Source organism: Mesoplodon densirostris, chromosome 15 (assembly GCF_025265405.1).
Source record: "Mesoplodon densirostris isolate mMesDen1 chromosome 15, mMesDen1 primary haplotype, whole genome shotgun sequence".
Lineage (NCBI taxonomy): Eukaryota > Metazoa > Chordata > Mammalia > Artiodactyla > Ziphiidae > Mesoplodon > Mesoplodon densirostris.
The window spans coordinates 77,643,693-77,932,050 of record NC_082675.1 but is presented as its reverse complement, the minus strand read 5'-3'; the positions used below and the strand labels follow the sequence as shown (position 1 = coordinate 77,932,050).

The 288,358-nt window shown below is 41.0% G+C and overlaps 2 protein-coding genes across 2 annotated transcripts; one reads left to right on the top strand and one right to left on the bottom strand.

Moving 5' to 3' along the window:
• Positions 1 to 62,527: 62,527 nt before the first annotated feature.
• Positions 62,528 to 276,323, bottom strand: PHLPP1 (PH domain and leucine rich repeat protein phosphatase 1). Its single transcript, XM_060119450.1, has 17 exons — positions 274,593 to 276,323; positions 170,851 to 171,047; positions 164,220 to 164,345; positions 144,534 to 144,700; positions 121,838 to 121,984; positions 120,993 to 121,223; positions 115,080 to 115,282; positions 113,707 to 113,767; positions 111,025 to 111,120; positions 106,746 to 106,901; positions 96,322 to 96,522; positions 93,624 to 93,786; positions 83,241 to 83,371; positions 78,050 to 78,154; positions 70,083 to 70,277; positions 67,189 to 67,417; positions 62,528 to 64,654 (listed from the first exon to the last, which is right to left on the bottom strand). The coding sequence occupies exons 1-17, from the start codon at positions 276,106 to 276,108 to the stop codon at positions 63,497 to 63,499; spliced, it is 5,082 nt and encodes a 1,693-aa protein (XP_059975433.1). The 5' UTR covers positions 276,109 to 276,323; the 3' UTR covers positions 62,528 to 63,496.
• Positions 276,324 to 278,416: 2,093 nt separating this feature from the next.
• On the top strand, positions 278,417 to 279,120 carry LOC132503047 (zinc finger matrin-type protein 2-like). The gene has a single exon (XM_060119390.1). The coding sequence runs from the start codon at positions 278,513 to 278,515 to the stop codon at positions 279,023 to 279,025; it is 513 nt and encodes a 170-aa protein (XP_059975373.1). The 5' UTR covers positions 278,417 to 278,512; the 3' UTR covers positions 279,026 to 279,120.
• Positions 279,121 to 288,358: the final 9,238 nt, after the last annotated feature.

Genomic DNA, 288,358 nt, shown 5'->3' with positions numbered 1-288,358 from the left:
AATAGACAGTATAGTGTAAACATAACTTTCATATGCACTGGGAAACCAAAATATTTGTGTGACTTGCTTTATTTTGATATTCGCTTTTTTTTTTTGCAGTAGCCTGGAACTGAACCCGCAATGTCTCCGAGGTTCGCCTGTATTATTTCAGTAGACTCATTTTCTACTAGAATGAAAAATATATTTTAAATCATTTTGGTCCTAACTTGCACCCCTCAGTGCATTCTAAGTGCATCTTTAAAGGCACTACGGATCTGACTGTTGCCAACCTTGGGCGCATGGTTGGAGAGGGTGCAGGCTGAGTGGGCCTGGGGGAGGATCCGCAGCCCCTGGGCTCATCCATGAACTCTGCAGCATAACAGAAGGGCCGCCTTCTAGCCTTCTGGGTGTTAGGGACTCTGTCAGGAGGATCAGTATCAGGAAGACTCCCAAGGAAGCTGGGCATCTGGGGGGTGTATTTTACTAACCCAACTCTTTGTATCTCTCCTGAAAGTCTTTGGGTCCCTGCAGCAGTAGACACTCCAGAGTTAGGTTAATACAAATAGATTTCCAGATTCCCAACTTCTGGGCAATCTGCCTGGTGCTAATCTTCTCTGAGAAAGGACCTGGTCTCCTTTGACAACCTCCTTTCCCAACTGTTTTTCTTCTTCCTTACAGAGGAAAAGCGTGCTTTTCATAGATGCCCCAGAATAAGAATTAGAGTTCCAAACCAAGGGCAATCTGACACACTGGTGCTTAATCGGGCATCATAAACTTGCCATCTACACATATTTCTGTTCAGGAGAAGCATAGCTTCAGAGCTGAGGTTTTTAGTCCAAGTCAGATGTTTGGACTACTTTAAAGATCTCTCCTCTCATATGCCCTAACTACTGACAGAGTACTTGCCTCTGGAGGGAAAGCAAAGCAGGAACACAGGCAGTGGGGGCAGCCTCTATGCTTTCTTTCCTCCGCTCTCTGAAGTGAGAAGTTATGCTGGAGACACAGCTTATCACATTCACCTGAATTGAGAAAGGAAGGCAGACTCTTTCTTCTAACAGGAAGCCAAAGTTAATTTGGTTGACTGACTGGACAATAGAAGACTGACTTTGTTAATTCGTTTATATGGCAGCTGATTTCCATAAATTAAATGAACTAAATGATTGCTCTAGTGTCTTGAATAAAATAGATTTTAAAGTCCTGGATAACTACCATGTTCCTGAGACTGTGCTAGGTACTAGCATAGATGCACCAGTTATGGTCCCTGCAATCACAGAAGTTGGAGGCTAGATGGGAAAGAAAGACAACACGATGGTGCTCTAAAGATTACAATAACTTCATCAAACACCGATCTTTAGGTCAAAAAATAAAAGCATACTTTTCTGGGGAAAAAAAATAAAGTCCTTGATAAGGTAATAGCATTTTATCAAAAATATCCTATTAGTAAAGGCATACTGAAATTAACAGTATTTAGATGTTCATAAATCTTTTTGTTAATATCGGGTAGAATAAAATGCCTAAGGGATAGATAACAAGTATAATTAATTGTCATTTACTAAGTCTCAAAATAGCCTTCCTTTTTGGTTATATTTTCCCAAAATTGAGAAACTAAATAACTCCAATGACTGGATAACTAATCTCTTTGTAAATCAAGTGGTTTCCTTGTGGGTTTTTTTTTTGGTTTTTAATAAAATTGAAGGAGGACCTAACTGAGTTGTCAGCTGACAGATTAAGAATTTTTAAAGATGGATTAGTATGTGATTTTTGAAATATCTCTTGGAAGAAGTTCAAAGAACTGAATGTCACTGCTGTAACAAAATGCCTGCTATTTATTTATGGGAACAGAGAGCTGTAGAACTTACATGTGTAAGAATGAAAACTAGGAAGAGAATTGAAGCTGAAGTTTTGTCTTATTCTAGCAATCAGTAATACTCACCTATGGATGAATCCATCTCTTTAAGAGAGGCGTCTCCAATACATTTTACTGTTATATGTAACAATTATACATCAAATCAACATTTGCAATAATATTTATATTGTTCTGATCAATTGTGAACTAATAATAATTATAGCAATAACTCCATTTTATCCAGATAAAAGTGAATGCTTAGTGCCTTATGGTCACTGGAAAATTTGAACAGTTAAAAATTTCAATTTATACACATACAACTGTGGCAGAGAAGCATAATCGGGTAATCAATTACTACTTTGAAGCACAGATTTTACACTGGGATAAAATTCTGTGGGAGAAATAGAATGGAAATGTGGATTTGAGAAGAAAAAGGGAGGACACAGACGTCTCAAGGGTTAAACAAGAGTAGGGTTCACATCCTTTTTTAAATGAATGATGGAGGTTTTCATCTCTTGTGGTATTTAGACTCCGTTATACATGTTTAAGCGTTCTGAGCCAGTTTGTTTTTCAAATGCCAATGTTTACAGCATGCTGGAAAGCACATCTTTTATGACTATTGTAGCTTATGATGAAAAATTTAGAACGTAGCATGGTATCAAATACACACATCCATGCGTAGTCTCCTGAAAGCAGAGCAGCAGGCTTCCCATCCTACAGTAATTCATAAAGCAGTCACATTTTTGGTGTCACTTCTGCTCTTAAGAAATAAGGGATGGACACATCATTTGAAATAAGATGGAAGCTTCTCTTGGAGTCAAGAGCTAACCTTACTCATTTGGGCTTTAGGACTTTCTGATATGCAAAACCTTGAGTTCTTTCATGCTTGACTAGTTTTTTCTTTTTTTTTTTTTTCACTCTTAAGTGACAGAATTCTACTTCTGAATTACAGCACTTCCAAATGATTCTGAATTGAAACCTCTGAACCCAAAGGTGACAAAGTGAGTTGAACAAGAAGGAGCACTGAACTCAGGAGACATGGGTGTCTCAACATTGCACAGCCTGGCTGTGTGATCTTGGGAAACCCACTGCCCCACTCTGGCCCTCAGTTTCCTCTTCTAATAAAATGAGAGGATGGATTCCATGAACTCCAAGGTTCTAACTTCCCATTATTCTAAAAGTAACAGGCAAAGTCTACTAAAAATCCCAAGGGTAAAGCAATTAAAATATTTATAGTGTTCTACAGTTTACAAAGCACTATCTCAACTGGTTCCTGTAATAATGCTATGGGGTATTACCATGATTCCCATTTTATGGATGAGACTTTAGTAATACTGAGCAATGTAGTGACAACAAAGGGCTACACAGTTAATGAGCGAAGTGGGGACCCACGACCTTCCTGTCTGGGATACTGGATTTCTAAATTTTCTCTAAACACGTTGCCATTCGATTAGAGGAGAAATTTCTTTATACTTCAAGTCCAGAAAATGCTCTTTCTCCTCATGGCTACTTGCCCGTTCACATGGCTGTGGGTTTTACAGGTTACACCATTCACTCATTCGCTAACTCACTTAACCAGGATTCACTGGCCGTGTCACTCCGGCACTGCTCAAAGCGCTATGTGGGGACTAGAAGCGAACGCACGAGTGTGAGCTGCTCACCGGCAGCTGGGAAAACGGCATACGCTCTCCAGGTCTCTTGGTTCACTGCTCTAGTCCCAGAGCTTAGAGCAGTGTCTAGAGCACGGTATAGGAGTGAATGAGTGAATGAAACTGGCAGGTCTGACTCTGGCATCACTTAACCGTGACCAGCCTCTTCTAGGAAGGTTTCCTTTCAATGCAGACTCAAAGCTTCCTCTTCTCCACTCCCGCTCTGGTAGCACTTACCACATTGTGGTTGTTTTCCTTTAGTTTAAAATTTTTTACCAAACTCCTGTTTACATAGAGTTAAGAACCAAATAGTGCCCCAAGGCTGGTCATAAATCCCAGCAACCCTTCACCCCTCCTTGCTGCTTCCCCCCCTCGGACTCTAGTTCTAATACCTGGAGGAACCACTTTGAACTCTTTTAGCTACTGCTTCTGGCAACTGCCTTCATGTTATTATATAACATGCTTATATGGCTTGCTCTTGACTTATCCATTTTTGACGGTATCTATTATCTGTTATGATGGATCACTATTTTAAATTAAATCGTATGATTATGACTATGTGAATTTACTTATTTTGCTTCAAGTGTTCCATCAGTTCTGCCATCTGTCCGTCTTTTATCTTACCCGAGTGATCTATTATCTGAGATATGCTAGGGAGCCCCCGTTTTCTTCAGGGTCTCCTTTCCCTGAACCCTCTGTCCTCCTGTCCAGGTGAGTCTGCTGCTCTTCTGTCTTCCTGAAACTTCTCTTCACCCTTTTCCTGGGTTACATCCACTCTTTCTGGGATCCTAGTTCATTGCCTTTCTTGGTTTACTCCATATGACCTGAGCATAAACATCACTCACTTTCTATGACAAAATGAATGCAAGGTAGAGATTCTGAGTCCTAGGATGACTGAAAATCTATTTTGCCTCACGTTCAAGTGAGTTTATCCGAGAGCCAAGCTCTAGATTGAGTTCATTTTTCTGAGGATTTAAAAGACACTGCTCCCTTATTTTCTGCATATAATGTTGAGAGGCCTGATGCTTTTTTTTTTTCTCCTTAGAAGGATTTTAGGAACATTCCTTTATCTCTGTTGTCCACAGCAGCTACCTGGGTGTGAATCATTTCCCCATGGTCAGCTCTTCAATCTGGAGATCTGAGTCCCAGCTCTAGAAAAATGCTCAATAAATTGTTTCCTGTCCATTTTCTCTGTTCTCTCATTCTGGAACTCCTATTAGTCAGATGTTGGACATTCAGGAATAACCTTCCATGTCTCATCTTTTCTATCACATTTTCCATTTTTTAATCATTTGTATTAATTTATTCAACTTTACCTACTAACCCCCATGTTGAATATTTTTATTTTGGCTGTTGTATATGTTTTAATTTCCCAAGAGCTTATTCTTAATCTCTAATTGTTACCATTTTATAGAATTTTACTCTTTGCTTTAAAGCTGCAGTGTTTTCTTGTTTCTAAGGATATTATTTGGGGTTATTTATATTTTTTCTCTCTTCCCTGATTCATCCCATTTCCTCCAGCTTTTTTGCAGTTGTTTGCTTGGGGCTTCTTTGTGTTAGTGGTTCTCCTTGTGTGTTTGAGGATCCTTGGTTGTCCAGGATTAAAGGCCCATAAAAGGCTGATTTGAAGCTCTGTATGCAAGGGTGAGATTTGTCAATAGTTCCTCAGAAAGAACGAACTCTGCCAACACCTCGATCTTGAACTTCTAGCCCTAAGAACTGTGAGGCAATGAATTTCTGTTGTTTAAGCCACCCAGTTTATCTGGTATCCTATTACAGCATCCCTAGAAAATGAATACAGTGATTGTACATTTTAATTTTATATATACATATTCTATCATGTCTGTATATATATATACATAAATAAGTAAGTAAATATATATATATATATATATATATATATATATATATATTTTTTTTTTTTTTGCGGTACGCAGGCCTCTCACTGCTGTGGTCTCTCCCGTTGTGGAGCACAGGCTCCGGATGCACAGGCTCAACGGCCATGGCTCACAGGCCTAGCCGCTCCACGGCATGTGGGATCTTCCCGGACTGGGGCACAAACCTGTGTCCCCTGCATCGGCAGGCGGACTCTCAACCACTGCGCCACCAGGGAAGTCCCATGTCTGTATTATATTAAATATTCAGAAGGGTGGAGTCCAAGAACTAGGCTTATGTCATAATCCAAATCCTTTGGATGACCTCATAGATGACCTTTCTGTCCTTTCCTGAACTCATTAATGAATTCTTTCAACAGGTAGTTCTTAAGCTATCAGTCACAGATATTTGTTGAACACAAACTATGTGCTAAGAATTGTCTGGCCATAGCATTTAGCTGTGAATAAGAGAGACAGAATCTCCCCTCTTATGGACCCTGGAGAACGAAACAAATGATTATGTCTAAAAGGCTTCAGTGACTAAATTGTCTAATACATACGGACGATACTTCAGAGGAAGAACAGACTTATTCCCTAGATGTGGTTATTCAAAGTATGATTCTACGATTTTTATTCAGAGCTTCCTGGCACTTGTAAGGAGCAGATCCATCTCTGAGCTGCATGTTACGTTATTGTAAGATGGGCAGCATAGTGGAGCAGAAACACTCTGGAGTTTGAAAGCCCCGGGCTTGAATGGAGGAGCTAACTAACCCAACCCCTGGGCCTTGATCTGTCACCTAACTTGTCTGGGCCTCAGGGTGCTCACCTGAAGAAAGGTGGGAGCACTCCAACCTCATGAATAGTCAGGAGAGTCTCATGAGGGAACGCTTTTGTATGGCCATTTTTCTGGGCCACAATTCTTAAACCGGATATGGAAAAAGTCCCTGATATTAGCTATTAGATTAGATTTCCTTGGGAAAGCCTATTGAGAGGTCTGAAACCTGTGCTAGGTTTTTAGAAACACAGTTTTGAGAAATAATTTGTCTTGTTTCCCACTTACCCTGTGTCTACCCAGGGCTTCATCACAAATGTCTCTGTTGGAATTCCGTGACCAAGAAGGAGGCTGCCACAAAATTGTGCTTTCAGTGGCTGCGGGCTTTGTGGTCTAGGCCCTGGGTCTTTCACTCATATTATCTAGTGCTTGGTGTTTTAGAATCATACTCAAAATATAGAGTAAATTGATTACCCTGGGTGCTTGTGTTTTGGAATTTGTAAATGGCCTACTTGGTTCTAGGTCAAGTTTTGTGTTGAGGTGCAGCTAATTAGAACTGAGCTGAAGATGGCATGAAGAGCTGGACACTCACTCCTGCAGGCCTGTTGCCTGTAATGCTCCAGTGACAGGCCTGACATCTATCAAATATTTCCTCCTGCTCATTCAGCACTGGCCCAAGGTGGAAATGAGGACACTGTGGAGAGTGCCAGCAGCAACCAGAAGAGGGACACCCAGGGTGGCAGTCACACCAAAGACTATGTCATACTTTATCTAAAACCTTATACATTTTCTGGGACGGCCAGAGCACCCTGTTTTATTTTTCTGCTTGGTTCCAGGTGTTTGGGGACAAATGACTAATATTTGCTAGGTTGTACAAATATGTGCATACATATCTTTTCCCCTCCAGCCTTGAGCTTAAATATTAAAGATGACAACCTTATTATTGTCAGAAACTGTAAGTAAAATTCTCATTTTGTGCACTCAAGCAAAATGACTTCATCAGTTTCTCCTTGACTTACACAAAGGGAATTTGAAGTTAAAGTTCATGCTTTGGAAGGCGTTATGTAGGAGACTTTTTTTAAATCCCACATTGCACATCAAACTGACTTTTTATTCAACCGTGAATGATATGGGGATAATTAAGATAAGCCTCTAAAACATTTTATGAAGACAAACAGAAATTTCCCTTATATAATTAAAAGAGAAATTTTCATAGTGTTTATTGTCAATGAATGGATTATATAATTGTATGTCATTATAATTATTGGCAGGCATTACGTCTATATAGCACTTTTCAATTCACCCATTTCCCATAATATAGAGAAAATTGGTTCATCTAAACAGAACAAAACAAAAAACAAAAGAAAGAAAAAAGGGCTTGACTGTAGGTGTTCTCTTTTCGGGATGATGTCTTTTTAGTTGCAACTTGTAGTAAAATTAGAGGGTACTCATCTTGTTTTGTATTTTGTTCTGCTTCTTTCAAGGTTATTTCAGGTTTCAACTGATGAAACTTAGCTTTACTATATCTGGGTGGAATGGGAAGGATTTGGGAGTTTGGGAGTAACTGAAAAAAGGCAGCACAGACTGCAGGACAGAATCTGCCTAAAAAGACAGTAATGCTGGTGTATGAGACAATGATGCCTAAGGCCTTGCTACTCAAATATGGACCAGCACATCTACACCACTCAGGGGGTCTTGTTAGAAGTGCAGATTCTCTGGCCAACAGGCACGTGAAAAGATGCTCAACATTGGTAATCATCAGAGAAATGCAGATCAAAACCACAATGAGATATCACCACACACCTGTCAGAATGGCCATCATCAAAAAGACCACAAATAACAAATGTTGGCAAGAATGTAGAGAGAAGGGAACCCTCTGTTGGTGGGAATGTAGATTGGTGCAGCCACTGTGGAAAATAGTATGGAGGTTCCTCAAAAAACTAAAAGTAGAACTACCATATGGTCCAGCAATTCCACTCCTGGGTATATATCCAAAGAAAACAAAAACACGAATTCAAAGAGACACATGCACCCCAATGTTCACAGCAGGATTATTTACAATAGCGAAGATATGGAAGCAACCTAAGTGTCCATCAACAGATGAATGGATAAAGATGTGGTGTATACATGTAGCGAAATACTGTCAGAAAAAAGAATGAAATTTTGCCATTTAGAACAACATGGATGGACTTGCAAGATATTATGCTTAGTGAAATAAGTCACACAGAGAAAGACAAATACTGTATGATATCACTTATATGTGGAATCTAAAAAATAAACTAGTGAATATAACAAAAAAGAAACAGACTCACAGATATAGAGAACAAACTTTGGTTACCAGTGGGGAGAGGGAAAGGAGGCGGGGCAAGATAGGGGTAGAGAATTAAGAGGTACAAACTACTGTTTATAAAATAAATAAGCTATAAGGATATATTGTACAGCACAGGGAAAATCGCCAATATTTTACGACTATAAATGAAGTATAACCTTTAAAAATTGTGAAACACTGTGTTGTACACTTGAAACTTATAATATTGTACATCAACTATACAGCCAAAAAAAAAGTTTGAGGGCCTCCCTGGTGGCGCAGTGGTTGGGAGTCCGCCTGCCGATGCAGGGGATACGGGTTCGTGCCCCGGTCTGGGAGGATCCCATATGCCGCGGAGCGGCTGGGCCCGTGAGCCATGGCCGCTGGGCCTGCGCATCCGGAGCCTGTGCTCCGCAACGGGAGAGGCCACAACAGTGAGAGGCCCGCATACTGCAAAAAGAAAAAAAAAAAAAAAAAAAAGTTTGAGAAGCACTGGTTTAGATCAGAAGTCAACAAACAATAGCCCATGGGCCAAACCCAGCCCATCCCCTATTTCTGTATGGCTCATGTGCTAAAATGCTTTTTACATTTTTTAAATGGTTGAAAATTTCTTCAAAAAAAGAATATTATTTTATGACATGTGAAAATTATATGAAATTCACCTTTCAATATCCATAAATAAAGTTTAATTGAAACATGTTAAAAAAAAAGACTGCCATAAAGGCCAAAGCAATAGTTAAATAAATGATAAAATTTAAAAAAAAAGAATTCTTATGTAAATGCCATGGACTATGTCTTCAAATATAATTTTGTTATTAAAAAAAACCCTAAGAATAGACTCACAGACATAGAAAACAAACTTATGGTTACCAAAGGGGAAAGGATGAGGATAAATTAGGAGTTTGGGACCAACAGATACACACTACTGTATATAAAATAAATAAACACAGAAGGACCTACTGTATAGCACAGGGAACTATATTCAATATCTTGTAATAACCTATAATGGAAAACAATCTGAAAAGGATATATATATATTAAAAACGGAATCACTTTGCTGTACACCTGAAACTAACACAGCATTGTAAATCAACTATGCTTTAATAAAAATAAATAAGCAAATAAAACAAAACTCAGGAATAGGAAAAAAAGAAATGCAGATTTTCAGGCGCCACCCAGACCTACTGAGTCAGAATCTGCATCTTCACAATATAGTCACTAACTAATGAACAATGCTGCTTTATGCTTTATAATGTGATCAGCTAATTCAAACATTTTTATCAAAGAAGGAATGGCCTATCTAAGTCACTGACTGGTAACACGACCACTCACTGTTGCTTATAGTATCCTCCAGTTATCTGTTTAAGGTCTGCATCACCTGTATTTGTAATCCCCTTTTAAATTCTTATTGATGTTTATTCATGTTTGTTTTCTTTTTTCTTGATTAATATTGCTAGATATTTATTTTTTCCCCTCCCCCAAAACAACTTTGTCTTTGCTGATCCTCTCTAATATATATGTCCTATTTCATTAATTTCTGCATTACCTTCATTATATTTCTTATTTCTTTGGGCTTATGCTGCTATTTTCCCCCTAATTCTTAAGTTGGCTCTTTGGTTTATTAAGTTATTAGATTTTCTTATTTCCTAACATAAACATCTAAAGTTATAAGTTGTTCTCTAAGTACAACTTTAGCTGCATCTGGCACATTTTGGTACATAATTTTTAGTTACTGTTTAGTTCTGAATATTTTCATTTCTATTGTGATTTTGTTTTTAATACATGATTAAATTTAAAGTGTTTTATGTATGTTTCCAAAGACATGGGGTTTGGATTAAAAAGTTATCTTTTTATTTATAATTTAATTGAATTGTGATTAAAGATTATGTCCTGTCTGACATCAATCCTTTGAAATAGCTACCAAAATAGGTGTGTTAAAATTTCCCAGAGATACGGTGAATTTGGCAGTTTCTCCTGTAAAGCTGTCAATTTTTGTTTTATGTATATTTGAGGTTCTGTTATTAGTTACATTCGGATTTAGAACTGTTATATATTTCTGGAAAATTGGACCTTTTATCATTTATTATGTCACGACCTTTATGTTTAGTAACACTTTTTATCTCAAAGTTTACTTAGCCTGCTGTTAATATTACTACTTGATTTCTCTTTTGGTTAGTGTTTTCTTAGTATATGATTTTTTTCATCTTCACTTTCCAACCTGTACCCCGTCCTGCACCCCTCCTATGCCCACCTGCTACCTGCACCCTCCCCCCATCAGGGCTGTCACAGTGTATTCTGCAAGTGCAATTTTTTTTTGGTCTTTCTTTACGAAAACTCACATCCAGGAAGGAGATGAGATCTGCAACAGAAATGAGTTCTAGTAGAAACAGTTGCCCTTAGAAGTTCTGAAATGCACTGGAAACTCTAAGTACCAGGATATTCCTGGAAGCGCCACTGTCATAATGAAAAGTCTGAAATAATTCTCCATGTCAAACAATAGGGGGTTGTGGAAAAGATGAAAGAGGTCACTACAAACGATGGCATGGATTGCTTTCAACTCTTTTCAAGCTCAAAACCAGTTTTTTATAGTGATAAATAGTTTGTAATACTCCCCTTTTTATCCTGAAATTGAATTCATAGGCAATATACCTACCCAAGTGCAGAATTTTTTTTAAAAGGGATATAATGGCCTGACCGTAACATTAAACAAGTCAAACAGAATATAATTCTAAGCCCTTTTTATCCTTTCGTGTCTAATCAGGAAAACAAACCATTCTAGGTATTTTCAAACAGAAGTAAATTAATCTAGGGAACTGGTTATAAAGGTTTGGGAAGGGCTGGAAGAGCACAGAGAGGAAGGTAGGGTTGTCCAGGGTTAGAAACTCCAAGGAGCCACTACTCCCTAGAACTGGAGAAGCAACAGGGAAAATAGAGTTACCGGGAGCCTCCGACGTCCAGGCTGCTGCAGCTGCCGCTGCGCACACTACACAACCCAGAAGCCCCGGGAAAATAGCGTCTCCCTGATCTCCTCTTCCAACCTCCCCCAGTGCCTCCCATTGGCAGACGCTCAAAGAAGCCAGATGGGAAGGAATCTGGAAGATATAACTTGGAGGTTTCCAACCTCAGAGATGGAGAGCAGGGCTTAGAAGGGGGTACAGGGCTGACAGATAACAGTTGCCATTTGCAAATGTTTAGGCGCAGCTACATTTGAAGACATAATGAAGAAACCAGGTGTTTGAATCTGCTTTTAAGTAAGTTGGGACTTAATAGAAGTAAGACAATTGTACCACTAAACGTTTGTAGATACTTTCTGCATCTGACGTTTGGAAACAAAAGGCGGATAAGTGTATTCCCATGTATGTACACTCATTCTAAATGCAATGACTACAATACAGATAGATCCAGGTGGCTATAACCTTGACTCAGAGGCTGGGAGTGGCTTTGCCGTTGCTGATGAGATTTTCCAAATGGTTGAGCTGACAATTCATAGTATAAAGTGTAAACAAAATAAAACTCATTAGTTGCATTGTTATAAAATTCTGTGTATACTAAAACCATGCCAAAAGGCTTTGTGTTTATACGTAAAAAAGGAGTTAGGTCTTAGGCTGAAGTTATTATAAATTTTTTCCCACTGTTGTAAATATCCATCAGGATATTCAAAATCTGAGCTGGACTAAGCTTTGCAGAATACTTAATTTCCTGGTCCCTTGCCTTCTAAGTGCCAGCTGCACATCTCCCACCCACCCTCTCCTACTCTGCCATGATTGCGACAACTGAAAATGCCTTCATAGATCTTCAGTCCTCTCCTAAGTAGCAGTACTGCTCCTCTTAAGACCGCTGATGTAGTCGTATATTTTTGACATGGAAATATTATGAGATATTGAAAGAAAAGCAGATTCTAGAACAGTATTGTGGGATGATTGTCTTTCATTATTTTAGAAACTATTTATACATACGTATGAGAAAAGATTTGGCATATAGAAACCAAAATGTTAACGGTTATCTCTGACGTTGGGATTTGAGGAATAATTTTTTTCTTTTGTTTTACTGTATGCTTAAAATTTTCTAGTTGGGAAACTGTAAAATGCATTCGACGAAAAAAACCCAAAAACCAATAGGTCAGGCCAGGCAGACACATCAGTGAGGATCCTTCTTGGCCCAGAGGGTCAGTCAGACCCCAAATCTGTCAATAGCAGCCAGCAGCTTTACACGAGTACCTGATACAAGCACTTGCGCAAACTCTGGTCCTAGCAGAAATGCCACCTCCTTCCTGCACGTAAACCACTCTTTGGGGCTCACTGTTCCTTAAGAATGGTGGGCAGGGCATTTCCCTGGACAGGCACCACTGGTCCAAAGTGGGTCATGCTGTATTACTGGCTTTAGAGCACAGGGTTTTCTTTAAGCACTGAAGCCCTCTCTGAACTAAGCACTTTGTGATATACAAACAATTCACCCTCATGCCTGCACCATACATCTCAGGTATAAATTCTCAAGCTGGGAGACCCAGTTCCAGGCTCAGACAACCATTTCCGTCCATGGGCCAAGCCACGGCGGCAGCATCAGTGAGATGCCTCAAGGTCGGTGGGTTGCATGCTGGACGTCTGATCAAGGAAGGATGGTGGGATGGGAACACGAGTGTGGTGCTGTTGTCAGGGAGCCCACTGGGATCGAACCCAACCCACGGTCTCCAAACCCAGCTGCCACTCCTCAAGACCTCTGCCCTGCACGGGGCCTTGTGTGTGGATCACCAGGCAGGGCGGGGTTGTACCTGACACACACACATCTCCTAAGCCTCAAGGCCTGGGCCAAGACTAGGGATAGTTTCCAGATGTGGGCCTCACATCTGGGCCAGCCATCGGGAGGCTGCTTATGTGAACAAAGACTGTAAGTACTCAAGGAGCCCCAAGGTCCAGAGAAGGCTGCCAAGACCTGGCGAGCAGATGAGTGCAGAACAGACCTTAATTTATGGTTCCAGGAGAGGAAGAAAGCCATGCTTTGTGGTCCACATCGATTCGTGTGAAGCAAGATCATCTGCTCTTACAGGATAGGCAATGGCTTCATTCACAGCATGAAAATGAGGAGCTTAGACTCCAGGAAGAGGAGAATTCTGGACTGAGGATGGGCTTCTGATTACAGCATCCCAGCTCTCGACCCCGCACCCCTTTCCACATCATCTCATAACCCGCATTCTCTGGAAATACTTTTGAAACACAAAATTTCACAACTTTATAGCGTGGCAGACCCCTTTAGCCCATCATATCCAGCAGACACATTTTCTTCTACACATAACCATGTGGCTGGAGAACCTCCCCGCTTGATAGGAAAAACTGAAACGAATAGGTACTGTTAGTAGTCGTTAGTAGTCGTCTTTGGAAGAGGCCGAGGAGATGGCTGTGCCTTGGAGCAAAATCTTACACTCCTAGGAAACAGGAGAAACGTGCTTCTCAGGCTGAGCTGTCGCGGGCTGAACTGTGTCCCCTCCCAAATCCATATGCTGAAGTCCTAACCCCCAGCACCTCACAAAGAGACTGTATTTGGAAAGAGGTAGCTAAGTGAAAATGAGGTGATGGGGGTGGCCCTGATCCAATCCGACTAGTGTCCACCTTAGAAGGGACGAGGACACAGACACACACAGAGGGAAGAACCTGTGAGCGCGCAGGGAGAAGACAGCATCCGAAGGCCGAGGAGCAGGGCCCCAGGAGGAACAGACGGCGCCACACCTTGACCTGGGCCTTCCAGCCTCCAGGAATGTGAGATAAGAAATTTCTGGTTTTTAAGCCACCCAGTCTGCAGTATTTTGTTTTGGCAGCACTAGAAACTACGACGGCGGGGGTGGGGGTATGCCTGGAGAGCACTGATGGCCGTGAACTTCCTGGCTCATGGCCAGGATGGTAGCGAGGCCGGGTGGTGCCGTGAGGAGCCCTGGGTGAGGGTCTGAGCCTGAGGACTTTGTAGTTTATTTCCCGCGTGTGCCTTCATTATCCTCGCGCCATCAGTAAAGTTCCAGTCGATGTCACTGCCTGGCCTCTGCTCTGTGTGGGAACTTAAGGACAAGGTCCTCACTGAGGATAGAGCAGTTGGGGGTGAGGGCGCCCTCCGTGGGCCCCTGAGGTCCGTTATGCCCCAGGACGAGGGTCTTCAAGTCCAGACCCTGGAAAGGGCAGGAGCGTGCCCAATGGCAGGGGCAGCATCCCTGGGGACTCAAGAATAGCTCATGGGTAGCTGGAGGAGTACTGGTTTCCTTCAGCCACGCTAGTGCGTGCCTGTTGCATTCCCATGTAGATCACACGTCGAATATATATTTTACTAGCTGTGCTACATTAGGGAAGTTACTTAAACTATCTGGTCCTGTTTTTGGAAGGTGAAGCAGGGGATAAAAGTTGTTATAAGGGTTAAATGAGGCAATGTATACAAAAGCTTGGCATTTTCTCTTACTTCTGGAGTACCTACTATGTGCCAGCTACCATCTTCTAATTTGACGATATAATAGAAAACAAGAGAAAAAAATGTCTTCACCGCCACAGAACTTGTATTGTGGAGAGGGAGAAACTACGAAGGAAACAAACGTGGAAAGTGACCCTAGAAGGAAGAGATGGTCCACAGGGTGCCAAGTGAGGAGACGGGAGGACACACGTGCAGGTGCCGAGCACTTAACTCACGGGGCCTATGGCCTTAGGCCTGTGTGAGCCCCCCCACACACTAGACGTCGTAGGGCTGATGCTTCAGGGAGAAGGGGCTGGAAAAATTCTGCTCATTGGCCCAGGGAAATGATTAGGAAGCTTATGCCCAGGGTCGTGAGTAAGGAAAAAAATCTCCTCTTTGAAAATAAAATGAGTTTGGCAGTTCCTCAAAATGTTAAACACAGAATTCCCATATTATCCAGCAATTATCCAGCAACCACTCTGAGGTATAGACTCCAAAGAACTGAAAGCAGGGTCTCAGGCCCAATGTTCACAGCAGCACTATTCACAACATCCAGAGGCAGAAAACGACTCAACTGTCCATCAACAGGTGAATGGATAAACAAAAGGTGGAATATGTATACAATGGAACATTACTGAACCTTCACAAGGAATGAAATCCTGATACACGTTAAACGGGATGAACCTTGACCACATTATGCTATATGAAATACGCCAGACATGAAAGGACACCTACTGTACGATTCCACTTACACAAGGTATGCAGAATAGTCAAATTCACGGACACCAAGTAGACAGTGGTTACCAGGACCTGGGGGGAGGAGGAATGGAGAGTTCTTGTTTAATGAGAATGGAGTTTCTGTCTGAGATGATGAAAATGCTCTGGAAATGGATCACGGGGATGGGTGCACAATCTTGTGAATACACTGAATGCCACTGAACTGTACACTTGAAAATAGAACAAAATGGTAAACTTTATGTTATGTATATTTTACCATAACAAAAACAAGAGAAATAAATAAAAATAAGGTGATTTACCCCAGGTCATAGAGCTACAGGAGTTGAGGTGCTGGGCCTGGAACCCTGAGGTATGCTTCCTGGGCTCAGCTTTCTCCAGAAATAGAAACCACACTGCTGACAGTGGCGGGCAGTTACAGCAGGAGCAGGGATACCGGGAATCACTCATACAGGTTTCTCCTTTATTTCTTTTTAACTGTCTTTCCCATCTTCCTTCTAAATGGTATTTTCTCCTCTTAGGTCTGGAGTTGTAATTAATTGAGGACACTCTGTGCACTGACTAGGAGCCTGTGCCCTGGAGTCAGGCTGCCTGCGTGCAAAGCCCAGCTCCGCCACATACTAGGTGGGTAGTTGGGGGCAACTTTCTTCAACTCTCTGTTCCTCCGTGTTCCCACCTGTGAGAAGTAGGCTAATGGCAGTGACTCCAAGCCTGGCACCGCAGTGCTAAGTGGGTGTTTTCACTGTTAACGTCACAGGGCTGAAAGAGATGCCTCAGAGGGAGGCCCTCTGGTTGGCACTAAAGCTTGCTGGACTCTTACGATCCTTCTGCATGATTCTTAAAGCCCCAGTACTCTTCTAGAATGTTGCATCAGAGGCAGGAGGAACAGCAGAGATGCACATGAAACATGTTGCCCGTGCACACCCTTACTTACTCAGGGATGTCCAATGATTTCCCAGTTTCCATAGGCCATGGTTTATAATCTACTGGGCTGTTGGGCTGTGATGAGTGCAGTTTAAGGACACGTCAAGTGTGCACGGGAACGGTCTACACACACCATAAAGCGCATCTCCTTCCACAATCAGTGCTGCCCAGAGAGTCTGCGAACTGCAGCCCAAGTCACCCATTCAGGAGGGCCTGGGCGAGGGGGGCAGGCACAGGCCTGACGGTATGATGTTTCCCAGACATAAGCCCACTCCCGAATCTGTTCCCTCTGTTCTCTCTAAATGGATTTGTGAGATACTTACACCACTCCCGTTCCCATGAAACGAGGTTTAACAAAAAGAAAAGAAAAAGGCAGCTTGCTTCTGAGAACCCAAGGAGCTGCAGCGCCATCTGGGACTTGGGCACTGGCCGTGGGCTCCTGGAGGCCTAAGATGTGCTCTCACCCACCCTCTTCCAACATGTGACTCAAAATCCAGAGGCACGGAGGATGAGACTAACATGTTCTACTACACTGTTTAAACCTTTTGCATGGAAAGGAAAAAACCACCACTGCAGGCTAAATTTTTTAAAATGACAAATATTAAAAAGAAAAAAATTCTTGCAATTCATATGACAAAACAGGGCTAAAAGTTCCTAATACAAAAAGAGCACCTAGGGGCCTCCCTGGTGGCGCAAGTGGTTGGGAGTCCGCCTGCCGATGCAGGGGATACGGGTTCGTTCCCCGGTCTGGGAGGATCCCATATGCCGCGGAGCGGCTGGGCCCGTGAGCCATGGCTGCTGAGCCTGCGCGTCCGGAGCCTGCGCGTCCGGAGCCTGTGCTCCGCGGCGGGGGAGGCCACAGCAGTGAGAGGCCCGCATACCGCAAAAAAAAAAAAAAAAAAAAAAAAAGAGCACCTAGAAATAGTAACAAAAAGAGAGAGAACCCAATAGAAAATGTGGGCAGCATTGACAAGAGAGCATCCCTGAAATACACTTTCATCCACTGAATAGGCAAAAATCCTAATGTTTAATACCACACTCTGTTGGCTAGGCTGTGGAGAGACAGGCACTGTGGAACGTTGCTGGTGGGGATGTAAACTGGTATTTCCATTATGGAGGGGAATGTGGCCTATCCATCAAAAATTACAAATACGTGGGGGATTCCCTGGGGGTCCAGGGCTTAGGACTCCATGCTTTCACTGCTGAGGGGCCCGGGTTCAAACCCTGGTCAGGGAACTAAGATCCCACAAGCCGCACAGCACAGCCAAAAAAAAAAAAAAAAAAGAATTCCAAATACATGATCCCACTTCTGAGAATGTATTCTGTGGCATCGGGCATGCACAGAAGAGGACATATGCAGGAGATTGTTCACTGCAACCATGTTTGTGATTAAAAAAACAGTGGAAACAGCAGGTGGCTCTTTCCAGATCTGATGCTTCCCTGGGATGGACCACTTCACTGCTGAAACAGAGAGGAGGCTGTGCTCCCAGTACTGGTGTGGAAAGTGCTCTAAGTGCAAGGGTCAGGACAGTGCATATAATTTGCTACCTTTTGTATCAAAAGGGGCAGAAGATAAGAATTTATATTTGTATTTTCTTGGTTTTGCAAGACAAATCCGAATGGATACAGGAAAACACTACCTAAAGAGGTTACTTGCCAGGTGGGGCACCTGGATGGACAGGGTAAGGCTTGGAGACACACTTTCCATGCCCCCCTTTCTGTGTTGACTGTTGGAAGGAAGAAGGGGTTACCAATTCAGACTTAAATAAATATATTCTTTTTTTTTTTTTTTTTTTTTTGGCCATGCCACGTGAGACCCTAGTTCCCTGACCAGGGATTGAACCCATGCCCCCTGCAGTGGAAGCATGGAGCCCTAACCACTGGACCTCCAGGGAATTCCCTAAATAAATGTATTCTTATGGGGTTGGGGGTAGGGAAGATACTCATATATCACAATGGGAGAATACATAGTCCAATATTTCTGAAACGCAATTCAGCAAATTCAGCAGGACGCATGCACACAAAAATGTCACCGGAAGGATCCTGATTATATGTTGTTCATAGGGAAAAATTCCAAATTTTTGAAAGATGGACATGTTAAATATCCAACATCAGCTCCCTCACCTGCAGCCCAGCGTGCCCTCCCCCCACCTGTTGGGCTCCTCAGTGGCTTCTGCAGAGGATTAAGAGCCCAGTCGCTGAGGAGGAGGAGGCGGCTCCCAGTCCCTGCACACCATCCGCCACCTTACTGGACACGGGCAAAGGAGCAAGAGTGTCGCCTCTGTAGCCTTCAGAGAAGGCAAGGGTATTGCCACTTCAGCTGCCGCCTCCACCGTTTTCACCTGCAGCAGCTCATCGCCGTGAGGCTGACAGGGTCTTGGTGCTCCGGCCAGTGGTCTGCCCTGAGCCTCTGAGGTGCGAGAGCTGAGTTCAGGACATTGGTCCACCAGAGACCTCCCAGCCCCATGTAATATCAAACGGCAAAAGTTCTCCCAGAGATCTCCATCTCAACCCTAAGACCCAGCTCCACTCAACAACCAGCAAGCTACAGTGCAGGACACCCCACGCCAAACAACTAGCAAGCCAGGAACACAACCCCACCCATTAGCAGAGAGGCTGCCTAAAATCATAATAAGGCCACAGACACCCCAAAAGACACCACCGGACGCAGTCCTGCCCACCAGAAAGACAAGATCCAGCCTCATCCACCAGAACACAGGCACCAGTCCCCACCACCAGAAAGCCTACACAATGCACTGAACCAACCTGACCCACTGGGAGCAGACACCAAAAACAACGGGAACTATGAACCTGTAGCCTGCGAAAAGGAGACGCCCAAACACAGAAAGCTAAGAAAAATGAGAAGACAGAGAAACACACAGCAGATAAAGGAGAAAGGTAAAAACCCACCAGACCAAACAAATGAAGAGGAAATAGGCAGTCTACCTGAAAAAGAATTCAGAGTAATGATAGTAAAGATGATTCAAAATCTTGGAAATAGAATGGAGAAAATACAAGAAACGTTTAACAAGGACCTAGAAGAACTAAAGAGCAAACAAACTGATGAACAACACAATAAACGAAATTTAAAATTCTCTAGAAGGAATCAATAGCAGAATAACTGAGGCAGAAGAACGGATAAGTGACCTGGAAAATAAAATAGTGGAAATAACCACTGCAGAGCAGAATAAAGAAAAAAGAATGAAAAGAATGGAGGACAGTCTAAGAGACCTCTGGAACAACATTAAACACACCAACATTCAAATTATAGGGGTCCCAGAAGAAGAAGAGAAAAATAAAGAGACTGAGAAAATATTTGAAGAGATTATAGTTGAAAACTTCCTTAAGAAGGGAAAGGAAAGAGTCAATCAAGTCCAGGAAGCACGGAGAGTCCAATACAGGATAGCTCCAGGGAGAAACATGCCAAGACACATATTAATCAAAGTAGCAAAAATTAAATACAAAGAAAAAATATTAAAAGCAGCAAGTGAAAAGAAACAAATAACATAAAAAGGAATCCCCATAAGGTTGACAGCTGATTTCTCAGCAGAAACTCTGCAAGCCAGAAGGGTGTGGCAGGACATATTTTAAGTGATGAAAGGGAAAAACCTACCATCAAGATTACTCTATCCAGCAAGGATCTCACTCAGATTCAACAGAGAAATCAAAAGCTTTACAGACAAGCAAAAGCTAAGAGAATTCAGCACCACCCAACCAGCTTTACAACAAACGCTAAAGAAACTTCTCTAGGCAGGAAACACAAGAGAAGGAAAAGACCTACACTAACAAACCCAAAACAATTAACAAAACGGTAATAGGAACATACATACCAATAATTACTTAAATGTAAATGGATTAAATGCCCCAACCAAAAGACATAGCCTGGCTGAATGGATACAGAAACAAGACCCATATATATGCTGTCTACAAGAGATCCACTTCAGACCTAGGGACACATACAGACTGAAACTCAGGGGATGGAAAAAGATATTCCATACAAATGGAAATCAAAAGAAAGGTGGAGTAGCAATTCTCATATCAGAAAAAATAAAGACTAAAATAAAGACTATTAAAATAAAGACTATTACAAGAGACAAAAAAGGACACTACATAATGATCAAGGGACCAATCCAAGAAGAAGATAGAACAATTGTGAATCTTTATGCACCCAACATAGGAGCACCTCAATACATAAGGCAAATGCTAACAGCCATAAAAGTGGAAAGCAACAGTAACACAATCATAGTAGGGAACTTTAACACCCCACTTTCACCAATGGACAGATCATCCAAAATGAAAATAAATAAGGAAACACAACCTTTAAATGATACATTAAACAGGATGGACTTAATTGATATTTATAGGACATTCCATCCAAAAACAACAGAGTACACTTTCTTCTCAAGTGCTCATGGAACTTTCTCCAGGATAGATCATATCTTGAGTCACAAATCAAGCCTTGATAAATTTAAGAAAATTGAAATTGTATCAAGTATCTTTGCTGTCCACAGTGCTATGAGACTAGATATCATTTACAGGAAAAATCTGTAAAGAATACAAACAAATGGAGGCTAAGCAATACACTACTAAATAACCAAGAGATCACTGAAGAAATCAAAGAGGAAATCAAAAAATACCTAGAAACAATGACAATGAAAACATGATGACTCCAAACCTATGGGATGCAGTGAAAGCAGTTCTAAGAGGGAAGTTTAGAGCAATACAATCCTACCTCAAGAAACAAGAAACATCTCAAATAAACAACCTGATCTTACACCTAAAGCAATTAGAAAAAGAAGAACAAAAAAACCCCAAAGTTGGCAGGAGGAAAGAAATCATAAAGATCAGACCAGAAATAAATGAAAAAGAAATGAAGGAAACGGTAGCAAAGATCAATAAAACTAAAAGCTGGTTCTTTGAGAAGATAAAGAAAATTGATAAACCATTAGCCAGACTCATCAAGAAAAAAAGGGAGAAGACTCAAATCAATACAATTAGAAATGAAAAAGGAGAAGTAACAACTGACACTGCAGAAATACAAAAGATCATGAGAGGTTACTACAAGCAACTCTACGCCAATAAATGGACAACCTGGAAGAAATGGACAAATTCTTAGAAATGCACAACCTTCTGAGACTGAACCAGGAAGAAAGAGAAAACATAAACAGACCAATCACAGGCACTGAAATTGTGACTGTGATTAAAAGTCTTCCAAGAAACAAAAGCCCAGAACCAGATGGCTTCACAGGCGAATTCTATCAAACATTTAGAGAAGAGCTAACACCTATCCTTCTCAAACTCTTCCAAAATATGGCAGAGGGAGGAGCACTTCCAAACTCATTCTACGAGGCCACCATCACCCTGATACCAACACCAGACAAAGATGTCACAAAAAAAGAAAACTACAGGCCAATATCTCTGATGAACATAGATGCAGAAATCCTCAACAAAATACTAGCAAACAGAATGCAACAGCACATTAAAAGGAACATACACCATGATCAAGTGGGGTTTATCCCAGGAACGCAAGGATTCTTCAACATACGCAAATCAATCAATGTGATAAACCATATTAACAAACTGAAGGAGAAAAACCATATGATCATCTCAATAGATGCAGAAGAAGCTCTCGACAAAATTCAACATCCAATTATGATAAAAAAAAAACCTCCAGAAAGTAGGCATAGAGGGAACTTACCTGAACATAATAAAGGCCATATATGACAAACCCACAGCCAACATCATTCTCAATGGTGAAAAACTGAAACCATTTCCACTAAGATCAGGAAAAAGACAAGGTTGCCCAAGGTTGCCCACTCTCACCACTATTATTCAACATAGTTTTGGAAGTTTTAGCCGCAACTCAGGGAAGAAAAAGAAATAAAAGGAATCCAAATTGGAAAAGAAGAAGTAAGACTGTCATTGTTTGCAGATGACATGATACTATACATAGAGAATCCTAAAGATGCTACCAGAAAACTACTGGAGCTAATCAATGAATCTGGTAAAGTAGCAGGATACAAAATTAATGCACAGAAATCTCTTGCATTCCTATACACTAGTGATGAAAAATCTGAAAGAGAAATTAAGGAATCACTCCCATTTACCACTGCAACAAAAAGAATAAAATACCTAGGAACAAACCTACCTAAGGAGACAAAAGACCTGAATGCAGAAAACTATGAGACACTGATGAAAGAAATTAAAGATGATACAAACAGATGGAGAGATATACCATGTTCTTGGATTGGAAGAATCAACATTGTGAAAATGACTATACTACCCAAAGCAATCTACAGATTCAATGCAATCGCTATCAAACTACCAATGTCATCTTTCAGAACTAGAACAAAAAATTTCACAATGTGTATGGAAACACAAAAGACCCGGAATAGCCAAAGCAATCTTGAGAAAGAAAAACGGAGCTGGAAGAATAAGGCTCCCTGACTTCAGACTATACTACAAAGCTACAGTAATCAAGACAGTATGGTACTGGCACAAAAACAGAAGTACAGATCAAGAGAACAGGATAGAAAACCCACGCATATATGGTCACCTTATTTTTGATAAAGGAGGCAAGAATATAAAATGGAGAAAAGACAGCCTCTTCAATAAGTGGTGACGGGAAAACTGGACAGCTACATGTAAAAGAATGAAATTAGAACACTCCCTAACACCATACACAAAAATAAACTCAAAATGGATTAAAGACCTAAATGTAAGTCCAGACACTGTAAAACTCTTAGAGGAAAACTTAGGCAGAACGCTCTGTGACATAAATCACAGCAAGATCCTTTTTGACCTACCTCCTAGAGAAATGGAAATAAAAACAAAAATAAACAAATGGGACCTAATGAAACTTCAAAGCTTTTGCACAGCAAAGGAAACCATAAACAAGATGAAAAGACAACCCTCAGAGTGGGAGAAAATATTTGCAACCGAAGCAACTGACAAAGGATTAATCTCCAAAATTTACATGCAGCTCATGCAGCTCAATATCAAAAAAACAAACAACCTAATCCAAAAATGGGCAGAAGACCTGAATAGACATTTCTCCAAAGAAGACATACAGATTGCCAACAAACACATGAAAGGATGCTCAACATCACTAATCATTAGAGAAATGCAAATCAAAACTACAATGAGGTATCACCTCACACCAGTCAGAATGGCCATCATCAAAAAATCTACAAACAATAAATGCTGGAGAGGATGTGGAGAAAAGGGAACCCTCTTGGACTGTTGGTAGGAATGTAAATTGATACAGCCCCTATGGAGAACAGTATGGAGGTTCCTTAAAAAACTAAAAATAGAACTACCATACGAAACAGCAATCCCACTACTGGGCATATACCCTGAGAAAACCGGAATTCAGAAAGAGTCATGTATCACAATGTTCATTGCAGCTCTATTTACAATAGCCAGGACATGGAAGCAACCTAAGTGTCTACTGACAGACGAATGGATAAAGAGGATGTGGCACATATATACAATGGAATATTACTCAGCCATAAAAAAACAAAATTGAATTATTTGTAGTGAGGTGGATGGACCTAGAGACTGTCAAACAGAGTGAAGTAAGTCAGAAAGAGAAAAACAAACACCATATGCTAACACATATATATATGGAATCTAAAAAAAAAAAAAGGTTCTGAGGAACCTAGGGGTAGGACAGGAATAAAGACACAGATGTAGAGAATGGACTTGAGGACACAGGGAGGGGAAAGGGTAAGCTGGGACAAAGTGAGAGAGGGCCACGGACATATATATGCTACCAAACATAAAATAGCTAGCTAGTGGGAAGCAGCCACATAGCACAGGGAGATAAGCTTGGTGCTTTGTGTCCACCTAGAGGGGTGGGATAGGGAGGGTGGGAGGGAGACGCAAGAGGGAGAATATATGGGGATATATGTACACATATAGCTGATTCACTTTGTTATACAGCAGAAACTAACAAACCATTGTGAAGCATTATACTCAAATAAAGGTGTTAAAAAAAAGAGGGAGAGAAAAAATATATACATATCCAACAGCAGAGGATGGGTTGAATAAACTGTGATACAGTCATAGGACCAGACCCTAAAAGCGAATTAAAATAGCAATATAGTACAACTGACCCTTAACAACTGGGGGTTAGGGGCACTATCCCACACCCTGCAGTGAAAAATCTGCTTATAACTTCATAGTTGGCCCTCCTATTCATGGTTCTGCATCCAGGGATTCAACCAACTGTGGATCTTGTAGTACTGTACTACCTATGTTTTGAAAAAATTCCGTGCAGTTCGAACCCATATTGTTCAAGGGTCAACTGTGTATGTACTGATATGGAGAGGTGGTCATATTATATCATAGAATGGAAAAGCAGGTTACATATTTGTTTGTATGCTCTGGTACAATATTTGTAAAAATGTAGATATAGATATAAATAAACTCTGTGAGGATAATACACCAAAATGTCATCAGTGGTTACAGCTACATAGTAGGTCATGATCAATTTAAATTTTTATCTTTTACTTGTCTGACTTTTTTGATATTATGTATCAATATTGTAATTAAAGTTAATTTAAAATAATCTTCCAGATTTATGTGTATATTTGAAAATACAGTTTTAAATGATGGAATCATTAGCATATATCCAGTTATACAATCCGCTTTTTTTCAGCTTGAGCATTAATCAATACCTTTTCCTGTCAGTAAACATATCTTGGGGAAAATGAGAGGTGGGACTAAAAGGTTTTTATGTCTGTTTGTTTGTTTTAGTTTTTTCTCATTTGGATCTTCAGATTTTTCTACTCTCAACAGTCAGCAATTCATGTAATTAAGAAATAATAAACAATTTTAAAAAGAAATAGTAGGTGGTTTTCAAAGCTCTTTTTGGAGTATTTGCACACAATTTATGCAAAAGCAGGCAGGGCAATGATGACTCCATATGGAGAAACAGAGACTCGTGAGGTTAGGAGGTTTGCTGGGAGTTTCCGAGCCATTAAAGTGAAGCTGCGTCTGGACCACATTTTCTAACACATGGCCCAGGGAAGCTCATTTTGCCTGCTGTGCACATTCCCAGAATCCTCCCAGACATCTGGAAGGCTTCGTCTCAATTCCTACTCCACTAGGAAAGTGTACAAGGTTGTCTGCAATGCCCAATAAAAATCCACAAAAGGAAGGGCTCACCAACATGAAGAAGCATCCCTCAGGAGACACTTGCTTCAGGGCCCCATGTTAAACTGCAATGAAATTCTCAAGAATTCTCTTTCCACTTTTCCCTGAATATGATTACCACTGAACGTGGGCAGATTCACAAATACTTCTAGAGGAAATGATTTCCATTAAAAGAAAAAGAAAAAAAAAGATTACCCCCAGTTATAGATTTTTAAAAATGTTATTAAAGGGTAAATATGTTGAGGGTAAATACCTCTGCATTTCAAGGCTGAGTTAGTTAGCCCAGAGGCACTCAATCTTGGATGGCTGTGATAAACGAACGGATGGATGGAAGGATGATTGTTTGAGATGCATTCATTGAAAGAGGGAAGAAAGGAAAAGAAGGAAGGCAGGAAGGAAGGGAGGGAGGGAGGGGAGAGGGAGGGAAGGAGGCTGCTTGGCTTGGTTGGAAAGATGAACGGAAGCATGGTCGGGATGGAAGAAAGGATAGGTGGCTCCCTAGCTAGGTGGATGTGATAGAATAATGGGTGGGTGGATGTAAGGCTAGATTGATGGATGGAATAAATGGATAAAGCTGAAGTTGGTATTAACGTATAACAAGGCTCTCATTCAAGTACTGTGGCCTGTTCCAGCTTAAGGACAGAGGAGTCGCTGACGTAATTCTCTTCTAGGAAGGATGGACATTTCACAGCTTCATAGACTAGTCTCGTTAACAGCTGCCGACACCGAAGCAGGGCTCTCCACTGCGATCCTTCCTTTTCACAACCAGAAAATGGCCAAGAGCGTAAGAGGCTGAAATGAGGAGGTGCAAGAGGTAGCATCTTTATTTTACAGGTGAGGTCGCTAACTGAAACCCCCTTGCAAATAATGAATGTCCAAGCTATTAGAGACTTTATAAGATACCAGGCATTTAAAACAAAATTGTAGACCACAGAAACGAACAAAAGAAGAGAACAGAGTCATGAAAACCATTCAAAGGGATGGGGCAGGTCATCCCACTGTGGTTACCGCCAGGCTAAACTGCAGTGTGTAATGCCATCTGCCCTGGTGTTCTTCCTGTCAATCCCCAAAACTTTTCACTCCACTTTATTTTAAGAGTGCCAAAAGGTGTGTTTCTAATTTTATTCCCCTCTAGTTCTTTTTATAGTACTCAAGCCTGGGAAAATATCAGTAATATAAAAATGTGTCCTTTTTAAAATTTTAACTCAGCCAGAAGTTCAAGTACCCTGAATTTCCTGCTCCTTTGGAATGCATCACCTGCTGTTTGCAGTGCCAGCTGCACCTGCACGGTTTTCCAAGCACTCATCTACCTGCTGGACTGCCTGCCAGGCTATTAGCAAAGCTGGTGGACAAAGCACACACTTGGGTGTTTTTAGATTCTGTCACTGTAATGAGAGTGAAAAGTTCCAGGCTTCTTGAAACCCCTCCCAAAGCCTGCAAGAGAACTAGGAGCTGAAGGCAGCGCTCATTTAGAAAATGCCAGTGAGCAGCAGGAAGTTCCAAAGCACCTCTCACCTGGCCATGGCATTGAATTTGTTGGGGTCTTTTTATTTTCATGCATTCTGCTAAAGCCTTTGAATCAAGGTGCTACAGCAGATGCTGCCTGAGCCCTGTCCATACCCTTTTCTTTCCCCTTCAGCACTGACAGGCTTGAATTCCAACTGCCAGCACCTCAGTTTGTGGCCTGAAGACTTTCTCTTGCCCTGGAGCCACCCCTTTGCCACCTGTACAGCAGGCCAAAGTGCCAGGGAATTGATACCCCTGGAGCAGCCTCCCAATAATGGTGGGCAGGACCTGGTGTATAAATACCCCAGCTCCCCAGTCCCTCAGGCAGGACAACACTGAGGTGTGTGTTCTACATTGGCTTCCAGAGCTTTCTGAGCAGATATAAGCTTCAGTCGCCCACAGTGGTAGCCAGCTTGATATCACATGCCTTATGCTTTCTTGGCTGTCCTCCCTTCCCTGTCTTTCTTCTCCATGCCCCTGCCAGCATCTCCTGGGATCTTCTCCCAGATAAACTACACCATCTGGAATCTTTGTCTTAGAGTCAGATTCAGAGAGAACCCAAAGACAGGTGTCTACCTCTGCCAGTGGGATATTGTGGTGGAGAAACAGTCACTGGCCAGCTGGGAGGTTCCCTCACAAAATCAGAAAGTGTGGCTCCTTCTATAGCCTGAGCTATAGTATACAGTTTGGGGGCCCTCTGATGCACTTTGGGGTCCCTTGGGCTGCTACCTTCTGTCCCAGGAGTGATGAGTTGATAGGGAAGCCCAGCCAGAGGTATTCAGAACACACGTGTAGGTGGACAGAGACTGTGTCATGGTGGAACAGTAGTATATCGGGAGGACGTCTTAGGTTCTCCTGCCTTCACCACCTGTGAGCATCCTCCTCGCCAGTCCCTCCTAGCTGTGAAGTAGGAGGTAGAGGAATAATGAGAGAGGAATGAAAATGGAGGGAGAAGAACGGCCGGGGAAAAGCAGGAGGCTTTCCTGCATCCTACTCATTTCCTTTAGATTCAATTTATTTTTTTCCCTCTGAAGTATATTTCTTAGAGTTTCTTTTAGGGAGGATCTGCTAGGGGTAAACTTTCCGTTTTTATTTGACTGAAGATGTCTTTATTGTATCCTTGCTCTTGAATAACTGCTTACCTAGATTTTGAAATCCACCTTGGTACTTATTTTCTGCCAGCATGTGCCTTGTCTTGTGACTTCTCTTGTTGATACTGAGAAGGCTGTTTTCAGTTGGACTGTCGTTGCTTTGTAAGCAAGGCTGTTTGTTTTTTAATCTCTGGTTTCTTAATCCAGAGAGATTGATGTTCTGCAGTTTCATTTTCCCTCTCTGGTGTTCTGCAGTTTCATTTTCATCTGCTAGGTATGCCTTTATTTTTATTTATAGTGCTCAGGACTCCCTACCACTTGAATCTGAAGAATTATGTTTTCTATTAATTCTTAAAAAAAAAATCTCAGCCAGTATCTCTCTGAGGATTGCCTCTCTCTCATTCTTCCTATTCTTGCCTGAAACTCCTATCAAGGATATGACAGCTCTTGTTATTCTATCCTCTATGCCTCTTAAGCTTTCTTTAATATTTTCTATCTCCCCTTGGCGCCATCTTCCAATTTACAAACTCTCTTTAGCTGTGTCTAAGCTGCTCCACCCACTCAGTGTTCCATTTAAATAATCCTATTTTTCCATTTCTAGAAGTTCTATTTGGCTGTTCTTCAAGTCCATCTGGTCATATTTAGTCTCTCTTCTGTGGTTTTTTTTTTTTTTCCTTTTTGCGGTATGCGGGCCTCTCACTGTTGTGGCCTCTCCCGTTGTGGAGCACAGGCTCCGGATGCGCAGGCTCCGGATGCGCAGGCCCAGCGGCCATGGCTCACGGGCCCAGCCGCTCCGCGGCATATGGGATCCTCCCAGACCGGGGCACGAACCCGTATCCCCTGCATCGGCAGGCGGACTCTCAACCACTGCGCCACCAGGGAGGCCCTCTTCTGTGGTTTTTATGTTAAACATATTATTTTATACCCTCCATCTGAACATTCTGTTATCTGAAAGCTACAATGTTTGGTATGGACACTTACTTTTATTCTTGGGGACTGTGTCCTTTAGCGTTTTATAAGTTTTCATTTTTATTGTAAGGCTGTCGTCCACAGGGATGGATGATCTTGTTTTGCTCTGTTTTTGTTTTCTGTGGGAATCCTGTGCAATTTGGAAAACAGAAGTGTCCCTCCATAGTGGTTTTGGTTTCGCTCTTGCCAAGTGCCTTCGGGAGAGTCAAGGCAGCTAAAAAATGACCACCTCTATACAGCCTCCTTGGATCCCTTTTCCTCAGCTGAGCCTTGGAACCTCTCCCTTCTGCTCACATAGCTCCCTGTACACACTCCTATGGCACCTCAGACAACACTCTGTTTTCAGGCCATGTGTCTGTTTCCTCAGTTCATCTACAAGCCCCTCAACATTCATCAGATCTGGCACAGAGCTCATAAATGTTTGTTGACTGAATGAACTTGGAGAAATAGGCCTCAGAGCCTCAGCTTCTTTGAATGGGATGTTATCTTTCATCCTTACCTCATAGGATTTGGGGGATAGACCCTCAGGGTCAAAGGATGCTTTAACTAAACCCATAAGGCCACTGCATCAAATGCTTAATTCCCTGCATATGATAATTAACTAAAGGCCCCTTACAAGGTATGAGGCACCAACAGAGGTACATCACTGTGCTTTTCCCCTGTGCCTGGCAATGGGGTCACCATACATTATGATCTGCTTTCCTTGTGCTCTGTGAGCCAGAAATGGTTCCAATGTTAAAGATCCAACATGTAGTAACAATTTCAGACTTTTCTGAGACCAAGGCTGTACCTGAGGCAGATTTCCTTCAAAATCAAATGTCAGCAGCAGCCAAACAAAGCAGCTCTAAATGTCCTCATTTTTACCAGCTTGATCAAACACTCTTTAAGGACAGTGATCACTACATATATGTACTTGTACACAAGCTGTAAGCATGGAGCTGAATAGCAGGTGTGACTAAATTTTGACTCATTGAATTCCAGTTAAAGGTAGTGTTCCATTTGATACTCAACACTCTAGCTATAAAATATAAACTACCTCCGAATACTAGAAACTCTTGATAATGGTAAACCCATTTCTGGTTTGTGCTATACTTTTTCTTTTTTTTACTCAAGCATTTTGTGGTGCGGAAAAAGGATTGGGATTGCAGTGCTTTTTAGTGGCTCCAAAGAGCTGTCTTCCTCTGCCCCCTAGTGGCCTCATGACAAACTGGAAGCCCCTCCGCATTGCCCTCAATCTATTCTTAGCTTTTATTATTGCTCATGAAAAAAGAGTTTCTTAAACTTGCTACAGCCTCAACGATTCCTGTGCTAAAAGTGAAATGAATGAAGTGCACTTTTACTAGAAACTACCTGTGCAGTCAGAGGCATCGTCTTAGACACGGAGAACCTGGGAAGCGATCCCCTCTCCTCCCCTTGCAGGCTGCATCCTCGGCCATCCACCCTTGGTGTAAATACTTTCTGGGACAGTTGTTTGCCACTCTCGGACCCCCCTGCTCGACAGCTCCATCGAACATGAAATGTTCACCTCCTTCCCAGCTGCACCTCCCACATCAGACCTAAGCCTGCCTTCACGAGATGTGGTCATCCCACGGACACCCTGGTCTCCTGTCCAGACCAAGAACAGCTCCCTCCTTCATTTGCCTTGGCTGCCAGCGCCCAACTCCTGCCTGTGCTCTGACGTCACATCAGTGTAGTGGAGCCCCCAGGGAACCGGATCCTAGACTTGAACGTGATGTTCACAGTGTGGTCAGACCCGCACCAGCCGCTGTTACTTCTGGCGAGGTTATGACCATGCAAATGACGTCACTATTCATGCCACCGAGTCTGCACTAGTTCCCTTATCAAACGCGGCACCAACTGGCTCCTACGGAGCTTGGATCACCCTCACATCTCCATTGGCCAAGCCGGCCCTCTCTTATTCTGACCTCCTAACTGTGGCTTATTTTTTCAATATAATCATGGGAATTTTCTTTTCATCCCTGTTTTTCTGCCAGGGGACTGGATCATAATGTGACCATAGAGGGAAATTCCAACCTGAGGGATTTTGACCATAGAGGAGAGAACTTCCTGACAGCAAATAGCGATGGGACGTCCCAGGGGCCAAGAATCAAAAGTGCGGTCTTGGCCTCGACCCCCTCTGGCTCAACGGTGACGTGGAATCTACCTCACCACACGCTTGGAAGGATTAAAGGAGGCGAAAGGGCTTTCCAGAGAGGAGATATTATAACCTTGAATGGACAGCTGAAGGATACTATACAATCTTGGAAACTTCTTCCAAAAAATCACATGGATTTTCAGGAAATTAGCTCTCCTGTTGCCATCTAGTGGGAAACTTGGTTGACAAATCCAGGTGTGTAAGAAATACTGCCTTTCTCTATTCTCCTTAAATCCAATTCCGAATCTCTGTATTAGTTTCCTAAGGCTGATGTGACAATGTACCACAAGCTGGTACATTAACAACAGAAATGTATTGTCCTAACACAACACTGTACATCAACTATACTTGAAAAGAAAAGAAAAGAAAAGAAATGTATTGTCCTAACACAACACTGTACATCAACTATACTTGAAAAGAAAAGAAAAGAAAAGAAATGTATTGTCTTAACACAACACTGTACATCAACTATACTTGAAAAGAAAAGAAAAGGAAAAGAAATGTATTGTCTTAACACAACACTGTACATCAACTATACTTGAAAAGAAAAGAAAAGGAAAAGAAATGTATTGTCTTAACACAACACTGTACATCAACTATACTTGAAAAGAAAAGGAAAAGAAATGTATTGTCTCACAGCTCTGGAGTCCATGGTGTTCTCCCTGTGTGTATGTCTCTTTGTCCAAATTTCTCCTCTTATAAGGACACCAGTCATAATGGATTAGGGCCCACCCTAGTGACCTCATTTTAACTTGATTACCTTTGTAAAGACCCTATTTCCAAATAAGGTCACGTTCTAAAGTACTAGGTCAGAACTTCAAAATATCTTTTGGGGGGACACAATTCAACCCACAATAATCTCCATCCTGCCAAATTAACAGGAAACCCCAACTTGACTACCATTAGCTACACACACACACACACACACACACACACTCACACCCATATCCTCTATCCCAGGATTGAGCTTCTGATGTTTTGGGCTAACCCAAAGCACTTGGGAGACCCCTCTGTTCTTTTGTCTTTCCTGGTTCCTGCTGAGTGCCCATGCTTGCATGGTCTCTCCAAACCAATGGCCAGCCACCCATGCTTTGCTTGAGGGCTCCGAACTCTTTGTCATTGTTGGCAACTCCAGTATCCAGGGCCCAGACAATATGGCACCCTACACAGGTATCCTTTTGGAGTGTTGCTACTTCACCAGGGACCTGGGTCTTGCTAGTCTTGACCCTACTAACTTTTTTCCTCTTCCCTCTTGAAGCCCCTAAAGGCAACTCCTCAAGCAATCCCAAAAGAAACAGAGCCACTGACATTAAGCAGACTTATCTTGAAACCTTCCCTGAGGAGAGGCCACTCAGAGCCTTTCAGAGTACATGAAATGGAGGGAGGGAAAAATATAAGATGAATAACAAACTTTCTATATCAATGGATTACCCCACAGTTAGGTTTCTAACTGTGTGCCCAAGGAATAAGCCATAAGCTAATTCTCTGACCAAAGCCAAGCTGGTTGGGGACCACAAACCTGAACACAGCCTCCCTCCTCTCTTCCACACTCAGCTCCAGGACACTCGCCTGCCTGAGCAGATGTTGCTGGGACCTGCAGGTGACCAAGTATGAGTGAGTTCTGCTGGGGTCCCTAAACTCAGAGTCATCTACTAGGAGTTGGATACAGAGTCCAGAGCAAGAACCAGAAGGAGACAGTTCGAGAAGAGATGGGTGTTGAGGGGCCCATAGTGTCTCCTGAAGAAGAAAAACGTGACCACATGTTTGGGCAGGGTCACTGTAGAATGATAAGAAATACAATCGTCACTTGGTATCCCTGGGGATTGGTTTCAGGATGCCCCCCTACTCCCCATGGATACCCAAATCTGTCGATGTTCAAGTCCCTTATATAAAATAGCACAGTATTTGCATGTAACCTATGCACATCCTCTTGTATATTTTAAATCATCTCTAGGTTACTTGTAACACCTAGTGCTATGTAAATAGTTGTTGGTGCATGGAAAATTCAGGTTTTGCTTTTTGGAACTTTCTCGAAATTTTTTTTTTTTTTTTTTTTGATCTATGATTGGTTGAATCCATGGATGCAAAACCCACAGAGATGGAGGGCTGACTGTGGATATGGTCCTTGTCCCCAGTTCCTGGCACAGAGCTCCTAAAACCCTTGGCATTTCCTGAGTGCTCAGTGTGTCTTTTGTTATTCATAAAGAGCCCCTGAGATCACACCTGACTTTTGCTAATAAGGTAACTTAGGGTGGGGTCCCTGGATAGACTGAGGATGGGGACTGTCACTAGAAAGACCAAGTAATTAGAGAGTGGGAACTTCCAGCCCCACCCACACCCACCAGGAAGGGTAGGAGGGGCTGGAGTTTATGCTCTATAAAACCTCTTGATTTGAGAGATTTGATGAGCTTCTGGGTTGGTGATCACATCGAAGTTCTCGGAGGGTGACACCCAGAGACCTCCGTGCCCTCCACCCCTATACCTTGTCCTGTACATCTCTTCCTTCTGGCGTTCCTGAGTTTCATCCTTTCTAATAAACTTGGTAAACCTAAGTAAAGTGTTTCCCTGAGTTCTGTGAGCCACTCCAGCAAATTATGGAACCTGAGAAGGGGTCGTGGGAACCCCTGACCTATAGTTGGTTGGTCAGACGTACAGGTGGCCTGGGACTTGTGACAGGTGTCTGAAGTGGGGCTTTGTAGGACTGAGCCCTTGGATCTGTGGAATCTGACACTAATGCCAGGTGGTTAGTGTCAGACCTGAATTCAACTGTAGGCCACTCAGTTGGTGATCAGAGAGTTGGAGAAATCATTGTTAGGGTGGAAAAAACCTTTGTTATCAGAGTGTTCTGAGTAAAAATAGCCCAGAGCCACCCTGACCCCCAAAGGCCAAGAGGAGTTGACCCTGCCCTTGAGGTAGAATATGAGGTAAGACCTGAGGGCAGGGAGGGTCCTTCTGGGGCCCCTCAGGGTCTGACAGCCCCGTCACTGAGGTCCACAGGGCCAGAGACTCCTTTGCCTTCACCAGCTGTGAATCTAACAAAGGATGTTGAAGACTTTGCACTGAAAACTACAAAACATTATTGAAAAAAATTAAAGGAGACCTAAGTAATGGAGGGTTATGCAAAGTTCACAGAAAGGATACTTCAATATTGTAAAAATGTTGATCATTCAAAATTGGTTTATAGATTTAAAGGAATCCCAATCAAAATGTCAGGATTTTTTTAAACTGGCAAACTGATTATAAAAATTCACTGGGAGATGAACAAGCTCAAGAGCCAAAATATTCTTTAAGGAAAAGAACAAAGCTAAAGGATCAATATCACCAGATATCAAGACTTGCTATATAATAACTCCACCTCTGTGTATCTACCCCCAAAGAATCAAAAGTAGAGATTCAAGCAGATATTTGTATGTTCATGTTCATAGCGGCATTATTGACAATAGCCAAAAGATGGAAGCAACCCAGTGTCCATCAATGGATAAATGGATAAACAAAATGTGGTCTATATATACGATATTATTCAGCCTTGCTAAGGAAGGAAATTCTGACACCTGCTACAACATAAAAAGGAGCCTTAAGGACATTATGCTAAGTGAATAAGCCGGACACAAAAGGACTAACATTGTATGATTCCACTTATGTGAGGTGTTTAGCATAGTCAAATTAATAGAGCTAAAAAGTGGAATAGAAGTTTCCAGGAACTGGGAACAAGGGAAAACAGGGAGCTGTTGTTTAATGGGTATAGAGTATCAGTTTCAGAAGATGAAAAAAGTTCTGGAGATCTGTTGCACAACAATGTACATATACATGGCACTATGGCACTGTACACTTAAAAATGGTTAAGATGGTATATTTTATGTTGTTTTACCACAATTTTAAACATGGTTAATTTTTAATTTTTAATGTTTAAAGTTTTAAAAATTCTGGATGTGTATGCTGGTGATGGTTGCACAGCACTGTGAAGGTACTCAATGCCACTGAACTGTATACTTAAAAATGGTTAAAATGATGATATTTTATGTTATGTGTATTTTTCCACCATTAAAAAAAAAGATTTGTTATAAAGCTACAGCAACTAACACAGTTTGATAAAGGCATAAGAACAGACAAATAAACCAATGAAACAGCACAGAAAGTCCAGACACAGACCCATACATATATGGTCACCTGACTGAGGACAGTGATGACAAAGCAGGACGATAAGGAAAGACACATCGTTTTAATAAATAGTGTTGGATCCACTGGATGACCACATGAGGGAAAAACGAGCCTTGACGCCTAACTCACACGATACACAGAAATAAATTCCAGATGGCTTGCAGAACTAAATGTAAAAGATAAAATACTAAATCATCTAAAAAAACATAGAAGAGTATCTAAAATGCACTAACTCTAAAAGAAGAGACGGGTCAACTAGATTTACTTGAAATTAGGGACTGTTATTCATCAAAGATAACATTAAAAAGGTGAAAAGGCAAGCCTCAGAGTGTGGGAAGACATATATAATACATATACCCAACAAATAAGTTATCTTCCAAATATGTAAAAAGTCCTGGACGTCAATAAGAAAAAGACAGACAACCCAACAGAAAAATGAACAGAAGACTTGAGCAGTTAGTTCACAAAAGAATATAACCAAATGACCAATAAACATACTAAAAGGTGCTCAACATTAAAATAAGACTATAATAAGACATCACCACAAAATTAAATTAAATTAAAAGACAGAGAGTACCAAGGGTTGATGAGATTTTGCAACAACTAAAACTCATGTACTGATAATGGGAGCATACCATGGTACAAATACTCCAGAAAACCAATCATCCATATCTCCTAAGCTGAGAATACACACACTTTATGACACAGAAATTCCACTCCTAGGTATAAACCCCCACAGAAATTCAGCAAGAATGTTAATTGCAACACTATTCATAATAACCTCAAAGTGGAAAAAACTAAAATGTCCATTAACAGCAGAATGGATAAATAAATTGCAGCATAATCCAGAAAATGGAATACTATACAGCAATGAAAAAGAACAAACCACTGTTACACGTGATATAATGGGTGAATTTCACAAACACAGTGTTGAACAAAAGAAGGCAGATACAAAAATGACCCCATTTATATATAGTCCAAAACTAGGCAAAAGTAGTCCATAGTATTCGCAGTCAGGAGGATAATGATCCCTTAGTAGGGCTGTGACTGGAAGGGACATAAAGGAGACTTCTGGGGAAAATTTCAGCCTGTAGCCTCCAGTGCTGTGTCACCTCAGGCCAAACAACCAACAGGGAGGGAACTCAGCCCCACCCAGGAGCAGACAAGCAGATTAAAGTTTTACTGAGCTATGCCCATCAGAGCAACACCCAGCTCTACCCACCACCAGTCCCTCCCATCAGGAAACTTGCACAAACCTCTTACATAGCCTCATCTACCAGAGGGCAGACAGCAGAAGCAAGAAGAACTACAATCCTGCAGCCTGTGGAACAAAAATCACATTCACAGCTCTTGCCTTCCAAGATGGCCCACACTCTGTCTATGGAGTGTGTATCTCCCTGAATAAACCTTCTTTCACTTTACTATGTCTTGCTCTTGAATTCTTGCCTGCACAAAGCCAAGAACCCACACTTGGCGGCCATCCCAGGGACTCAGACATGACTTGGGATGTGACCATCCTCTCGCACCCCACTCTCCTTCCTGCAACATCTTTTCTGGCACCCAATGCGGGGCCTCAAAGGCCATAATCTCGATCCACCTATTGGGCTATGGCTCTCCTCTGAAGGGTGGCTGGGACTTATCCTGAGCCATGTAGATTCAAGTAGCCGGTTAAGTAGCAGTTGACGTCGCCTGCAGGATCTGGCAGAGACCAGTTCTCTGGCCGTGAAGAAGCGCACTGAGGCCAAGGCTTTTCCCCCTCAGTCTTTCTCATTCTCCTATTGCTCTACCTCTTTGGACTTGAAAAGATCCACCCAGATGACCACCAAACATCCAAATTAAGACTGCGCAGCAAGTAACTGACAACTTGGTTGGGTCTAAAGAACTCCTGCCAGGGGGCTTACCTCGTGGCGCAGTGGTTGAGAATCTGCCTGCCAATGCAGGGGACACGTGTTCGAGCCCTGGTCTGGGAGGATCCCACATGCCGCGGAGCAACTAGGCCCGTGAGCCACAACTACTGAGCCTGTGTGTCTGGAGCCTGTGCTCCGCAACAGGAAAGGCCATGATAGTGAGAGGCCCGCACACCGCGATGAAGAGTGGCCCCCACTTGCCGCAACTAGAGAAAGCCCTCGCACAGAAACGAAGACCCAACACAGCCAAAAATAAAAAAAAGAAAAAGAAAAAAAAATCACATTCACAGAAAGACAGACAAGATGAAAAGGCAGAGGAATATGTACCAGATGAAGGAACAAGATAAAACCCCAGAAAAACAACTAAATGAAGTGGAGATAGGCAACCTTCCAGAAAAAGAATTCAGAATAATGATAGTGAAGATGATCCAGGACCTCAGAAAAAGAATGGAGGCAAAGATTGAGAAGACGCAAGAAATGTTTAACAAAGACCTAGAAGAATTAAAGGACAAACAATGATGAACAACTCAATAAATGAAATTTAAAATTCTCTAGAAGGAATCAACAGCAGAGTAACTGAGGCAGAAGAACAGATAAGTGATGTGGAAGATAAAATAGTGGAAATAACCACTGCAGAGCAGAAAAAAGAAAAAAGAATGAAAAGAATGGAGGACAGTGTCAGAGACCTCTGGGACAACATTAAACGCACCAACATTCAAATTATAGGGGTCCCAGAAGAAGAAGAAAAAAAGAAAGGGACTGAGAAAATATTTGAAGAGATTATAGTTGAAAACTTCCTTAACATGGGAAAGGAAAGAGTCAAGTCCAGGAAGTGCAGAGAGTCCCATTCAGGATATATCCAAGGAGAAACACGCCAAGACACATATTAATCAAACTATCAAAAATTAAATACAAAGAAAAAATATTAAAAGCAGCAAGGGAAAAGAAACAAATAACAGGCTTCCCTGGTGGCGCAGTGGTTGAGAGTCCGCCTGCCGATGCAGGGGACATGGGTTCGTGCCCCGGTCTGGGAAGATCCCACATGCCGCGGAGCGGCTGGGCCTGTGAGCCATGGCCGCTGAGCCTGCGCGTCCAGAGCCTGTGCTCCGCAACGGGAGAGACCACAACAGTGAGAGGCCCGCGTACCGCAAAAAAAAAAAAAAAAAGAAACAAATAACATAAAAGGGAATCTCCGTAAGGTTGACAGCTGATTTCTCAGCAGAAACTCTGCAAGCCAGAAGGGTGTGGCAGGACATATTTAAAGTGATGAAAAGGAAAAACCTACAACCAAGATTACTCTACCCAGCAAGGATCTTATTCAGACTCAACAGAGAAATCAAAAGCTTTACAGACAAGCAAAAGCTAAGAGAATTCAGCACCACCCAACCAGCTTTACAACAAACGCTAAAGAAACTTCTCTAGGCAGGAAACACAAGAGAAGGAAAAGACCTACACTAACAAACCCAAAACAATTAACAAAACGGTAATAGGAACATACATACCAATAATTACCTTAAATGTTAATGGATTAAATGCTCCAAGCAAAAGACACAGACTGGCTGAATGGATACAAAAACAAGATATGCTGTCTACAAGAGACCCACTTCAGACCTAGGGACACATACAGACTGAAAGTGAGGGGATGGAAAAAGATATATTCCATGCAAATGGAAATCAAAAGAAAGCTGGAGTAGCAATTCTCATATCAGACAAAAGAGACTTTAAAATAAAGACTATTACAGGAGACAAAGAAGGACACTACATAATGATCAAGGGATCAATCCAAGAAGAAGATAGAACAATTGTAAATATTTATGCATCCAACATAGGAGCACCTCAATACATAAGGCAAATGCTAACAGCCATAAAAGTGGAAAGCAACAGTAACACAATCATAGTAGGGGACTTTAACACCCCACTTTCACCAATGGACAGATCATCCAAAATGAAAATAAATAAGGAAACACAACCTTTAAATGATACATTAAACAGGATGGACTTAATTGATATTTATAGGACATTCCATCCAAAAACAACAGAGCACACTTTCTTCTCAAGTGCTCATGGAACTTTCTCCAGGATAGATCATATCTTGAGTCACAAATCAAGCCTTGATAAATTTAAGATAATTGAAATTGTATCAAGTATCTTTGCTGTCCACAACGTTATGAGACTAGATATCATTTACAGGAAAAATCTGTAAAGAATACACACAAATGGAGGCTAAACAATACACTACTAAATAACCAAGAGATCACTGAAGAAATCAAAGAGGAAATCAAAAAATACCTAGAAACAATGACAATGAAAACACGATGACCCAAAACCTATGGGATGCAGCGAAAGCAGTTCTAAGAGGGAAGTTTAGAGCAATACAATCCTACCTCAAGAAACAAGAAACATCTCAAATAAACAACCTAACCTTACACCTAAAGCAATTAGAGAAAGAAGAACAAAACAACCCCAAAGTTAGCAGAAGGAAAGAAATCATAAAGATCAGATCAGAAATAAATGAAAAAGAAATGAAGGAAACGATAGCAAAGATCAATAAAACTAAAAGCTGGTTCTTTGAGAAGATAAACAAAATTGATAAACCATTAGCCAGACCCATCAAGAAAAAAAGGGAAAAGACTCAAATCAACAGAATTAGAAATGAAAAAGGAGAAGTAACAACTGACACTGCAGAAATACAAAGGATCATGAGAGATTACTACAAGCAATTATATGCCAATATAATGGACAACCTGGAAGAAATGGACAAATTCTTAGAAAAGCACAACATTCCGAGACTGAACCAGGAAGAAATAGAAAATATAAACAGACCAATCACAAGCACTGAAATTGAGACTGTCATTAAAAATCTTCCAACAGGGATTCCCTGTTGGCGCAGTGGTTGAGAGTCCGCCTGCCGATGCAGGGGACACGGGTTTGTGCCCCGGTCTGGGAAGATCCCACATGCCGTGGAGCGTCTAGGCCCGTGAGCCATGGCCACTGAGCCTGTGCGTCCGGAGCCTGTGCTCTGCAACGGGAGAGGCCACAACAGTGAGAGGCCCGCGTACCGCAAATAATAATAATAATAATAATAATAATAGTGTATCAATATTGGCTTATCAATTGTAGCAAATATATTGGCTTATCAGTTGTAACCCTAACCTAAGATGGTAATAATGGGAGACACTGTGTGTCGGGAGATAGGGTATATGAGACTCTACTTTCTGCACAATTTTTCTGTAAATCTAAAACTGCTCTTGAAAATAAAGTCTATTAATTAAAAAAAATAAGCAAAGTCAAAGACAAAAAATAGGGCCTCCCTGGTGGCGCAAGTGGTTGAGAGTCCGCCTGCCGATGCAGGGGATACGGGTTCGTGCCCCGGTCTGGGAGGATCCCATATGCCGCGGAGCGGCTGGGCCCGTGAGCCATGGCCGCTGAGCCTGCGCGTCCGGAGCCTGCGCGTCCGGAGCCTGTGCTCCGCGACGGGGGAGGCCACAACAGTGAGAGGCCCGCATACCGCAAAAAAAAAAAAAAAAAGACAAAAAATATTTGCAACTTTTATCACAAAGGACTAATATCATGAATGTATAAAGAGTCAAAAATTGAAAAGAAAGGGACTAACAATATGAATGAAAAAAAAGGCAAAAGATACAACAGCGAATTCACCAAAAATAAATGCAAATGTCCTTTAAACACATGAAGAGATCCTAGACTCCATTCAAGTAAAAGAGATGCAAATTAAAACTATCCTGTGATACTATTTCTCACCTATCAGATTGGTAAATATTTATAAATATGACAAGCACTCTGACCAGAGGCCGTGGGGAAGAGGCATTTGCATACACTGCTGTTAAAAATGCAAACCACTACGATGTCTAGGAAAGGGAATTTGCAATGCCTACTGAAATCCCATGCATTTTCCTTTGACTCAGTAATCCCACTTCTAGAAATCTATCCCAGAGACATTGGAAAGAAAAGCGAAACAGTGTTTGTGCAAGGCATGGTAGCATTATGCATGATACCAAAACCTTGGAAACAATCCAAATATCCATCCACAGACTGAATAAAACGAGGTGTACACCTTCATGAAGTACTACAGGTGGCACTGTAAAAAGTCACAAGGAAGATCTCTAAGTATGGATATGGAGAGATCTCCTATATATTGTTAGGTGAAAAAAAAAATCAAGGTGCAGAAGAGTGTCTGTAGTATACCATCTTTGGGGCTTATCTTTTCAAAAAGAAACAATGGAAGGATAAAGAAAATGAATACAAAAAGCTTGTCTGGGGGAAGGTGGGATTGGGTGAGTGAAACAAGAACAGAAGCTAGACTTCTTGAGATGTACCTTGTTTCATAGTTTTCACTTTGGGGTCATGTGAGTGTTTACATAAATAAACACAAAATTATTAACACGCATCCCCATTTTCCTGGTTCCAAGTCACTGCACACTGCTGTGACAAACATCCTTACACGTCGGACCCTTCATTTCTATGGGATTCTAGAGGTCATGTGTTTTTTAACTTTACATTACGGAATTGTCAAGCATACAGACGTAGAAAAAATGTATAACAAACCTAATGTACACTAAACAGCTGGCAGAACCTCACACAGAAAGAATGACTCTGTGGCTTTTCAATGCAGTATTCTGACTGTGTATACCTGGTGGAATATGACTTAAAGACACGGAAGAACAACAAAATAATTGGAAACTGGCCACGGGAGCCAAAACCTGAAAGGGCTCCCACTGATCTAAGTGGGAGTGATCTGAGCATTTAAAAGAATAATGAATGCAATGGATTGAAACCCATGAAATATATAAAATCCATGAATTCATAATTATACTGAAAAAAATTGGTCGCCATTGGGCAGTATGAGGGTGTCATTTATTCTGTCTTTCCTATACAGACTGTATTCAGGAAAGCCAAAAAAGTTCATGAGGGAAAGTTTATTTTCCTAGAAGAGTTCCAGCCAATCATTTCAGAAGGAATGACAGAGCTAGAAAATCACCATCTGCAACATCTAATGGAACGACGGCTCTGGGCTGTGTCATTAGTCCATGTGTAGACCATTCGGTGGAAGGCTGGTGGATGCCTCCATCATGGAGTGGTCAGACTGACACGCTCTGAACCCACTGGTCAATATTAGCTACCCCTGGCATTTGCATATGTGGATTACGTGTCTGGGTGAACACACAGGACTATGGAGTCTGTGCATATAGACAAGCATGGGAAAAGACAACGCTGGGTCAGCAGGCTACTGGGTGGGGAATCTGGATGGGGCAGTCCCATTGTGCAAAGCTCTGTCATGTGTGCACGAAGAGAGGCGTAAGTCACCAGAGCACGTACCGTGGGCTCCACTCAGAAAACTCCACGTGGAGAAGCCTCCCGTGTTCCCAGCACAGCCTCACCCCGAGGGCCCTGGCTGCACAGACCATGGGCTGAGTCCTGAGGCTCTACAACAGGAGGACGGGACGCCAATACTAACGGTTAATGCTCGGAGCAGATACGTTTCTGCAGGATTTTATTACGAAGTCTGGTTCACCAGGAACTGGCACCACACTCAGACCCCGAGGAGAGGAAAATCCCGGACAGATGGACCCCAGAGGGGGCCAGACCGGGGGAGGAGAGATGGGGAGGCCAACTGAGTCAGCTCAGGCACTGGTCAACTACAAGGGCTCTTCAGGACCTACTGGGAATTATCCGAGCGCCCAGTAAGCCCTGATGGAAGGCTGCGTTCTTACCACATGTCTCCAGGGGTTAAATGCACAGGATGGAGAAGGGAGGGCATAAAGGGAGCGGGGCTGCTCCTGGATGTAAGAAAATGACCACCCAGGGCCGTGTCTGCTCGGATGGGCCCTGGAAGACAGGTGAGCCTTGATCCAATACTATTCCTTAGAGTTTAGGTTCACAATATGGTGGCTCTGATATGAATTCCTTCAAAATGAGTTAGTTCCTCGAGCACCAAAAATCTCTCATTGTAAGGTGGTCTAGAGATGAGAAGCCCCTGTACCCAATAATGCAGAGATGGTACAAGGTCCAGATCTATTTACATCTGTCTTCAGAATTTAACGATTTGGCAAGATGATACATATGTAAGTGCTCCGTAAACTGCAGGGCACTGTACAACTATCGGCACCTCTGCTACAGGATGCCTTGGACTTTTAACTTGGTGAAAGAGACCGGTGTGAATAAAAACGTTGGTGTTTTCCTAATGTCAGTCTCTAAGTTCCAGCCAGCTATGACATTTTAGATGGCTGAAATTTAATTCAAGTGAACGTGAGATCAAGCCTGAAGGAAGGGTGCAGAGAGAGGAAACAGGGTGGGGAAGAGACCACGATAAAGGACCTCAGAACTTTCCCGGAGGTGCTGAAATGGGGAAATAATTAACCTTTGGAAAGCCTGCAAGGTGACCTGCTATCTTCGCCCCTGCCCCGCCGCCAAGGCTGGAAGGTTAATTAGTTTGCCCTGTACGGAAGGGCCAGGCCTAAAATTCAGAAGCACTGGCTGGACGCCTCACATGCCCTCCTTCTGAGCGGAAGTCAGAGAGGGAGGCGCTCTCTCCATGGGGGTGACGCACCCACAGGGGCAGAGCTCACCCCACCCCAGTCCTCATCCCCTACACTATCCCCGGGGGCCACCCGAGGGCGCTCCTGTGGTGTTTTGCCAGTGGTGCCTTCTGGGCCCTGCCAGGGGGCCCATCAGTTCTCCTGCCGCGGACATCAGTTGGTGCCACTCTGGGGCCAGTGCTATTTTCTGGCCACGGTCTCGTCAGTGTCACCACCCTCCCTCGCAGACACCCGAATTCTGAGAGGAAGCTGCCGTTGACCAGGGAAGAGGCCTTGCCCTCGGGGCCAGCTGGCTCTGCGATCTGGCGGCCCTGCCAGGATGTACCCTCCCCACTCCAAAGGAGGCTCCAGAGGTGAAGAAATCTGTCAGAACTTGTTTTTCTGTGATAATTAGCGCTCTGGTTTCCAGTTGTGTTAAATGGGGTACTTGAGTCCTTGCCTCACCCGGAGCTGGAAAAAGAACTCTCCATTTTCTCCGCTTGTCCTTCAACAACTATGGTTTTTCACTCTGGAAGCAAAATAGAGTCACCTAGGGTGCTTTAAAAAATACTCATGGAGGTCCCACCCCCAGGCCAATTAAATCAGAATTTCTCGGGGTGCAACGCTGGCATCAGGATTTTTTAATACACCCCAAGTATTCTCATGTGGAGCCAGGGTTGGGAACCACTGAGGGGAAAATACGCCAGCAGCCCTGATAACGCAGCGCCAGACGTGTGGTTCCAAGGCTTGTCTAGGGCTCATCAAGACGGCCCTTCACTTCCTGGAGCGGCTCTTCCCAGGCTCCCAATTCTGCCTGACCTCTGACCCTCCCGGCACAAGATCCAGCCTCCAGTGCACTGAATCCAACTCCAGGTGCCAGGCCAGCCCCGTCTCCGGACCCAACCTGTGGTCTGGTTTCTGGAGCGTCAGAAGCAGCGCTGGGCGGGCTCCAGACAAAGCCAACCCCATACACTCCTCGTCAGGCCCTTCCCCGCTCCTCCGCCTCTGGATGGGCCTCCGGCCGGAACACAGATGCACACTTGGCCCCTTGCCCTTTGACAACGTGGACGTGCCCGGCCCAGGGTTCTCGTCACCCCCGATGTCTGCAGGAACGTCTGGCTGGGGCCGTGCTGGTGAGAAGAACACAGAGCACCTCCAGGGTGGGGCCTTGGCCCCATTCCTGTTGCCCGCTGGCTGCTCCGGACCCAGCCCAGGCGGGGGTGTGTGTGCAGGAGCTGTCCTGGGGGTGAGAGCTGCCATTAGGATGCTTGTTACCAGCCTCCTGCCGACAGCCCCGGACCCCCAGCATCGTCTGCCAGTCCAGCTCAGTCCATCCCTGGGCTCCACAGCTCCAATGTGCCACTGCTGGTGACACCTGCTTGAACGAGTACAAGTTCTAGGAGTAACAGTCAGCTCATGGTGCAGACTCATCCAGGTGAGCCCTGACCTGGTCAATTCGGGAATCACCAATCCAAGGACACAACGAGGGCACCCCCACGCTGGACCTCCTGGCTCCCCGCAGAGTTCCCTGCTGTTGTTTCTGAGAGCAATCAGGGTATCGGAAAGGCCCTGCTGCAGGTTCAACTGTGTCTCCCACAGATTCCTATGTCCGTGTAATAACCCTCAGCACTTGAGAACGTGATCTCACTTAGAAACAGAGTCGGGGCAGATGTAATTAGTTACGATGAGGTCACGCTGTGGACTCAACCTAACATGGCCGGTGTCCTTCTACGAAGAGGGATATTTGGACACAGACACAGAGGGAGAAGGCCATGTGATCACAAAGGTAGAGATTAGAGTGACGCAGCTGTAAACCAAGGAGCACCAGGGATTGCCAGGAGCCACTGGAAAGAGGCGGGAAGCAAGGATGGAGCCTCCCCTGCGGGTTTCAGAGGGAGTGTGGCCCTGTCGACATCTCATTTCAGATTTCTAGACTCCAGACCCACGAAAGGATGAGTTTCTGTTGTTTTAAGTCACCCGGTTTGTGATCCTTTATCAGGGCAGGCCTAGGCAACGAAGACAAGAGGTAAACTCAGGCTTGGTTTTTCAGTTTCTCCTCCAAGTGAGTTTCTACAGGTTAGGATGCTTGCACATGTAACAACCAAAACCCACTCTGACTGGTTTAGACAACAAAGGGGATTTATTCTATAAATCCAGTTGCTTGATAAAAAGAGACCTGCATGCTGACAATAATCATCAGATGACTATATGAACACGGAGAATTACACAAGGGGACATGTGTCACTGAGGTTGGGGTGTGGGTACAGCTTCATCATCTCAGACAGAAGACTCTTTCCTCTGAACATGTGCACTCAACTTAGTTCATGGGTTTCCTAGAACAAAACCATTCTTTACATTTGTGGATTGGAAGGGGATTTAGTATTGGAGTCATCCTGAAACATGACACACCGGCTTTAGCCTCTTGAGACAAACGTCTCCCAGTAGGTTTTAGAATCCAGTATGTTCTACCAAGATTTCAAGACCCTTAGTTAGAGCTGTATTGTAGCCGTGTGTGTGTGTGTGTGTGTGTGTGTGTGTGTGTGTGTGTGTGTGTGTGTGTGTGTGTGTGTGTGTGTGTGTGTGTGTGTGTGTGTGTGTGTGTGTGTGTGTGTCAGTTAATAAGCCTTTGGTAGAATAGTCTGAATTTGCCCTCAAACACTAATTCTCCAGTTCCTTTTCTGATTTCTTTCTAGAGCACCATCACCGAGCTCTACCCAGGTGGGACAGTAGCTGGAGGCAAAGCATTCCTCACCCCGAGCTCACCGCAGGGCTGGAAACATGACAAATTCTCAGGAGTCCAGACACAGGATATCCCAGCCCTGCACACACTGGTGCTGTCAGAGAGAGAACTACAGACTCTTGCTTGAGTTTCTCCAGCAAGGGAACAAAAGCCACGAAGAGTGCTGGACACTTCGCTCAATCCTGTGGGCACTTGTTATACGCTAATTGATGCTTTTGCCACCTGGCGGTGCGCTGTTTTGAGCAACTGGATGTCTATAGGAAATAATAAAGTGATTCATTTTTATCTTGAAAACGTCAATAGTTAACATACATTCTATCAATATTGCCTTTTGTCCCCAGCTTCTGCCTCCAATATTTAACTGTAATGTATTATAGTTGCAACAAGTTGAATCAACTGAGATTGAAAAATGAGATGTAAAAAAAAAAAGTGGAAAAACTTATCCTTTGCGGTCAATATTCATCTTGCAAAGGGTTTTTTTTTTCTGTAAGGAAGCCTGCCAAGAGTGGGAAAGACAATGAAGACAGAAAGTGATTCACTGAATCAGCAGCTTCAGAGAGGTCAGAAGGACACAGAACTGGCCCTTGTACTTGGCAAAGAGAAGAGAGTCAAGAGGTTGGCTGGAAGCCCCGGAAATGCATCCTGTGAGACGGAGAGAGGGGTGTGTGTGGCCATGCAGTGGTCAGGAGGATAGGGTGGATGCCACACTGCCGGGGGAGGGAGAGGTGCCCCACCCCAGCCTCCTAGGACATGACCTCCGCCCTCCCACACCTTGGCTCCCATCAGGGCCCCTTCCCTTTCCTGGAAGTCAATGTTCCCTTTATGTCAACAACCTCTCCATGACCTTAATATTCTCCACCCGCCAGGCTTCTGCTTGGGTTGTCCCAGAAGTGACCTTTCGGTCAGAAACTCCTCAGTAAGAAGATTGGATTCATGGGGTCACTCACCTGGGACCCCTGGCACTTAGTTCACCAGACTAAGAAAGCTGAGGCTAGAAGATGTTGTCAAACAAAATCTCCCTAGACTTTCTCCAGAAATCATGTCCTGGAATTATCCCAAGCCTTTTTTTTTTTTTTTTTTTTTGGCTATGTTGGGTCTTCATTGCTGTGCACAGGCTTTCTCTAGTTGCGGCAAGCAGGGGCTACTCTTTGTTGTGGTGCGTGGGCTTCAGTAGTTGTGGCTCGTGGGTTCAGTAGTTGTGGCTCATGGGCTCAGTGGTTGTGGCTCCTGGGCTCTAGAGCACAGGCTCAGTAGTTGTGGTGCACAGGCTTAGTTGCTCCGCGGCTTGTGGGATCTTCCCGGACCAGGGCTCGAACCCATGTCCCCTGTATTGGCAGGCGGATTCTTAACCACTGCGCCACCAGGGAAGTCCCCAAGCATTTTGTAATCCCACCTCGACCTTTCAGAAAGTCTCAGTAAAGGAGGAGGAAGTCATTTATGTATCCATTGGACATTTGTTATTATCACCTGCCGCCTGTGGGCCTGGTAGTGTTGGTCGTATTTAGGATACTTCATGAAGACAGGCAAGTTCCTACTCTCATGAAGCTTACAACATAATGAAGGGATGCTGAACAAAGAAATACACAAACTCGTTTCAGTATTGACAAAGGATATGAAGAAATTAAAACGCAGCCATGCAGTACAGGGTGACTTCGAAGGGGCCACCTTAGTGTGGGTGGTCAAGAAGAGCCTTCTGAGGGGGTGATATCTGAGCCAGGATCAGAACAGAGAAGGAGGCAGACATGAGACCATCTAAGGAAGAGGATATAATGGATCTAAGTGGGAAGATGCTCATCTTGTTCAGCAGGAAGGAAGCCAGTGTGAAGTGACTGGTGACTCTCAACAAAGGCGATTTTGCCCACCAGGGGATACTGGACAATTGTGTTGCCACACTGGGGGAGGGTGCTCCTGGCAGCTAGTGAGTAGGGGTGGAGACGACTCTCAACATCCTATAGTGCACACGGCAGCTGCCCATGATGAAGAATTATCTGGACCAAAATGTCACTGGTGCTGACGTTAGAGGGTAAACTCGAGGGTGAGAGTGGCAAAGGTGGGCAGGCGGTGATGGGGCCATATTGGGCTGTGCAGCCCTCACGAGGAGTTGGGGTCACTCTAGAATGATGGAGCCCACTGGAGACTGCTCCTCTGGAGCCCGGCATGGTCTTCTCTATTTTGCACTGATGGTTCTGGTGGAAAATTGACAGGAGTGGTACCACAACAGACTCTCATACAGAAGCCCGAACAAGAGAGAAGGGTGGCTTGGACGAGCAGGGGCGATGCAGAGACATGGATGGTTTGGGATATGCTCTCAAGATGAAACAGACAGCTCTGTCGGTAAACTGACTTGTGTGCAGCGGAGGGGGGGGGGTGGAGAGGAATCAAGCATGATTCCTGAGATGTTCACTGGAGCAACTGGATGGTTACTTGTGACATTTTTGTAACGAGAAAGACTAAGAGAGGATTCGTTTGCGATAAAAAAACAGAAGCTCTGGGCCTCCCTGGTGGCGCAAGTGGTTGAGAGTCCGCCTGCCGATGCAGGGGACACGGGTTCGTGCCCCGGTCTGGGAGGATCCCATATGCCGCGGAGCGGCTGGGCCCGTGAGCCATGGCCGCTGAACCTGCGCGTCCGGAGCCTGTGCTCCGCAACGGGGGAGGCCACAACAGTGAGAGGCCCGCGTACCGCAAAAAAAAAAAAAAAAAAAAAAACAGAAGCCCTGTTTTTGGACGGGATGAGTTTGTGACACCTATTAAACATCCACATGCAGAGATACGGCGGACAGTGGGCTATCACCATACAGATGGTATTTAAAGTAGGTAAGATGCACTGAAGGCCATCAGCCGTGTGCCGGTTTGTAGTAGACTACTTAAACAGTAATACTAACGTCAATATCAAAAGGGGAAAGAAAAGGAACATTTTTCCCTCTTGCAGTTTGCATAGAAAAAGTTGGTTAAGCTCTAATAATATATGATTCTTGGAAGAATAATTTTTTTAAAAGAGGCAGACAATGTGAACTAAGAAGATGTTGACAAATACAGAATGATCCGGCCAAAGAGTTAAGAATCAGGGCTCAGAGAACTTGAACTTCTTTGTGGCACCCCAACTTCACTTTCCTGATTCAATCGTCCCCCTGGTGGGGTTGCTGTTATCCCACTTCTCCGTGAGCCACCTCCCAAGCATCCGCAAGGACCACTGAAGAAAGTGCCCCCCTGTGAAGCCATCTCTGTTCCTGACCCGAGTGGCTGCTCTTTTCTGTGCATGTGAGACACCTGAAATCCAGTGCTTCCCACAAGCCAGGTCTATGTTAACGTCATGTCCTCTCATTGAGTGCTATGACTAGGTACTATGAACCCCCGTTTGCAGACCAAGTAACTACAGCACCGGGAGGTGAAATTGCCAAGGCCACCCAGCTAGTCAGAGGCAGGGTCAGGATCTGAACTCGAGGCTGTCGGCTCCAGAACTCCTGCTGCTATTAGTTTTTCAGTGACTTTTTTCCTCCACTAAGGACTTTTTCAAGTCCTTAAAGAACAAATCAAGCCACACTGGGTTCACGGTGAATACCAAGTGTCCTAGGTTTGCAAAGTGCCCCATATTTGGAAGTAGTCTTGACATTTGAAATTCTACCGTGAAATCACAGCTACAAGTTTCAGTCTCTAGGCACTTACAACCCAGGCCACTGAAATCTGCTATAAACCACCAGTCACTAAAGGAACACTTTGCAGAGAGGAAAGGTAAAAATCTTGATTTTTCTTCTTGAAGCTGAGATGTTTATTTAAAAATCAGCCCAAAGCTGTATCAGAATTTTCTCTTTACTGAATGTCCTTTCTTTTTCCAGGAAGAAAAAAAATATATCACTTTCCCCTTTTGTAGCAGGTTCTATGGGGAATTCCCTGGTGGTCCAGTGGTTAGGACTCGGCGCTTTCACTGCCGAGGCCCCGGGTTCGATCCCTGATCAGTGAACTAAGATCCTGCAAGCCACACAGCATGGCCAAAAATAAAACATAATAATAATAAATAAATTGTAGCAGGGGCTCTGACCTCATCACTGTCCTCCCTCAGACAACACTGCCACACCCACTGACCCTCACCATCGTTATGGGGCTGCATTTACTCTACAACTGGAAAGCAAGGCACATCTTCCTACACTGCAGACAGTAACAACTTAGGTCCCTACCTCTTGCTCCAACTTTTCATAAATTTTAAGCAGGATAATAGCAAAGATGTTCACTGCACTGTTACTTAAAACAGCAAAAAGCTAGAAACCATCCAAATGACTACCATTATTGAGGTAGTTGATCAAACTGTGATACATTCACCTGACAGAATATTACCAGCTTTTTAAAATGTTTACTAAGAATTTTTATTAACAAGGGAAGATGATCACCACATAATTGGAAAAAAAAGGATACTGAATATAACATAACCACAATGTGTATTAAAAAGCGGCACTTAACAAGATTCCCGGAACACTGCCTTGTTACCTCACCACCAGCCAATCAGAAGAAGGTCACACACCCTGCAGCCCTCACCCCAAATTTTGCCTATAAAAACTTCTCCCTAAAAACTATCAGGGAGTTAGGGTTTTTTGAGCACGAGCCACCCATTTTCCTTGGTTGGCCCTGTAATAAACCTTTCTCTGCTCAGAAAGAAAAAAAAAAAAAAGTGGTACATAGACAAAAGACTAGAAAGAAATAAAACAATGGCAATGAAACAATGGCAATGTGTTAATGGGATAATGACTCAGCTTTTTTCCTCATTAAGCTTCCTAACTTTTCCAGCTTTTTGTGTGCATTATCTTCTACTCAGAAAAAGACACTATTGGTTATATTTTAAAATGTGTCTGTGGCTTCTGGGGTGAGAGAAGCCTTTGTTCCATTTCTGGCACCTTTCTAAAGACGGTTAGTCATTTCTAGTGCTGAAAAGGAAGGGTACCAATTAAAAAGCCCACAAGGTGTTTGCAAAGTTGGTGCATTCTTTTATGCATAAAAATGTGTTGAAAGAATATTATGTGCTAGGTGCAGGGCAAGCCCTGAGATAGAGGTATTAGTAAGGCAAGGTCTCCCCTTCAAGGAGCTTACAAGATGCCCATTTAAAATCTCAGAATGAGAAAAGAATGTGTAAAGAAAGGTGGACCCAAATCCTTAAAGATGAATACATTTCTATTATCATCATTTAAAAAACCTATCTAGGGCCTCCCTGGTGGCGCAGTGGTTAAGAGTCCGCCTGCCGATGCAGGGGATACGGGTTCGTGCCCCGGTCTGGGAGGATCCCATATGCCGCGGAGCGGCTGGGCCCGTGAGCCATGGCCTCTGGGCCTGCGCATCCGGAGCCTGTGCTCCGCAACGGGAGAGGCCACAACAGTGAGAGGCCCGCATACCGCAAAAAGAAAAAAAAATAAAATAAAATAAAAAAAATAAAAAACCTATCTAGTGATTTAAACAATCAACCAAGTATAAAAGAGTGACAACCTAAATGGGGGTCCCAAATATTGATATTTGTTGCAAATCTATCCCCTAACCTTCCGAAGGTAAGGTTAATCCCCCCTTTCCCTCTCCAGTACCCTCCACAGGAAGGTAATGCAACACACGAGAAATTTCCCGAATATGGTTTGAGCTCAAGTCTTACCTCAGAGTTATATTTCCTCCTCCTATAAAAAGTAGCTCCCTATCCATAAATTACATCGTACTCGACAGATCTTTCCTTTTGCAGTCGTGAGACCTCTCCCATGCTGTCATCTGGTTTGTGACATTCTGGATCCTCCCCAAGTACAGACCAGCCTGCCCCCTTGCTCTCCTGGGCAGTCCCTCTTCACTAAGGCAGCAAGAACACAATTCTGTCTAGTGATAGATCCACAGACACAAACACACCCCCCAAAAAACTCCAACAAAAACAAAAAACCCCCCCCCAAAGCCCCCTTCCTTATCTTTTTAAGCTAAATTTTGCAAGATCAGATCCATCTAGTATGAAAAGGTCCCAAACTATCCAAAGTGCTGACGATCCCTGAAGCACTCCCAGTGAGACAGGCAGTTAAATGCAATGGAAAACTGCTACTTGCCCTAAACTCAAACTTTTGTTTGATTAAGGATTAATCAGGGGGGGATTAATCTCCTGCCATAGTGCTGTCCTGGGAGCAGCGAATGCCAGAGCCGGAAAGGACCCAAGGTTGCTGTGTCCACAGCCTTCCTGTTACAAACTGAGGTCCCCAGAGCCCAAGGGACTTGCCTGAATTCCCACTGTTGGATCAGAGCCAGCAGGCACCTGGCTCTTATTCTCACAGAGGGCTCGGTCCCAGGGGTTTCAAACTTTTAATTCTCAGAGAAAAACAAAGGTGCAGCCTGCAGTATGTGTGTGCTTGTGCGTGCGCGTGTGTATTAATACATTACATACATGTACCACATGGTGAAGATGGTCTCATCCACGAAATGGTTAAAACATGGTGATAAGAGACAGCTAGGAGCCAGCCAGGCTGCTCTGACAGCCCCTGGCGGTGACCCGACCTGGGGCTGATCCTTGGAACCCTCTGAGCCTCAGCTTCCTGTACAAATGGGGATTATAACAGTCTTCACCTCCCAGGGTTATTGTCGAGATTAAGCCAACCACTGAAGTAAAGCAAGTGTCCGACACTTCTTTAAAGCCGTGTATGAATTTAACTCTCGCAACTTTCAGAAATGCAAACAAACAAAAAGGGAAGTTCTGATATTTTCTTCCCACACCCAGTGGTTCCTCTGGCGCATCCCAGGGCTGAACACACGCCCCTGGGGAGACCACACTGTCCTCCATGCTCCCTCCCCGGCTGGCACTGGCCAGAAACACACCTCCTCACAAGGCTTTGCGCTGATGGCGCTGGGGTCCCTCTGGCACCAGCTTTGTCCACACACCTTCCCCTGAGGCCCAGCAGCGGTCCCAGTGGAATCTTATGCAACCAGGCCACAAGCATTTCATCTGCTGGGAAGAGTCCTGCTCCCTGAGAACACCCCCGAACGGTGCCTGTTCCAATCTCTCTTCGGCTCAAGTCATGCGAAGAATGACATGAGAGAAGCGAGCTCCCAATGCTGCTCACCGTGGTGACAATGGCTGAGATTCATTAAAGGCATAAATCAGCTCATTATCCAGACTGCGGTTTCCACTTGGTTTTGGATAATTTACTTCATATTTATTGATCACGGAGGATGTGAAATGGCCTGTCCTGGGCCAAATAAGCAATTTAAAATAGAGAGATACAGGGGAATGCCTAACCACGGCCAAAGTCATCCGTCCCCAGGAAATTCACAAACACACCCTGGGCAGGTGACCCTGGAGTGGGTGCGTGGGAGCAGCTCACCAGGCATCTCTCACAGCGCCAAGGAACTCTATTAAGTTCAACCAGAGGAAATTTGGGGACGCCGCCGATGTCTAGTACACCCAAACATATGAAAAAGGTTCCACCTCCTACCTGTGACAACGCGCTGCCGCTTGAAGGGCCAACAGCAGGACTCAAACAGGGGAGGGGTCTCTCCGCACAGAAGGGAAGGGACTCTCTGCAGACCAGCGAAACCGTCGTGCCCCGCGCGACCTTGCAGCTCCGGCCAATAGCTGAATTAACACGAGTCATGTTCATCAATCCAGGGAGGAAAGTAACATTTTGCTGAGTATCAGAAACTCGTAGTTAGTTCTGGTTCTCACTCCGTCAGAGAGATCACCACGGCGGGCACCCTTGAATTTCTTTCTCACAACCCAGGGTAAAAGCGCTGCAAAGTAGAAGCACAGGAGGAAATAAATGAATCCACACGCCCAAAGCCACCCAGAGGAAGGCTGGATTTCGGCCCTGGCTTAAAAAGCTCTTCCCTCCTGCTCTCAAGTCCCCGGGGCCAGGCAGGAGTCGGCGGCTCCCACACCCGGAGGCTAAGCGGACCTCCTGGGAAGACTCTCTTGGGGAGAGTGGGTGATAATCCTGAACCTCCGGTGATTCTCCTCCTCCCGCCGCCGCCCACATACCTCAGTCTCGGGGGCCTGGGGAAGAGTGACTCCCTGTCCAGTAAAGGCCGAGTCCCTGTGCTGCTCAAAAGCCACCCAGGCCAGTCCCGACTCAGGGACACAGCGTTGGGGCCACAAATTCCCAATAAAAAACCCGGACCCCAAGCGTGACCAGGGTGAGAGGACTTACAGGAGGCAGTTTCCAAATGTTTGAAATCAGGCGCATTGGGATTTTCGTCCATTACTGGGTGGACATTTACGGTGATTGCAACGCACGGGAAATGAAGGGATGCGGCCCAGAGGCCGCGGCGCGAGTCGCACAGCTGTGCGTCGGGGGCTGGAGGGCTCAGGCCGAGGGGCGGCGCCTGAGCGTGAGGACCCCTGAGAAACTGTTTAGTAAGCACCTGCCTTGCGCCAGCCTCCTGGAAGACGAGATCTCTCTCATGCCCCTGGCCTTGGCGGAGGTCTGCGGCCTCATCTCACACCCTCCGGCCCTGGGTTCCCGACCTCTAACCACGCCGCCACGCTGAGGACGCCAGACTTGCAGCCCCGGGAGCCATCTTGCAGGGCGGCGCCAGCGCTCCATCGCGGGAGTTTGAGAGGACACACTGAGCATGCGCAGCCCGCGCCCCGCCCCCTCAGGAGCCGCATTCTCGGCTTCCTCCCCGCCCCCAGGGGGCGCTCTCTGCCCCAGAGCCCTGAGGGCTTCCGCCTCCGCCTAGCGGCTGACTGCTGAGGGGGTTTCCGTAGTCGGAAGCCCCCTCACGCAGTGACACAGCCCGCATTCTCCACTGTCAGCGTTAAGCAGTAAAGTTGACCTTTCTGCCCCTTCTGCTTATCGCTGTCTTATTTCGCCTTTGGTTCAGAGCCGGGGCAAGGAGGAGGGAAGCTGATTAAGGGCCACTCCCCTAATAGCCCAACGCTCGCCGTCCCCACCCCGGGGGCTTTGACCTTGCAGTTTCCTCTGCTTGAAATTCTCTGCCTCCAGATCTTAATTGTCTTCTTCTCATCAGGTTTTAGGTCAAATATCATTCTTGATTCCATTTTCCTCTTCTGTTTTCTTCACTTTTTTTTTTTTTTACATCTGAAATAATCATGTTCATTTTTAAAGATTTGCTTATTCATTGTCCATCTCCTCCACCAGGAGGGTTTAGGAAGTAGAACTGACGGGACTTGGTGACCGATGACAGGTTCTGCCAGCGTCGGGCTTGCAGGAGGTGCAGATTTGAGGTACATTGGGTTTGTGGCGCCTGAGTCCTGCGAGGGAGGTGTCCAGGAGGCGGTGTGGACATGGGCGTGGGGGGGGACGATGAGTGCCCCCAGGACGAGCCTTGAGTGAGAGTGAGAGGTGAAGGGAGGAGCGCGGAATCCAACTCTTAGGATCTGGCAGAAGAGCCTGCAAAATGTGGCGGAGAAGCAGCAGTTATAGCCGGCTCAAAGGCCAAGCAAGAGGGCTGGGGGCCAAAGCGGAGAGGTTGCACAAGGCAGTGATCAGCTGTGGCAGCTGCTGCAACGTCCAGCCCCATCCTCCCTCCCGCCACGGTGACCGTGGTGAGCAGCACCCAGACCAGGGCAGCTGAATGGCCGGGAGGGAGGGCGTGAATGGGGAGGAGGGGCGAGGGGCAGAGGCCAGGACCGGAGGGATGGAGGCGGCTGGAAGTTGCAAACAGTAGGCAGGGCGCCCATCTGCATGAACCAGTGGTTTTATTTCTGGCCCAGCTGGAAGCGAAAAGGGGGAGGGCTGGACTCATCTCAAGGACAGGTGCTTGGACATCTTGAGGCTACTTCTAGCAGAAGCCCCGCTAAAGTAACAAGTCAGCGATTTCCAGTGGAGGCCAAGGGACCCATCTTCAACCCTGGATGTGGAGAGCCTTGTGCCTCCACAAGTGAGTGAGGCCCATCCTCAGTGTGCTGGAGTGGAGGGGAAAAGGCTGCAAACTCTTTTTTTTTTTTTAACAAATGGGCGTGTGTATCTCAGGTATGGTACCAGGGGATGGGTTGCAGAAAAGGAATTAAACGTGAAGCAGAGGGAGCTCTGAGGTCAGCGTGCCAGAGACAACTGCTGTGTCCATCTTCCACAGGTGTGTAGAATTCAAAGTTGCTCAGAATAAAACCCTGCCTATTGGAGAAAAACAGCTAGGAAATGGTTTTGATGGTGTTTGATGGGCAGAGCAAAGGCGCATTGGTCTTTCTGTTCTTTTCCCAAGAGTTGGAGTCTTCAGAGCTCTGTAACAGCAGGCCCAGGGTCCGTCGCCTCTATCCTTGCACCTGCTGCGCTCAGCACACTTGGAAGAGGCTCTGTTTGTGGCCAGGCTCCTAGGGTTGAAGCGGTCAAGGTTATTACTGGCTACTTGCAGGAAGGAATCCGAGCTGGGCGTTAATGAGGAGCAGCTGGTGGCAGGTGGGCCCTTCACCCTTCTTTGTTCCTTGGAGGTGGGAAGTCAGTAGCGTCCCTCAGGAAGTCACGACAGAAACGTCTGAAGGCCACTGGTGGACAGGAAGAACTCACAGTGCTGGGTCTCAGTGACCACCCTGCGGGGCTGGGAGTTAAAGAGAATCCCGAGCTTGGGGTTGGCCCTTTGCGACCTCAGACCTGGAGACCCACCCCGTCTCCCTGCATTCTGGGTTATCTGGGTCTCTGCAGTAGTAGCGTCATCTTACATTTATTTGTTTATTTTTGGCTGCATTGGGTCTTCGTTACCGCGCACGGGCTTTCTCTTGTTGCGACGAGCGGGGGCTACTCTTGGTTGCGGTGCGTGGGCTTCTCACTGCGGTGGCTTCTCTTGTTGCGGAGCACAGGCTCTAGGTGCGCGGGCTTCAGTAGATGTGGCACGCGGGCTCAGTAGTTGTGGCACACGGGCTTAGTTGCTCCGCGGCATGTGGGATCTTCCCGGACCAGGGCTCGAACCCGTGTCCTCTGCATTGGCAGGTAGATTCTTAACCACTGTGCCACCAGGGAAGCCGAGTAGCACCATCTTTTAAAATGTGCTTTGTTTTTCATCCTTGTGGACCTCTCACTGTGCTCCGCCCACCCTGGCACTTCTGCACAGAGTGGGGACTCAACTTCTGCCTGTAGGTGGTCAACAGTTTATGAAGGAGGTTAGAGAGCCTCTATCTTTGGAAAAAACAAAATTCCACGCAGCAGAGCAACAGTTTGGATTCTGCCTAGAAGTGGGCACTGGGTGAACTCTCGAGATCATTCCTGCCCCACGATGCTCACACTGGATGGAAATGGACAGGAGAGGCACCACTGTGGTCACACAGGTGGGCTTGGGCTTTCCTGCCTGTGGCCCTTTCTTTCCCCAACACTCAGCGTCTCATCCCTTAGAACATGTGTTGGTAACAGAAAAGGAGTGAAGACAAAACCCAACACGTTGTAATCTAAGGAATATCATGATGAGATTTTAAATTTGAAAGCTGGAGGACTCAAAAATGTTTACATGAAGGGTATATGCAAATTATATGCAGACAGCATTGAAATACATGCCCAATGAAGTTTCTAGGAAAAAAGTCCTGTGGGTTTACCTGTGAGAGATGGTGGTTTCAGATCCTGAGGAAAAAGTGTGGGTGATTGTGCTTAGGATAAGCAGGGGTGGGCCACATTTCAATGAACTATCTTTAACCTACTGAAACGCTCTAGGAAAAGGAGTATTTGAGTAGTTCTTAAGATGCATTGTAGACCATCAAACAAACAAAAGACTTCATTTTGTGTGCATGATTTACTCCTGGCTTACAGGGCAATTTCTGTTAAGTGGAAAACTGACTTAAGAACTTCCAAATAGGACTTCCCTGGCGGTCCAGTGGGGTTAAGACTTTGCCTTCCAATGCAGGGGGTGCGGGTTTGATCCCTGGTTGGGAAGCTAAGAACCCACATGCCTCGGGGCCAAAAAACCAAACCATAAAACAGAAGCAATACTGTAACAAATTCAATAAAGACTTTAAAAATGGTCCACATCAAAAAAAAAAAAAAAAAGAGCCTCCAAATGTTAACTGCAAAGCAGTTTTCTTAAAGACTCAGAAAGGCAAATGACCTGTAAATGAGTTCTGGAAAAGGCAACAGCTGGAGTTGCACCATTTGGGAAAATGATCTTAGTTGCCATTTCAACTTTCTTCCAATAGATAAGATTAGGAATTAGGGGGAAGTTCAGTTTATTGGAATAAGACTAAGAAATAGTAATGACTAGAAAGTACTTGAAATTTCAGTCTGAAGCCAGTTTTACTTCCACGGCTTTAGAAAAAGAGAGGAGTGACAGTGGGAGAAGTTCTAGTCCTAAGCAGACGGGAGAAAGTTCTCCACGTGTTCTGCCATTCCCCCTTTGAACAGGATAGAACACTGTGTTTCTGATTTAGAAGAAAATGAAAGGACTAATGAACTGGAGCCCAACAAAAGCAGCACTTGTTTATGGGTCCTTAAATTCAGGGCAGGGGACAGCGTGGCTTTCTACTTTACCACGCAGTCTGAAAAGTGGAAGGCGGCCTTGGGGACCCTTGGCCCCTTTCTTCCTGTCAAGGTTCAACCTTACTCTTCTAGAAGGCAGGGGGCAACCTGTAGGGCCTGTAGTCTGCCCTCAACTGGCTGAGACCAAGATCTCAGGAGGTCAGCACAGCCACCGTGGCACCCAAGCCCCACTGCGTTTGTGGTCCTGGGCAGGGGACCCAGAGCTGAGCACACTGGCGGCTCTGGCTGGTGCTTCCTAAACGCGGGGCGTGAATGGACATGGTGGATCGGGTGGCTGTGAGGCTGGCTGTGGAGCTTGCTTCCTAACACTCGCCCAAAGCTTCGTCTGCTAGGGGTAGTTCCTGCTTTGTTACTGATCAGGGCAGTGGATCTGCCAAGCTAAGGCTGAACTTGGTTGCGATTTTGGTAAAGGTGGGGTGAGGGGACAACCTTGAGAGCCATCTTTCAAAGACGCAGCAATAGGAATCAGTTCCCAACAGGTGAACAACAATAGGGAAATAAAGTTTGCACAGATCCATTTGCACAAAATGCATTTTGGGGGTGATGAACTGAAAGCAAATGAAATTCAATGGCAAGAAATGAGGAAAGCCTATTTTTTCTCCCATGACATCATCCCTCCCTCCTGTAACAGTTCCAACAGATGTTTCCTAGGGGTTTTTGGTTTTTTTCCTCTCTGGGAGTTTTTAATTTAAAAAATGATTTTTTCTGTGTTCCCAATTATTTTCTATGTGACCACCCTTAGTTCTTTACTTACAACAATGTCAGTACTTCCGCGTACATAAGGCTTTACTATCTACAAATTACGTGGTTTGATCACTTGGGAGGAGGGAGGGCAGATACCACAACCCCACACTGTACAAAAACTCTATCTCCTGACGTGTCAGAGTGAATTCAAAGTGCCTTCTGACGAGTGTTCGCATGGGAATTGTTCTTTCTCCCCGTTGGGCAGTGCCACCAATGAGCTGATGTTGTCCTGTTAGATCCAAGGCGTATTAGGGGTGTTTATTTATTCTTCCCTATGGGGAATGGAGAATTATATGGATGTTGGAGACTGACTTCCTCTCTCCCAGGTCGATGCTATGATTCCGGCTACACGTCTTGATATGTCTGCACGTCAGTGTCCCTAATATTTCTCTGACTACTTAATAGTGCTGGAGATTGCTTTCTGTCAGGTGTCTAGGAACGAAAGTAACTGAAACTTTCTTTTGGAAGAGGGGCAGGAGAAAGACCAAGAGTCATGCCCATTTCCACCCAAAATCTAATCTCACCAGCAGGTGGTGCTGTGACAAAAGCAATCTAGAGAAACCAGGTCAGCTTGGGAGTCGGGGCTCCTGAGCCTGGCCCTGGTGCCCTCCGGAAAGCCACTATTCCGTGGGCACACACGTGGCAGCCTGTGGCTGATCCAACACCAAGCAACGTCCAGGGCCCTTGGTAGGGAGCTCTGAGTCTATTAGCAAGGCTGTGAGACCCGTCAGAGCTTCCAGCCTCTTACCCACCCACCCGCCAGCCCTCTCCCAATTCGCTGGCCGTCCCAGCAGGAAGGACAGTGTGGGGCGGGGCTGGGGGATGCCTTTCCCTGTCATGCTCACCCGGGAGATCCCGTGGCTTTGAGGAATCTTCAGTTAAGCACTTCACAGTTTTATAAGCAGTTCTGCATACATTATTAGATGCTACCTTGCTGAGCAGAAGGGAAAAGAAACTCCTCCTCAGGCAATAACTGGGAGACTCCTAGGCAAGGGCAAGGAGGCCTAGCAGTAGGTCTCCGCATCTTTAGCCGCTTAATATGTGCTCATCTCTTACTTTTCACCCACAAGCCTATTTACCCCAAGCTCCCAAAGGGCAAAGTTTTGTCCTTTATCTCCATAGTGCCTTATATGCGGCATGCGCTCCATGTGACTTAATGGTCTGAGAAACTGAGAAGAAAGCAAGCAAGCACTGAACTGGCGGCCTTAGGAAAACAGCAGCGCCAAGCCTGTGCCCCTTCTCCCAGTCAGCCACACACGTTAGGACGTGAGGTGAGCCCCCACTTGGGACTTGCTGGTCCCAGCAGCTGCCCCTGGCACAAGCAGTTGCTGTGGGACCCATCGTGGACTCCTCAAATTATTGCCGCCTCTGTTGGCCACGCTTAGGGCGGAAGCATTGGTGGCTCCTCTGGAAGGGAGCTGCCATGGAATCGGATCCGCACTGACCGTCTGGGCAGGCCCCGCTCCAGGCAACAGGTGAGCCCCGTCCACAGGGGATTTAAGCACCGAGGAGGTCAGAGAGCCAGCCCAGATCTTCTGTAGTGACTACGGCACGGGGGTGAAAACCCAGAGCCTTCCAAGTCCACTCCGATCCACCTGGAGCAGGGACGACGGGGCGGCAAGGTGCTGCTGAGCGGGGATGGGCGCAGGGACCCTCAGATGGTTTTGCTCCGGCTCTAGAGCAGAGAGCTCTGCCCAGGCTTGGGCAGTCTAGTCCCTTGGTCACTGGGTCCCTTACGGGGCTGAGAGGAACTCAGTCTTCTTCCACAGCCTTAGTGGTTTTCAAAGTACACAGTGTACAAGTAGCCTGATACGGAATGAAGAACGGACGTCACCAAGACAAGGGCCGTTCCTCTGATCTGGCCACCCAGCAAGGGGATGGACAGCCCATTACCGAGTCTACAGGAAAGACTAGTTGCCACGTCCTGTCACTGAACCAGCCAGGTACCACTGGAGGGCAGATATGAAGAAGGAAAACCATTCTACGTGGGAAGCTGGTCCACATGAGACAAGAGAGAAGACCCACAGCATCTCCAAAACATGGTTCACGAGATGCAGGGTCGGCAAGGAGGGGTGGGGCACTAGAGTCTGTAAATGGGGCCAGTAAGTCAGCTAGGAATACGGGATTTCCTAGTGGACCCCACTGCACTGACATTATTTCTGCTAGGGGCAGAGAGTGAGGCAGCCAGCTCCGGTGTACATTGTTAATCAACTATACTCCAATTTTTATAAAAAGATCTATTAACATGTTCAGGTGATTGAGGGGGCCTTGAGAGACCTGGAAACCAACTTGGCTTTGTGGGAGTTTTCCAGGGATCTCCTCTATGCAACCTCATCTCTTCCCCTTTTACCATCTACCCTACACAACAACAAGAAGAAATAGAAAGGCTGTAAGACCAGCTATGCGTATTGTTAACCACAGGATTGATTTCACTACGTTCGTTCAACGTAAGTTAACCTGTTGGGTATTTTCCCTTCAAAAAAAATCAAAGTCGGAAATATCTGATGACCCCGAAGTTACATGCATTCATTCCAAACCCAAGCTAGGTGTGATCATCTGCAAGACACATCTGGCTCTTGAGACAAAAGCAGATGGGTCCAATACTTGTAAATTTTATATTTATTATAACAAAAATGACATGTTCATTTGTGCATTCTGCTTTAATCTAACTCTTGGTATGTCAGTGATCTAACTGAATTCTATACAGTCATGCTGATTGTGGTGGCGGGAAGGAACACAATTAAAAAGTGTCTGCAAAAGAGGCTGGGCGGGAACAGGAGAGGAAGAAAAAGGGTCCGAGGCCCCTCGGGGGCAGGTTCGTTTCCAGTGGCCTAAGGTCCACCTTATTTGAACAGCAATGCTCTCAGCAATGCTCAGGCTCATCATTCAATGAATTAAAAAGGTGGGGGGATGAGGGGGGGTGGGCAGGAAGGTGTGCCAGAGGGGGAGGGGAGGGAAGTCAGTTGTTTAGTCCCTTATGCCAAAACTACAAAACATGTGAAGCATCACTATACAACACTGAGCTATTTACAATAGAAAGTTTTCAATCAACTGTTCTCTCAGAGAAAATTAGTGAATCCAGTGACTTAGGTCACCTGACAGAGTAAAGCAACTCCTAGGAGTTAGTCTCCATATTCTACAAATGTCTATCATTTTCAAGACAAAAAAAAAAAAAAAAAAAAAAGGCTTCCCCCCTCCACCGCCCGCAAAGAAATACAGAATTACAGTATTATTAAATCATTTAGCACTGGCAACCTGCCCTGCCTTCCAGACAAACAAAACATCACAAAGCCACTTTAAAAAGTATTACATTATCATTAACTGTTTCTCTGTAATATATTAAACCTTTTGTTCTTTGTCTTTACACATCTGATATGTTAGGGGAAGAAGTTAACAAATTTAAATCATATTGGTACAGCATCACGAGAAGAAAAGTGGTAATTATTTTAAAAAATGACCAACAGAAGGGGAACCTACAGACTGGCTGCAAAGACAGGCTGGGAAAGCGTCTGGGAGAAGGGCGTGGAGTAAACCCCTGGTTTAACGGGAGCCTGGCAGCCTCTGGCAACTCAGCCTTTGTTGGTTAGTTTGTTTTTAAGCAGCGCGCGGGTGGGTCATAGCGGTGTGTCACAGCAGTCCGGCAGCTGGTCCCCCGGGCACTGCCGCGGCGGCGGCTGCACGTGGAGCTGTGAGGGCGGCGGCGGGGGCGGCTGCTGGTGTTTCATGATCTCTTTGACCTCCTCCTCCAGCTCCGGGGGAATGATGAACTGATCATCAGGATCCGGCTGAGCCGGGGCCGCAAAATAGCCCCCCGGCTTGCGGAGAGGCGCGTCCGTGGCCACCTCTATCACGTTGTGGCTCCGTTCCTGGGGCGCCACGGAGCCGTTAGCCCTCCGGCGCCCCATGGTCCCCACGGCGGCACAGTCCGCCCGCCGGGGCAGGGCCGGCTCGTCCTCGTTGGCGCTGATGACGATGCCCTCGTCGCTGGCCTCGGCCGGCAGCTGCAGCAGGGGCCGCTGCCTCTCCTTCTCCTTGGCGCGGCCGCAGTGGATGTCCACCTCCACCTCCACCCGGCTGCCGTTGGTGAAGACGCCCTCGATGGGCTCTTCGTCATCGCTGTCGAGGCCGTTGTCGGAGAAGGCGCTGGAGAAAGTGGCGCTGGACAGCTGGCGCTGGAAGGAGCTGGACGGGCAGGCGGGGTGCAGCGAGCAGCGCGGCTCGCTGGGGCAGGCGGGGCTGCTCTCGCTCAGGGCGCCCGGCGGGGGCTCGTCCGAGGCCGTGGACCCCACCTCGCTGCTCATCTCGGACGTGGAGAGCTCGCTGCTCATCTCCGAGGCCAGGCCGCTGCTGGACGACGGCACGCCCAGCCCGTCGGCGGGCCGCTCCTTGATGACCATGCTGACGGAGGGCGCGAAGGTGCCGGGGCTGGGCGGCGGCACGGGCCCGCCGGCGCCGAGCTCGCAGCAGCAGAAGCTGTCCTCGGGGACGCTGAGCTGCACCACCACGGCGCTGACGCTGTCGCGGCAGCCGTAGCTCTGCGCCAGCGTGCACAGCTTCTTGGCGGCGGCCAGGGCGTCGGGGACGTTGCGCACGGCCCCGACGGCCTCCTCGACGGACAGGCTGTCCCACAGGCCCTTGCTGCCCAGGATGAAGAACTCGTCCTGCGGGGTCAGGGCCACGGACTGCACGTGGGGACGGGGCACCACGCTGGGGTGCAGGAACGTGTAGCCCAGGATGCGCGTGGACTCGGTCACTCCGTTCACTTTGCCATCCTGGAAGAAGAGGGGTTTCCAAACAGACGTTACCACGGAGCACGCGGGGCGACGTGCGGCTTCCCTGGGGCCTCCTGCCTGGGGGACCACCGGAGCGTGACACGCGGTCCACAGGGGGAGGGGCTGCCCACCCTCCTGTGAGTGGTTCATGTCCACCTGTCATCAGAAGCCCGGGGCACGTAAGAAGCAGGAGGGACAAATGGAAAGTATCTCAGTGACTCCCTTTATTGGGACCCGTCTATCTCCAAAGCAGACCATCATCTGACACAGCAACATGGCCGATTAGCGCCTCCTGGAACCCACGGGGGTCCCGAGAGGAAGAGCCTTCCTGAATGCGCCAGTGCCGAGCAGCCCCCGAGGCAGGTGCGTTCCAGATAACGCCCGGAATCTTAGGTCACTCCCCAAAGCACATCAACCGTCAGGGGCGGGAATGTCTGAAGGTCCAGAAGTGAGGGGAGAGGCACTGTTTTAAACGTAAGAAGGTTAAAAACAATTGGTGGGGAAATCTTGGGGTGACTAGCTGGGTACGACTGATCGCGTTTGGAGAGGTAGATGCTTAAGGAGAAGTGCCAGCTCCTACCGCTTCCCTGAACTCACTTTCCTGGCAGCAAATGGAGACGACAAAGTCTCCTGCTTCAGTCCAGCCGAGTTCACGCCACTTAAACCACGAACCGAAGTTTCAGACCACTTGCCAATAAAAAGCCTTTCTGTGAAGCTGGAGGAGAGGAGGGGAGATAACCCCTGGGTGTACCCGCTCGGTTCTTTATTCTTCAAGTCTGAGGTTCTCGGGTCTAGGACGTGCCTCTACCTGCCCCTATTTTTAACACCTTTTCCAGAGGAGGCTCCATTCGGACAACTTGTATGTGTGTCTGGGATGAGGGAATAGTGATGGTCTAACCATCTCCCTCGAAGCGAGTGTTTCTTCCGGAGAATACCCATTCCCTTCCCAACCCTACCACGTTCCTTCATCTGGGAGTTCGTACCCCAGCTGCACAGACAATCCCGCCACGCATACAAGCAGGCAGCACAATTCGAAGTAAAGTTACTGAAGCGGGGCTTCAGGCACAATTTTCAACTCTCTTAATTCTGCTCATGTATTTGTTCTTCCCCCAAAGGTGGAACTTTGGCAAAAATTACCCTCGCTGTTCTGCCCAGCGCTTTAAGATCTCACCACATCAGAATCAATGATTTTGTGTGTGTGTGTGTGTGTTTGGGGGGGCACACCTCAAGGCAGGGAAATTAAATTAAACCAACGCAGCGATACCGACAAAGCAAGGAAGAGGGAGGCAGAGAAAGCAGGAGAAACCTCTGAAGCACCAACGGTGACGCATTTATGTAGCAGAAATGGTTAATCTTGGCATCGTGTAATGCTGAACATTTAATTCAATACGTTTAATCATTTCATTCAATCCCATCTGAGACTGTCTAGCGTCCATTTTAATCCTCTCTGCTCTTAGAACAAGCAGGGAACTAAAATCTACACGCGGCCTCCTTGGCCAGACCCTCGTGGTGGATCCCGAGGCTTTATCTTTCTCACGGCCCTTGTCAAAGCCTACGGGGAGTCACAGTCCTTCTCTACTGAGCCGCAAACGTTCACCACTGTCTACCCGAGCTACACATGCTTCCAGGGGTTTTATCCACAAGACTGGACACCTCCTGGGGGCAGACGTGTGTCTCTGGGGATCACGTCTGTAGCCCACATCACGTTTCAGGTGCGCAGCAGGTGAGCCACACTGTAGGATGAGCTAGCGAGTGGAGCACAATTCCTCCAGCCCACTTTGGAAGCTACGCTACAGGGAATCTTCTATAGCGAAGACTGACACGAGTGTTTCTCAAGAGCGGCACTCTTGACATTTTGGGCCAAATCATTCTTTGCTGTGGGGCTGTCCTGCGCACTGTAGGATGCTTAGCAGCATCCCTAGCTTCTACCTGCTACATGCCCCGAGCATTTCTGTTGTGACAACAATGTCCTCGGACGTTAGCAAGTGTCCTGTCGGGGGGAGATGCCCCTAGCTGAGAACCGCTCACTGCCTTAACTCAAGTGGAGCAGGAGGCGTGAACCAAAGTAACTCCTCGTTACAGGTACACCGATGCGCACGCTCGCCTCGTAAGACAGGACAGACACACGGCTATGCCCACTTTACGGAGGAGGAGCCTGAGGCTTCGAGGTTTCAAGGTCGTAGCCCGCAAGCTGCAGATCTACGACAGGAGGACCAGTGGCGTGACTTCAGGGCTGGAGGCTTCAGCCCCCGCCAAAGTGCCTCCCAAGAGCGGCTGTGAGGATGAGACGGTACCGTGGCACAGCCCTCAACGCGGAGAGGCCGTTGATAACTATTATATTACTCTGTATATTATAATGTCTCCAGACACATCACACACAGAGTTTGCTCTGTGATACTCTGGATTTGGAATTTTAATTTTAAACCAACTTCAATGTTTAAAGAATGTGCTTTGGCGGGAAATGCTGCCTGGCTGATTCTGCCACGACCCCGGCCCTGTCCTCCCCCATCCTGAGGAAAATCCCTCTTCCTCACCTCCGTGATAATGGCCTTGTGCCGTTTGATTCTCTTCAGTTCTTCCTCACAGCTCATAACGTATGATCTGGACAGAGGCAGCGGCTTCCCATTCCGACAGAGAACCGTTTGGCACTTGCCCACATTAGCAGAGGTCAAGGTGAAGGGTCCTCCTGGGTCCACAGGGTCATGCTTGATATGACAAAGGACAGCAGCACCTCCAAGTTTCTGCCCAGCAGTTCCAAGCTTCCTGGAAAATGAAGAGACGGGGTAAAAACCCACACACACCTGTCCCATGTAGTTTTGCCAGACTGTACCACTGGATGGGGTTAGGAGGAAAAACAGAACTTGGGGCTCCACCAGGCCTCTTTCACCAAAGCAGGCACTGCTCAACTCAGGAAAAGAGCCTGTGGAATCTGACACACACACACACACACACACACACACACACACACACACACACGGAGAGGTGTCTGCTCACAACTGGGGCAGGTGTCACTTCACCACGAAAGACCCAAGGAGCTGCTGTGGAATCAAGGAGCCCTTCTCCTGCTGCATCCAGCCTGCCTCTCCCGTATCGGCGTGCCCCCAAGACAGCGGCAGTGACCGCTGCTTTCTTCATCCCCGTCTCTAAATCCCCTCTGCTCCCGAGAGAGGACAGCCGGAGTGACCACTGAACAGGAGCAAGTGTAAACACACTACACCCACTGACACTTCAGAATTACCTGACCACCCTCTCTCTTTATTAGGATGTTTGGGGGACGTGCTTTCAAGTACTGGACCATTCATGTTCTTGTCCTATACAGTGCAGACTTTCTAGATGAGTGATGTCTATTCTAGAATATTCACAGAAAGGACATTCTAGTAATGAAGCTCCAAAGTGCTTTTATTCACCATCGGTCCATACTTGTATTGAATACACAAGACACCTGCAAGTTCTAACAATTAAAAGGAGGTAAGAACTCTTATCAGAAGCCCCACAGATGGCAGTGCCTCCCAGACAGATCCTGAGTGGTACAGAAGGTTAAGATGGACAGACTCCCCTGTTTACAAGGGCAGACCCTGTCTAGGTTAGGCAAGGGCACCACTAGTGATGGAAACCAGGGCTGCCTGTTCATATAAATTAGAATGTCAGGCACAGAGAACATACAGTTCTCCTGAGGACTGAAAAGATCACCACACACTCCATATCCTGTTAACCAACAGGGAAAATAAGAGGCAAGCAAGTGACCTAGAGATGGGCTGACAATCTGGGTCTCTAAACTCCAACTTCTGCACATCTACGACCAGACTGGACTTTAGGCCTTGCCAAGTCAGCACTGCTTTCCTCCTGTCAAAGGCACAATGATTCCTCCCAGCAAAGCCAGAATTAGGATGGTATTTGTGAGAAGTACAGCTAGTAATCAGAGTTTAAGGTTCTTAAGTTCTTAATTCTTATCCAGTGTTTGAGGGTCTATAAAAAGTAGACCGCTTAGGAGTGTGTGAAGGGTGTGTGTGTGTGTTATGTGTGTCTGTATGTATGAAATGTGTTTGCTTTTTTCCTAAAGCAAGATGGTGGTCAAAACAGAAAAGTAGATAGATGTCCCTGTCTTATACCTTACGGCATTAAGGTATTTAGAACGATGACTGGTATATATTAAGGGCTCACTAAATACTAGCTGTTACCAGCATCAATTTTTTTTCTTTCTTTCTTTTTTTTTTTTTTTTGTGCGGTACGCGGGCCTCTCACTGTTGTGGCCTCTCCCGTTGCGGAGCACAGGCTCCGGACGCGCAGGCTCAGTGGCCATGGCTCACGGGCCCAGCCGCTCCGCGGCATGTGGGATCTTCCCGGACCGGGGCACGAACCTGTGTCCCCTGCTTCGGCAGGCGGACTCTCAACCACCGCGCCACCAGGGAAGCCCCAGCATCAATTATTAACTGCACATGCCCACTGAGAATCTGAAAGACAGGTGAGTCGAGCAGCAGAGAACCCCACCGGGCTTGCCTCTACTGAGCTCTTCAAGAATATTCATGACTTAGGGGAACTTTCAAGGCTTCTCTGGACCAGCATTCCTTAGCAGACACTTTTTCTACTCCTTTTGCAAAGATACTTCCTCTGGCAGATTCTCAAGGCAGGGAAAAGGGAGAGAAAGAGAAAAGAGCGTCATTGTTCCCATGACCTTCAGAGCACTCTCCACTTCCTGGTCCCACAAGAGCAAGGGCTTGCAACACAATATTAACAGGCAGTTCCTTTACAACCTACAAAGCCTTTAAAGTGACAAAAGAGCGAGCAAATCTTCGAATGTGGGAATGCTCCTAACATGCAGCCCTCAGAGTCAGAAACAACATTCCACAACTTCCACGGTGACCAAAAGCTCTAGGGAATGGCCTAGGATTCTACTAGTAACACTGTCTGAACATTTAATAAAGGGGGAAAAACAATATATGAACAGTGATGTAACGCCTGGCCTAAAATTTGACCATCTCAAGTTCTCAAAGGTTGGCACTTCTTGGATCAGTGACAGTGTTTCATAAGGGGGAACAAACCGAGATGGAAATAGTCCATTGCAAAGAGCAACCCACATGCCAGAAGGTCTAAAGAGCGTCTGGCGCTCGCATGACTTGGGGTGAGGGGAGTGTGTCGTAAACAATCTGGTGAAAATCTGGAATCACGACAGGCCTATGAGACCAGTTCTAGGAGAAACTGAATTCCTGTCACTGACTCGGCCTCCAACAAAGTTGTCTGAACATCAGTGTGTCTCAAACGGAACACAGTCCGGCCCTGATACGTGGGCAAAACCAAATCGCCTGAATGCATCTTGAATAACGCATATTCAACAATAGGCTTTGAGATTACTGGACACCTGTTTTTCTAACCAGATGGCAAACACTCAAAGAATAGCAAGAAAACACAGGGCACGTGCTCTAAGTTTTACCTTTGCATAACAATGAACGTATTGACCATGTATTCTTCTTCGTTTTTTGTTTTCTGCAGCTCTTCTGCCAAAATGTCACTCATGGTACACTGGAGAAGGTAGGGCACCTCCACGTTCCGGTCTCCATCAAATACACCATACAGGGCCTCCCGGTTGTCACGGAAGTTATTCACCGACAGGGCTGCAACACACAACCTGCAAAGCAAGAATGCTTTTGTGCTAAGTTGACTCATCTTTCCTTCTCCATGCCCAACCCAGCTGTGTTTTTTTCAGGTTTGCTTAATCCAGTCTTCTCTCTTTCTTCATGACTCCACATAGATTAAGAATAGGTAAACTAACCCCAGCTAATTTATATCAACTAATTTCTGCGAGTGAAGAAAAATGATAAGCACATATTTATGCTTCATGCCTTTCCCCCACTCTTCTCTTCTGATGATTTTATTTTTAAATGGTAGTGAAAGAAAGACAGTAGGAGGCATGGGAAATAACACCAGATTATGAATGCATATGTTCACATTCATTCACAAAACATTTATCAAGGAGAACTTCCACATGGAGCAAAAATGGAGTAACAACTAAAACACTAGGAAAAGTACAGGAAAAGTATATACTGATGGGAGGAGAGGTGCACAGGGCGCTCTAGAGGCCTGCAGAGTCTCTCCACTTAATCAGACTGTTTCCAAGTAATGTAACTGTGTCCCATAAATTGTCCAAAATGAATAAAAGACTAGGGAAAAATTAAAAGCCAGGGCATCAGTAAGTGGTGAGATGACTTTAAGCAGCCCATCACACAGGGGATTGGAGTCTTCAAAAGAGAAGAGAGACAGACAGAAAAAAGTTTTGAAGAATCAATGGATGGAAATATTTCAAATCTGATGAAAACTATAACCTACAGATACAAGAAGCTCAACAAACAGTAAGTAAAAGCAAGTAAAAAAAACTTAACTGAGGCACATCAAAATCAAATTGCTGAAAACCAGGGATAAAGGTGGGGTTTGGGGAGTAGAGAACAACATATCCTACAGGGGAACAAAGGACGAATGACAGCAGAGTTCTCATCAGCAACAATGCAGAAGACAGCGGGGCAACGTCTTTAAAGTACTCATAGGAAGAAACTGTCAACCTGGATTTCTAAACCAGTGAGAATAGCTTTCAAAAGTAAAGGTGCAAAAAAAGACATTTTCAGACGCACAAATAAAAGACAACCACTACAAGAAATGTAAAAGGAACTACACGAAACAGAAGAAAATGATACTACCAGATGGAAATCTGGATAAAAGAATGAGGTGTATTGGAAATGACAAATAGGTGAGTAAATCTAAACATTTTCTTTTTCTTATTTTAAAAATCACTTTAGAACAGTGGTTCTCAATGGGGGAAATTTTGCCCCCCAGGAGACATTTTGGCTTGTAACAATTGGGAGTGGTGGTGATATTGACATTTATTGGGTAGAGGCCAGGGGTGCTGCTCAATATCCTACAATGCACAGGACACCCCCCTCCTTCCCCTGCCCCACAACAACGAACAATTATCTGGCTCAAAATGTCAATAATACTGAAGTGGAGAAACACTACTTTAGAATAACTGTTTAAAATAAAAATTATAACAATGTATTCTGGGGTTTATAACAAAAGTAGAAGTAAAACATATGACAACAAGGGCACAAAGACTAGGAGAGGGGAAATGGAAGTACACGATGTAAGGTTCTTATAATATATGTGAATTGATATATTACTTGAAGGTAAACTGTAATTAATAAGGCAAAGGTTATGCTATAAACCCTAAACAAACCACACACACACACAAGTAGAACTAATAAGAATAAAGGAGATAAAATGGAATAAGAAATATTCAATCCAAAAGAATGAAGAAAAAGAGAAAGAGAGAATCAAGAACAGATGAGACAAGCAGAAAACAAATACTAGTAAATTAGCAGATTTAAACCTAACCATATCAATAATTTCATTAAATATAAAAATGGTCTAAACACCACCCAAAAAGACATTAAGTCAGATTATATAAAAAAGCAAGATTTAACTAAATACTGCCTGTAAGAAATACACTTTAAATTTAAAGAGACACGGGCTTCCCTGGTGGCACAGTGGTTAAGAATCTGCCTGCCAATGCAGGGGACACGGGTTCGATCCCTGGTCTGGGAAGATCCCACATGCCGTGGGGCAACTAAGCCCGTGTGCCACAACTACTGAGCCTGCGCTCTAGAGCCCGAGCTCTGCAACAAGAGAAGCCACTGCAATGAGAAACCCACGCACCGCAACAAAGAGTAGCCCCCGCTCGCTGCAACTAGAGAAAGCCCATGCAGCAACGAAGACACAACAGAACACAAACAGAACACAAGACAAAGCCTAAATAAATAAACAAACAAATAAATAAATGAAATACACTTACTAAAAAGAATCTAGATTTAAAAAATAAAGTAAATAAAGAGACAAATAGCTTAAAAGCAAAAGGATAAAAAATGATATACAGTGGACCCTTGAACAATATGGGTTTAAGCTGTGCAGGTCCACCTATATGCTGATTTTTTTCCTCTAAATACTACTACAGTACTACACAATCTGTGGTTGGTTAAATCTGCAGATGTGGAACCTCGGATACAAAGGGCTGATGTAAAGTTACGCGTGGATTTTTTTTTTTTTTTTTTTTTTGCTGTACGCGGGCCTCTCACTGCTGTGGCCTCTCCCGTTGCGGAGCACAGGCTCCGGACACACAGGCTCCGCGGCCATGGCTCACGGGCCCAGCCGCTCCGCGGCATGTGGGATCTTCCGGGATAGGGGCACGAACCCGTGTCCCCTGCATCGGCAGGCGGACTCTCAACCACTGCGCCACCAGGGAAGCCCACGCGTGGATTTTTGACTGTGTTTTTTGACCCCCATGTTGTTCAAGGGTCAACTATACTATAGTAAACACTAATCAAAAGAAAGCTGGAATAGCTACATTAATATCAGACAAAATATATTTCAGCACAAAGAATATTACAGAAACAAAGAGTCATTTCATAATGTTAAAGGGGTCAGTTCGTCACAATGCTATGACATTCTGAATGTTTATGCACCTAATAACAGAGCTTGGAAATACATGAAGCAAAAACTGAGAGAACTACAAGGAGAAACAGATAAAACTAGAGTTATAGTCTCTCAGTCACTGATGGAAAAGTAGACAGAAAATCAAGGATATTTAAGACTTGAACAACATTATCAACCAACTTGATCTAAATGATACCCTACCCAAGATTTTTTTCCAAATGCACACAGAGTATTTACCAAGATAAACCATATTCTGGTCCAGAAAATGTCTCAGTAAGTTTAAAGGATTCAACTGATTCAGAGTATGTCCTCTAACCATATTGGAATAATTGCTTAGAAGGAAATTTATAGCTCTAAATGCATAGAATATTAATACCTTAAGCCCAAATCAATGACCTAAACTTCTACATTAAGAAGCTAGAAAATTAAGAGCAAAACAAACCCAAAGCAAGCAGAAAGGAAATAATAAAAATAAAAGCAGAAGTCAATGAAATAGAAAACAGAAAAACAACAGAAAAATCAATGAAACCAAAAGCTGGTTCTTTGAGAATATTAATAAAACTGATAAACCTCAAACCAATTTGATCAGGATAAACAGACAAATGACAAATATATCAGGAATGAGAGAGGGGAGAGACATCATCACTACAGATCCTGTAGACATTAAAAGGAGAATAATGGAATATTATGATCAAGTTTATGCCAATAAATTTGAAAACTAGATGAAAATGCATAAATTCTCTGAAAGACATAAATTACCAAAGTTCATTCAAGAAGAGATAATCCTATTATTAAAGAAATTGTATGTCTAGTTATAAACCAAAGAAAATTCCAGGCCCAGATGGGATTTATTAGTAAATGCTACCAAACATTTAAGGAAGAAATAATATAAATTCCAAACTCTTCCGGAAAACTGAAGAAGAGGAAATACTCCTCAACTCATTCTATGAGGCCAGCATCACCCTGATACCAAAACCAGACATAGACACCACAAGAAAAGAAAACTACAGGCTAATCTGTGAATACAGACATGCTCAACAAATATCAAAAAACTGAATCCGGCAGCATATAAAAAAGGGTAATACATCATGACCATGGGGAATTTTTCCTGAAAATGCAAGGCTGATTCGACGTTTGAAAATCAATGTAATTCACTACATCAACAGACTAAGAAAGAAAAAATATGATCATCTCAATTGATGCAGAAAAAGCCTATGACAAAATCTGATACACATTATAAAAACTCTTAGCAAACTAGGAATAGAAGGGAATTTTCTAACTTGATAAAGGAAGTCTACAAAAACACCTTTAACATCATATTTAATTGTGAAAGATTACTTTCTCACCAAAGAAGATATAGGTACGGATGATAAGCATGTGAAAAGATGATCAACAATCATTAGTCACTAGGGAAATAAACATTAAAACCACAATGAAATATCACTATTAGAATGACCCAAACCACTACCACCACTGACACTACCTGATCTTACAAGTACTGGTGAGAATGTGGAGCAAAGAGAAGTCTCAATCATTGCTGCTGGGAATGCAAAATGGTACAGCCTTTGGGAAACAGTTTGGCAGTTTCTTATAAAATTAAATATATACTTATCATAATGACTCAGCAATCCTTCTCATAGGTATTCACCCAAGAGGAATGACAACATTTGTTCACCCAAAAACCTGTATGCAGGTTTATATGTTTATGGGATTTTTATTTGTATTTGCTAAAAAATAGAAACAATCTAAATAATTTATCCTTCAAGTTGTGTATGGATAAACAAACCGTAACATATTCATGCAATGGAATAATACTCTGCAGTAACAAGGAACAAATTGCTAACACATGCAACATCACAAATGAATCTAAAATGCATGATGCTAAGTGAAAGAAGCTAGACTGAGAAGGCTATATACTGTATAATTCCATTTATATGACATTCTAGAAAAGGCAAAACTAATGGAACAAAAAACAGATCAGGAGTTGCCAGGGGCTGGGAGCGGGGAGAAGAAATTGCAACAGAGGGGCATGGAGGAATTTTGAGGAACTGTTCTATAATTTGATATAGAGGTGATTACACAATCACCATCACCGAGCAGAGCTCGGGCTCTTTCATCAAAACTTGCAGAGCTGGGGCTTCCCTGGTGGCGCAGTGGTTGAGAGTCTGCCTGCCGATGCAGGGGACACGGGTTTGTGCCCCGGTCCGGGAGGATCCCACATGCCGCGGAGCGGCTGGGCCCGTGAGCCATGGCCGCTGAGCCTGCGCGTCCGGAGCCTGTGCTCCGCAACGGGAGGGGCCACAACAGTGAGAGGCCCGCGTACAGAAAAAAAACAAAAAAACAAAAAACTTGCAGAGCTGTACACTAAACAGGGTGAATTTTGTTGAATATAAATTATACCTTATTACTGTATATAAATTAATGAAAAGAAAAAAGTTATTAAGCACCTAATATGTATCATGGCTAGGTAACAGCGGTATGAACCTGAAAATATAATTCCTGATCTTAAGGACTTTGGGGATAAATAACAATAGTAATACTCATTATCATTAATGATAATAATAACTAACATTTAAATAGAGTTTACTATATGGCACATGTTATTCTAAGTTCTTCACGTATGTAATCAGTGGATCCTTACAATAACCCTATAAGGACAAGTAGTATTTTTGATGAGGAAAGTAAGCTAAAGAGAGATTGAGTAACTGCTCAAGGTCACATAGCAAAAAAGTATAGAGCCCAGATTCAAAGCTAGGAAATCTGGCTCTTACCTCAGTACTTTGAAATTCTTGCCTCCATTTATTAAAGAAAAAAAAAGTCATCCCTAGTTATATGACAATTAGTGGCAAAGTAAAATTTAATTATATAATATTAAATCATCTTATAATTCTGTCTTCCTCTGTAAGCTCCCCTTGCTAGAAAGAATGGGGCAGGAGGTATGAAAAACATAACGTGTTTTAAAAGTACAGTAGTGACTTTTCTTTTCTGCTGAAGCTTCCTGTTTGTTTTTTAGTCTGAGGAAGAACCTAAATTATAGGATTGCAGCTCCCTGCTTGGATTTTCCCAAAGGATCTGAAATGACCTGACAGGGAGGCAACACGGCACCGGTACCCATAGGGGAAAGTGGGAGGGAGAGAAGAGAATAGATGTCTATTGAGATTTGGGGGCAGGGACAATTGCAGTTCTCTCCTTCCTTCAAAGCAGCAAGCTCCTTGCTTATATATCGACTTTATCCACAATTCAAAAAGAAAACTCTTGAGAAACTTCTGCTGGCAAAACCAAAGGGTAAAAAAGCAAGGGAAAATAAAGTGAGGGCCAGGGATGGCATGGGACTTCTGAGGTGCTGGTAATGTTCTATTTTTCGATCTAGGTGCTGGTTCACTTAAGGACAATCCATAGAGTTGTATGCTTACCGTTTATCTTACACTTCAATATAGCAAAAAGTTTTTTAAAAAGGAATTGTGGAAGGGGGAATTATGTAGGAAAAAATACCTAACTGGTCACTGCTTCACTAATATATATGAGTAGATAATACATTTTAATATCCAGAGAGGTTTAAAAACCAATCTTGGATTTCACATCAGTGTTCTGGAATTAGAGGGCACTTTCACATACTGGGGTTTATAAGTAAGACAGAAGGTCTTTTAAGCTAAAAAAAGAAAGATCTCTAGGAAGGAACTTTGACTGCTCCAAAGAATGTATAGTTTCTTCCTCTCTCCCCAAAATATAATGATATACAGTGCAAAGTACATAGAAATAAGCAGTCAGAGCCCAGACACAACTGGTTTTTCTGCCTTTTTTTGGGGGGGGGCAAATGGAACAGAGATGTTGAAATGGGGGCTACATCTTCTCTAATATGCCGAAGCACACTCTCAGGGAAAGAGGACAGGATCAATGCGTCAGACGCACAATGCGAGTTCATTCTGTTTTCTGACCCAAGGAAAAGCAGTCAGCATGGCAACCACAATTCCACCTTTCATTTTCCACGAAGGGTATTCAAGCTAGTCAGTGGTTCTCAAGCCTGGATGCACATTAGAATCACCTGGGGGAGATTTTAAAGCATTCTGATTTCACGGGCCTCGGCTGGAAAATGTTCTTTAAAGTTCCTCACCTGACTGATTCTAATGTGCACCCGGGGTTGAATGCTGTTAGCTATTATGGGGTCATCCTCCACTTCCTGTTCTTCCCCCGCTCTCAATATTTTGTGTTCTTATACCTTAGCTAATTAAATTTTGACCATTCTAATTTATAGGATCCTTTGCTTTTCTAGTACTGATTATCAGCACCCCTTCATAAAAAGCAAGCAAGCCTGAAGAGCTGGATTACAATTCTCAAGAAATCAACATCTGCATATGAGACAGGGAAGGTTGGTGAAAATAGGGAAGAAAAAGAAATTAAGATGGACAAGACCTGATGGCAAGACAAGCAGCTGACATTACAGGGAATGGACATCAAATTCCTGACAAGCTAATTTAGACTGTAAAAAACAGCTCCACAGAAACAGCGACTGTCAGTAACATAAGGGATCTCGAATATGGACAATCAAGGCTACTTCTACTCCTTTAATACTATCCCTGTTTTGCTTGGTAAACAGGCTTCAAAGATAAAGGGGCTTTTCAAAAGAGCAGGGATGCATTTCAAATCTTATGCCTTCTCCAAACACTGGAGTCTCACATAGATATAATGTGTCAGTTACACCGTATCCTAGCAACATCCTCACAAAGAGAGAGTATGTGATGCCAAGCAGGGCTTAGCCTAATGTTCCAGCCTAAGTCATGAGGTGGCCTCCCTCTGGGGAAACATACTGAAATAAATGTGACACGGGGAAAGTGTGTGCTAGCACTGGGCTTCCACCCCACTAAAGCAGGGAGGCGGGCGGGCGGGCAGGTGGCGGTTCTCACTCCAAAGTTTCACCCCACTTACTTGTTTTTCACCCCTGAAGCTTCGGTGTAGCCATGGCTCCATACAGCTGGGGCTCCAGATGCATCGCCTCCGGAAGGCTGATCAATCTTGAAACAGCGGATATTACTAACCAGAGAAACAGAGGGGCCAGGAATCATTAAAACAGAACATGTGCAAATTGCTACTTTTACCTGAGAAATGAAAAACACCTAAGCACTCTGTACTTACCATTTGTGTTTAATGTGTCTGAAATATTTATCAGTAACAAGAACTAGCTACTCATCATAATGAAAACAAAGGGGCATATATACAGGGCATGAAAATTAGTTTTATCAGCATCAAATGTCGGTTATTAGGCACTTTCACACACACACACACACACCCCGCCCCTAGATGGCTACTCTCTCCTGGGGATGAAAGGGACAGCTCTCAACCTTGGTATGAGAAAAGAAACTTTAACTATTAAGTTGGGTGTATTCTCACAACATGAAGCCCAGATTTGAAAAGAATGAAACCCGAGCCACGGCTGTACTGCGTTTGGATCACGTGAGAGAATTCTGCAACACTCATCCTCAAATCCAGTATCTGCCCACATCACCCCTTCAAATATTTCACAAATATTACTGGGGACTTGCTATCCCCTGAAGCTTCCAATTCTTTCCTCACATGCACAACCATGCTGAGACCAATATAAAATTATGAAGTAAATGAGGGGCATTCAATAAATTACACATTAACTACATATAAATAAACTGGGAGACAAATTCTTATCTCACCTCGGCTCTCATATGCTATAACTGGTCCAAAAGGACCCAAAACAGAAATATTAAAAGAGTAAGCCTTCAAATGCAGTTCATTAAAAACCAGCCCACTAGAAAGCGTTCAGTGCTCACAAACAGGAAGTCATACAGATGTGAAGCAGGTTTTTAAAAGGCGGCCTACCACATGGTGAGATAAATCCCTATTTGTAAATTGCCACTAGTTTTTTCCCTGTTACTTAAAAAGAGAAACAGAATTATGTATAATCTCTTAACACCTAAACAATTTTGTCCTGAGCCCAAGAATTTAAATTATCTGTTGGCATTCATTAACTCCAAAATATAATAATAACTGAATACCTTTCCTAAGAACCATTCAACTCAGGAGTAAATCAATGTCTAATAATATTCACTTTGATTCTAGAAATATTTGGTGGCAATTTCTTTGAAATTTAAAAATATTTCATTAAAGAAAAGTTTCTACTCTTAATTACCAGAAAACATTCACCTTTTCCTTTATCCTAAAAAAGCTGAAAAACATAAAAATCATAGGTAGTGTCAACAGAAAATCTCAAAATCAAATACCTAATTTTACAGATATATCCTCCTTTCAAACTCATCAATAAAAGGTGTATTTAAAACGATAGTCTGCTGTTGTTTGCTTTCCTTATGACCTCGTACCAAATTTTATCCACGTACAATGGTAAGCAATGCAATGGGTTTCTTAAGGCATACCTAAGGTTCTCCCTACATTTTTCCTACCTTTCTGAGTTCTGGAGAAAAACGGAAGACTCCTTTCTAAAGACATTTATACTTCTTACAGAACAGGGAGCCTTCAAAGAAATAATTCCATTTCCTAGCCTGATTTTTTTTTTTTTTTTTTTTTTTTTTTTTGCGGTATGCGGGCCTCTCACTGTTGTGGCCTCTCCTGTTGTGGAGCACAGGCTCCGGACGCGCAGGCTCAGCGGCCATGGCTCACGGGCCCAGCCGCTCCGCGGCATGTGGGATCTTCCTGGACCGGGGCACGAACTCGTGTCCGCTGCATCGGCAGGCGGACTCTCAACCACTGCGCCACCGGGGAAGTCCTCCTAGCCTGATTATTAAAGAAAAAAGTAATCCTTAAACTCCCCCATAATCCTTTCTAGTGAAGCAGCAATCTCTCATTTCCTCCACGCTGAACACACTGTGACTGAGCAGCCGTCTGAAGTGACCTGGATGTTGACTCTCGTACATCTTGAAATTAGTCTGAGGGAATCTGGGAGCCGGAGCTCAGTCACATGGAAGAGTCGCCATATGGACTAACCCTGCCTCATGTAGAACAAATAGGCCAACCCTCTAAAAGAGCAAGTAATACATTATATATGGAAACTCTCCCAAGTTATTAAGAAGCCACAACCTTCTAGATATTAAATAGAGGGTAATGTTTTTACCTAAGAGTGTTATGATTTCACTGTCTGTTACTAATTTTTTTTAAATCTGAGAACACACATGTGCTTCACTGTAGTAGCTCTGGCCACTCTAGTAACATATGTCCTTTGGTAGAGAATTTTAAGAGATACTGCCTTATGCCTATATAATAATGGGGTCATTCTATTATATATATGGTTTTGCATCTTTTTTCTAATTACATCATGAACATTTCCCCATGTCATTTTATATTCATCCTAAATTTAATTAGAAATATCTTGATGATTATCTCTGTGCCTAAAATAAATACCATATCTCTGATTAATTTTTTTTTTTTTTTTTTTTTTTTTTTTTTGGCGGTATGCGGGCCTCTCACTGTTGTGGCCTCCCCCGTTGCGGAGCACAGGCTCCGGACGCGCAGGCTCCGGACGCGCAGGCTCAGCGGCCATGGCTCACGGGCCCAGCCGCTCCGCGGCATATGGGATCCTCCCAGACCGGGGCACGAACCCGTATCCCCTGCATCGGCAGGCGGACTCTCAACCACTTGCGCCACCAGGGAGGCCCTCTGATTAATTTTTAGAATAAATTTTTACCACAGAAAACCTTGGTCTAAGTATATGAATACTTTTAAAAGCTTGATAACAGGGCCAAAAGCTTTTTTAAAAAGTTATACCGATTTACAACCCTCCATCAACACCAATTTGAGGGGGAAAAATGTTATCATTTAAATATTTTATTTAATATTTCCTTGATACACTAATAAGGCTGAATATGATCTTTTCATGTAACTATCCATATTTTGTTTATTAAATGTTAATGTGCTTCACTTACTTTCTGCTTGAGTGAGTACTTATCACTACTGACTCATAAGAACATTTTCTATTAAGAATATTAATGCTTTTATTTTTCTTATTTTTTGCCAGCGTTTCTTCTCAGTTTGTCATTTGCCTTTTAGATTTACCTTTGATAGCTTTTGGAATAGATATCTAAAACTTTTATGTAAAAAAGGATTTTTATATAAAAATACACATAACATAAATATCAAAACCACTCTATACATATTGACTTCTTTTGTGATTTCCCCCACCCCCTTTTCTGGCCTAAAAGGTCCTTTTCTGGTTTGTAAACATATCCATATGATTTCCTCTTACTTTAAAAAATTATTTCATTTTATGTATTTAACTCTTTAATTTAGCTGGAATTTATTTTGGTGTGCAATAAAAATTCAACTTTTATTTTTCTCCAAACAGCTACTTCCATTTATTAACAGATTTTTATATAATTATTTTTATCATAAAATTATGTCATATTTGTAAAAACTCAAAAAGTTACCCATTATAAAGATGAAATATGTTTTGCTAATCCATGTATTCTTAGTTCTGGAAGTCCCTTAGAGAGTGTGTAGGCCATCCTCCCTAAGAGGTGAGAAAACTAAGGTCTGGACACACTGAGGGATTTGGGCCAAGGCTTCACATACTGATACACAGTGGAGAGAGCCTAGGTCCCGGTGGCTTCCCGAGGACACTGTACTTAGGCAATATTCTTCAACGAAATCAATTTTCTCATTAAGTACTTAAAATATCAACGAACAGGCACTAATTAAGCCAATTCCAACCAGGAATCACCTTAGGTGATTTTCAAATTTTGGTATGTACTAAAGTCTAGGATAATAGTAATGGACCACCAATATTACTCTTCTTTTCAAAATTCTCCTTTTCAGTTTTTTCTAAGATATTGGAAGATGACTTTCAGCAACAGATATTACAACAGGGTTTAAGCACAGATGGCATACACAATGTCTAATGTGTGTCGATGTCTAGGACTGTTACTTTAGATACACTGCAAAAAATTCTGAAAATTCAGAAAAATTTAAAGAAAGTAAAGACCATCCATAATTATATTATCCAGAGAACAGCATCATTTTAACATTTTGTTTTTAATTTTTTTTTTTTTTTTGTGGTACGTGGGCCTCTCACTGTTGGGGCCCCTCCCATTGCGGAGCACAGGCTCCGGACATGCAGGCTCAGTGTCCATGGCTCACTGGCCCAGCTGCTCCGCGGCATGTGGGATCCTCCCGGACTGGGGCACGAACCCGTGTCCCCTGCATCGGCAGGCGGACTCTCAACCACTGCGCCACCAGGGAAGCCCTAACATTTTGTTTTATATCCTTTTAGGAATTTTCTAGTTGTGCATGTGCACTCACACACGCACACATACCCAAATGCACACAAATTCATGTTACAAAAAGTGGGATTACACTACACAAATTTCTTTGTAAACTTTTTTTCACCTAACGTCATATGCAGAGATCTTTCAAGTTAGTAATATAACTCCACATCATTGTTTTTAGTAGTTGGATAATATTCATTATAATATTCATTATGTGAAGCATAATTTAATTTTATTGACATTTAGAGTTCTGTGATGAACACTGTTATAAAGGCATGTTTTCTAACAAGGTTAACTTTCATGTTTCCATAGCGAACTCCATCCAACCTGTTATTCTCCATCAACAGAAAACATGAGATAGTACCACGGAACTCTCTTCCCAAAACAGGAAGACAACGTAGCGGATCTAACTACCCCACTCTCCCAGTTTTGTTTAAATAACCTGAAGTTTAGTTCCAAGTTGTTCATTTACCCCACGTTATGAATCGCTTGCAAAATCCCTTTGTAACATTTGCATTAAGCATCACACCATATTATTCGTAACCGAGATGTACATTTACTTCTTGGTTGTTCACTGCCCTCTCCTGTGTCTTTAAATCCCCTTTTCCTCTTTGTTTTCATTATTCTCATCTCTTTTTGTCTGGACACTTTCTCAAAAACTTTCTGAAAGGACACGAGTATCCAATTACTTGAAACTTTTTTGGGCCATTCGTCCATTTTGGTGAACTACAGACTCACAAACCACTTCACTTCAAATGTGTATAGATAGACCTAATAAGTCAACAGATGCTTCATATTCCATTTAATGTTTTGACTAAGTGATAAATGTCATTTTCAGTGAATAGCGATGGGGCTGCAGCGCTTCACAAAATACTTACTTCAGCAGCTCCAGGGTTTTGTGATCGAGGGCAAGTCGGGGGTTTCCAGTCAGGTCTAGTTCTTGCAGTTTTGGAGGCAGGTTTTCTGGTAGAGTGACTTCGCTTAGCTCATTACAGCTCAGGTCCACGCACTGAAGGAACAAGTGGAAACACAAGGAGATGGCCTGGAGAAGTTGTTCAGGCAGTTCTATGCTCCTACTCGTTGCAGGAAAATCAGTGTGACCGTTCACTGTACTATGATGGCCAAATGCAGAAACTACGTTTGTCTGCTATTCTGCCATAAACATTTGAAACAGCCTTTGCTAAATGTAATTAAAATTTTACTTTCTTTGAATAACACAAATTCCATGTCCTTTATACTCCCCAGCTTCATCCTTTTAAGCTCATCTCTACATTTAAAAATTAAGCATTAACTGAAAAAGCCTAAAGATCGTGTCTCACTCACACTGTTCACAATATCTCCGCACTGCTGTGTCCATGAGGGTTACAGTTACAACATCAAGATGGAACTTTAAAGGCCTTGTCTTCGGTTTTTAAAACAAACCAAAAGACACGCAAAATGAGGAAAAGGCAGGGAACGAATATTCAAAATGGGAAGATAATTCAAAAGAAGCTAAATAAGAAAGTGGCGAAAGACTAGCAGGTGGGCCTGCCTACTATATGCACGGGGAAAAAGGCAGGAGTCAAATATAGATCCTGCACTCCAGGCACCCAATACCTGGACTCTCCAACAGCCCTGCCTAATCTCACCTGGAAAACTGCCACAAAAAGGGTCAGCATACCGATTAGAACAAAAATTACATGTTATCTGTGAATGGGAATAACACCACCTTTCTTGCAAAATGTAAGGCTTAAATGAGCTAAGTCCCCAAAGGAGGTGCTGCATTTCTGTTATGGGAGCGGGCACCAGGGTAGAAGAAGGATCACATGCACAAGACAGAACAGTTGGCAGTTTTCCTGGTAAGAGAATGTGTAACCAACAATTCGGCAGAATGGGGAGAAAGCATTCAATTATCTGGCTTGAGCTGGTACCTTATTATAATTTTTTAAAATGCCTAAAGAGCATATTAAAAATCTTAAGGTGGACTGAAAGGCAAATTGTATCCGAGAATTTCAGTCTTAAAAGTGGACAAATTCATTTTTATCTGGAAAATTTTTTAAAGAACTTAAATCTATTATGGATTGGGGAGGGGTAGAGACTGGGTAAAATGGAAACCTCTATTTTTGGAGAAATATATTCTCAGTTGAATTCAAACAATACAATGTTTCCACACAAATTGTTTCATACCCTTGCTCTGAAACAGTAGCAATGATATACTATAATTTTTTTTATTATGAGAGCATTATAACCACATTATAAACAGTTGGACAGAGATTAGAAAACTTACTGTTAAATTTAACACCTGAACACAACCAGTGTTAGAATTCTACTTTTGTTTCTTTTAGCCTTATTATTAATATAAAAAACTTTTAGGGCTTCCCTGGTGGCGCAGTGGTTGAGAGTCCGTCCGCCTGCTGATGCAGGGGACATGGGTTCGTACCCCGGTCTGGGAAGATCCCACATGCCACGGAGCGGCTGGGCCCGTGAGCCATGGCCGCGGAGCCTGTGCTCTGCAACGGGAGAGGTCACAGCAGTGAGAGGCCCGCGTACCGAAAAAAAAAAACAAGAACTTTTAAAACCCGTAAGTGTAGGTACAATTTCATTACATTTCACTTATTCTATATCTTCACTCCCAACACCTTTTATAGTCTTAATACTTTCAACAGAAGTACGAGAATTCACTTAACCTAAATGTTAATAACAGGGACATGGTCATCTCCTTTTTTTTGTTTTTCCAAATATAAATAATGGTTGCATGAATAGCCAACTGGACTTTAATGAAACACTGATAATACTGGTTCATAATGGGCTATTCTGGCAGTATGGTCAGTATACATCAGTACAGATAAAACAACACATGGTGTCAATATAATCTCCTGGTGGTGATGAAACATGAGCTTAAGGACTGACAGGTGTGGGCGACACAGAACGTAAGTGGTTGACACAAACGAATTCAGAGGTCAGAGCGTGCATTATGGGGAAAGAGTAAAGACATTTTAGAACATTACTGAATTTTTTGAAATTGGTGAGCAATGTTTTTTAATGTTACCTCTAAAGATTTAAACCTTCACAGCTCTGTAGATGTAAAATTGCTCATTCTTTAAATTACCAAATTATAAAATGAGTTCAATAGGGTATTCATTTATAAAGATAACGTTGGTGATGGTAACGCAGATCTTATGAGATGGTGCCTACGCACTACCCCCACCCAGGCCCGTTTTGTCACCAAGTCTTTAATTCACGGCAGTCCATTCCCATAGTCCTGTTCCGACCCACATCACGTTTCCCCTGGAGGATTACGATGGCATCCGAACTCTGCTTTCAGTCTCACTTCCCTCTGCTGCATTCCCCACAATGCTGTCAGGGTGATTCTCTGATGTGGTTTGTTCTATCACATCACACTCCAGCTTCAGTCTTTCTGTTGCTCCCTACTACCCTTCAATCTGCCACCAAAGTCCTCAGCACGTCAACTAAGGCCTTCACCCCACCTTTCGCCACCTGCTTCCTCACAATCTATATTCAGCTGCGTCAAAGTTAACTCTTGCATGTGTCATGTTCTCATTTGTCTGTGCCTTTGCACATGCTATTCTCTGTGAATGGAACTCTTCAAGCTATCCTTGCCTTCCACCTGGTAATCTGCCTTATTCTTTTAAGACTCAACGCCACTACAATGTCACTCAATTCCACTACAGCCCCTGTTTCAATTAGATGTCCCTTGTTGTAAGTATCTGCTTGTTTATTTCTTTCACTAGACCATAAGCTCCTAGAGAGAAGGGACTGCTTCTTCTCCTCCTATATCCGAAGTGCAGTGCACTGCAAAGAACAGAGGCTCGGTAGATGCCTTCACGGAAAGGAGGAACAAATAAACAATCGATTGCCTGGCACTTGGTAAACAATTATTTGTTGAATGAATAAATGAATGGATCTTATAAGAAGGTTTTTCAGTAATTAAATCTCTTAGGATGGGAACTGAGATACACATGTTTAGGTTAAATTCAGTCTAGAATAAGTAGCACTGCAAAGCAATTGATACATTTTAAAATGTTATTGTTTCTGCATGAGAAGGAAACTCTTTTAAGGGCAGATAAGCAGAGAAACACCTTTATATAGTTCTGCACACTGAAGGAGGTTTATTCCTAAAAATTACAGGACACTGGTACTTGGTGCCAACCTACTGGTGTCAACGCAGATAGTGAGTGCTTTACTTACAAGTACTATTTCCTATTCTTTTAATAGTCCTCAACAAACACCTGTTGACTGAATAATTGTAACGGCAACCACTAAGAAAATAGAAAATTTGGAAATGAGACCTGAGAAAAAAAATAGTACCCACATATTCTATGTTGTTTAATGTATGTATTTATATTTAACGCACTAAAATTTTCTTGGAAATACATTGTTAAATAGAATGTTGAATCTAAAATGTTATCATCCCCTCTTTCAGGCCCATTCTAGGACATAGCTAACAAAAATCACTCTGCTATAATACAAAACTCTGGTAAGAATACTCAAAACAGAATTAGTGAGATAACTCATAGTTGAGAAGGAACTCATGATTTAGAGGAAATGACTGCTAATACAATTAGATATGAGTATAGGAAAATAATCAGTGTATCTTAAAGAAAAGGGAATACAATGTGATTTATAGTTCAAGTGTAATTATCACAAAAGTTGCAATACCTTAATTATGATGATTCCTCACAAAACATTACTAAAGAAATAAGCATATCAATGTTCACAGCAGTGTATTATTCATTATCTGCCAAATAATTGCCTGGGCTGCCCCGAATCAGCAACTTAACAGAACTAGTGAGCTCTGAGGTTCTGCAACCCCCTTGCTTCTTCCCTCTTCAGACCACAGCTAGTCCCCCACCTCAACTGTGCTGCTCAACAGCTCTGACAGCTCCAAACGGCGGGGCTCCCAATCACCTTCTGCACTCCCTAGTCCTCACAGGGTGAAAGCCGCTGATGTATAACATGTTCCCCCGTTAGGTTCACTAATTTCCATTTTGAAGTCAAAAGAAGCAAATACATCCAAGTATTCAATCAAAATAACATTTATTTAGCATCTACTAAGTGGCAGACAATAAGCCAGACATCAGGGACCTCGAGAGAGATGGCAGACACAGTCCCCACCCCGAGGAACTCCCAGGCTAAACGGGGAAACAAACACCACTACCTACCTCCAGCTGCTATGATCAACGATGTGTACAAGTGTGCGTGGCTGTGACCGAGAAGGGGCAGCTACTGAGACCACAGAGAGGGCTTTCCAGGAGAGGATTTTTGTGAAGCATCAAAATTAAAGCTAAAGAGGCAGATGGGAACAGGAGGGCAGCTAGCAAGCACTGACAGCACGTGCACCAGGCAGGAGACAGAGTGATGCACGGTACACCAGGACACGAAGCAAGGGTGGTTGGGGTGGTTGGAGATGGTCGGGCCCGAGAGCAGAAGACGAGGCTGGAGAGGCAGGTAGGGGCCAAACGGTGAGCTACAGATTGTGTCTCACGCTGAAGTCGTCTATACCACCTCCCTCTCTCAGAGTTCTACAGGAACCCGAACATTTTAGCTTTAGAGTAAAATACATGTACACACATGTGTAGTATTTCTCATTATATAACTTTAAGTCAAATTCTCTTTTAACACTTCAACTACTACATATTCTTGATGTTGCAAAAGGCTAAGTCATCATCGCTGTAGGATGTTCACACATCTAAGTAAACCTATTAACTAGGAGAGCCAGTCTGAACCTTTTACTTTAAACACAGACCCTAAAGCCAAGGTTGAAGTTCGGTTTTTCTATGTAATAGTGTATTTGTCTCTAATTATTCAGGAATGTATATTGTTTGAACCTCCCCACCTTTCAGGAAGTTGCAAAAGAAGAACTTTCATTTGTACAGACTCTTCCTTTTAAATTTATATACAGTATCTGTGATTTTTCTCAACTGGATTTTAGATTTAGGAAACCTTATTGGCAACTACTTGACAAAAATGACAATCAGGGTAAAACTTTGTTTTAAAAAAACCCTCAGGGCTTCCCTGGTGGCACAGTGGTTGAGAATCTGCCTGCCAATGCAGGGGACACAGGTTCGAGCCCTGGTCTGGGAAGATCCCACATGCCGCAGAGCAACTAGGCCTGTGAACTACAACTACTGAGCCTGCGCGTCTGGAGCCTGTGCTCCGCAACAAGAGAGGCCGCGATAGTGAGAGGCCCGCGCACCGCGATCAAGAGTGGCCCCCGCTTGCCACAACTGGAGAAAGCCCTCGCACAGAAACAAAGACCCAACACAGCCATAAATTAAAAAAAAAAAAACCCTTGATCCATCAAATAGCATTCCATTCCTCCAAATAGCAAATTCCCTTAAACACCAAAATAAATTATTTATAAAATCTGACTTTAAGAAAACGCATCCTACATAAACTAAGCAATTCCTTTACCTCATAAATTTCATAACCTCATAAAGTTGGTTATGTGTGCCCTTGGGGAGACTCAGTGGTATATCACAAAGTTACAGGACACCTGGCCCATGCTTCTGGGGGCTTCAGTGTTACTCAAAGATTATGGAGAGGAAGAGCCTTTACTTTTACATTAAAACTAGAAGAAATGGTAAAAAGTAAGAGCACAAAATTAGCATGTAATTTTAGATCAAACAGGAGACTTCAAAGAAATTTATATATGATTCCAGGCTGTATTCCAGATTTGGGGGCATATGAGCTCACTTCTCTTTCTCCTTACCAATAGAAGACTTTGAAGAGCAGGACAGTGACCACTTCACAGCCAACTTCTTTGAGGACTCATGGTCACAAGTGCTCCTTTCTCCAGGAGCATCTCTAAGGGGATACTTTTAATATGCATGAGCTCACAGAGGACCAGTTCTTTATCTGTATGTACACATAACCCACTTCATAAGATGCATGCAGTACCTCATTGTAAAAGGCATGGCTTTGTGTTTAAAAGGGCTGCTGAAATAATTTTTAAAACTAGAGTTAAAAAAACAAAGTAGTCTGAGTTAATAAATTATCCCAACTTTGAAGGACAGAGACTATGCAGTCCTAGCTTCCTGCTGGTGAGTTGCTAGTGAGGCAGGGAGAAAAGTGGCTTAAATGGCCATGTCCTGGTAGACACTGCTTCATTCCTTTTTCCTTAGCTCTTGTCCCAAACAGGAATGGATGCCGGATTCCCCAAATGTTAGAAGAATTCCTAAATAACCATTACCCAGATTCCAGGACCATAATGACAATTGCTCCTGCTTCCTGGTTTTTGGATACTGCAGTTCCTAGATGACCTTTTAAGTCTAGTAGGTCAACTACTCTACCAAACTGACATCTAACTGGTCCCTGATCTGTCTTTATTTCCATTATCCTACTTTCCAAAGAATTAGTGTCTTTTCTTTCATCCATTCTGACCTAGCCGTTTCCCCGTGTTCTTTGTGTTCTATGACTGAGCTGGTTCTCTCTCATCTCACTTTAGAAACAACATGGCTTGATTCCAAGGGAAATTCAACTTCCTGTAGCCATTGTTCTCAAGAGTGTGGCATATTAAAAATACTTCATACTCCATGAAGTGAAATAACAGTCCTAAAAATGAAGTCACTCAACTTATCCAAGTGGTTTATTACTGCATAGCACAAACATGAAAATAACCTTCTGAAGAGAATTTAAAACATCTTAAAAGATGCTGTTCACCCAGTAATCAGAATCAGGACACCACAGGGAAATGGAAAATTTGACAAAAGTTGCTGATATATGGTGTTTAAATTTCAAATTTCATTCATTTTATGTGTCACACATTTCTTTCATCTGCTTAAACCACACTTCAAACAAGGTAGTACTATGTCCCTAATTGGAAGTAACTCAACTAAAAGCTTTGGTGTTGTTGCAGAACTCCTACACGATCAACGTGACTGCGATGTGGTTCAGCGAAGGGCCCCTGAGGAAGAGAAGCCGAGTGCCACACCCGCGGCCGCCTCTGCTTTTCAGGTTCATCAGCTCTAGCAGCCTACGTGAGGACCTCGGCCTGGGACCAGCCAAGCCAAGTCTGGCTTATGTGGTGATTGAGAGCTGATCCGTATCCAGAGGGAGGTCTGTCTATTTTAGAATCAGAACAGAACATGACCTGCTCCAGGAACACAGGACTGGTGGTGGGGTTTGGAAGACTGATTTGAAAGTGCTAAACAAAGGCGAAGACAATAATGTCAATACTAAGGAACAAAACTGCTAGGACTTTGGGTGCATGTGAGCTCATCGAAAAACTCTAAAAAAATATACTTTTTTTCCTACGAATTTATATGACCTTCTTGCCCAAGTACAGAATTTGATGCCTGATGATCACTTTAACAAATCTCACCAAATGCACCAAAATGAGAAAAGGCCAGCCCTAAATTTTATCCAAGAATAGGGGATGCATACAGTCTCTGTTTTAGGGGTACATGAATAATGGCCTGATTTTACAAGTTTAAAAAACTACATTAAAAAAAATAATAAAGTAAAATAAAAAACTACATTTTAGCATATATATTTTAGTAAGCAAACTTGTTTACCCTTTAAATGATACTTGGTATTAAAGCTTTGGTAACAAAGCAGTGAACAAGCACTTTTTTTTAATGTCTTAAAAGATGAGACTGCTCACAGAGAACTAGCTAAATATACCAGGATCTTATCCCTCATTAAATTATCTGTTAATGTTTATAATTGCAATGATCTTCATACCTTTTATGAAATACTTTACAATTATTGTACTTTATTTTCAAGAAACAATAAGAATACAATCTAGGATTATTAACTCAATGATAATATTTTAATAGCGGCTGGAGTATTTCAACTTAGGAAAAAAATCATTTCTTTTCCATTAGAAACATGCTTTAGGGCTCACTTTGCAGTGAAGACTCCCATAGGTATTTTATCATCTGTTTACAGCAAATATTTTTACCAGGAATTTTCTTTTGGATGGTTTATTTATTTATTTTTGGCCACACTGCACGGCATGTGGAATCTTAGTTCCCCAACCAGGGATCGAACCTGCGCCCCCCTGCATTGCAAGCATGAAGTCTCAACCACTGGACCGCCAGGGAAGTCCCTTGGATGGTTTAAATCTGCATAAATACTTATATAGCAACTTAAAATATTCTCATATGAAATAACACTAAAATATCAGTTCAGAGTTCTCAAACAATATAAGTACTACTTTTTCAATATCACTGTCTGTCCAGGGCTGCAAAGTTTGTACTTTGTACATAAAGGGGACTTGATACTGCTCACCGCACCCCCCCCCCAAATAAAACCCCAGCAACAAAATATCTCTTGGTAATGGAAGAGCTGGGTCAGAAACACTGGACATTTTTAACATAAGGAAAATGCTAAGCTACAATATCTGGGGTTAAAAATCAAAGAACAAAAGAAGAAAAACTGTAAAAAAAAAAAAGTAATACCAAAAGTAAAATTTTAAAAGGAGCTGTAAAGCAGGGTACAGGGGAAGGAATTAGATGGAAACACGAGGGCACCAATTTTAGAATCCAGGAATCCAAGCAACGGTCTAAGAGAAGATTTGTTTTCATAGAGCAACATTTGTATTTTGCAAAATTCAGTCAAAACTTGAAAAGTTTGAATGTCTATCTGTATCTGTATTTTAAACCAGATACTTAAAAAAAAAAAGAATCTACGATTAAGAGTTATATAACATTAAAAGACAGGTGCAGAAAGTAAGACCAGCAAACAGGAGGTTAATCTCCAGACCTCGGTGCACAGAGACCTGTTTAATGAGGCCCCGTGACAGACACCACATGCCCCATGGAGTAATGGGCAGTGGAGCGGCCCCTGGAAAGCTAAGCTGTCAACACTGCTCCTGGGATGGAAGCAAAGAAGCATTTGCTTAAGTGACAGATTTCCTGGGTTTTGTGGATCGTCAGCCAGAACAGTTGCTCCATATAATCAACATCAGAGTTGAACTTCATCGAGGTCTTGTAACTAATTATAGTTAACATTTACAGAGTTCTTACCAGGTGCCACTTCTGTTTCAAATGCTTTACATGTATTATTTCATTTCATCTTCACAGCAATACTGTAAAGGAAGCACTGTTCTTTCCCCTCATTCTCATTTTACATATGAGGAAACGGAGCAATTAAGCAGCTTTTAGTTGGGATCCACCTGTAGACCTGTCCTCCTCCAGAGCCCCACCTCTTACCCACTGTAAAAGGTACATAAAGTAAAAATAAAATATTTCTGCTAGTTAACAGTAAGTGTTCTAAAATGCCACGGTCATGCATGAGGTGACAGTGTGCTCACAGTAAAATATTTCATGGCTTAAGCACACACACACATGCACACACTTATCAAATGGCTTGTACACACCTCAACCAAGTAAATGTACAAAAACTCCGGTGGTGAAAAATTATTCATGCTATTCAAAGTGTCTTCAAATAGGATGACTTTTGTTCCTTTTTAGGAGATTAGAATATGCTCCTAGTCTATAACCAGCATTATTTTTTATTAAGCACAAAACTAACCATCAGAAATGCTAAAATGCAAAATGAAAGAACTTCTTACTCTTTGCTCCAAAAAAAAAAAAAAAGAATAAAAAGTTGTTAGATGGTTTTCATCCTAGTGAACTGGTTTCGTCTGGTGAGACTGCCCTGAGTCAGGAGCCAGGAATGGCAGAACGTCTCTGCCACCAATTTGCTGTCTTCAGTTTACAGAAACCACTTTCTTTTCAGCACCTCAGTTTCCTCACCTACCAAATGGGAATACTATCTGTTCTGTCAGGCTTCATTAAATTGAAGTGAATGTTTGGTAATGGTAACAGTAATGAGACTACATCTATATAGGGAATTAGGACTAATCGGGTGCTGGGGTGGTGGATACTTTTAATTAGGGGAGTTGGGGGGAGGGCTGTGCAGAGATACCGTTAACTATTTCAAACTGCTGTCAAACCTGATTCAGCCTCTGAGTCTCCTAACCACCCTGGAAATAAGTAGGACAAGTATTGTTAGACAGATGGGAAAGAGTTAGGTGGCTATGTGGCTAGTTAGGGACAGAGCCCAGAATACAATTTTCCCCACTCCCAGTCCAGTGGTTTTGGATCACTGGTTTTTTGTTTGTTTGTTTGTTTTTTCCCTCTGCCGACCCAGAGGTGTAGCCCAGTGCTGAGGAAGGATGCAGCAAGGACATCAGAGAAGTCTTCATGCTGAGGAAATCCAACAAGGGTGCGAACATCCGGAACTGACGAATTAGAGAAAACAAGTCTCTCTGTGGACCTGAAGCTTGGAGTGTATGGAATCGACCCACGTACCTTGATTTCTGGGAGCTGCATAACTTCAGGAAAGACTTCAATGCAGTTGGAGTGAGCAATCGCCGTGTGCATGCGCCTGCAATTCATGATAGTTGTCGGGACGGCCTTCAGTTTATTCCCACTGATGTCAATTTCTTCAAGTTCCTCCAGCTTTGCCATTTTACTGAAAAAGAGAAAATCCAAGGGTGGGCAGGTCACAAAATAACTATAAGGAAATTTAGAAAGAAAATAATAGACAATGAGAACCAAAAGGTAATTTACTATGACTCTGAAGATTCTTTAAAGATCCACTTGCACTAGTCATTTTAACAGACAAGTTTTTCACTACTGTTTTTGAGTATCAAAGTATTTTGATACCTCCTTTCTTACTACAAAACAAAAACTCTTAACTTCAGCTCTTTGAATTGGCAACAAGAAGAAAAATGGACGTCCTTTTCCCATGAAAACTCTGTGTGTGTGAATTAAGTTATCCTGACAACAACCACTTTACTATGCAGCTTAATCTGAACTCCAGTGAAAATCCTACTCAAATGGGTCAAAAGTTAGCATTAATCTAATCAATGTGCTTTAAAAGAGCTTAGTGTGAGAGTATTATTTCTTTGTATTGGCACTGAAACCTCAAGGGAATATATAGAGGAGAAAAGGGTATGGTTTATATGAAGATATGCTTTCTCCTGAAACACCACTCCTCAAATTCCTTGGACATCCTTTGTGATAACAAGGTGGTCATGAGGAGTAGGATGCTGGAAGGTCATCTGGATCATCTCTCGACCTCTGTCAATGCCCCAATTCAATCTGTACCCAAAAGAAATTTCTCTCAACTCCTGCTAAACACCTACAAAGAAAGAATCTTTCTGATCTTACCTTAATAACAAGTCCTAATATAATCTAACACTTTTGTTTAAGAATGTCTTGTATTGTTCAATCTTAACCTATAATGTAGAATTACTATTTAATTACATTAATCAATAATTACAGTAACCCAATAAAGAAAAACTCCAGAATTAGGGTTTCTTATATTTTCTGTAAATCTGGAGGGAAAAAACCCTCTGCCTCTACAAACCTATAATGCATCTATCACTCCTCTGGCCCTTTTCCCATCACTTGTGAAGGTGGAATCTAACAAGTGCAGGATTCCCAGTGAGTGCAACTCAAACTTACAATCTAAATCATTTAGTTTAGAGTTATTGGTATCTCCTCTCCTTGCTGTGGTTTCATTTGTCACAAAAAATTTAAAAATTTAGCAAGAAACACTTTATTGCTTTTCTTTCTGTTTTCTCCCAAAAATAAAGGTTACCTTATTTGCTTACTTGAAAATAAATATACGTTGAAGATACAAGAACTAAGTTTTTATCTTATGAAATCAGATCGTTTAATATCATAAACATTCAACACAGTATTAGGATATGCTACAAACAACACCGTATGCACAGACTGTGAAGTAATCCATCTATGATAGCCTGAATTTGTAAGATTATTATTTGAATATGTTGTCATCATATTGTGAAAAGACATGTGGAGAAACCAATGAGTAACAGGCATGGAAAAAGATTGAAAGTATAGACATCAGGTCCAAGAAAGAAAATATGTTGAAGAAGTTTCTATCCCTCAACATAGAAAGAAGGTGGTCAAAAAAAATTCTCTGTAGTTAGGGTGATTACTACTGGCATGGGTCCCTGGGGGATACCCTCAGAATTTGAGCTGATGAGCATTTCTCCTGCTGGCCTTAGTCATTCATCATCAAATGAGGACCGTGAGCCCTTTCAGAGATATTATTGTTATGTGACTACTATGTTTTCTTCCAAAAATAACATCGCATTCCATAGTAAAAGAAAAGTACATTAAAAGAAAAAGAAAGAAAGAAAGAAAGAAAGAAAAGCTTAATCAGTAACATCAAATGATGGGAAAAAGTAAAGAAATAAATGTATACTACAAAAATAGAGTAATACTTGAAGTCAATGCATATTTGGGCCTCCCTCCTTTAGTAAGGGTTTCAACAGACTGGTATCCTTGATGCTAGCAGAGGGAGGCTGTCCCCATATTTTGCTTTGGCCCAGTGCTAAGTTGCAGTTAGCAGCAGAATACCAGAGGGGTTAGTGTTTGCTTCTTTGATGTGTGGGCGTGAGTTCTAAGACCTAACTTGTTAAAGCTTCACTCAAAGCAAGATACAATGCCACTGCTCCCCAAAATTAGAAATTAAAATTAAAACAGACTTAAAAGTAGAATTTTCTAAGAGCCACAAATTATTTGTAATGTCACAGTTTCTATGAATGCACAGGCCATCCTTGTTTTTTATACCATAAGCATAAATACAAAAGCTATTAGCTAATTGAGAACCTTCAGGTTCCTAGTTTACGTTCTAATTCTCACACACCATACTAGGTTAATTTTTTTTTTTAATTTGACTGGTTAAAAGGAAGCAAAAGAAAAAATATACCTGCTAGATGACATGCCTTATTTCAAAATCATAAGAACATTCTAGCAATTGGGTCCTTGGATACATCCATATTGGAAAAATGAACACATTTCTCTTTCAGGGAATGCTGACAATGGCTTATATAAAAGACACTGTGAATAAGAATCAGGAGGAACAAGCTTTACATTATCTGGGAAATAAACATGTTAGTTTTTGCCTTTCCATCTATGAACCCCTTTTCAGAAATGCAAGGAAGGATGTCACTCTGCAATCTTCTTTTACCTTGCTGGAAAACTTTGAAGTCGGTTATAGGCCATGTGAAGAATCTTCAGATGGGGGTGTCCTGTTAACAAGGGTACACATTTATCTGTGAGGTTGTTATTTGTCAAATACAACTCCTGTAAGACGCTGTTTGTCTCTTCAGAAAGTGTGGCTGGAGGAAGGGTTTCCAGTTTGTTTGCAGATGCATTCAGGAACCTCAGGCTACAATGACAAAAATGCAACAGAATCCCACTGATAAGCCACAGGTCTAGTCCAGAATCCTCAACAAACCTAGAATTTTTCTGATTGATACCTGGCATATTAGAAACTGGGTTTAGAAACATGAATTTAAAGGTAGGTCTTGGCATGGAAGCAACCTAAATGTCCATTGACAGAGGAATGGATAAAGAAGATGTGGTATGTAAATATACAAGGGAATATTACCCAGCCATAAAAAAGAATGAAATAATGGCATCTGCAGGAACATGGATGGACCTAGAGATTGTCATACTGAGTGAAGTAAGTCAGACAGAGAAAGAGAAATATCGTATGATATCACTTATATGTGGAATCTAAAAAGAAATGATACAAATGAACGTACTTACAAAATAGAAACTGACTCACAGACTCAGAGAATGAACTTATGGTTACCGGGAGGAAGGGTGGAGGGAAGGGATAGTTAGGGAGTTTGGGATTGACATGTACACACTGCTATATTTAAAAAGGATAACCAACAAGGACCTACTATATAGCACAGGGGACTCTGCTCAATGTTATGTGGCAGCCTGGATGGGAGGGGAGTCTGGGGGAGAACAGATACATCTATACGTAGGGCTGAGTTGCTTTGCTGTGCACCTGAAACTATCACAAGATTGTTAATTGGCTATACTCCAATATAAAATAAAAAGTTTAAAACAAAAAAAAAGATAGGTCTTGGCTTTGGCAGGCATATAGATATGTGACTCCACTGTCCATAATGAACACAGGAGCTATCTGTGTGTGTTAACTACAAAGAGAAATCAATTTTTACGGAAGCACAAAGGTGAGAGCAAGTGATTAATTTTATAGCTGGTGGGAAGTCGAAGGGATAATGATAAGATAAAATTAATATTCTGTCTTAAGAAAGAGAAAAACAATTGCCTATTTTAAAATAAAAGAGGGCTTCCCTGGTGGCGCAGTGGTTGGGAGTCCGCCTGCCGATGCTGGGGATGCGGGTTCGTGCCCCGGTCTGGGGGGATCCCACGTGCCGTGGAGCGGCCGGGCCCGTGGGCCATGGCTGCTGGGCCTGCGCGTCCGGAGCCTGTGCTCCGCTACGGGAGAGGCCACAGCAGTGAGAGGCCCACGTGCCGCGGAAAAGGAAAAAAAAAAATAATAATAAAATAAAATAAAAGAGCTCTTATAGTAATAAAATAATTAGACATTAGATCACAATACAACTAAATCACATAGTGACTAAGTCCTTTTCAGTATGATGCCCAAACCATATTTTACTGACATATATTCACAACTGCAAGGGATAATTTACTCTGTAGTAAAATAGTGTAATACTATGTAGTAGTGAAAATGAAGAACAACTACATGTATCAATAGGATGAATCTCACAAATATAATATTGAGTAAAAGAAGCCAGATACCAGAGGATACACTGCATGATTCCATAATTATAGAGTTCAAAATCAGGCAAAACTTATCTACGGTATTAGAAGTCAGGGACGGGAAGCAGTGTCTAGGAGACAGCTTCTAATTTTTCCAATATGATAACATTCTGGTTCTTGATCTGAGTGCTGGTCACATGAGTGTGTTCACTTTGAGAAAATTTATCAAGTGCTACAGTTACGATACGGCCCCTTTTCTGTATCTATATTATACTTCAGTAAAATTTACATTAAAACAAGATGTATATGCTACCAGTTATCCAAATGATAGAGTGAACAATAGCTAAACTATGAAGAATGTTTTTACACCTGAGATAACTAAAACTGTCAAAAACTGTAATTCCTTCCATAGTTATTGTGAAACACAGATAAATGCAAAAAAGCTGGAGAACTGAAACAGAATCCTTGCTGTGATCAGGTTCCAAATCACTGGAAAGGGAAGAGAAGGACAGAGCAGGAACTGTGCATGGCTCACGGGCAGACAACCCTGCTGCTTCACGGTGGATCTCCACCACGTGTGTTCCATAGTGAAGCCCCAGTGACCCGAGCATGGAGAGCGTCCAGCCCACAGGACTCACCTGCCATAGTTACCAAGGTCAAAGCTGACTTGTCCCCCACCCCTTACCTAGAACTACCTTGTTAATGAACTGCCTTTCTCGTTTCAAAACCACCCAGGTTTGAAATGTTCAGCATTCAATTCAGGACTATTTTACCATATGTTAGTAAAAAAGAATAAAATCTTCCTTAAAAAGGAAGACTCTGGAATACCAGGTACAGTTATTTTTAATCTTGGATAAAATGAAAGCTTTGTATTCGGGAGTCATCACCAAAACTGTCATCCCAAGCCCTCAGTCCACTAAGTTAATACTCTCCAATCTTGCGACCTCCACACACTTACACACACACGGCCCAACTCCACTACTTATCTAAGGAAAAGCAGCTTCCCCAAAATAGAACATTTTCCATTAAAGAAACATGTATTCCGTTGACATTAAAAAAAAAAAAGGAAGTTAGAAAAAGGCTGTACAAAAAAAAAAAAGAAAAGAAAAAGTCTGTACAGACCATAAATAGTCATGGGAAATTATAGTTGTGTGTGCTACAGAGAAGAAAATAAAGGTCATTCATGCAGTTTCTGAAATGGTTTTGACATAGGAAGGAAACCCCTTCCAGCACCATAGTTCTTTAAAGTACTTTTACCAGTCTCATTTGTATCACCTGACTTAAATACCCTGTTAAGATTTCTTCAGTGTAGAATTAGAAAAAATTAAAATGTATTGCCCTAAAACATCTTGCAATGGGGTTGGCTGGGAAACTCTGACAATCTCATTAAAATACAATTCTCTAGGAAATACGTAGTTATAGATACATGAAAAGAAAAGAAAGAAATTAACTCATGAATATTTGCATATTTTTAGGCCAGAAAAAGAGGGAAAGTTGCTTTGAAAGGAAAAAAGACTGACTAGTGAATGCTCATCTAGAAAACTGCAAAAGGGACTTTAAAAACTCTTTACAACATCTGATGAAGGGAAGAGAGGGATTTCCAAAAAGACTTGTCCTCTCATCTTGTTGAAATTTGCCTGTATTGAAGTTTATACTCTTTATGGGAAACTGGGGGGAGGGGGGGAATCCCGCACCCTCCCCTCCAGGAAATGAAACTAAGTTGAAACTACATGGGCTGGTTCCAAAGGATTTAGTTTGAACTGAATAAAGCTTGATTGAATCATCGTGTTAGTTAACAGTCAAAGAGCAAACAATTGGGCTAAAAACATTTTTGATTATAATAGTCTCCGGGAAATTAAATTCAATACCCATCCTTTTAAAAATTAAATACCTGTCCCACAACCCCACGTTTCAGCAGGAGGCAAATTAAGTTGGTTTAATCATCTGGGTGTTGTATTTCCATCAGAATGAGCAACAACTTTAATTTTGTAAAATTTCTCCAGTATGGGTAACGGTTTTACTCAATAAATATGGTGTATAACCCCACCCCATGCTTTCAAGGCCTCCCCAAGACTAAATTCCTAAAGCACTGAGTTTGGTCTCAACTCAGTATGATATGAGAGAACTTCCTCCAGCTTTTCCCTTATAGATTTTTGTAATAACTCTATAAAAGACTTGTTTAATGTGCCATGAGAGTTTCATCCATAGAAACCTCTCCACTATGCAACCCTCTTATAATCATTAGAGAAAAGCAGTAACATATCACTTTTTCTCATTTGTAAAGTGCTCTCTAGAGACCACAGCTCTTTCCTATTTCCTGTTTCACTTGATCTTCCCAACATCCCAGAGATGCCCCCCTTATACTTCACAGAAGACCAACTGAAGCTGAGAAAAGTCAAATTACCTGGCTGTTGTTAAATAGTAATTAGTGTCAGAGCCAGAAATAAACCCAGATCCCACCAATCTTAAAGAGTCCACTATTTCCTAACAAAATTCAACTGATAAAAACAGTAATAATAAAACTTTCCTGAGGAAATTTTCATAGGCTTTCTCCAAAAAAGCTGGAGGTCAAGCAGGGCACCTGCTGGGTAGTGTGAAGACCACATGTGCACAGCGCTTCAAACTCCATTCCTAAAATAACTTAATAAATGGCACAGTACTCAAAAACTTTTCTTAGCAGGAAGTGCAAACGTTGTAGAGAAAAGACTCACATACAACTCCTGCCCTGAAGCATTTGGAAAGTTGCCCATGACAGCAGTGAGACAAATCCACTTCTTGCTTCTTGAGCAATTACTCTCTTCTTCCCTGGCACATTCTGTTTGTCTGTTCTATCTCATCTAGGTTTTTTTGTTTTGTTTTTGTTTTTCAGTAATTCCCAGCACACCCTTAAATTTTACAGCCAAATTCTGTCCTGAAACAAAGCACAGGATTTGGTACCACAGCAGATCTACCTATTTGCAGGCATACCAGGCATTCTGCATTCAAATTATTTTTCTGCAGATCAGTACTGGGACTTGTAAGTCAATTGAAAATGCAAAAGGTTAAGACTCTAAGTGCAGCAAAATTCTTTGACTTTTATACAACTCCCTGATTTCTGGCCCCCAAAATCTTCCAGAGGTGCCAAACAAAATGCTCTAAATTCCTTATCATTTGTCCATGCAACATAACGCTTTTGACAATTTCATCTATTGATATCTTCAGAAGACCGATAGCTCTTAAAGCAGGGGCTTTCAAACTTTCCATTAATGGCAACCAACAGTACAAAATACATTTTACATGACCACCCAGTACAGATGCGACATATACATGTGTAAATGAAACAAAAGTTTCTTGAAACAATACTTAACCTTACTCTATCTTACACTGATATTTTCTATGCCTTTTTTTTTTTTTTTTTGTGGTACGCGGGCCTCTCACTGTTGTGGCCTCTCCCGCTGCGGAGCACAGGCTCTGGATGCGCAGGCTCAGCAGCCATGGCTCACGGGCCCAGCCGCTCTGCGGCATGTGGGATCTTCCCGGACCAGGGCACGAACCCATGTCCCCTGAATCAGCAGGCAGACTCTCAACCACTGCGCCACCAGGGAAGCCCCTATGCCATTTTTTCAAGTGCTGGTAGAAACCCACTAAATTACTACACCTCACTTATCAGTTTGAAAAAAGGACGCCTATTATTCATTGTCTAGCAACGTCACCTAATAGTGAGGATTGCATGTGAAGAGAAAGCGCGTACGTATGGCCCAACAGAACTCACACACTATTATTTTGAAAGATCTGAAAATCTGCCTGGCTTGGGCAGTAAAGATCGTAAGCCTACAGAGCAAAGGAACAAAGGTTACACAGGTGTATGAACTGTTGAACAAGAACTCGAAAAGAATTAATTTTAAAAATTAAGTATAATTAATTAAGAATTAGTTAACATTGATGTAACACTATAAATTAATCTAGAGATATCCTAATTTCATCAATTATACCACTGATGTTCTCTATCTGGTCCAGAATCCAATTTAGGATCACACATTCCACTTCCTTATCATGCCTCATTTGTCTCCTCTAATCAGTCTTAATTTAGATTTGTTTGATGTTTTATCATCATTAGAATTTAGAATAATGTGATGCATTTCTGGCAAAAACACATAGAAGTGATGTTGTGCCTTTGCTCCTGAAGGTACGTGATTCTCAACTTCAACTCCCAGATATTCTTATTAAGTAGGTCAGCATAAGTCTTCAAAAATCTATTGAATTAAGAATTCTGATGATTGGCCAAGTTGAGTCAGTAGAACTGAGAAAAGGGCCAGAAATCTGCATGTTTAGTAAGTAATCTAGGGGATTCTGAACACACTCTGAGAAACACTATTTTATTTCACTACGGCTCTCAAAACATCAGAACTTCCCAAGATAGCTCTCTTCCCTTAGGAAAAACAGTGTAGGCAACTTAGCTCTTCAAAATGCCAGAAATATCTATCTTTGCCAAAAGGCACCATTTGTCGTGGTTAATCGATCACGCTCTCCCAAATTTTCTATTCCCTTTTAGTCCCCTTGATATTTACACATATTCTGTCTGAGTCACTAAAACTTATGGTCTGTAATGTGACTAATACTCCAGGGATATTTTAATAATTACCATGTACTTCATTTGTACATACACTCTCCCCATTCCCATCCCCTGAAAATACCTTGTTCTGTTCCAACCAAGGATCAAAACAGACCCTAATCCCCACCCACCATAGGAATCTATAACTCTCCTTTACAGGGCCCATTGTGACTGACCTCATCAGGGGCAGCTCTCTGGCCACGCTATGAGAATGCATATGTGAAATGGACAGGGACCCAGCCATGGCTGAGATTTCAGAAAGGACAGGAGGATGGCGGTACCTCATCCATCCAACTTGGGGACCAATGGGGAATATCCACTCCCACTCTCGCCCATCTGTTGATGAAAACTGATGATCTGAAACTCCTTTGGGGGTTTCCATCAAGAAAATTCTCAACTCTAAGCAAAAAGGGATAAGATGAGAGATCCAGGCCGGTAAGATCCAGATCAGAATATTTACCAGTTCCCCTCACAGAACCAAATCCTGCTCTGACCACAAGATACAAAATCACAGTCAACTTCTCAGCAAATATGGTCTAACATATTTTACATCTGTCTATCGTTTTTGAGCTGCCAGTCAAAAGAAACAAAACTCAAAGAAGAATATGGAGGGTAAACTCATAAACTTAAATTGTTGATTCAGGTCATGAGAATTTTAATAAAATCGGTCTGAAGTTTTCAGAGGAAGAGAAAGATATCACTAAAAGTCATCTAATTTAAAGTAGATTCCCCTCTCTTATCTGGTTACCTGCTACCAGGTAAAGCAGATTAAAATAACCATTCTAAAGCTGTACTATCTCAGAGACAATATTATGTAATCAAAACCATGACACTGTGTTTCAGCAGAAAGATTCAGAGCTAAAGAAATCTCCTTAGAAAGAGAGTTTAAGTTCAGCCTTTTGCTGGGTCCAATAACATGTTTTTCTGACAGTTCTCATGAAGCTTCCAAGCACAAGTTCTACTTAGAGAACAAACAAAACCATTTTTAACTTATGAAGACTTGTATTCAGGCCTTTTCCTCAATTATAGAACCAAACACAGAACTGGTAACAATAACTTATTACCACAAAAAAAAAAAAGAAAAAAGAAAAAGTGAGCATCTATATATATTTTAAGATTTGTATTATGGAGCAAACTGAATGGAAGGAGAATTGAAGCAATTTCATTACTGCCTGGGGCTATCTGCCAAACACAAAGCTCTGTATTATACAACAAAGTGCTGTTCTTCATACCAGGAGCCTAAATTAAAACCAATCCTATCATTTTCCTTCTTCTCCTTTACCCTCTCAACCCCACCTTTTATTACAGTTCATTGTGCAGTTATTTTAAGCTCAGCATTAGGTTGTAAACTCCTTGAGGGTAAAACCGATGTTAGTCATTTTTCAATCCCCTGCAGTACCCAGCACAGTGACTTAAACTTACAAGGTCAGTAAGACATTGGCCATCTTGAACCATGTAAATGAAAACAAATCACAACTGAAACCACCTGCAAAGAGCTTGTGAAGATTCTTTCCTAAAAAACCCTCTTTTAATATTTTAAGCTTCATGTTTTCTAGGTTGACCTGCTCCCACAATAGTCAGTAGTAGTTTATTCCTTCCCCTCAAGCTAATCAAACCAAATATACAGTAGCTCTACATTTTCCTGAATGTAAATTATGCCTTGATTAAAAAAATTTTTTTTAATTTAGATAGAGAAAACCTCAGTTATTTAGGTTTTGGAAAGGGGATAAATAGAAAAAGTATTATCCCTTTAAGAAGCAGTAAATAGTTTGGTAAAGCACAGGGAATAGAGTCAGTATTTTTATCATAACTTTGTATGATGTGTAATCTATAAAAATATCAAATCACTATGTTGTGTACCTTAAATTAATATAATATTGTAAAAATCAACTACATTTCAATTTTAAAAAGTTCTATTTTTCTTGTCTTCCAATGAGTGAAATAATGCAAGAATGCTGTTCAAAAAAGATCTCATCGACTTTACCCCACCCTCTTTATAACCCTATCCGCCTGAGAGAACCAAACCTCTTAACCTCTCTGACTCAGAGTCATGACAATAAGGTCAGTTGCTACACGAGGCTGGAGACGGGGTTATTGCACTGCTCGGAAAACAAAGGCACTGGAACACGCCTTCTTGGAAAAGTTTCTTACTTCTGCTTCTTTTGGTCATTTGCTCTTCTCTCATAAAATAAAAGCAGGATGCTTGCTCTTTCTAATTCACTCAGCCCCTTACTCCAGCACTTCCTTGTGCTGGAAGGGCATCTGGCACGGCCTGCCCTCCTCCCAAGACCTACAGAGGCTGCCTACTTCCCCTGCACCAGCCCCTATTTTCCAAAATGCAGCTGGCTCTGGATAGGCCCATTTATTCAGACTAGGGTATTTCTGCCTAAATGCCTTTAGTTGACACTGTAGGCTCAGCTTATTCTGCTCCCCTTGATAGCAATGTTCCCTTTCAGTGGCTCAATTCAGGTCCTGAATTTTCCATACTGCATGACTAGAAATATTCTAGTTCATACAATCACCCCTTTTCCAACATACAGATGCCATCTGGGACTGTACAGAATAGACAACATGGGAAAACCTGTGCAGGGCCACAAAGTCAACGGTCCACGCAGCGGTTCTCGACCCTGGGAGTCAGCAGAACTGCCTGTGGAACAATCTAAGTTAAAGCTGCCCCTTGCAACTGCTCGTCTGACCATGAGCACAGTCTCCTGGACCACACTGTGGGCGACCTCAGGCACACGCTGTCAGATCTGGCTGGCACCAGGGAGACTCAATGACTGCTTAGGGACGCCTCTAGAGAATGAAGAACATATGCAAGTGCCCCTTTAAAATAAAATTCTCAGAAATGAATAAAGAATGATTATTATCTATTGGAGAGTTCCAGCACTATTTACCTACTCTACTAGCCATGACCTTATAAGACTCAGATTCAGAAATGGTTTTATCTCACTCAAAGACTCCTAAAACCCGAATCCATCTCCCTTTTGGTTTCTACCGATTCAGTGTAGATCCCCCAGGAGAACAAGTGGATTCTCATTATAAAACTGCACCCAAATTTTCCCTAGTTAGCCTTATGAAAGAAAACACAAGGCTACAACATGACATAGAATTCTCCACAGGGTAAGAAACCAAATCCTATAGTATTCATAACAATAAGAAACAGGTCTAGAGCTACCCATAGGCTGTGCATTGTCCTTTGATATGAATGCAAAAGCAAGAACAATTCTTCAAATTATCTTGAAATATTGTTCTTTTTGTCAGGGGAATGACACAGCACCAGTCAATTACAATGTAACAATCCCATTTCCCCACAATTCCATTATTTCTCAGTAATTATACCAGTAGGAATTCATTGTAACTTACATTAAGTACAGAGAATACATTTTTTTTAAATGAGGAAAACAAAGGAAAAGGAAAGGAATGCTGGACATGTTTTCTATCTTGATCTGGGTGACGGTTATGGGGTATATATGTATGCAGAAGTTCATTGAGCAGTATGCTCAAGAGTTGTACACTTTTTGACTGTAAGTTACATCTTGATAAAAAGATTTTTTTGAAAAAGGAAAAGGAGAGAAAGAAAAAAAATGCAAATCCAAGATCAAGGGTAGTATTTAAAATTCCTTAAATTTTTTACCTTTCATTAAACAAATATTTATTGAACATCTTAGAAAGGAACCCTCCTAACACTGCTGATGGGAACAATTTCTTTAAATACTTAGTGAACAAGTTATTTAGAAAAATTCTCTTTGTTCAGAAAGAAAATAGTTTACATGCAAGGGTAAACCTGTGGTAAAGATAAGACAATTGGTAAAAAAAAAAAAAAAAAAAAGTAAAACTCTAGGAAAATCTATCTCTGTCACCCAAAGTCATAAATATGTGAAAGCAAGAACAGAGACTCCTAAGGTAATTACACTAAGCCTAGAGCGGGCTGCACAAGTTTTGACCAGGCAGCAAACTTCCTACCCTTGTTTTACACCAACACGTCCAAAGCTCACGCTTACGCACAACTCAACCCACTTAAGGAATCAAAATTAAAGAAGCAGAGAAATTAAGAAAGACTCTCTAGGATATTCCTGCCTTGATTTCCTACAAAATGGTGACAGAAGTGGCTGGCAATACCATTTTCTTCATGAATCTAGGACAGACAGATAGTCACAAAGTCCACTTGAAATGGTCTGAGATCACCTAAGATAAGAATGCTAATTAGGGGGCATCCTACAAGTCGGTGAACAACCAAAACAAACCAGCAGCTTTACCTGTCGGCCTTCATCAGAAGGTTGGGTGGCAGCTCCAGGAGCTGGTTCTGCTGCACATCCAGGACCTCCACGGAGGTTCTTTCTAGCCTTTCGGGAAGCCTTGTCAGCTGGTTGTGTCCCGCCAGTAGTTTCCGGAGACTACTGTTACAAAATAAGCTGTGCACACAAGGACAAAGACAGAAGGAAACTTACTGAGAGCTCATTTGGGATGAAGTTTTCAAAATGGAGAGGAGTGGGAAAAGACTTAAAATTATCTCTCTAAGAAACCTAAATTCATTCAGAGCAAGTGCACATTCATTTTAACATAAGCTCAAAGTAGGAGCTGTTCATATTTCAATACTTGCCATACTTAAAAAAAAAAGAGGGTGGGAAAAACTATGAAAAGGAATATTTAACAAAGCAGCTCTACTTAGTGAAAAAGAAAACAGGTTTCATAGAAGACACCAAAGGCAGCAGCCTAGTCTTGTTAGACTCACAAGGCAAACTGTGAAAGGCTGTAGGCTTCCCCAGGCAGGGATTACATCTGGTATCGCCCTGGAACGCTGGGGGTTTTACCCACAATAGAATCTGAATAAATACAGTTGAGCAATTTTTACTTAACAAGGTCAACATTCAGTAAGGCTTCTTTTGTCCAGTTAAACTTTTACCAATGACAACTGAAAAAAATGCTACATTTTCCTCAGTTGCACTTCACAATAATTATTTCTCTCTTTCCTCACTTCCTTAAATCTGTATATTTCTATCTTCTCTTTGGTTTAATCCTAGACCAAAGCAGAGACTCCCTCCTAAAGAGAATATAACTCACTCAATGCAGTATTTTCTTTTGAGCATCAAACAAGCTATTGGGAAGCTTGACTGTGTTTTTCTTCTATGGGTTATCAAAACTGCAACAAATGATGAATATGTGTTAATCTTATGTAAATCTGCTTTATGATCACTTAAGACCACTACAGTCAGAGAGAATAAAGCAGGTCCTGGGTTAAACATAGAAACCTGGGGACTGTGGGAAAATGAGGTTATAATTTGCATCCGGATCACATTGGAATGAGAACTCATTTACACTGCTGTCAAAGAATGAGGCTTCCTCACCCACCTCCTGTTTCCCACCATTCTGACCTCACTGACATCCGAAGTTCTTAAATCACTCTATATTACAGCTGTAACTTTATTCACTTTAAGTATCAAAACTAGATTCTTTGTTCACAAAGATGCTAGCAACCTGTCTCAACACTGTGACACCATGGGCCCCCATTAAAGATATACCTGACTTTGCAGGTTTAGATATTAATGTGACAAGACAATCTGTCCAGGACTGTCATTCAGTCACAGCTATCATAGGGGCCAGCCTCTGTAACGCTCACTTCAACCTAATAATTCGGGATTTGGTCCACCAATTTTACTGTCTTGTTGGGCCTGGTGTACAATTTAGAATTCTTAGAGAGTAGAATGGGATTATTTCTCTCTCTCACACACACACACACTTTTCACCCTTACATAGATGGATAATTGAAAGACAGGTTACAAAATCTTTATCTTCATTTTTCCAGATAAGAGGAGATTTGATAACTGTAGGATGAGTATAAATGCTAGTAACTGGATTTGTTCAATTCTTTTGGATACTATGAATTAAAATAATTAAAATAGCTTCTTTTCCTTTCAGTACAGCTCCGCTGCTAAACATGAATTTCTGTTTTCTCAGACCCTTCACACACATCACCTAGACAAACAAAGCTTGAATGTTAAACCAGCTTCTAACGAATCACTGTCTTGGCCTGGATATTAGATCAACGATAGGGCCGATACAAAGTTTGCAACTAAACAACACCATAAATGAGAAAGCATGTATTAAAAACACAGACATCCACAAAAACAAACACTGTTTAAATTTTTTGACAAGACAGCATTTGGATTTGCTTTGAATAAGCATTTATTTAGATTCCAAAAAAGCCTGTACTAATGCAGAGCAAATCAAAGATTAATTAACTCTGGGGAAAACTGGGTAAGATATCAGTTATCTTGTATTTATTTAATTGTTGGTTTATTTATATAATATCTTTGTTGTAGCATACAGTGACACAGAGGCCTTAGACTCCAACATGCTATATGTGTTAAACTGGGGAGGTCAAAGTAGGGAAGAGAAAAACAGACAGAAAGAAAACAGTACAAGATTTTTTTTTAACAAATTATTTTTCCTCATTAGTAGTAGCCTGTTTTCTTTTTTGCTGTTTGTCTTCTAAAAGGGTCTCTCTCTCTCTCCCCCTCCTTCACACACACACACACACACATCTGTCCACGGGGCACATCACCAAAGTCCTTTTGATAATGGTGACGGGCTATACTGGGTCACCTAAATGTTCACTCAACATAAAACTCTAAAGCAAAAAGCATTTTCAAATGGACTGAATTTACAGGTATAACATATGGCTGAGAAACAAAGTAAAATCAACTGAGCTTTACAGCGATTGAAAATGTAAATCGGATTTCTTCCACAAGAGCTAGACTCTAACACAATGTTATCCAACAGAAATACCATGCAAGCCACATACGTAATTTAAAACTTTTTAGTAGTCACATTTATAAAAGTGAAAAGAAACAGGTAAATTAGTTTTTACAGTACACTTTTTATTTGACCCAATATATCCAAAATGCTATTTTAACATGTAATTAATATACAATATTATTGAGATATTTTGCATCCAGTGTATATTTTATACTTCAGCACTTCTCAGTTAGGACTAGTCATGTTTTAAGTGCTCAATAGCCCCTCAGCTAATGGCTACTGGCTATCATAGTGGACAGCTGAACTCTGACACATTTACTGGGCTTACTAAGCAGGTGTATTTCATGATCCTTGTCCTTTACAAGAGAACAGAGGAATACGATCATAAACCTTTAGAGATCGTGTATCTAAGTTTACTCCAAAATAGTGATATATTTCTACAATTTTTCATTGATATTTTTTACTATATATGGTTAAAAATAGTGCTTCCCTGGTGGCGCAGTGGTTGAGAGTCCGCCTGCCGATGCAGGGGACACGGGTTCGCACCCCGGTCTGGGAGGATCCCACATGCCGCAGAGCGGCTGGGACCATGAGCCATGGCAGCTGAGCCTGTGCGTCCGGAGCCTGTGCTCCGCAACGGGAGAGGCCACAGCAGTGAGAGGCCCGAAAAAACAAACAAACAAACAAACAAACAAACGGCTTACTCTGTCCAGTGACTGGCTGAGAATAGTGGAAATACCTAGACCTGAGTTGTGGCAGCCACTACGCACAAGTGGCTATTTAAATTTAAATTAATTAAAATTAAATAAAATTTAATATTCAGTTCCTTGGTCACACTGTCCACATTTCAAGTGCTCAACAGTCACATGTGGCTAGTGGACACTGTAGTGAAGAGCACAGATACAGACCATTTCAATCATCACAGAAAGTTCTTCAGGACAGCAGTGGGATAGACTACTCTTCTGGTTATTAATTGCATGGCTAGTCACTAACAGTCCAATAATATTTTATGCCACAATTAGTCAACTTGAAGATATTTGTCTCGATCTATGGATACCAGATATCATCATGTGGCTGCTTTACAATCTTGCCATTAAAGTGAATATTATGAAATAAAAATAATAACACTTTAAGAGAGAGGAGAGAAGGAAAGAGAAGTTCTTCGACCTTCTCCAAATTTCACACAAGAAAAACAGAATCTAGTTTGCTTTTTCTGGTTTAATGATCTAATAATCTTTTTTTTTAGGGTTACATTCAAATAAAACCAAAAATTATTTGGGGTAAGGTAGACATGTAAGACAATGGACAGAAGGCAAAGATTCTGAAAGAATTAAGATTACAGAGGTGAACAAATTGTACTGTTTGCTGAGTCTCTGAACATTTCTTTTGGCTTATTTGAAAACTTCCACCAAGCATCAACTGCCACATGGCTTTGTGAAGTCTGGCTCGGAGTCAAAGCCTTGGTCTACCCATCACTGCATGATGGAAGATTGTGCCTCGAAGATACCATGAGAGGTAAAAGATAATAAATAAGGTTTTATTATTTTTTTGGCCGTGCGGTTTGGCATGTGGGATCTTAGTTCCCCAACCAGGATTGAGCTTGTGCTCCCTGCATTGGGAGTGCAGACTCTTAACCACTGGACCGCCAGGGAAGTCCCTAAATAAGGTTTTAGAACAAACTCTTTCAGGGGTTCATAATAACAAATTAAACACTGAATCAGCAATTTTTTCCATTGCTCATCTAATTTGAGATTCTCTAACTTAATCTGTAATACTCACCGTGCAGGAAGTTCACATATTTGATTATGGCCAATATCCAAAACTTCTAGTTTTCGGCTTTCACATACCCACTCAGGCACGTTTTCTAAACGGTTCCTAAATATAAGAATATACAATTCTTTTTGATGGGAATTTGGCTTAAAATATGGTTCAAAAGTCAAAATAATTATATTGCACAATAAAACTTCAAGTGAAATACCCAATTACAGTGAGTATAAATCAAAAGGATATGTGTATTCACTTTAATCTGAAGCAAGATGAATTGTGATAAGGAATAAGAAATAAAGAAAGAGTAGCAAAGAACATAGTCACATCATCTGCATCATCTCTAAAGTCTAAAAAAAAGTCTGGTTCCCAGAATTACTATCCCAAAATGTCTATAAACTCATGTAAGCTTAGGGAGAAGATGTCTTATACTGGAAAACAAACAAACAAATACATATACACACTTCCAGTTAAGGTAAATAGTCAAATGGTATAAAATAGTTTTATCTTCCAATTTGCATTTTTACTCTTAACATGAAAATTTTTCCTAACTCCAGAAGGTACCATGAGAGCAGTGCCATAGACAAATGGAAAGAAATGGCAGCAATGAAAAGATACACTGACCCTTAAGTTCAGAATTAATTACTTGAAAACATTTACTTAGGCATTAGATAGTAATTATAATTACCAGAAACAAGTAAACTAAACCAATGGTAACTTAAATTGTTAAATGAATTGACCACATCTTAGATAAATCTACTATATTTGAATGTCTCCTTAGTCACAGATGGTTAGCTTTTTACCTTCTTTTTAAAATATGTGAAATGACTAGGCACAAAAAATCTAACGTGGTATGTATGTTATGACTACAATTCTTTAAAAACAGATGAACAAGTCTGTGAAAAGTATGATGCTTGGAACAAGGATTATATTAGAGTAAAAGTTTTTGCTATTATATCAACTTTTCAACTAAAATATAGAAAAGAAGGCATTATCTTCTGTTTAGTGTTTATATAGATAAACACGGTTCTGGCTTTGAAGCTCTACAGATTGACACACTTAATTACTTTATTGTACAGTAGTTAATCTCTAAAACATCTCAGTAAGATAGGTGAGTGAAAGTACCCTTCAGTGTAAGCAACCTCACCATATAGCAATAAAATTCCTCTTAAGTGATAAAATAACCTAGAACTTTGAACTTGAGGAACTCTAAGAACCTAGTAAACACTATCATGAGTAACAGCTCAGTTCCTTTAGAGAACATAAATACACAAGAGAGGGTGAAATACCCAGAGCTATGTGAGGGGAAGCAGAGGTTTTTCTACAAGAATGTCCTACAGTTTGGGAGGTGGATTAGGCAGAGCACGTTACAGTAAAGATGCTGGACATGCGAGTTAAAAACAAGATGAATAGCATTTAAGGGCAGAATTCAGGGACTAGCATGACATAAGAGTCTCCAATTCAGTCTCACTTAGGGGTTTCAATGGGAACCATTTGCCAATTATATACTATAAATAAAAGAAAAATAGATTGACTCTATGGCCAATTCTCTGGAATAAATCTGTTCAAGATATTTATATGCACCCATGTATGCAAACCCCACTCCTGTACTCTTATTTAAATGCTGAAGATAATAATATTCAAGGCTGACAGAAAAAAAAAAAAAGAAAGAACTTAGGTAGTGTCTGACTTAAAATTCATTAAACAAAACTGCCTGACAGGAATTTAGTAGGAAATGTATGAAGCACTACTCATAAAGGATTTTAGAACTATAAATTTCTAATAAAACCAATTGTAATCATTCTCACATCAGCTAAATTCTGACACATTCTGACATAATTATGATTGAGAGTATTATTAAAATATCTAGGTTTGTGTACTTTCATGACTAAAGGCAAATTCTGCACCTGACAAATCACATATCAGTTGTATCAGATTTTACACACTGAAATGAGTTAACAGTTGTCACATTGACAGGGCCACACGCTCCCATGTACTGTGGTCATTCAGAAAAGTCTCGGTTACTACCTTTGGAATTAAGTTTAAAGTGAGTTTCAATTTAGTGTGTTGAGATTATGAAAGTCTAATTTGTGCAAATACATGCTTTGAGCCTTCAGGAAAAAGTCTACTACAATATTTGCGGGAACCAGAGTACACACGACACACTGTAGGAGTGAATTTGTATAAAAGGTGTTCACAAATGAGCTGAGAAAAGTGAGCAGGCTGTATGGAAATCTCACTTTGGTAGTCTCAGCCACCACTTTTTAAAAGAGTTCTTAGTAAGGTGATGTATATACAAAACGGAAGCAAAAAATCAAAGAGCTATATAGCACAACATATATTTTTAACAAAATTAACAACGTTTCAGGGAAAGACATGAAGATATGGTTACTATAATTAAAGAAGTACTGGACCTTCCAGCCATACAACCCTCAACTGACTAATCTTTCAAGCATAAACCTGGCATTCAAACCGGTGCCCACATCAACATCTTGATTCTTCTGGTGTAAACTATAGTATACAAATGAAGTACATATTTTAACTGACAGAGAGTTGCATGCATTTTTCAGAGGATAAGTATTCAACACTAGTGAATACCTTCAAGATATATAAAAAGTTTTTATGCCGAAGTTGAGACAGAATCATCTAAATAATTTTCAAGCAGACCCCAGAGTGCTCTAGGACTTGCCTTCTTACCTTGAAACATCCATGTAGGACAGATAATTCGGAACTGGGTAAACGTCAAGTTGGACAAGTTCTAGGAAGCAGAAAACAAAAACATTACCATTCAGGTGACACAGAGACTCCTTTTATATGTAGAATATCATTCCTGTGCTTTATTCTCCATGGTTTATTTAGGTTAGGAAATACAATACATCCATCTGTTTAACTTTGAAACTACAGGAAAGTACAAAGAACTTCTAATTTAATCACAAGATCTTATTCAGAGACTGAAATAAATCACTCATTCTACTTTCCTACCTCTTTCTTATCCACTTACTGTGGCACTCCTCTTGTTACGCATGCTAAATTTTATCTGGAAGACTAACTATATGAATACCATTTTTTTAAACATTCAGCTTGATAAATATTTGTTCAGCACGTAGTAGTAAATACTTGTTTCCATTCAGTTGTCTGGTGGGAGGGAATGGAAATCTTCACTTCAGCAAACATATGCCCATACGACCTTTTCTGTTTTAGAACTGCCATGATTTCCAAATTCTAAGGAGGAGACCTTATTAAATGAGTAAGACTCTTGCTTTGTGGTGTCCCTGTGGGTATATAATTTGGGTATCTCTTAAGGTGAGCTCCTTTGTTGGTGGAGCAGGAAATCTGAGACCCTGAATGGAGTCCGTAACAGACCTCCCTTTCACCTTCATTCTCCAGATTTACTGTCTTAACAAGGTAGCCCAATCACCCCCCACCTTCCCCCGTCTGCCCTTCACGGAGAAGAGCCAAATCACAAGTGGGAGTAAACTATCTAAATATCACAATATGAGAAAAACAAACTAGGAACTTTAAAATCTTCCTGTTTGATTCCTTTAAATACCAAACCAGGATTCTTCTTTAATGATTTTTATCGTAGCAAAATTGGAAAAACTTATTTTCCTAAATGAGGAAAGAAAAATCAAAGTGAGGCAGAGAAGATGGCACTGAGTAAATTCTTGGAACCAAAAGAGAAACTCTGGGGACTTCCCTGGTGGCGCAGTGGTGAAGAATCCGCCTGCCAATGCAGGGGACACAGGTTCGAGCCCTGGTCCGGGAAGATCCCACATGCCGTGTAGCAACGAGGCTCGTGCGCCACAACTACTGAGCCTGCGCTCTAGAGCCCGCGAGCCACAACTACTGAGCCCGCGCGCCTAGAGCCCGTGCTCCACAACAAGAGAAGCCACTGCAATGAGAAGCCCGCGCACCGCAACAAAGAGCAGCCCCTGCTTGCCGCAACTAGAGAGAGCCCGCGTGCAGCAACGAAGACCCAACGTAGCCAAAAATAAAATAAATAAATAAATAAATAAATAAATAAATAAATAAACACAAAGAGAAAGTCTGATGTGGTCTTTGTTACATACCATTAGAAGAGGTATACAGTGCTTTTAGGAAATAGCCACAGATGTTTAATGTCACCAGTTGATTCCTTTCACAGTGTAAAACTTCAATGTTGTTGAAAACCATAGCATCTAGCTCACCAAGCTTATTGTCGCGCAGATCAAGCTGAGTGACGTGAGGGAGAAAGTCCACTTCATCTGCTATTAGCTTCCTAATTAGGTTCAGTCTTAAGAGGAGAAGGACATAAATAAAGACTATAATTAACTGCAATGTTATAAATAAACAGCCACACCCTCATATGGTGACTAACAAGAAGGACTCAAGTCTCACTCCGTCACAGTCCTCCATGATCTCTTTAATCTCAGTATCTGGCTTTCCTTAACTAGCCATATTCTCTGGCTACTTCTAGCTACAATTCCATGAAGTCTTAACCTTGACAATATAATCTGAAACACAATTTAGATCATTAAGGATGGAAGAGAAATATGCATACTGATTTTACCTTCATTTCAACGGAGAAAAAAATCATTTGAATGTTTATTTCCAAAGAACCTGTTTGAAAGAACACGAGAAACAAAACCCAGAATAATCCATGAAGCACATTACAACTACATGGATATTTAAGGAAAGAGAGAGGATGAGTGAGCAGGTAGATGAGCAGCCATAAAGGACAGAGTTAATCGGTGAACTTGGAAAAAAATAATGAATGGGAGCCAAATATACATCAGAGACAGGTGTGCAAATATATCTGAATTTTCAGTTGGTTCTGGACCAAAGATTAATTACCAAAACTATCTCCAATTTTAAAATACTACTTGAAAGAGCAAAGTGCAGAAAATACTGAAATTTGACACGTAGGATTCACTGAGAAATCATAAAACAAAGGACAATAATGGGGATCAACAAGTTCAGGGCACAGGGAAAAACTGGCAGAGCCTCAGTCATAAGAACTAGTTGGCTAATAGACTAAAGTTGCCATGAATGAGCTGCCAAGAAGATACGTGAGTAGTAATGGGGACTAGGAATCAATATAACAAAAACACATCTAGCTTCAAAGTGGAGAAAAACAGAAGAAAATCTCAATTCCTAGTTTGCTAGGCTACGCCCAACTCCTTTACAAACAAACAAACAAACACGAGAACCTCCTGCTTCTCATTACAAAGCCAACAGAGCGCTGATACCACGCACTTGGTTAGAAGAGCATTAATACAAAGGCAGGAGCTTAGAAAAAAGCCAAGTCTTCTCTGCAGTGATTTTCTGCCCTTTGAGAAAATAAAATAAAATGAGGGTAACTAAAATTTTAATAGCAATATCATAAAGCCACTGAAACACAAGGATGAGTGACAAGACAGCAAAGAGCTAGGACTTGTCAACCTGCAAGAACAGCATATTGCCTCTTCAAATGTCCCCAAGATGATTTTTTTTTTTGCTCCTTTTCTTTTCTATTCCAGGTTGTAAGATTAAAAAACTGGCCTCAACCCAGCAATTTGCCTATCTCCAAATGCTCACTAGATTACTACAATATGTACACAGAATGAAAAGAAAAAAAAAACCCAAATCTAATTTTGGATATAAGAGACTGCAGGAATTGAAAAAATGTCCCAGGTTCTCCCTACTCTACACTTTAAATTACCTTCACGTGGCACTATCATCTCCTCCCCGCCCCCCGCCTCCACTGTATTAACACTAACGTAATTAAAGGGCTGGTTTAATGAGGAGACAAAAGAAAATCTACAACGACAGGGAGGTTAGTCCCACTATTCACTTTAAATTGCCAAGTCTTATCAGGATGCAAATATCCAAAGTTTTCAGGCTCACACAAATAATACAACTACTTAGGGTGACGTTTTAAAGAGGCAAAATGTGGTAAAAATTTTCTTCCAATAATCTCCTCAGTTAACACAGGCATTTTATTTATTTCATCAGTACTCACTGAGCATTTACTATGTGTTGATTGGCAGTATGAAAATGTTCTAGTTCCAGTTTGCTGCTCAACACTTTGCATATGTGACCTTGAGCAAGTCACCAAAGTCTCCGTTAAGTCTAATTCTAACCTGTAAAATGGGGATGACACCTTCCTTGTCCTACAAGGCAGTTGAGAAAATCAAATGAATGTGCTGATGCTTTGCGGACAAGGAAAAGCCATGGTGATGATGATGATGACGATAACCTATGGCTTTGTATCAATAAGAGATGAATAAAGTAAGGTGCTTGTCAACAGATGGAGTAATTTAGTGAGGAAAACCAGATATGCTTTAAAATACGAAGTATAAAGATACAAGTATGTGATAAACGTCATAAATGATGTAAAATACAGAGAATGGTCAAAAAAGATGCTATGCGAGAGGAGCCATCTCATCTGAACCCCAAGGGCAGGCGGAATTCAACAGATGTAAATGGGAGAAGAAAGGCGTCCATGAGGAGTTGCTGAACGGCCTTCGGACTGAAGAGAAGAGCACAAGGTGAGTTTCATGCAGGGGTGTCGGGGTCCCTCAGGAGTGCAGGCTATGTGAGAGGAGTGAGAACATGGCCACAAAGGTGGGCTAGTCAATTAATACTTATCAAGTACTGTGCCTACTAAGCGCTAACACTGGGGACTCAAGGATACATAAATAAGAGCAGTGCTCCTCAAGTTATCTCGGGTGAAGGACCTGTTTTCTAAACTTCTAATCCACCACAGACTGATGTGTAGTCATATGCACATAACAGGACACAGCTCACCACACAAGCAGCTCACCACTGCAAGTTCGCCAACACCTAAACTAGTCTACTCCCTCTACAATGAGTCTGCTGATATGAGTCTACTCGGATATTGTGGCAATGTCAAGTCACTGTGTGTTTCTAAGATATTAAGTCTCAATTTCTACACGTATCTCATTGTAGAAAAGTAGCAAATAGTAGGTTTGCTAGCACGGGCTGGAGGACCACACTTGGAGCAGCTCTGAGCTAGCGCCTCATCCTCAAGGGATTCACAGGCTAGTGGGTTGGAACCAGATGTGAGAGCTTGAATATCCTGAACTAGAGAAGTGAAGGCTCTGAGCAGGGCTGTGCTGGCTTGAGAGGCTGTACAATGGCAGCAGATAGCTCAGCTAGGGGACAATGGCAGCAGTGAGAAGGCAAAGGAAGGGACAAGGAGTCAAACTAGTGCGCGAGAACTGATGAGATCGGGTAGCAGACCAGAAAACAGGGTCAAAAGTTCTGTGTCTGGAGAACCAATGAAGCAGTGTTGCTATCAGCAAAATTAGGAACCCAGGGGAAAGAACTGGTTGAATAGAAAGAAATTAAACTCTGTTTCACATGTAATTTGGGTGAGTGTGTCAATAGGAGAAAGCAAGGTGAAATTATCCTGCTGGCAGCTGAAGTGGAATTAATCCCAAGAAGAGAAATAAGAGTTAGAGAAAAATTGAGGAATATTTACCATGGAGATGAAAGGTAAATGATGAAGTGCTGTGAGTATAGGCAACCAACCATCAAGGCACAAAACAGAAAGAGAGGTGATTGAGGAGAAAGACGTAACATCCACATTTTGGACAGAGAAGAGGAGAAATTATTAATGATGCCATAGAAGAAATAATATCAGACTCAAAAACGTGAATACGAGAAAAAGAATAAGATTAAAAGAAAAATGACTACTTTTAATCTGATGTAATATTTCCATCTGAAGGAATAAAAATTCAATCAATAAAATTAGCCCTCTGCTCACAAAAACTAAGTGAAACTCCCCTTAAACATTCCACTAGCTTCAGTTTAAAATATTAAGGCAGAATTATAAGCAAATCTGACCAGACTTGTGCCCCCTCAGCTCAGTGGTCTGAAGGGAAGAACTTACCGACTCATGATCATTCAACATTTACATGTACAAAAGTCTATTCTGGTATTTAAATATCCTGTAACTAATCTCATCTAAAAAAAGCCCAATTAGAACTAGAAATCTGAAGAATTTACAGAGCTCTTAATAAGAAGTTACTTCCAAACATATTAGATTGATCTCGTTTGTAAGCTAATTCAGATCAAGAAAAATGATGCTTTCTTACCCATACCAGGTAACTTATAAATCCCCTCATGCTTGCTACCTGAGGTCAAAACGACCATCCTTATACCTCTGGGTGGCTGAATTTAAAAGGGGCTCAGGACTTCCCTGGTGGCGCAGTGGTTGAGAGTCCGCCTGCCGATGCAGGGGACGCGGGTTCGTGCCCCGGTTCGGAAAGATCCCACGTGCCACGGAGCGGCTGGGCCCGTGAGCCATGGCCGCTGAGCCTGTGTGTCCGGAGCCTGTGCTCCGCAACGGGAGAGGCCGCAACAGTGACAGGCCCGCGTACCGCAAAATAAATAAATAAATAAATAAATAAAAAGGGCTCAAATTCTTGAATATGAAGGTGTTCTAAACCCAAGTGACTCAGAGGCAAATAACGTTAACAACTTAGAAAGAAAGTTAACAAGACAAAGTGTTCAGTTCCCTATCCTGTCACACTCCAAAAAGTTCTCAAAGTCAGATAAATTATTACCATTTGAACTCCCTGAACTAAGAATTCTAGGTCTGCAAATTGCTAACACTTCTCCAGGTACGACAGGCTTGATTCCTTTAGTCAGAGGAAAGGTAAAGCAAGTCAACTCTTTGTGGGACTGGAAAGAATGGGTTCCCCGGGGCCAAACCGTAAGAATGGAGATGAAAGGGGAGCAAAAGGTGATGCTGCTTTATACTGATGAACAGGCCTGAGTGAGGGTCTGGGGTTATCACCAGAGAGGAAAGCGGGTAGTAAAACAAGGAAAGAACCATCAAACAAAGAGGTGAAAAGATGCCAAGACTGAAGCTGAGCAGGGTTCATGAGTACGAGACCTCAGCAGGTAATAATAATATGTAACATCTGCTGGGAGAGTGAGGCATTTACTCCATTCCTTCCAAAACTCTATGAATTAGATTGTTATTAACTGTAATCTAGAGATGAGAACACAGCTGCACAGAGACATTAAATATCTCGCCCAAGATTTAATGTGGTCATCACTCCCTGGTTAATGGGAAAGTTAGTTTGGCTGAAAAAGTACCAAATTGGGCAAGTTAATATTAAGGCCTAAACCTAATATGTTGCTTTGCAGGAACTCAAGCCCAATGACAGGCTCTTGTTTTTCCTTAAGAAAAGAGAAATTTAGAATGGCTTCCTCCTTGTGTATTGGTTCTTTGTGCATTAGAAAGTAAAACTGAAGTTTACATACGAAGGGATGATTACTGGGCATCTGTGATGAAGCAAGGACTGTGTTAGTGTTTCAGCTGGAGTTTAGTGTGATCAGATTCAAAATGCAGGTTCCCTTGTTCTTGCAAGGGGTGAGAGTGGAGGTTCTGGCCAAACTTGGGCCTACCCAGAGATTATGAGTTTTACATTTTTGTAAAGAACCGTAAACTAAGGGCAGACCCATCTGGATAGAGAGAGAGAGGAAATTAAAATAAGTAAATTAAATAAGTAATAAATTTAATTTAATGAATATATTATATTAAGGAAGCCAAGGAAGGGAAAAAAAATTAAGGAGAGATGCTCAATGGTGTCAACTGCCTCAAGCCACAGAAAAGTAGGAATAAGAGAGAAAAATATCCACTTGGCTCTTGATACGGTTTTCATTCACCATAAATAGCTCTCTCTGACTCGATGGGCCTACTGATTCACGCTCATTAAAACTGGTCTCAAACTTGCAAAACCAACTAAGACCTTCAAGATATGTGGTCACTCATCAGTGAGAAAAACATTTTTTAACAAGTTTCAGGCACGAGCAGACCCTACTACTAATCATTATACTTCCCTCTGGGCAAAAATAGCAAAGCGGGCCCGTATTGCAACTAACCAGCCTGCTTGCCTCGACAGAAGAATGCCACCGAAAGGGCTATAACCTACCCCCCAAATATAAGCCAACCACTCAAATGCAATATATTTCTTTAAAATGGTTACCTTAGATCCACATGCTTAATGTGAGGCATTTTTCTTAAAGCCTGTAGCCTAAGAGTCTCCATACAGTTTCCAGACATACAAAGCTTATCCACAGCAGTCAATTTCTCCAATACCTCTGGAATGTCAGTGAATTCATTGAAAGAAAGACCAAGATAACTAAGCTGATGCATGTTCTCCAACTCAGCAGGAAGGGTCTGGAGAAAGTTTCCATCCAACAAAAATGTCTGTAAGCTATTAAAGAAAACATAAGAATTAGAAAGAGAATGTATAAATTTTACATCTTTATTATTAACATACGAGTTCCATAAGTATAGATCATATTACCAGAAAAAGAAAATATACTATCCTTTGCAAAATGCTAAGGACAGGGCCTGAGGCAATAATACACCAGAGAGAAATGATCAGAGATAAACATCTTAATCTTTTACTGAAAACGAAAATTATGACCAATTTTCCCAACTTGGATAGGCATAAATGAGAACAAGACAAGCTGACTGCAGTGTGAATCAGCCCAAATACGCATCTTTCATTGTTATTCTAAAAAATTAACTTCTAGGTCTTAGAGTTCAACATAACTCAGGAAGTGAGAAAGTAACCCCTCCTCCCATATTTAGACACAGTCACCTGTAGGGGTCTTCGTTCTAAACAAGGATATTTTAATTTTTTACAAGATTCCGAAAGAAGCTAACAACTGAACTCTACACAAGAGCATGATCTCTTGATTTGGGACCAAGAGACCAACATATGACAACATAACAAGTTAACTAATCTCATGTGCTGCGACCCTGATGCAGCTTTCTGGGGGTTTCTGAGAGAGACTTTGCAGCAGGGTTTGAAGTACATACTTGTGCATATCTCCGACGGCTGCCGGGACTGCTCGGAGGGCGTTGCAGGACACATTCAGCTCGGCCAGGGTTGGAATATTGCAGACTGCTAATGGGAAGTCCCCTAAATGATTATTGGAAAGGTTAAGACTCTTCAACTTGCTGAACCTGTTATAATAAAAGGAAAGAAAAGACAAATGTCACAGATGCATAACATCACATGATTTTGGCATAGCCTTAGAGATAATCTAGTCCAACTCTAATTCCGCTGAGCAGAAAAAGGAGCCCTGAGAGGGTAAGCGAGCAGCAGAGCTGGAGTGCACATCTTCAGACTCTGAGGCCAGCGTTTTACCTAAAATATAAAGGTTCTATTTAAGAACAAACGTCACTCTAAAATAAGGTTGAATATTTGAGGCGGTGAGTTTGCTGGAGTGAGTTTTTTAGCTTCACCTTGGCTAGCTTAATTAACACCCGTGTGAATGACAACAGAGGGGAAGGAAAAGAACACCTATGTAGCTCTTTAGGATTTCTGTCACCCCAGACGAGTCAAAAACTTTTCTGTTTCCCTTCTCTCCAATCCAAACCTGAAATAACAAAAACTTCACAATTAATCAAAACTACACTCTCTCTAAGGGTACCAGTTTTGCAGTTCCAAACTGAAGAACCAACGACCATTCCTCAGTCTCGATCCTGCTAACCACACACCCTTCCACGAAGAGCTCTTCTAAGGACATCTCACTCTAAGGACACTTTCCTCACCTAGCCTCTTCCTAGCTCCCTCCAACCTTTCCTCCTTTTCTTCTTTTTTCTTCATCTCACTCTCAGGACACTTTCCTCACCTAGCCTCTTCCTAGCTCCCTCCAACCTTCCCTCCTTTTCTTCCTTTTTCTTCCCCGTCTCCTCTTTCCTACCCCACAGTTAGGTACTCCTCACAGATGGGCTCTTTGTTTCTTCTCTCTTTACATGTCTCCCTTGGAAAGTATCTTACTACCCTGTGGACAACTCTCTCTCACCCTATCACACACCATCTCCTCTCTGTTGACCCACCCTACAACATTTCCAGTCCCAAACTGAACATACCATCTTTATCCCAGACCTGCACTTCCTCCTGCTCTATTTTTGTTAATGGCTCTTTCATTTTCTCAGTTGTCCAAGCAATTAAAGCAATTCAAGAAGTCACCTCTAAGTCTGAGGGCACTTCTCTGTGTACTCTCACATTTGGCCCATTGCCAACCTCTACAACGTTTTCTATTTCAGATGAGAATCAGATTAGTTATTGCATTATGCTAATTATTTTATAAACTGGCCAAGCCTAAATACTAGGCAATGTGTACTATGTCTAGAACAGACACATCTTAAAAATAAACCCAATTCAATCCAATCAGCATTTTAAAGAAACTGTCATGAGACCTCTTTATTGAATTTTATAATAAAAAATGTAAAGCTTTGTTCTAAATGGCTATATAAATTTTATTCTAAATAGAAAGCTGACAGTGTACCTATTTGATAGATTGATAGCTATTTTCTTGACAGAGTAATTTTATTTTATTTATTTATTTTTGGTGGGGGTGAAATTGAAAAGGATAGTTTTATTGCTTTGCCAGGCAAAGGGAGCCACAGAGGGCTAATGCTTTCAAAACTGAGTGTCCCGACCTGCAGAGGGTAGTGAGGAGTTTTATAGTAATGGTTCAAAGAGGAGGGTGTGGTCAGCTCATGGACCTTCTTCTGATTGGTTGGTGGTGAGGTAAGTGGGAGTCAGCATCATCAACCTTCTGGTTCCAGCCAGTCTGGGGTCTGCCTGTTGTGGCAGCATAGAGTTAACTTCTCCCACCTGGCGGGGGTTTCAGCATCTGGTTGCAGGACTTAATGAAGCCCAGGTTCTTGATGTCTCATCGCAGAAACAATTCAGTGAGAGACAAAGTTGATAGGTAAGAAGTGGATTTATTTCGAGAGCAACACACTCCACAGACAGAGTGTGGGCCATCTCAGAAAGCGAGAGCGGCCGACAGAGTAATTTTAAAGTAAAAAACAAAACAAAACTTAAGAATTACTGCTAAACGTGAATAATCATTTAAAAATTTGTTTTGTATTTTATGATTTGATTCATTAGTCCTACTTAAAACAAAGAATGTTTATCCTCTGTTCTGATTATCTATGATCTATCTAACACACAAGCTAGAATTAGAGGGTCTATTATTCCTAGCCCAGGGGTTCTCAAAGCATGGTTGGGGGACCGTGGAAGAGGTCCTTGAGATCCTTTCTGGAGATTCTCAAGGTCAAAACTATTTTCAGAACAATGCTAAGATGTCATTTGACAAAAGTCATTTGACTTTTGCCACTCTCATTTTCTCCCAAATGTCCAGTGGAGATTTCCAGATGGTACATGTCTTTGTGATAGCACACCTGATTAGAAACAGAAGGAGACTTGAGAATCCAACTATCTTCTACTTAAGCCAGGTGTTAAAAGAGTTGCAACAATATAAAATAATAACATTCTTCTCCCTATTTTTTCTTGTTATAGAAGTTAGTTATTTTTCATAAAAAATATATATGTTAACAAGAATGGGGTTTGTTATTTTTCTAAATGAATTACTATATATGAAAATATTTCTCAGTTTAAATTTCTAACACAGTAAATATCAATAGTTTAATCCACAGAAATAAAAGCTGCTTAGGGTCCCCAGTCTTTGAGACAGTAAAACAGTCTTGAAATAGGGTTGCCAGATAGAATACAGGACATCCAGTTAAATTTGTATTTCAGATAAACAACAAATAATTGTTTAGTATAAGTATGTTTCAAATGTTGCATGAGACATACTTATGCTAAAAAATATATATTCTTTTTTTTCTGAAATTCAAATTTAACTATATGCTTATTTTTCTTCTAATTCTGGAAACTCTATCCTGAAATAGATAAAACTGCTGTTCTAGTCCAAACAAAAACAGTACCCTACCTTCTAGATTTGTATGCTCATTTGGTAGAACTGGCCACAGTTTTAAAATATGCATGCAATTAAACTGAACTTTTTAAAAAAAAGTTCCTCTAGGAAGGAAAAAGACCCGAGACATTATCCAAAACAATACAGCACAAAGTGGAGAACAGAAGGATTACAATTCCAGTAATTACTCAAGATGGAAAGTGGAAGCATGGGCTTTTGCAAAAGTATTTGTCAATAACAGGGGGATAAAAGGTATATTCATCTAGGCAAACAAATTTATTAGGACCATACTATTCCTGAGAAGAAAGGCAAGCAGCAGTGAGTTGAATGAGCAAAAGGTGACAAACTTGAATGGAAGAGAAAAAAAACTAGTTAAGTACAGGCCGAGTGCCCCTGCAGAACAAGGAGTTTGGGCTCCCTTGGCCTAGAGCTGTACTGTTTGGTACAAATACCACGAGACCCAAGTGGCTCCCGAGCATCTGAAATGGGGCCAGTCAAAACTGACGTGTTCTCTAATTATAAAATACACACTGGATTTCAAAGACTTAGTACAAAAAAGAATGTAAACTCTATTAATAATTTTTTAGGACTGATAATTTTGATACGTTGAATTAAATAAACTATATTATTAACATTAATTTCACCTGTTTCTTCTTCCTTTTCCTCAATGTGGCTACCAGAAAATTTAAGGTTACTTATGTGGCTCACATTATATTTCCATTAGAGAAGCATTCTCTCCATACTAACAGTAAGCAGGATCCTGGAATTCCTTTACCCAAATGACGCCTTATCTGTTTTCAGTGCTTGTGTAGGCCTCTTCCCTGGGCCCATCCGCCCCTGAGTATGTGCACCCATAGGCCCTAGGAGCGGACAGAGGTTGGACACATGGGCTGTGTGTCCGGCAGGATGAGGGATAGAGTCGGAGATGGAAAAAAGATGAGATTTGGGCCACTGAGCCAGTTCCCCCCCATGCAGCCATATCCAGTGCAGAATCCCAAGGGGTCTGAGGAGTATATAGATAGAATTCAATAAATTTGAATCTAGAGGTCATCAGAAAAGTATATTTGTGAAGGTAGGAGGCGAGAATGTATTTTATTTAACAGTTTGATAGCTTAATTATAAATTAAATATTTAGATATGTGGGCTGGGGCCTCCATTTATACTCTTGCCCTAGACCTATACATTTTAAGGGATGATTCTGATTTATAAGTGTCCTAAGTTTCTCTCGTTCCCTCTCTACCTCCTTCGTAGCCTGCCCTGCACAGCCCATCCCCCAAATTCTTCCCAGAAAAGAACACGATGTTCAGTAGACTTGTTTAGCAAACAAAGCATGGATTGTTTCTGAGAACTCAAGTTCTTGATCAGAACACAGTAAAACTCATCTGTTTTGGAAACTCTAACCCTTAGCCTTCTTAGAGGTCCACTTTTTCTTTATTTATGTAGAAAGCAGTCAGATTATAGGCATTTGCCAATTCAAAAACCCCTTCTTAGAAAAATAAAAGTCCACCTAGAATCCACTTCCCTCTGGTCTTCAAATGGGTGAAACAGATACCTGAAGGCAATTTTTAAGTTAAGAGAGAGATAAGAGATCAAAGTAGGGAGTGGGTGACCTTTCCTCCCTTTACCTTCATTTTAAAAGAATGCAGAGGAGAGAGCAAGGTGACAGTACACTGTTACGGAAGAAAAGACCAGAAATCTCTATGTCTCCTACAAAATTAAAGACTTTTAGCTCTGTCATGCTAACAGGTGAGACAGATAAGTTATCAAATGTGCACAGGCCCTGATTCTAAAATAAAACTTGGCTGGCTTTGGAAAAAAATGCATATTTGGTGAAATATTTTAAATAATTTTATTTTTGAAACTAATATTACAGTTCTTAAACCTTAAAATTAAATCCTTGAAATGAAGTTACATTATATTCAATCAGGCTGCAGATATCCCCTCATAGCTGTTCAATATAGGAAGTAGAGGATGATCAGAGCATCACAAAATTTAAGACTAATAAAAATTATTTTAATGACGATTGTAATAATTACAGTTATGAGTTTATCAATAACAAGAAAGGATTCTTTTTGGTACTGTAGAAACTAAAAGGACAAGAAACTGTGTGGTTTGTTTTTTAAAAACATCTGTTTTACGTACACACACACACACACACACACACACACACACAGTGCCAAGGCTAAAGAAAGCTACTTAAAGTAGATATACCTTCCTTATTTCTCAGGGCTATCAAAAGTGAGAACAGACGGGGCCTTTCATTTCCCAAGCTCATAGACAAAGAAACTAGGCTCAGAGAAATGGTGTGACTATCACAAACAACTTGAATCTACTGCCTTTCAACATCAGTACTACTTCTCATCTCTCCCGCCCTTCTTTTATTACATCTTATTAAAGAGTTAAATGTAAATAGATATCACTTACTAACAATTCTAAGTCACAGGTCAAAGAACGGCCTCAGAGTAGTGTGTGGAAAGCACTCCTTTTTCACCCTCATTTCCCTCTATAGAGGGTGGCATTATCGGCCCTGGAGGATAATGAATATTTTGAACACTATGTACATTTACCTTCAAACAAATTCAGGCACAGCCCATGCTCCCAAACTACCCAACAACCTGAAAAGACTGACTTCACTTTCCAGAGCAAGCAAAATGCTTTAAGGAAAGAGATATTAACTTATGTTCATTTGTTGTATACAGAGCTCAGAGTAGGGAAAAGAAATCAAGTTAACATTCATCCAGTCTAACAGAGTAATCTTAGTTCTCAAAATGAAGTTACATGGCACAGTATCACATTTAGCAAATGGCTTCTCTTTATTTTCTAAGGAGCACTTGCTCCCAATGATTTTATTTTGCAGTATTTATGGGTGCCCAATGCCATCCACATAAGATATCACAGTTGAGAAAAACAAACACACAAATGCTGTCAATTTTCATATACCGCCCTGTCCTGGGCTTGTTTTATTATGATCACTGATGTGCTTAATCTTTTCTCCTTTCTCAGAATTTATCCATTCAATCTATCCACACTCAAAAATTTATGTACAAGGTTCTTTCTGCTTCTGAGTTAAAGGTAAGGGCTACATAGCCTGCATATATTTAGGAAATAAAACCAAATAAATATAGCATGATAACTGTTTGGAGACATAATACTAATTAGCTTTAGATCCATCTAAATCTTTAGTAATTTTCCTTCCAGGAACTAAGGGTACAGTACTAGGAAAACTTGACTGTAAAATAAAATGACAGTATGGTAGAAGTAGTTCTATTTTTAAACATATTCTAAATGTGCTTAAAACGAGTGTCACACACTACACTCATGAAGCGGAAACCACATTTGTCTTACTCAACGAGTCAAAGAAAAATCAATATTACTTTCTGGAGTTATTATTCCCCACAAGTGGGTCAGTTAAAAAAAGACTCCCTGGGTGACTGGATTTCCGTATCATAGAAACAGTCTAAGTTTAACTTGTTTTCTTCCTGTGGGGGGACAGGCTAATACACGTTGGAAATTATTAGGCTTCGGTACTTAGTAATGAAGGCCCTGCTTGAGGACTGAAGCTGTAAGCCTAGCTCCAGGCTTAGCCCTCTGCCTTCCATTAATTATTAATTACGAAAAGCAGGTTCCCTCATGGTCTGGAGAGCTGCACCTTAGTGGAGAGGTGCCAACTCTCAGGGCTCTGTAATACAAACTGTATTTGCTTTTAAGAGAAAAACTGCTTTTATTTGGTGACCAAATTAATACATGCTCTTTTTAACAAGTCAAACTCTAGAAGCATGTAAACAAAATGTTAACAGTCTCCTACTTCCTTCCAAATCTCATCCTCCTGAGATAACCAGTGTCTAGAGTCTGGTATACATCCTTCCAAAGCTTTTCTTCCTTGTAAAACACATACACGCGTAAGTGGGTGATAACCTCCCTCCCTCTTCTGTGAGTGGGACTGTACCACACACTTCTCTTCTACAACTTGTTTTCTCATCTAATACAAACAAATCATCTTTCTGCGTCAGTATGTTAACATCTAACTCACTCTTTTGACAGTTGCATAATACACAGAGTACAAATGTGCCACCAATTTATTCCATCCCTCTGCTGATCGACACGGAATGCTTCCAGTCTTTTGCTGATAGAAATAATTCAGCCTATTTGTCTGTGTATCAATTGATTTTATTTTGCAGTATTTATGGGTGCCCAATGCCACCCACATTTTTGAAACCCAACAAGCTCTAAAAATTAGAAATTTTTCTTTGATTCATGTGGTGCCAAAAATGATCTAAACTAATGTGAATATTCATCTGATCCCTTTAGAAATATAAACGTGTTTGCTTATGGAGTGCTGTCCCAAACCTTGAGAGAGGTGTTATACAATATACAGTATATGCACCATATTATCTTTAATAACCTGAAAATCTCTGAAATCTGAAACTTTACAAATGGCCTCAAGAGTTTTGGATAAGGGATTGTGAACCTGTATTTCTAAAAATATAACTGTGGGTCTAAGAGTTTGTACAATTAAAAATTTTTTTAACCTTTCTTATATTTTATACAACGTTTAAAGGTTACTTTCCATTTACAGTTATTACAGAAGATTGGCTATATTCCCCATGTTGTACAATACATCCTTGACCCTATCTTACACCCAACAGTTTGTATCTCCCACCCCTATATATATTTTTTAATCCATATGGCAGAATTACCAAAAAGTTGTAGAAATTCACACTCCCAATCGGTCACACAGGAGAGGGTTTCTTTCCCTTTCTTACCTTCGCTACCACTTAATGTTAGCATCCTTTGCATTATTGCTAATCTGATGGGCAAAAAGTTGTATCAGGTCATTTCAATTGCTATTTCTCAATGAAGTTTATCTTGTTGTGAAGTTCATCTTCTTTTAAATACACAGTCATGTTCCTTGCCCATTTTTCCCCTGGGTGGTTCACCTTCTACTTATCAATTTGTAGGAGCTCCCTGAAAACTACGTGCCTCTTGGTGTCGTATGATGCATGTGTGTCACAGGACGCTCCAGCTTATGGTTTCATTTTTCCCGCCTTGCTAATGCTGACTTTAGCCACACACTAATTTTAATTTTTATTTGCTCAAATGTGGCCATTTTTTCCTGTATGGAGTCTATGTTTTTCACCTTGCTTGAGAAGGTCCTCTTACCCTAACCCAAAGTGGCACAAATGTTCTCCTGTATTTCCTTCTAATATTTATATATTTTATTTTTCACATTTAGACCTTTATTTCACCTGACATTTATTTTATGTTAGGTGGAGGTCTAACAATTTTTTTCTGGTAGCTAATTATGCCAATATCATTCATTAAATAAACCATCCATTTCAATTTCCATTCAGTTTAGATAAATTTCATAGAATAGGGGAAGAGAGAACAAAAAGAGAAGCTTAGTGCCATTCCAGTAAAACAGACGAAGAAAAAGGCTTGGGTGAAAACAAGCTGCATTTACTTTTTCTTTCTCTTTTCTTTTTTTCCAAGAGAATTTATAAAATCAAGTGCCTGTATTTTTGTTCTTCCTAAGAGCCCACTTTGTGGTTCTGAGTCAGCAAAATGCTTTAATAAAATTATCAGTTTGATAGAGTAGCTCTTCTCTTTTATCTTCAGAAGGACAAATCTTGGGAAGGGTATTAAAGTACATTTAAAAAATGTGTACTGAATGCACTTTCTCTCAAGAAACATTAGTTATGTCAATGAATGAAAGACATCAGTCAGCAACTTCCTGATTCATCTTCCATGCACTCCTCAAATCCCAATTCCTTTAGTATGGAACTTTACTGGCTTATGAACTTAGTCCCTACACCATGTTTTAATATTTTTGCCCCCAATCCAGGAATGATATAGGGCAACCTGAACATGCTCTAACTGTTATGTAAGAAAGCCAAATAATCTGCAGAACAGTTAAGAGGCTCTCTCTCCTGGATGCAGGAGAAAAGAAAGGATACCTTTTACCCCATGTTCTTCTTGAACTTGTCTGCAGCTGTGGTGGCATGAGACACATTTGAATCTCTGGGCCTGCTTCAGAACTGCTGGGAACACCTACGCCTCAGAAAGCGTGACTCATCTCCTCTTAGCTCTCACACTGCTCTCCCCAGACTGTACTGTGCTGAAATTGAACTCTCAGCGGTGACTTCTCCATTTCTTGGTGCGGCACTTTTTTCCTGTTGTCCCTTTACCACTTCTGAAATGAATCCACGTGAACTTATATATGCCATTCTGTTCCAAGGCTCAAGTGGCCCACTGGCCTTGTTCCCAGCTAGCACCTGCCAGGGGCTTCTAGGAGGTTCAGTGCACCCAAATGCTAATGCAGCACACAGCCAGCTTCTCAATACTTGAGCAAAATAAACAGAAACCACCCCATCTTCGTCCTAATCACCATAAATGACTGTCAGTATAATCAAAACAAGCATATCACCTTCTCATAGGACTAGAAAACAAAAATAAACACATGTATATTTTACTTGGATAAAATTTAAAATTTACAGCCACAAAAGAATTTGAGTAGCATTTTCCTAAGAACTGCTGCAGATGTGAAAAAGCAGAAAAAGTATACCAAAGCTACAATTCATAAACATAATTTTTCCAAAATAATAATCAAGGAAATAGAGAACACTCAGTGCTGGTAATAATTACAATGGACATGTTGCTGGAAGGGCAAATTAAAGCATCCCCTAAAGAGAGAAATGTTTACTTTAATCCTCCCTTTTAAAATAGTTCAAACAAGAGGCACTTATGGGTTACTTACTTTGTGCCAGATCCTAGACACAGTTAACCCTATGGATACAACAGCCAACAAGACAGAGCTCCTGCCCACAGCAAGGGAGGGGTGGGGGGGGCATGCAAGGGCAGGCTCCCATGAATCAAGTAATTCCATTATACAGAAAACCACTCCAAATCACAGGACGGTAACCATGCGTTAAGAGCAGTCACTAGATCTACAGGAACTGGGCACTAACTAAATTCACGAAAACAGTAAGTCCTCAGTGGCATAAATCAGTCACTTCCTGATTCTTTTATAAATTGGCAACATAACAATCAAAAAAACAAAGAAGAAATATGTTATGTTACAGTTAAACATCTCTTATGAAATAGTTTCTCACTTTATCCATGACTACATGTTTTCATTTTCTCACCAACAGATCTGCCCATAGTTAGCCAATTTAATTGAGATACTATTCAAGAGATGTTTAATATTAACCTCCACACTAGTAGGACAAATAACAAAATATAAAAAGAACATTTCTGTAACAGGCAGAAAACGGATGCTATTTCCACTTCTCAAAGCAGAGAAGACCCACACAGTATACTTCGATAAAATCACAGTTGAGTCATACAAGGATATGTAAAAATGAAAATCAGGTAATGTCTCTATCAAGGATATTAGATTACCAAAGGAGAAGGTGAACATAAGCTAAAGCTGGAAAGAATAATCATGTCACGAAAACATGCTCAGACATGGAAAGCTTAAGCTCACATCACAAACAGACCAGGCATATCTGATAGTTAAATAGAAAAAATAAAAAATCCAATACCCAAAGTTTACTAGGTATAATAAAAGTCCAGGGCTTCCCTGGTGGCGCAGTGGTTGAGAGTCTGCCTGCCAATGCAGGGGACACGGGTTCGTGCCCCAGTCCGGGAAGATCCCACATGCCGCGGAGCAACTAGGCCCGTGAGCCACAACTACTGAGCCTGCGCGTCTGGAGCCTGTGCTCCGCTACAAGAGAGGCCGCGACAGTGAGAGGCCCGCGCGCCGCGATGAAGAGTGGCCCCCGCTTGCCACAACTAGAGAAAGCCCTGGCACAGAAACGAAGACCCAACACAGCCAAAATTAAATTTAAAAAAAAGTTCAATCCTAGGACTGAACCATTCATTCACTAAACATTTTCTGAGTTCTTATCAGGCATAAAGGGTGTGAAGCATACACATGTGAACCAGGCATGTTTTTCACCCTCCAGGAACTTGAAACAGTTTGGGAGCAAAGCTTCTATAATAAAAAGCAGAGGATGAAACGTACTGGGAAAAAAATACCATAAATGCTTGCAGAAGAGAAAACTCACTTTTACCTAAGGGACATGAACAAGAGTTCAATAGGCAGATGGGGAATTGAAAAGAGAGCATTCAAAAAGAACAGGCTGGTGTGACTGTTTCTCAAACTTCAGTTAGCATTGTTAGAAGGCAGATTCCAGGGCCCCATCACCAGAGGTTCTGATTCAGCAGGTCTGGGATGAACACCAGGTACCTCTGTTTCTAGTAAATACCCCAGGTGATTCTGATGTAGGCACTTCATAAATCACATTTTGAGAAACACTAATTTGGGGGGCAAAAACTCCACGGTGTTCTTGGAAAACGTTAAGCAGACCATATTGTCAAGCAGAAAGAACTCCTGTGGTCATAAAGGATGCTTAGAGTATTCACAGAGCACCTCGAATTCCAGATGAAGACACTGCTATTTACCTACGAAAATTTTTGAACAGGGGAGTCTAGAACACATGGATTTGTGTATTACATAAATCAAATAACAGCTCCCTTTCCCTTCTTGTGCTTCCCCTACACACACACACACACACACACACACACACATGATCTATGTGGGGTGAAAGTGAGCCTTCTGACAGAAATCTTTAAATTGGAGGAAAGTACAGCTATTTGGAAAGTCAGATTTTCCCTAAGGTTTCTTGTTAATTATGAGTCCCAAAGACATCACCGGGGAGAGATGGGTGTGCCCTACTTTCCAGAGGCCTCTGTCAAATACCTTGCCAGCTCTAGCATCACCATCCTAACCCAGCCATGGGAAATGACAACAGGAATCTGACTCTTCCATCCAAAGCTCTATTACTAAAGAGTGCATGGTGAGTGACATCAAAATTACAGGCACTCTTAGGACAAACAGAAACCCTCATGGGTCTTTAATTTTCAAAAGTTACACACGTGTGTTGTTAGAAGGGGCTCCAGTGTTAGCTGTACTGTTAGCTGTGTCTGTCTGACATGAGGCAGAGGAGAGAGGGAGAAAGAGGAACATGACTGGTTTCCATCAGCATCCTCACACTAGCAACCAGAACATTATTTCAGAAGTTATCAGTAATGATGTTAATCATGGTCCCAAGTCACAAGTTACTATGCTATTTAACCATCAACAACCACAAAATAATTATCTGTTGGCCCGCTCACTGCATGCTTACCCTTTTCCCCTAAGAGCTAGGCAAAGTGAAAAGTTGGTTACCACTCAGAATAGCAAATTTCTGCAAATACTATGTTTAACATTAAACTCTTACAGTTAAAACTGAGAGAGTACAGCCAGGAGCTCAACTAAAACAAACAGAAGAACAGAATTGGCCAGAATACAATATAGCCTTACTGGATTCAAGCCAAGGCTTCTGAAGATCTCTCCCCACTTTTTATTTAAGTGGGGAAAAAGAAGTTAAAGAACATCTTAAAGGATCCCAAGAAGGCAACAGGGCAAACTGAATTTAATATAGTCTGGTTGATAAATAAATCTTTTGTTTCTTCTGAGCCCTCTCTTCTAAATGCGCTGTATGAGCGCAGAAGAAAATAGGCTATTATTGCCAGAAATGAGGCCGAGAGCCGTCACCAAGGAGAGCACCAAAGGCTACACAATCTCAGTGTCCCAAGCACCAAGCAAATGCTTTCCTTTGATCAAATGCTCAGGGAAAGAAAATGGGAATTGTGTGAGATGGAAAGCGTCCCAAGAGGATCAAAACTCCATCTGAAAAGCAAAGCTGTACAAAGAAAGGAACTTCAGTGTTGGGAAAAGTTAACTGGAAGAAGGGCATTCCATACAGTCTCTGAAATTCCTTAGACATTTGGCAAGCCTCACCAAACCCAGTGGTGAAAATTCCTTCCCAAGCCCTGAGCAGTGACCGTGCTAAGTGTTTGGTCTTTAATGCATTGGCTATGCCCTTCCTTCAGCAGTGAGTGGCTCTTGTTTGCTTGTAATATGTCTTATATGACAGAGCATCTTTAAAGAAGCTGAAACTGTTCTAAGTACTGCAGTCTATGTCTGGCGAATAAGCTGAAAAAATGTTTTAGCATGCCACTCCTGATCCCACTATGTTAATGAATCATCACTGTTTCCATTAAAAGTGAGTCACTGATAAAATCACTGATAAAAACAAAAATTAAAATCCCTCTTTCTATAAAAACCTGGAAATGTGAACTTTTGGTCAGGATAAGTCATTAAAACGAATAACTCTGTAGCTCTGGAATGCCAAGATCCCCAAAAGAACAGGGTAGGAAATAAGGTCATTTGTTTTCCATTTCATGGAGAATAAAAATGTAGAAAATTAAGCTTTCTAAGAAGAAAGGTACTTGATAAATGCCAGGCATAATTATGAGTTTCTCAATGCTCATTTCTTCAATAACTTTCATTCTTTTACACCCACATATTTGCACACCCAACTCAACTTCATTCCTTCACTCCCATTTGAAAAATTCTCATCTCTCCCATCTCTCTTAGTCTTTTCAGCTGAAAGAAATTTCACATCTCATCAGATAACCTTCCAAGTGCCGTGGGTGGACAAAGCTACCAGAAACATACACATACAAATTATTTCTATCAAACTTGGCTTTTGAGTTTGCTCTTGACATTGCCCTTTGTAAACACTGCACTGGATATCACCATGAAAGAACTGTGAGCTATCATCCCTTACAAACTTTAGATCAGTCAATACAACATTACGACACATGAAATTTTAATAAATGATAGATTTAGCTCTTTTAAATGTAAAAGTACACTTGAAACGTTTGAACACCAATATAATTTAGTACAAATAAGTTCATGGTGCTTTGATACCATATTAAAAACAATAAAATTAAGACATGGGAAGGAAAATTATATCCCTTGAATTTAAGCCAACAAAAAGTTGTCCTCTTCATTGACTTTACAAAGAAACTTACTATATTTTATTAAAACAATTCCCCATTGCAAATAATAACAATTTAGTACTAATACCATCTGGGTCATCTAAATGGAATACAGTTAATATAAGTGAAATACTACGTATTAATAAAATAGAGGTAAATAACGCATCGTAATTATTAGTAACATAAAAAATCCGGAAAGAAACCACGAAAACTACCAAAAATTACTCTGATTTTGCCTTGCCTCTATTTTTGAAAACTAACTGAAGAGTTCCAATGCCAATAAAGGAAAAACAAACACTGGTAGTTCCAAAAACAATGTTTTCCCTCTGAAACTGCTGGCCTGTGTGTGTATATCAGCATGCCATCTTTCCAGAATTAGAATGCTGCTGCAAATACCATTTTAAATGTTCTATGGAAATTGCTCATTTGTTTAAGGTGAGAATTTGCAATAGAGAGAAAAATATTAGGGGGATATGTGGTTAAGAGAAAAAGTCTTAGAACTCCTGTGCGTTATAAATGCTTTGTATGTAAAGTTTCTCTCTGGATATTCGCCCTGACACTGTAACCTAAAAATTCATCCCTTGAGACTATGGTAAAAACATAAAAATAAATTACCCTTTGGTACCTCTCTAACATATTCCCTGTGAAACATACACTAGAGATCAACACAAATTCCTTAAACATACAACTAAAAATAATAAATTAAATAAACGGCATATCTCAAAAATACCATACTGGGCTTCCCTGGTGGCACAGTGGTTGAGAGTCCGCCTGCCGATGCAGGGGACACGGGTTCGAGCCCCGGTCCGGGAAGATCCCACATGCCGCGGAGTGGCTAGGCCTGTGAGCCATGGCCGCTGAGCCTGCGCGTCTGGAGCCTGTGCTCTGCAATGCTCGGCCACTAACAGTGAGAGGCCCGCGTACCGCAAAAAAAAAAAAAAAATACCATACTAACAGTATGACCCTAAATAAGCTACATTAGTGCTTTTTGAAGTAAAAATGAGTTTTAAATATATATAATTTCAATTCCTAGCATTGAACATCTGGGTGTGTGTACACATATACTTACAAACTTACTACTTTGAAAACTTGGCAATAAAATCTTTCATGAATAATGGGGATGGGAGACAAAAATCTCACATTAGTATGTGGAGAAAAAGAAATTGGTTTAAAGCCTAGTTTTTCCCGAAGGGCAAATACAACATCACCTTCACCAGCTGCTCAGCCTCCACATCCAAGTCCCCTCAACCTACCTCCCCCCCACACAGCTCGGGACATCAGCTCAGTGCTTTGTAACCGCCTAGAGGGGCAGGACAGGGAGGGCGGGAGGGAGACCCAAGAGGGAGGGGACATGGGGATATGTGTATGCGTATAGCTGATTCACTTTGTTATACAGCAGAAACTAACACAACATTGTAAAGCAATTATGCTCCAATAAAGAGGTTAAAAAATAAAAAAGAAACTTAACAAACTTTCCTGGCAATGCAAAACTGAAAAGTCTCCCACCTTAAATAAATCAAAGTCATGGCTTTATACTACACACTATACAGTGCAAGCTGATAATATGTAACTTGATATGCTTTGTTTTGCTTTGTAAAAAAAAATGTAAATGAAAGATGCGGGACACAAGTACATACTATATGACTCGTTTATATTATGAACAAAACCAGGCAAAACTCTTTATGGTGTTAGAAGTGCGCACAGTGATTATCTTTAGGGTGCTAAGAGGAGGGGCACAGGGAGGGCTTCTGTGCCCCCCCTTAAAATAGTAATTTTCTATTTCTCAGTATGAGCACTGGTCACATGTGTTCATTTTGTGGAAACCCATCGAACTGTACACTCATTATACTTCTACAAAAAGACTTCGAAAAGATTATATAAGGAATATAAGGAATTACATGAGACCCCAGATCCTCTCCCCAGTTCCAGCAGGAGACAGTTTATTCCCTGCAAGAAACTGAATCCCAGAGTCCTGGCTCAAAGACATCAGGAATAGTAGAAAACACTGTTCTGAAAACAGGGGATCAAATAAAAATCCACACGCTAAACCCTGAGATTGCAGCTCTCTTCCTTACTCCACTCCCTGAATCTTGGCATGTACTGCCCAGGCAGAAGACCAAAGGATTCCTCTCAAGTAAAACTGACACGTCCTAGGGAGAAGATCCACAGATACTGTCTTTGGAAGTTCCCCAAGGAAACCACAAGGCTCACCCCCGATAGCACTGCAATGAAGCTGTATGGAGGAGAAGTGCTGTCCACAGACCACAGCACCCAATTCGCTTCTCAGCAGCTCACCATTAAATAGGAACAGAGAGCAAAGGATCTCCAAACAGTGAGGTCCAGTTCCTCACATAAAAGTCAGACACCCACACAAACAGGAAAAAAAAGAAATCAAGACAGTGCAGTAAGAAAATTAATTAATTAATTAATTAAATGTCCTCAGAAAGAGAAGGAATGCACCCGTGGCAGGGGTGGGGAACAGAATGCTGTTAAAATGCACACAAATTAAACCAACGAACAAGAAAGAGCTCTTAAAAAATATCAGACAGCAGAAATTCAGAAGGTTAAGATAAAGGAGAGAAAACCTGTCAAGAAGTAGGGCATTAAGACAAAGAGGAAAATGACAGCTTTAGAGGACAAATGAGGAGGTCCTGCCTAACTAATAGGAATTCAGAGGAAGAAAAGAGAAAACCAAGGCGGGGAGAGGTTATCAAAAAACACAATGAGGAAGTTTTCCAGAACTGAAGGACGTAATTTTTTTCAAGTGTTCATCATAGCTGCTGAAATGAATAAAGACTGCTAAAAAAGAAAATCTTAAAGCCTCTTTGGGGGTTATTAAAAAAAAAAAGAAGAAGAAGAAGAAAGGAGGTCTACAAAGACAGGAACCAAGAGTATAACACTTTTTAATAGCATCTGTAGAAGCTAGAAAACAATAGTGCACTGGCTTCAAAATTCTGAGGAAACATGTTTTCCTATCCAGAGACCAGCCAAATTATCAATCAAGTGTGTGAGAAATATATTTTTAGATATACAAAGTGCCTAGTAAATTTGTCTCCCATGTCCCCTTTCTCAGGAAGATCCTAGAAGATAGTCCATTAGAAAGAGGGAGTAAACCAAGAAAGAATCTCTAGAGACAGGAAGACATATAGAAAACACAGGAGAGACCAAAAGGGAATTACCAGGAAAATGACAAAAGGTAACCCCAGGACAACAGCTCGGTAGCAGGCCTATGGAGCAGGTACCTACGCTGGCTCCAGGAGGGAAGAAGTCTCCAAGACAAAGGTGTTGACAAGAGGGTTAGAGTTCTGCCACCTTAACAACACTAGAGAAAAAGAAAAGTACACCAGTGAAAAAGAGAGGCTACTATCCAGCCAGCACAGGAAAGGAAATGTAATCATTGCATTTAAGTGGCTTAGGAGAATCACAGTTCCATGCTCAAAATAATGTGAGCCCTCAACATCTACTTAACCAGAAATGGATATCTGTACATTGAGAGGGTGGGGGAAGCGGCGGTCTGGGCATGTGGCATGGGGCTGAGGGGCTGTGAGACAATCTAAGAGTTAAATCCTCATCTTCCATTGTAATATGCCAACCCATAATGCCCAATAACAAAAAATTCAAAAATAGCAGTACATACATACTATTTCAGAAGATGGAAGAAAACAGCAAGAAGAGTCCTGAGAATCAAAAGTAGTTGCCTAGGGAAAAGGACTTGGGTATAAGGATGGGCTGGAGTTCCTATTTCTTATGTCTTATTGCCTATTAAGATTTATTAAAACTCTATATAGGATATTACTTTGATGGGACCAAAGTTTAAATTTTTAAAAATACAAAACAAAACAAAACCAAAAAATGCACAAAATAGTAGGCAAGAAAACTAAAGAGGATGAATTGCAGTGGGAAAACGACAGTAAGACAACCATTTCTCCAAAGCTCCTGCAATAGCCCCCGTGAGAGCTGAGAAGTGCTTCCCCTCACAGCTGGGTGGAGAGGGTATGTGCTAAGAGAAGAGGAGAAGCAGCAGAGGAAGCAGACGAGAAAGGTGGACGTGTTGAAAAGCTATTTACAGATTTAGAATCAACAGATATGAGGGACCAATCAGGAGATTCTGAAAGCACCAACAGGCAAGGCAATGCCCCAAATATCCCTCCATCTGGGTATTTAGGTATTTAGTCCATATACGCTGACCCTTTGGGACTATCATATTCCCCTATGTTATGAGAAGCATTCTGATTTCCTTTTTGTTTAGGTTTTAATTTTTGGATTATTATGAAATACACAAATAGAAAAATACAGAAAATAATAATGATCATCCAAATATCCACTATTCAGCTTTTTCAAATATTAACATTTTGTCTGTCTCTAATTTTTTGTAAAGAAATAAACATTATGGATATAGTTGAAATACTCTTCAAACCATTCCCTAATTGCATCCCCAAATGCCTCCCAGAAGGTAACCGTTAACCTGATTTTGGCATTTAACATCTCCCTCTACCTCATCTCTAAAATGAGAGCACTGGTTTGGATAAATTCTATGCCCCTTTCTGTTCTAAGACAGCAGGATTTAATAACATGATATAAAGTTCTTGACGTTCTGTAATGAAGTGCAGAAGCCTACAATGCTGTGAAATATACAAGAATACTTCAAAATAATTTCAAGCCTCAAAAACAGATTAAATCATGATATAACCCTTTAGCAAAAAAATCATTGTAACTTCATTACAGTAGTGTCAGTAAAAATAGTATTATGAGTGCATAGGGCATATAAAAACCTAAGTTCAAGAAGTTCCTGTGGTCCCCTTTCACTGTAACCATCAGCTCCAGGAAACAATAAGGAAGTGCTCAAGCACAATATCCTTCTGGAGTTCTTACTACCTATGGAGCTAATTCAGTGCAGCATCAAACTGTCCCCATTGTCACAGTATTCTTCTCTGCCAGGCAATCATGGCAAAAATATTCTTTTTAAAAGTGCATAATGCCGAACAAGACGAGGATATCCACTCTCGCCACTATTATTCAACATAGTTTTAGAAGTCCTAGCCACGGCAATCAGAGAAGAAAAAGAAATAAAAGGAATACAAATTGGAAAGAAGTGGTAAAACTGTCACTGTTTGCAGATGACATGATACTATACATAGAGAATCTTAAAGATGCCACCAGAAAACTACTAGAGCTAATCAATGAATTTGGTAAAGTTGCAGGATACAAAATTAATGCACAGAAATCTCTTGCATTCCTATACACTAATGATAAAAAATCTGAAAGAGAAATTAAGGAAACACTCCCATTTACCACTGCAACAAAAAGAATAAAATACCTAGGAATAAACCTACCTAGGGAGACAAAACACCTGTATACAGAAAACTATAAGACACTGATGAAAGAAATTAAAGATGATACCAACAGATGGAGAGATATACCACGTTCTTGGATTGGAAGAATCAATATTGGAAAAATGACTCTACTACCCAAAGCAATGTACAGATTCAATGCAATCCCTATCAAATTACCAATGGCATTTTTTACAGAACTAGAACAAAAAATCTTAAAATTTCTATGGGGACACAAAAGACTCCGAATAGCTAAAGCAGTCTTGAGGGAAAAAAACAGAGCTGGAGGAATCAGACTCCCTGAGTTCAGACTATACTACGAAGCTACAGTAATCAAGACAATATGGTACTGGCACAAAAACAGAAATATAGATCAGTGGAACAGGATAGAAAGCCCAGAGATAAACCCACGCACCTATGGTCAGCTAATCGATGACAAAAGAGGCAAGGATATACAATGGAGAAAAGACAGTCTCTTCAATAAGTGGTGCTGGGAAAACTGGACAGATACATGTAAAAGAATGAAATTAGAACACTTCCTAACACCATGCACAAAAATAAACTCAAAATGGATTAGAGACCTAAATGTAAGACTGGACACTATAAAACTCTTAGAGGAAAACATAGGAAGAACACTCTTTGACATAAATCACAGCAAGATCTTTTTTGATCCACCTCCTAGAGTAATGGAAATAAAAACAAAAATAAGCAAATGGGATCTAATGAAACTTAAGAGCTCTTGCAAAGCAAAGGAAACTACAAACAAGACAAAAAGAAAACCCTCAGAACTGGAGAAAATATATGCAAACGAATCAATGGACAAAGGATTAATCTCCAAAATATATAAACAGCCCTTGCAGCTCAATATCACAAAAACAAACAACCCAATCCAAAAATGGGCAGAAGACCTAAATAAACATTTCTCCAAAGAAGACATACAGATGGCCAAGAAGCACATGAAAAGCTGCTCAACATCACCAATTATTGGAGAAATGCAAAAAAAAAAAGTACAATGAGAGGGGCTTCCCTGGTGGCGCAGTGGTTGGGAGTCTGCCTGCCAATGCAGGGGACACTGGTTCGTGACCCAGTCTGGGCGGATCCCATGTGCCGCGGAGTGGCTGGGCCCGTGAGCCATGGCCACTGAGTCTGCGCGTCCGGAGGCTGTGCTCCACAGCGGGAGAGGCCACAGCAGTGAGAGGCCCGCGTACCACAAAAAAAAAAAAAAGTACAATGAGGCATCACCTCACACCAGTTAGAATGGGCATCATCAGAAAACCTACAAACAACAAATGCTGGAGAGGGTGTGGAGAAAAGGGAACCCTCTTGCACTGTTGGTTAGAATGTAAATTGATACAGCCACTATGGAGAACAGTATGGAGGTTCCTTAAAAAACTAAACATAGAACTACCATACAACCCAGCAATCCCACTACTGGGCATATACCCTGAGAAAACCATAACTCAAAAAGACACATGCACCCCAATGTTCATTGCAGCACTATTTACAATAGCCAGGTCATGGAAGCAACCGAAATGCCCATCGACAGATAAATGGATAAAGAAGATGTGGTTACATATATACAATGGAGTATTACTCAGCCATAAAAAAGAACGAAACTGGGTCATTTGTAGAGACGTGGATGCACCTAGAGACTATCCTAAAGAGTGAAGTAAGTCAGAAAGAGAAAAACAAGCATCGTATATTAACGCATATATGTGGAACCTAGAAAAATGGTACAGATGAACCGGTTTGCAGGGCAGAAATAGAGACACAGATGTAAAGAACAAACGTATGGACACCATGGGGGGAAAGCCGCGGCGGGGGGGTGTTGGTGGTGGGATGAACTGGGAGATTGGGAGTGACATGTATACACTGATGCATATAAAATGGATGACTAATAAGAACCTGCTGTATAAAAAAATAAATAAAATTAAAAAAAACTGCATAATGCCAATTTTACTTAAAAATGTCCTTGATGATGCAAGAAAGTTATTTGTATTAGATCTCAACCGCTGAATACATATCTTTTTTATTTTCTGGGTGATAAAATGGGAAGTACACATAAAGCACTTCTGCTGTATATAAAGTATGATGGTTATCCCAAGGAAAACCCTTGTACGATTATTTGAGTTGTGAGCCAAACTAGTCACAATGTTCATGGAATACCACTTTTACTTGAAAGAACAACTGACAAACTCAGTATTCAGACTTGGGTATTTGGCAGACGTTTTCTCTACAGTGAAGTAAGAAGGTCACTTCAGGAAAAACAACTGAAAGTATTTGTTGCCAAGGGTAGCCTTCAAGCTTTCAACTGAAATTTAAAATTTTGGAAAACTTGTTTCCACACTGAGCCTGACAACTTCCCAATACTTAAAGATTTTTCTGATGGGATCAGTGGTGATATTAACAACTGTCATTTCTTGAAACTGCATAATGAAATACATTAACATCTGGAATCTCATTATTATCCAACAAACCAGTATTTTCCAAATGACCAATACTTAATGCAATAAAAGGATGTATGGGCAAAGATCCATTCAAAGTACGAGAAAGATCAATGGATCCTAATGTAAAAGAATTTTAAAAGTCCACTGATAGGATTTTACATTCCACACTGAGACCAACATTTAAGAAATTACCACTTGTCAAGTTTTGGTATAGTATCAAAGAAGAATATTCACAATCATCTGAAAAGAAAATTAAAATACTCTTCCTTTATTCTACATGTCTGCACAAACTTTATATAAATACTTATTGGATTATTCTTTCTGGATGTTAAAAAACCATAAACACATAATCGTAATGGTTAATTTCCATAGTTTAATCTCTGATCATTATCAGTCATTTAAGAACAAATGAACTATCCATTATTTATTTAAAAGTTATATCCTTCTGTAGCTATAGTCTCACATATTTGCAACAAATATATATCAGAGGTTTCATTTACCACAGAATCAAGATTGATCATTCCTCCAAAAAAGAAAATGAAATGAATATGGTAAATTCTTAAATCTGTTTCAGATAAATGCAAATAAAGTCCCTTCCAACTAGAGGAGCAGACCCTTTTCATTTCACATGCAACTCTTGAAACCTATACAGTAATCACCCAGATGATGTGGTATTAATGGATTTAAACTTTCGTTCTTAAATTTCTAAGGAAATATCTTTTCATGGAAAAAACTGACCTTTTGTAAATTTTGAAAGAAGTAATTAATCTGACCAAACCCCTATAGTTCAGAAGTAACACAGCAAATACCAACTTTTCACAGACCCATCTGTAGACAGGTTAAGAAATACAAGTGATTTAAAGAGAAGTGTTCTTCTTATACAAATCTATCCAGTTAATGACTATTATAAATCATTCATTTCAAAGGCAGAGACCTTGAAAAAAATTTCAAAATGAGAACTGAAAATGTCTTCACTACTAAAGTCCTATTACCCTGCCCTCTGAAAGAGAAAGGTTACTAATTGTAGCTTTTTAGTCAGAATATTCAAGGAACAACCAGAAGCTGACACACCCTCCCCTTCCTAATTATCTACCCATTTCTGCATGCTCACCTTTGCAGTTCATTGAGCCCCCTTGCAGTTGGTAGATTGGGACTCTGCCTTAGGAAGTTTTGTTTTAAATTGAGATGAGTGAGGTCTTGGCTGTAGAAGAGGTTGGCAGGCAGATGCTCCAGGCTACAACATGAGAGGTCCACTGAGCTAATACGCTGTGATGCAACCTAGAAAGGGATAAAAACACAACTCAATTTTCATACCACCCTTTATCCTATAACTGTTTTCCACGGACAGAAACAAGATAACCCCATTTGGGAACACAGACCCGCTATGCAATTAGCACCATTATTCAAATATAAACCAAGAATATTTATTTAGATAGGACTGAGCAAAGTATTACAAAGGCAGGAAACAGTGTCCCTCCATGGAAGGTACTTACAGTAACCCAGTATAGGAGACAGGTTACAAAGAGCACAGATTATCCTATCAAGTGTAGTGATATCAGTAATCTCCTCCAACTGTAGGGGTTATGTTCCTGAAAACATTCATGGTAAGAGAATTCAGAGCTAAATAATACAAGACTTTAGAGTAAATACAGGGTTGGGAGATAGACACTAAGATCTACACAGAACCTATGAAAGCCCTTGTATATACTGATTTAAAACAGCACAGGGCTTCCCTGGTGGCGCAGTGGTTGAGAGTCCGCCTGCCGATGCAGGGGACATGGGTTCGTGCCCTGGTCCGGGAAGATCCTACATGCCGCGGAGCGGCTGGGCCCATGAGCCATGGCCGCTGAGCCTGCGCGTCCGGAGGCTGTGCGTCTGGAGCCTGTGCTCCGCAACGGGAGAGGCCACGGCAGTGAGAGGCCCACGTACCACACACACACAAAAAAAACCAGCACAAAGAAACGCAGGATCAGTGGCCTTGTACGTATCTTTAATAATAGTGGTAGCACATAATCAGATTCCACTGCTTGCCTGCTGTGAACTTCTCGTGTTGCGTCTCCCACAGTTTCCATTTCGCTTCACATAGGTATTCTAAGTGAAATTTGTTTTATGTCTAAATGTTTATCCACATATTCAAAGTTTTCCCGGTTAAATGGCTCCTATGATAGCCAGAGTCCCAGGGCTACAACAGCGCATTCTGGAAGCGGAAAAAGCGTTGGGCAGTGTGTATTCTCTCTCCCACATTCCAGGGACTGTGGCGCCAGGTTATGCCATGGCACGTGGCTTCAGGCCCACGTACACACACCTTGGCTGCTTCTTCCCTCACAGAGCCTGTGGGGTTATTGTTCTAAGATCTGGGTTGATTCCTCCTCGTGCTTTATCTTTATCAAAGCTTTATGGCAAAAACTCCATTCCGTATTTGTGATCTGTTCGATGTCCTTTTCTATTACCAAACCCCAGCTGACCAGCTTTTTTTTTTTTTTTAAACATCTTTTTTGGAGTATAATTGCTTTACAATGGTGTGTTAGTTTCTTCTGATTCACAAAGTGAATCAGCTATACATATACACATATCCCCATATCCTCTCCCTCTTGCGTCTCCCTCCCTCCCATCCTCCCTATCCCACCCCTCTAAGGTGGTCAACAAAGCTGATCACCCTGTGCCATGCGGCTGCTTCCCACTAGCTATCTATTTTACATTTCAAACCCCAGCTTTACGCTTTCATGATTATAAAAGGCAGCAGAATATGGTCCTTAGGAGTGTGGCTCTCATGTCAATGTGTGGATTCGCATCCCGGCTCTACCGCTCAGGAGCTGAGAGAAGCTGAGTGCATCACTGAGCTCTCCAAGCTCCCGTATTCTCACCTGTAGAACAGGCATAAAGATGACACCTCCATCCACATGCCTGGTCAGAAAAAGCACTCAATAATTTGTGACTGCTATGACCATTTATGATTGCTACGACTACTTGCAAATACATCTTATACCCATTGGAATCCACATTCTCCTGATGCTAAAGAAGGTATGCAGAAGTAACTTTGCATAAAACACATTCTGCTGATGGCATGTCTGAGGTTAGAAAGAAATTGCTGTGCACACATGAAAGCTGCAGGGACAGTGGGATGAAAAAGGCCTGGCAGGGCTCAACTCAAAAGATTTTACAAAGGAAGTCTGAGTTTGCATTTTAGCAATTTCATCTTTCCTTGAATTTTCACTATTAAGTAAGAAAAAGAAAATCCAAAACAGGCCGAGTCACCCACACAAACCAAATGATGTGAAAAAAAAACAGAATTTAATGGGCAGAAAGGTAGGTGCAAACATGTCACAGCCACACAAGATTCCCTGGCAGGAACCCATTCACGGGAAGTGAGGTTGAAAGTTATACTCGGTGGAATCATTCAGGCAAAAATATGTGGTGAGGAGGGAATGGTGTGTCAGACCTTCCATTTCCTGAGGTACAGGAGTAAAACAAGACAGACACAGTCTGCCCTAAAGGAGTGCACCTCAAGGAGAGGTGAATTAATATACTACTTGACAATATACTAAGTGCAAGGGCACAGAGCACGATCTAAGGAGTCAGGGAAGGCTTCCCAGAGGACCTGATGTCCAAGCTCAAGGTTGAAACTCAAGTGGCAATCTGTGTTTCTGTCGGCCCCAAATCCTTTTCCACTTCTTTCTATAACAATCCTTCAAATGCATGTGATTCTGACGAGAGCGGCAGAGTAGGCTGACCCTATGGCTACAGCAGCAGGCATGGATTCCTGGCTCGAGCAATCAGAGCTCCCCAGTGCTGAACCCACAAATTGATCCAACGGGTACTGGCATGTGACCCAGGCTAGGCTAATCACAGGCCTTCTCTGGGATATACATTCTAAAGCCAGGAGAGAGAGAGAACCTGCCACTTAGAGCTGCAGTTAAAATGACTGAACTAGATTTGTATGTATCAACCTGGATGGATTAAAAAAAAAAAAAGCAAGCTGCAGAATGTTACATACACTATAATGCCATGTATGAAAAACATTTTTAAGATAAACACATACAACAACTCCGTATATTATGTGTGAATAGTTATATGTGCAGTAAAGCTACACACTATGCATTGGGCATATGCCAAATCAATGACAGTGACGGCCTCTAGATGAGCAGGGAGGGAAATGGAAACAGGAATGGGAGCATAGGGGATTTGGAATTTAGCTGTGATGCGATTTGCTTATAATAAGAATGGAAGAAAAAGAAAAGAATGGAAGATATGGAGGAACTATGTCAGTATGTTAACGACTGGGGAGGCCAAGACCAGTACGTGGAAATTGTAATATTATCCTTTGGGCTCTTCTGTGTGTGTGTGTTTAATTGGAAAAAAATAATGTAATCTCAATGAAAATTTCAGTAAAAAGGGGGGAAATGGATGACTGCAGTCTCCTGGCTTTCCTCGCATCCTAGTGTTCTACTACGTGGTGCATCAGAGACGATTCTTCCCCTGTAACTCAAGGATCCCAACCCTTTGCAGTGGGCTGAATGGCGGGCCCCCAAAAGGTATGTTCACGTACGAATTCCCAGAATCTGTGAATATTAGTTTACATGGCAAAAGAGTGACTGTGATCTTACATGACAAAAGATGTGATTAAGGATCTTGAGAGGAGGTGCTTATTTATCCTGGATTATCTGGAAGGGCCCTAAATACAATTACATGCATCTTCATGAGACAGGCAGAGGGAATTCTGAGAGAGAAGAGAAGGCAATGTGACCACGGAGGCAGAGACGGATGTGGGCCACAAGCTAAAAAATGCTTAGAGCCACCAGAAGTTGGAAGAGGCAAGGAATAGATTCTTCCCTAGAGCCTTCAAAAGGAGCACAGTCCTGCCGACACCTTGATTTTGAACTTCTGGCCTCCAGAACTGTGAGAGAACAAATTTTTGTTGTTTTAAGCCATCAAGGTTTTGGTAATTTTTAACAACAGCCATAGGAAACTAGTACACCCTTCTTAATTCTTTTCCATAGTACTTTTCATTTTCATTCATTCAACATGTTTATTGAATACCAACTATATGCCTATTACTGACCTGGGTAAGCACTTAGTATGCTTCAGTAAACAATAAGAAGATCCCTGCCCTCATTAAACTTATCTCACAAATAAGTATATGTTAAAAATTGGTAACTACTATGGAAAAAATAGAGCAAGGAAAAAGGGGTCAGGATTGTTGCAAAGGTTGTAGGTTGTAATTTATATAGGTTGGTCAGGATAGGCCTCACCTAAAAGGTGGCATTTAGACCTGAAGGACATGAGGAAGTTAGCTGAAAGGATTTATCTAGAACACTCCAGGCAGAGGAAGTAGCCAGTGTAAAGGCCCTAAAAAAGGAGTGTGTCTGGTCTGTTCTAAGAACAGCATGAAGACCAGTTAAGACAGGGGAGAGTGACCTGTGATGAGGTCAGAAAGGTAAGGGGGTTGGCGGGGGGAGCAGATCTTGCACCGCCTTTTAGGTTATTGTAAAGACTCTGGCTTTGGGCTTCCCTGGTGGCGCAGTGGTTGAGAGTCCGCCTGCCGATGCAGGGGACATGGGTTCGTGCCCCGGTCCGGGAAGATCCCACGTGCCGTGGAGCAGCTGGGCCCCTAAGCCGTGGCCGCTGAGCCCGCGCGTCCAGAGCCTGTGCTCTGTGGCAGGAGAGGCCACAGCAGTGAGAGGCCCGCGTACCGTTAAAAAAAAAAAAAAAAAAAAAAAGACTCTGGCTTTTTGAGTTTCCCTGGTGGCGTAGTGGTTAAGAATCCGCCTGCCAATGCAGGGTACTTGGGTTCCAGCCCTGGTCCGGGAAGATCCCACATGCCGCGGAGCAACTAATAAGCCTGTGCACCACAACTACTGAGCCTGCGCTCTAGAGCCCGTGAGCCACAACTACTGAGCCCGTGTGCCACAACTACTGAAGCCCGTGTGCCTAGAGCCCGTGCTCCGCAACAAGAGAAGCCACCGCAATGAGAAGCCCACGCACTGCAACACAGAGTAGCCCCCACTCGCCGCAACTAGAGAAAGCCCAGGCGCAGCAACAAAGACCCAACGCAGCCAAAAATAAATACAATAAATTAAAAAAAAAAAAAGATTCTGGTTTTTCATGTGAGCAAAATGGGCCATCGTGGAAAGGTTCCAGAAGAGTCTCTGTCTCTGACTGTAAGCTCATAAAGAAGGGATTTGGGTCTATTTTGTTCACAATGTGCCCTGTGCTCAGCACTTAGTACGACCCTCAGGAAGTATCTGCTGGAAGAATGACAGGGGACTACTTTACAACCTTTCCTTTCTCACCAGTTTGCATCTGACCCATCTGGTGCATTCCTCCATGTGGGAACTACTCTGTGGAGGACACATTCCATTTCAGCTGAAGCATCATACTGAATACTCTCTTTGGACAGCTACAAGATAACAATTAAATGTCAAGTCGTATTTGATTTCTTTCCTCATTCTGGACCGCAAGCTGTTCATGCTGGAAACAAGGGGGAGGAAAGCACAGTAACAAAGCTACAGCAAGCAAACGTGGTCTGTGGGAGTCGCAGCAGACCGGGGAACAGGGACAGCGAGAACAGAAATTAGACACGCCGTGATGGCAGTGGGGCGGCGGGCGGCCAAGGCGACCACGAGAGCTACTACCACTAGCTGCACCCCTGCCCAGTCCCACGCCCTGAAACAAAGGGGAGATCTAAACGCTTTCCCCCAGATCCACCTGGGCACATAAGGACACCACCACAAAGAGGTTTTGCTGGACTCCCAGATGAAAAAACTACCAAAAGGGCTACCCAAAGAGGCTGTGACCCACCTATATAGCACCTGTTAAAACTAACATTCTCGGGCTTCCCTGGTGGCACAGTGGTTGAGAGTCCGCCTGCCGATGCAGGGGACACGGGTTCGTGCCCCGGTCCGGGAAGATCCCACATGCCGCAGAGCGGCTGGGCCCGTGAGCCATGGCCGCTGAGCCTGCGCGTCCGGAGCCTGTGCTCTGCAATGGGAGAGGCCACAGCAGTGAGAGGCCCGCGTACCGCAAAAAAAAAAAAAAAAAACAAAAAATTAATATCCTCCTCAAGATAAGAAATTAAAAAAAAGAGAAAGCCACCTGTATACACCTCAGAGCAAGTAGCCTTTTATTATTCTAGCTTTTTTTTTTTTTCTAATAGTAATAACAATAATAGCAGCTAACATTTAGGGGGCACTCTTCTTTAGATGTAATGTTAAGTTTTAGTCTTCACAATAACTCAGCATAATAAGGACGTATCCCCATTTCAAAGATGAAGGTTAAAGGGTGTGCCCAAGGTCACACAGTGAAAGCAGCAGCAGAGTTTGAATGACAGCATATGCCATGGAGTCAGGGCGCCAACACAGTTCAAGTCCTACCCAAAGGGAGGCTCCTCCAACGGCCACAATCAAATCCTAACATAACCCTCAGCCCAGAGTAAAGACGATTTGATGTCATCCCTCACAGACCATCAATGAACCGCACATGAATGGATTCAAGTTTTAGAAGATCAGTTCAAGTAACCATGGCTTGGGAAATCAGTGCTAGTTTATATTAACAACAACAAAACATGTTAAGGCTAATAATTTAGAGTTAGTAAATCAAATGGGATTTTTTCCCCCATAAACCGTTATACTTTCGGAGATACATTAAAATGAATGTGAATCCCAACCACTGGCTCACGTTGTCTTCTTTTCCAAATGACTTGTGAACACGTAGGAACCAAAAGCTCACTGGGCCCTCAAAATATTTTCCCCAAAGACCATTGCAGATTAACCATAAAAATGATAATGTGAACAACAAACTTTCCAGATCACCTGCTGCGCTTCTACACAGTTCTAACATCCTACTCAGCTTGACGCTTTCCTGAGTCCTTTCTTTACCAACCGTTAGCACGCTTGTATAAAGTATCTGCTCTGAGACTAGCTGGGTTGCATTTCTAAACCAATATATCTATCCTAACCCTAACCTATCCCCTCCATGCTTTCAAAATTATCATCTTCCCTTGCAACAGGACTGCACTCTGCAATACTCACATTATTCCTGATGTTCACTTAGTGGACAATCTTCTTTTATAAGCAACGGAAAGTTCAGAATAACTTTCATGTGATTTTTTTGTCCCCACTATACTTTAGTGAAGTGGTATTTATCCTTATTATGTGCAAAGCATGCTCAAAATTGAACAAAATGATTCTGAAAGGCTTGGTCAAAGCAGCTGAAATAGCACAAATAATTCCGCTGTGCAAAGTAAAATACTGCTGTAAACTGGCATTTTGAGTCATTAATTGCTCTGGCCTAGCCTTTAGTGGTTTGGGAAACTATGCCCTGGCTACAGGGATAGTCTCTGGGGAGTTTACCAAACTTCTGTAAAAAATTCTTAACCTCAACTGACTTAGTTTTAATTCTCATCCCCCAAAAATGCTTTGGGAAGACATGAAGTAGGAGAATATAAATTTAGAATAGAGTTTATTCATCTTTCTTAGCTAAGCACTCTAATGACTTATTTTTAATTTCATCCTCATCAATAAAGTTTTATAATAATATCAAACAAAAAATTTCCAATTTTAATAAACTTTAAGCTGCCACTGCTCCAAAACATGCAATCATTTCTTAAAAAAAATTCTACAAACATAGGAAATGCCTTGACTGCAGACATTTTCACAGTGACATCTCATTTCTTGATCCTGTACTAATTATCATTTTATAAAATCTGTTTAACAGCAGATGCAGAAAACCTTCCTATAAAATTAATTACAATATATACATTAATAATGTCCGAATAGGGGCATATCAAACTGCCAATTTGGGACTCAGTAAATTCTACCTGGAATTCTGGTATTTTATCATTTCTTTGCCTTAAATGAGTAAATGCTATGAAAATTTTTTAAACCCAAGAAATAAAATACACAAATTTACACACCATTCCAAACCACCAGATGTAATCAAATCAATGAAGACAAACAAGAAGATGTGGAGAGGCTATCACTGACAGACAAAAATGAGAGATGGAACTCTCTGAGGGCAAATTATTCAGGGAAGGGAGGGGACTATGATTTTAAGATTAGGCTTACTAAAACTATAAGGTACCAGTTAAAACATCGTTAAGGGACCAAAGAATAAAAGAGTATGGAGAGAGCTGCAGGCTGGAAAAGGAAAGAAGGAAGTTGGGGGGGAGACAGAAAAAGAGAGAGAGAAAGAAAAGAGAAGCGTTAGATAGATGACTGATTGACACATAAGCCAACAAATAAATAAAACACACGGCTCACTGTAAAAGCACCAGACTATAACAATAAAGAAAAACAATATTGAGAAATTTAGACGAAGAGTTCCTCCTAGGCATCCCGACTTCTCTTTGCAGGTGAGTAGAGGGGATGAGTACACCTTTCAACATGGATCTACCATTTGCCTTTATGAAACAGACACTGGACTTGATACTGGAGAGATGCACATTTCGTCTTCAAAAAATGGGTCCCTTGAAGACACAGACATCTAACAAGTATAATTCCAAAATGCACATGCAGTGGTGCGGTAGGGACACACAGAGCAGAAAACACAAACTCCAGAGCTTCCCAGGCCGTTCCAGCACTGACGGTCCCCTCATGCGCCCAGATGGGCAGATATTCCCCGGCACCGGTGCAGAGGCTGGCACCCCACCATCAGGAGCAGGCAGAGCTGCAGGATGTGCCCCATGAGCTCGTGGTACAGCCTAAACTAGAAAGGCACACCTGGCACCTCACCCTCTCTGAGTGTGAGAGGCTCGGAGAAGATGGTACCCGCGGCCTCCAGAATCACTAACCGTGCCCCCCTGACGGTTATCTTCCTTCCACACACACAAAGCCCATTGTGTTTCTCAGTGAGAACAGAAAAATAGAGCTTGGCTTGGGTGGAGATCAAATCTGAACTCAGAGTTCCTTCCTCATTTCCTTATTGGCAAAATATGTGTAAACAAGCTCTTTAGAATATGACCACCTGAGAGTGTCTCTGAGCTCCATCACGGCAGCATTCCCCCAAAGGGAGCATCTCCTCGGCAAAGGAGAAGGGAAAAGATTGCTAACCACAAAAAACTTACATTCTAACTTTCCGTTAAAAGAAGTAACACAAATGCACACTTAAATGATGCTCTCTTAGAAACAGGCTACTTGTTTTCCATTTAAAATACAAATGACACATACACCTCACGGGTTAAGTATCAGTCTAACACACAAGGTCTGGTATGTTTAACATAGAGAGTTCACTGATATTTTTTCAATTATTCCAGTATCCCTTACTTTATAAAATAAATCAGACCAATGAGTAGAAGAATTTAACTGTTCAGAGCAGTTGTAGATAATCCAATACTCTGGGTTACAAATATTGGGGTCTTCCAAGGTAAGTAAATATATCACGGAAACTAAACCCTTAAGATACTATGTATTTTTACATTGGTCTAAACACTCAGATTTAAATGGTTTAACTTCAAAATATAAGACGACCAGATGTAGAGATCTGGTTAATCATATATGCTAAGTTCCTTATATAGCAATACTTGACCAGTTTTTGAAGTTAGACAACAGTAGTCCCTTCAACACTGAAACCAATTTAATTTGCTTTGGGTGACTCAGAAGGCATCTCAGATTTCCTAAATACGTCTTGGTCATCATTTAAGAAGATCAGTGATCAGTGGCTATGTTCAAGTGTCCTTAGCAGCACACCCCAGTCAATACACTGCCTGGTAAATCACCTTTTATTCTAATAGTGAGCTGCCTGGATTCTACTGACAACTGTGTATTTGAAGTACTTCTCTTTGACATTTTCAGTAAATCTCAGTTATTATTTGAATCTTGGTTCGTTTTGCCCCTTCAGGCCACTGTAAAACATTGGAAGTACAATTAAAGAAAAAGCAAGGAAGAGGAACTCCCTGCATAAAGCAGTGCTGGATACTTTACATCTCAGTTCCCTCATCTGCAAAATGGAGATGATAATATCTCCTCAAAGGTTATTTCCTTTTGTTGTAAAGCCCGACCTCACACAATGTTATGGGCACTGACCTCACAGGGATACTATAAAGCATCTAGAATAGCGCTTGGCACACAGAAAAAAGTTACCAAAATGTTAGTTATCACTACTTGTTGTCACTACTGCATTAATTCAGTCGGCTAAATGATTTTATTATTAACAAAATATATCTATTAACAATTTGGGGGGAAAAACAAAGAGTCTTTTTATTTTGGTGTTGACCTCATGAATGAATAACTAACTCACTTTGGACATAATGTCTAAAGCAAGGAAAACAATGGTCACATACTCTGTGCTCAGCAGATACTATCTGCAGGTATATCAAGAAACTGTAGACCTAGTCTGCAAGGAAAAAGCTAGAGAAGGGATCGGAAACTAAGTGATGACGAAATTGTTGGAATTACCAGAGATGTTTCTCGTAAAAGTAGATTGCTAAGAGGTGGGGGAGGGCACGGAAATCACAGAAACTTCAATAGTTAGAGGTTATCAAATAGGAGAGTGAGTACGATTACCTTTTGTTAAACCAGAGAGCAAAACTAGGGTCAGTGAGTCAAAGGTATAGGGATAAAGACTTAGCTCACTTCTAAGGAAGAGCTGTCTTGTCAGACACTATAGGTATCTGAAAGGCTGTAGACCTTTTCTAGGAGGGAGGTAAGTCTGGGAGTCCACAAGGTCCTTCTCAAATCTTAAATTCTAATTCTCTCAACTAAGAGCCACTTGATGATGACTAGACTTTAAGGTTAACAAACACTTTTAAAGAAAATGCCAAGTAATTGTTAAGGCAATTGTTCCAGAAAACTACAAGTAATATTACCTTTTTGGCGACTACTTTACAAGGGCCCTTCCCAATCTTAAAATAACATGCTGTAACTTTATTTATTTATTTATTTTAAATGTGATGAAGGAAGCATGCAGAGAACATGACTAGGTTCAGAGGGAAGAGTCCTCTCTCTTTTTTTTTTAAAGATGTTGGGGATAGGAGTTTATTAATTAATGTATTTATTTTTGCTGTGTTGGGTCTTCGTTTCTGTGCGGGGGCTTTCTCTAGTTGTGGCAAGTGGGGGCCACTCTTCATTGCGGTACGCGGACCTCTCACTGTCGCGGCCTCTCCCGTTGCAGAGCACAGGCTCCAGATGCGCAGGCTCAGTAGTTGTGGCTCATGGGCCCAGTTGCTCCGTGGCATGTGGGATCCTCTCAGACCAGGGCTCGAACCCGTGTCCCCTGCATTAGCAGGCAGATTCTCAACCACTGCATCACCAGGGAAGCCCAACATGCTGTAACTTTAAAACACAGCTGTAGGGACTTCCCTGGAGGCACAGTGGTTAGGAGTCCACCTGCCAATGCAGGCAACATGGGTTCGAGCCCTGGTCCGGGAGGATCCCATATGCCGTGGAGCAACTGAGCCCGTGCGCCACAACTACTGAGCCTGCACTCTACAGCCCCCAAGCCACAACTTCTGAGCCCATGTGCCACAGCTACTGAGGCCCGCGTGCCTAGGGCCCGTGCTCCGCAACAAGAGAAGCCACCGCAATGAGAAGCCCGCGCACCGCAACGAAGAGTAGTCCCGGATCGCCACAACTAAAGATAGCCCGTGCATAGCAACGAAGACCCAGTGCACCCAAAAGTAAATAAATAAATAAATTTATTAAAACAAAACAAAAAACAAACCAAAAAACACAGCTGTATGTTCCTCCCTTAAAACCTAAAATGTATTTTACTAAAGATAACAACCTACAGATAAAATACACATGAGGAACACATTTCTTCCATTTGCTGAAGTTCTGACGCTAGCAGTGGAGCCTAGAATGCCTAGCACAGAGAAAAGGTGGAATAAATATCCTCTCGTTCCCCCTTCACTACCTTCTGCACCCCCCAACAACAGAGCTGTTGACAGAACAGGGGAGGGAGGGTGGGAAGACAGAAGAAGGGAAGACGGAGACACAGGGGATGAGTGTAACATGTAAAGTACACAAGTCAGCACTGTTTCACAAAGCATGCTGCTTCCGTCAGGACACAGTAAGCAGACTAGGTATCTTTTTCATTTGTATAAAAGTGGATTGAAAAACTCTGAAGGAAATAAATTTAAATAATTTTAAATGGAAATGACTCAGAATGAAGGAGAAACCCCTTCTTTAGGAATATATTCACTAGGATTTCAGAACCAATAGTTACTATACAAAAAAAAAAGAAGGGATTAGCAATGTGGAAATAAGATGAAGCATAATTATAATGGCAAAGAGCATTTTAATATTTTCACTAAATCACAGTATTATGTATTAGAAAAACAAAATTTAATGTAATCCAAAATACTTTATCTTTAGTTTAAATTCAAAGCAGAATTTCTAAATTCCCTAATTTCATAAACTATTTGTACCTATAATAAGGAAGGATTCCACAATATGAATTTTTGTGTAACTATATTGGAAAGTTAATTATGATGTTTGGTAACATAGTCAAATTTTCCCAAGAAAATAAAATGGAATGAGCAGCAAACTATCCAGATGGGCAGTCCTTTTTTTTTTAAGATTTTTTTTTTTTTTTTATGGCTGTGTTGGGTCTTCGTTGCTGTGCGCGGGCTTTCTCTAGTTGCGGCGAGTGGGACCTACTCTTCATTGCAGTGCACAGGCTTCTCATTGTGGTGGCTTCTCTTGTTGCAGAGCATGGGCTAGATCTAGGCACACAGGCTTCAGTAGTTGCAGCGCATGGGCTCGGTAGTTGTGGCTCGCAAGCTCTAGAGCACAGGCTCAGTAGTTATGGCACACAGGCTTAGCTGCTCCGCGGCATGTGGGATCTTCCCGGACCAGGGATCAAACCCGTGTCCCCTGCACTGGCAGGTGGATACTTAACCACTGTGCCACCAGGGAAGTCCTGGGCAGTACTTTTTAATTTTAGCTTCCATTTTTTCCTTTTTCGCATTGCTCAGACATCTGTGATATGACTACACATTTACATTTTACACAGTTGTACCTTTGTAGATATTTTCTCTCTCCTTGAAATGCTCTTTCCCCTTGTCTTTTTTGTGAACTCCTATTCATCCTTCAAACTCAGCTTGCTCATTACCTCCTTGAAGCTTTCTGTACCTAAATATTTCATACACTGAATTTCCAAACTTTTCCATATCTTCACTACAGAATTGGTACAGGAGCAATTCTCTAGGGATTGGGGTGACATTTTATAAACTAAAGTCCATGTCACTCAGACCCTCAATTCTACTTCAGATTCTGCCATAGACTTGCTAGATTGTCATGGTCAAATGGCCCTTGATTCTTTATCTAAAGAATGGGTATAAAATGTGAAAGGAGGGTTTCCAAAAAAAAGCCCCTTTAAGCCCTGGACTCCTTAGCAGAACAGGATTGAGAGCACAGCTTCTTACCCTCATGACCCCAATGTAACCAGCAACAGCAAAATCCCTAAAAGACAAGTGACCAAACATGCTGACAAAAAGCAGAAAACTCCCTAAATTACACTTCAAATTAAGAGACAAAATACGTGTAAATATGTGCAAAAGATGACTAAGTGATCTTAAAGGGTTCCTTGCAACTACATCAAATGACACAAATTTACATGCTGGAAACAATTCTATTCCACCAGATTGATTTGACTCTGTGATTAGTGAAGTATTCTTTGAGTAAAATCTGGACAATAAAACACTCTTTTTAAGCACATGAAAGCAAAAGTTCAACTGTGATTCACCATATATCTTATTCTTATTTAAAGGGTGATGTTTACTCATCATTTCACATGCTCTTTAATTCAGCATGAGATGTTGCCCTGACTTGCCTACACTATGCATATTAAGGGTGAACCAAAATATCACGGCAACCAAAACTTCAACGTGATGACTTTTTTTCATTAAAAAAAAGATGGCCTAGAATTAAAATACTATGATTAATACTAAAAGAAAGATAGCCAGAGAGATAGGCACTGTGATAGCCACCGTCGCTGGTAACTGCCAGCCTGTTAACCACTGATCAGCAAGGAAAGAGATATGTGGACAAACTAAGTGACCTTATGAAGCGTCAACTTATACCACTGGGCCATACAACATATACATATAACACAACTGGCCACAAACTAAGAATTGGGGAAGCTGAGTAATAGGTATGTGCATATTATCTCTACTTCTAAATATTTGACATTTCCCATAATGAAAAGTTAAAAACACATTCATGCATACTTTACTTAATTAATTAACTAATAAGAAATAAATGCCTTTCACATGGGGAAAAAACAACAAAAACAAACAAAAAAACCCCACATTCATGCACAACACCAAATCAGTGATCTAAACCCCCTTTTAAGCTTCCTTGAAATCAAGAAACAGACTTTAATGTGGGACAATACAGTGTCCCAGAAGTGACTAAGACTTTAAATTAAAAATAAGTACGACTGTGGCTTCCCTGGTGGCGCAGTGGTTGAGAGTCCGCCTGCCGATGCAGGGGACACGGGTTCCTGCCCCGGTCCGGGAAGATCCCACATGCCGCGGAGCGGCTGGGCCCGTGAGCCATGGCCGCTGAGCCTGGGCGTCCGGAGCCTGTGCTCCGCAACGGGAGAGGCCACAACAGTGAGAGGCCCGCGTACCGCAAAAAAAAAAATTAAAAAAAATAAAAAATAAGTACGACTTAGGCTATAGATTCACATGAAGACTAACTTTGAAGAGAATCCACAGGATCAATCAACATGTCTAAAACCAATGTACTCCAAAAAGTGGGCCACAAAGAGGGACAGCCGGGGCAGCATTTCTGTAAAGTCACTCGTATACCTGACTGGAGCGCTTCTGCAATTCCTGTTCTTCCCTCAACTACTACCCTCGCCCTCGCATCCCTGCCCCACCAACCGCTTTGAAGACACGATGGACAGGAACCCATGTTGACCTAGCAGAGTCCTTTCTGCACAGCATACAACAGGATGTTTGCTGAATTTTTAAAGAGTGCCGTGCGCTAATATTTCAGGGATGACTTTAAAATCAACATTGTAATCCTCCCAGAGGAGCCATTTCTTCCATAGTAACTATCACTAACACCCGCCCCAAATTAAAAACTCTAAAGGGACAGCCTCGGGTGTTATTTTGGCAAGCAATACTAAGGGCTAAGATTAAGTTTAAAAAATAATAAGTATATAAGAGCCTGTCTTGGTAGAACACAGCTAATTAATAACCTTTTATATATGTTCACAAAGTCAACTAAAAAAATTAGAACAAAGAATAACATTTTTCTTGTAGCTAAGATCCAGAAGCATAAACTGAAAATAAAGAATTTTTATTTTAAATTAATTATCTAATTCATTTAAATTCAAAAATCATTGGAATTTGCTTCTTTTTGTCTTCCCACCCTGGGGTGAGGATGGTCATTAAGAATCAGAAACTCAGATATTTCTTTCTGTTGTTGGTTTGTCTTTCTTTCAATTATTAAAATGAATCCTCATTTAAACATCAGGATATGGACAATCCATTCTGTGAATGTTTTGTTCCTCAATAAGAAGAAAAGAAAAAGAAACTGTTTCCATAGTAACCCTGAGTGTGACTAAACTGTATACCTTCCTAAGACCTACATATAAGGAAGAACAGACAATGGAAAGGGGAAGCTAGAAGCAGAAGTGGCTTGTGATGGTCAGCTGGTGCCACTCCACGCTTCCCATACACACATTATCCCAAAGGGACCGAGTTCTAATCCTCTTTCCAGCAGCCCCAACCTACCCTCCCAGGATGTGGGGTTAAAGGAAAAGACACTATCATAGGATTTTCCTCAACATACAAAGTTTAAAGAGTGTGGCCATATTTTATATGGGTTTCATACCCAAATAGGGAGTTCTTGCACTTATTCCTCCTATAATACCTAACCTCTTTAATCAGACCCTTACAACTCATTTCCCCTTTAATTCACTAAGTATAACAACTTCTAAAACTTTTTGAAATTTGTATCTGGTTTTTAGGGTTGACGAAAAGGAAGACACTGTATCTAAAATCTGGATTTATTAAAGTATTTGCCCTCTATCCCCTACCCCTGACTTTTCAGGAAGAAATCTTCTTTCTCCCCAATGTCTGCCATGCTTAATTACTTTACCCCAAAAGGCTGCTGTCCTGGTTAAGAGCAGCAGAAGGTTCCTTGTTCAGATAAACTAAGCATATGTGTGTCTTGTGCTTAAAATAAACATAAAAACAGATAATATTTTGAAAAACATATATTGTCCAGCCAGTCAGTGATGATGGCAGGAATGATGTCATAAAATTATTTTTTTATTTATATATTATTTAGTCAGTCACACATACACACACACACTTACTATGTGTAAGTCCATGACATGCATAGTTCATATAAGCACTAAGAGGTAAGTGCTATTATTATTTCCTTTATCAAATGAAAAGGGCTTAAAATTTAGAAACTTAGATACAGTCACAGGGCCAGTAATGTTAGAACCCAGGTCTCCTTAGTTGAGACTCAAACTCTTCACTCCTACACCATTTGGCCTCCCCAAACATTCAGAGCTGCTCTGAAGGGAGAGGAGGTTAAGGTTCTGATTCAAGTTCGTCCTAGTTAATATCAGTTAACTACCAGTTGAGTACTTGTTAATACTAGTGATCTAAGGTAATTAACTTCCCTCTGGAAGTGTGAAGTGTAAGCTGCAGTCTTGTGTATGTACATGTGTGTAGCTACATTACATTTCAGCACGTACCTATCAGATGGTTCCTCACATCCATACCATAATGAGGGAAAAGGGAAACTCACACTAACATTCCTGTTCCTCATCCTGCCACCATCATGTGTTCCTGTGTCACAATTCTCCCCCCACCCCCTCCTACTGAGAGGTCTGATGTCTGAACCAGTTCAAGGTTTGGATAATTGTAGTGAGAGCCTCATTACAGAGACACCACCCTATTAGACCATAGAAATGGCATATTAACCAACCAGCAACAGGGAAGAGTACTAACCAAGCTAACGCTTGACATTTACAATCACCTGCCACAAGTTAGAAATCAACATTTTTCACACCGTATTTAAGAGATATTTAATAACCTTCCTCTTGCACTCCACCTCTCTGATGTTTCCCTAGGAACAGAAGCTGTTTGAAGTGAAGAACTGTATTTTGCTAGAGTTTTAAAGGCGCAAATATGGAGTCTAATTCGTGTTATGGTTTCTGAAAGAGGCTACAATCTACGCAGCAATTCAAAGAACGTAGAAGCCATTCTTTATGTTTCCCTTTTCCTCATGCTCTTTATGTAATTTATCAGTAAACCTGTCACTTGATCCCCAAAACACATCTGCTCACTTCTCTCCATTTCCACCTTCACCTCTTGCCTAGAATACACCACAAGAGCCTCTTGACGGTCAGGCCCCCCAGCTTCTATTCTTGCCCTCTACAGTCCATTCTCTACACAACAGCCGATGTGATGTGAGATCATGGAACCTTCTGGAAGAAAACTCTTTAATGGCTTGCCATTATGCCAATGACAAAATCCAGACCTTTCATCCTCTTCTATAACAGAAGACCCTTGTCTTCTCTGACCTTCACCATCCCTCCTTCCAGTCTTAGGGCTCTCTCACTCCCTTCTCCCACTACCTGCAAAGCTACCCCCACTAGATCTTCAAATAATCAGATATTTTGTTCATTGAAGTATCAGTTTAAATGTCCCCTCCTCAGAGTTATTCCTCTCCCATCATTCTCTGTCATATCACTTTGCATTATAGCATGATGATTAACTGGTATTTTCTTTCTTCTCTGTTTACTTATTTATCATTTGTCTCTCCAGTATAAGCCCAACCCAGAGAGGGAAACTGGACTTGTTCTTTGCTGTATCTTAGTGCATAAAATACATACCTGACATACAGAAGGTCCTTAATAAATGCTTGCTGGCTTTAGAACAGTGATTTATCAATTGTGTGGATGTTTAATTTACAAGACTATTAAATTCAATACCTAGGAATCTTTCTGTTATTATTGTTTCAATCAAAGCAATCTGTCATTGGTAAGCTTGCTAATTTACAAAAACTTCTATTTACATCCTTATCCATGTTTGTTTAAGAATTTATACCTCTGACTTGTTCGAAAAAGAATGTAAAGCAGCTATTACACTGCATTTGGTATAAAAGGTCAAAACATCTCCATATAGGACATTCTATAAAATACCTGACCACTACGTCCCCAAAACTGTCAAGGTCATGAAAAACACAGAAAGACTGAAAAACTGTCAGAGATCAGGGGAGACAAAGGAGAAATGACAACCAAGTGCACTGTGGTGCCCTGGATTAGATCTTGGAACAGAAAAATAACATTAATGGAAAAACTAGTGAAATCCAAATAATTACAGAGTAACGTACTAATGTTGGTTTCTTAGTTTTGACAAATGTATCATGGTAATATTAGATGTCTGGGAAACCAAGTGGGAGTATACAGAAACTCTCTATACTGTCCTTGCAACTTTTCTGTAAATAGAAGATTACTCCGAAAAAAAAAGTTTACTTAAAAAATCAACATCTCCATATAGAAAGAAATTTAAACTGCAGTTTGACCATAGTTTGGCATTTTATTCTGAATAGCGTATGGGCCATTGACTTATTGCTTTGAATCCATACAACCACTTAATGTTAAAAGCACGATATTATGTAATATTTGTCTCCTCACATTTGCAACAACAAGAGTAATTTTAAAACAACTAGACAGATATACTAGTTGCCTCTAATATCACATTATTTCTACATGCAAGTCTGAAGGAGAAGTGTCATCTTTCCCATTTTCTCTAGTAGGGGTGCTGTCCTGTACGTTTAGAACCTCCATTTGCCTACTAGGTTGGGAGAATATTCAAAGTCCTATCAACCTAAACTCTGTCCATTGCTTCTTCCTAAAAGGAGAAACTAATGTTCCTAAGTATACTGTATCATTAGAGAACACAGTTTTCTCCCCCTGATAATTCAAATGCACCCAAGTATGTCAAAAAGACTTTCTAGACATTATTCTCTAATTTTCTCTTAACTGTTCTACAAAGTTATTCCTTATTCATTCACTTGACAAATAATTACATCATGCAGTAGTCTGAAACACACTGAACTTGAATAACAAACTGGATTATAAATTCAAAAATATGAAAGCAAATTCCACTGTAATGCTTCTGCCCCCTAGGGAGGTTTCATCATTTCATAAACACACCCAAAACCAAGGCACAAAGTACTGCCATCTAACCCACTATACATAATTCTACAAATGTGATATAAAAACGTTCTCACACACAGCACCTGAAATACCAGCATTTCTTTATCTTATTTATCAGTTTATTGTGGGTTCCAGTACACACACACACAGAGGTATTTTGTTTCATGGGTCATGGTAATCTTATTTAAACAGAGGACTATAAAATGGTAAAAATAATTAAGACGAAAAAAGAAATCAAACCATTCAAAAGGCAGAAATTGAAAAGGTGAAAGGGAGATGGTACAAGATTAGACTGCTTCTAAGAAAAAATGGTCAGAGGAAAAGGGGAAATTTGTAACAATTCTCTGGGTATTTTGTGGTTTTGTAGTTGTCCTACCCTGGGCCAGTCCCTTAAATATTCTCAACCTCATGTTCTTTCTCTACAACATTAAGATAATAATGACAGTCTACCCACTGAATTCTTTTTTAAGTATAAACAAAACGGGCAAATAAAACACAATTTTTAAAAAGCTACTTTTCACCAAAATGAGCTTTTAAAAAGACTGAAAATTTCTAACTACTGGCAGTATCTGAAAAAAAAAAAATGAGTGTGTAACTATATTTTGTAAAGCAGAAGCAACTCTTTAGCCAGCCAGAAGCTGAACAAAATTCTTGGTTAAATGCTTACCTTGGAGACTTGTCGAAGCCACCTTAAATACTCTGTGAACGTATCAAAACAAATGTAGTAAGTCTGGCTTTGGGGTCCAGAGGAGCTAAATGCTAAACAGTGCTGGTGTTTTTTCACTTCTTCTACCTATAAAAACAAAGAGTGACAAAAACAAGTCAGAAAGCAGGACATTTACCAAGCTCATTAACTGTCCCTTAGACCAGTGAGCCTGCACAGCTTTGCATCTCTCTCTTTATGTGTGCCTCTTACTACTTAAAGCATGTAAGTCCCTAAGTCTGACCAACCAATCTGAATTACAAGGAAACCAAAAAGGGGACTATTACCTTCAATAGATTTCCCCACAACCGTGAAATTCTCTTCTTCCTGTTTAAAATTGTAACAGACTCCCTTTTTTTATCCTTTACACCCTCACAATAGGGTGCTGAGGTTCTTACTTCCTCTTGAGGAGGACTTTTACTGAAGATTTTACTTAAGAATTTTTACTGCAGGTGAATTTTTACTTAGGGGACTTTTGTATTACTCTGAATTACAACCTTTTATTAAAAGAGGTCTTCAACATGTTAAATAAGTTTTTTTCTTTTAGCTTATTGTGAAATTGAGATTAACCTGAAATAAAACCCTACCATAAGAAATTTCAAGTCCCAATAATGCAGCGATATAGTCAAATCAAATTTCCACTCCCAATATATTCTTCACAAGGAGAAAAAGTCCAAACAATAAAGTAACATGATATTACACAAACTCTTACGTTTTACTTACAGAATGAACGTTCCCTATATTTCATTTACAAAAATGACCACAAACCAAGTCACAGTGAAAGTGTAAAAAGCTTCAGAAAGATCACACAGACTACATTCTGGGACCAAAATAAAATCAAGTTAAAAATCAATAATAAATCAATTAAAAATCTACATTTAGAAAGTTAATACACTTCTAAACAACTCACAGGTAAAAAAAAGAATCTGTAATCAAAACATAGAAATTCTTAGCACTAAACCATTAAAAATACTACATACTGAAATTTATGGAATGTAACAAAAGCAGGTACACAGAGGGAAATTTATAATTTTAAATACTCATATTAGAAAAGAAGGCAGAAAATTAATTTAATTGGTATGTATCTCAAGAACTTAGGGAAAAAATATCAAAAACAAAAACGAAGTGAACTCAAAGCAGAATGAAGGTGATAATAAAAAGCAGAAGTTAACAAAATGAAAACCGGGACTTCCCTGGTGGCGCAGTGGTTAAGAATCTGCCTGCCAATGCAGGGGGCACGGGTTCAAGCCCTGGTCTGGGAAGATCCCACATGCCACGGAGCAACTAAGCCCGTGTGCCACGACTACTGAGCCTGCACTCTAGAGCCGGCTAGCCACAACTACTGAGCCCACATGCCACAACTACTGAAGCCCGCGCACCTTAGAGCCTGTGCTCCGCAACAAGAGAAGCCACTGCAATGAGAAGCCCGTGCACCGCAACAAAGAGTAGCCCCTGCTCACCACAGCTGGAGAAAGCCCGTGCGCAGCAATGAAGACCCAACGCAGCCAAAAAATTAAAAAATTAAAAAAGAAAAAAGAAATTTAAAAAAAGAAAGAAATGAAAACCAAATATACAATAGAGAACATTAACAAAGCAAAACAGCAATTCTTTGAAAAGGCTAACAAAACTGAATATCAATTGATATTGATCAATGATATCAACTGAAGACATAAATATTAATAATGAAAAGGGAGACATAACAGATTAAGCAGGGATTAAAAAGAGATTATTATAAATAATTTTGTGGCAAATTTTTAGAAAAATTTATTTTACCAACACTAAATCAGGGGGAAAAAACAGGCCTAAATAGTCTTATTACCATTTAAGAAAATGAATACTTTTTTAACCAAGAAAATATCAGGCTCATATGGTTTCGTAGGTGAGTTTTATCAAAGTTTCAAGAAACAGATCATTGCAAACTTGTGCAAACTCATCCACCAAACGAGAAAAGAAGAAAAAGACCCCAGCCTATTCTGAGGCCAGTATAACCAAAAACAGATCAGAACAGTAAGAGAAAGGAAAATTACAGGCCAACCTTAGTCATGAACACTTATCTTGAACAAAATGTTGCATCAGAATCCAGCAATACAGAAAAAAATACACCAAGAACAAAAGTTGGATTTACCTCAGGAAAGGAAAGATGGTTTAACGTTATTGGAACTATAAAGTCATTAATCACATTAACAGATTAAAGAAGAAAACCGTATGATCACCACTACAGTTGCAGAAAAAGCATTTGATGACATTCTCCACCCATTCATCATTCATGATAAAAACTCTAAGCAAACTAAGAACACAGGGGCTTCCCTGGTGGCGCAGTGGTTGAGAGTCCACCTGCCGATACAGGGGACACAGGTTCATGCCCCGGTCCGGGAAGATCCCACATGCCGCAGAGCGGCTGGGCCCGTGAGCCATGGCTGCTGAGCCTGCGCGTCCGGATCCTGTGCTCCTCAATGGGAGAGGCCACAACAGTGAGAGGCCCACATACCGCAAAAAAAAAAAAAAAAAAACCCTAAGAACACAAAGAACTCACTTAAGCCAACAAAGGATATTTATGTAAGGCAAACTTTAATGTTAATGATGAGACATCACTCTCTTACCTTACTTTTTTTGTTCAATACTGTACTAGAGTCCTGGCCATTGCAATAAGACAAAGAAATGTATTGAGGAAGAAAGAAAATTGCCATTATTTGAATATGAGATAATTAGCTACAGAGCAAACTCCAAAGAATCTAGAGACATTAGAATAAATAAGAAAATTTAGCAAGGTGGCTGGATATAAGACTAACACTAAAAAACTCAACCACATTTCTATACACCAAAGAGAAAATATAATTTTATAGAAATGCTATTTAAACGAATCCATATTGACAGAAATCAGGCAGTGTTTTTTGGGAATGGGTAGGAGTGAGCAGAAAAGTAGGGACAGAGGGTACAAAGGAGCACAAGGGGACTATCTGTCAAACTGTACTCATGGAAGTCTAATACAGTTATCAAATTGTTATCAGAATGTGCAGTATGTTGTATATCAATTACACCTCAATAAAGTTCGGCAAAGATGTAGAGAAAGGTACACTGATAGGGGCATGATATGGTGCAACAACCTTGGAAAACAACTGGATATCATCTTGTAAAAGTAAATGTGCATATATGTCCTATAGCCCAGTGACTGCACTCTTAAGAGCGATATTTCTCAAGGAGGTCATTATAGGAATTTTGGATTGAATAGTTCCTTGTGTACATTATTCAGGACTGTCTAATATTTTTGCATGACATTTTACTCTGAGCCCCTGCCCTGTAGATGCCAATAGTGTCCCCTTGCAGCAAAAGATACTAGTATTAACCAAACACACTATCTACTTTTCCCAGAACCTTTGCAATTAAGATGGAGTCATGTGACTAGTTCTGGCCAATGAGCCATGAGCAGAAGTGGCATGTGCACTCTACAACCAGATATACAAGAGCCAGCTAATGACCCTCCAGTTACCTCTTCTCCTGCCTAAGCAGCAAAGGAAGCCACGTGTTACAAATATTATAAGAGAGAACCACCCCCATCAGGCTGGTTCGTACATAATTACTTGAAAAAAGAAATCTCCACCCACCCACACTGGACAAATAGTGTGAGTGAGAAATAACTGTTATGATAAGTCACTGGGATCTGGGGGGTTTGTTACCACAGCATAACTTAGCTTACATCAACTGACTACCCAATCATCTGACAATCAAAACACTTGCACATATTTCCAAATGTCCCCTTCAGGCACAGCGACAAGAGTTGAGAACTGCTGCTCTAGAAAAACTACTTGTAAACCAGGAGGCATATCAAAATAAGACTATCTCAAGAGCACTATTTATAACAGAAAACTAGAAGCAACCCAAATGTCAATCAGCAAGAAAATTACTTAAGAAATTTTAGAAATCTGGAACATTTACAGAGTGGAACATTATACAGAAATGAAAACCATATATAGCAAGGAATATGGAATCTTATTCTGAAGCATAATATTGAGTGAAAAAAGTCAATCACAGAAAACTACAAACAGGATGATACCATTTTTATTAAGATCAAAACAAGCAAAACATAGTTATATAAAATTTATTTCAAAAAAGTAAGCAAATGATGAATACATATTCTAGGACAGTGGATTCCTCTGGGGTAGGAGGCGGCAATGGGACAGATACAAAGAGAACTCAGGTAGAGACACTGGTACTGATACTGCTGTACTTCCTAAACTGAGTAGTAAGTTAACAGTTACTCAGCTTATTATGCCTCATAGCTTAACGAATATTACATAAAGTATTAATGTAAATAAGTTATCTAAAAATTTATGTTCAATTTTAAAGAAGAAATTAAATAATTGTACATGAATAAAAACTTATTAAACAAATGTTTTTCAACAATTTAATACAGCTTTATTTAACTTCATATTTGAATTCTACATTTGAAAACGTAAACTAATGATCATGCTCAAGTAGTGTGTCAAAATTGATTATCACAGCAATTATAGCATCTATCTCACACCTCATTTCTAGCTCTTTTATATAAATTAGAAAACAAAAACAAAAACAAAAACACCCTTCCATTTACTCTCAGATTTTCCTTTAACAACAGAACAGAATGAGAAAAGGAAAGACAAACATTAATGAAAACTCACATTGCAAAGAGTAAATTATTTTTTCCTAACTTGGTTAATATAATTTTTCAACATACTCAATTATTTTTAAAGGTGTAGCACAAAACAGGTTTTACAAGCTTTGTCTGTGAGAAAAAGAAGCTGTTAACTTTCTATTCACTCAATGGTAGAAGTACATCCAGTAATAGGCCTGGGAAACAGAACAAGTCTCTAGCTCTGAATAAAAATGCTAATTATAACTGGATCTTCTCTCACCTTACCTGAACATTCCACTGCTTCCCTGCCTCTGCTTCTCTGAGCACAATAATCTTTCTGACCATCTCCTTTATATGTCAAGAGATTTTTCACCCTTCAAGTTCTATCATAATTGCTACCTCCTTCATCACAAAATCCCGATTCCCCCCCACAAAATGTCATCTCTTCCACTTATCTTCCACACTACTTTTTTGCACCTCTCGTAGAGCAGATATCGTGTTCATCCTTCATTTCCAAATAGTAATTATAAGCTATTCAAAGGCAGAGATGGTGACTTACCCATCTTGGTATTTATGGGACGCCAAGCAAAGTGGCTTCCCCACAGAGGATATTTAATAAATAGTTATATTAAATTTGCCTATGCAAATGCCTAACACCATAGAGAAGAAAGAAACAGATTGTTGACCTATCAGGGCATCAAACATTAAATATGCATTTTTAATGATGAGTTATGGAAGTAATAATGATGACTAAGTTTTCAGATCCATCCAAAGGACAAGATCTTCAGTAATAAACTATCACTAATTCTTCAATGCTCAGACAGAAGTTAAGAAGCCATGGTTTCAAAATGGGTGAATGAAATAGATCTAAACACACCTCACAGACTAGCCAAATCTATTTTTTTTGAACGATCAAGTAACGATCAAGAAAAAAATTTTTAATATGCCCCCGATTTCCAAAAACCCCTTTCTTCATCCAAATTTACCTTTCCCTTTATTAACAGATTATCATATCATTAAAAAATCAGGAAATACTGACATATAATTATGGTAATGATACCCCTACCAGTGCTTGGAGTTTATAAATAAATCTGGCAAAGAAAAGAATGTAATATCTTCCTAAGCAATCTTGTTCTTTCTGTTGATATTTATAAATGATAGGAATAATATAGATAACATGCCCAAAGAAAAGCAGCCAGTATGTTGGAAATATCTACCAGCTGTATCACAGGTTTTCTCTGAAATGAGTAGCATTTCAGGTTCAAAAATCATGACTAGCTATAGCGATAAACTAAAAGTACTAACCCCACTGGTCACTAAACACAAACAGAGAGTCTAACCTTTGATAAGCACGCCAGAATGATCCTAAGGTCATGGACTTGGGGATCACTGTTCTATACTATAAAATACATGCTCACAATGTCAAAAGACATCTTCTCATAAATAATAATTTATCACCTACAGTCTGAAATATAACAGTGAAATTCTAGTTGCTCTATTTTCAGTCACATAGTTAAGGTGCACGTACTAAGAAGTGAACATAACCAGGGCTTCACGTGAGCAAATGGCATTGTTATTTTCCAAAACTCCACCAACCAAAAATGTCCACTGGTGGAGGCACAACAGGAATGATGAGTCAAAAACCATCTACGCCTGGGACTTCCCTGGTGGTCCAGTGGGTAAGACTCCACATTCCCAATGCAGGGGGCCTGGGTTCGATCCCTGGTCAGGGAACTAGATACCGCATGCATGCCACAACTAACAGCCCCCCTGCCGCAACTAAAAGATCCCACGTGCCGCAATGAAGATCCTGCATGCTGCAATTAAGACCCAGCACAGCCAAAATAAATAAATACATGAATATATTTTTTTAATTGAAATTCTTAAAAAAAAAAACCCATCTACCCCTTATTACAGAAATGACTCAAAGTAAGCTTCTTAATGACACTGGGAAATCTGTTAGTATTTAGTTTGTTTTAAACTTACTTTCCCACCAATTAGTGGCAGAACATGCATCTTTCCGGTCAAGCTGTCTTTCACAGATGATACTATTAGGCAGGTCCCACACAGGATAACTTGGCGTCTGGTCCATCGGTTCACTGGCAACTGCATTTTGCCTTTACGGACATTATACATTCCTGAGAGCTGAATCCGTTCAGAGCTACCAGTGCTGTGAGGTTTTCCTGCAACAAACACAAGCAAACATTTTAGTCTTAAAGAAATGGGCTTTTTTGCTACTCATCAGCATACCAGATAAATTACTTGGACAACAGAGAATAATTACAGGAAACAATCTAATTTATAATTGAGAGACTCTGAAACCTGCAGTAATGCAATTATGATAAGAACTACCAAATCTGCTCCACATGTACCTTTTAATATAGGTGAAGAAGAGTTTTTACCTTAAAAAACTTATAACCTAAGTTTTTTCTGCTATATCCTTCATAATTTAATTTTACATTTAAAACAGAAATGGCTTCAAGATTTTCATGAATGTGAGACTTAATTTAAGTACACTAAGAAGAAAATATTATAGACTGATATAGAAAGATAACATTCAAGATCTAGCATTTAATGAAACTAATCAGTTTTAATGGAATTAGCCACTCATATTCTTCCTCCTACAGATCTTTAATGTACAGTTACTATTAAGGAGACAATTAAAAATGAATGACTTGGGCTTCCCTGGTGGCGCAGTGGTTAAGAATCCACCTGCCAATGCAGGGGACACAGGTTCGAGCCCTGGTCCGGGAAGATCCCACATGCCACGGAGCAACTAAGCCCGTGCGTCACAACTACTGAGCCTGCACTCTAGAGCCCGCGAGCCACGACTACTGAAGCCTGCACGCCTAGAGCCCCTGCTCCGCAACAAGAGAAGCCACCGCAATGAGAAGCCCACGCACCACGATGAAGACTAGCCCCCGCTCACCACAACTACAGAAAGCCCGTGCACAGCAACAAAGACCCAACACAGCCAAAAATTAAAAAATAAAATAAATTGATTAAAAAAAAAAGAATGACTTTTCTAGTAAGAAAATATTACTCTATAAACATAATCTAAGTCCTCAAAGATAAACTTAATGCCAATCCAGGAAGGATGGTGTGCTGTAGTGCTTACGAGTCACGGAGGGAACAAAGAGACAGAGAAAGATGCTCCAAGACTCAGAGACAAAGAGAGAGCTGAGAAAGCTCTGAAGAGTCTTCATTTCTCAGATAGAAGTGAATTTGGAAGAATGACATTCAGACAAGCCCCATCAATTGAATGGGAGAACTACTGTGATTAATAAGTGATGGAGTTGTATAAACAAGAAGAAAAATATTTCCCAGTTCTAGACACTGAATATTTATCAGAGTACTGAAGCCCATGCTCACAGATAAATTAATGAGGGGCACATGTCCCTGAATAGTTCCCAAGTCAGAAGTGTTATATTTATTTGAAAGTTTGCCTAGTTGCCTAGCAGAAGAAACAGATTCAAGAAAAATTATATTCTTATGAATGTTAAAAACTAACATAAATGCCAAGTAGTTTTGGTAGATGTCTAATAGCTACTGGAGAAGGAAACAGGAAGAACAGCAGCACCAAAAATAGATCTTAAGAAGATCCAAAAACTGTGTGAACCCTCCCAGTACACACCTTTGGGCAGAGATGTCTGCAAATAACAAAACCAGCAGGTTTGAATTTCACTTCCTCTTTCTCCCAGTATATCAAAATGTTTTATGAAATAAATACTGTACACTGCATAAATGTGCTAGGGCTAGGCTTGAATGAAGTCTAAAAGTGGTCCACCTTTTTGAACCTGGGCCCAGCAAACAACTACACAGCTAGCATCCTCAGTGGAGAGCTCCACTGAGTTGTTTGTGTACCAAATGCTAACACTCCCACAAAGGGATAGGAAGCCCAGGAGACTTTAAAATAGATATGGCTTGTCAAAGGCTGCCAGGGATGGATCAGACCACAGTCATTCACTTGTCCCATTCTGCACAAGTTCATTTACACCCACAGAGAGAGATGCCCAGGCTCCCAGTCTAAGAGCTCCTCTCTACATTGTAGTCTCTCTTCCTGTAGAGAAGAAGTGGGACGGAAGGAGATTCAGAAAACTGAAAGGTCCGTGCAAGGCTAAAAATAATGGACAACACATTTACAAAATCCAATTTCCAGGACTGTAATACACCAACATCCTCTAACAAGGGATCTGATCTAAATACTTACATACACACACACACTAATGAATGCAAAGAAGCAGGCATTTTATTCAGCCACATCAGAGAGTGGCTTCAAGGACACTTGTTAACCCGTCACATTTATAGAGATCTGTGATTTAATTAGAGACTGAAGAAAAAGACAACAGAGGTGCATAAGCAACAGTCCCTCAATTCTCCAACTCCACGAAAATCCTAGAGAACTCCCCAGAGCACATTGCCAGATAGAGGACTAAGGCTAGAAGGAATACACACGAGAAAAGTATGGAGACGTCAACAGACACTGGCTTTTTATTCCCTCTTTAGGAAAATTCCCAAGGGGCCTGCACAGTCCGGGGACCTAATGGTAAGATCGGTCTGTCCCCGCCCTGAACGTCCCCGTGGGAATCAACTCCCTCTTATCTTGCTCTGGGTGAATTTAAACATCCTTGTTGTCGGCTCCCTCCCTAGGTGTTCCCAGCTCAAGCACACCCTCAGGACTAGGCTGTGTACCAACTGGGCTCTGGGGAATATGGAGATGAATAAGTAACACAGAGCTGGGCAGTCACCCCCCTGCACACCCCTTTGTGTCAGACTTCCTTCTTCTATGACGTAAGGAATTATTTTAGCTCGCGCTGCCAATTTCGAAACTTCTCAATTCAGAGGAATTCAAGTTGTCCTATGCTCTAAGAAATACTGACATCACACAAGGAACCAATGCCCACCAAATTAAAGTTGGATCCATTGTTGTAACTTTTCCTTTAGAAATATCCTACAGGTTTAAGGAATTTCTCATACAATCTGGGACGAAAGATGGACAGCAAAAGCAAATATTTCAAGCTGAGAGAGAAACCTGAACACAACAGAGAATGATTTAAAACATGCTTTCCCCGTCTTCCTCACTTGGCACATGGCAATTTGATTAGACATATATACACCTATAAATGAGCTGGAAAATGAGCACACTGATCATCGCTAACAGTTTCTCTTGCGCACTGTGATCCCTCCCTCTCCCTCCCGCCCCCCCCCCCCCCACCTAGGGCCTCCCATGTTCAGGCGACTGCTGATGTGCTTTTTTGTCACTTTTTGTCCGTGTTGTTGAGTGTGCCAAGAGTTCATTCCTTTTTATTGCTGGGTAGTATTCCACTGCATGAATATATCGCATTTTGTTTAACCATGCATCTGCTGATAGACATCTGGACTGTTTCCACATTTTTCGCTCATCTTGACTGAAAACATTGGTACAAACATTCTTGTGTGGATATATCCTTTTATTTACCTTGGGTAAACACGTGGGACTGGAATGGCTGGGCCGTACTCTTTTACACGCTCACCTCTAATGCAGGAGAGTTCCAGCTGCTCTACCTCCGTGTCAACACTTCTGGCTGTTCTAGTACACGTGTAATGGTACCTCATTATGGATTAAATCTGCATTCTCCTAATGATGCTGATCATCTTCTCAAGAGCGTATTTGCAATTCACATACCTTATTTGCTGAGGTGACTAATTCAAATCTTGTATCCAATTTTAACTGAATTGAGTTCCTCACATATTCTGAATACAAGTCCTTTGTCAAATGTGTAACTTGCAAATATTTTCTCCCAGTCTGGCTTGCTTTTTCATTTTCTTGACAGTATTTTGGGAAAGCAGAAGTTTTGATTTTAATGAAGTCCAAATACCTGATTTATCTTTTACAATGAGTGTTTTTTGTGTTGTATTTAAGACCTCTCTGACAAACTCAAGGTCACTATAATTTTCTCCTATGTTTTCTGCTCTAAGTTTCATAGGTTTAATTCTTACATTTAGGCCTATGATTAATTTCAAGTTAATTTTTGTACACAGCAAGAAACAAGTAGAGGTTCAGGAGGTTTTTGTTTTTGTTTTTTGACACGTGGCTATCTAAATTATTCCAGAACTTTTTGTTAAAAAGATTATCCATTGGGACTTCCCTGGCAGCACAGTGGTTAAGAATCCGCCTGCCAATGCAGGGGACATGGGTTTGAGCCCTGGTCCAGGAAGATCCCCCATGCCGCAGAGCAACTAAGCCTGTGAGCCACAACTACTGAGCCTGCGTTCTGGAGCCCGTGAGCCACAACTACGGAGCCCGTGTACTGCAACTACTGAAGCCCGCGTGGCCTAGACCCCGTGCTCCACAACAAGAGAAGCCACTGCACTGAGTAGCCCGCACACCCCAACGAAGTAGCCCCCGCTCGCCGCAACTAGAGAAAGCTGGTGGGCAGCAACGAAGATCCAACACAGCCAAAAATTTAAAATATAAATAAATAAATAAATAAATAAATAAAAAGATTACCCATTCCCATTGGAGTGCTTTAGCACCTGAATCAAAATTCTACTGACCACAGCTGGATGGGTCACTTTCTTGGTTCTTCCCATTCCACTCATCTATTTGTCTATCTTCGACTAATATCACAGTATCCTGATTACTGAATCTTTATAATTAGTCTTGAAATCAGGTAAAATAAGTCCTCTCCTGCGAAGAATGACAGCTTTACTTCTTCCACTGCAATCAGGGTGTCTTTTATTTCTTTTTCTTGCCTTGCTGCACAAGCTAGAACCTTCCACACAATAATGAACAGAACTAGGAAAAGCAGACATCCTTTCCGTTTTCCTAATCTTAGGGGAGTAGCATTCAGTTTTTCACCATTAAGAGCAACAAATTGGCACAGGGAACTATATTCAATAGTTCCAACCAATAATGGAAAAGAATCTGAAAAAGAATATATATATATATATATATATATATATATATATATATATACACACACACATATACGTATATATATATATATACATATATATATACGCATATATATATATATATACACACACATATACATATATATAGACATTCTGGGGGACTTCCCTGGTGGTGCAGTGGTTAAGAATCTGCCTGCCAATGCAGGAAACATGGGTTCAATCCCTGGTCCTGGAAGATCCCACATGCCACGGAGCAACTAAGCCTGTGCGCCACAACTACTGAGCTTTCCTGGTGGCGCACTAGAGCCCGTGAGCCATAACTGCTGAGCCCGCGTGCTGCAACTGCTGAAGCCCGCGCACCTAGAGCCTGTGCTCTTCAACAAGAGAAGGTACCACAATAAGAAGCCCGCACACTGCAACAAAGAGTAGCCTCCACTCACCGCAACCAGAGAAAGCCCACGTGCAGCAACAAAGACCCAACACAGCCAAAAATAAATAAATAAAAATTTTTAAAGGGTTAAAAACATTCTGGATTTGGTGTCAGGGGTGAGGGTAATGCTGGCTTCATAGACTGAGCTGAAGAATTCTTTCCTCTACTTTTCTGGAATAATTTGGATGAAATTGGTATCATTTCATCCTTAAACATCTGGTCGAATTCCCCAGTGAAGACTTCTGGATCTGGAGTCTTGCTTTTTCTGGTTTTTGTTTGTCTATTTGTTTTTTGTTTTGTATGTGTGTGTGGGAGAGTGTTTAACTATAAGTTCAATTTCTTTACTAGAGTTAGGGCTATCCTATTCCATTATCTAGTTATTCTTGAGTAAGCCTTCGTGGTTTGACTTTTTAAAAATTTGTCCATTTCATTTAAGTTTTCATATAGTTGACAACAGTTGTTCACAATATTTCCTTGTTATCCTTTTAATATCAATAAAAAACTGTAGTGATGTCACCTCTTTCATTCCTGATATTGGTAACATACCTCTTCTTTTTCTTTTTCTTCTGTTTTGTAAATAAGTTCATTTGCATCTTTTTTTAATTCCACATATAAGTGATACTGTATGATATTTGTCTTTGTCTGGTTTACTTCACTTAGTATGATAATCTCTAGGTCCATCCATGTTGCTGCAAATGGCATTATTTCATTCTTTTTTATGGCTGAGTAATATTCCACTGTGTATATATATATATATATATATATATATATATATATATACACCACATCTTCTTTAGCCATTCATCTGTTGATGGACATTTAGGTTGCTTCCATGTCTTGGCTATTGTAAACAGTGCCGCAATGAACACTGGGGTGCATATACCTTTTTGAATTATGGTTTTCTCTGGATATATACCCAGGAGTGGGATTGCAGGATCCTATGGTAACTCTATTTTTAGTTTTTTAAAGAACCTCCATACTGTTCTCCATAGTGGTTCTACCAATTTACATTCCCACCAATAGTGCAGGAGGGTTCCTTTTTCTCCACACTCTCTCCAGAATTTATTATTTGTAGACTTTTTGACCAGAGTGAGGTGATACCTCATTGTAGTTGATTTGCATTTCTCTAACAATTATCAGTGTTGAGCATTTTTTCATATGCCTGTTGGTCATTTGTATGCCTTCTTTGGAGAAATGTCTATTTAGATCTTCTGCCCATTTTTTTATTGGGTTGTTTGGTTTTTTTGATATTGAGTTCTATGAGCTGTGTGTATATTTTGGAAATTAATCCCTTTCAGTCTGCATTGTTTGCAAATATTTTCTCCCATTCTGTAGGTTGCCTTTTGGTTTTGTTTATGGTTTCCTTCACTGTGCAAAAGCTTTTATGATTAATTAGGTCCCATTTGTTTATTTTTGTTTTCACTTCCATTACTCTAGGAGACGAACTTCTACCTTTTCTTGATCAGTCTGATTAGAAGATTACCAATTTTATTTTTTATTTATTTTTTTCACATAAAAATGTTTATTATAATAACATTTTATATTTTATAACTTTGTTTGGATTTATTATGTCTTTTTTCTCATAAAAAACTGAGGGAGGAGTTTTTATCTTTATTTTAAAGATAAGAATATTAAAGAAAGTGTTTAAATTATTTTGTCCTATGTCACAAGTTGGTTGATACAGGACCAATATACAAAACTAGAGGATCAGATTATTCATTGTCTTTTTACTGCCCCATATTTCCTCCCAACAATAGTTAGCAAAGAATACAAGATTTGATCTTTATGAGTCATTCATCCTTTTTTTTTAAACACCTTTATTAGAGTATAACTGCTTCACAATGGTGTGTTAGTTTCTGCTTTATAACAAAGTGAATCAGCTATACATATCCACATATCCCCATATCTCCTCCCTCTTTCGTTTCCCTCCCATCCTCCCTATTTCACCCCTCTACGTGGTCACAAAGCACCGAGCTGATCTCCTTGTGCTATGCGGCTGCTTCCTACTAGCTATCTATTTTACATTTGGTAGTGTATATATGTCCATGCCACTCTCTCACTTCATCCCAGCTTACCCTTCCCGCTTCCTCCAATTTTATTAAACAACTCAAAGAACCAGGTTTCGGTTTCATTCTCTACTGTTTTTCTGTTTATGGTTTCATTTATATCTGTTCTTATCATTGTTTCTCTTACTAATTTTAGGATTAATTTTCGCTTATTTTTTCTATTTTCTTACTGTGGAAACTGAGGTCACTGATTTGAGGCTTTTCTTTTTTCTTAATATAGGCATTTAAGTGCTATACACTTCCTTCTAAGTACTGCTTTAGCTGCATTCCACAAATTCTGGTATGTTGTGGTTTCAGGTTCACTAATCGTTTCTCTCCAGTGTTTAATCTACTGTTAATTCCATCCAGTGTACTTTTCATCTCTAGAAGTTCAATTTGGCTATATGTGGGTACATACTTATATATACATACATATACACTCATATGTATATATCTTCCATGTCACTCCTTAATATGCCTTTTTTTACCTTCATGAATATATGAGACAATTATAATAGCTGCTTAAGTGTCCCTGTCAACTAATTCTATCATCTGTATCACTTCTGTGTCAGTTTTATTTTATCATTTTCTCTTAGGGGTCTTATTTTTCTGCTTCTTTGCACACCTGGTAATTTTTGTTTGGATGCTAGTCATTAGGAGTTTTACCTTGTTGAGTGCTGGATATTTTTGTATTTATATGAATCTTATGGAGTTTTGTTCTGGGACACAATTAAGTTAGTTGAAAACAGTTTGGTTCTTACCAGGCTTGCTTTCTGGGATTTGTCATATAAGACCAGAGCAGCCTAAGTCTAGATCTATAATTGCAATATTAGGAAGCAGTACTCTAACGGACATCCTCTAAATTATAAGATTCTCCAGTCTGGCTGGTAGGAGCATGAACTTTGCCTGGCGCCCTGTGTGAGCTTCAAGGTTTATTCCCTCTGCTCCTTTTCAGTGTTTTTAACCCCCAGCCTCACACAGTTTCTTCTTCACATAAGTGACTGATCAGCACTCAGCTGAAGGCTCAGTGATGACTCCTTGCACATGTCCAGGACTCTCTGAGCAGCTCCCTTCTCTCCATCACTCTACTCTGTACACTCAAGCTGCTTAGCTTCGATGGACTCCCAGCTCTGTCTCCTGAACTCGCCATGCATACCAGGCTCTGCCTGGGTTCCTCCTCCCTACAACGTAATCCTGGAACTCTTTCCCACCATCAGTAAGATGGTACGTTTGTAGGGTTGTTTTAATCTGTTTCCTTTCTCTCAAGGAGCACATCTGTTGTGGGGTTTTGTGTCTTGTGCTGCCTGATGCCCAATGTCTGAAAGCTGTTTCATATATTTCATCTGATTTTTAGTTGTTTCTTCTTTTAGGTTAAAGAGTAAATGCAGTCGCTCTTAATCCATCTTGGCTGGAACCAAGTGCCAAATATTTAAATTTAATTCTTTCTCATACATACCGTTCACTTTTATAAATTATAAAAGTATGTTTAACATAATTAAAGATTTTCTTTAAAGGGTGGGTTCTCAATATATTCCTATATTCAGAAATTCAGAGAAACCCTGTGGGACCAGTGGACTAGAAGAGCTATCTGCTCTTGTCCAAAAATAGCTCCAAACTTCAGTATTATCATAGTTCTTTGGCTCTTCTTTTCCAATTATTGACAGTAATGAGTATATAAGCAACTTCTAATTTACTGCCTTACTTTACATTCAATCCTAAAACAATAGGCCTAAAGTTAGCTCTCTACTCTCTTTCAAAGTAAAGGACTAAACTTTGTGGTCTTTTCCTTCACTCAGAGGTCCTTCTTGACTTGCATATTTATATATTAATCTAAATAGTTCAGTCTTCTGAACGATTCACTTCTGGTTAAGCTGGGTGTCACTATATTACCTTTCAAAAGCAAGTGTAAAAAGAATAATGCATAGTTCATTAATCTCTGTACACTGTCGCAAATATTAGAACTTCAACCTTAACGGATATAACTAAGATGACTGGATAGAGCTACTCTGATAGAAAAATCCTGAGAATTCTAAAATAACCTCCTTTGTTGACTCAAGTGGGAGTAGGACAGATTGTTGTAACAGTTGCTTCAGACAGAGTGGTTCTAAAAGTATGGTCCCAAGACCAGTAGTACCAGAATCACCTGGAAACTTATTAGAAATGCAAATTCTCAGGCCCCACACTAGAAGTACAAAATTGGCATCTCTGAGGATGAAGCCCAGTAATCTGTATTTTAACAAGCCCTATATATATAAACAGCAGTCTGGATCAAAGAACAGAGATCGTTGTGATGATCAGAAAAACCCCTCCATTTTTAAAAATAAGAGTTTGGGTTTTTGCTCATTTCTTTTCTTTTTCTTCTCTCTTCTCCTTCTCTTCTGTAGTTTAAAGCCTAAACTTGGTGAGAGGGAGACGCGAGAGGGAGGGGATATGGGGATATATGTATACGTATAGCTGATTCACTTTGTTATACAGCAGAAACTAACACAACATTGTAAAGCAATTATACTGCAAGAAAGATGTTAAAAAAAAAGACTAAACTTAAATGTTATTCCTCAAGATGAGAGAATTTCAGCTTTGAGGGGGAGTGAAGAATATAATAAAACATCACTTAGAATTTTGACCAGGAGCTTTTGAAATTAAGTCTACTCATGTTTTATCTATCATAAGGGAATTTTATTAAATAAATGAATAAACATGATTAGAAGAGAAGTATTTATTTAAAGAAAACTAACTACAGTCTATTCTGCTACAATACGTTTCATTAATACTAATTAATTCATTTATGATCATAAATAGGGGAATGAAGTCACTATAATATGCATAGTATTGGTCCATAAGGATTTACTCTAGGCAAGGGGAGCCAGAATATTGGGAGTGGAATTATAACTTTCAAAAACAAAGGAAAAAAGCCCATGGTAAATGCAGTCTCAATGTCCACAAGCCAACCTTTCTACTCTTATGTTATTGTGCATTTTTAATATTCCCTAATATTGTGTCTGTAACTTCCAGACACAATAAGTTACTTGCCTAGGCTGTCCAGGTTATCTCCTGAGGTATCCATTATTATTTTTGTTAGTATTTTGGTTATAAAGATGCTTGGACTTAGAGTCCTGCCGCTCTCCAACTCTATTTTCCCATAAACACTTTTATTTTTAATTTTCAACTTTGGAGAACATGAGAAGTTTTGGGAACATATATAGTAGCAGAAACACCTGCTTTAACTAGAAGACCACTGAACAACACAGAAATAAGTACAAATTTGGTTGTTGCCAATTACATGTCTTTGCCAAATATATCCTAGTGTCTATCTGTGGTAGTTTGAAAATATGTCCACAAATTTTTTAAAATTCTTCCCTTCAAGGGTGGAGCCCAATCCCATTCCCTTTGCTTGTGGACTGTACTTAGCGACTAGCTTCTAACAAATAGAATGTAGCAGACTCAATGGCTGCTGTAACTTCTGAAACCAGGTCATAAAAGGCAAATAGCTTCCACCTTACCCCCTCTAGGATCACTCCCTCTGAGGAAGCCAGCTGCCACGCGGACACCCTAGGGACCCTATGAAAAGGCCAACAGGTGAGGAACTGAAACTTCCTGCCAACAGCCAAAAGGGAACTGAGGCCTCTTCAGAAGCCAGGTGAGCAAGCCATACTGGAAAGATACTCCAGTCCCTGTCAAGAATACTGTGCCCCTAGGACATCTTGGCTGCAAACTTCATGATAATCTCTAGCCAGAACTACCCATCTAAGTCACTCCAGAATTCCTGACTCAGAGAAATTATGAGACATTAAATGTGTGCTGTTTTAAGCCACTGAGTTTTGAGGCAATAACTAATACAACTTTACTGTGTTGGTTTCACTTAGTTCTATTTACCTGAACATAGTGAAACATTAATAACCTACATTTCCCTAAAATAATCTACAAAAATATTTACAGGACTTTGTATAACCTAGTGAGGGCCTAGTGTAATCCAAAATAATCAAAAACAATAATAAGAACAGCACATTAAGCAATCACAATTTCAAAAACTTTACAGAATTAAAGTATTCATGATAACGCAGCACCAAAAAGTAAGAAAGTTTGATCAGTACAGAAGAGATAGTGGAAGAATTTACCATGTCCCTGGAGCTGAAAATGCTCAGGAATAAGTGAGAACACTCAACTCTCACCTCACCTTCTCTATCTTTAGAGCTTAGATTGATAAAACTATAAAGCATGTTTCTTATTGCATATAAATCCTTAAATCCTTCTTGACTACCTGAAGTGTCAGAAAGACTGAATTAAATTATTTGCCCAGGTTCATTTCAAGAGCTGGAAGAAGGATTTAGACGACCCCATAACGAGGTCCAGAGACCTGAGCAGTGAACTGGCAGCTGGGAATTTTGTCTCAGAGCTGAAAGTCGAAGCAAGCTCAGCAAGGTGTGCTGGCAGGAGCTTTGAAACAGATTTAAGACTAGTTGCTTTTAGCTGATGGAAATGACAACCAGCTGCTAAATATATTTGGAGACGGTTAATTTACGCATCAGATCAACATATACAAAGTCAACTGCCCAGTAAATCTTGCTTCTTACTGACAGCTACTCCATCTGATTAGGTTTATTTGTATCTCCCAAATTAGTGTAGACCCTTATCCCTGAGAAATGTCATGTCCTGAACCTTTCTCTAATCTCTCAATTCCTGAATACCACCAGAGTTTATAATTCCCCCTATAATACGAGACATGAAAACAGTGCCCGGAAAATGGGCACTACCCCTTCCCGCTCGTACAGATTATGTAAACCCAGGGCCAAAGTAAGTTTAAAAAATCCACCAAAGCAAACTCTAATACAAACTACAGTAAAATTATCCATAAATTTTAAAACTCTGAAAAACCAAATAAAGATAATTACTGTGACTATACATTGTGTGTAACGATATTAAACGATAACTTAAACGACATTAAGTTAAATTGAAATGCTGAAAGGAAATGCTGCATGAAGACAAGCTACAACGGAGGGCCTCAGATTTTAGCAAGCACCAAAACCACGAGGAAGGCCTTGCTATAAACAGACTGCAAGGCTCCACCACCCAGTTTCTGACTCAGTAATTCTGGGTGGAGGCCCGAGATTTTGCTGATGTTGCAGGTCTGAGGACCACAATTTGAGACCCACTGAGTTACAGTATCAGGTTAACAACGCCTTTTTGACCTGGTGGATCATCAGCATTTGATGAACACTGACCAAAAAAGCAGGTGAATCAATGTGGGGACAAGACGAGAGAGGCAGCTGGGAATGAACTGGAGAGCCGATGCTGCCTTTTACACTCCCCTCCTCCCTCCTTCCTTCCCGCACCTCCTGTCCTCGCAGGGAACTAGATTCATTGCCTAGGCATCTTTTTTTTTTTTTTTTTTTTTTTTTTTTTTGTGGTACGCGGGCCTCTCACTGTTGTGGCCTCTCCCGTTGCGGAGCACAGGCTCCGGACACGCAGGCTCAGCGGCCATGGCTCACAGGCCCAGCCGCTCCGTGCCATGTGGGATCTTCCCGGGCCGGGACATGAACCCGCGTCCCCTGCATCGGCAGGCGGACTCTCAACCACTGCGCCACCAGGGAAGCCCCTTAGGCATCTTTAAAGTTCCCACCACTCCATCATCAAAATTATCCCTTAGTTATCTGAATATCTGATGATCATGTCTCTTCATGGGACGTGTATTTAGAGAAGGTATTTTCTTCAAATGTGGGTTTCATTACAATTTTGCATTCACAGAGACTACAACCTTTCCCTGCTTTCTGAGCTTCTTCAGCTCAGTTCCAGAGCACTATATGGCTAGCTGGTGTGGCCTCCCCTCATTAACTTCATATTTGGCAAAAATACACATTTGAAAAACTTTATCAAATCAACCTGCACCTGTCAGTTCAATGTCTTCACCATCTGTTACTTCCCAGAAACGGCAGTCTCATCTTTCCTGTGCATGACCAGACCATACCTTAAGAGCCTTTTCAACGTTCTCTTGAGTTTTCTTTCTCATTTGATGAGCACTTTTTTCCTTGGCTAGAACAATCACCAAAACAGTTTCACTAACTTTTTGTTGTCGTTTCCATTATAATGAATGGTAGACTTGTTCCGGTCCATACGTTTGTTAAGCTTCTACCACGTTCGGCATTCTTTTTTTTTTTTTTTTTTTTTTTTTTTTTTTTTTCTTTTTGCGGTATGCGGGCCTCTCACTGTTGTGGCCTCTCCCGTTGCGGAGCACAGGCTCCGGATGCGCAGGCCCAGCGGCCATGGCTCACGGGCCCAGCCGCTCCGCGGCATATGGGATCCTCCCAGACCGGGGCACGAACCCGTATCCCCTGCATCGGCAGGCGGACTCTCAACCACTGCGCCACCAGGGAGGCCCACGTTCGGCATTCTTAAATTACCTACACCTTCTATTTTCTGGCTAAAAACCATCCCTTCGGTAGACGTCAGAATTTTCATCACCTGCTTTCCCAGCTGCCTTTATTTCCGTGGTAGTTCTCCACAGAGAATAATGGCATGAGGCACAAGCATTAAAGTATAAAACACCACTTGTGAGGAGAAGCAGCTGAACGTCGCTGAAATGACGAGGCTGGGCAGCAGGCCTCAGGGTAGGCTCGATTCAAACTTGTGCCCCAGAAACACTGCAAATTACTATATATCATGAGGTTTTAGAGGCCTCAGGAATCACTAAATCTTAAATCTGAGAATGCCTAAGGGTCAGTATACCCCTATTTACTCTAACTGCTCCCAAAAGAATAAACAACACACTCACTACCTCCTGTAGATACAAATTGGGACTTGTGTCAGAGGTGATGCACACTGCTGTGCATGTGGAAATCAGGATGATGAAGCTAGACAGTTCCACAGCTCCAGCTGAATCAAGTCTTCACTGTGAGATGATTTTATTAGGAGTGCTGGAACGTTCTAGCCAGGCACACGCACACACACATGCAAACACTAAAATAAAAATTCTAAAATCAAGCATGAATAATTTTTGGATAATCCACACCACTATTCCTCTCTCCTAAGACATAGTAAAAAACAAAACAAAAAAAACTATATTTCAGTTTGCTTTGCCTAGAAGGACAGACTTCAGCCAAGGTGACTTGACAAGGTAACAAAGAACAATATCTACACAATCACGTAAGATGCAATGCGAGTCAAAATTCTTTTCCACAGTGGTTCTCTCTGAGAGATGGGGTTAGAGTTTACTTTCCACTTTATAATACATACTGATAACGTGTAATTTGACTTTTAAAAACAAAAACAAAGATTTCAAGAGCAAAACAATTTCCGAAAAACCTTATTTTCCACTACTCTCTACTGCATTAGATAACATTCATTTGACTACCTACCCTTTTCCCTACAAGGTTGATTACACCACAGATGATGAGTCTAGATTCAGAAGTTCTAACCCTGTCCTTAAACTATTTTGTACAAACATAACCTCAGAAATGTCTAAAACTCACCCATTCCGAATAGATGAGAATACCTCAACTTATTAGAAATCTCTAAAAAAAAATTATAAAACCTCCCACATTTATTAGCCCATTCCTATGATTTACTTATGGGAAACTTCAAGATCTTTATTTTAAACTTTCTCAGAATCACACACAAAATCCACTATGTTTCCACTTAAATTTTTTCAATTATTATTTTAAGTACAACTCTATCATCGAAAGTTTAAAAGGGGAGTTAAAAACAAGAAAATAAACATAATCCTACTTTCTTCACAGTATTATAAACATTTTGCTGAATTTTTTGTTTTTTTTAAATTTGCAAATCATTTACATACATATAATCATAACATGCCCAGCATTTTATATCCTGCTTTATTTAGCCTCCTATCGTATCATACACTTTCCCAAGTTCTCAGCCTTTCTAGTTAAAAGACTTGCAAGATACTCCATAGAACTATCCTTTGTTTTCTCATTTCTTCATTATTGATAATTGTTTCTGAATTTTCACTCTACGAATTGCTAAATCAAAGTTCATGACTTTTTTTTTACAACTCCTAATCCCTCTTCAATATTACCAGTTCTCCCTAGCCAGCAACTATAAATCAGCTATAAATCAAAATAAGCATGTTTCTACTACTGAATACTTTTCCCAAAGAAATGAGTAAGCTTTCCAGACATCCTAAGAACATGTGAAAGAAAAAAATAGCACACTAAGCCATTCAATTAATAAAAATGAACCTATATCCACCACCCACAATGAAAGTAGGTTTCACACTGATACCAGTAGTTGTGTATGAATAATGATTAAAATGATGATTAAAAGAAAATAATGATTAAAAGATTAAATAATGATTAAAAGAAAATAGACTAAAAAGTAAACCAAAAAATCTGTAATTTTCTGGTGAAAACTTTCGTATTTGTACACAAATAGCATTCTAATTTCATCTAGGACTCCATACTGTTTTTCCTCTCTACTCCCAACCCTGCAAAAGAACAGCTTTTCACTAGCTGGGACTCTCAGGAGCAGCAAAACACCTAGCAATGAAAAAAAAAGCATTTCCAGACAACTACAATGAAAAGGAAATAGCTGTAATTGACTAGCATACATTTTACAGCCCTTGCTATCATAAAAGCTATGAAGTCTTTCAGATCTAAGATACGGGATTTAATTCCTTGGTAACCAAAGAATTTATTCACAAGTAAGTCTTTTGATTTTCAAAGGGATCAAGAACCCCAGAACTTCAGTCTTCCTGGGCTTCAGAGTTCCTCCAACGACCACATCCCTTGGCCTGTAGATTCCAGAGGAGGCCAGACACAGTCTACTACTGGGTGTGGTTCTTTCCAAAGTGCAGGTCCAAAGCCCAGCACAGTATCTGCAATAGCCTAAGTGCTGTACCAGCACCTGCTGCATAGACAAAAACCCTCCTATGTTTAGGCCAGAGAAAACAGCCAGTTCTCAACATACACAGCAAATTACAAAAAGTATACAATCAATAGCTATGTGTTTGGGAAAAACAAAGGACAGGAGAGAAACTAGGTGGCTCAAAACCAACTTCCTAGTCTCTGAGAATCTTTAGTTTATATTACAGAGGAAAACATTTGCCTGGAATTATCAGCCAAATATTTCAAGCTTCTTCTCTAGAAACATAAAGTTTTCTTTTTTTTAAGGAAAGGGGGTATTATCAATAGGCAAACGAAAGTCATTCAGCTGAATTAGTTACAGTATACATGCAGTTTTGAAAAAAAACAGCCTCTCATTTTCATCATAAAGTATATTATGAGTATGATGATAAACCAATACACATATAAACATTCAAACAAAGTAGGTCTGACAAAAGGATGAGTAACAGGGATCACACCAGGAAGAATCAGAAATGAGGATAAATGAAGGTTTGTGTTTACAACAGGGATAATGTCCATTTATCATTTTTAGTATCCCTGGAAATTAGAGAGCAAAATCTGCCTCCAAAACTTGCTGACAATAGAAAAGAAGTATTTGCTAGCTCATTCTCCAGACTATAAATAAAGCGGCCAGAAAAACAAAAACTTTTTTTTAAAAATAAATTTATTTTATTTATTTATTTTTGGCTGTGTTGGGTCTTTGTTGCTGTGCGTGGGCTTTCTCTAGTTGCGGCGAGCGGGGGCTACTCTTCGTTGTGGTGCACGGGCTCCTCATTGCGGTGGCTTCTCTTGTTCCAGAGCATGGGCTCTAGGCTCATGGGCTTCCGTAGTTGTGGCACGCGGGCTCAGTAGTTGTGGCTCCGGCTCTAGAGTGCAGGCTCAGTAGTTGTGGCACACTTGCTTCGTTGCTACGCAGCCTGTGGGATCTTCCTGGACCAAGGCTCGAACCTGTGTCTCCTGCACTGGCAGGCGGATCTTTAACCACTGCGCCACGAGGAAAGCCCAGAAAAACAAAAACTTTTGAGAAACATGAATTTCCAGGTACTATGGAACCTTATACCAGAAATGTAAAAGTCAGCTTTTCCTTTTCACCATGATTTATAGAAGTAATATATTATTGCAATGGATTTATTTACAATTATATTGCAATTCCAGGTCATACTTCTCATTCCTAAATTATCAAACAGAAGTTTTAATTTTAGTAGGGCAATAAATTATAAAATGTCATTACTGGGACTTCCCTGGTGGTCCAGCAGTTAAGAATCTGCCTTCCAATGCAGGGGACGCGGTTAGATCCCTAGTCAGGGAACTAAGATCCCACATGCCACAGGGCAATTAAGCCTACGTGTCACAACTACTGAGCCCGCATGCCACAACTAGAGAGGCCGCATGCCACAACTACTGGGCCTGTGTGCCACAACTAGAGAGCCTGTGTGCCACAACTACAGAGCCCACATGCCACAACTAGAGAGAAACCTGTGTGCCACAACGAAGAGCCTGAGCGCCACAACTAAGACCTGATGTGGCCAATAATAAATAAATAAATAAATAATAAAATGTCATTACTCAAAACACCCAGGGGAGTTTGAGAGGAATGACTTAGAACATTTGCTGGAAAAACCTATATTGCACATCCAAAATAATAAAACAAAAGAAAAGCTTCATGGCTACAAAATATATGAAGATAATTTTCAAAATATGAATGAACCAAAATGCTATTTTGCATATACTAGCATATATTACATATGCTATTTTGGAAGAGACTGGCTGTATGTTCAACAATCCCATTTCACCTTCCTGGACACACAATGATAACTACATTCTCAGCCTCTCTTGGAATTCAGGTAGAGCCATGCAACTGGTTCTGGCCAAACAAAACGTGGCCTATACCCCCCGCCCGTGCTCCTTCACCGGCTCCCCACCCACTGACCAGCTGGATGAAGATGGTGCAAGAAGAACTCTCTGAGGAGGCTCAAGGGGATGGTGAACCACAAGATGGAAGGAGCCCAGGTCTCTGAGTCCCTTGGCTTGGAGCTGCTTGACTAGAAACATCAGCAATGGACTTGACCATGAGAACAAAAGAAACATGTATTATGTTAAAGCATAAGATCAGTATGTTGGTTCTTGCAGTAGCTAGAATTTCCCTAACACAGTTATATTCAAATCAAAATTTCACCCTAACTGGAATTGAAATAAACTGCTGTCATATCCATGGGCACACCTCTAGAACTGGGTACCCCAATAAGCACAAGTAGGTGGCCAAGCTTCCATCCTTCTTCTGAGATACAAGGGAAAACAGCTGTGATCAGCCATGCTGCCTATCACAGGGAGGGGCATGTGAACGTGACGTTAGTGCACTTCTTACAGTCACCACAATGGCAGCCAGTTATCAAGAAGAGTGACTCTGAGAGGCAGTTTAAAAAGTAGGGCGAGTGGCTCTGAAAACAGCAAATGATCCATCTTTCATTTCAATGAAAATCAGTCTTAGAATCATAAACCGTTAGTTGCCTAGGGCTACCATAACAAACTACCACAAATTGGATGGCTTAAAACAACAGAACTTTATTTTCTCACAGTTCTGGAGTCTGAAAGTCTGAAATCAAGGTGTTACTGGGGTTGGTTCCTTCTGGAGGCTTTGAGGGAGCAGGTGCCCTATGCCTCTCTCCTCGCTTCTGGTGGTTGCAGGCAATCCTTGACATTCCCTGGCTTGTGCAACGTAATTCCAGTCTTAAACCCCATCTTCACATCACCTTCTCTGCGTATCCTCTTCTTTTAAGCACAGTCATTGGATTTAGGGCCCACTTTAATCCAGTTTGACCGCATCTTACTAATTAAATCTGCAACAACCCTAAGGTCACATTCTGAGGTTCTGGGTGGACATGAATTTTGGAAGGACACCTACAACACTTTTGATATCTGATCTAAACAAATCTAATTTTCTCTGATTTTATAGTTTTTTTAATTTATAGTACTACCTTTCTCAGTATTATCAGAGGATATTTTCAATATATTCAGTTTACATATAAAACTCACTTAATCATGAAGTATCACCTAAGATCAAGCAATTCTTGTTAGCAGAGCTCCAAAAAGAATGCTAGGCACAATACAGCATTTTGACTTTAAAATTTTAAAGGTAAAAATGCCCAAGCAAACGAAAGTATCATGTCTCTAAGCATTATATGTGGAAATTCAAACTACTGAAAGAGACATGAAACATTCCATGACTTTTGCCTGTAGTAGGGCAATGGCTTGGCTGAAGTCCAACAATCAGTACATTAGTAGATTGACAGTGTTAGCACTTCACTTCCCTCTGAGTTAAACAAACCTCACTGTTTATTTAACTGTCTTCAAGACACTACAAGAGGACTTAAAACCCAGGAAGATTAACCCTGAAGACTACCACAGTCTTACATATTTTTTCAACAACTTTATATATTTTTGCTGCCTACTCACAACTCCAAATAAAGCTGGCATCCATCGATTTAAAAAACCAACTGGGGCTTCCCTGGTGGTGCAGTGGTTGAGAGTCCACCTGCCGATGCAGGGGACGCCGGTTCGTGCCCAGGTCTGGGAGGATCCCACATGCCGCGGAGCGGCTAGGCCCGTGAGCCATGGCCGCTGAGCCTGCATGTCCGGAGCCGGTGCTCCGCAACGGGAGAGGCCACAACAGTGAGAAGCCCGCGTACCACACACACACACAAAAAAAACAACCAACTGGAGGGTGAACTAAAATGCCAACACAGGTACAAATGATGTGTACATTATTTGTAAAACACTAAACAGAAGATACTTATTTAGCATACACACTCATTTAACCAACATCCAGGGTAAAAAAAAATCACCAAAAAATGGTACCCTAGATTCAATTAGTTGTACGATGTGCTGAGAAATGCCAATAAAATTTTTAATCACTTAAATGTATTCAAGGTCATCACTACAAATCTAACATTCTCACTACCTTGTATCAGCAACTGTATACACATAAAAGTAGAAAAGTCATCCTCAATTTCCCTCTCTCCCTCATTATCCTCAGCAAATCTTATCACCTCTGTCCCCTAAATATAGCTGAAGCTAACAGCTGTCATCTTTTGCCGATAGAACAACCAACTCCCAATTTGTTCCCTTGCTTCCACTATCTCAGTCACTGTGGCAGCCATCCACATCCTCTGCTGTGAGTTGAACTGCATTTCCCAAAAAGATATGTTCAAGTCCTAACCCCTGGTACCTGTGAATGCAACCGTATATGGAAATAGGGTCTTTGCAGATGCGATCAAGTTAAGATAAGGTCGTATTGGATTAGAGTGGGTCCTAATGACTAGTGTTCCTTATAAGAAGAGGGACATTTGGACGCAGTCACATAGAAGGAAAATGGCCATGTGACAACAGAGGTAGAGACTGGAGTGGTGTAGTTGCAAAGCTAAGGAACACCAAAGATTGCCAGAAACCACCAGAAGCTAGGAAAAATAAATCCTCCCTCAGAGCCTTGAGAGGGAGCACGTATAGCCTCCAAAACTATGAAAGAACAAATTTCTCCAGTTTGTGGCAGTTTGTTACAACAGCCCCAGGAAACAGGTGTTGGCAGAGCTGTGCTCCCTCCAGAGGTTTTGGGGAGAATTTGTTCCTTGCTTCTAGCTTCTGGAGGCTGTCAGTATTTCTTGGCTTGTAGTCACCTAACTCCACTCTCCACCTCTGTCTTCACGTCTTCTCTGTGTGTCTCAAATCTCCCCTCACTCTCCCTTATCAGAACACTTGTGGATTAAAATCAGGGTCCTCTTGGACAATCCGGGATAATCATCCTATGTCAAAATCCTTAGCTTAATCACATTAGCACGAGAACAGGCTGGGTAACCTAGACACTCCACTGCACCAGCGCATCCCAGGACTTTGTGCTGTTGACTGAACAATTGCTACTACGTCTGTGCTGGTTCTGTACAGTCTTTCACCTACAAACAACGTATAGCCTCTGAGTCCACAGTCAAGTACACAAGTAAAATTAAACCAAAAACAAAATTGTGTGTTTTTGTTCATACCTTGGGTATTGATTTTTCATTTCTCTCATGGATTTAGAAAGGAAAATAAAATGTCTTTAACTTAATATATAGAACAGATTTCTCACAGTTTTAAATAAAGGCTAATAATAAATACATTACTATTACTTTAAATAAAATATAAATATTTAAGTCAAAATGAGAACTAAGAAGGTTAAGATTGGATTGAAAGTTAGGAAACCTGAATTCTAGAGCTGGCTTTGCCACTAACTGGCTCTATGTCTTTAGATACGTCACTTTGCTTCTCTAGGCCTTTATTCTCTCAAATGCGGATAGAAAATGGGAAAATCAGATTAGATCACTGGTTACCAAACTGTGTCCTCAGTGGTCTTAAGTCCCATCTTTCTCTCAATCCAACTCATAATAAAGCAGTTTTCTATTTAAAAGGAAGTCATCTGAATAATATTTCCTTTAAAGAAAGGGCTCTGAGGGGAAAACACACACAGGTTATTAAGGGTCCTTCTTGGTACAAAGTTGTAGCTTCCTAAGATTTACATATTAACCATTCCTCAGATATTCTTTTAATCATGTGAGCTTAGGGTGGCTCCCTAGTCTTCCTTACTTTTGTAAATAATGGCGATGGTTCCTTCAGTGTTGTTATACCTTTTACTGGCACTATTTTCTTCTGCAAGAGGGCAGAGGAACCCCATCAGATGTGTCTTTGTAATGTATGAATCATTCCTGTGTGAAATCTGCTAAAATCGAGCAAGTTTTGAAAGATCAGAAGGATGTTCCTTTCTACTCACCCAACTGTGGCATTATAATTAAGGATAATGCTGAGGAGTCAGTTAATGCTAAAAGGGAAAACATGATGTTTTCATTTTCACACTCTTTCCAATGCTTACCCTATGTATGTCTTCAGAAACACTCAACTTTGGATAGAATAAGATGGTCACAGTACAGCCATTTTGAGCTTCTCTCAAATTAATGATTTGGAGTCCTTTAAAAAGTTACATGGTTATGACTTAATTTTCACTGCGATACCACATAAGCCTTGTCTCCCCAAAGGAAATCCCTTCAGGGAGAAAAGAAAGGAAAAAAAAAAAAAATCCAGGTTTTTTTGTTTGCAGCAACAAAGTTTTGTGTAAATGGAAAAATGGCGGTTTCTAGATTTCATATAAGATATATATTCTTAAAAATTCAAATTTAATCAACTATACTCCAATATAAAATAAAAATTTTTTAAAAAGAGAAAAACTCTCAGTATTCCAGTCCTCACATATTAAATTGAGCTCCACATGGTCTACATGAGCACCTCTATACTTGGCAAGAAGACAGGTTCCAATCCTTAAAAACCTTACAGTCTAGTCAGATAACCAGGCAATTGCAGTATAAATTGATAGAAACCATGATAGAAAAAGTACAGTGTGCTAGGGAATCACATTAGGTACTGATTCCAAATGAAAGCAAGTATTTTAGACAAGTATAATGCTTAGCGTAAGAGATTAACAGGTATCTGCATATAAGTAGTGCGATAATTACATGCATAAATGGAATCCACAGTATGGATTCATTACATCAGACTTTCAACTTCTCATATTTGCATCTCCAGCCCAGTCTTCCCTTGAATTCCAGTTTCCTTTGTCCAACTATCTACTTGAACGTCTCCGCCTACTCCTCTAAGATTAACCCATCTTTGGAAAAGGTAATTCCATCCTTCCTTCAAACCCATAACATAGCACTAGTCTGTTCTCAACACAGCACCCAGAATCATTCTTTTAAAGACAGACCAGATTGTGTTCACTGTTCTGCTCAAAAGCCTTCAATGACTTCCTAACTCGGAGCAAAAGCCAAAGTCTGTAATAGCCTAGCAGGTTCTACTGATTGGGCCCTTTACCAACTCTCTGACTCACTGTCCTACCATACTCGCCCTGGCCCATGTCCTCCCAGCCACACAGGCCTCCTTGTCTCAAGGCATCTGAACTAGTTGTACCCATCCTCACCCCCAAATGTTATCGCTGGTTATTTCTGTTCACCCCTCTACTCTAAATCACTAACTTCTGAGGCTAACCACCTAAAAACTTCTATATTAATTTTGGGGTTTCACATTTGGACTTGGGAGCCTTCCGTATTAACAACTATAAGCAGTTTTAAATGGTATTTATTCTTGACTATCAGTACTTAACACTAACACAATTAATTCACTAATTACCAATGAGTAAAAATTTTAAATTACATCATGTAGTAGAATGAATCTACACATTGTGTTTCATCAGCTTAGCTAAAATCTGACAGCTAGGACAAAAAAGCCCTGAGTCAATAGAATAGCAAGAGAACACACATACATGCACACAAAACTCTGAAAACGAATTAACTTATTTTCAGAAAAAGCATAGATTTCTTAAAATTACACCAAAAGTATGGATCGCTACTATAACTACATATTTTTAGAACTGTCTCAAGTCTGCTCACATCTCTTATGGAAACCTTACTGAGAATTACTTGAACTTTCTTGTTTAAAAGAATATTTCTTGGGCCTCCCTGGTGGCGCAAGTGGTTGAGAGTCCGCCTGCCGATGCAGGGGACACGAGTTCGTGCCCCGGTCTGGGAGGATCCCATATGCCGCGGAGCGGCTGGGCCCGTGAGCCATGGCCGCTGAGCCTGCGCGTCCGGAGCCTGTGCTCCGCAACGGGGGAGGCCACAACAGTGAGAGGCCCGCATACCGCAAAAAAAAAAAAAAAAAAAAAGAATATTTCTTAATCTAAGAAGACGGCTGACAAATTTGGAAATTTGAGAGGAGAGGAATTATTGAGATTTGTTATGTTTGTTGTAATGGAATTCAGCCTATATAATTCTAATATAACACATTTTCTCTTAAAGTCTGTATTTAAATCAGAAAACCAATTCTTACCCATCTTTCAAGGCCCTGCTTAAATACCCTGTATCTGTGCCTCTTTTGCCTACTGAATTAATTTCTCCCTCATCTGTCTTCCCATAACACTTTACATATACTTCATACTTAAAGCATGATTCACATAATGTTAAAATTATTAACCTTTCTGTCTTCTGTTAGTTCAGGAGCAAGAATCATGCCATTCACCTTTCTATTCTCAGATGACTTAGACCAATGACAAACACACAGAAGGCATTCAATAAAAGTCTAAACAAATTAACTGAACTAACTGGAGATAAGAAAATATGAAACCACTTCTAGTGATGAGAAAAGTTCAATTTACATATGGTATTTTCTAATAATAAACAAGATATTAAAGAAACTGCCTCAATTACCTAAGATATAAAGGTAAAATAAGCTGAAGAAGAACAATTTAGCTAATAGACTATTCAGAAAGAAGTGTAAATTTACAACCAATCAAGTCTATTACAAAACTTGCCCTTCACACAAAAATAAAATATTAAATTTAAAACCTTTGCATTTTTAGGAGCAAAGAAAAACTAATTACTAGCTATGGATACAAAATTATATACTACTGTGATCAAAGAAAATCAAGCATAGAACTTTCTAAGAGACTATGAATATGACAAAATCCATCCATTTCTTATACTAAATAAAAAGAATCTTTCATTTTCCATATTTATTGTTGTTAATGGTGACAAACTCCTTTATGGCAGCATTATTAACTTTTTAGTTATATGACTAGCTTTGGCTTTTTTATACCAAGATTGGAAGAATGAATGTTTTTCATTCACTCAGTCCCTGTTTATCAGCCTCTGCTTACCTGCATCTTCAGTTTTACTTGAGCCATTCAGCTTGCAGGTTCAGCTGGAGAGGACACTTCTCCAGTCCTGACATGAAGACTAAATGTTGCTCGCTTCTGAAATGAGTGCGTGCTGCAGCCGTCCTAGCGTGTCATCCTACACCACTGGACTCTCTCTCCACCAGACTGGACTCACCCATTCCCTTCCTCTCACACAGTAGAAGGAGAATTCTGGAATACACCACTGAACCAATTATTTCCAAATGCTCACCTCAGAGTAATCCACATACACAAACGTCTTAGTTCTATTTTAGTTTATAAACTGTGGGAGTACAACACTGATATCTTCTTGTTTATGCTTCTCCCCCAAAACCATAAGCCTTAGAATAAATGTTCAATATATACAATTAAAATTTACTTAAAATTTTAGCCTAGTCCCTTAATTTTATGTCCTTGAGTTTTAGAGTAAATACAATTAATGGAAAACAGAACTTCATAGACAAACTAAGATAGATTTTATAAGAACTTTCCTTCACCACCACTATTTACTCCATTTTACCAGTAACTATGTTATAGAGATGTGAGAGTTTCCTTTTCATATGATAAAGATGAAAGTTTGGTAGCTGCACACTACAATAATCCCTAATGATTATTAACTTGAAAAAAATATATATTCATCTTACACTAAACCAGAAGATTTTATTATGAAAGGGAGTAAGAGCAACTTTATTCATAAAAAGGATTTTAAACTAAAAGCTGACAACGTTTGGGTAAATAACATACTAATTTAAACGAATTCCTGATGAACTGAGTATTCACCTCAAGATTTTTATTTCTTGGAGCTTCCTCAAACAGTTTCTGACTCTATCTTATCTCCTTTAGACAACACTTCAGCTCATATAATCCCAAATTTATAAGGAAAATAAAACTATACTTAAGAGCTTTAGACTTAAAGAATTATAATCTCATACTTAGATCCGAGGGCAAAGTTCTGTTCAGATAAATAGGAAATTATGGATTTCAAGAGAGATGTTAAACTGATCCTCAAAGATAACATTTCAACATTGCAAACAATATTTAGATAGTCCAAAGTTGTGTATACACAATATATACAATGCACCAGAAAATTCTTATTTACCATCTTTTCATTTCCCTACAAGATATTTGCCTCGGAAGTATTATCTACCTTTCGGAAGAAAAAGGTTTTCTCAAAATCTTAGGACTAATGCAAATAACAACGACAAGAAAAAGACTCAACTAACCAATAATAGGAAAGTGTAATATACTTGCTCACCAGTCCCACGGTTATAACCATTTTTATGCCATATGCCTAAAAATGGGGACAGCAGGAGAAAAGAAAAAGCACAGAAAATACATACTAGGAAGAATAACATAGAAGGTTTCCTTTCTTTCTGAATCTATCAATAAATTCTTTTTGGAATCACTATAGATCAGCCTAGAAGAATGAAATAGAAAGGAATCAAATAATAGAAATCACTGGTTTTCCTGACAGGCTTACCTAAAATTTTATTTACCAATTCTCCATTTGCCTATATAGGCATACACACACATACCCAATGATGACCTCAAAGTTAGAGGATATTTCTTGTGTCCAACAAAAGATATGACTTCTGAGCAGAAAGACACTATATGAAACTCTTGAGCTGGAGTTTCTGTTTTGTTCTCTATAGACAGATGAAGAGAAGTAGATGAACAGGCAGAAAAACCAGTTTGTTTGCAATTTCGGATATCACAGCAGAAACAGAACCACCAGTATGTCAATTAAGAGAGCATTTTAAGTCATTTAAAATTACTTGTAGACTGAATCAGATAAAACATTTGGAAATATTTTATTCCCTATAATTTGAAACTAAGAAAAAAAAATCAATCCTGGCTATCCATATGGATGAAGGGAAAAAAAAAAAGAATCTTGACCTCTACCTTACACCGTAAGTAGACGTTGTAAGAAAATATTTATATGACTTTAACATAAGCAAAGATTTCTTAAATAGGACACGAAAAGAATGATCACAAGGAATAGGTGGACATAGTAGGATATATTAGGAATGCCATCAAAAGACACATTAAGAGTGAAAAAAGCAAGTCACAGTATGGGAAAGAGATATATGCAACATATATAACTACCTAAAAACTCATATTTGGAATATATAAAAAGAATCTCTACAAATTATTTTTTAATTAAAAAAAAAACAGTAAAAAAAACTGGACTTCCCCCTCCCCCGGCAACCTTTCTCTGTCATACACACACATATCCACAGAGCCAATAAACACATGAAAAGTGCTCAACCGCAGTTATTGGGAAATGCAAATTAAAATCACAATGAGATCACTATACACCAACCAGAATGGCCAAATTTAGACTAATAATGCCATGTGTTGACAAGGATGTAGAGCAATATGAACACTTATACTATTCTGGTAGAAATATAAACTGGTACAACCTCTGTGGAACTGCTGGCAGGATCTACTAAAGTTAAAACGTGAATAACCTAGGACTCATCCATTCTATTCCTAGAGATTTACCCAACAAAAATACATATGTAAGTTCTCTAAAAGATACACAAGAATGTTTGTAGCAGCATTAATTGTAATTAGAAAAAAACTGGAAACAACACAACTGTCCATAAACAGTAGAATGAATAAACTGTGGTAATACCAAACAGAAACGAAAATGAATGAATTACTACTACATGCAAAAGCATGGACGAACCTCATAAACAACCTTAAGCAGGAGAAGCTAAACACAAAAGTGCATATGATCAGCTCTACTTATACAAAGTTCAAACAGGCAGAACTAATTGGCAGGGTGAGAAATCAGGATAGTGGGTCCTTTAGAGGAGGAGGGTGCAGGTATTTAGTAAGTAGGGAGGGTAGAAGGGGATTTGGGGTGCCGGTAATATTCTACTTCTCAAGCTCAGAGGTCTCACTTGGTGACTGAGACTTGTGCAATTTTCTGAATGTATGTTATATATTTTTAAAAGACTTGTTTTCTTTAAAAGCAATTTGACTTAGAAAACTAACAATGAGCAAATTTTTAAATTAAAGTTTCTAGTATTCCAAGTTTTAACACCAGTATGAACCCTTAATATATATCCAGAGAGCATACTCTTCCAGAACTAAGCATTTTGAGATTATTTTAAAATCTGACTTCATTTAAGAGACTCTTAAGGCACGAAATAAAAAACAAAAATCTAAGCGATGAAGGCATAGGCCATGGGCATTCCCCAAATTCTCCAGTGTACTCTGCAAATTCGTCTTCTGCCACTCACCTCCTATCCAGCCCTCACTGGGCTTCCTCCACACTTAATCCCTTCCACACTTGCCCTGACTTCAGTTCTGCTATTCTGCCTGCCTGAAGTGGCCTCCCTGACCTCCTGTCCCAATCTAACTTTTCATTTGGATTCTACGCCACTGGACACCGCCACCCAAAAGGCATAATGAGTAAGTTTCTACTTCTACGCTTCACACAACTTTACAAGTTGTCCTTTGTCTGCTCAACTAAGCTCCAAGTGCCTAGAGAGGGCACTGTCTCACTGATTTATACATTCTCAGTGCCTGGCACACAGTAGAAAGATGGATGAAAACATGCACATATGCATTAAAAAAAAAAAAAAGCTATAGAATGAGACCAAATTACTTTCAGTTCAACCAGTATTTGAGTGCTTATTTTATCTACGGCTTTTAGCCCTCACTACAAGATTAGAAATGAAGTTACTTTAATTCAGCTGTATTTTGTAGTCCATGTCTTGTTACCTCTTCCTACCTAGCTTAGTTAGCTGTATGATGTTCTAGAGCCACAAATACTATAACTGCAACACTTAGAACAGTTTCAATCATCAAATTAGTAAAGTCATATTCTATTTGAGAGGGAATTAATCCCCACTTGCTCAGGTTCCACTCTGGTCTTTCCCTCCACGGAATTTAATCTTCCCCCTTCCCCATGTTACCCTCTTCCAAGGAGACTTAGGTCTCTCCCATTTGCTTCCTAGGTTGGCTCAGCTGCCCTCCTGCTGCTCAGATGCAGCTCCTCAGACCAGCAGACCCAGTGTTCTCTCTCCCGGGGCACATCGTCCGTCCCCTCCCTCACTGACCACTGGCGAGTTTGCTCTTCTTTTCTCTGAGCCTCTCTTTCCATCAATGACTAGATCTGCTGGTTCCCCAGCACTCCTTTGCCTCTAAGTGCTAGCATACACTCTGGCAAGGAAGGAAGGCAGTAAGGGGAATGAGGGGAAAAGAAGGTGAAAGGAAAAGAGGTAAAGGAAGGGCAGGAGGGAGACAGAGGAAGTAAAATATTAATGGTGTAGGCATAAAGCAAAACAGCACAAAGACAACAGTTCTACTGGAGACCAGGAATGACGGCCTCAGGGTGCTCGAATGTGAGTGAATACGACAGAGGAAGTAAAATAAAAATGGTGTAGGCATAAAGCAAAACAGCACGGACAACAGTTCTACTGGAGACCAGGAATGACGGCCTCAGGGTGCTCGAATGTGAGTGAATATGACAGAACAGGTGAACATAAAAGATGGAATTCGGGAAAGGCAGGAAAGAGGTGTGAAAATGTGTTAAGATGCTGAAGATAGAGGTAAATGTCTAAGACTTGGTAAGAAAGAAGGGAAACTATGGGCATAAAAATGAGTGGGACGTCCCTGAAGCTCGGAGAAGAGCACGGGCTGTGGGGTGAGACTGCCAGGGTCCAAATCCCAGCTCTGTCGTTAAGAGCTCTACGACTTTGGGCAGGTTCCTTAATGACTCCCTAATGGTAGAATTTTTTGTTCTTCTTCTTCCTCGTTTTAATATTTTTGTCAGTACAGCACCTAGAACAACGCTGGCACACAATATACACTCAAAACAACTGAATAAATGAGTGAAAACACTTAACCTCTCTGGATTCAATTTCCTTAGCTGTAAAATGAAGATTAGATCAAACCAGATTGTTATGAGGGTGAAATAAGACACATGTAAAGCATTCAGAACAATGTCAGGCATCACAGAAAGCATTCAATAAAGTGAGCTTTTTATTAGACAGCAGGAATATATAACTAAAGAAATTTGAGCACACCTACAGAGAAGTACTCCTCCCAGCAGTTGGCTATCATGAGCAAAATTAGCAGTAAGATAATTAAAAAATAATTTACTTTACAAGGTATAGTGCCGACAATTTTTAAAATCTGGGTATAAAACTTACATAAATCTTGGGCTTCCCTGGTGGCACAGTGGTTAAGAATCTGCCTGGCAATGCAGGAGACATGGGTTCGAGCCCTGGTCCGGGAAGATCCCACATGCCGCAAAGCAACTAAGCCCGTGCGCCACAACTACTGAGCCCATGTGTCACAACTACTGAACCCCGAGAGCCTAGAGCCCGTGCTCTGCAACAAGAGAAGCCACCATAATGAGAAGCCTGCGCACTGCAACGAAGAGGAGCCCCCGCTCACCACAACTAGAGAAAAGCCCACGTGCAGCCAAAAATAAATAAAATAATTTTTTTTAAAAAACCTAAGAACTTAAAAAAAAAACTTACATAAATCTTTTGAAATTTACTAAGCTCACAGGCTTAGTAAATAAAATCACCATTGATACGAACGGTAGTACTTTATTTCACTAATTGTTTTAGGAAAATAAGAACTAAAACACAATCCTTAGGCTCATTCAGCAGTTTCACAACAGACTACACAAGTCAGCTGACTCTAGAGACCCCATTTTTAAGATAAACGTTGGCACACTTACCCAAGTAGCTCATTCCAAATACTAAATTATCCAGGTACTTTATAATTGCTTTTTGACACGTCTCACTTGTCCAAATGAAAAATTTTGGTAGTGAAGTTGTATATTACATAAAGACAGTTTCTATTTGATGCAGCTCTTCAGTGCCAACCAAACCTGCCATGTAAAATATGTCACCTGGGCAAAGCTACAGTTAAAAACTAATTGTTCTCAGTAATGACATTTGAAATTAGTTTTAATTCAACTCTCAACTTAACGTGCACAAATATCAAGAAGGGAAATTTCTGGTTAAGTGAAAGCAGACAATAAAAAGACTCCATAAAATAAACTTCAGCTGAATATCTCTCTGTTGGCACATCTCCTACCAGCAGTGACAAGAGATCTTTGCTTCTAAGGATTAATGTTATCAGTGTTTACAAAGACTCACTACTAAGGCATAGGCTGCAGGTATCTAGAGAAGCCAGCTCAGTACCCAATACCCTCTAGGCACTCTAGAAAATAAGGCTAATAAGTTATTATTATGATCCTAAGCAGATAAGACAAACTCTAAACCATAAAATAATTGGAACCAAGGCAAGTATCAAAATTGAAAGGGTCTTTTACAATAGGGACCCTTCTTTTTACACGCTCCCGCGCAGGAATGCCCCATTCTTCAGCCATCCTCACGTCCCCTCCCCCACAAGAATAACTTTAGCTGCTGCATATGATGAAAGACGCTAAAGATGAGAGTCTGCATGCACGACATGCGATCGACCTAGAGGCAAAAACAAAAAAAATTGAGACCACCACCGTACACCGTTACTTAACATTAATAACTATTAAGCAAGTTCTAAAAGATGAAGACTGCACTTGCTAAAAATAATCAAACCACAAAACCTATAGTTAGCCCAAATAAATTACATCTGTGTAACACAAACTCTAAGCCTTAATTTATTTGCTCTGATTATGGTGGCAAAGGGTTCCACAACGTATGCTAAATAAGCCTTCACAGATTATACTGGTGGAATAAAACAGGGACTCAAATTAATCGGAGTCAATCTACAACAAGCTGAAGAGTGGTAATAAGATAAGAGGAGGTAACAAGAATTATAGTTAGTTAGCCGCTTGGCCTATTCCTGCATTTCCTTCAAGTATCTGCTCAAACCCCAACGAGGGAACGCTGACCACCCTGCTCATAGCACCACAGACTGCCTCCTCCCAGTGTGCCGGCACCACTTGCGCCGTCCTACTTTTTCCTTTTCCATAGCATCTGTTACTTAATATATTATATAAGTTACTTCTATATTATGTTTGCAATCTCTTCCCTCCACCAGAATATAAGCTACCAATCTTTGTTGGCTGTATCCTGAGCACCGACAAGAGTGCCTACAGTAGAGAAGTCATTCAATGCCTGACACATAGTGGCCTCCATAAAAAGTCATACAATGGCTGGCTGGCTAATATTTAAGATATGTTTTATTATGATAAAAGTGTTTTAGTTACAAAAGAACAATCTATTCTTAACCAAACTGGTTGGAAAGGAAGAATTTTATTTATCAGCTTTTTTAATCTTAAGTATCTGAGGATTTAACTGAAACAAATGGGTGAAGATCAAAGTTAACTATTGTCCAGTAAGATCAGATATCTGTATCTCACTTGGTCAACAGTCACAGAACACCCGCTTATATACAGAATTCTAAGAAACGGCAATTTGGGCTTAGATTGCAAAAGAAACAGAAAATAGAATTTCTCTTCCCAAGCAATTAACAATCCAGATGACAATATGCAATCCACAAACAAAACAAGTAATCAACAGTTTTCAAAAATAACTGCAAATTCTTAACAAGTTCATTTCTATCTTCCAGCAGATGGCTGACCAAAACAGTGCTTTGTTGATGTTTTTAACAAATTTTCACAATGAATAATCATGTTCAAATGCTTTCTCTTCTCTCTGCCTATGGATAGAGTCTCTAGCACACTCTATCTAAACGCACCTGATTGTGCTCTGGGAAAAGAGCTGTACTTTTTCTGTTCTGATAACCTTCAACTCTTCCCTATTTCAAACGTTCAAATACTTCCATCTATGAAGTTCAGCCAAGTTCACAAACTATCTGGCAAAACAACAAAATACAAAGAGAGCTGGGGCCTTGGCAGGGAAAGGGATGAAGGTTAAAGCTATGTTTGAACAATTCCTTCCTTTCCTCTACTAGGTTCAAAGTCTTTCTCTTAACTATTATTTCATTGTGGAAGCAATATAGCACAGTGGTTCAAAAACATGGATTCTGGCGCCAGAGAGCCTAGGTTTGAATCGATTCAACTAACATTGCCCCCCACTTCCTCTATGTCTTAGTGCCCTGCTTGTAAAACAGTACCTTCCTCATTAGTTTGTTGTGAAGGCTAAAGAGGCCAATGTATCCGTAAAGCACAGCGACTAACACTTTGAATTTACCATCGTTACTGGCCTCAAGTCTTACAAACTTGGGATTTACTTTTAACAATTTACTTCAATAAAATCCATTATGACTAACAATTTTAGGTGTGTCCAGAAAGTAATCACAGGATATAACCTGCTTTATAAACTGTGGGCGCACATAGGAAATGAATAAGAAAAAATGTGCTATGTATGTAAAGCTCCGTAACCTTTCAAAGAAAGATAAGAAGAGTTTCAGTGTCATACAACAAGAAATTAATGTACCTTGAGTAAAACAAATGACACAATATCACTGTATTTCCAGAACATTACTTCAAGAGCTGTGTACAGGGCAGTTTAAACCAGTAGAAGACTGGAAGCAGAGAAACCTGCAGAGCAGGCAATGACTTTAACAATCCAAGCAACAGGGCAATAGGGGTTTAGGTCACATGGTGAACCTGGAAAGGAAGGGCGAGAGAGCCCATGCTAGAAGTCTGAGGGTCAGAGGAGCAAGAGGATACTGGGAGTGCAAAGGGATTTTGCACTTTCTGGAGGATGGAATGGAAGATGACCTTACATTGATTTCAGGTGATCACGTGCTCAATCGAAAAGGTTCCTGTAAAGCAAGGGTCAGCAAACTACTGCCCAGGGGCCAAGTCCGGCCCGTGGTTTGTTTCTGTATGGCTGAGAGCTAAGAACGACTCAGATTTTTAAAGTAAAATGTTAAAGGGTTGTAAACAAACAAAAACAAATAAGAATAAGAATATGCAACAGAGAACTATGTGACCTGAAAGGCCTAAAATACTTCCTATCCAGCTCTCTACAGAAAAAGTCTGCCAACTCCTGCCCTAAAGCACTATTAAGGCAGATTCCAAAATCAGCTGGAACTGATGGAGAATGAAGAGGTTAGGGGCTGCACGGTGTAAGGTCCATGATTTCCATTTTCTCTACTCTCTGCTCTGCTGCCGCAAGAGAAGAGTTTTGTTTTCTACTCCATTTACCTAATAATCCTTAACGTGATTATAAAAGTAAAACTGTAATACTCATTAAAAACACCCTCCCCAGCACTGCAAACCCCAGGCCTACAGAGTCCACTCTGAATATCTAAATAACAAGGACCACTTTAAAGTCCTTCATCCTTCTTCACCACCAACAATAAATCTACAAATAAAATCCAAGTGATTTGTATTAAAAAAAAACCACTAATACATGAAATTGTGAAATGTAGGTTAAAACAGTAACAAACTATCCACAAAAATATACGCTTGTGGAATGAAAAGTCATTTTTTCCCATCTCCAAAATCAAACTAGTATACTGACTTATAAAAGGTTCTATCTAGGCAAGAACTTCAAGCTTCCTCCTCACCTCAAAACACAAAACAAGCACTTCAAATATATATGAAATATATATTATGTGTGTATGTGTCTACTTATGACATTTCTACTTAAGTTTTTAAAGAAGGCTTATCACAATCTTGCAGAGAGCCACTTACCCCGAGAATAAAAATGTTGATTTTAAATTTCTTAAATAAAATTTACCTTTCAGGAAAGCAAATTAGTTCGTTACGGCAAAAGTCACTGTACATGTAGACTGCAACAACAGAGACCCATCTCTATCAGGAAACCAAACCTGTAAAACTTAGGTCTGAAGTATGACTGGATACAATGGAAATCAACACCCAAACAATAGGCCAATGGACCCGAGTCTGAGAAACATTCAACTAGTCCACAGCACAGCAGATAGAGCAGGGAACTGTCAACATGGTATGACAGTTAGGAGTATAAGCTCAGGGGTCAGACGGGCCTATGTTTGCATGCTGGTTCACCTCTTCCTGTGTGAACCTGGACAAGTTACTAAACCAAGCCTCCGTTTATTTGTCTATAAAATAGATTAAACTGCCATCTAAATCATATACCTATAGTGTTCGGCACAGTGCCTGAAACACTGCAAGCACTCAATCACTGTTAACTAATGTTATAATGTTTGTATATACAGCTCCACGTTCAACAAATACTGGCTATGGTTGTTGTTAGGGCAGAGCTGAGAAGCAGGCTCTAGGAGACTGGACAAAGGAACAGTCAGTATTAGGAATGGCCAAGGTCAAACAACTGACTGATCAAGCTCCATCACCAGGTGAATCTGGCAGTTAGAATGAGATGGTTCAAACAGGTAGGCAAGCTGACATGAGGGTAAATCAGCAGTAAGTGGTAAAAACAAAGGAAAGAAAGAAAGAAAGGAAGAAAGAAAGAAAGAAAGAAAGAAAAGAAAGAAACCAGCTTTGAGGATTTATTCCTGAGAGTTAGAGTGAACTGAGAGGAAAAGGTGGAACCGCAGTCTCCCAGCAACTAAAGTGCTGGGCTGGAAACCAGGGAAGGGAGTTCAATATGGGAGGTGGAGGAGGGGAAGGGAGGGAGGGAGGGAGTTAGTTGAGTTTGAGAGGGAGAAAAAGGGCCCCGGAAGCAAGGCAAGAGCTTAGTTTAGTTACGAGAAAGAGGTACCAAGGACATGGCTGGGACCCAGTAGCCATGTTGCCTTGATCTTGGTCAGGCTGGGTCCCAAAATACCAAGTGGAGCTGAAACTACTGGGAGGCTTTGACAGGAGAGAGAATGGTAAGAACCTCGGCCACAGATTAGCGGGGTACTGGGGCAGGGAACTCTGTTGATACGTAGGAATCTCTCCTCCCCTCAGAGCCACATTTCTTTGAAAAGTATCCAACGCCAACCTTTACCTCCCATGTCCTGGTCCCCCCAGTGCTCCATGAACGTGCTCGCTCTTGAATCAGTCTTCCCAGCCCAAGCCCCAGCCCCACGCCCAGCCCATCCAGACTTCTGTTAACATTCCTATTCTCCAGTTTTCTTCTACTTCTCCAGATTCTTTTAAATCTTTTCTAATGGGATCCCTTCTAATGGAAGCCCCCATCAACAAGTCCTTTAAATATGGCAGCTTCTATACATGTGCGTGCTTTCAGCTCTGGCTTCTCAGGCTCCTCACCTCCAGTCCCTTCCGTGACTTCACTCGTAACTCCCACATCTCAAGGTCAGCTCAGATCTCTTTCCTGAACTATATACTGGTACCCAACTGGCTGCTGGACCTCTCTTCTAGGAAGACCCACAAATATGAAAACTAAATGCAAATTAAACTTACCATCTTCTCACCTCCTAAAGCTTCTCCTCCTCATGTATTTTCTCTCTGGCTCCCCCACTGGTCACTCAAATCTAAAACCTCCTAGTTATGCTGGACACATCGGTTTTTTTTTTTTTTTTTTTTTTTGCGGTACGCGGGCCTCTCACTGTTGTGGCTTCTCCCGTTGCGGAGCGCAGGCTCCGGACACGCAGGCTCCGTGGCCATGGCTCACGGGCCCAGCCACTCCGCAGCATGTGGGATCTTCCCGGACCGGGGCATGAACCCTCATCCCCTGCATCGGCAGGTGGACTCTCAACCACTGCGCCACCAAGGAAGCCCTGGACACACTGTTTTTTGCTTTTTTCCCTCCATATCAAATTCATCACCAGCCCAATCTCCATTCTGAATCTCTCTAATCCATCCTTTCCTCTCTCCACTCCTCCTGCAACCGATTTAGTTCAGGCCCTCATCTGTCTTACCTAGATGACTACTGCAATAATGTGCCTTATCCATCTTAAGTCCTTATACCTCATCCTTCCACCCTGCTTGCCAGGAATGGTTTTCTAAAATGCTATGATGTCATTAGTTAGTCTCCTGTGAAATATTCTTTAATGATTCCTCCACAACCTTGAGATGACAGTAACAATAATTAAACCAACAACAACACAGGAACTTACACTTACTGAGCACTTATTCTCATCACTTTCCTATGAGGTGGGTACAATTTTCAGCTCCAATTTACTGAGGAGGCAACAGAGACCAAAGGAGTTGTCCCAGGTCACAAAGTAAGTTAGGAGTTGGCAAAGCCAGGATCCAACCCAGAGCCACGCTCTTAACCACTGGACAATACTGCCTCACCTAAACTCCTAGCACACAAAGGAAGTTCTTTGACCTTTGCAGGCTCATCTCTCCGCATGTTCTATTTTAACCTTTCATCCCTGTAGTCAAACTAGACCCACCGGCAGCACCCCAAACACCCCAACATGCTTTCATTTCTCACTGATGCCCCCCTGTTTGGAATGTCCCATCTTACCTCCTTCACCAGGTTAGCTACGCTTCTCATCCTACAAAACTTGGTGGAGACATCTGCTCAAGAACGCTCTCCAGGGCAGGGGTTGTATCGCTCATCTCTGCATCACAGTACTTAATGAATGAATGTGATTTGCTGTCAATGCCGAGCAGCAGGCAGGTGCTAATCCATGTTAAAGAGGAAAAAATTTTTAATGCATCTAGTTCCTCATATGTATTGATTAGTGTTAGAAAGTCTCTTCAAAGTGTAAGAAAGTCATGTTTCTCAGCACATAAAATCCCGTCCAATTAATTTATTAAATCATTTTTCAGAACTGAGTTTTCTTTGCAAATATCTAAGTGACTTGCAGGTCATGACAAGTACCCCCTTGTAATCTACCTTCACTGGATAAATCTTATACAGATTTTCTAAAGAAATTATGCTCTCATCTCTATTTCAGTGGGTATATTTTATTCTTAATTGCAAGGTAATTTCTTTGTGAGATACTTATAAAGCATCAAATTTAGGGGAAAACCCAGATTTTCAAAAGAAAGGTAAGAAAAAAGGGGGAATTTAAAAAGAAAACCCTTACTGGATTGTTGAATCATAAAAACCAATTCAAATTCAGAGCTTAATAATAAAAGAGAAGACATGTTTTTAAACTTGTTTATCAACGAATGTTCCTTTGCATTAGATCTGGGGAAGCCCATATTTAGAAAAATCATCAGAATACACTAATTAAAAAAGGTGAGGAGGGGGGGGCTTCCCTGGTGGCGCAGTGGTTGAGAGTCTGCCGGCCGATGCAGTGGACGCAGGTTCGTGCCCCGGTCTGGGAAGATCCCACATGCCACGGAGCGGCTGGGCCCATGAGCCATGGCCGCTGAGCCTGCGCGTCCAGAGCCTGTGCTTCGCAACGGGAGAGGCCACAACAGTGGGAGGCCCGTGTACCACAATAAAAAAAAAAAAAAGGCGAAGGGGGGGTGCGGAGTTCCCAGGTGGTCCAGTGGTTACGACTTGGTGCTTTCACTGCCATGGCCCTAGGTTCAATCCCTGGTTGGGGAACTAAGGTCCCACATGCTGCACGGTGTGGCCACAAAAAAGGCAAGGGGTAGGCTAGAAGAAAGTGAGAAGAAAGCAAAAGTAGTCTTTTAGTCGGAAGGGGGTAGGAAAATCAGAATTTATTTTCCCAAGAAAAAAAAAAGGATGCCATTTGAAATAATTATGAAAAATAATTTATACTAAAAGGCCCTCAGCAATAAAGTCAACTGTTTCATATTGGTGTGCATGGAGCACAAATGTGATAGCAAACTACAGTTTTACCCTAACACTGAAAAATAATCATTAGAGATTCAACAAGCTATGCCTGAGAAAACACTTCTTTTCCAAGATGCCTTTAAGCTCCAGCACTTTGAAAGATGGGAAACTCTCCAAGGCTAGAAGTAAAGCTTAGCCAATACTATATACTCCCATTGAGTTTAGTTTCCTATTTCTGTAGCATTCATTTGAAATAGGGTTGTAGCATAGAAAGATGGGTTTGATTTAATCGCTCTGAATAGAAAGATGTGTGCTAAAGTTTGTAATAAAAGAATCTTCTCCTTGGCTATAGGAATCCAAGCTGATTACATCAGACTTAAAAATAATGTGATTTTTGTAATTTCTTTATTCAAAAAGAGAGAAAGTGTCTCACAACAGGAAAAAGTAGTGTGCTCATTAATTTGCAGGGTAGTGATTTTTTTTTAAAAAAGGTATTAATCCAAGTCACCTAAGGCCTGACTTCCCTCGCATCCACTTATTTATCTATTTGGATTCTTAACCATTAATGACAGTGTCTGCAATTACTAATTATCCATTTCAATAAAAAGCACCATTTTCAATAAAGACAAAAGTCTTAACTAGCCACTTAAGTTAACAGTCATTCCCTATTACCCTCTTACAAATCCTGCCACAAAAAATGTTTCAATAATATAAGCTGTACTATCTTGCTTTCCTAGCAGAATTTCATAATGCTCCACTAACTTAAAACATTTGTCCAAAGATCATGGAAATAATACAGCAAGAACATTCAATGATGTACCAAAGAGCCGTCCTATTGCTGACAGGAAATTGCACTTCCCTTTGCAGCTCAAATAAAGCATACCTATGCAGAACCAAGAAGAACCAAGCAAAACCACAGAGAAACGTGGTAGGAAACTTTATTTTGTATCACTGGTGATTATTAATACTTTCATTTTTTCCTTATATAAGATAAATATTATGGAGTTGAACGGAGATTTTACGTAACATTTCAAGAGGAAACTTGAGGCTTTACAGCAAAGTCAGGCTAGCCTGTCTGCCTCAGCTTCTGTTCCTACTCTGCAAGTGCGTGAGCAGGCCTAATTACTGACATTTTACTTGTAAGAAAAACTACGTAACTGAACAAAATTCATTTTCAAGCAAATCCAGTCATCCCACAAAACTCAAAAGAAGTACAAACCAACCAATAATTGCTAAGCACTTACCAAGGCAACAACGAAAGCATGCCTGTCTTCGCTTGTCTCGGGCACGGCTGAAAAGAGCCTCTTAGACCTCAAGTCCAAGTCCAAAGGCCTCAAGTCCAAACCTGCCAGGTCTCTGGCCAGCTCCTTAACTCACCACCTGAAAACAAAGCAGTCTCCCTCACTGAAAAATCAGCTGCCTGTCCCATTTCTGCAGTAACAAACAACATTCTCCCAGACTCCAGAGCTGCAAAACCTGGGTCACCTTTAAAACCTCCCTCCCTCTTGTCATCCATATCCACTTAATCAATTCACCCTGCAGCCTTCAGAGTATCTCTTGCATCCGTCCTTCCTCTCCTTTCCCCATGTCACCACCCAGGTTCAAATTCTTGACCTTAACTGCCCACTTCTCTCTCAACTATGGCGACAGCCACCTAACTACCGTTCCTTCCCCTGGTTCCTCCCAACTGCACATTCCGGCGCACATTCCACTACCAGATCCACTGTGGGACCCTCTTCCTGTCTCACCTGAAGCTTGTGACTTTCTCTGGAACATTTTAAATCCTTGTAGTAGTCGTAACGATAATATCTTAGCTTTCTAAACCTAGGGATCGTGTGCTTTTCTAGATTACCAAGCTTTATAGACGTTCAAGAATTTACTCTTTTGGCAACAAGTTTTATTCCAATACTTTTGAATATACCATAGCTTGTCCTGCCTTGTCAAAAATCAAATAAATGGTGAATACTTTTTCTTGATTGCCTTGAGTCATCATTATTAAAGGATATGTAAGAGTATAATAAATGATATTCATAAAAATGTCCTCAGGGAGCTGGCTGGCTCCCACTTTATGACTGCTACTTCTGATATGCCCCAAGTGCTTGCACTTAAATTCTGTAGTGTCTATTTGGGCTGTTTAGAGGCCCTTTTACTAGCCTCCTGGCTCAGGGATGTGTTTGCAATTGGTAACACTGCCTGATAACCAAAAAGGTGAGATGTACTTGTATTTATAAACTTGTTTATAAAGTGTTGTCTTTCCAAATTCTTTGAAAAATTGTGAAGGCAGTGACTCTGTATGCAATCTACATTTCCTGTTATTCCTATCTACTGTTTTATCATCAAATCACTAGCCTCACACAGATTTTACTTAAAAATCATCTGGGAAATAAGTATATTTACACATAGAACTACAACCACAATAAATGACATATGGAGTGTGTGACAGAAAAAGCCAGAGAATTTAAGTTGTTGCTATGAAAGCTTAAGTTGTTGCTATGAAAGCACTAAAGGTTTGTATGTTTAGTTTTCTTATAATTTATGTATGTATATATATATATATATATATATATATACACACACACACACACACATATATATATGGACTATACACAAACATAATTGGTCTCAAGTGCAGCCTGGAACTATTTACCGCCGTGAATCAGAATTCCTGCAGCCAGCCACAGATAAAAGCTACGTTCCATGGGCATCAGGGAATTGCAGCATGAAGAAACAGAAGCCAGACAGCAGGACCGTGGTAGCTGGAGACTAGACATCAGAGGTGCAGAAGGTCTGATGCTGAGTGAGGAGACGCTGATGAAGAGTGGAGAGAGGAGGCCTCCACTGGGGCCACTGGGCTTTCCTACTGCACGTGCAACCTTCACGGCAGGGAGCAGCATCAGTATTTCACCTCTACACAAAACCATTCCTAAAACAGCCTAGAAAATTCTGGTAAAAGTTCAGGATTTTACAAAATCTGAGATATACCTGCATGTTAGCTTCTTCAAAAATAAAGGCACTGGGGCTTCCCTGGTGGCGCAGTGGTTGAGAGTCCGCCTGCCGATGCAGGGGACACGGGTTCGTGCCCCGGTCCGGGAGGATCCCACATGCCGCGGAGCGGCTGGGCCCGTGAGCCATGGCCGCTGAGCCTGCGCGTCCGGAGCCTGTGCTCCGCAACGGGAGAGGCCACAACAGTGGGAGGCCGGCGTACCGCAAAAAAAAAAAATAAATAAATAAATAAAGGCACTGTTTTGCTTTCACTCAAAAATAAGTTTATTATTTGATTGATATATAGCTACACATACACACAAAAAACCATCTCCGAGTTTTTAAGCAATTAATCTCTCAGGGCAGCAGTGCTTCCTGTGAATATGAAATGTTCACTGCTAATGTTTGTTTCTGTGAAAACAGACAAAAAGTCTTCCATATATTCACTAACGCTCGAGGAAAGAAGTTACACAGTGTAGCTCAGACTCCTAAAGTACCTTTGGTCAACCTTCCCCTCCCACTGCTCCACGTGTGCTCATCGGACACCGCGTCCGAGCTGCCCTCCCTCTCTGGCTTGTTGCCTTGATGCAGGCTTTGATGTGGCTTCATCTAATTGAGTTTTATGGGCTTCCCCGCCACAATGTCAGCATCTCCAGGGACGGAAAATCAAGCTAGCCACCTCAACAGCAGGCTAAAGCTGGTTTTCTACTCTCTCCATACTTGCTAACACCAAGACGGAAGGCCTGGGAGAACTGGTTCCCTTTGCACAACACAGAAATAGACATAAGAATACAAACAGAAAAAAAGGAATATAAGATACAAGTTTCTGCATACAATCAATTAAGCGTGCTAACAGAAGGTAAGAATGGTATGTAAAATTTCGGATACTCCCCCAAAATTCATTCTTCAATGTGATTTTTCTGAAGCTTGGGCCAAAATTAATATTAGTTTGCCCTCCAGGAACATATAATAGTAACTAATGCCTGCAAGAGAAAAGACAGTAAGGAAAGAATGGGTGGGAATGGCCAAGATATTCTGGAAGTTTCTACTTGCCTACAGTCCACTTAAAGATAATTGGAGTTAACCATATTTCAAAAATTGAGGGCAATTTGCTAAGCAAAAGGAAAAAAAAAGAAAAAGGAGCAACAGGCATCCTGGATAAACCATCTTTTCTTTGAAATCCAGAATATCTTTTCACATAAATCTGTTTTAGGTTTATCCATCCAGTATTAAAAACAGAAGCTATGGTTATTTTAAACTCAAGACTGGTGTTTTTAAGCACACAAGATGTAACAAGTTTTAACTCCAGTTTATGGTGACACACCACAGTAGACTGAAAGAGAATAGCCCCTAGGTTTAATAAAAAAAAAAACCTCTCACTTACCCATCTATTTTTGAAGGCTCACTTGAACCACATAAAATGATGCTCTGTTATAAATAGCATACAAAAGGAGAAAGCTTTTACCCTTTGCCAGAAGGCACGATTCCAATATAAAATGAGAAGGGAAGGGGCTGACTTCATGTTAGGCTCATCCCGGGTGATTACACTAGGAGCCCACGCCCACTGCAGGCCCTGCCTGGTCTTGGCCACCTCTGACAACGGTCATCCCTCCCTCTTCCCACTGCTCCAGTTCCTACTTTACTACCTTGGCTTCCTACACCCCTGGTATCCAGCTCATACAAGTGTGCCAAGCTACACAAAACCCAGGCAGTGAAAGACATCCATCTCCCAGAGATACCCCCCAGAGTTCTCTGTAACAACGGATTCAAAGGAATTTAAAGAAAATAAACATAAAAGGGTCTCTCAGCTGAGCTCAGGAGAGCATAGCCTTAAACAGACAGAAAACGCTATTGGCATAACTTCTTCATTGACAAATTACTGGAAAATACCAAATAACATAAAACAGACATGAAATGTTTATGATAGGAGGGTACTGACTGAATACTGTGCCACTGAGGTCTGATAAAACTAGAAACATTCTCCCAAAGGCAAGAGACTTGATAAAGACTCTGAACAGAGATAACACTCTCTTAACCAACATCCTTTCAACCAACCCACCAGGATTAACCACATCTCCATCCCTGCAGTAAAACCCACCAGTGAAATCCACGGCACTCTGAGGTCCCCACAGCATCAGGGCACATTTCTACCCGTACCTGCTGAGTGGTAGGTTCAAACCAACCCTATAATACCAATTGTATTTGTAATTATATTAACTAATATAAATGGAGAAATATGAATATAAAAGGAAAACTTATTTCTATAAAAACTAAACTGAATGCTTTGGAGAAACTCAATAAAGTGAATCAATTAACAAAATACTAGGTTTGTGGAAAAATTGTAAATGGAGGGGCAGTAATAAAAATCTAGCCCCCTGGTTCTGAAGCAAGAACTAAAATAACTGTTCTGCTCCTGATTCAGTTGCTGGAACTACCTGGCAGTCTAGACACACTACATCAGAAACTGTTATTCTTCTGCTCTTCTCAGATCCTTTCTTCAATATAATGCTTTAGAGGAATCATACCTCCATGCCTCCACACAAAGTCTAGGATAAGGAACGTATAAAAAAATACCTTAAAGCATTTCATGCTCTGCTTTGACCAACTTTTTCAACTAACTGACTAAATACTAGTTCCAATCTTATTCAATAAACTTAACACAAACTATCCAAAGGCACAAAAACAAAACGTCATCACGTGTTTGACACAAGTAGCAGCTGTGCAACTGTCAGGGGGGCCGTGTAGTAGGAAAAGTCAGAGCGGACCATCAGCACCATGATTCCAAGTTAATTCTGCCAAATGCAGCTGCTACTCAGGGCAATGGCTTCAGACATTCTTCAAGTGTGGATGCGGGAAAAGTCCTCTGCTTTGTAAACTGCATTCTTAAATTATAGATGACGGTTTTCTCCTTAATATTGGTCAAGAGAATTCTATATTTAAATGAAAAGTCTGTGGCAAAAAGAGAAGATGACAATAAGGCTTGTGGGAGTAGTTACTCTTTTTAAAAAAATTGTGGTAAAATACACAACAAAAAATTTACTATCTTAACCATTTTTAAGTATACAGTTCAGTGATAGTGAGTACATTCACACTGCTGTGCAACCATCACCACCATCCATCTACAGAACTTTCTCATCCCAAACTAAAACCCTGTATCCGTTAAACACTAACTCCCCACTCTCCCCTCCTCCCAGCCCCTGGAAACCACCATTCTACTTTCTGTCTCTATGAATTTGACAACTCTAGGGACCTCATATAAATGGAATCATCCAGTATTTGTCCTTTTGTAACTGGCTCATTTCACTAATCCTAATGTCCTCAAGGTTCATCTATGTTGCAGCATATGTCCGAATTTCCTTCCTTTTAAAGGCTGAAATACATTTTGTTTACCCATTCATCTGTTAATGGACACTTGGGTTGCTTCCACCTTTTGGCTATTGGGAATAATGCTGTTATGAACATGGGTGTACAAATATCTCTTCCAGACTCTGCTTTCAGTTCTTTTGGGTATATACATGCCCAGAAGTGGAACTGCTGTATCATATGGTAATTTTATTTTTGATTTTTTTTAGTAACTGTCATATTGTTTTCCATAGCAACTGCACCATTTTACATTCTCATCAACGGTGCACATGAGTTCCAATTTCTCCACATCCTCATCAACACTGTTTTTTAATAGGTGGTATCTCATTTGTTTTGATTTGCATCTCCCTAATAATTAATTAGTGATGTTGAGCATTTTTTCATATATTTATTGGCCATTTACACATCTCCTTTGGAGAAATGTCAATTCAAGTCCTTTGCTCATTTTTCATTGAGTTGGGTTTTTTTGTTTTTGTTTTATTTTTGTTTAGTAACCCTGACTTTTAAGACTTCCAGGTACTTCTACTTCTTTTTTCTAGAAAGAGACACCCCCCAACGCACACACCTAGATGCTCCCACGCAAGCCACTGCACCCAGCCGTACCCTGTACAACTCATACTGCATTGTGAGTGGCACCCCAAGGGGCGGTACAGTGCTGACCCCTTATAGCTGACACATCTATAAGCGGTGGCTCTGCTTTCACAACTCAGGGGCTCAATTTCTGATTTATGTTACCCTCAGCAGAGGCTCGCCACTGCCAGGCACGCACTGTGTGCACCACAAACGCTAACTTCTCTCTGCCTCCATCTTATCTCTAAGTCTGGCCCTAACTCTTCCCCTTTTTCATCCATTCTTCCAAAGAAAATTCAAGGTTCTAGATTGAAACGGATCCTTTAACAAACACTTTTTTGGCATTTCTCTATCACTAAACCTGCTAAATTAGGGAGATATAGAGATAAGTACCAGTCCCTGTCCTTAGTAGAATTCCAAAGTACCACAAAATACAGAAAACTGCAAAAAAGAAAATAGAGGCTTGCTTTGGAATCAAATCCCAGCTCTGTTATTTACTATAAATTGAGTTTTCTTATCCATAAAATGTGAATACTATTTAATCACAAGGTGGTTATGACGATTAAGTGTAATAAAGTTTATGAAGCCTAGTCCAATGTGCTTTAGTTTTCTTTCTTCTGTATTGGTATTTTCTTTCTCTTTGTCTGTCTGTCTCTCTCTCAAACTGATGGTCTAAGGCAGGGGTGGAAAGAGAAAAGAGGGTGATAAAAGATATATTTAGGAGGTAGTAATCTCCCTATAAAGTATCCACCTGTCGCTACCTATAAATTATTATAGTTACTAATTACGTACTTCTTATGGGTCAGGTACTAAGCTATGGACTGAAAATATTGAGATAAAATTCAATTCAAGGACTAACTTACCTAGTTCTCAAGACTCACCACTCTTGCCCCTGAGCTGCCCACCCCTGCCATGCCAAATGAAGGCATGGCTTCCTCATCTCTAAAACAGAAATGCTAGACAGCATACTCCTTTCTAACTGAAGCTCCAGCAAGAAGGGTAATAATCCCGGAAAAAGACGTGCCAAAAACTTGACAAAAAAGCACAGTATACAGCTGATAGTGAAGGCCTTTTGGCATTTGGAAAATCAGTTTTAAGTTAGGTGCTTCCTGCCTGTAGGAAGCTTTTTTTACACCTCTTAGACCACTTAAGTCTATGTTAATGTCATTTTCCTCTCCAAAAAGGGATGTTACATAACTATAAACTAGATTAAGTTTTACAATCTAGGTAGGTCAGTCTTGCTCAACACCACCTCTAAAAGTCACATTACTAAGTTAGAAACCAGCATTATTTTCTCTATCTCAGTCCCGAAGTACTGCTTTGAGTTTCTGCTTCTGCTCTAACAAAGAGAGTGACTGCTTTGTCCTCTATAAACAGTACTCTCTCTTCCCCTGGATGATGTTAAATATCATTTGTAAATTATATAAGTAATTAAATGTTGAAAACATTATCATTTAAGGCAACAAAACAGAGGAACACCGTAGGAATCTTAACACTGCTTCAGCTTTTACACAAATTCTCTCTGTCCTTCTAATGATGGTTACAAAGAGTCTTAAATGGCTCTTTATCTGCTGACTGTGACATCACCATTGGCAGCCGCTGCACTGTAATTGTTTTCAGGGAGAAGCGCTGCACATCTCTGAGCTGCTATCACATGCATTCTCCACTCCCTCCCTATCATCCAAACACTGTATTTAGTGAACAATATAAACAATACATCAATTAGAGTCCTTTAAAATTGAGAGTCAAACAGAAAAACACACCAATTATCTGGTTTTCCGTGTTTTATAACAACATAATTTTGGAACTATGATTTATTTGCTTCATTATAAATAATGAGTTTTCAAATTATTCTCCCCTCCTCTAGCACTTACTTATGTCATATTAATCTTTTTCCACAAGTATCTATATGTTTTCTGACTTCATGACTCATTTTGCCCTGAGGAGACCATGCTTCAATTTCTTGATTATGGCAACTACGTCAAAAAAGAAGCCACAATGACTAAATTCAAAAAAAAGATACCAATAATCTTCTGTTGATTCAAGTGTCACTAAAAGTAGACTTGTGCTCTGTTACAATTCACTCTGAAAAAGTCAAATTAAGACTGAGTGAAATGACAGGAAAATGTAGATCCTACAATGTAACATATACTGACGCAGGCTACATCCCATTCTGCAAGCCAAGTGAGAGGTTTTTGGTGATGATTTCCTCATTTCTTCAGACCAATCTGTGGCTTTAGTAGTCTCTGAATTTGCACCACTCACTTAAATGCAAGATGGCCTGCACTGGAACTTAGACCATAAACTTTTCTTCCCTCTAAAGATGAAGACTTGTGGATGAGGCCACAAAACCTGTGTCATGACTTACCATAGTTTTCCAATTTCTATTCCATCATTCTAAGGCAGGAACTAAAATTAGAACCTGTTCCTGTTTTCTTTCCTAAAACTACCCTTCAAGGTGAGAATATTAATTATACTGGAGATTTATGTTCTCTCTTTGAGATGATACTTTAGCAGTAGGTTTTTCAACCATGAAACTACTGACACTTGGGGCTAGATGATTCTTTCTTGAGGTGCTACCCTGTGTATTATAGGGCATTTAGCCGTCCAATGACAAGGAACAATCCCCTTAGTATGAAACCAAAAAAGTCTCCTGATAGGGAAAATTGTCCCAAATAAGAACAACTGCTTTAGAGATATTACACTGTCTGTCTGCTTCTATACAAGTCTAGAATGAGGACAGTGTAATCAGACAATGAGAATGCCTTCAAGATTCTTCCCACTGTCTCAAATTTTAAAGATTAAAAAACCTTGAAGACCATGAGGCTGGGTCTGGAGTTACTAGAGCACCCAGCTGCTTAGGCTCTGACTAGCTGGCTGGCAGACAGGAGGTCCCTCCTCGCTGTGGCCATCCTGCTTCTCGAGAAATCAGATTAAGATTTTGAGAAGTATGAGTTTCCTAAAAGACAAGTATAAATATTCTCTTTTTTTTCCCATTACAGAGGCTGTCATGCCTACAGTCACTCATTTCACCCTGCATGAAAGACAATTTAATTAGATTAAGATACAAGTTATTAGGCTGTATTCAAAAATATAAACTGGTAGCTGCTCTAAACGGGGAAAAAAAAGTCCATGAAGAAGAAAGGGCAACAGAAAAACTTTTCTTCAAGGCTTCAAGTATCCCCTTGATAATGGTGGTATTCATGGATCAGAAAAGATATTCATTTCATGAGTGCAGCACAATAGCTTCTTGTTGCAATAACCATTACAATACAGCATTTATCTAAAGGCCTGTGAGGACTAGTATCAAAATCTAGTAACTACACAGGTGACTTACCTTACTTTTAATTTTTTTAAACTCCAGAAACACATATTCTAACTCATCAAGTTTTATTTAGCATAGGTACCATTTACAGGTACCATTTACAGGTACTGTTTCCATCTTCTGACAAGAATGATCTTTTATTGGTCCCTAAATTATTTAAGAGTCTCACAAACTTTCACTGAAACTACTTACTTACGAGAGCTGAAATCAACCCAAACCATGGTAAGTGTTCAAAACGTTAGAAAAGCAAATAAATTCATTTTACTCCAACACAAATAGATGCCAAAAAGCACACTGGAAGTCAAAAAACAAACAGCACTTTGCTCCAAAAACATCTGATCTTAATCTGTCAAAAATTACTACTACATTGCTCTCTGCTGTACAATCTTCAGCACTGAAAATTATTATCATTGTTACTTCTCCTACTCTTGGTTGCATCTTACTTAGGGATAGAAGAATGGGATAAAAATCACATATTACTGAAATTATCCTCATAAATTTCTTTACTTGTAAATTCTTTGACATATACAAATGTATAGTTTATCCAAAAGATGGAGTGCATATATGGCTGAATTCATATAAGTTAAATTTGTATATCATATGCGTATACTATAATCAAACAGTTTTAAGCAAGAATACATAAATGGCAGGGAGAGCTCCATTATGTATTATTCAATCCTTCACACTATAAAGTCATATCTTTTAGTATCATATAGATATGACTACAGAAAGTGATAAATTTTTAGGTAATAATATTGTCTCCCAATCCTGAATTATTCTACCAATACTCAAATATCCCAATTCAATCAAGTAAAACTGCTATATCTTGTTCCTTACATCCATCATATTTTTTTTTGTAATTGTGAATATAAATAAATGGTAGTCTATCTGATGCTTCTGTTCTCTCTACACGTACTTGCAAATGCAAGCCAAAATCATGCTTAGGAGACAACTGCCCAGTCAGACACATATATCTGCTGAGACGCCCTCCTGCTGCCCATGAACTAGATGAGCACGGGTCCACTGCAAAGGAAATAGGAAGCAAAGTGTTTGTGTAAATATGCAACGAAGACAAACCTCTTCTGTTTCTGAAAAGCATGAAATCATAAATACGGATGAAAATACATCATCACAATAGACCTTAGGACAACAAGAGAATTCATGGTCATATCCAAAAACAATGAAAAGCCATTGAACCCCGAACACTGCCACCAAGCATCATCTGTGATGGGAGCAACTGGCACTTCCTCACAAAACATCTTTAGTGGCCAAAGCAGTTTCTTAGGGGATTCTCCATCCCAATCAACAGAAATCATAGTTGGAAATTTCCCCGGTGTATCCCCAACTAACTAAAATCCAGTGCATATAGGTACTTTTTAAGAGGACACACAGTAAATCAAAGTTCTTTTCATTGGGCTATGTGTCTACTGAACATCCAGTATGAAAACTGGAGCTTCAAATGCACAAGAAAAATGTGTCCTCTGGATCTAGTAAAATTAAAATCATACACATTTTGAAAGACATATTTAAAGATGAGAACAGTTATTTTTGTGATCAAAAAAGTCATCCCACCCCAGGAAGGGGTGGAATTACGTACCTCCAAACACACTGGTTTTCACGTGGAGCCAGAAGAGGAGCATGAGATCACTCAGAACACAGTGAGGTGCAGAAGCAGAGAAACAGGCTCTCAGAGCAAGAAGGGCCTGATTCGGGCACCAGAGGCCAGAGCTAAGGGACCAGGGATACAGAGCCAGGTTACACAGGAACAAGACACAGCATTTCCAAACAAGTAAGAGAAGTGGGATCTGTGTAAACACAGTAGACAGCTACCCACCTACTGCCCATGGCCAGTCTCCTGCAAACAGGTTGGGGGAGCAACCCACATCAGGGCAGCCATGAACAGTGCTCTGATAGAAAACTACCCAGAAGTTATGACCAGGGCTTCCCTGGTGGCGCAGTGGTTAGGAATCTGCCTGCCAATGCAGGGGACACAGATTCGAGCCCTGGTACAGGAAGATCTCACATGCCGCGGAGCAACTAAGCCCGTGCGCCACAACTACTGAGCCCGCGTACAGCAACTACTGAGCTCGCGTACCTAGAGCCCGTGCTCCGCAACAAGAGAAGCCACCGCAATGAGAAACCCGCGCACCACAACGAAGAGCAGCCCCCGCTCACCGCAACTAGAGAAAAGCCCACACGCAGCAACGAAGACCCAACGCAGACAAAAATAATAAATAAATTAATTAAATTAATTTATTTTTAAAAAAAGAAGTTATGACCATTTGGTTTGCAAGTGAAACAAACCACACCACTTTTGAATCTTTCAGATGTTTTATTGTTCTGGTAAATTAAACAAATTTGACTTTCCGTTCTTGTAATTATTGAGTACCTACAAAGTACTTTATGTACCTTATTTAATTAAGTCCTCACAAAAATCCTATAAGGCAGATATTATCAACCCATTTTAGAAGTAAGGAAACTAAGATTCGGAAAAGTTTCATCACTTTCCGAAATTCAAATAGCCAATAAGTGGCAGAGTTAACCTTTGAGCCAAAGTATTTCTGATTCTAAAGCCAGTGTTGTCAAACTGACAAGAATAAATTGCCTATCACCTTTAAATGCACATTTTCCCCATTTAAACACAGAATCCAAAAGGTTAAGCTACTAGCAGTATGTTGCCTTAAGGGTTCCAGCTGCATTTAACCATTTGTTATGTATCACACTTTCCAGGAGGCTGGAAAGGACGTGAGATACCTTATACCAGGGCCCACAAGGTAAAGAGGGAAAGGGGGCCAGTACTATTGAGATGCATCACTACACAGTATGGAAGGACCTACACTCCTCTGGATCAAGATGTTGGAAGCAAGAGCAAATAAAGAACTTGACAAACTACCGCAGTAGTTCTCAAAGTGTTGGTCTCAGATCAGCAACACCTGGGAACTTAGAAATGTAAGTTCTCAGGTCCCATCTCAGACCTACTAAATCAGAAACTCAGGATGGGGCGGTAATCTGTGTTTTAACAATCCAAGAGGCAACTTTGACTCCCCTGCTAAAGTCTGAGGACCAGTGAACTACAGAATACAGAATGGGACACAGTATCCTACAGTAGTTCTTAAAACTGACATGTATCTAATGTCAATGAAGAATTATATGAACTTTAAGTAAAACTGACATGCTGAAGTAGACACATTAGGCCAAGTCAATTGTAAAATTCTTAGATGATCTCCAAAGAAGAAAAAGATGGGAATCCTTGAAACAGTGATAAAGCCAAAATCAGCATCTTACAGACAAATCTTTATTATCCACTTAAATAATACGGTTAATTTTAAAATCAATACCTCCCATAAATCATATTTAGTATTTCTTACCACAGGGGCTACCAAAAAAAAAAAAAAAAAAAAGCAAGTGAAACAAACCAAACCTCTTTTGAATCTTTCAGATGTTTTACTGTTCTGGTAAACTAAACAAATTTGACCTTCCCTTCTTGCAAAAGCTTAATGATATCTGGACAACTATCTCATATACATACAGCCTATAAAAATTCCCAAAAGTGAAAAAAATGACTGGTTCATGCTTGAAACTAGATAATTATACACTGTTAAAAGAGAACAGACATTTAAGATCATTTCATTCAACCCTATTATTTTATAAATTAGGAAAAAGAGGGCCAAAAGACTCACGTGGAGAGTTGGCTACTGACAGAGCTAAAACGAGAGTCTGGGCCTTCGGACTTCCAGTCCAGAACGCTCTCAATCTACCACCCTGCCTTAGCCATGATTTAACTTAATAAAAAAAGATCTAATGACATTTTGGCAATTTCCAAAAAGCCTCTAGAACATAAAACTTTAAAAGTATATATTACTCAGCTATCTCTCTTAAAGACTTGACAGAAATCATGACCTGATAAATTGAACAAAAGATAGATTCTTGTATCTGCATACCAGCTCCAGCCCCAAGAGACAGTATCTGTTTCTAACATAATTGAATTCTGTACTATGTAATGAAACAATGAATCAATTATTGAGTAATTTAAACAGACAATCGTATGAATTAGTACCTGTTTAGCCACATGTTGTTTTTATCGCTTTGATTCAGTGAGGATAATTATAAGGATTCCATCAACTCTCTGAACACTTACAAAGCACCCACTATGTACTTCCACACACAGGGACACAGCAGTGAGGGAAGTGATAAAACAGCAAGGTGCAGGCTCTCCTGAGGATTACTGACCAACAAGGGGGACAGTGACGAGTACTGTGGAGACAATAAAAAGAGTGTAATCGAGGAGGGTGACGGGGGAGGAGGAGACACCTCCTCTCTGAGGAGGTGACATTTGATCTGAGACCTTGAAAAGGCATTTGAAATGTCTGGAGGAAGAAGAATACAGGCAGAGGTGACTGCAAGTACAAAGGCCGAGGGAGGGAATGAGCTGGCGTGCTCAGAGGGCAGAGTAGCTGGGGCCAGGCTAATGAGGGGAAGAGGAAGGGGAGTAAGGCTGAGAGGCAGGCAGGAGCTTGTAGGGATAGTAGGGTGTTTGGATTTCATTCTAAGTGTAATGGGAAACCTCTGGAAGGTTTTTAATAGCAGCACAACAGGGTCTGATTACTTATGAATACAACAGAGTCATTACAAATTCTAAATACACCTTTGAGTTTATCACCCCCCAGCAACTCTCATGGGACCACAGGAGTCAGAAGGCTTCATTTAAAATATTTCCATAGCACAGTGTGAGCAGACATGCTAAGGAATGACTCAAAACCTACACCAGATCATCAAGCTACAGACATTAAATCAATACCTTGACACACAGTTACTCCACAGGCTAAATTATTCTATCTCCTGGATCCTTAGCTTGTGTACTATCTAGAATAGCCGTCACAAAACAGTTTAAGGAGATTCCTGTTAGAACTCTAATGCTACCTCCATTAAAAAAAAAAATCCTCCAAAGAACAAACTCAATTTGAAGACATGCTTCTACATTTCTAAAAGGAAAGCTATGTCTCAAACCAAAACAACAAGGCCCTGATAGAATAGCCACAGTATACAATATGTCAAAAAAAATTCAGAATCATCAACCAATGATACTGTCATCATTCTCTTCAACACATCTTTCACTGCTAGTTCAACAAAAGTTACTTCCTAATTAAACTGAAGACTATATTTACTCTTCCAGATTATTCTCTTTAAATTAGGGCCTCTAGGGCTTCCCTGGTGGCGCAGTGGTTGAGAGTCCGCCTGCCGATGCAGAAAACACGGGTTCGTGCCCTGCTCAGGGAGGATCCCACGTGCCACGGAGCGGCTGGGCCCGTGAGCCATGGCCGCTGGCCCTGCGCATCCGGAGCCTTGCTCCGCAACGGCAGAGGCCACAACAGTGAGAGGCCCACGTACTGCAAAAAAAAATAAATAAATAAAAAATAAAAAAATAAAAAAATAAAAAATAAATTAGGGCCTCTAAACATAAAGCTACAAAATTAAATATATATATATAGCATCCAAAAATTATTGGCTGCCTAGTGTTCAATTCAATGATTTCCAGCAATGGTGTTTTAATTCCCAAACGTTCTCTGATTATTCCCTCAAAAGAAGAGGTATGAAAGCCTCCTATATCACAATGGTCTGTTAGGAGCTAAGGAGGATATCAAAGGCAATGTGTTGGGCCTCCCTGGTGGCGCAAGTGGTTGAGAGTCCGCCTGCCGATGCAGGGGATACGGGTTCGTGCCCCGGTCTGGGAGGATCCCATATGCCGCGGAGCGGCTGGGCCCGTGAGCCATGGCCGCTGAGCCTGTGCGTCCGGAGCCTGCGCGTCTGGAGCCTGTGCTCCGCAACGGGGGAGGCCACAACAGTGAGAGGCCCGCATACCGCAAAAAAAAAAAAAAGGCAATGTGTTAAAAAGAGTTCAGGGGCCTCCCTGGTGGCGCAGTGGTTGAGAGTCCGCCTGCCGATGCAGGGGATACGGGTTCGTGCCCCGGTCTGGGAGGATCCCATATGCCGCGGAGCGGCTGGGCCCGTGAGCCATGGCCGCTGAGCCTGCGCATCCGGAGCCTGTGCTCCGCAACGGGAGAGGCCACAACAGTGAGAGGCCCGCGTACGGCAAAAAAAAAAAAAGAGTTCAGGCTAATAAAAAAAATGATAACAACAGAATATGTTAAATATAATAACAGAAGTCATACTTGAGTCCTCTAAGCTGGAGATTACCCCTTTACATAGCAAACTGGCTGATGTGTTCTCTCCATGCCATAATCTATAACATGGAAATTCATCAGGAGACACTACCTAGACTCAGGCAATTTGGGGGAAATGGACAGGTACTGAGGATTCTTCAGCAGGGAATAACATGAACAGACTGAGATTTAGAAGAATAATCCATTGCATTATAGAAACAGATTGAAGAAGGAAGACACCATACCCAGGAGGTCAATGAGAAGAATACTTTATGGGAAGGTCAAAGACAATGAAGGCTTGAACACAGACAAAAGAGTTTTAACAGAAAGAGTCCTTAACTCCAGGAAAAGGAAAAAAAAAAAAAAAAAAAAAAGCCCTTTCTGAAGAAGAAATTTACAACACATGATGATATCCAATTATAAGGAGTCGAAAGCATAAGAACAAAAACGGGGGTGTCTCAGAGAAGAAGGAATTCTGCCTTAGGACAACACAGAAATCCTGTCTGAAGTTCCAGGTGGTCCTATAGATTTTAGACTCAAGACTATAATATCAACTCCTGTCTGAGTTTGCAGCCAACAGGCTGCCCTGCAGACTTCAAACACAAGCCTGCAACATCAACTCTCCCATGGGTTCCCAGCCTGCCAGTCTGCCCTGAACATTTTGGACCTTCCAGCCCCTACAATCACGTGAGCCGATTCCTTAAAATACATCTTTTTATATATCTATATCTCTATCCTCTTAGTTTTCTTTCTCTGGAGATCCCTGGAATTGCTACTTTAAATAATCATCTCAACTAGTTAAGACAACTTTCAACTTTACTACAATTTTAAGTGTGTGTGTGCGTTGCCTCTTTTAAGAGAAGAGGTAGGGATCCTCAGGATATTAGCTCAACGAGGGTAAGCAAAGGGACAATTTACTAAGTGACCTTTACGTCAAAAGCTTTCACATTTACCATCGCGTGAAACATCACAACTTTGCAATTCATTTGTAGATGAAGTAATATTGCATTGTATATATGTGTCACATCTCCTTTATCACTTCATCTGTCGATGGACACTTAGGTTGCTTCCATGTCCTGGCTATTGTAAATAGAGCTGAATGTGCAATTCTTAATGATTTTCTAGACAGAGTTTTTTCCCTCAATCTTTATCATTATCCTTATTATTATTAGCAATCATTTTATACCTGATAAATTAAACTTTCAGAAGTTTATCTCCTATTCAGCAGTGATGATCAATGAGTGTAGCAGACATCACTAATAGACTGCCATCCCCACAAACACCACCCCCCTAGAGAATACAGCATATAAACCACTGTCTTGATGCCTATAAAGTAACTTAATTGTAGTTCTGATACTTAAAGGCTTACTAAGATATAAATTGTTTGTTTTATCATAATAGAACCAGCTTCTGAGCTTTTATATCCTTGTATTTGCTTCTATAGTATTTTTTATCTCCTTTTTCATTATTAGGTAATCATATAATTTTTCATCCCCACCCACATACTTGCTTGATACTAGCACTGTGAATGCTTATAGCAGCCTCTTTCCCAATTGCATATTTCTAATATAACCACGTAACCAAGCTTAGCAGAATTATCTTTAAAGATAATGAAATCTTACTGGCATTAATTTGGGATATTCAAAGAATTTTTTCTGCCTATTTTCCTGTTTTTACCTATATTCTAGATACATGAGTGAGGTTGTGACAGAGTCTTTTGTTGTTGTTGTTTGTCCTGTTTACAGAGTAATACAATTTGGGGGGGGGCTGTGTTGGGTCTTCGTTTCTGTGCGAGGGCTTTCTCTAGTTGCGGCAAGCGGGGGCCACTCTTCATCGCGGTGCGCGGGCCTCTCACTATCGCGGCCTCTCTCGTTGCGGAGCACAGGCTCCAGACGCGCAGGCTCAGTAATTGTGGCTCACGGGCCTAGTTGCTCCGCGGCACGTGGGATCCTCCCAGACCAGGGCTCGCACCTGTGTCCCCAGCATTGGCAGGCAGATTCTCAACCACTGCGCCACCAGGGAAGCCCCAGAGTAATACAATTTTTAAGCTCATATTCCAGAGTGTTATAGAATATAGCCTCCTCCGGCCCCAGCAATGATATCATTGTTGAGCTGTTTTCAATAGAGGCTCAAAAAGGCTGTACTTCCTGCCCTACAGGTCAGGTCTGGTTCCGTTTTGGGATCTTCTCCATTGTATTCAACCTCTGGTTCTCAGGGTGCCTGCTCACTGACTTGGGGCTTGAGGAACGGGACAGAATATTGTCTTTGTAATATTTTTTCGTTTTTGTTTTTCTTTAATCATAGCAGCTTAAATATTGCATAAAAGCTGTGGCTTCTCAAATTTTTAACTTTAGCCTTCTCTGGGTCGTTTCTTTCTCAAATAGACATTAAATAAATTTACAAACCAGGGCTTCTTGGCAACACCCCTTTTCCCAGATACAGAAGTACTAGTGGTGCTCATCCCTCTCCTAGGAGCCCTAAGACACCTTGAGCCTCACTCACATCCAACCCTCTTTTCTACATTCTATGCAGTTAAATAGTGACAGACAAATATTGCATCTCAGCATCTTTTATTCCAAACCACTTCTTGGATAAAGGGGCCAGATTTAAAGGGCCACTTCTTGAGCTGATTCGTTTTTTTGTTATTGTGCTCTATCAGACCAGATTTGGGGCGGGGGGTGTAATTTCTCTGACATAAAAGCATACACTCTACCTTCTCACATGCTGCCACCAACCACATGCTACCACCAGATTCAAACAGCTGTTACCTACTTACCAAGTCAGAAATGAAATTACATACAAATATTTTCAGAGAATTCAGTCATCCCTATGTTCTAAAACTCCGTGGTAGCAACAACTCTTATGAGTCATTACTGAGGATTTCGTGCCTATGCCACAGGTAAGTCATGCTGCAAACCATTAAATCACTTCATTTAAAACTCTCAGAAACTGAATTGGGTTTTGCCATGTATGGGCTGTCTCTTTCACATAGAGAGGAAAGGATCAAATCCAACAGAAAACTGCAAATGATTTTCTTTCTAGTCTTATATAAGTAACAGGTGTATTTGCTCAAATTCTAGGACTTTCTCAAGTGGGAGCCATTGTGGTTTTGCTCCCATAATCCAATGCAAGCACATTTCCCACTGTGAGACGGAGGGCCAAATAACACTGTGGTACTTTTGAAAAGCTGAGGCAAACTCTGCTTTAGTGCCTCCCTTTGAAATTGTTTATTTTAATTTTAACTTTCTCCATTCCTGTTTGAAAATTATTTTTTTAATCTGATATTGCCTCATTTCAATATTCTGTGATATCATAATACTACAATTTAAGAGCCTGATATCTAAGTTGTACTCAAAGTGAGGTCTTTTTTATTTGCTATTTCCACTCACCTCCCCCGCCATCACCACCACCATCACTTCCAGTAGCCCAGGGACGCGGCAGGGTGGCTGCAGGAGCTAGGATCCTACCTGTGGATGGCAGTTAATTGTAAAAGCAACAGGTCCTAGCTTGTTTCTACTTCCACTAGCTTGTTTCTACTTCCACTCCCAAGAATATTCATAAATCTATACATTTGTAGACAGTTTAGTTTTCAAAAACAGCTGTCTTTTACCCTCATAAAACAACCTTCAGAGTTAGCGATCAGTGACTTAGAACGGAGGCTTTGGTGTTGAGGTGAAACAGATTCAGTACTTACCACTCCTGTCCTACACCGCCCCTCCAGCAAACAGTACAGCACAGCTCAACAGCCACAGGCCTTCCTGCAGAGGCCTGCCCTGGAAAACTGAGAGCATGACTGGGCAGGGCGGAATGCAGGCTCTCTGCAGGAAATGATGAGCTGAACTAGACAGGCCCCGTTCCTTTTTCCAAACATCAGAGAGAGAAGTCACTTCTCCTGCCTTAGGGAAGAGTAAGTGAAGGTTCCTAGCGAGGCCAGGAGTATTACCCTAATGAACGCCCATCCCACACCAGCAATCACAGAACCAGAAGAAAAGAGGTTCTAATACAACAAGCAGGACCAAAGGGACCACATCCTTAAATCCAGCATGATGTTCCCAAGTTCCTCCACACTGTTCTCTCTGAGTGAAACACTTTTCCTCTCCACCGCCCCCATCCAAAACCTGTTCATTGTGCTTTTTTTTTTTTTTTGCGGTACGCAGGCCTCTCACTGTTGTGGCCTCTCCCGTTGCGGAGCACAGGCTCCGGAAGCGCAGGCTCAGCGGCCATGGCTCACGGGCCCAGCCACTCTGCGGCATGTGGGATCTTCCCGGACCGGGGCACGAACCCGTGTCCCCTGCATCGGCAGGCAGACTCTCAACCACTGCGCCACCAAGGAAGCCCCATTGTGCATTATTAATACTATCTTCAATCCTCCTATTTTTTAGAAATCTTTGTAAGTCACTTATCCATTTTGAGAGCATTTGCTTATCGAAAACTAAGTGATATACTCTATAAATCCACTTACACAGGCACATAATCTGTAATAGATTGCAATATGCTGAAAAGCAGCAAACAATGGAGGGCTGATAACTCATCCACATTCTTCCCTTGGGATATTTCAAGACACATGACCCAATGACTTACAGACCCAATGACAGTACCAACGTCAAGGCACACACCAAATATTAGTAAAGCTTAATTTAAGCATAAACACAAGCTTTAACATTTACTTCCCATATCCAAATGTAACTATTTGCATTCTCCTTATAATGCAAACGCCCCTCTTCAGAGACCACCACTTCCAGCAATAGGGGGTGATATCACAACTGAGCTTTAAGAAAGATAACTCTCGGGGCTTCCCTGGTGGCACAGTGGTTGAGAATCTGCCTGCCAATGCAGGGGACACAGGTTCGAGCCCTGGTCTGGGAGGATCCCACATGCCGCGGAGCAACTAGGCCCATGAGCCACAACTACTGAGCCTGCGCGTCTGGAGCCTGTGCTCCACAACAAGAGAGGCCGAGATAGTGAGAGGCCCGCGCACCGCGATGAAGAGTGGCCCCCGCTCGCCGCAACTAGAGAAAGCCCTCACACAGAAACGAAGACCCAACACAGCCATAAATAAATAAATAAATTACTAAACTCCGACCCCAACATCTTCTTTAAAAAAAAAAAAAGAAAGAAAGAAAGATAACTCTGGTAGCAATGTGGAGAGGGAAAAGTTGAAAGACCTGAGACCCAAAACAGGATGGTGGCAATGAACATGACAAGGTTACTCATGTAATGACAGAGGTGCAATCAACAGGATTTGGAAAAAGGTTAGATTTGGGGGTGGTCTGGAGAAAGTAAGTGAAGGAGAAGATGGAACTTTGGATGATTTCAAGGTAACAATCCTGAATGACTCAGAGAATGTAATAGCATTAACCAAAAAGAAAAATGCACAAACAGCAATTTGAGTGCAGGACACTTAGATGGAGAGACCCTGGAGAAATATTTACATTTAAAAGACAAGTGCTGGGTCATTCCCTACATATTTCTCTGGATCTTTGCTTAGATCAAAAATAGCAGAGTTCAAATTTTCATATAGAGTCTACTTGGAAAAGACACATTCTTACAGTAGAAAATCCTCAAACAGGAAACTTCTAACTTTTTGAATGGAGAAGCTCTTATTTATTTCCCAAGATTCCTGAGATCTAAAAGGTGAGAGGGGGGCTTCCCTGGTGGCGCAGTGGTTAAGAATCCACCTGCCAATGCAGGGGACAAGGGTTCGAGCCCTGGTCCGGGAAGATCCCACATGCTGTGGAGCAACTAAGCCCGTGCGCCACAACTACTGAGCCTGCTCTCTAGAGCCTGTGAGCCACAACTACTGAGCCCATGTGCCAAAACTACTGAGCCTGTGCTCTAGAGCCCGTGCTCTGCAACAAGAGAAGCCACCACAATGAGAAGCCCGTGCACTGCACAAAGAGTAGCCCCCGCTCGCCACAACTAGAGAAAGCCCACGCACAGCAACAAAGACCCAATGCAGCCAAAAATAAATAAATAAATATTTAAAATGTATATTGTTAAATTAATTAATTAATTAATTAATTAATTAAAAGGTGAGAAGGTGCTGACTTTTTAAATCTCTGCAAAAAGCCAGGGAGGTTATCATTGCTCGACTAACTCTACATCAGATCCCAACAAAACTGAGTTTCTTGCAGGCAGGGACTATGTTTTACTCATATTTTTATTGCAGCACAGTGCTGAAACTGGATGGGGACTCTTCGGCTTAAAAAAAAAAAAAAGCAATGTATGTGTTTGTGAGCGCTAATAATGATTATTATAAATCAGGGGTCAGCAAACTTTTCTTTAAAGGACCAAAGAGTAAATATTTCAGGCTATAGGAGCCATATGGTTTCTGTCACACTGCCACTATAGCACAAAAGCAGCCATAGACAATAGAAACATATTAGTGTGGCTGAGTTCTAATAAAACATTATTTGTAGGGCTTCCCTGGTGGCGCAGTGGTTGAGAGTCCGCCTGCCGATGCAGGGGACGTGGGTTCGTGCCCCGGTCCGGGAGGATCCCACGTGCCGTGGAGCGGCTGGGCCCGTGGGCCGTGGCCGCTGAGCCTGCGCGTCCGGAGCCTGTGCTCCGCAACGGGAGAGGCCACAGAAGTGAGAGGCTCACGTACCGCAAAAAAAAAAACAACAAACAAACCATTATTTGTAAAAACAGGTGCCCAGGTTTGATCCATGGGCCATTATTTGCTGAGCCCTGCTATAAGTAATGACATACCTTTGCTGATTAAAAGGAAAATTTCATCTCAGTACTTTTTGTATTTGATTTTAGATACTCACACAATGAAGGAGCATCCAGGAAAAGGACCAAGTCACAGCATTATACCTCTTGCAGTAGCAGTGACACTGAGAGTAATTCTGGCCATTTCCACACATTCCTTCTGCATATACAAGCACAACAGTGGTATCTTCAGGAGACTCGCACAGTTTGGAAATCCTTACTATCCTGCAACCAACTTCAGTACAGTACATTTAGAAGAAAATACCCTCATTTCTGATCTTGAGGAGAATGACCAATAGTAATGAAGTGAGAGGATGCCACAGCCATGAGAATGAGTAAAGAAGAGTACTTTCCTTTACAGACCAGATGCTGCTCTAATGTGAATCGTGTCACCATTTAAACTATTCTTAAAATGAGTACTGGTTTCGAATTGTAACCAAATCAGATATGTGTTCATTTATTCATTTCCTCGAACTGTGATCTATTCTTTAAAAGAGGAAATTTTACAATGGTTATTCTTCAGAAAACAAGAACTATTAAAAGAAACTCCCAAATGAAAACTCTCAAAAAATAAATAAATAAAGGACAAGTGGGACAGAAACTAATGAAGGAGCTGAAAATGGTCACTATGACACTGGAAAAGAACAAGGACAGTAAAGTATCTTAGCAGCCAAGGGAAGGGAAAAGCATTTTCAAAGGATGAGATGACCTTCTGTGTCAAATACTGTCAATAATTAAAGTAGACAAGGGACAGAGACAGTGGGTGTGGCAAATAACTAATAATAAGGAAGGCTGGCATCTACTGAGTGTATGCCAGGCACACTGTCCTAAGAGTTTCACAAGTATTAACTCATTTAATCCTCCCAAGAACCCAGTGAGGTAAGTAGTACTACCATCCCCATTGAGAAGATTACTTCCATAATAAGGTAAAGGCAGAGCCCAGACTGGATGGGGTTGAGGACAAACGAGAGTTGAGAAAGAAGAGTTTAAAAAAGGTTTGCTAGTAAAAGAACAGAGGAAGAGAAGATAGAACAGTAGCTGGAGGTGAAAGGGGTTTTGTTTGGGGTTTTGTTTGTTTTGTTTTAAGATGAAGGCTATTTGAAACTTTAAGTGTTTATCGGCTGAAGTGACAGGATCTAGGTCTGCCCAATAGGAAAAATATCTTAGGCCACTGGGGAAAGTCACATTTAGAGGGCAGGAGCATGCTATCAAGAGTCCAGGGAGCAGGTAGGGAGGGACACACAGGAGAGACTGGCACAGGGCTACCAAAAAACAGCGTCACAGTGCCATGGACGGCGGACTCTGCAAACAGAGACACCAAAGAGAAGGGACTAAGAAAGATTAAGATCTGAGAGGGGATGGGACGGAAACGGCAGTTGTGTAGCAGTCTCCATCTTCCTTCTGCCCAGCCCTTGGGTGGGGTGGGTGGCACTGGTTCAGTACAGACTGCATGAGGCTGAATGAAGCGTGCCCATGGTTTCCTGCAGGTGAGATGCGTGTACCCAACCAAAGGACAGAGGCAGAGGCTGAGGATGGTAGCTGTTCAGAGCCCCACTTGTAACCTACATGGAAATCACTCATCATCTTCCTCCTCTCCTCGCTGGCACCCTGCTTCCTCCTGAATTCCAAAAGAGGTCAGATAACATGGCTACAGGCCATTACACTATAATTATTTCAGAAGCAGTCAAAGTCACAGAGAGAAAAGATGCCCAAGAGCAGTGGAGGAGGGTGGCAGACAAGCTCCTTCAGCGCAGCAGTTTGGCTACAGGGGCCAGCGTGTCCCTAAGTAGCTGGGAGCTCATGCGTACTCCAAAGCCAGAAGCAATTGTTAGAGAACAAAAAAGAGGTAACTTAGTCACACAGGGAAAATATCTGGATGGAAATTCTAGTTGAGTGGGTAAGTTTTGTGGATTTAGCTGCAAGGTGGTATATTAAAGGGTGTTAAAAAGTAACAACCGTGTTTTAGATTACCTAATTTTACAATTAATATTTCCAGAATAAAAAAACTAAGAACACTTTCCCACAGACACCTCTACCAAAACCATTATGGCAAAGTTAGAATAAGAGTCAATATCTTAGGGCTTCCCTGGTGGCGCAGTGGTTGAGAGTCCGCCTGCCGATGCAGGGGATACGGGTTCGTGCCCCGGTCTGGGAAGATCCCACATGCCGCGGAGAGGCTGGGCCCGTGAGCCACGGCCGCTGGGCCTGTGCGTCCGGAGCCTGTGCTCCGCAATGGAGGAGGCCACAACAGTGAGAGGCCCGCGTACAGCAAAAAAAAAAAAAAAAAAAAAAAGAGTCAATATCTTAAAACAAATTACAGATATGCAATATAGACATTTCCTTTGAACAACTTATATCCTACTTGGATCACTCATAAAACCCAGTCATAAAATTAAAGAACTGTTCTAATGTCTAAAATTTAATTTCAAAGCATAAATCTACATGAAAATCATGTAACATCAAGAGAACGGAAATGATTTCTAGAAAAACACTTGTTTTTTTTCCAGTTAGGGAGGAGTTACAGGAAGAATATAAACTGAACGGAGAAGACGTGAGTCACAGTTGCGGCTCAGCCGATCATTATGTACTTGCAGTACCCTAAACAATCAAGCCCCTCTCTTTAAGTTCCCATCTCTTCAACTGTCAATGAATAAGCTGGACCAGATTCAAAGTACATCAAAACCACAGCTTTACAAACACAGATAATTAATTTTCTAGGACAAATACAGGCTTCTATTTAGCTGGACAGTCAGGAACACTCTCACAGCACCTATAATTTATTAAGCAATATTAATTGTTATTAAAGATAATAAATGCTATCACTTAAGTCAACGCATACTAAGCAAAAACTATTCGATCTTTATTAGGTCTTAGATCATCTGATTATAAATGAAAATAGAACCTAGTATTTTCTAAATCTTTAAAAAATGCTTATTCAATCTTTATTAGGCCTTAGATCATCTGATTACAAATGAAAATAGAACCTAGTATTTTCTAAATCTTTAAAAAATGCTTATAGAATCATAAATTCAGTATCTCTATTTCAGATTTGCAGAATGCCTGTATTTTTTTCATTATATTCTTATACTCTCATATTTTCAAAAAAACATATTCTTTTAGCACCTTGCTTAGGAAGTTGTACTATTTAATAACCACCATACTTCTTAGAATCTTAAAAGAGATGGTGTATTGCTTTTATTTTATTTATTTATTTTTGGGGGGAGTGACGCGCCACACGGCTTGTGGGATCTTAGTTCCCTGACCAAGGATGAAACCCGGGCCCCCTGCAGTGGGAGCATGGAATTTTAACCACTGGATTGCCAGGGAATTCCACTGGTGTACTGCTTTTAAATTTTAACTTAAGATTTATCCATTTCTGGGAATTCCCGGGCGGTCCAGGGGTTAGGACTCGGCGCTTTCACTGCCAGGGCCCAGGTTCCAACCCTGGTCAGGGAACTAAGATTCCTCAAGCCATGCGGCAAGGCCAAAAAAAAAAGGATTTATTCATCTCCAAAGAATCTGCACACATGTCCTCATTAAAAACACCAGAGGGACACCCATTTCAAGGGTATCACTGTGCAAATTCCACCAAGTTTTGTGAAGCAGGCCACTAATAATAACAAACAAAAATAATACAAAACATAGCATTTCAGGAGAGTGGAAGTGGAGGAAGAAAAGCGGAGGAGGGCAACAGGAGGAGCGGCACACAGCACCACAGCCACCCGCCGAGGCAGTAACTGTAGCCGTGCACATACGAGGGGCCTGGTGTGTGACAGAAGACGTGTCCAAAGATGCCTAGCTCAGAAAAAGGTAAAGCTAGGTTTCAAAACCTAGTATACCTGCCTCCCCAATCATACATTTTTTCACCAGTTCACATGCCATAGTAAGCACAGAATCAGCAGCAGTAAGGCAGAAAATGCCTTAAAGATGGGGAAGTACCTGTAGCAAGAATTCTTCTAGAGCAGGACTGCAAGTTGCAAATGCCTATTGGGGGGTCAGGCAAGTAACAGAAAATGAAGGGAACTCAGTGGAACTAGGTAAAAGGAGACGGTGTGTATCATCCTAAGAAGGCAGCTATGCTTCACTTGACACAGAAACGTGGGCCTGATGTTGCCAGACTTTCTGCTTCTTCTCGAGAGATACTGGAAATAAACTCATTTTTTAAAAATATTGACAACTAACTTTTAAAAATTAAACATGTCCTGCTCAAACAATATAAATCCGTGGACCACTAGCATCCAGCCCCTGAAACTGGTAGATGCAACTACTTCCTGGAGGTACTACTATCATTTCTGACAGAACTAGAAATAGACAAGTATGGAACCCAAAGGGCAATGAGGCACAGGTCTGAGAACAGCTGGAGTCTATGAAGTGGGAGGAATCACGTGTCTATTTAATCTAAACTGAAATTAGTTATTAGCAATATGTTTCATTCTCATTTTTTTTGGTTTTGAATTTCCCAAAGTTAAAGAAAGAAAGAGAGCACGAGAGAGAAAGGGAGGGAGAACAAACCAACTCTGTAGTAACAATTTTAATGCCAGGCACAACCTACTCTCAGGTGAGTCAGTTACGCCACCAGTTATAGAAACTCTGTAATATCACCAATTCTGACCCAGTTAATATTTATTTGGGTAGTGGTGGGCAGTCCCAGGCTCATACCACCTTCTCAATAAATTTCTAACATGTTTCAGAAATACACTGATATTCCTGTATATACATAATAGTTCTGAAGCAACATCAAAAATGTAAACAGGAAGATAAAGCTGAAATTTCCAGTATGTGAAAAATAATTTTATTTTGTAATTTACATTTAGATACTGGGGAGGCTTGGATGTTGACAACCTAAAAATCTAATTACCAAGCAGGGTAGATACGTAAGAGGAAATTTTGAACGATTAATTTTATATTTTTCCCAATTATTTCAGTATTCTGATGGCTGTCCACTGTGAACACACACACTGGAAGTGGTTTATTTTTTAAAACCAAAATGGGAAGATCACTAGTCCAACTCATCCTTCCTGTAGACCTGAAAAGGAAAGTAGTCTGGGGTTTAGAAAACAAATAAATGGGGTAAGACATAAAAGACCCAGTAACCAACAAATATCAGTGGGGTCCACACGTTAGGGTGAAAGAAACTGGTCTCCAAAACCAGTATACTACATTGTGGGTTTACCAACCAAGTATACAATTGGTCATTTTCTATTAGTTCTTGATCTTAGCCAACAAAGCATAGCCAAGGAAAAGTAAGCATGTCAGTGTGTTACATTTCAAGCAAGATCTTGAAATTAAAACAGAAATATTTCATATGTTCAAAGGATTTTAACAAGGATTATTTAAGCAAAAGATACAAATGAGAACATATCCAGTATAGCTACTTCTTCCCATCTCTCAGTGCATTCCTAATCTGTTTCATCTTCAAAGAAACATGTTTGTGAATAAATTCAAAACATTTTAGCTGCAAACACAGAATCTCAGAAAGTATAAAGTGGCCTAAGAGTTAAAAAGTGTTTTCATTTGACAGGTAAATGGCGATTTTTTAAGCTTGCAAAGAACACATTTTTCCAAGCTTTATTTGAGGCCTCAAGACAATTTTTTTTTTTTTTTTTTGCTGTATGCGGGCTTCTCACCGTTGTGGCCTCTCCCATTGTGGAGCACAGGCTCCGGACGTGCAGGCTCAGTGGCCATGGCTCATGGGCCCAGCCGCTCCGCGGCATGTGAGATCCTCCCAGACCAGGGCACGAACCTGTGTCCCCTGCATCGGCAGGCGGACTCTCAACCACTGCGCCACCGGGGAAGCCACCCCCCCCCTTTTTTTTTCAAGACAATTTTTTTACCTATGTTTCTTCTACAGCAATGTTCTCACTAAATGGCATGGCCATTTGATATACTCCACATCATGACAAGCACTCAAACCTACAAGCACTGGATCCTACACCACATCAACTAAAACACTTATCATATTTAGGTGATGTTTAAAAAGCAGCTATAAGTTACCTTAAGGACTGTTCTCTCCATCATCAATATTTCCCACAGAGTAATTCAAAAATTCAACCAATAAACATTTCCATATAAATCCTGTTTTGACTCACAAACATCACACGTCGGTTCTAATAAACAATGCATAGGTATCTGACACAAAATTTTCCTTTTTTCTTGGTTTATGAAGAAGTGGATTCAACAACAGCCTCCATTCTGCACAGAGATTTAACCTTACAACCCTCCAATCACGAAAGTCACCATATGAAAAGAAGTTAATTTGCATTCATTATCCTTAGAAGGAAAGCATTTTCAGAGTGGGAAAAAAAGAGATCTTACTTTTTTTTTTTTTTTTTCCAACTCTTAAGGAAATAGTTCATTCCAGTGGTAAAGGTTTTCTACATGCAAACTTCAAGTATGGACATTAACTGAAGTTTTCTTCTCTGCAGTGGATTTACCGAGTCAAGTAATAAACTGAACTAGAGGTTTCACCTCTGCCTCAGACCAGTTCACTACACAACACGTAGAAAGTTAAGATGCCAGAGGCTCTTCACTTCAGCAAAAAGAAATTAGACTTTTTTCTTTGTTGGATAATTACGGGTTTCTGTAACTACCCAAAAATGCAGAAGAATAAAGGTTTTGCTTTTGTTTCATCTGTTTTTTTTCTTAAAAAAATAAGTGCTAATGGTCATCAGCCTAAAAGAATAAAAATGTGGAAGAAATGAATAGTTCTGACCTTCCTCTCACTTCTTCTAAGCAAGATATGAACTATATCAAAAGAAAAAAAAAGAAAAGAAAAAGAAAAAAAGCTAAAGGAAAAGATGAAGGAGTGACTAGCAGCATTAACAGCAAGGTTGAGTACAGAAAGGTGCCCCTTTACTAGCTGCGTATTCTTCATCAAGTTACTCAGCTTCCTGGTGCCCATTTTCTCATCTTGGAAATGTCAGTTTACTGGCTCTGCATGAGGTGTTCCATTTTGTCTTTCAAAAAAAAAAAAAGCTATGTATTAATTACTGGATCACAAGGGTATGACTTACTCTGGTAAACATACCCTAATAGGGAAAAAGATAACAGCTTTCTGATAATAATAGACCTTACAATCGCAGAATACTTTTCAAGTACTTGCAGAAGAAAAGCATTTTACACCCATGGAAACCAGTTCATGGGGGTCAAACTGCAAGCTGTCTTCACCACTCTATAATCTATGAGGATTTATTTAGAAGTATCCATAATCTGGAACTTTCCACAGATGAAAACTAATTGAACATATTTCTTTCAAACCCTAAACACATGAATGAAGAAGCCCTCGCTCATAAAAACAGACACCTTAAGGGTTTAGAGCCACACAGGCAAGATGAAAAGGTATTTGCAGGAAGTAGTACTCAGAGGTTGATCTGTTCATACAGGTCTGTAAGCAGGTGAAAGAGTAAGCCAGGGAGGAGGGCTGAAAGCTAAAAGGCAAAGATGGAAAAAAGCACGGGGTGGCCCAGAGCAAGCACCAAGACAATCAGGTATCCTCTTCCAGCAGAGGAACTGCTGGGCTGGCCCCTGCAGTCCTGCTAAAGAATCAGAAAGAGAAACAACAAATATAAAGCTATAAAGAGATAAAGCACACCTCCACCAGCACATTGCCTGTTTTAGGGATCAGCACCCTTTCTGGGTATCTCAGAGGCTAGATAGAGAGTGAAGCTCAACTCTATGAAAAAAGAATAGAAACAAGGGTTTCAGAAGTTAAAATGTGGCCACCCCATACAAATGGGTGGAAAGTATCGCCAGTCTAGCCTGCACTAGAGAGATAAGGAGAAACTGGAACACACCTTTTTCAAAACCTCAAAGAGACATCAAGCCTTATTTGAAACACAGCAGGAAAAATCACTACAACATTACTGATGTAACTCTATAAAGAGCAAGAAATGAAATAAAAACTAATTAAATTCACACTGGAGTTTTATCTTATCTAAGCAAAAACTGAACTGTTTCAGAGCTACTAGAAGCAATGGCCCATTTCTGGTTTGTTTCCTGTAGGTGGCTGATCAGGTAGGCGTTCTATAAACGGATGACATTATATAAACTGATGATGCAGTTGAAGCCTTGTCCTTTCTAATATAATGCATTACCGGGCACCTACTGCAGTGCTATGCATACAATGTTGACTTTTGTAAAAACAGTCTTATTCTGTGTCTGCTGAACTATCTGAAAAAGAGGTTTTAAAGTTAAGGTTACCCCTTGTTCACTCAAATCTCCCTTCTATGTACCATTTTAGACCCATTAAAAAACGACTCATCACCTCTAGAGAGGAAAGCCTCGACCATGAGTACCCACGCTGCACAGAGTGTAGCAGACAATGTTGGTGGCTCATTCCACATCACCCTTCTTGACTGAACCCCACGTTTGTTCAAGTACCCACCTCTCCTGTCCACAGTCATGTGCTTTAGGGGAAAGTTCATTCTAGTTTTAGCTCCGACAAGTAGACTGGAATTTGTAAAGCAATCATGGTAACTGCTTTAGAATGGACATGTGACAATACTCCCAATGAAACATGAGAAATCTAACTGGGAGCTTCTGGGAAAGACCTCCTAAGAAAAATTATGTTTCTTCCTGCACTCTCTTCTTCTATAGACATTAATATTTCTGGAAGTGCTAACTGGAACTGCTGAAGTAGCTTCTGACCAAGAGGGAAGCCTACCTGGTGGAGCTGAGAGACAGAAAGGACTCAAGTCCTTGATGATGTCATTGAGTTCCTGATCACACCACCTGCCGTCTGGACCCCACCAACTTCTAGATTCTCAGTGCTGTGAAATACTGAATTCCCTCATGATTTACGCGTGCTTGATTCAGGCTGTCCATCACTTGCAGCCAGAGGCATCTTAAGTGACCCACACCATGGTGTGGGTCTCCTCTTCGGGGCACTTGGTAGGACTGCTCTTTTGCCTCTGTATGGTTGGGTGGGGCTGTGTCACTTAAGCCATGTGAGCTGAAGTCCTCTGGAACTCTCTCTTTTCCCTCTGCATGGCAACTCGCAACATTCCAGACAGCGTCTGTTCCATCAGCCTGGATCCCTGAGTAATAAAGCACAGATCCCCTCTCACACCCCTGTCACCCCCACCCACTAGCAATCCACAATGAATAACATAAACAGGAATTAAACCTTTGTTATTTTAAGCCACTAAAATCATTTGGGAATTTGTAGTGTAACAGAAGCTGGTCTAATACATTTTATTTTAAAATAAAAATAAAAACAAATGAAAGAAACATTAACCTGAGTTCCCAGTTAGCACAAATAAAAAGGAAAAAATAAAATAATCTCACAAATCATATTTCTGTTTACCCAGATGTGAAGAAATGGCAAAAAGAGTTGGCTAAGGGAAACTAAGAGAGAACTGTACCTGAAGAGAGAATAATACCTTCTAAGAAAGCCCTAGCAGTAAATGCCCAGTTCAATAAAACAAAAGTAGTTACAAACTATCTTACCAGTATAATATTAAAGCAAATTCCTATCTAAACGTATCCATCTTCATTCCAGGGAAAGGAGTTATTTATGGAGAAGACTGGTATTGCTAAGAACCTGAAAAAAAGAAAACAATGGGCCAATGGGCTGACAGAGCATGACGGGATCAGATTTTGGACATTCCGGCCAGTTACAAAAGTAGAGTGCTTTTCAACTTTTCCATATGTACACAGAATGAAAGGATTATAATGACCAGCTATCCAAAGGACAACAAAGAAAGGAATATAAAACGTCTAAGCCTTTATAGCCTACAAAAAATAATTATTAGCTCATTTGACTGCATCAGTTATTTCAAAATGCTAGCTGGCTAACTCAAACACAAGAATCTGTGAGTTGTTAATTTCAAGAAGCCTATTTTAGTCCTAGAGACACACATTAGGGATCCTAGAAAGACTATAGTAATTTGATGCATTCTATCACACAATACAAAAATGACAACCTCTACTTGCATTTTTCCTCTCTTGATTTCAATATGGAATTTGGCACACTGAGTGTGTCATTAAGTTACCCTTACAGCATATTAGAGGAGAAACGACAACATCCATCGCCCTTTGATGCAACAGCTGAGCAGCCCTGCCTTCTGACGTTTCTGTCAGGAGGGCCCTACTTCTGATACTGTCAGCACAAAGTAGGCTAAGTTTCTCAGACACCTTTTGGTCCCTTCGGTCACACTCTCCAAAGCACCCTCCCCTCTCTGAGCATAACTGCAAAACTCATCCCTCTGACCAGAAAGCCTTCTTTGACAGCCAGACACATTTTATTACACAGATACCTGGTAGACAAACAGTTCAGAGAAGAAAAGCACGGAGGCAGCGGCCTCTGCGCCTCTAGGAGTGGCCAAACCCACAGACAGGACCCCCCACGCATTCCTGTGTGCACGGACACAGCCTAGTGCTACCCCAGCATTTACACACAACAACTGCCTGGCCCCGGCCCCAAGCACAATCTGCCAGAGTGACAGGACAGGTGACAGGGAATGCCTGTTGCACAAGGATGAAAGGAATTCCACGGCAGAACAGGAACAGCTGAGCAAGCAGCTCGGGCACGGGGAGAGGCCCTGTCTGCGGCAGAGCACGATGGGCAGCTCTCCCTGGAGGAGGTGAGGTGGGAGCGCCGTTCAGAAGAGCAACTGCAGTGGTCAGGGCAGGAGGGGCCGGAGCAGCAGGCTGAAGGACTCGTGACACGACTATAACTAGCTTTCACCACAGCCCTCACAGGGAATCAGCAAGAGGGGACACGACTTCCCAGGTGGCGCAGTGGTTGAGAATCCGCCTGCCAATGCAGGGGACACGGGTTTGAGCCCCGGTCTGGGAAGATCCCGCATGCCGTGGAGCAACTAAGCCCGTGCGCCACAACTACTGAGCCTACGTGCCACAACGACTGAAGCCCGCGTGCCTAGAGCCCGTGCTCTGCAACAAGAGAAGTCACCATAGTGCGAAGCCCACACACCCCAACGAAGAGCAGACCCTGCTCACCGCAACTAGAGAAAGCCCGCACACAGCAACGGAGACTCAACACAGCCAAATATAAATAAATAAATTTATTTAAAAAAAAAAAAAGAAAGAAATAGGGGACAGCTCAAGGAAATCAACTCAACTCCAAAAGAGCTGACTTTGAGAAAAAGCAAAAGCCTCAATCCCAGAGCATCAAAAAATCATTCTGGTATCTGTTTCTTTGGCCCTTGATAAGACATTTTATAGAACAGTCAATTTCTCTAAGCAAAGTTGCAGAGAAAGAAAATGCCAAACTTCTGAAGTCATTATCTTGAGGAAACGACTCTTATTAATCTGTTTCGAAGGTATATAAACAACAGTCACACCATGAATGTTATATCCTGGGTAAGGTGAAGTTCTTCCAGAGAGTCAGTAACATGGGTATGGCGTGTCCGTTTCCATGTTTATGCTGCAGTCAGTAACTAATGAACTTCGAAAGCCCTGCTGCTTAGCAGGGCACCTGAATGCATCTACACACATTTCCTGACTCGCATTCCTGAATGCATCTACACACAATGATCAAATTGTTAGTGGCAGTGAATAGAGGATTCCGACCTCTGTCAGGGCACAGAAGCAGATGTACAATACTCGCAAAGTGTCTATACAGCCTATGGGACATTGTATAGGCTCAATACATGAGAGTTATCATATTAATTATTATTAAAACAAGGCCTCAATTCCTTTCCTCTAATCAAACTCTCCATATATATCATAAGTCTTCTTATATGACTTATACAGACCCAGTTGATTAACAGTCTTTTAAGTGATAAAATGTTTTAAAACGATAAAACATTTAGTATAATGTGAACATAAATACCTTCAACAACTACATTTTAACGTAAAACATAAACGTGTATTCATTTCTCAATCTTTTGATGCAGAGCCAAGTATAAAGTCATAATGCATTATCTAAAACATTGTTTCTGTTTCTTTAAAGTGGGAGCCATTCATTTGTTCAACAAATGTTGAACTCAACATTTGCCCAACTCAAGGGAAGCACTGTTCTAGGAATTAGTTAGGACTTTGGCCTTTACTCTGAGACAGAAACCATTAGAGTTTTGAGAACAGTGTCATGATCTGACGTTAATTCTACCAGGTTCATTTGGTTGGGAAGCAGGGAGATAGGACATTAAGAGGCTATTATAATAACTCCAGGATCGAGACGATGGAACTTAAACTGAGGAGATAAGTCAAATCCTGGACATATTTTGAAGAAGGAGCCAATAAAGTATTCAACTCAGTTGGTAGGAGAGAACTACACAAACATACTAGAAAACAGCCTCCCAGCCTTGCTGAGACAATGTTACAGAGCATGGACAGAGGTCAACAAAGAGAGCTTCTACATAAAACAAACCTTGCCTCGTCTAAGGATAAATTTGCTAAATGGTTCCTTTTTAATCCTCAAACAATATCTATCTGGACCAGTTAAAATGATAAAATATGTGGTCTAGTCCCTAGTAATGTACCTTCTCCTCTTCAGTAAAAGATCAACTCCAAATATACTATTGTGGTCAACAAGCTCAACATACCCAAAATGGAAAGCATGGACTTCCTAACATCTCAGGTTCTTCAAAATAATTATACCTATCTAAACATGTTATTATAAGGATTAAATAAAAGTGCATTTTATTTACACCCTCATCCACGTGATCGGCGACCCCGCAGTCATGCAGTGCACAGCCCACAAAGCCACATTCAACAGCATATTATGGGAAAAGACCAGAATAGCATTCCCACACTGCCACAAACGTACCTGCATGAACTTCAATAAGATCCTTGACCTTTCTGGCCTCGGCAGTAAGTGAAAACAGAGTTCCCTAATACCAGTCACTTCCCTCTTGCCCCCCTCAAACCTGCGTCTTTTATTTCTTCGTTTCCACTGGAGCTAGAATTCAATCTCATTTTTTTTTCTCTTAAGTCCTCATCCTAGTTTCACCAAACCCTGCGGGTTCTTTTTCTAAGCAACTCTGAACTTGATCTCCTTTATCCCCTTTTCCATTCTCATTGCCTCATTCTCTCTCAAATTAACTTAAACAACCAACATCCTAATTGGGCTCCTTGCTTCTGTCCCTCTTATTCTGCCCTGAAGTCATCTTTCTGAAATGAATACCCTCTGTCACTCACCTATGTTTCCCCACGCCTACAAAATAAAGTCCACACTCAACATAACACGGCAGACAGGGTCCTTCACATAGTGCTTCTACCAAGCTGACTCCATCGCCATCTCCTTCCATCTCCTCCAATGCAGGCTTCATTCCAGCCACTCGACACTAACCACTTTCCCCAAGTTTCCCCCTCCACCTAAAATGATGTACAAGTTTCCCCCTCCACCTAAAATGTTGCTGGTATCCCAACTTTCTTCACCTGGCAAAATCCTACTACCTTCTAGACATCCTCTATGAGTTTAACGTCACATCTTTCACTTCTTTAATTTCATGCCTTCTAGGAAGATGGCCCCTCTGCCTCCCCATGCTGAGTGATTCCTTCCTTCTCTGTGTTGCCACAGCAACCGGTACACACCACTACTAGAGCACCTGTACGAGGTATTGCCAGTGAAGGTTTTTGTGCAGCAAGGGCCCAGTCTTTCACATGTTTACATCCTCTCTCCAGTGCCCAACAACGCCTGAAACACAGGAGAAGGTACATACATGTATGAGAAACAAATAAAAACAGACTCCAACTCTGCAGGTTGTTTCAGTTTAATTAAGTGCCTCACATGGCATTATTTTTCCAGTTATTGGTTTGTTTGTTTTTTAGTCTTGGGAATCGCAGTGTTCTTCCCAAAAAGCCTGCCTCTTCCTTTAAAGTTCTTGGTAGGCAGGTATATTCTATGGGATTAAATCAAAGATCTCCATTTTCTCTACTTAGGCACTTTCTAGATCAAGGCTTTTAAACATCAGCATTATTAACATTTAGAGCCAGATAATTCTTTGTTGTAGGGGGCTGTCCTGTGCTTTATAGGATGTTTAGCAGCATCCCTGGCCTCTACTCATCTAAAACTTAACACATTCATACATGCACATAACCTAAAGAAAAACATTACATCATGAATAGCTATAAAGGATATACCCATTAGCTGAGATCTAGTTTCTCAATAATTATAATTATAACACTTGTTAGCAAATATGATAAAGAAAAAGGAAATGAAAAAAAGAAAGAAACTAATTTACACATCACAGTTTTATCTCAGAAATTACTTTCCCGAGGCATGGAAATAAAAATGCTTGGGCATATCGTATGAAAATATGACCTGTTTCTCTTTTGTAAATTATTTTAAGACCAACTCATTAGTATATGCAGACAATCTCTGGTGCAACATTTACTTCAAATTCAACTAGAAACATTTTTATCAGCTTCCCATAGTAGAAAAGACAATGTTATCTAACTATATACTTAAATGTAATATAATGTTGCAGCACATTATCATTCCCATCTCACCAAAAAACGAAAACAAAAATTCTGCATTATTTCTCTCAATGAAAACTACTGAATATTCAATTCTTTGTCTTGGTTCTATTACTCGGTTTCCTATGCATCTAGTCAAGGCCTCCATATATCAGGAATTCTTCCTACCCTACCCCTTAAATAGCTATTTTTTCTGTGTTTATAATTTTTAGAAATTTATTACACAGTACAAAACACGGCACAACATGAAACTACATTCTTCACTTTCCTTTAGTTTTCATCTAATTGTTCACCCCTTGCTTTTCTCTGAAGGTTTTACAGAGATGAGCGGTGGTTTGATTTTGGCTTGTTCTTTAATTGCATAGTCAGCTACAATAAGGATCTACTGAGACAACAGGAGATCAGAAACTGGAAATGACACCACATACCTAAAAGTCCTGAAGAAGACAGTAAATACGTAACAAGAATAGACTCTAACAGGGATCACCCTCCAATAACGTCTCCATTTATCAAGATTTCTAGGCAAAAAAACTCAACAAAATCGAACCTCCCTTGGTTTACAGAACTACCCATTAACCAAGATAACATCCCGGCAACTCAAAACTGATGCACTGCATATTTACAAGAGTCCATCTACACTCATCATTCCTTTATTTTCCACCACCACCAGCCTCTCAAAACAAAACAAAATCCAGATTGGTCCAGTTCTCTTCCTTAAATACAAACCTATTTTTAAAATTGGAAACATAAGCAGCAATTCAGCATCTATTAATCAAAGGTCACATATTCAAAACCAAATCTAAAATAATACTTATTTTTTAAAACTCTGTGGAAGGAGGCAATAAAAAGCATTCCTTGGCCTCTTTATATTCCCCCATTTAGATTTTCAGGCGTTCACTTGAACTCCTCTCTCGTTTCTCTGTGTCAGCACCCAACTTGACTGCTAATACAAACCTTACAGCTATTCTTTACCGGAAAAAAAAAAAAAAAAAGTCCTTTAAAATACATTCAGTTGAAGGAAATAAATCCTTTGGAACACACTGCCATCTATTCTTCCAATGCCTCCTACCCTCATCTGACCTGAAATGCTTTTTCTGGGTGTTCTAGTACTATTTGTAAATAGATACCACAGGCAGACACAACTTTTCTGTGATATACCAGGAGTTATCAATCCATTGAGTCACTTGAGAATTTCCTTTATAGTTATCTTCTTGAGTTTGCTTTTTGTTTGGGGTTTGGTTTTGTTTTGCTTTTAAGGAGCAAAGCAGGAAATGGAGGGAAAAAGATCCACAGTCCTTTGCCTCCTCCTCATCTTTTCCCTCCCCCACTTCAGCCACCCCCAGATGAATGTGAGAACTTCCTACAGTGAGAACACCATGAATAGGACCTGGCATCTAGACAGGAAAGATAGTACAGGACTATGAATACTCTGAATAAAGCTTCTATGCAGCCACTAAATTAAAGGAATTCAGGAGCTACACAAAGGGCCTGGCTATTTAATGGATTCAGTCTTTTATTTTACAGTATAATTAGGCAGCACACAAATGAAAGCCTTTCCCAAGGACTGCACTAACAAGGCTAGCTGACTCTCCCTTACATGCTCCCCATTTCGACCCTAGAGTTGATGCTGTTCTTACGCTCAGACAAACATTTCATGAGGAAGTTGGCTAGATATAATAATTTAATCCACTCTTAAGAAGTACAAATTCTCTCTTACCGAGAGGTCAAGTTCTGAGGTACCTTCAAGCTTTACTCCTTCATAGATTCCTATACAAATAAATTATTTTAGAGACAGTGTTCAGAGAAAGACTACCTCCTTCCTCCCACAAACACGTTTATCCTTCACACTTACTTCTAAAACCATAATAATAATACCAACTCTGCCTATTAGACTTATGATAAGGAGTGGGGAAAACTTACCACACACCTCAGTCAGATGTGCAGTTGTTCTAAGAATCAATCCAAGATTCACTCTGGATCACCTTCACCTGAGTTGCAGTACTCAAAAATCAAATGGAAGTTAACACTGCATTAAAACAAAACAAACAAACCGAAAAAAACCAAAAACAAAAAAATGTAGAGCTCACTTTGGGTACGTGCGGAACCAGGGATACCTGAGAAACAGTATTTAAACTGAACAATCAACTCTTGAGCCCTTTCATTTTCTCTTTCTTTTCATTCTTCTGCCAAGGCCCTCCACCACAATGGGGTGACTTGAGATCTCAAACTTTAAAAAGGGAGGAAGAAACAGCTTTTTTTGAGATGCAGAAAAAAAAATGTATTAATGAACTGCAGAAGAAAGTAGAGACCCCAGGAGTTTTTAAAACCCCATGAAATTCACCCTCCTACAATTAGAACTGTAGAATATTCTTTACATGACAGCAGTAAGTCACACAAGTGGCTGAAAGTACAGGAAAAGGAAAAGAGAGCAATAAATTTAGAAGACAAAAATTCAGTAGTCAGAAATCTAGAGACAAGTTGAATCTAAGTAGAGCTCTAAGAAAAGCTATAAAAATGTAAGGACCAGGTTTTCAAGACTATAAAGGATTTTGCCTCAATGCCTCAATGTATATAAAACAGAGTGGTTATATTAGTGAACACAAAGCAAGTATAGTGTGTGTGTGTGTGTGTGTGTGTGTGTGTACGGAGGGGGAGGGCGGAGGGAGTGAAGGAGAAAAATTATCATTAGACTCTTCTCTCTAAGATGAAGTCTTGTGAGGATGTGAGCTGCTTCTGCGTCATTCACATCTACATCACCAATGAACACACATCTGCACACAGAGGCCATCAAAAAACCATTTGCCAAAAGAAAGAAGTGAGAATATGAGTATTACAGGTATTATGAGCTGTGTTCCCCCATAATTCATACGTTGAAGGCTTAACTGCTGTACCTCTGAATGTGACTATTATTCGGAGACAGGGTCTTTAAAGAGGTGATTAAATTAAAATGAGGCCATTAGGATGGGCCCTAATCCAATCTGACTAGTGTCCTTATAAGAGGAAATTTTGATATACAAAGGGACACCAGGGTTGCAAGTGCACAGAGGAAAGACTTATGTGAGGACACAGTGAGAAGACAGCCATCTGTAAGCCAAGGAGAGACCTCAGAAGAAAACAAACTTGCACTTGATCTTGGACCTCTAACCTGTACAACTGTGAGAAAAAACATTTCTGTTTAAGCCACCCAGTCTGTGGTATCATTGTGGCAGCACTAGGAAACTAATACAATGGGAAAAAGAGAAACAACTGGGAAGGAAGAGAGAAAGAAGTTGAAAGGAGGAAGTTAAATAGTTAACCAAAATGTTATCTCTCAGTTTCCAGAACTTGTACTTTCGCCTATATACTTTTTCATATTGTAACCAATGTTTTTTGATAAGAAGTAACCCCAAGAAGTCTGGAGTTTGATAATATGAGGCTGTAAAACTTGAATTCTTAAAACAAATTCCCCTTATGTATGTATATATTTAGAATACCAGTAAGACTATGGGTAAATCTAAACATGTGCTGACTAAATAGAAGTAGTAGCATCTAATTTCAGGGATAAAAAGTTAAGAAAGAACAAAAATACTAGTAAAAATAACACCTGTGACAGGAGAAGGGTTAATTATAAAAGTCTAAAGCCTTTTTTGTTGTTGTTGTTTGTTTTTAAGGAGAGGATGCTGAAGAAATGGTGACTACAAGCTTTTTAGGTCACATATTCAAGTTAATATTTTAAGATAATCACTAAAATAATAAAGCAAATTATAAAATTTCCAGATGAACAAAAAGTAAAATGAGAACTAAAGAAAACCCTGTCAAGAGAAAATCAAAACCTAAAAAGATGGGGGGAGCACAAAATTAAAACTAAATAAATAGATCGAAATGTAAATAGACTGAATTTTCAGACTCTCAGATTAAATTTTAAGCCTGCTATATGCAGTTTAGAAGGGCAGCAATACAGAAAGAACATAAAAGAAAGAAAAAAAAGTAAATATTAACAAAAGAAAGCTAATATAATCACATTAATATCAAACAAAATATCCATTAAGACAAAAGCCACTTTTAGAAACAAAAATAGTCATTATACAACAAGGAGAAAAAGATGCAGTCAATGAGATTAAAATTCTGAATTTACCTGCAATTTATCAACATTGCCTCAAAATACATAAAGCAAATATCAACAGAATTAAAGGGGGAATTTAATGAATTTACAATTATTGAGAAAGATTTTTACATACTCTCGACAGATTGAGCAGTCAAAAACTAGTAAGGCTACAGAAAATTTGAATGATATAACTAACAAGTGTGATCTAACAACATATATTATAGCCCAACATGCAACAAGTAGAATATATCTTTTCAAGCAGACATGGAACAATTATAAAAACATACCAGGGCACAAAGTCAACCTCAACAAATACCAAAGAATCAATATCATACAGGCACTTTCTCTGACAATTATGCCAAAAAATTAGAAATAAATGATACAATTTAGATTTTTTAAATTCTAATGTATTTGAAAACACTGAAATGCCTTTCAAAATAATTCATAAAAGAAAAAAGCACAATAAAATTACAAAATATTTAGAACTTAACTATATATCAAATGAAAACTAATGCACTTCATATCAAAATTTGTGGGATGCCACTGAAGCAGTATTAAAAGATATTTATGATCTGCTATAGACAGTTATGGGTCCTCCCAAAATTCCTATGTTGAAGCCCCAATGTGATGGTATTAGGAGGTGGGGCCTTTGAGAGATGATTAGGTCATGAGGGTAGAGCTCTCCTGGATGGGATTAGCCCTTATAGAAAGTGATCCAGACAGTTCCCTCTCCCTTTCAGATGTATGAGGATACAAGAAGTCACTAGTCCATATCTTGGGACACGGTTCTTACCAGAACCCAACCACGCTGGCACCCTGGTCAGAGACTTCTAGTCTCCAGAACCATGAGAAATACATTTTTGTTATTTATAACCCACCCAGTCCATGGTACTTTGTTATAGCAGCCCAAACTGACTAAAATATGGTCTTAGAAAAGAAGGGCTGAAAATTAATAAGCTAAGCATCTGACTTTAGTTAGGAATAAAATGAAAGAGAACTTCTAAAAAGTTGATCAATGGAATTAAAAATAGGAGCATACATTAATTAAATATGGGGGAGGGGAACAACAAAAGTTTCAATAAAACCAAATGCTGGTTCTTTCAAAACACTAATAATATTGTATTTACAAACCCATGGTTAGACCAACAATAAAGAGAAGGCACATTGCAAAATGTGATAGAGATTTCAATAGTGTTGAAAAAAAGATGTCAAGTGTTTTTTAGAAAAATGCATCTTTCCAAAACTGACTCCAGAAGAATTAGAAAACCTCAATATAGCTATAACCATTAGATAACGTGAAATACCACTATAAAAGCTACCAGGTCCAGAGAGTTTGAGCAAATTCTACCAAACCTTCAAGGAACTAGCAGATAACTCGGGTCTTATACAAACTGTTCCAGAAAAAAATAAAAAGTGGGAACATTCACCTTCTGAGTAAAACCAAAACAGGGAAGAACAGTTCAAGAAAGGAAGTTTAAGCCAATTCTACTTGTATAACATAAATAAAACACTACTAAATAAAATATTAGCTAATTGAATTCAACAAGGTAATTTTTTAAATCTCAAGAATGCATGGATCACTTAACATAAGAAAAATCTAAATATATAATTTATCACATTCCACAGATTAAAGAGGGGGAAAAAAAACCACCATAAGATCCCTAGGTTACAGAAAAGTAATCAGTAAAATCAACACTCCTTTCATGATTTTAAAAACAAACTTCTCATACCATTCTTAACCCTTATAAAGTTTATCAACTATAAACAAATCAAATTAAATGGCAAAACATATTCCCTTTAAAGTAAAGAATAAAATTCAAAGTTTTCTATCACCACTTTCTTTCAGCACTGTATTAGAAGTTCTAGCCAGTGTGACAATAAAAAGAAATTACACATACAAGACCCAAAATAATACCACCACTATTTCCAAGAGATATGGGTGACTACACAAAATAATTCATACAAATACTAAAACTAACAAAATCTCAGCAAGGTTGCTAGACTAAGATCAAAATGCAAAAATAAACTGCATCGCTATATACCACCAAACAATATTTTAAAATCTGAACTCACCACTTATAATAAATGACAATTTTTAAAATAATAAGTAATTTTTTAAAACGTACGACATATAGGAATGAATCTCACAAAGCATGTGCCAGATTGCTGACATCATCAGGTGTACGCAGGTTCACATCTTTAAAACATCACATGTGAAGCAAATAAAGTAAAACAGATTCAACAAGGCTGGAGACAGTTACACAGGTGTTCTTTATACTACTCTCAACTTGAGGTTTGAAGTAGCTACAAGAAATTTTTTTTTAAAGAAAAAAACTGCGAAGCTAAAATTATTTGGGCAAAATTAAACTAAATTAATTGTTACTTAAGCACATCATTCAAATAATGTTTACCTTACAATTTTCAAAGGCCGTTACAGGCAGTATGTAGAAAAGGAAGAAGAAAATCAAGTTGTGTTTAAAAAAAAAATAACTATTTAACAACAGCAGGAAAGTGCTAACATCTGAGGCCTCACTACAAAAAATTTAGTTTTCCTTCCAACTACGTTCCTCCAATTATGGATACATAAAGCAGTCCATTAGGCATGCACATAGTCTCCCCTGGGGCCTGGGAATAAAACCGGTGGTTAGCTGTCTAGATTTAACACCTCTCACAGTCTGTCTCTGACTCAATTCATTTGAAATTAGTATAAGATTTCAGTTTCTTTTTTTTTTGCGGTACGCGGGCCTCTCACTGTTGTGGCCTCTCCCGTTGCGGAGCACAGGCTCCGGACGCGCAAGCTTAGCGGCCATGGCTCACGGGCCCAGCCACTCCGCAGCATATGCGATCTTCCCAGACCGGGGCACGAACCCGTGTCCCCTGCATCAGCAGGCGGACTCTCAACCACTGCGCCACCAGGGAAGCCCTATGATTTCAGTTTCAAATCCTCAATTTCAACCATAGTTTTCCTCCAAATTGTAAAGATTCTTCTTTATGTAAAAAAGAAACATTGGTTAACATTTACTAACAGTGACTAATTAAAAAAAAAAAAAACAGGAGTTAAAGGGACAACAGTAACATTATGAATTTTTCTTTTAATCAGGAAAGTCTCATTTGATCCAGTGATTACCATTTCAATATTGAAAGCGCTTTGAAAAACGTAAAGCCTCTGTACGTACAGGATGGCGATATTATTGTTGTTGTTTGTTCTTACTAAAATCATCTAACAGGAAAAACCCTCTAATTTCTTTCAGTATTACAGCACTTCCCTGTAATACTCAACCTCACTATGTGAAGATACCACACACTTTCAATAAGAGTTTATCACTTTTCACCACCCACAAATACCACTGAAGGACTCTTTAAAACTGAAACTCCTTACTTTTAATACTGTTAGTTGTTCCTTTTAGTTCACAATTAAAGATGAGCAAAATGAGCTAGATTTCTTAATGAAAGGTCAGTTTATTGATGGCTTGGGGTCATCCAAACTACATTTTCACACATTACCACCGGGTACTAAGAATTTAGACTGTGCTAGAGCATGCTACTGGGTAACATGTATTAATTTTTCCTGTTCTTTTACTCCTGATAAATTAAGTATCCTCCTGGAGTCGAAGTGTACAGAACTTGACCTCACCCACGCTTTTTATAAAACGTGTCTGTCAGTCAGCAAGGAAAAGTTCAGGCAGGCTTACCACAGACCAAGAAAGAGACAAAAACCTCAATTATAATTTTTAAAGGATGTATAACTTAAATAAGATTATTAAACCATAAAGCACAACAGTATTTTTTAAATTATTATTCAAATGCCAGGTTTAAAAACCTTACCAAATTATGCCAGATACACCTCCTAAAGGATCCTCAAGTCTGTGCACGCTGTCCATGCTGAACTCCTTTCCTTTTGCACACTTGCTACAAGTCCTTGTTAACACAGGACACAAACCAAAGGAGAAATTAAATTCCAAATTCTTATGGCAAAATAGGAAAGCCCAGCTAGTTTGTTCTCCAAAGCACAAATAAATTGAATCTCTTGTTAGGAAATCTATCCCCAGCTTACCTCTTATTATCTATATAGAAGTTATTTCTAAATTGTATTGTGTAGTATAACACACCATAATTACAGCCACTTTCTGATAATACATGCTAATGAAAGAAGCAGAGGTACAAATACCACTGAAACTCAAACTCAGATATGCATTACATGATTTTTTTTTCTATGTTTTATCTGGTAGTTTATTTACTGGTTCTTTCTTCCTTCACTCATTCGACAAGAATTTACTGAGTACCTACTATGTGCCAAGCATTCTGTTAGGTTCTAAAACTATAAACACCAATTTCCACAGGGCATGAGAATACAATGCACTGAATGAGTCTTCTGATAGATATACAAGGTACAATAGGAACATCAGCAGGTGCTCTGAGCTTTATCTGAATAAACATGGATTGTTAGTAAAATACCCCAAACACCAGCTTACAGTAAAACATGTAGCAAAAGATTAAAAGCAAACTATCAATATGAATAAAATTTAAGCGAGACCATGCAGATAAAAGTAATTCCTGTTGCTCTAAGTCAGGGTTCACAAACCCTACACCAGCCCTTTCAGGAAACCTACATGGGTGAAGTGCTCAGGGTACCTTGGAGAGGACAGGGAGGGAGCTGCCACCACTCATCACTACACGTGTGGGCATTGCTGCAGAAGCCCAGGACTTCTGATTTAAAAGATCTAGATCTTCTGATTTAAAAGATCTAGATCTTCTGATTTAAAAAGAAAAGAAGAAGAAAAAGAAGAAAAACAAAAATCTAGATTTTTATGGGAAAATTTAAAATATTGAACCGATGGCAATTAATTTAAAAAAATTTCAAACCATGTCACCAAACATAACAGGTCACATGTAAGCCACATGTGACACAGGGCATTAGTTGTGGACCTCTTTTCTAAGTCCTCCAACTTAACTTACCTGATCAAGATCATAAATGTTAAGTAAAACTCAAAAGGAAAAAAAAACCCAAAAGTATATATCCAAATCCTCAACATACTCCTGTTAACACCACAGGAATGTAGTCACAAAAATCCAGACAACATGAAACACTACAGAACAAATAACCTGGTTTTTCCAACAAGTAAATTGCAACGGAAAGGGGGGGTGAGGAGGGTGGGAGAGAAGGGAAACCTAAAATGAAAAGACATTGAAAAGACAACAACAACAAAAAATCACAAAGGTATCGACCACATCTGGATCATAATTTAAACAAAAATTTCAGACAACTGGAAATTTGAACACCGTTGAAAAATGGGAATTAGCGTTAATTTTTTTTAAACGAAATCACGGTATCATGGTTGTTTTTAAAGAGTGTTTATGTTTTAGAGATACTTAAGTTTAGTGAAATGAACAGATGAAAAGATATGATGTCTAGTATTTGCTTCAAAGTAATCGACGCAGGAGAAGGGACTCCAGGTAAAACAAGGATGGCCTCGAGTAGGTGGCTGACTGTTGGCGCTGAGCAAAGAGTAGGCAGGAGGTCGTGACACTATTCTGCGTACTTTTCATATTTTTTTTATACCTTCTATAATGACAACAAAATCCTAAAATAAAGAACTGTTTTTACCTCTTTCCTGTGTACGTACTATCATTTGATCTCATAAAAAAGTAGGAAAATGATTCAAAAGATGATGACCAAGAAAGGGAAAAGGGAGAACACAGAATAATAGCTTCAATAATAACTATAGAGGAACTAATTAACCTGCCCTTAATTGAAAAATAATTGACTTTGTGAACAAATGACCCCGGGACCTCTCTCACTTATGGATAAAAAGTGTACGAAAAAGAAATCCTAAGGAGGTATAATCTCACTGAATGTATACCTAACAGGATATAAAAATTGTAACACTGTATCCCATTTTCATTAAAATGGAAGTCTGTTGCTAAAGTGCCAAGAGAACACACTGAATTGGTGTTTTTTAATTTCCCCAGTCAAACATGCCTGATGTTTAGCACAGCTTTAACTATTGGGGTGAGTTGGGGGAAGTTAGAGTGTACAACAGGGAATGTTTATATACTCACTCACTGAGAGATACTAATTTTTCTTTTCTAAGAAAGGGAAAACAAGTGGGTCGGGTGGAACAAAAAGAGGGTAAAATGAAGCTTTCTGTAAAAATTAATGTGAGACGAGTTAAAAAAAAAAAAAAGAAAGAAAAAAGGGCTATGCCTTCATTATCAGACCATGGCCCCATGTTATTTGGGAGCATCTTGGGTTCCCAGTGCAGAGACTGTGTAGCCCTGGGTGGCCAGGGAAAGTAAGAAAGATGAAGAAAGCACATGTGGGGAGTGCACACAGGAAGAACAGAGAAGTGGCTGTTTAGGTGTCCAGAATAGAAGGCTTAGCAAATATAGAAAAGACAGGGTTACTTTTACCCTGCCTTTATCCTTCTTACTGATAAGATGAAAGGAAGTTATAAAGTGATAGTCATGGCACCTGTCCTTGAAAGAGACAAATCTAAGTGATGTTTGATAACTCAATGGAATGGTTTCCTATGAGTCTTAAAATCCATTCCAAAACACTAACTGTAGCCTATATAAGGCCCTTACCAGACACAACCAAGAGTGCCTATCTACCTGTCTTGTATTTAAGGGGGAGGGGGGTTGAGGAGGAACTATGATGACCGAAGCACCCTGAACTTGGCAGAACTCGGCACACACACCCACGATCTGACCCTGACTATTTCTCCAGCCCTGCCTCGTGACACTCTCACTTGCTACACTATACTCACTGGAGCCCCTCCTCCAGGTCTTTAAACACGCCGGGCTCCCTACCTCAGGGAGTTTGCTGTTTGGCAATTCACCATGTTTGACATGAAGAGTTAACAGTTATGTTTCTTTCTCAAGACTTTCTATCTTGTTCCCCAAAACATCTTTATTAAAAATTTACAGAAACCAACTTTGCAACTGGAATATAACATAACCAGATGATCTAGATGCTTCAGTAAATATTGGGGCAATTATATTCTTCAGAACAACCTAAGTGTGTTTTTCATTTGTTTCAATAACCACAATTTGAAATCTCAGCATCTAGCCCCGTACTGAGCACAAAACAGAAATTCAACACTTATTACAACTAACAAGAGGAAAAATGATAGGTTTAACGTGGTTTCTTTTTTCTTTTTTTTTTTTGCGGTACGCGGGCCTCTCACTGCTGAGGCCTCTCCCGTTGCAGAGCACAGGCTCCGGACGCGCAGGCTCAGCGGCCATGGCTCACGGGCCCAGCCGCTCCGCGGAACGTGGGACCTTCCCGGACCGGGGCACGAACCCATGTCCCCTGCACCGGCAGGCGGACTCTCAACCACTGCGCCACCAGGGAAGCCCCTTAACGTGGTTTCTTAACAGTATTTCTTAGTTAAGAATAATGGTCCCCTATACAATCTGATTTATATCTACATAAACTTATAATTTATCATGTCTTCATGCTCACTTTATAAACAGATTCAAGCCACAAGTCAATCTGACAATCTAGGAATGGGGAAAGCACGTTCTTTAGAACCAGCTTTTATGTCTGCAAGTATCAGTAGGAGGCCATGAGCAAAAACATAAAACGATCTCAGGAGTTTTATTACTCTGTAAGTGATTTTTAAACAGAAAGGAAACAGGACATAATGGAAGGTACGATCCCAGCTTTGTCAAAGTTGCAACCTTTCTGAAGGTTTTTGACCATCATGTCTCCACACCTACACATCCCAACCCCACTCCCCAACCCCTGCCCCAAAGACACACTTAGAGATTGGGGGGAGGGAACCCAAACTGTGCCATCAAAACAAACCTGCCCATTGCCAAGCGCAGCCAAACCTGTAAACCTGAGTTTGGCAATCATTTCCTCCAGCTCTTGTTTACTATCCCCCCTCCCCTACCCATGCAGTAAGCTGCAGATGGGTTACCACAATTAAGAGAGGATCACCCTACAGAAAATTCAGTGTAGACTGAAATCACAGTCATAAATTCCCCAAAGAGGGTATAAACTATGATTAGCTGATTGATTCCCTCAAGAAAAAGCATATTACAGTAAATACTGAGACTTGGCTTCTCCTTACCTTCTCACTAACAGAACCGAGGCCCAACTTCCTGAGTGTCAGTTAAATGAATCTTTATCTTTACTCACACGTCCTAAGTCTCAAAGAAACAGGTGGCCCTCTTCCCGCCCACGCCCATGGTTAACTCCACTGGGTGTTCCTGATTCCTCCCATCTTATTTCTTCCAGGACTTTCCCTTGTTTACTTTCCCCCATCCGTTCGTCCATCACCCTCTCTCTTTCCCTTCAGGATACAAAAAACAATGTTCAAGTTTCTTCCTTCAGGACCACACCCCTTCTTTCTACTGAGGTATAACTTACATCTAGTACAGCACATAAAGCATAAGCGTACAGTCAATAAATTTTTGTGTATGCATATACCTAGGAAAATAAAACCCAGAAAAAGGCAAAGAACATTATCAACAGCAGGTGGCTCAAGCCTTTCCCATCGATAACCCCCCTGAAAGGTAACAACTATTATGATCTGTCACCAAAAATTAGTTTTGCCTGTTAACTGACCTTCCTAAAAATGTCATACAGTGTCTCTCTTCTATACCTGAATTCTCTCACTCAACATAATCCACTACCACCACTTTTTAAATACAGGCAGTCCTCAGAGTTGCTTCCTCAGCCCTCTCCTCACTCAACCCATTTAATCTAGCAATTTCATTCGATCCAAAGACTTTAACATCTAAACATAGATAATCCCTGAGTTCTTCAGACCTACCTGGATGTCTTTCAGGCACCTTAAATTTAACACATCCAAAATCTAATTCACCATCTCTCTCCCTCCCCCTAAAGCCAATTCCTGTTCCTACATTCTGCATGTTGGTTGATGGGATTAGAGTCAACCAAACTAGAAACCTCCAAGTCATCCTAACACACAAAACCCTGTCGCTCTTGTTCACACTATATCCCTGGCATGGATTATAGTGACACACTTCCTGATGTGGAAGACATACTCAAATTACTTCAGGAATGAATAATAAATCCTCAAGTACTCTTTCTCCCCCAACATGTAATCATCCGATACGATCCAAGAATTCTACATTCTGAACAATTCCCACATCTGCAGTTCATCATCTGCACTGACCTAGTCTAGATCTCCCCCATCTAACTAACCCCCAGGTAGCCCCTTGGTCCCCCTGCCAGAAATGCCCATCCCATCCACCCCTACTGCTGGGTCTGCTCTTTCTAATATTCTAAACCATCTCCCACCTACCCCAAGAGTTGATTAAATCCCTACTTGGTAAACAACCACACTGTACAAACCTCAAAGGAGGGGACTCTATATTGCAATGATATCTTTCTCTCCTACCAGGCTGAACTCCTTGAGGCAAGGCCGTTCTTTCTTTAGATCTCCAGCTCCTAACAGAGCGCTTTAAATGTTTACTAAATGCCCCACTCAGGCAGTCTCCAAATTTCTAGTCTTTCTCCAATCCATCCTCCAGCTGGCTGCCAGTTAATGCCCTACAATACAAATCTAATCATGTCACTCCCCACTTTAAAATGCTCAGTAGCTTCCACTGCTTATCAAATCAAGCCCTTACCTTAGCATGTGAGGCCTTTCATCATCTGGCCCCAACCTCCTTTTTAGCCTCATCTCCTACCACTTTTAATCTCATCACCTAACACCTCACCACACCAGTTCCTCCCCATTTCCTACGCACATCCTGCCCTTTCATTCATGCTTTAGTTCCTGACATGCCCTTTCCATGCAATGCTAGTCCCCCATTCATACAGGGAGTCCTTCTCAGGAAGCCTCTCCAGAGCATTCCAGGAAGAATCGGTTTGTCAGGCTTCTGGGGTTCCCTTGGCACTCTGTAAATGCCTTCATTAAGGCATTTCAAGTTTTATTGTAATTGTTTATTTGATAAACAGTAGAAGGCAAAAGGGTCCACTGAGATCTGGAAGCTGGGGGGTGAGTCAGGTCCATTTACCAGCTAAACAAATGATTACTGTCAGCTTAAAGTGTATTACCATTTCAAACTCATCCTCAGCAAAACCCACCCTCAATTGCAAAATATTTGTAAATATCAAGAGCAGGAGACACATCATTCATTCTCACATCACCAACTCCTAACTAGAGTGCCTGGTCCTCCAGCTTGACTGAATTAATTAGTGATACCCACACACGACCTCTTGCTTCCTACCTTCATGAACTGACCCACAATTCTCCCATCACTCAAAGTGCAAACTTGTCATCTTTGAGCTTCTATATTAGCTACTGAGTCCTAGGCTAACATCCACATCTGACTCCTTTTCTCTCTCCACTCCTCTAGTTCCAGCCCTCAGTATCTCACTGAACCATGTAAGCCCCTAATGGTTTCCCTCCTCCGATTCTAATCTCTCCCACTCCCGACTCATCCAACACTGGCACTCCTTAAACTGTATTGTGTAAACGAATCACCTAGAGATCTTGTTAAAATGCCAATTATTCAGTAAGTCTGAAGTGAGGCCTGAGAGTCTGCATCTCTAACGTACTCCCAAGAGATGCTGACGATGCTGGTCCACAGATCACATTTCAAGGAGCAAGATCTCCACTCAGTGTTGTCTTGGAATAATGTATCTAGCAAGCCGTCAACAAGCAGAAGCCAGATGGCCATCAATCAGGATTGGATAAGCACAGATTTCTACGCTAGGTAAGAAACTGGACTAGATGCCCCTGGTCCTTTGCAGTGCTTTGATTCTATGCTCTCCCTGAGATATCCATGACGTTGTCACCCATTTTTCACCTGTGAAGCTTGGCAAAGCTATCCCCTAGCAGGTAATACTTCAATTATCACATTCACCAGCTTCTGAAGTAGTAACTATCTACCGACAACTCCGGTTTAGTCTACTCCAGTATTACAAATGTTTTTAAAAGATAAAGAAGATACCGGGCCAGGGGGTATATATAGCTGTGCTTATGATAGTACCTTCCAGATAAGTGAACACCACCACCTCCCTTTATCCATCAGTATTATCTAGAGGTTAATATCACCTGCATTAATCTATCAGTTTCTTAGAACTAAGAGGCTATCAACCGTTTTGTTTGGTTGGGGGTGGGGTGGGAGATCTTATGAACATCTATAGAAGCAGGAAGCAATGACGGCTCCCAATTCTCTATTAGCAGCTGCAAGCCAATTCAAGGTATAAACAAGCATTCCAAATGTACTGACTACAAGATGATACCGACTCTCAGAAATGGACTTTTGTGTGGTATCTTCACAATGACGTTATCTTTAGCAGTTCCAAGATACTTGTTTACAGAACTTTTGTCATTGTGTATTTATCAATGAGACAATACTACTCAGATTCTGGTTAAAAACACCAAGTTTCTATTACGACTTAGTTACAAGGGATTTTTAGCGTCTACTTTATAATCACAAGGGCTAATAACTATTCTCCTTATGGCTACATTGATGCTAACATTTCTGTTAATATCCCCCATGAAAATCAGCTTGTCGGGTGTTGATACTGCTCTAATGAGTTAACTGAGTCCTCTGTAAAAATTTGTCACAGAGGGCAGAAAGGTGCAAATGACAGTGGAAAATACACAATGGCAGGTAATTAACCTGAATGTTGATTAGTCTGAATTAGAAGTATTTTCATTGGAATTAGAAGCATGACTTATTTTAGTCAGACAGGATCTGCATAACTTCTTTTAAAAACAGGGTGTTTATCATACGTTTAAAACTAACATAAAAAGCAAAATAAAGATCTTTTCCAGTGTTGTTATTCACATTACTACATGAGACAATATTTCACAGAGACATTTACCTTCCACTTAAAACAAAAGAAATTTGTAACTGGCCATGAGTAAAGACTTAACTTACCATAGTAGTGTAGTACAGGTTTTACAGCCATGGATAAAATAGTTATTTTTGCTTATATGAACAGTTAAGAGTTGTGTTTCCTCCTAGTCCACACAAGAGGCTTTTAAAAAAAATTCCTTCACCAATGAAGATCCAGACAGTAGATGGGCAAAGTTAAAAATAATACCCTCGGGGCTTCCCTGGTGGCGTAGTGGTTAAGAATCCTCCTGCCAATGAAGGGGGCACGGGTTCGAGCCCTGGTCCAGGAAGATCCCACAAGCCACGGAGCAACTAAGCCTGTGCGCCACAACTACTGAGCCTGCGCTCTAGAGCCCAAAAGCCACAACTACTGAGCCTGCGAGCCACAACCACTGAAGCCTGCGAGCCTAGAGCCCGCACTCAGCAACAAGAGAAGCCACCGCAATAAGAAGCCCACGCACCACAACGAAGAGTAGCCTCCGCTCGTCGCAACTAGAGAAAGCCCACGTGCAACAACGAAGACCCAGTGCAGCCAAAAATAAATAAAATAAATAAATTTATACCAAAAAAGTGGAATTTTATTTTTTAAAAATTAAGAATACCCTCAGGTTATGACCAATTAATTCCTCATCTTCCAAATTTTACATTAATGTGGTTGGTCTACATGACGTTAAACTAAATAAAGTATCTGCCTCCAGAAGATGAACACGGCATTTCCCATAAACTTTATAAATCCGAGGAAAGCAAAACCCTCACAGGCTTCACAAAAAGAAATAAGAGAACGTCTTTCAAGCGTACTGTAGGCCCCCTGCCAGGCTTCAGGGCAACCTTGAGCATGTGCACATTTGCATTTTCTTTTCAAAGAAGCAAAATTAATATTTGCTTAACCCAGAACTTAGATCCTCACAAAGTATGATACCAAATGAAGCCCCAATGATTCAAATGGATAAAAAGGCGTAGATAGAAAGGGTTGGTAAATCTTAAAGGATTAAGGTGGAATTACTAATCCTCAGTCTGACTGGACTTTGAACGACTAGTAATTTATGGTTGCTCCTCGAACAATTCAGTATTCCAGAATTATGGCAAGAGTCTAGTCCCTCTGGTCCTTCAAGAGGGCTCAAGGGCCTTCCGGGGATTCACACCGTGGAGTCAGGAGCCTCTCCTTTGCTGCTACTACAGTCACCTGTGGACCCCACTACCTCTGTTAGAGCATCTTCCACTTCTGTATTCTAAATGTTGGCTCGCTTGTTTCCACAAACATGCCCTCAGAGCTATAAGTATTTCAAGGGATCCTAGAAAATTAAAGTTAGTCATCTTTGAATCAGAAGTACTTTTGACATAGTAGGTACTCATAGTAATTACTGGATTGAATGAATGAGTGAGTGAAAGTGTATAGTTTGCCAGTGTCACTGTGTCACCGAGCAACAGCATATCCCATCTTCCTTAAGGAGCCCTAATTACCTCTAATTAACATTTGTGGCAATTTACTATTGCTAAAAATAACACTACCACACTACATTTGTATGACATCTCACGGTTTACAAAGCACTTCCACATATATCATCAAATCTGAGCCTCACAAAGTTCTCTGAGATGGATTTTTTAAAATCTCTCTAATAAATGAGGCTTAAAGAGATTACAGGGTTCATTATAGGTTGCCCATCAAGTAAAGAAGAAGCCCACAGTCACATCTAGGTCCTGGCTCCTCCATCAGTGCTCTCTGCATCCGAAGACCAGGGCCTGGTTGACAGCGAGTCCTGCTGTCCTAGGCACTTCCCCTCGCCTCCTTTGATCTTCTCAGCAACGCTGTGTGGCTCACAGGTACTGCCTATTTCCACAGAGAAGGAAAGCGGGAGGGAGAGCTCTGGGCTCAGGGGCACAGCCAGAATGCAGGTCCCAGCCTCAGGGACTTCGAAGTCCATGCTTCCCAAATGCTGATGTGCCCAAACTGGCCCCAGAAGGTTATCAAGGACAAGTTTTCCACATTCGGCCAAGCAAGCTATTACACACTAGTTAACTCTGGCAGCAAATGCTGGGGCTTTCACTCTGCCTGTGCCTTGCTCGCTTGTCAAATCTACACAAGGTACTAAACTGCTCTGTAACTCAGTTTCCCTATCTGTAACCCTGGGGTGGTAACATTACCTGCCTCATAGGGTTGTAATGAGGATTAAATGAGTTAATATTTATAAAGCACTTAAAACAGTGCCTCGCACATAGTAAAGGATGATATAAATGCCTATCCGTTTTTCTAAAAAGGTATAAACTGAGGAAAAGTGACAGTTTAAGTCACTAAAGAAATACTCAATTATTGAATAAAAAGTATGGGGACAATTTGTTCTTTCCTATTTCCTTTTTTAAAAATAAATCTATTTATTTATTTATTTACTTATGGCTGTGTTGGGTCTCCATTGCTGCACGCGGGCTTACTCCAGTTGCAGTGAGCAGGGTCTACTCTTCATTGCAGTGCTCAGGCTTCTCATTGCAGTGGTTTCTCTTGTTGTGGAGAATGGGCTCTAGGCACGCAGGCTTCAGTAGTTGTGGCACGTGGGCTCAGTAGTTGTGGCTCGCGGGCTCTAGAGCTCAGGCTCAGTAGTTGTGGCACGGGCTTAGTTGCTCCGCGGCATGTGGGATCTTCCCGGGCCAGGGTTGGAACCCGTGTCCCCTGCATTGGCAGGTGGATTCTTAACCACTGTGCCACCAAGGAAGCCCCGTTCCTATCTTTCTTAAATAACAGATAGATTAAAAATTTTAACATACAAATAAAACTATAATATACCACAGGAAAATAGGGGAAATTTTTTTTTAAACTTGAGGGGGAGGCCTTCCTAAGCATGACACAGAGCCCTGAATACCTTGAGGAACAGACCGACAGTGCAAATGGATGAAGACAATAGTGACTGACGAAACAAATCTAGTTCCCCTAGATACATGCCCTCAAGACAAATCTATAAGCCAGTAGGAAAAAGGCAAATATCAAACAAAAAAATGGGCAAGGGATATGAACAGGCCATTCATGGGAGAAACAAGTTACCAATTAAAATGTGAAAAAAAATGATCTACGTAATTAAGAACTATAATTTTTTTGAAATTGAGACTTTTCCCCCCAAGACTATTTACCCCACCCACCTGCTACCACCTCCCATTACACCCTACCTCAGCACTCAGTGGAGAACATGTGTGCGTGCATGTGTGAGTGTATCATGTACGCACGTGTGGGATGTGTGTAAGGAACAGAGTGCGTCTCCTCCAACTACAGTGATGTTTACTTCTTTCCAGAAGGAGAGATTCAATTTATTACATAAACCTGCACATCAGCTACCCCCAGCCATACTACCTCTCTCAGAGACCATCAACAGAAATTCCTTTTCTGCTTCAGCAGCTAGAGTACATATTCCATATGCCAGATGAAATGTATTTTTACCCATTTGTACTCCTGCATTTTACAAGTTCCCTTCCTCATAGTAAAAACTGAGCAGTCATCTTTGAGGAATTAATTGACTCCATAGATTAATTTCCATATAAAACTTTTACTTAAGGTAAATGATTAAATTAAAATGGAACCTAATATAAAAGGGAATCTCTCACCCCTACAAATATTCACAAACTGTCTTTTTGCTAACAGGAGCAGGACATTTCTCTCCCTCTCTCAAAGATATTCAAAGCAGTACCAGATTTCATGATAAAGACTTCCAAAACCAGCAAACAGCAAAAGCCCAAAGATTACTGAACTAAGTTGTTTCAATTTATATCACATAAAAGTAGGGCTGTGTATGTGTACCTAAATAAACTAAGTGCATTTAATTGTGAGAAGATACGTTTTTCTTAAAAAAAATGAAATAAAAAATATTATGAATACTGAATCTTTTTAATGAACACATGTCTGAATGGGATTTTTTTTTTCAAGATCTATTCTTAAATTTTTCTTCCAAATATCTTTTTAAAATTCAGTGGTTTTCCAAATTTCCATTCCTCTAACAATTTCAACTTTAAAGGACTGGACAAATAACCACTGATTTTCTGATTTTCTAGCACTGTAACTCTTTTCAGTCAACCATCTGTCAACTTTAAAGTTCTATCATAAAACCCCCGAAGGGTAACATCACTGATGAAATCTAATTTCCCTCTCTGCAATTAAAATATCCAACTGTTCCATTAGAAGCCCGCCCATAATCTGTCAAGGTGATATGTAACCTCTCCTAAGCACTGATTAGAATGAAAAGAAACTAGAAACACCTTGAAGTAACTGAGAAAGCACCAAATGTGTGAAGCACACTCAATTTTTTAAACTTTCATTTTGAATACTAAATAAAGGAGAATCCAAAGATAGTAGGTATATAAATTCAGTGTGGGGGAAAAAAGAACACTAGACAGATAATCAAAATCCTGGGTGCTATTCCTAATTCTGAGACTGAGTTTATCACCGATCTTGGACCAGACACTCAACCTCTACAGGGCTTGCTTTCCTCATCTGTAAAAATACAGATGTTAGGATCTCTACAGAATCCTAAACTCTATGATCTAATCAAAAATAACGCACAAAAAATTTTTATGTGCTTTTTCTCCTACTGACTCTAGGCACAAGTAGATAGGCACATACAGCTCACCATGAATTAAAGCTAATGAACCATTAAGTTTCCCATATCTGGATGCCTCAAATACAGAGTTATCACTACAGTAAAGTTTATAAACTGGATTATAAAAGTATCTTACTTTACAAGTCAACTTAAGAACAGAAACTTACGTCAACTTTTAAAAGGATGTATTTCTTTAAATTCATCTCTAGTGTGCTGAATTCTACTTTGAAGACTAGAGCTGGCAGGGGGAGGGTAATCAAACACTATCTATTCCATCATTAGTCCTAATCGACTCCAAAAAGGTATTCTTCTTTGGCTGGCAACCTTAGGCTGACTTGTGTGCATTAGGTCCAAGCCTGTTCCTTTCTCCGTGACAAAAAGCTGGGGATTTGGCTGTTTTTAAACCCATGGATAGGTCGTACAGAACTTAAAACAACTACAACATTTAGTCCTTCTAATTTGAAGAACAGGCTCTCTAATGAAGCCCCAGAATGTTAAGAGTTGGAAGAGATTTTAGACTTATTCTACTCCAAGCTCATCATTTTACTGATGAGGAAATCAAAGCCCAGGATAAGTTAAAATGAATGCCCAAAGTCATACCAACTTTCCCAACTCTCAGACCCATTTCTTTAAATTACAAACCATAACAAAGTTACTTTCAACTGACCCCAGGATACATCAGCCAAACTCAAAACCCATAAGATGGAGCACCCCTTCAAGTGCTAAAGTATAGCCAAAAGTTCTCAAAATATATGGATAGGAACAAAGAAAGAATTCCTTAGGAATATATTTCTCATACATGACAAAAAGGTCAAAAACTGGTTCTATGCATAAAATTTTGCTCTTTGGACCATGTGTCAGGAGTGAGCTGATTGTGAAATCCAGATAATTATTAAATAGACAGTGAAAACAAATACAGTTCATACTTTCTCTTGCTATATTTAAAAACACGCCTCGTATTTGAAAAGAAGGCGCCAAACATTCTAACATATTGTTAATGAAGGCAGACATCTGAAAAGATTCACTCTCCACCTGCTCTTCATCATCAGATGTATGAGTCAGTAGAACTAGACAGCAACAAATTCAAAACTCTTCCTGCCTGAAAAGAATGCAGGGGAAAAAACTAAAACAAAATCAACCAATTCAAAGTATCTCAAATTTCGAATTAGATTTTTTCATTCATTAACTGAAATGGTCCAAAACCAAATTATTTCAAATTTTATTCAGTCTTCAACTGAATGCTTTCACATAACTGGAAATGAGACTAATTTACTTCTAGCAAGCTTCATTTGAGAAAATACATGTCATAAATTCTGCATTTTTTTTTGTTCTTTGCTAAAGTATTGACATTTACAAACTCACAAAATATGTGCAACCTACAAATAGAGTATTTCACTCCATTTCCAAGAGAACTTCTAGGTTCCAAACTCAAAGGTCATTGGACTAGTACCTTAATAAGACACTCTATCATTAAATACATTTTACAACCTATTAAAGCAATCTCAAATGTAAAAATACAACAGGGAAACAATTATTTCAGCATGCATGTGGCATTATGGGATGGTTATGCTTTGTTTCACTTAACATACTAAAAGGAATATTGGGCATATATATTATCTATATAACAAAACCATTCCATCTCTAAATCAACATGTAATTACACTTCAGCAACCCGGTAACTGTTATTATTCTTGATTCTAAAGTACAATTATCACACAGCTTGAAAGAGCTATTTCATAGTTAACCAAATATCCTAATGTTATTTAATCAAAGTACCACTAAAGTCTATTTTTTCCAACCCTTGAGTTTCAGTTTATCAAAATTTTCCAAAGCCTAGAGTTAAAGTTTCATAACAAATCCAAACACAGCCCGTCACAGAGACTTAGGTTATAAATACCTAATATGTCTAAAGAATCCAAATGGTCGATTTTGTTTTGTTTGAATTATACTATCTTTAGAAAACCAAAGGTAAGTATTAAAAAGTTTGCCCAAGAAGCAGAGGGACATGAAGGTAGATTCAAAACCCCTCATTACCAGTGTTGTACCAGATGCCTGCGATCAAGGGGTGGAGTGGGTTTTAGAAAGTGGGACTTTTAAAAAAAGCCTTCACTTTCCCAGACTATTTTGGACATTCTGATAACATCTTTTTCTCTTTTTCAAAATGCCAGGCGTCTTTAAAGGAAAAGCTTTTCTATTGAGTGGCTTTTCTCGACTTTCACAGTACAATTAAACCCTTCTCCTGTCCAGATAGACTGAACCGTGTTCAGCCCTGGCACATAACAAAATCATTAAATCTAAAACGCCTCATTTGACAGATGTCTCATTAAATTCATCTTAAAGTTTAGGTAAGAGATGCCTTTGAAAAGGGGGGAAAAAAAACACCTGTTAACTCTAAGAAACCTTTGAGAGAGAACTCTCTCAAAATCCGCATAGAGCTCCACTCACGGGAAATAGAAGATATTAACAGTGTGTGGCACGTCTAAAACCTCCTGTCATGGGAGAAATGCCTCTGTGTGTATGTGTGTTTAACGCAACCCCTGGGGACCCTAAAAGGAAGGGAGTCTGAAGATTCAGGACATACACCACCAGCTGCTTAACAAAATTCCGCAAATTCAATTCAACAAATGTTTAAACTAAAATGTCAAGTATTATACTAGCCTTGGACCATATACAACATTAATGAATGTTATGTTACCAAGAAATCAAATTCAGCATTCTATAAAGAAAGAGAATCAAAAACAACAAAAACACCTTACTCTTTAAAAAATAATAAGAATCTTGGGATAACCAGTCATTTAAAGTGGCTGTTTTAACAATCTTATAGCCACAAAAAGATAAAACTTTCAACCAGAAACTTCATAAACTCATTTACACTCATCTCCTCTCCCTGTAATTATTTCAATAGGCATAAAAAAACACACCATTTAAGGAATAACTATGAAAACCAGGCAGAGTAGCTTACTCTCTAACTCTATATAACATATGAATTATAAAAAATGAACAGCATGGTGACATCAATAGAGCACTACTGATCACTAAAGTACAAATAAGTTTACTTTAAGATGAAAGGTTTATGCAAACCTTTCATGATAGCTATTTTCGATACTTTACAAGTAAAGCTATGTTTTAAAGGAACTGAAATGTCATACCGCTACCCTCAAAAGTTATCCACTTTTCAGATAAAGTGTTAATGCTCTATGAAGATTTGAAATGAAATGAAGATTTATAGTTTAACAAATGAGGCGTGTGTAAGAGAACAAAGAATCATTAGGTGAACTTTATTTCATGCCAACTTAAATGCATGTAAGACTATTAGCAACCAGAATATTTAGAACACTTTCGTACTCTTTCTGTATTGTCCACTTATTTGCCAGTCTTGCTTCTTTATGTTAAAGGCAGCATGATAAAAATAGAACCAACCACATTTCACAAGGAATACCACTTTGGACTAGAGGATAATATCACCTCATTACCAACAAAAATAGAATATTTTCGGAATGCTTTTAGCCAAGTGAAAAATTCAAGTGTAAATGAAATTCAACTTCGATTCATGGAAAGTAATATGAATTGTAAAACAGAACATGCATGCTCTCTCTTCTCAGCTCTGCCAAGAACTGAAAAACCACAAGCAAGAATCAAAACTATGCATCAGTTTATCTGAAACGAGGATTGACACCCACTCCTCCCTAATAATGTTTCCGAAAGGACAAATGAGATAATTTGTGTGAAAGCTCTTTAAGATTTTTGAAGATAATAAACCCAACATATTAATAGGCGTTATCAAACCACAGTTATGAAAGACAAGACAGCACTCACTTTACATCAAAAACAAGTATAAAATTTAAATACAAAAAGCAACAAAAATAAAATTAAACCCTTTGTTCTTAAAAGGACTGCTTAAGCACACACTGGTGTCACGTGTTCATACCACGTTACTGAATCCTGCTGTAATTATAGTAATAAGAGACTTCTCGTCAATATTACAGCTTAATGCCGAACCACCCCTTCTTGGTTTCCATGTAGGAAACCATGTAAGGTTTGATCATCCCAGACGAGAAAAAGAGAAGAAATATGCGCGGGTAAGGAGTCCGTTCTCCTGAGCAATCCCAAAAAGTCAAACATAAAAATATCTTGTCCAAGATTCACGAGCCACAGTGGGTGTACTCTCCATCCTGTCAACATCATTTCCCACTATCACAATTTAAACTGAAACAGCCAGATGACTAAAGCTAAAAGGCAGTAGAAGAGAGTCAAAAATATTAAAAATATAGTTTCATACTGCCCTTGATTAATGACTCAGACGCCCCCAGGGAGTCCAAAACATAACCTCATTAACGTTTGTTTTTAAGTCCGTAACCTATGTCGAGTAACCTAAATTCTTGAATTTTTTTTCACCTAAAATTACTCTCAGGTAAAATTTAAGATGGCTGATCTTAAAGGAAAATGAAATGTTAATGTACCTAATATACTTAATACTTCACATAAGTTACTTCAGATAGAGCCATAATTAAATTTTTTCTTATTTAAAGTTAGCTAAGAGAATGGTTGCTTCAGAGGAGCAACAATTTTCAAACTAAGTTTTTCTCAACAACTCTGTAATTAGATAGTACCTTTTGTCCAAAGCCTTTTAGCTCATTAAAGACTTCCATTTTACTTTACCTAAATAAATATTTAAGTATTCCAAGCAACCACAAATGGCTTTCAAAGCCTTTTAAGAATAACTTAAGCCAGGTTATAAATACTAAAATTTAACTGAAAGGTGACCTCAAGAGAATGAAAGTTCTCCACTGGACAAGAACTTCTCCAGTTATAAACAGATAAACTAGAAAAACAACAGATAACGAGCTCAATTTAAATACAGGAAAATATTCAAAAGCCTTCAAAAGCAATTTCCTAGTCTATCCTTAACTCCACATACACAGATAAACAAAAAGATACGCAGCAATAAACTTAAGAGTAAGTTATATGTAACATTATAAAAACGAATGTGGTGGAAAACACCCCCTCAAAGGATCTCATATAAAACAAACGTTAATTCTCTTCTTCTTATGGAAAAGAATTACTACCAAAACATGCCGCTTTCCTGTTGGGTGTCCTACATTCCACTGCAGCACACGGGTAACTTCTAGGAATCTCCTCCAGCTTGGTGCAAACCTGCGCTACACGTGAAGTCCTGATAATGTTCCGGTGATGAGTGAGACCACCTTATAACAAGGCCCTTTTGTTCATCAGTAACTAAACTTCCTTGCAAAAGTTCAAGTGGACTCACTATATGGTAAATTTTGTTCTATGGCAAATGAACATCAACACAGACGTTTGCTATGTTCTTAAGCTTAAAATAAGCTCAACTTGCTATAAAATAAGCAATTAGACATCTTTATAACATCTTTATAATATCTTTATAAAGACTGTTATATCTTTATAACAATCAGGCATCTTCCTTCTAGGACACCTGCATACCAGCTTCATATTCAAGAACAGGTTGGATGCTCTGTATGGCTTCCTCATTTAATTAGTTACTTTTACAAGCATATTCACAGAAGTATATATGTATTTATACTGTGCATATAAGAAATAAAGCAAATAAGTGCAGAATGAAGCAACAATTCCTGCTTTTCATAAAGAAAGAAACAAAAAGATTAAAATGAGCACACCAGAAATTTGCGATTTACCAGAAAGATAATTTGTCACCTTTATACTGAGATAAGTTTTTTTTAAAAAACCTATATATCATCCACTTAGAACATTTTAGACACACTTGAAGAGACAATCAAGGGGAATCAAAGTTTTAAATGTCATCACTAGGACACCTAAAACCCTTCCCATGGACATTTATCATGATCAACAATTCAGTCATGAGGAAAAGAAGGGATGCAGAGCTCTTTCCATATGAAATATGTTCAATACTGCTTATTTAACATATCCTTTGCTTTATATATAGTTCCTTCAATGTAATTGGTTGGTTATAAGGGCATTTATCATTCTCATGTTAAGAAAATATTCTCATTCCAAGTGTGATTACCCTTTACTGCTTTTGTAAAATAACAGTATTTTACAAATTACATGAGCCACAGGAGAAAATGATATAGTTGTGGCTCCTACATGAAAAAAAAAAAAATCACCTATTTTCTAGACCATAAGCTTTTAAAGGCTTGTCATCCGGTTTGGGATATTATCTTCAGATACTACAAATGCTATTGTATTATGATATGGTTTTCTTTACGAGGCAAAAATCCATCAGAAATCCACTTGAATTACAGAAAAACTTCAATTAAACGTAAAGGAACTTCTCACCAGGAATGCTACCAGTCTTGCATATCTCAATGTGTGAGTAATTTCTTCATTCAAACGGACTAACTTGCTACTGGGACACGAGCTGGACCAAAAACATATTAAATTAGAAAGAATGGCTACAGATTAATGAAATTACAAGTGTGATTATTTTTCCACCACCCATACAACCTAGGCGGGGAAGTAATTTAGTACTTTAGTAAATCTGGGGAAGATTTAACTCTCCTTTTAAGACCTTTAATCTAGAAATGAAAAAAAAATGAGGAAGATTTTAGATCACCCTCAAGTCGTATTGTGATTCCTATATATCCCTATTGCAAGTCACATCGCAATGGTCAGTTCTGGCTATAAAGGTTAGAAGTAAGAAACTGAGAGAAAGAAATAGGCAAAACCACTTTTGACGCAAGAATCAAACTTACAGAGGAAACTGAAATAAAGCCAAAAAGCGCTGAGGAAACTTATCGCTAAAGAGGACCGCAGCTGCTGGGTTCCATCGAGGACTAAGTGGGCAAACGAGCAGCACCAGCTGATGCGGAGCGAGCTCCCGGGCTGGAAGGGCAACCCGCGGACAGTCAGACGGAGGGAGGGTGTTCCAGCGCATTTCTCAAGGTCATTTTCCTCTGTAGGTATCACGTGCACGTGATGTTTACCTGAAATCCCAAACTGCCTCAAACCCAACAAACCGGTGAACGGACGTCCGAAGGCAGCACTTCACTGTTAAAGCCACCACTGCTGCTTTCAGGAGTGCCTGCTCCCTGTGCTTCCTGGTGGCCCTGCCACCTGTCCCAGCTTGCTTCCCAACCTCGGAGCCCCCAAGAATGACAAAAGCTCGCGGATTTTAAAACTGCTCAATTTAGTATCACACAGATCGTACTTGAAAGCTGTAGAGAAGTAACAGAGACTCCCGAGGACCCGCGCTGACTCTCGGGGTGGCCAAACATTTCTCGGGACCTGGAAGTGCTTATTCCCCACGCGTCAAAGTGCAGGTGATCTCCTTACCTGCATAGAAACGGATGAGGCAGCCGATCTCCGAGTCCATGCCTTCCTCCTGCACCCTCCACAACTCCCCAAACCCCAGGTGGAAGAGGTAGTCATTTTGGATCTGCAACGGCTTCTCGTCCGCCTCCAGGCGCCGGGTGGTCTCTCCGTGGAGTTGCACGTACAGGGTGGGCGGTGGAGGCGCCTGCTCCGCGGTCGCCCTGTTCCCATCCTGGGTCGACGGGGGGCGGCCGAGGGCCGCTGCTGCCGCCGCCTTCTCCTCCCGAGGCCGATCGCGGGCGGCGCCGCCTGGGCCCTCGACGCCCCTCTGGGCTTTCGGCTGCGGCGGAGGCGGTGAGGCCGTCGGGGATGACGGCCGGGAGCCCGCTCCAAGCCGGGGCAGGCGGGGCTGTTCCCGAGCCCCCGTCGGGGTCCGGGCCGGGGCCGGGTCAGCCTCCAGCTCCTCGGACGACGACGAGCAGCCGCCGCCGCTGCTGTAGGGGTCCAGCCGGTCCGACACGCTCTCGGCGCTGGGGCTCAGGCTGAAGCTCTCGGTGTCGGAGGCCGGGCCCGCGGCCGCGCCGTCCAGGAGCCGCGGGGCGCCCGGCTCGCCCAGGCTGGAGTCTGAGGGCGCGGGGCTGGCGCGGGAGGCGCGGAGCGCCCACCCGTCCGGGGCGCCGGGCAGCGGCAGGTCGGCGGGAGGAGCGCGCTGCGGGCCCCCGACGGCGGCCAGTCCGCTCCTCCCGGATGGCGGCCCCGAGTCCCGCGGCTCGCCGGGCGGGAGCCGGGGACCGGCGTCGGGGTGCCCCTTGCCCAGCACCTTTACCACGCCGCCGCCCTTGTAGCCCACCTGCAGCAGGCGGGCGGCCACCTCGCCGGCTGTGGTGTCCAGCGTGCACAGCACCGGGCGCAGGTAGGTCGAGGCCATGTGGCGGTCGAAGACGTGCACGCAGCCCCGCTCGAGCTGGTGCCGCACCCAGTCCCGGTCCGACGGCTGCAGCTGCAGCATCTGCCGGTGCTTCAGGAGCAGCGTCTTCCTGTCCAGGCTCCGGGTGCACAGCGACGCCGAGGCCGAGCAGGAGGCGGAGAGGCCGGTGGCGCCGGGGGAGTGCGAGGCGGCAGCGGCGGACGACGACGAGGACGAGGACGACGAGGCGGCGGCGGCGGCGGCCGCGGACAGATTCCTCTTCAGCCGCCCTCTCCTCAGCAGCAGGGAGTTGGCGCCACCGCCGGCCCCGGGCACCGGGGCAGCTCCGCCAGCGGTGGGCTGGGGGGCGCCGCGCCTCCTCCTGCGACCCGTGCCTCCCGGCCGGCCAGGCATCGGCCCCAGATGCGCTTCGCCGGGGGCCTCTTCCCGCGCCCCGCCGCTCGGGGCTGCCGGGGTCAGCGCGGGCTCCGGGCTCCGGCCGCCCCCGACTGCCGCCGCCAGAGCCGCCGCGGCCGCAGCCACCGCTGCAGCCGCCGCCGGAGCCGAAGCTCGGTCCTCCCTGCTGGTCTCTGGGAGTCGCTGCGCCGTAGTCGCGGCGGCGGGCTCCATTGCAGTGGGGCTTCGCGCTTCCCCCCCAGCTCCGGAGACAGCGGGCAGAGAGAGAGGCGGGGAGGCGAAGGTGGGAGACGGCGGCGGCGCGGGGAGAAGGGAGAAGCCAATGGCGTTCGGCACGGCCGTTTCAGGAGATTATGTGGCAATTCGGAGCATTCCGTCGGTGTCTCGGTGTTCCATCCCGCGCGCCCGCCCGCTTGGCCGCCACCGCCCCCCCCCCTCACACACACACCCTCCCCGCCCGGGTCGCGGGCGCCGAGCGCAGGCCCCGCCCACTCCTCCGCCTCACCCGGGCGAACCCGCCGCGTAGCTGGGCTCATTGAATATTAATCACGCGCCGGCAGCGGGAAGGCGGGAGGCGGGCAGGGCGGGAGCTCCTCGGCGGGCCTCATGAATATGCATCACCTGCATGACGGCATTCCAGGCAGAAGAGGGGAGAGCAGGAGGGCGGCGGTGAGGCGGGGCTTCAGGGTAAACAAACGGGACGGCGTACGAGGGCGGGGCTGGGGGGGGAGCAGCTTCCCGGGAGGTTCCGGCGCGAGCTTCAGAGACGGGGAGGCAGAGACGGGCAGATGCGCGCGGTGCACCTTGGGAGTTGTAGTTCCAGTGCGCGGACGGGCATGTCCGAAGGAAACGTGGTGAACTACAAGCCCCAGAGATCCTTAAACTATGCCCCTCCTTGCAGCCAGCCGTGTGCCCTGGACAGTGGGTATTCTGCCCTCTGCTGTTGAACTCCGTGCCCGGGAATGTTCTTGTTCATTAACTTGTACTTAGCCCGCCCACTCCCGCTTCCCAGAAGACTCGTTTTCCCGGTTAATTGAAAGAGAGGGCTTCTAGGGACTCTAAACGGTACAAAGGTCCCCAGCCTTTGGTCTTCATCTCCACCACCCACTGAACGTGCTTAATGGAAATCGTGCAGCCCCGACCCGATCCTCCAGTTCCTACATCTAAGAAGGAAAAAGGCAAAGGGCTGAGATCTCATTTTTCCCTGTTGATCTTAAGGTTTGAAGTAACTTAACGACACAGAAAGCGATGGAAAGTAGAGGAAACGCTGGAATGGAGGAGACACGGTGGGATATGAGATGGGCTGGTCCTGTATGTTCTCTCTTAACGTCTTCCCTTGTTTTTTCTTTCAACATTCGGAAGAAGTTATATTCTACGGCTACATTGTTATTCGTGGTCTGAAAAGTTGCACTTTCTTGTCAGTTGAAACAATATTGTAGGCTAGATTAAAATAGCATACTATTTAAAAGAATTTAGTAAAATTTTTAACTGAATTACTATTCCCCCACATTGTTTTATAAATCTGGATTTTCACATTTGTGACTTTTTCAACTTCATACTATCCAGGGACTGCCTTAACTTCAATAAAGTTACTAAACTTGGGGGTGAATTGGGAGTGGGGGGTTTGAGGAAAGAGGAAGGAGAGAGAAACAGAGAAACTGGAACTTGTAGCTGAAATAACAGAAACTAGTAAGGGCAAGGAAAGTTGTACTTGGGTTATCTACACAGTTTCATTGAAGAGGAATGGAGGAAGTTACAGGACCAAAAAATATATATTTATCTTGATTCTTGAAATTCCTGAAATTGATTTTTTATATTTTTCTTTTGAAGTATTACCTCTTGGTCTCATGGAACAAATGTTTATTCCATTTCAATTCAATCAACAGCACAGAGTTACATTTTTAAAATTAGGAAGAATGCAAGTTCTCCCAAGAGACATAAGATAGTCAAGTCAATTAATTTAACAAATAATTATAAACATATTATATGCCAGGTACTCTGTTACAGCAGTTGAATAAATCAGACACTGTCTTGCCTTCACAGAGCTTATAGATTAGCAAGAAAGAGGTTCAACAAGTGAGAGGGATGTGGACGAGGGGAAAATACTGGGTGCCATGGAGGAAGCAAAAATAAAACGAGAACTGACCTAGTCTAGGGAGTCCAACAATAGAGACCTCACTTTGGATGAAATTTTCTGGAACAAATGAAGCTGAGTACTTGCTGAAGGATAAGTCTCTGAGAGAAAGTAAAGAGGCAGAGAAAGAGGTAATGATCTTGAAGATGAATTTCAGCTGCCTAATCCATATGTACCTTGAGTAGCATCTAACACAAACTATTCTAGAAATGAAAAGAACAGTATTTTAATTTAGCCCTACTTTAATAAGGTTAAAAAACAAAGACTACGTTAAATTTCAGCACTGAAACACGGACTATTTACATTTCTTTATATTTTTTAGTTCCTTAGCTGATTTCCTATAAACCTTTTAAATTTTTTCTATATTAAGAAATATAGATTCACTTCGCAGTGAAGATGGCATCGGGCAGTGGGACAAAAAACTTGGACTTCCGCCGATAGCGGGACAAAGATGAATATGAGAAGCTCGCCGAGAAGAGGCTCATGGAAGAGAGAGAAAAGAAGGATGGAAAACCAGTGCAGCCAGTCAAGCGAGAGCTTCTCCGGCATAGGGACTACAAGGTGGACCTGGAATCCAAACTTGGGAAGACAGTCGTCATTACGAAGACCACCCCACAGTCTGAGATGGGAGGATACTATTGCAATGTCTGTGACTGTGTGGTGAAAGACTCCATCAACTTCCTGGATCACATTAATGGAAAGAAACATCAGCGAAACCTGGGCATAGACATGCGTGTGGAACGTTCCACTTCGGATCAGGTGAAGAAACGTTTTGAAGTCAACAAGAAGAAGATGGAAGAGAAGCAGAAGGATTATGATTTTGAGGAAAGGATGAAGGAACTCAGAGAAGAGGAGGAAAAGGCCAAAGCCTACAAGAAAGAGAAACAGAAGGAGAAGAAAAGGAGGGCTGAGGAGGACTTGACATTTGAGGAGGAGGATGAGATGGCAGCTGTGATGGGCTTCTCTGGCTTTGGTTCCACGAAGAAGAGTGACTGAGGCTTTCTATGCTTGGCTTTTTGCCAGGCCTAACTTTGTGTGTGGGGGCATCCTCTTTTGGGAGGTACTGGGGAAAGTCCTTAAGAGTGGCAGTGGGGAGGGCTAGAGGGTGGGTGTTTGTGGTTTCCCTGTACCTTGGGAGAGAGCACAGGATGCAAAGGAATGCGCTGTGGCATCTTCCTTCAGCCTCAGTATTTCACTGGAGACAGAGGACCTCTGATCATCTGAGTTCCCAATAAAGAAAAACCACCTCTTCTGAGGCTGCTTTCCTGGAAAAAAAAAAAAAAAAAGAAATATATATTCATTCTCATATATCTGCTTTCTGGAGTTATTTTTATTTAGCTAATGTAACAAACTCAAGGGAAGTCTGTTCTAATCAGAAATTCTGTCACCATTGGCCCACTGTCCATTTGCATCCTCTCTAAGAAATCATAGCGCTGTTCTCAATAAGCTCTGAGTCTTGTTTAGTTTCACACAATCACCACGACTCTTGCCTTTTCATCCTCTAGGAGCTGTATTTACCCCTTGAAGTTATTTGTAACCAAAAAACCTCCTCCAAGCGGAAAAACTTAAAGAAAAAGCATTGCTCAGAGAATTCAGTGTACAAAGTATTGGAGTGGGGAGGGGTTGAAGAGTCTTCATACACACCTGCCAGACTTGGTATGAGGGATTACTAAATTAGGAGGAGAAAGGGAATAAATTATGTTCAAGTATCTCAACATGAAGAAAAAGGAAGTACATTCCAGCCTCAAAAAACAGTGGGTCCTTTTTTTGTGGGCGGGGGGAGAATGCAGATTATAATTTCTACACAGAGAAACTATTTCGGGCATAGTGTCTATAATCTAAAAGATGTCATATTCCATTGTATCCAAAATAATAGAAATCAGAGTTGAGGGGAGAGCAGAAGACCGAGGATCCACAGTGTGATCCATCCCTGGTTCCACCTCCAAACACCTTCAGTAAAATTACTAAACTTGGGGGTGAGAGGAGAGAGAGAAAGAAATGAGAGTTCATAAAAATAGACAGTCCCCTGAACACCAGATCAACTGGAACCTCAGAGTTTTAATAATAGACAATGATAAGAGCAATGAAACTTGTACCTGGAGTTTGCTGGTATCATGGAACATCATCCAGACCGTCCGAGCCAACCCACGCTGTACAATTTCTCTGAATAAGAAAAGGATTTCAGTTAGGGACAGATATTTTCTAGACACCCATGAAATCGCAGCTTCTCCTACTTAAAAGTAGAGTGGGGAATAGGCCACTATCTTGAAACCACATAACTCACAAATGCCCCCCATCCTTTAAAATGTTCCAAATGTACAATCTGATACCACATTTCTGACTAGCCACACTTTTAAAAGAACCACATCTTCAAATGCTAAAAGATAATCCCGAAAAGAAACAACAGATGTAAAAGTTGCAAACCCTGAGCCAACTTGTTAAAATATTTTCACAGCTAAGTATAGAAAAAGAGAACATAATTTTCAATTTACTGCCACAGTTTATTTTATGCCGTGTGATTTATAACTGACTTGCTGTGTTTTGCATCTAGGTTAATCCTGTTTGCATCCTTAGATCCAAGATAAAAGAAACCATCTTTGGAATTTTTTTTCTAATATAAGCAGTTGGGATTTTAATGGAGGCATGAATTGACAGCAGGATTGGTTTCAGTCTGAATTGTAAAGGGCTCAGCTGTGTCCAGAAATAAACTCAGAAAGATGCAATATACAATGTAATACATTCAGTTAGTACATTATGAACAAGGAATATAATTATAGTTTCACATTTCTGTATCCCTTGAGCTGCTAGCCGTTTACCATCCCTAAATTGCTCACTATTTACTCATTCATTTTTACTATGAGGGACCCATTTAGCAAATTAGTACTCTAGTGCACTAAATGGGCCCCAGGTGGCCAAACAGAATTCATATGTTCCCTGCTCACTGACAGGATGAGACCTTCTCAGCTCTCTAAGACCTCACCCCTCCCTCACAAACTTATCATCTGAACTCTCTCAAGAGCTTAGATTACCACTATCACTTTAGGTAGTCTGTTTTATAGATATGGCTTGATAACTTTTCCGATTTTAGTGCACACTTTTTTATCCTGTAATTCTTTGTCTCCTTCTCATTCCTCACATCCTGCCTCACAGAAGTAAACGAGATGTGTTTGTCATCACAACAATGAAGTATTAGACCACAAAATAGAGGCCATGTAATCCCACCACTTCCAGTAACAATATAAATTACCTGGGACATTCATTCAACAAGTATTTATTAAGCTTTTATATGCAGGCACCATTTACACTCAGTAAATAGTATAGACAAAAATACATGCCCTAAGAAAGCTTACATATAGGCATTGTCATTTTTTTTTAAGCTTTAGTTAAAATTGTCCTACTTTCTTCTTTTGTATAGAAGGTTCTTGTTTCAGGCAAATGGGATATATGAAAATCTAGCTAGGGATTTCCCTGGTGGTGCAGTGGTTAAGAATCCACCTGCCAATGCAGGGAACACAGGTTCGATCCCTGGTCCAGGAAGATCCCACATGCCGCGCAGCAACTAAGCCTGTGTGCCACAACTACTGAGCCTGTGCTCTAGAACCCGCGAGCCACAACCATTGAGCCCATGAGCCACAACTACTGAAGCCCGCGAACCTAGAGCCTGTGCTCTGCAACAAGAGAAGCTACCACAATGAGAAGCCCGCCACTGCAACGAAGAGTAGCCCCTGCTCTCCGCAACTAGAGAAAGCCCGCACTCAGCAAAGAAGACCCAACACAGCCAAAAATAAAAATTAATTAATTTTAAAACAAAAGAAAATCTAGGTATATAAATTATATATTAGGCTATAAATATTTCTTTGTTCTTTCTCTTATATGAAGTCATCATAAAATTGTTTTAAATACTGGGCTCCTATAATAATAATACATTTAAAATATATTAATTGTAAAAACTGACTTATGCCCAGCTTTTAGAAATCCATTTTGGGTTCTAACAAGTGCCTAATACCTCTTTCCATCAAGATTCATGTCTAACAGATATCCTTCCTACATCATCCCAAAGCATTTTCCCCTGAATCTTCCATGACTAAAAATAGAAAAGTATCCTCCAGATGACTCCCCTATACTTATAGTCATTAATTCAGCGTGGGAATTCTCTTTTTTGCCCCAAAATAGATTGTACGAGACACACTTAACCCCTAGAAATCCTGCTCTTTTCCCCTCTATTTCCCACCAAATCCACTGGCTGGACTCCTAGATATATTTGTTTCTTAGGGCTTCCATAACAAAGTACCATGAACTGGATGGCTCAAACAACAGAAATTTATTTTCTCAACGTCTGGAGGCTGAAGTCCAAAATCAAGGTGTTGGCAGGACCATGCTCCCTCTGAAGGCTGAGGGCTGGGTGGAGGGACCCTTTCTTGCCTGGTCCAGTTTCTGGTAGTTGCCAGCATTCCTTATCTTGGAGCTGCATTACTGCAATCTCTTCCCTCTGGTGTCTGAGATCACAAGGCCTTCTCCCTGTGTCTCTGTGTCCAAATATCCCTCTTCTTATAAGGATACCAGTCTTTGGATCAGGGCCCACTCTAATCCATTATGATCTCACCGTAACTTGATTGAATCTGCAAAGACCCTATTTCGAAATAAGGTCATATTCTGATGTTCCAGGTAGATGCCAATTTTGGGGGGACACTCCATCCAGTACACTAGATGTCTTGTATCGCTACGCAAGAGTGACAATCTGAAATTTATCAGACTTCTAGAGTTCAGGGATTAGTAAAATCTTTCCCCCCGTCCTGCCTCCCCGAAAAAACTGATGTCCAAACTAAGGTTATTTACTTTTTACTCACCCATTTAAATATTTTTTGAGTCTCTGTTTTATGTCAAGCACTATGCTAGGAATTGAGTGTATGATAGTGAATAAGACAGTTGTAAGCACCGCCCTCAAAAACATTTTAGGGCTTCCCTGGTGGCGCAGTGGTTGAGAGTCCGCCTGCCGATGCAGAGGACATGGGTTCGTGCCCTGGTCCGGGAAGATCCCACACGCCGCGGAGCGGCTGGGCCCGTGAGCCATGGCCGCTGAGCCTGCGCGTCCGGAGCCTGTGCTCCGCAACGGGAGAGGCCACAACAGTGAGAGGCCCGCGTACCGCAAAAAAAAAAAAAAAAAAAAAAAAAAAAAAAAAAAAATTTAAACTATAAATACCATAAAAATACATTTAACGCAGAAAAAGTAGGAAAGACAAATCTCAGTATAAAAGGTTCCCTTTAAATTGAACAAAATTAATTTTATGAAAAACCTTTCACTGTTTTGTTTTTCTCGCCTTACCACAGATGAAGAAAAATGCCATCTCAAGCCAGTACCACATCTCAGACTTGGCATTTGGGAATCACAGGGGTAGAGTTTGCAAAGAGGTACTATCTCCAGTGCTCCCCTGTTCTGTAGCCAGTAATGGATGGTTATGGTAAACACAGAGCTGTGACTTGCAGTAATTTTATAATGTACAACCATCTGCTGCCAGATGGATCAAAATATTACCCAAAAAATGATCACTGCACCAGTGCCATAGCATAGGTATAATCTTACCATACCTCTAGTAAAAATGGGATGCCAGGAAAATCAGGCAGAGGGGATCATGCTTAGGTAGGTATATGAAGAGTCAAATATAATGATGGTGACAATGGCAGAATAACATTCTCAGTCCTCCACACATTCCATAGTTTGAAAGATGGCTTCATGTAATATTGGGGGGAATTTAATAATATATAAGGTTGGAAGTCAGAAAGTCCTCATATGGTCCTGGTGCTATACTAACTAGTTAACTATGACCTTGGGAAGGTATTTGACCTTCAAGAAGGCTTCAGTTACTGATTTATGAAATGAAGGAGTTGAACTAGTGTCTCTAAAAAATCTTTCCCAGCTCAAAAAACTTGTGATTTTTGGCTGAAAGCAAAATTGTCTAAATTGGAATACTGGCAAATGTTTTTGTTAGTCACAAAGCAGAGGTCTTCATATTTAGATGATATTAATTTGAAATAAGAAGGCTCTCAAGGCTGCTTCTCGCCACTTAAAAGAATTTTTAATGCATTTAAATAACAGCAGGATTATTCTGACATTTAAGAAAACTGCTGGGGTTTCAGTTCTTTGAAAGATAAATTTCTCATGAATAGGAGTCAATCCACGACAACGAGATCCACAGCTTCAGATTTCCAAACTCCAGGGTCTTTATCAGTTTTCCCTTTTATGGTCACAGGTGGGTAGAAATCTCATTAGCACAAAGTAAGTTCAGCTCACAGAAGCTAGAACATCCGCCCAGTGCACCAGGAGACACAGACAGGATGCTGACAGCAGCCGCAGTTCACAATGCCAAAGCCTGGGATCAGCCCTAATGTCCATCAACTGCAAAACAGGTAAGTAAGTGGTAGCACAGTCTTACGCTGAAATACCAACACTACAACAGCAACGAATAAAATTACTACAATGCTAGGCGATATGAATGAATCTTTTTTTATTTTTGAATTTTATTTTTGTTATACAGCAGGTTCTTATTAGTCATCAATTTTATACACATCCGTGTGTACAGGTCAATCCTAATCTCCCAATTCATCACACCCCCACCACCACCACCCCCGCCGCTTTCCCCCCTTGGTGTCCATAGGTTTGTTCTCTACCTCTGTGTCTCTATTTCTCCCCTGCAAACCGGTTCATTTGTACCATTTTTCTAGGTTCCACATATATGTGTTAATATACGATATTTGTTTTTCTCTTTCTGACTTACTTCACTCTGTAGGACAGTCTCTAGATCTATCCACGTCTCAACAAATGACCCAATTTCGTTCCTTTTTATGGCTGAGTAATATTCCATTGTATATATGTACCACACCTTCTTTATCCATTCATCTGTCGATGGGCATTTAGGTTGCTTCCATGACCTGGCTATCGTAAATAGTGCTGCAATGAACATTGGGGTGCATGTGTCTTTTCGAATTATGCTTTTCTCTGGGTATATGCCCAGTAGTGGGATTGCTGGATCATATGGTAATTCTATTTTTAGTTTTTTAAGGAACCTCCATACTGTTCTCCATAGTGGCTGTATCAATTTACATTCCCAGTAAAGTGAAAGAGGGTTCCCCTTTCTCCACACCCTCTCCAGCATTTGTTGTTTGTAGATTTTCTGATGATGCCCATCCTAACTGGTGTGAGGTGATACCTCATTGTAGTTTTGATTTGCATTTCTCTAATAATTAGTGATATTGAGCAGCTTTTCATGTGCTTCTTGGCTATCTGTATGCCTTCTTTGGAGAAATGTCTATTTAGGACTTCTGCCCATTTTTGGATTGGGTTGTTTGTTTTTTTAATATTGAGCTGCATGAGCTGTTTATATATTTTGGAGATTAATCCTTTGTTGATTCGTTTGCAAATATTTTCTCCCATTCTGAGGGTTGTCTTTTCGTCTTCCTTATGGTTCCATTTGCTGTGCAAAAGCTTTTAAGTTTCATTAGGTCCCATTTGTTTATTTTTGGTTTTATTTCCATTACTCTAGGAGGTGGTTCAAAAAATATCTTGCTGTGATTTATGTCAGAGTGTTCTTCCTATGTTTTCCTCTAAGAGTTTTAGTGTCCAGTCTTACAATTAGGTCTCTAATCCATTTTGAGTTTATTTTTGTGTATGGTGTTAGGAAGTGTTCTAATTTCATTCTTTTACATGTAGCTGTCCAGTTTTCCCAGCACCACTTATTGAAGAGACTGTCTTTTCTCCATTGTATATCCTTGCCTCCTTTGTCATAGATTAGCTGACCATAGGTGCGTGGGTTGATCTCTGGGCTTACTATATTGTTCCATTGATCTATATTTCTGTTTTTGTGCCAGTACCATATTGTCTTGATTACTGTAGCTTTGTAGTATAGTCTGAAGTCAGGGAGTCTGATTCCTCCAACTCTGCTCTTTTCCATCAAGATTGCTTTGGCTATTCGGGGTCTTTTGTGTCTCCATACAAATTTTAAGATTTTTTGTTCTAGTTCTGTAAAAAAATGCCATTGGTAATTTGATAGGGATTGCATTGAATCTGTACATTGCTTTGGGCAGTAGAGTCATTTTCACAATATTGATTCTTCCAATCCAAGAACGTGGTATATCTCTCCATCTGTTGGTATCATTTTTTTTTTTTTAGATGTTGGGGGTAGGAGTTTATTTATTTTTGCTGTGTTGGGTCTTCGTTTCTGTGCGAGGGCTTTCTCTAGTTGTGGCAAGCAGGGGCCACTGTTCATCGCAGTGCACGGGCCTCTCACTATCGCGGCCTCTCTTGTTGCAGAGCACAGGCTCCAGAAGCGAGGCTCAGTAGTTGTGGCTCACAGGCCTAGTTGCTCTGCAGCATGTGGGATCCTCCCAGACCAGGGCTCGAACCCGTGTCCCCTTCATTAGCAGGCAGATTCTCAACCACTGTGCCACCAGGGAAACCCTCTGTTGGTATCATCTTTAATTTCTTTCATCAGTGTCTTATAGTTTTCTGCATACAGGTCTTTTGTCTCCCTTGGTAGGTTTATTGCTAGGTATTTTATTCTTTTTGTTGCAGTGGTAAATGGGAGTGTTTCCTTAATTTCTCTTTCAGATTTTTCATCATTAGTATATAGGAATGCCAGAGATTTCTGTGCATTAATTTTGTATCCTGCAACTTTACCAAATTCATTGATTAGCTCTAGTAGTTTTCTGGTGGCATCTTTAGGATTCTCTATGTATAGTATCATGTCATCTGCAAACAGTGACAGTTTTACTTCTTCTTTTCCAATTTGTATTCCTTTTATTTCTTTTTCTCCTCTGATTGCCGCGGCTAGGACTTCCAAAACTATGTTGAATAATAGTGGTGAAAGTGGACATCCTTGTCTTGTTCCTGATCTTAGAGGAAATGTTTTCAGTTTTTCACCATTGAGAATGATGTTTGCTGTGGGTTTGTCGTATATGGCCTTTACTATGTTAAGGTAGGTTCCCTCTATGCCCACTTTCTGGAGAGTTTTTATCATAAATGCGTGTTGAATTTTGCCGAAGAACCAACTTTTAGTTTTATTGATCTTTGCTACTGTTTTCTTTGTTTCTATTTCATTTATTTCTGCTTTGATGTTTATGACTTCTTTCCTTCTGCTAACTTTGGGTTTTGTTTGTTCTTCTTTCTCTAGTTCCTTTAGGTGTCAGGTTAGATTGTTTATTTGAGATTTTTCTTGTTTCTTGAGGTAGGCGTGTATAGGTATAAACTTCTCTCTTAGAACTGCTTTTGCTGCATCCCATAGGTTTTGAATCATCATGTTTTCATTGTCATTTGTCTCTTGGTATTTTTTGATTTCCTCTTTGATTTCTTCAGTGATTTCTTGGTTATTTAGTAATGTATTGTTTAGCCTCCATGTGTTTGTGTTTTTTACGGTTTTTTCCCTGTAATTCATTTCTAATCTCATAGCGTTGTGGTCAGAAAAGATGCTTGATATGATTTCGATTTTCTTAAATTTACTGAGGCTTGATTTGTGACCCAAGGTGTGATCTGTCCTGGAGAATGTTCCATGCATACTTGAGAAGAAAGTGTAATCTGCTGTTTTGGGATGGAATGTCCTATAAATATCAATTAAATCTATCTGGTCTATTGTGTCATTTAAAGCTTCTGTTTCCTTATTTTCATTTTGGATGATCTGTCCATTGGTATAAGTGAGGTGTTAAAGTCCCCCACTATTACTGTGTTACTGTCGATTTCCTCTGTTATAGCTGCTAGCATTTGCCTTATGTATTGAGGTGCTCCCATGTTGGGGGCATATATATTTATAATTGTTATATCTTCTTCTTGGATTGATCCCTTGATCATTATGTAGTGTCCTTCCTTGTCTCTTGTAACATTCTTTATTTTATTTTTTTATTATTATTTTTTCTTGCGGTACACGGGCCTCTCACTGCTATGGCCTCTCCCATTGCGGAGCACAGGCTTCGGACACGCAGGCTCAGCGGCCATGGCTTGTGGGCCCAGCCGCTCCATGGCATATGGGATCTTCCCAGACCAGGGCACGAACCCGTGTCCCCTGCATCGGCGGGCAGACTCTCAACCACTGCGCCACCAGGGAAGCCCACATTCTTTATTTTAAAGTCTATTTTATCTGATATGAGTATTGCTACTCCAGCTTTCTTTTGATTTCCATTTGCATGGAGTATCTTTTTCCATCCCCTCACTTTCAGTCTGTATGTGTCCCTAGGTCTGAAGTGGGTCTCTTGTAGATAGCATATAGATGGGTCTTGTTTTTGTATCCATTCATCAAGCCTGTGTCTTTTGGTTGGGGCATTTAATCCATTCACGTTTAAGGTAAT

Coding starts and splice junctions, on each gene's coding strand:
- PHLPP1 (XM_060119450.1), bottom strand. CDS start 276,108: ATGGAGCCCGCCGCCGCGACTACGGCGCAGCGACTCCCAGAGACCAGC. Junction 144,701..164,219: donor GGCTTCGACAAGTCTCCAAG/GTAAGCATTTAA, acceptor ATCCCTTTCTAG/GTTGCATCACAGCGTATTAG. Junction 67,418..70,082: donor ACGTTCATTGTTATGCAAAG/GTAAAACTTAGA, acceptor TTCATTTTCCAG/GAAGCTTGGAACTGCTGGGC.
- LOC132503047 (XM_060119390.1), top strand. CDS start 278,513: ATGGAAGAGAGAGAAAAGAAGGATGGAAAACCAGTGCAGCCAGTCAAG.